The sequence below is a fragment of the Aquarana catesbeiana genome, linkage group LG04, assembly GCF_042186555.1.
Source record: "Aquarana catesbeiana isolate 2022-GZ linkage group LG04, ASM4218655v1, whole genome shotgun sequence".
Lineage (NCBI taxonomy): Eukaryota > Metazoa > Chordata > Amphibia > Anura > Ranidae > Aquarana > Aquarana catesbeiana.
The window spans coordinates 17,448,186-17,699,850 of record NC_133327.1 but is presented as its reverse complement, the minus strand read 5'-3'; the positions used below and the strand labels follow the sequence as shown (position 1 = coordinate 17,699,850).

The following is a 251,665-nucleotide window of genomic DNA, read 5'->3' as shown; positions in this document are numbered from 1 at the left end:
CCTCCTGTATTGGGGGACATGGAAGGCTGGGACTGGTAGTCCTCCTGTATTGGGGGACATGGAAGGCTGGGACTGGTAGTCCTCCTCCTGTATTGGGGGGACATGGAAGGCTGGGACTGGTAGTCCTCCTCCTGTATTGGGGGGACATGGAAGGCTGGGACTGGTAGTCCTCCTCCTGTATTGGGGGGACATGGAAGGCTGGGACTGGTAGTCCTCCTCCTGTATTGGGGGACATGGAAGGCTGGGACTGGTAGTCCTCCTCTTGTATTGGGGGACATGGAAGGCTGGGACTGGTAGTCCTCCTGTATTGGAGGACATGGAAGGCTGGGACTGGTAGTCCTCCTCCTGTATTGGGGGACATGGAAGGCTGGGACTGGTAGTCCTCCTCCTGTATTGGGGGACATGGAAGGCTGGGACTGGTAGTCCTCCTCCTGTATTGGGGGACATGGAAGGCTGGGACTGGTAGTCCTCCTGTATTGGGGGGACATGGAAGGCTGGGACTGGTAGTCCTCCTCCTGTATTGGGGGACATGGAAGGCTGGGACTGGTAGTCCTCCTGTATTGGGGGACATGGAAGGCTGGGACTGGTAGTCCTCCTCCTGTATTGGGGGACATGGAAGGCTGGGACTGGTAGTCCTCCTGTATTGGGGGACATGGAAGGCTGGGACTGGTAGTCCTCCTCCTGTATTGGGGGGACATGGAAGGCTGGGACTGGTAGTCCTCCTCCTGTATTGGGGGGACATGGAAGGCTGGGACTGGTAGTCCTCCTCCTGTATTGGGGGGACATGGAAGGCTGGGACTGGTAGTCCTCCTCCTGTATTGGGGGACATGGAAGGCTGGGACTGGTAGTCCTCCTCCTGTATTGGGGGACATGGAAGGCTGGGACTGGTAGTCCTCCTCTTGTATTGGGGGACATGGAAGGCTGGGACTGGTAGTCCTCCTGTATTGGAGGACATGGAAGGCTGGGACTGGTAGTCCTCCTGTATTGGGGGACATGGAAGGCTGGGACTGGTAGTCCTCCTCCTGTATTGGGGGACATGGAAGGCTGGGACTGGTAGTCCTCCTGTATTGGGGGACATGGAAGGCTGGGACTGGTAGTCCTCCTGTATTGTGGGACATGGAAGGCTGGGACTGGTAGTCCTCCTGTATTGGGGGACATGGAAGGCTGGGACTGGTAGTCCTCCTCCTGTATTGGGGGACATGGAAGGCTGGGACTGGTAGTCCTCCTGTATTGGGGGACATGGAAGGCTGGGACTGGTAGTCCTCCTGTATTGGAGGACATGGAAGGCTGGGACTGGTAGTCCTCCTGTATTGGGGGGACATGGAAGGCTGGGACTGGTAGTCCTCCTCCTGTATTGGGGGACATGGAAGGCTGGGACTGGTAGTCCTCCTGTATTGGGGACATGGAAGGCTGGGACTGGTAGTCCTCCTCCTGTATTGGGGGACATGGAAGGCTGGGACTGGTAGTCCTCCTGTATTGGGGGACATGGAAGGCTGGGACTGGTAGTCCTCCTCCTGTATTGGGGGGACATGGAAGGCTGGGACTGGTAGTCCTCCTCCTGTATTGGGGGACATGGAAGGCTGGGACTGGTAGTCCTCCTCCTGTATTGGGGGACATGGAGGGCTGGGACTGGTAGTCCTCCTCCTGTATTGGGGACATGGAAGGCTGGGACTGGTAGTCCTCCTCCTGTATTGGGGGACATGGAAGGCTGGGACTGGTAGTCCTCCTGTATTGGAGGACATGGAAGGCTGGGACTTGTAGTCCTCCTGTATTGGGGGACATGGAAGGCTGGGACTGGTAGTCCTCCTCCTGTATTGGAGGACATGGAAGGCTGGGACTTGTAGTCCTCCTGTATTGGGGGACATGGAAGGCTGGGACTGGTAGTCCTCCTGTATTGGGGGACATGGAAGGCTGGGACTGGTAGTCCTCCTCCTGTATTGGAGGACATGGAAGGCTGGGACTTGTAGTCCTCCTGTATTGGGGGACATGGAAGGCTGGGACTTGTAGTCCTCCTGTATTGGGGGACATGGAAGGCTGGGACTTGTAGTCCTCCTGTATTGGAGGACATGGAAGGCTGGGACTTGTAGTCCTCCTGTATTGGGGGACATGGAAGGCTGGGACTGGTAGTCCTCCTGTATTGGAGGACATGGAAGGCTGGGACTTGTAGTCCTCCTGTATTGGGGGACATGGAAGGCTGGGACTTGTAGTCCTCCTGTATTGGGGGACATGGAAGGCTGGGACTGGTAGTCCTCCTCCTGTATTGGAGGACATGGAAGGCTGGGACTTGTAGTCCTCCTGTATTGGGGGACATGGAAGGCTGGGACTGGTAGTCCTCCTGTATTGGGGGACATGGAAGGCTGGGACTGGTAGTCCTCCTCCTGTATTGGGGGACATGGAAGGCTGGGGCTGGTAGTCCTCCTGTATTGGGGGACATGGAAGGCTGGGACTGGTAGTCCTCCTGTGTTGGGGGACATGGAAGGCTGGGACTGGTAGTCCTCCTGTATTGGGGGACATGGAAGGCTGGGACTGGTAGTCCTCCTGTATTGGGGGACATGGAAGGCTGGGACTGGTAGTCCTCCTCCTGTATTGGGGGACATGGAAGGCTGGGACTGGTAGTCCTCCTGTGTTGAGGGACATGGAAGGCTGGGACTGGTAGTCCTCCTCCTGTATTGGGGGACATGGAAGGCTGGGACTGGTAGTCCTCCTGTGTTGAGGGACATGGAAGGCTTGCAGTGAACAAGACCACCATTAAACATTTAAGCTCCTTGCTGTGTTCTGTGCTTTACCAGCAAATGTTGAAGTCAGTGACAGGTCCTCTTTACAGTGATGAGGACACACATTGTGCAGTCTATGATGTATCAGTAGATGTAGCCGGGTCACGTGATCACCCTTTCCCCCATTGTACTTTGTATGATGTGTGATCACTAAGCGCTCACCAATCATATCCCTTCATATCAGAGTCCATGGATGAGAGGAGGAGTAGACTCTACAACACGGTCATGTGTTCCCTGCACTACATGTAAACCCAGACCAAATGATATAGATTTACACTATATTGTCAAAAGTATTGGGACGCCTGCCTTTACACACACATGAACTTTAATGGCATCCCAGTCTTAGTCCGTAGGGTTCAATATTGAGTAGGTCCACCCTTTGCAGCTATAACAGCTTCAACTCTTCTGAGAAGGCTGTCCACAAGGTTTAGGAGTGTGTCTATGGGAATGTTTGACCATTCTTCCAGAAGTGCATTTGTGAGGTCAGGCACTGATGTTGGATGAGAAGGCCCGGCTCACAGTCTCCACTCTAATTCATCCCAAAAGGCCAGTCAAGTTCCTCCACCCCAAACTCGCTCATCCATGTCTTTATGGACCTTGCTTTGTGCACTGGTGCTCAGTCACGTTGGAACAGGAAGGGGCCGTCCCCAAACTGTTCCCACAAAGTTGGGAGCATGAAATTGTCCAAAATGTCTTGGTATGCTGACCTCTATTGATGTCCTCCCGTGCCCGAGCAGCCTGCGCACCCCCTGCAGGGCACGTGCGGCACGCTCTGTAATCAGCGAGTCTATGAGACTCGGCTGATCACAGATCGGAGTAAGGGGTCGATCCCGACCCCCTACCACGTGATCAGTTGTCAGCCAATGACAGCTGATCATGTGATGTAAACAGAGCTGGTAATAGGCTATTTTTTCTGATAGCGTGAGGAGAAAAAAAAAAAAAAAGGCGATCACTGGCGGCTCTCAGAGGGACATCGGTCCTGATCAAGGAGAGCTCCCGCCAGCTCATCTGTGCCACCTACCAGTGCCCACAGTGCCGCCCACAGTGCCACCTACCACTGCCCACAGTGCCACCTATCAGTGTCACCAATCAGTGCCTCATCAACAGTGCTGCCCATCAGTGTATTCTACCAGTGCCCATCAGTGCCACCAATCTGTGCCCATCAGTGCTGCCTTATCTGTGCCTATCAGTGCAGCCTATCAGTGCCCACAGTGCCACCTACCACTGCCCACAGTGCCACCTATCATTGTCACCAATCAGTGCCTCATCAACAGTGCTGCCCATCAGTGTCACCTACCAGTGCCCATCAGTGCTGCCTTATCTGTGCTCACCAGTGCCGCCTCATCAGCGCATATCAATGAAGGAGAAAAATTACCTGTTTGCAAAATTTTATAGCAAACCATGAAACATGATTTTTTTTTTTTTTCAAAATGTTCCATCTTTTTTTGTTTAGCAAAAAATAAAAATCCCAGCTGTGATTAAATACCACCAAAAGAAAGCTCTATGTGTGTGAAAAAAATGATAAAATTTTCACTTGGGTACAGTGTTGTATGACCGCGCAATTGTCGTTCAAAGTGTGACAGCGCTGAAAGCTGAAAATTGGTCTGGGCAGAAGGGGGGGTTTAAGTGCCCAGTAAGCAAGAGGTTAAGGGGATTAACTGGAAGCTGTTGAGGAGCTGCTGGAAAAGCATTGCCAGTATGGTCTGAAAATTTCCATTGTCAGGAGGATAAAGAGACGGAACTCCCCGAATCTCCAGTGTTCAGGGTGTGAGGATCTCTTGGTGCCAATGTTGACCTTGAACATATGATGTTTGCTGTACGTGGTTCCTTTCCCAACTGTACTGGTATTGGATCTGTGAACAGTAAATAATGAATTCGGATGAAAGTACTGATGTGTAAACTTTCTTTCCAAATCAACACTATGGGGGTCTAATTTGCACAGATATTCATCCAGTGAAGCTGTATGTACAGTACATGCGTTCTTTGTGAATTAGCCAGCATTCACTCAGGGGGTTTTTTGCATGTAGAAAACTATTGCTATTGTAGGAATGAGACAAAGTCAAATGTTCTTATGTTATTTTCTCTCTGGATCGAATGTTCTTAGTTTAGTTTTTATTCTGTTCAAATGTGCTTGATGTATTTTTTCTTAAGATTTAATGTTCTTAGGATAATTCTCCTTAGATCAAATATTTTTAGGGTATTTTCTCTTCAGATTAAATGCTATAATGGCATTTTCTCATCTGACTGTTCCTAGGGTACTCCCCCTTCTGATCGAATGTTCTCTTCACTTCTAACTGAATGTTCTTAGGATATTTTATCTTCTGGTTGAATGTTCTTAGAGAAGATAGCAAGCTCCATGAGCAGGGCCCTCCTATTCCTTTTCTATTGAACTGTGTTGTCATTTTACTGTCCCCTGTAGCGGGTGCCCCTCTGTCACCCACCAAGCTGGCCGAGGTTCTTTTCTCCCCCTCGCTTTTTTTTTTCCACCCACAGACACACAGGGCTGCACACTCTGCATCCTCCCCTGTGTTCCTATTGGCAGGAGGAAGAGAGACAATTATAGGAGCAATTACAGGAGCCAATCAGAGGGATATTACAAAAGAATTCTGGGATATGTAGTCCCTATCACAAACGGCCCCATAGCCTTGTATGGGGGGCAGGAACTACAAGAGCCAGCATGCTCTGGGGGCAAAGGAACCAGAGACTCCATCTTGCTGATCTGAGAAGATTTTCAGTCATCACGAGGCAGGGGAAAAGACAGGACGTAGGAGAAGGCGCCTCCTCTAAGGTCAGTCCACCGCATTGTTTCAGGCATCTACAGCTGGTCGGGGACATCCAGCCTGAGAGAGGGATCCCAGGTGCATATCCAGACGCACCTGCATCAACAGTGTGAAGCGTTCTGGTGTGAGGTGACCAGTCGGTTACTAGAAGAGCCTGCCTGTTCCAGGACATTCATTTGGACCTTGACCGGAGAATTGGGTGAGAGGTCATTTGCAGGAAACAAGGACACTGCACACAGATAGAGTTGTATGGACACTGTATACAGACATCATTGCTCTTAGTCACCTTGCTGACACCTGTAGTGGCACAGGACACAAGGAAATTTAGATACAGAGACACTGTATACAGACACCATTGTCCTTTCAACCTGCTGAGGAAGATCTTGCATTCTTTACTTGATAATCTGGGCCAGTTGTGTTGTTTGGCCCTGCAATTCAGGAGTTTAAATGCATAAACGAAAGTGGCTAGATGAAGACACAAGGCCTCCTTCTTTAAAGGGACTGAAGTTACTGGAGCCATACGGGCACGCACACATGTTCAGGGCCCTGTATATGTAGTGGGTGTGCGGCATAGTTTACCTTGGGGGGTAATCTATTGAATGTTGATTTGAGTACAGTGGAACCTTGGATTACGAGCATAATCTGTTCCAGGAGAATGCTTGTAATCCAAAGCATATCAAAGAGAGTTTCACCATAGAAGTCAATGGAAAAAAAGATAATTCGTTCCGCATTGACTTCTACTGCATGCAATACCGCATGTGGCCAGAAGTGGGGGCTGCCGGAGAGCCTCAGAAATACTCGGGGACAGCTCGGCTGAGCTTGGGAACAGAGTATTTGCGAGTGATTCCGAGTTTTGCTGAATGGCTCCGAATGGCTCCGAACCATTCCGAGTGTCACCAGCGCCCCCCCGCACCTCTGGCCAAATGCGGTACTGCACACCCCATTGGCTTGAATCCTGCTCGTTTTTTGCGAGACGACACTCGCAAACCGAGTCAGAATTTCTAAAAAAAGGTTGCTCGTCTTTCAAAACGCTTGTTAGCCACGTTACTCGTAAACCAAGGTTCCACTGTACAGTGTTTGCAACTGGGCCTGTGGTGTCAGGGGATAGAAGAGAGAGGTCTGACATAAGAGAAGGTTTTTTTTTTGTTTTGTTTTTTTTGTTTGTGTTATATATATTATTGGTTCTTATGTGTATCCTTTGTCTCCAGATATTCTCTGTGCTTCTCCTGAGAAAGCGAGGTTTTGAACTCGTAAAACGCGTCGAGAATACCAGCACAGATTTTCCAGGCTGATGGCGGATATCAATACAGACCATATAGGTTTTATGCAAAAGTTTCAGTAATTGAACTGTACAGTATTTAGAATGTACTTGCTGTTTTTTAAATGAATGTACATAAAATTTTTAATATTTTACCTGTGTTTGAGGTGTGACTCAAAAGGTCCCGTGGGCTTTAATTAAGTTGTTGTTCAAGTCATTTCTCTGCTCTCCTCCTGCCTGAACTCATGGAGCCAATTTGAGTAGAGATAACCATCAGTGGCGGCTGCTGCTCAAAATTTTTAGGGGGGGCGCAAACAAACTGAACAATTCTGTAAAATACTAAAACAAAAACATCAATTGCAGCCACTGTGCCCATCATATGCAGCCAACTGTGCCCCTCAAATGCAGCCACTCTGCCCAGCATATGCAGCCAACTGTGCCCAGCATATGCAGCCAACTGTGCCCATCATATGCAGCCAACTGTGCCCATCATATGCAGCCAACTGTGCCCTGCAAATGCAGCCACTCTGCCCATCAAATGCAGCCACTGTGCCCATCATATGCAGCCAACTGTGCCCATCATATGCAGCCAACTGTGCCCATCATATGCAGCCACTTTGCCCATCATATGCAGCCAACTGTGCCCAGCATATGCAGCCAACTGTGGCGGCATGTTATCCTGCTGGACGTCATATGACGCCCAGTCAGGATAACAAAACCACTTCCTGGCCGTCATTCTGCTATAGGCCATGCGGGAAGTGGTTAAACTCCCTCTCCTTCACCCCCCCTTCTCCGCATCACAGCTTACAGTGCCTTGAAAAAGTATTCATACCCTTTGAAATGTTCCACATTTTGTCATGTTACAACCAAAAACGTAAACATATTTTATTGGGATTTTATGTGATAGACCAACACAAAGTGGCACATAATTGTGAAGTGGAAGGAAAGTGATAAATGGTTTTCAATTTTTTATACAAACAAATATCTGAAAAGTGTGGCGTGCATTTGTATTCAGTATATACAACACACTATATTGTCAAAAGTATTGGGACGCCTGCCTTTTACACACATGAACTTTAATGGCATCCCAGTCTTATGCCCCGTACACACGGTCGGATTTTCCGACGGAAAATGTGTGATAGGACCTTGTTGTCGGAAATTCCGACCGTGTGTGGGCTCCATCACACATTTTCCATCGGAATTTCCGACACACAAAGTTTGAGAGCAGGCTATAAAATTTTACGACAACAAAATCCGCTGTCGGAAATTCCGATCGTGTGTACACAAATCCAACGGACAAAGTGCCACGCATGCTCAGAATGAATAAAGAGATGAAAGCTATTGGCCACTGCCCCGTTTATAGTCCCGACATACGTGTTTTACGTCACCGCGTTCAGAACGATCGGATTTTCCGACAAATTTGTGTGACCGTGTGTATGCAAGACAAGTTTGAGCCAACATCCGTCGGAAAAAGTCCTAGGATTTTGTTGTCGGAATGTCCGAACAAAGTCCGACCGTGTGTACGGGGAATTAGTCTGTAGGGCTCAATATTGAGTAGGCCCACCCTTTGCCGCTTTAACAGCTTCAACTCTTCTGGGAAGGCCGTCCACAAGGTTTAGGAGTGTGTCTATGGGAATGTTTGACCATTCTTCCAGAAGTGCATTTGTGAGGTCAGGCACTGGCGTTGGACGAGAAGGCCTGGCTCACAGTCTCCACGCAAATTCATCGGGTTGAGGTCAGGACTGTCAAGTTCCACCACCCCAAACTCGCTCATCCGTGTCTTTATGGACCTTGCTTTGTGCACTGGTCCAAATCATTTGGTGGAGAGGGGATCATGGTGTGGGGTTGTTTTTCAGGGGTTGGGCTTGGCCCCTTAGTTCCAGTGAAGGGAACTCTTAAGGTTTCATCATACCAAAACATTTTGGAGAATTTCATGCTCCCAACTTTGTGTATTTGATCTAAGGAGAAGTACCCTAAGAACATTAAATCTTAAGAAAAAATACATCAAGCACATTTGAACAGAATACAAACTACCTTAAGAACATTCAATCCAGAGAGAGAGAATAACATAAGAACATTTGACTTTGTCTCATTCCTACAATAGCAATAGTTTTCTACATTGTGCAAAAAAAACCCTAATGAGGGAAATCTGGTTAATTCACAAAGAACGCATGTACTGTACATACAGCTTCACTGGATGAATATCTGTGCAAATAAGACCCCCATAGTGTTGATTTAGAAAGAAAGTTTACACATCAGTACTTTCATAACTCAAGGAGTTCATCAGAATTCATTATTTACTGTTCACAGATCCAATACCAGTACAGTTGAGAAAGGAACCATGTACAGCAAACATCATAAGTACAAAGTCAACATTGGCACCAAGAAATCCTCACACCCTGAACACTGGAGACTCGGGGAGCTCCGTCTCTTTATCCTCCTGACAATGGAAGTTTTCAGTCAATACTCATACTGGCAATGCTTTCCTCCCAGCAGGCTTTTCTAGCAGCTTCTCAACAGCTTCCAGTTAATCCCCTTAACCACTTTAAGACCAGCCTCGTTTTGGATTTTAGGTGTTTACATGTTTAAAACAGGTTTTTCTGCTAGAAAATTACTTGGAACCCCCAAACATTATATATGGTTTTTCTTCTAACACCCTAGAGAATACAATGGCGGTCATTGCAATACTTTTTTTTGCACCGTATTTGCGCAGCGGTCTTATAAGCGCACTTTTTTTGGAAAAAATTCACTTTTTTGAATAAAAAAATAAAACAACAGTAAAGTTATCCCAATTTTTTTTTTATATTGTGAAATATAATGTTACGCCAAGTAAATTGATACCCAACATGTCATGCTTGAAAATTGCGCCCGCTCGTGGAATAGCGTCAAACTTTTACCCTCAAAAATCTCCATAAGCGACGTTTAAAAAATTCTACAGGTTGCATATTTTGCGCTACAGAGGAGGTCTAGGGCTAGAATTATTGCTCTCGCTCTACCGGTCGCGGCGATACCTCACATGTGTGGTTTGACCACCGTTTTCATATGCGGGCGCTACTCGCGTATGCGTTCGCTTCTGCGCGCGAGCTCGTCGGGACAGGGGGGTTTTAAAAAAATTTTTTTTTTTTTTTTTATTATTTATTTTACAATATTTTATTTATTTTTACACTGTTTAAAAAAAAAAAAAAATTGTGTCACTTTTATTTCTATTACAAGGGATGTAAACATCCCTTGTAATAGAAAAAAGCATGGCAGGACCTCTTAAATATGAGATCTGGGGTCAAAAAGACCTCACATCTCATATTTACACTAAAATGCAATAAAAAAAAAAGTCATTTAGAAAAATGACATTTGAAAAAATATGCCTTTAAGAGGCGTGGACGGAAGTGACGTTTTGACGTCGCTTCCGCCGAGCAGTGTCATGGAGACGAGTGAGCGCCATCTTGGCCTCACTCGTCTCCAGACACACAACGACACAGGACGCGATTGCCTCCGCCGCTACCGACGGCTCCGGTAAGCAGCGGAGGGCACCGGATCGCGGCGGGAGGGGGGGGGCCCCCTCTCCCACCACCGATAAAAGTGATCTTGCGGCGAATCCGCCGCAGGGACCACTTTTATCTGAAAGCCGGCCGCCGCACGAAAACGGGGATACCGGGGTTATGGCAGCTAGCTGCTGCCATAACAACGATATACCCCTTCAAACTTAGGACGTACATAGTCGTGCGGCGGTCGGGAAGTGGTTAATCAGTCTCCTTTTATGTATATGGACAGAATAATCGTGGCTCTTGGGACAAACATATTAGATGTCCTATCGGGTTCTTTATTTGAAAAAAACATACTTGCTTTGTGCACTGGTCCAAATCATTTGGTGGAGGGGGTATTATGGTGTGGGGTTGTTCTTCAGGGATTGGGCTTGGCCCTTTAGTTCCAGTGATGGGAACTCTTAAGGTGTCACCATACCAAGACATTTTGGACAATTTCATGGTCCCAACTTTGTGGGAAGAGTTTGGGGATGGCCCCTTCCTGTTCCAACATGACTGCACACCAGTGCACAAAGCAAGGTCCATAAAGACATGGACTGAGCAAGGGTAGTGGAAATAGAACTTCAAGTGCAAAAATTTACATTATAATAGTAACTAAAACATATAAAATGAAATGTAACAATCTAAAAAATAAAAAATTCCAAAGTGCTATACTGGTGTGAACCTCCCAACTAAAAAGTTGTTGCACTTGAAGTTAATTTGTATTGTAATTATCTGTAGAGGGCTTTCCACCATCCCTACTAAGCTTTAAAACAATGTTTGTCTTATTATCATTTTGATGTGTATTACATGTGAAATCACATATCACTGGAATTATTGCACTTGTAGTTAATCTGTATGGCAAATATCTATAGGAGGGGTTTCCACCATCCCTACTAAGTTCCATTTTATGTCTTATTTTCAGTTTGATGTGTATTATATGTGATGTTACATATCACAGAGACCGGTATTGTGGTAATATTGAAGATTATTGAGATTCCCATACATTAGATGGTTCCACCATTATTGTTATTGATCAGTAATTTAGCGCTACACTTATTTGTCTTCATGGTGTGGGAACACATAACAGTGCTTAGTGGCAGGCACTTTACTGACACTTTTATTTTACCTCCAGTAGTTTATTGTAAATAGTAGTGTGGTGATTACCTATTATACTAAAGATCGGCATGTGGCATTAATAAACATCAACAGATTTCAGTTGTGTCCCATGAGGCCGGCCCTTCATGGACAATGTGCCTGGCTGCTGAGTTCATCTCCCCATCCCGGCACTCAGTGCATTGATGGGCACTGACAGGCAGAACTGATAGGCAGCACTGATGGGGACTGATTGGCACTGATAGGTGGCACTGATTGGCACTGATAGGCACCACTGATTGGTAGCACTGATGGCCACTGATTTGTAGCACTGATTGCCACTGATAGGAACCACTGATTGGCAGCACTGATGGCCACTGATTGGCAGCACTGATGGCCACTGATAAGCAGCACTGGTTGACAGCACTGATTGGCACTGAGTGGCAGCACTGATGGGCACTGCTTGGTGGCACTGAAGGGCAGCACTGATAGGGGGCACTTATTGGCACGAATAGAAAGCACTGATTGGCACTGATTGACAGCACTGATAGGCAACACTGACTGACAGCACTGATGGGCGGCACTAATGTTCCCAGGTTGGCAATGATAGGGGCACTGATTGGCAGCACTAATGGCACTGATAGGCTGCACTGATTGGCAGCATTTAGTGGCACTTATTGGCAGCACTGATTGGCACTGATAGGCAGCAATGATTGGCAGCATTTAGTGGCACTGATGGGCACTGATAGGCAGCACTGATAGACAGCACTGATGGGCACGGATAGGCAGCGCTGATGGCCACTGATAGGCAATACTGATGGGCACTGATTGGCACTGATAGGTGGCAGTGATTGGAAGCACTGATAGGCAGCGCCGATGTGCAATGATAGGCAGCACTGATGGGCACTGATTTTCACTGATTGGAAGCACTGACCACTGATAGGCGGCATTGGTTGGCACTGATAGGCAGCACTGATTGGCACTGATAGGCAGCACTGATTGGCACTGATAGGTGGCACTGATTGGCACTGATAGGCGGCACTGATTGGCACTGATAGGTGGCACTGATGGGCACTGATAGGTGGCACTGATTGGCACTGGTGGGTGCCACTGATAGGCAGCGCTGATGGGCACTGATAGGCAGCAGTGATTGGCACTGATAGGCAGCACTGATTGTCACTAACAGGTGGCACTGATTGGAAGCATTGATTGGCACTGACAGGTGGCACTGATTGGCACTGATTGGAAGCACTGACAGGTGGCATTGATTGGAAGCACTGATTGGCACTGGCAGGTGGCACTGATTAGAAGCACGGATTGGCACTGATGGGCACTGGCAGGTGGCACTGATTGGCACTAGCAGGTGGCACTGATTGGCACTGACCGGGGGAGAGGTAGAGTTTCACATTGAGCAGATCATGAGGCATGCAAGAGCCACTCAGAGTGTGAAACTGTCATGTAATGTAACTGGGAGAAGGAGAGAGGTATGTCTCTACCAGCTTTGCACATCTACAGAGTGACATTTTTGCCCATTCTTCTTTACAAAATAGCTCAAGCTCTGTCAGATTGGATGTAGAGCGTCTGTGAACAGCAATTTTCAGATCTTGCCACAGATTCTCAATTGGATTTAGGTCTGGACTTTGACTGGGCCATTCTAACACATGAATATGCTTTGATCTAAACCATTCCATTGTAGCTCTTGCTGTATGTTTAGAGTCGTTGTCCTGCTGGAAGGTGAACCTCCGCCCCACTCTCAAGTCTTTTGCAGACTCTAACAGGTTTTCTTCTAAGATCGCCCTGTATTTGGCTCCATCCATCTTCCCATCAACTCTGACCAGCTTCCCTGTCCCTGCTGAAGAAAAGCATCCCCACAACATGATGCTGCCCCCACCATGTTTCACGGTGGGGATGGTGTGTTCAGGGTGATGTGCAGTGTTAGTTTTCCACCACACATAGCGTTTTGCTTTTAGGCCAAAAAGTTCAATTTTGGTCTCATCTGACCAGAGCACCTTCTTCCGCATATTTGCTGTGTCCCCTACATGGCTTCTTGCAAACTGCAAATGGGACTTCTTATGACTTTCTTTCAACAATGTCTTTCTTCTTGCCACTCATCCATAAAGGCCAGATTTGTGGAGTGCACGACTAATAGTTGTCCTGTGGACAGATTCTCCCACCTGAGCTGTGGATCTCTGCAGCTCCTCCAGAGTTACCATGGGCCTCTTGGCTGCTTCTCTGATGAATGCTCTCCTTGCCCGGCCTGTCATTTTAGGTGGACCACCATGCCTTGGTAAGTTTGCAGTTGTGCCATACTCTTTCCATTTTCGGATGATGGATTGAACAGTGCTCCGTGAGATGTTCAAAGCTTGGGATATTTTTTATAACCTAACCCTGCTTTAAACTTCTCCACAACTTTATCCCTGACCTGTCTGGTGTGTTCCTTGGCCTTCATGATGCTGCTTGTTCATTAATGTTCTCTAACAAACCTCTGAGGGCTTCACAGAACAGCTTTATTTATACTGAGATTAAATTACACAATGTGGACTCTATATACTAATTAGGTGACTTCCAAAGGCAATTGGTTCCACTAGATCACATATGAATTTTTTGGACTGTTCAATTTCTCTTAAGGCTATTGCACTTGCACTTTACACTTAAGCTTTTTTGGACTTTATACTCAAGCTTTTGGATTGCTCTTTTTTATTTCTGTTTATTGAACTTATGAGTACTGCACTTGCACTTTATACTTAAGTTTTTTTAGTACCTAACACGTTTAAGTATTATTAAGTACAGGGTTACTCCCTCAGATAGGGCAGATAGCACATATATTTTGGTACACATATGAAGCACATATGACACTTTAAGCACGGGAGTATAATTTAATCTATTGCACTTTATTATGGATATGGTATGCTAATAAGGGAAGTTTTACACCTATACATATTATCTATACTAGTGGAGACACATCCTATGAAGAGCGATCTGGGCATTACCCTTTAGGATATAGGTAGCAGCACCAACCCCATTCTCATTTTATTAACTTATTTTCTAGCCCCCAGTAGGGGACTTAGGAGGGGAGGCTGCAAACCTTTCGCTTTATCCTAAGCGTGTATTTATATTTGTTTTATTAGTGTTTTTTTGTACTCTCTGTAATATTCCCTAATATATCATAGCTCTATAGATATAAGATTATAGTGTGTGTCGCTATGGTGGAACATTAGAGTGTAGGCTCCTAGGGCAAACATATTGCCACCAATGTTTTTTTTTTTTGTACTCACAACATTATACCAGAATATATCATAGCTATTGTGACACTGTGGTGGGACATAAAATGACATACTGCTGGTGGGAGAGACTGACGTAAATGGTTGTGTGTCCTCTATAGACCTCTGTATGTTGGGGAATAATTGTAATGTTCTTGTTTATGGCTGTGGTGGAGACAAAAGAAATGGCTTTGTGTACTCAAAGCATTGCAAATATGTGAGCACTGTGGGAACAAAGTTCAAAATAAAAACATGTCTGGTGTTTTGAAGGCTGCATTACCACCTTTTGTGTTCTTCTGTCCACTTAGTAGGTTAAATCAGGACTTAAAAATAATAAAAACTCATATTTTATACCCTTTTTTATTCATTATATTCATGAAAGCTTTAGTTAACAGAAAGAGATTTAATAGATGATGCACCTATGTCATTCGGTTTATAGAGCATAATGGGGCTGATTTACTAAATCTGGAGAGTGCAAAATCTAGTATCGGGCCAAGTAGTAGTTTGGAGATCCCTTTTCTAAATAATAGCGAAAAAATGATTATTTGGTCTCATACTTTACACTTTGTTAATATCAGCATGGTCATTTCAACAAAGGTCTTTTTTGGTTTAAACAGGTCAGGTCCACATTAAAGCAGAGCTCTGGATTTCCCATAAGGGGAATGGCCCCTTCATCCCAACATCTTCAACTTCCTATATCAGAAATTGGCAACTCCAGATGTGGACAATCTGGCCTGCAGGCTCAACAACAGGTTACCCATGTTTGTGACCACGGCCAAGGATCCTCTAGCATGCCCTGGTAATTCCTTGGACCCTGTTTTGTTTATTTTTTGCCTACCCTCCAGTGCAGAGTCTTCCTCAGCTGCTCCACAAAATAAAGAAAAAGAAGAAATCTGTGACCCTTATTGCACCAAACCGGTCCAGAAGAACCTGGTACACAGTCATACTCAGACTTCTAGGAGACCACCCCTCACCTCTTCAAAGCAGGCTAGACCTACTGTCTCAAGCCCCCTTTCCCATCCCATTTCTCAGTCACTGGCTTTTACAGCATGGCTGTTGAAACCCAGGCCTTAAAGGACAGGGTTATATCTCACTGGGACGCTCCCTCATTACTTAAAACCAGAAAAGCCACTTCAAAAAACGACGGTACCTGGAAATTCTTTTTCTGGTTTGAACACAGTTATTTCTACCCCAGAGACTATTTGGTACTTCGCATTCTGGCTTTCCTGCAGCTGGAACTTGACCAAAACTTGTCTGTAAGTACTCTTAAGGCACACGTTTAATCCCTGTCCATTCTGTTTCAAAACCTTTGGCCTCCATTTTACTTATTAAACCCTTCATTCAAGGTGTCCCACAGATTGGGATCTCCATTTGATTCCCTCTATCCTGCGGAAACCTATTGGGGAACTTCCCTTGGGATATCTCTCTTGCAAAGTGGCCTTCTTAGTGGCTAACACATCTGTCAAATGTCTTGCAGAGTTAGCATCTCTCTTGTAAGGTGTCCTTCCTAATTCTTCACACGGATATAGTGGTCTCACAACCACGACCCTCCTTTCCACCCAAGGTGGTATCAGCCTTTCATCTTAATGAAGACCATTGTCCTTCCCTGTGCCCTGATACAAAGCATCCTAAGGAAATGTTTCTCCATTGTTTGGACGTAGTCAGAGCTATCAGAATTTATCTGAAAGCTACAGCCTCCAACCAACAAACAGACACTTTTTGTCTTGCCAACAGGGTCTCGAAGGGACACCCCAGTTTCAAGTCCACTATTGCTTGATGGATAAGACAACTTATTGCAGGAGCTTAAGCTCTAAATCAGTGGTCCCCAAACTGTGACCCCGGCAGCCAGATGCAGCCCTTTGCTTGCTTTTATCTGATCCTTGGTGCATTATTTCATCCACTGATGCCAACAATGGGGCATAATCCTTCCCCCCCACTGACCCCAATGAAGGGGCACAATACCTCCCAGTGACACCAATAATGGGGCAAAATTCCTCCCGATGGCACCTACAATAGGGCATGATTCCTCCCACAGACAGCAAAGTTGGGGCATTGTTTTTTTCCACTAACGTTAGGACTTTTTCTATTCCAAATGGCTATAGCCTGCCCCCCCCCCCCCCAAATCTTAAGGATAGTAAACTGGCCCTTTGATTAGAAAGTTTAGAGACCCCTGCGCTAAAAGGTAAGGTACCTCAAGTGCCCTTATTTGCTCACTCCATCAAATCCATGGGGGTTTCCTGGACATTCCGACATCAAACGTCAGTTCCCTAAATTTGTAAGGTCACCACCTTTATAGGGCCACCCCAAGGCCACCACTTTACCAGCCTTACCACTTTATAAGGCTGGTCTTTTAGTTCATTCCTTTTCAATTTTCTACCAGGTGGCCCAGCTTTTGGTTGCAGGGTTCTATCAGGGGCACTCTGAGTTTAGTTCTTCACCCTTGGTGGTTTTTGGTGGGCCTGTTGGCACAGTTCTGTTTGCATAGTTGTTATCCACCCTTTTTATTTATTGCTCAAAGATGTCCCAGGGTCTGTGAATATCCAGCCTATGTCCTATACTGTACGATTAAGGTAAAATTAATTTTGACTTAAGTGTAAATACCATATCTTGAAATACAGTACAGGACACGGAACACCCTCTCTTCTTTTCCCTGGTTTACTCTGCATTGCGTGCTATTCACGGAGTAAGGTAGGACTATAAGGGTACACCCGGGGGGGTGTCCAAGAGCTTTGCCAGTGTCCAATTACCTGAAGGTTGCAGCCTGTAACCCAAGGCCTATGAATATGCACCCCGTGCCCTTCTTTTTGCAGACATACTGGACATTTGGGATGGATGGAGGGGTTTCAGTCTGTTATAGTTCCCGCTCAGCCATTCATTGTGTACTACTGTATTGATCTTTGTGACTGGTCACAGTGATCGCATGGTACAGACAAGGCCAATCACAGCCCATCTGTACCATGTGATTAACTGTAGCCAATCACAGTTAATCACAATAGTAAACACTGAATTATTAGTTTTCATTCTGGTAAAACAGTTGCTAATACCACTGGAATTCACTGTTATAAGCAATTATTGTATGTAAAAAAAATTAATAGATCCTGATTACCTCCCCTGAGTAGTACAGTTTTACTACAATAACACTGTATTGCTCTGGTCACAGTATGTAAAAAAAATAAATAATTGTAAATAAATAAAAAAAATGTTGTAAAAAAGAAAACAATGTTTTAAAAAATAAAAAAAAAAATACTTTTTATTTATTTTTTACATACTGTCACCAGTCAGTGTCTGTGAACACTGCCACACCAGTTATTTGATGACGCAGTACTGCACTGATGGCAGTATGTAAAAAAAATAAAATGTGAAAAAAAAAATGTATTTGTTAATTTTCCAAAAAATTGTGACAAAAAAATTACAATTTCAAAAAACTTGCCATGCTTCTTACTAAATACCTTGGACTGTCTACTTTCCAAATGGGGGTCATTTGGGGGGGTGTTTGTACTGTCCTGGCATTTTCGGCCCCCTCATGAAATTAAATAGGCCATCAATACATCAGGATTGATCAATTTTCAGATTATACAGTATCTCACAAAAGTGAAAACACCCCTCATATTTTTGTAAATATTTTATTATATCTTTTCATAAAGAAATGACACTTTGCTACAATGTAAAGTAGTGAGTGTACAGCTTGTATAACAGTGAAACTTGATGTCTCAATAAGTGTCAATATTTTGTGTGGCCACCATTATTTTCCAGCACTGCCCTAACCCTCTTGGGTATGAAGTTCACCAGAGCTTCACAGGTTGCCACTGGAGTCCTTTTCCACTCCACCATGATGACTTCACGGAGCTGGTGTATGTTAGAGACCTTTCGCTCCTCCACCTTCTGTTTAAGGATGTCCCACAGATGCTCAATAGGGTTTAGGTCTGGAGACATGCTTGGCCAGTCCATCGCCTTTACCCTCAGCTTCTTTAGCAAGACAGTAGTTGTCTTGGAGGTGTGTTTGGGGTCGTTGTTATGTTGGAATATTGCCCTGTGGCCCAGTCTCTGAAGGGAGGGGATCATGCTCTGCTTCAGTATGTCACAGTACATGTTGGCATTCATGGTTCCCTCAATGACAGCACTCATGCAGCCCCAGACCATGACACTCCCACCACCATGCTTGACTGTAGGCAAGACACACTTGTCTTTGTACTCCTCACCTGGTTGCCACCACACACGCTTGACATCATCTGAACCAAATAAGTTTATCTTGGTCTCATCAGACCACAGGACATGATTCCAGTAATCCATGTTCTTAGTCTGCTTTTCTTCAGCAAACTGTTTGCAGGCTTTCTTGTGCATCATCTTTAGAAGAGGCTTCCTTCTGGGATGACAGCCATGCAGACCAATTTGATGCAGTGTGCGGCGTATGGTCTGAGCACTGACAGGCTGATCCCCCACCCCTTCAACCTCTGCTGCAATGCTGGCAGCACTCATACGTCTATTTCCCAAAAACAACCTCTAGATATGACGCTGAGCACGTGCACTCAACTTCTTTGGTTGACCATGGCAAGGCCTGTTCTGAGTGGAACCTGTCCTGGTAAACCGCTGTATGGTCTTGGCCACCGTGCTGCAGCTCAGTTTCAGGGTCTTGGCAATCTTCTTATAGCCTAGGCCATCTTTATGTAGAGCAACAATTCTTTTTTTCAGATCCTCAGAGAGTTCTTTGCCATGAGGTGCCATGTTGAACTTCGAGTGAACAGTATGACCAAATTTAACACGCCTGCTCCCCATTCACACCTGAGACCATGACATCGGGGAGGGAAAATTGCTAATTGGGGCCAATTTGGACATTTTCACCTAGGGGTGAGCTCACTTTTGCTGCCAGCGGTTTAGACATTAATAGCTGTGTGTTGAGTTATTTTGAGGGGACAGCAAATTTACACTGTTATACAAGCTGTACACTCACTACTTTACATTGTAGCAAAGTGTCATTTCTTCAGTGTTGTCACATGAAAAGATAGAATAAAATATTTATAAAATGTGAGGGGTGTACTCACTTTTGTGAGATACTGTATATCATAGATTGTAGTCCATATACCTTTCCTACAGACTAAATAATATGCACTGATTTGGGATATTTTCAGTAAAGAAATATAGCAGAATACATGTGGGCCTAAATTGATGGAAAAACAATTATTTATTTACAAAATTTTATAACGGAAACAAGGAAACTTTTTATTTTTTTATTTTTTGGTTTATTTAGCAAAAAATAAAAACCCAGTGGTGAATAAATACTACAAAAAGAAAACTCTATTTGTGTGGAAAAAAAAATGATAAAAATGTCATTTGGGTACAGTGTTGCATGACTGCGCAATTGTCATTCAAAGTGTGACAGCTGAAAATTGCCCTGGGCAAGAAGGGGGTGAAAGTGCCCGGTATTGAAGGGGTTAAGCACTCAGCACTTTTTTCACCAGTTAGCACAAGACTAAATGGATATCCAACATAGAATGTTATATAAGGCTCAATTCCACTTAGAATAAATGGAAACTGTGAGTATTGAGCTGATGTTTTTATTTGTCACAGCCACAAACTCCTGGCTACAGAGACGGCATTGTGCTCTGTTTTCTTTTTTGGCAGAAAAAAAGTATTTATGACCTTCTGGAGACACCCAGAAAATAACACAACCCAAAGCTGTTTATTTACACGCCAAAGAATCCGTGATTTGAGGCAACAGGAAAGGCCGAGTCAGAATGTGAGCGAGATCTCGAATTACACAATTGGTGTACTTGTTGCCTCGGTGTGGATGGCGGCACATCTGTCACATTTTCCTGGCATTTAATATCGTGCAAAAAGTGCAAAATAAAGAACAAAGTCCACTATAACAGCGAGAGAGGCACCTTTGATGAAGAAGAGTCCTAGACAGTGAGGATGGTAGTTCACCAGGAATTGGGGACTTTGGGGGACCCATTTTAGATCTTGGCATCCTGGTGCATTGCTTTAAGGCAGCAAGTTCAAATACATGGCACCAAAACGTCCCAAAAAAGAACATGCACCAATTTTGCCAATGTAATGCACCATAACGTAAAGTAGTGCATTGCCGTATGTTGCGGTGCATTGTAGATGCACTGCCTAAGTTCAGTGGTCTCCAAACTGTGGCCCAGGGACTGGATGTGGCCCTTTGCTTGCCCTTATCCAGCCCTTGGGGCACTATTTTTCCCATTTACAATATATGAGTAAATATTCCTCCTACTTACACAAACAATTGGTCATAATTCCTACCACTGACACCAACAATGCACGGAACTATTCCTTTCACTGACACCAACAATGGGGCATGATTTCTGCCACTGACACCAACGTTGGGGCACTATTTCATCACCTGACACCAATGATGGGGTACTATTTCTCCAAATGACACCAACAATTGTTCATAATTCCTGCCACTGACACCAACGATGCAAGGAACTATTCCTTCCACTGACACCAACAATGGGGCATCATTTCTGCCATTGACACCCACAATGGGGCACTATTCCATCCCCTGACACCAATGATGGCGTACTATTCCTCCAAATGACACCAACAATTGTTCATAATTCCAGCCACTGACACCAACAATGGAGCACTATTCAATTCACTATTCCATCCACTGATACCAATGATGGGGTACTATTCCACCAAATGACACCAACAATTGGCCATAATCCCTGCCACTGATGATGCAAGGGACTATTCCTTCCACTGACACCAACAATGGGGCATAATTCCTGCCACCGACACCAACAATGGGGCACTATTCCATTCACTTATCCATCACCTGACACCAATGATGGGGTGCTATTCCTCCAAATGACACCAACAATGGGGCATAATTCCTGCCACTGACACCAACCCACTGGCCACAGTGCATCCCCTCTAAAGCATGAAGAACAGTAAACTGGTCCTTTGTTTAGAGGGTTTGAAGACCTCTGCCTTAGTGCATTTAGATGCCATTAAAATGAATAGCACTGCAATGCACCAATGCATGTGATGTACACTGCAGCGAAAAAGTGTGTATTGGCACTTAGGTTCTGTTTACATTTTTGCGGTGCGTTTATGTGCATTGCATTAAGATAGCTGATTGAAAACATTGGGCTGCATTGTATCAAAATGTCCTGAAAAGCAGATTTGATATTGTATTGCATGTAATGTGTTGGGGTTCCATTCACAATGAATGCAGTAATATCTTTCCGCCACTAAATGTCCTCAGACTGGGGACATCCTGTAAGTGCAGGGCATCATGTTGGAGGGCAGGAGCAGAATTTGGCCACTTCTTGACTTGGTGATCACGCAGGATGTGACAGAAATCCCCCCAATGGATAAACAAACTGCAATCAAACCTGATAGTTTTGACCCTTCCCCAAAGCTGAAAATAAAGTTTTGTCTGGTGTTGCACCTTGACCCTGCCCAAACCACCACCCTAACACTTACTCTAACCCCTAAAGTGAGAAATTCTCCTTTTAAGAAACATTAAATTAACAATTAACAATTAACGATTATTAATTATTTTCATGTAGCACCAGATAAAGCCAGCAACTCTGTAGTATCCAAAAGTATAAATCGTTATTGGCTACATGGCTACATTGGCTACATGGTAAAATCCAGTTAAAAAACAGGCTTACGTGTTTTGGCTTTACAGCCTCATGTAGGGTGAGGGTTCTGTGAAGAAATAATGTTAAAATGCCAGTGCCTCTTGATGATGTCTTTTTGGAGCCAATGGAAAGTGTTTACATCATTTAGGCAGCAACATAGGCACCTGAAGAAGTATCCTCCTCCTCTGCAGAGACAAATACAAAACATTCAGGCCCTGGGTTGCCACGTGACCACAGATTAAGGTAAGTATTGGGGGCTATTAGTGGAGTATTTTTTGCTCTAATCGATCGCTTAGCTAGAAGGGTGATGATGGGAATAATCTTTGGGTTTGGAAGCTTCAACTACAATCACTGAGCCATTTCTTTGTAGCAATATTAGAAATGTCCATCCTTGGCATCACTGTAGATACGTGGAGACACTGCAAGTATCTTACAAAGGATTGAGGTTTTTAGGGCCCATTTACTCCTCTGCTTTGCGATAACTCATGGCAACACAAATCACATGCATTGTGGGGACATTCAGGCTCTAAACTCTATGCTTTATAGCACATAGGGAAATGTGCATGTATCGCAGAAATGGTTGTTTTCCCTTGGCATATATTTTAACCTTTCTCAACTAGGGTTCCTTTAAAGGTTGTTTGGGGTTCCTTGAGCAATAAGCAATTTCTGCCTCAGATATAAGTAACTATTGACACCAATGATCTTTTTAGCTATCTGTAATGGGCATTCTTACCATTGACCAATGCTCTAGGGGGCAGTATTCTCATTGACCAACACTGTAAAGGGCAGTCTTCCCAAAGACCATTAATGCAAGGAGCCGTCTTCACATTGACCAATATCATAGGGGGCATTCTTTCAACCACAAAATACTATAAGGGACCAGCTTCCCATTGATCAATATTGTAAGAGGCATTCTTTCTACTTACCAAGTCTACGGGGCAGACTTCCCAATGGACAATACTGTAAAAGACATTCTTCTTACTGACAGATACTGTAAGGGCAGGCTTCCAAGTGACCAATATTATAGGGGACATTCATCCCATTGATCAATACTGTACTAGTTATTGGGAAGACAGTCTTCCCAACGACCAATATTGTGAAGGGCAGTTTTCCTAATGACCGATACTATATAGGACATTCTTCTCATTGACCAATACTGGAAGGGATTAATATCTTCAAGACAAATACAGTAGGGGGCAGTCTTCCCTTGGATCAGTATTCTTAGGTGTTTTTTCCCATTGACTGTCCAGTACTGTAGGGGATCTTCCCAATAACCAACACTGTAAGGGCGGTCTTACATTGACCAATACAGGGACAGTCTTCCCAATGACCATTACTGTAAAGGGCAGTCTTCCATTGGCCAATACAGAGACAGTTTTCCCAATGATCGATACTGTAAAGGGCAGTCTTCAGATGACCAATACAGGGACAGTCTTCCCAATGACCATGCTGTAAGGGTGGTCTTCCCATTGACCAATACTTTAAGAGGCAATCCTCCCATTGACCAATACTTTAAGGGGCAATCCTCCCATTGACCAATACTGTAACGGATAATCTTCCAATGGATCAGTACATTCTTCCCATTAATGAATACTGTAAAGGGCACACTTCCCATTGACCAATACTGTAAGAGGCAGTCTTCCCAATAACCAAGACAGTAGAGGTACAGTCTTCCACTAGTCCAATACTCTGACAGATAAATGCTGTGAGGTGTATTCCTCTCATTGACCGCCAGCAGTGACTAACAGTGTGGGGTAAAACCACAATTTTCACTGTCCACCTTACTTTTTTTGTTATTATTATTCCTTGTTTAATTTCATTCTTGTTACTGCAAGTTATGCCCTGTACACACGACCGGTTTTGCCGTCGGAATAAACTCAGAAGGTTTCTCCGACGGAACTCCGACAGAATTCCGCTCAAGCGGTCTTGCGCTACACATGGTCCCACCAAAGTCTGACCGTCCAGAACGTGGTGACGTACAACACCTATGACAGGACTAGAAAAAGGAAGTGCAATAGCCAGTAGCCAAAAGATTCCGTCTCGTACTTGCTTCAGAGCATGCGTCGTTTTTGGTCCGTCGGAACAGCATACAGACGAGCGGGTTTACCGATAGGAATTGGTTCAGTCGGAAATATTTAGAACATGTTCCATTTCTAGGTCCGTCTGAATTTTCGGGAAAAAAAAGTCCGATGAGGCATACACACCATTGGAATAGATGATGAAAAGCTTCCGTCAGACATTTCGCTCGTGTGTACGCGGCATAATAGTGTAATATAGAGTGGACCTCTACTTCATTTATCGATTCCTATCTCTACAACTTGCTGTTATTGCTAATTTACTATTAGTTGTAGATATAATGATTAATATTTGAGATTTCCTGAGACCTGAACATTATTTCAAGGGTTCCTCCATGGTAAAAAAGTTTAAGAAATGCTGTTTTAACCATTCTCTTAGTGTCTTCTACAGTGACAAGATTTTGTCTCTACCAAACGTTGAGCAGACGGTCTCATAAAAACGGCACGCGGAGCCCTTCTGCTGTTCTTTACCTGCCAGCACTAAAGTCGGGATGGCACCTAGCCAAAGTACTTTGTCCTGTAAAAACTCCTGTGAATGTGTTTTGGCCGACATGTGCGTAATGTGATCCACATCCCAGCTCACCGCTGTCAGCTGATATTATTATTAGCCGTCTATTTCACGGCTGTTCAACTATTTCTCATCTGACAAAGAGAACAAACGTTCCTTTTTTCTCTTGAAACTCTTCAGACATGGCAATCAATGTTGTCCAAAAGGATAAGGATGCATAAAAAAAAACTTAAACATGCCCCAGGCAGATGTGGGCTGCCTTTCAAGCATAACAGTCAATGTAAATCCTAACTGAATGGCATTAAAATTGCTGTAGTATTATAAAAAGATGACTATTTTTTTTTAATAAAAATACTTGTTTTTACCTTGTCCTTCATTCTTTTATTGCATCTCAGTGCTGCGGATCCCCTGCAGCTTTTTTGTGGCCACTTCTTGTCTACATGAAGTCCAACGATCGCAAATTTACTGGATTTAAGGTTTGCGTGAACATACTGCAAAGAAGTAAATGAATCCCAAGGGAAAGGGTCCCGTGAACTTTTGTTAATTTTGTAGCTTTTATACTTTGTATTTCTCATATGTCCGCAGGCACCATCTCTGATGCCACCATCTCAGCTTCAGATGACGCATGGCCGGCCTCGGATATAATTGGCCCAGTTCAAAGCGGTCATTTATGATTCCATCAGAAGCAGTAAAACCCGGAGTGCCACTTTTATCTTATAGAAAACAAACCACTCAAAGCTAATTGTGAGCTGCAGCTGAAAGGTGAGGCACTTATAGAAAAATTAGATTAATAAATGGAAGGGAGAGAGGCCAAGGCTGATGAATGGAATGTTAATAGAGTGCCACCTGAGTGCAATCACCAAGGGAAAACACACAGAAGCATTCAACATAGGAAATACGGTAAACACCGAAAATTCGACTTTTCAACACAGACCTGAGAAAGAATCTCATTAAGCATTATTTACCATCGGAACCGGCTGTAAAATGCAACCGCAAAGCAGTTTTAGGAAATTTTACTTTTCTTTGTTAAAATAAAAAATAGTTTATGAGATTCCTATGGGGAATGAGGGGAATGGCATTAAAGCTGGCCATACATGGATCGAAAATTCAGCCAGTTCAGCAGGGACCAGCCAAATTTTGATCAATGTATGGGCAGGCTGGTTGTACAGAAGTCAATCTACCGATCACCTTCTGCACAGCAAGAGGGTCAAATTTTCCCCACTCGATCAATGCCGCTGCCTATAGCTGGCAGTGCAGATCTGTGTATTATGACGGCGGGGAAGTCTCCCCTCTGCCAGACTACAATAACTCAGCGGGGAGGATTCCCCCATCCACCTCAAATGGGGTAATCTAGTCATTTATTTCTCATTCAACCCGCTAGTTTTTTGGATACACCATGCAATGTACCACTTAGAGAGACTTCAGACCAGGCATTTAAAGGAACACAAATACTTTACTGAAGAAATACAAACATAGAAGAACAGTCTTTGCAAAGCGACTTCTTGCATGAAATCCTAGAGGTGCTCTAGTGCCCTTAGGGTAATCATATCTGAGTTAGCAGCAAGTTCATAAGCAATCCATTAAAGTGAGTGTCTTTAAAGCCAAATACTCCACGGAGGTAGTGAGCCTTAGAGTCCAAGATTGGCAATAATCCTTAAAAACAGTAAGTCCATAACTGGTAACTGAAAGTCCATCAGTGTCCTCAGGTTCCCAGCCCCTCGGGGAACCCTGACTGCCCCCCCAACTGGGGGCACAGTCTGGCAGCATAAAAACCTACACTTTGGCAGTAGATTCCTGTGGATCTTTAGAAAATTGGCAGGAAAATCTAGCCAATTAATTCCTTGGATCCACCACACATCTACATTGTAACACATTGCACCTGACTGGCCCAGTTAAAAGAGAAGTATAGGAATTTTTTTTCCTTCTAATTATACTTACCTAGGTGGTGTCCCCTGCCAACTCTAAGGCTGAGAACCGAGCATTCAAACATCGCTGATCGCTCAGTTCTCAGAGCTCCCTGAGCGGAGACTGGGTGACAGTCAGTCTCTGCTCTGTGCTCTCTGCTCTGCCACCCCATGTTTACTGGAATGCGGGGCTGTGGAGGGATCAGGCTCAGGCTCCCAGAACACCTTTGGGATGAATTAGAGCATAGACTGCGAGCCAGGCATTCTCGTCCAATATCAGTGCCTGACTTCACAAATACTTCTGGAAGAATGGTCAAACATTCCCACAGACACACTAATAACAGTTGTGAACAGCCTTCCCAGAAGAGTTGAAGTTGTTATAGCTGCAAAGGGTGGACCAACTAAACATTGAACCCTACGGATTAAGACTAGGATGCCATTAAAGTTAATGTGCGTGTAAAGGCAGGCGTCCCAATGCTTTTGGCAATATAAGACCTGCTTTTGGCTACCAGGACCTCCTTCCTCCTGCTGGTGATGCCTCTAGTGACATAAAGATCTATATAGAGAAATTAGGACCTCCTTCCTCCTGCTGGTGACCCCTCTAGTGATAACTTAAGATCTATATGGAGAAATCAGGCCTTCCTTCGTCCTGCTGGTGACCCCTCTAGTGATAATAAAGGTCTATATAGAGGAATCAGGACCTCCTTCCTCCCCTTCCTCCTGCTGGTGATCCCTCTAGTGATAATAACAATCTATATAAAAAAATCAGGATCTCTTTCCTCCTGCTGGTGACCCCTCTAGTGATATAAAGATCTATATAGAAGAATCAGAACCTCCTTCCTCCTGCTGGCGATTCCTCTAGTGATATAAAGATCTATATTGAGGAATCAGGACCTCCTTCCTCCTGCTGGTGACCCCTCTAGAGACAAACAAAGATCTGATGCCCTCTAGAATTCTATTTGCTTAGCCATACTGTTTGCTCATTTTGCAATCATCTGAAATAAACACCCCCACATCTTTTTCCTCTTTAATTCTGGCCAACACTTTACCCCCCAATATTGTACTCTACCATAGGATTATTTTTCTCTGTTGGCATTATTTTGCATTTAGAAATGTTGAATGTTGAGTTTCTTCTGCTTTGACCAATCTTCCAGCCATGCCAAATCATGTTCCATGGTATGAAGTGTCTACCAAAGAAGATACTCCCCTTTAAGAGCCCTACATGAAGTGCATTATGTTTCTTTCGTAATATCTTTAGACATGTGACAAGGGTTGTGAAACAGCTGAGTCTTTTGCCTGGAAATGTTGGAGATAAAAGGTGCCCTTTACTTCGCCTTGGAAAGTTAAGAGGTTCTGTAAGAGCAGAAATTTTGAAACAGAACAAAATGACCTCAGCATGGAGCATTGCAAGTGTTGGCCAGAAGATTATGTCATTATCAATCACTGTGCAGGTTTTCTGGAAACAGCCAAAAAGAGATTCATCCAAAGTACCTATCACTGAAAGCTTTCCTGATCTGTTTGTTCAGAGCACGATGTGTCTGGAAATGGCTTTTGATGGAGGCCAGGAAACAGGAACGTCATTGTTAAACACAGTGAGCTTTTAACATGGGATTGATATAAGAGCAAGCAGGTTTTTATTAAGCCAACATCTGTGATTCTTACAGTAAGTTCTCTGGTTACCACTTTCTCCCCATTGCACAAATCTGTTCCCTTTCCCTGCTGGGTATAGAATGTATTGTTAGGTTCAACCATGTAATTGGTTTCTTATGTGGCTAAGTGCAAAGACTTTTTTCCTAAAGGATCATGTGACTGTAACAAAATGGAGTCCTGGTGGCACACAATTTTACCTCTGAATCAGATTTTTTTTTTAAAGAACCCCCCCCCCTCAAAAAAAAACAACAATTCTTGCATTCCCAGTATTTTATTCACCCTTTTTCCGACAGTAACCTTGTTTTTTTCCCCCATATGATTGTTGTAGCATACCAGCATTCAGACTTCGGAGATTGGATTCTGCAGGTCCACAACTTTGCATGATCAATATACAGGACCACAGTACTATTCCGCTGCCGGTCAGGGCAATGGAACAGAACAAAACACACATAAAAATTGCTTTGATTTTTTGCAGTTCTGTAATTTTTTTTTAAGCTCAACTAAACGCACAGCTGGCCTCCAGGATGAGGTAACAAACTCATGTGTCACGGTTGGGGGTCAGGCTCGGAGTCCAGTAGTAGACAGGCTCCCACCAACCAGTTGGATAAGTGCACAAGCAGATCACCCTGGCGGATGACGCGGGCTCATCCAAGGTGTAGGGTCTATGCACTAACTGGTGTTCACCAGAGCTCCTCATGGTGGAGATGGGTTTTGCTGCATGTTAGTGCCAGGTCGCGGTCCTCGCCCCACCAGGATGTGAGCAATCTGGGGTCCAGTAGCAGATATAGCAGGCAGGGATCAAGCAGAAACGTAATCAGTAAACAAGCCAAAGGTTGGTAATAAGTGGTTGCAGGTTGGATTCAAGCAGAAGTGTAGTCGAAGAACAAGCCAAAGATCGGTAACAAGTGGTAGCGAAGACACGGATGGCAGCAGGAGTAACAAGAGCAAAATATTGACTGGGGAGAGCACAATAATCTGGCAAACAGGGAGTGCAAAGGCATGGCTTTAATAGGAAGTTCATGGGAGGAGCAAAGAGTTCAAGGTTCAAAACAAGCAAGACACAAGGCAAGGTTTTCTTTCAAGATCAAGCAGGCAACTGTCCAGCATTTCAGTTGGTTCAGCAAGAAGAGACACCACCAGCCACAGCGGAGGTCAGAGGTTCAGACCTGGGTCCTGATATCATGGTTCAGGACAGTAGCCATGTACAAGGAGGTAAAGAGCATATAGCTTTAGGAGACCCACATAAGGACTGACAATTAGCGCTGGGACAAGGTCATCTAGAGCCCAGGGCGAACATGCCAAACTGCCCCCCTCAACATGTATAAGCATTATGTGTCATCACAAATCCCCCACCCCAAAAAAACGAGCACTAATCTGTATACTTACCCCCCAAGCATAAATTCCCCCAGTACAAATCTGCCCCCCCCCCTGCTGAAACACACCCCCCCAGCACAAATCTTTGCTCTCCACACAAATGCCCATTCTCCAAAAAATCACCCCCTCCTAGCAAAAATCCTCTACCCCTCATATTTCCGCTCCAAGTATACTTACCCCCCATCTCCCCCCAAATTCCCCCTCCCTGCACAAATCCACCCCCTAAATTTCCTCTCCTAGCACAAAGCCCACCCCCCCAAACAAAAATGTCTCCTCCTAGCACAATTCTCCACCCCCCCCATTCACCATAACACCTCTTCTAGCACAAACCACCCCAAATCCCCCCTTCTAGCACAAATCTTCTTCCCCTCAATCTCCTGCCAGTGCCTCCACAACTCACATGAAGCCACGGTGCCCAGGGCAGCTACCTCTCCTGCCCACCCCTTGGCCCGGCCCTGCCGACAACCCATGTAAAAAATATCAGTAAGGGCGACATAGGTTCCCATCAGCTACTAATCTGCATCAGAGCCATCATAGTATAGAGGGATTAGACTACCACCACATTGTTAAGAAAAATAATATAACTTGTGCAATTGCTGCTCAAGTCATTTGAAAATATTAAATCCTTTCCTCTTCAAATTGCAGATGCTAAAGTTTCCTAAAACAGTAAAACGAAATTCAATGCAATAGGAATTTACTGTAACTTGTTTCTGAAAAAAGACCCCTAAAAGGTGAACTATTGCTAAAGTGATGCCGACCCTGCGGCTTCCCACATCAGAGAACTGAGAGTTCACCAGGTGGTTAACAAACCAGCCCCTGCCATACAGAAAACACGATGTGAAAAATAGATGATGAAACAAACACTTATCTGTTCAGAACACAAAAAAAGGTTGTTTCACTATCATGGAATAGTGATGAGAACTTCGGATCTTTTATGTGAATCGGTTCATTTCGAACTGTTCATTGAAATGAACCGATTCATGAATCCATTCTTCCATTCACCTGCTGAGTCTGCTGACAAGCAAGTAAACCGAAGCTTTGGATCTTTTGGATATTAAATGATCTGAATGACTGAATCAGAATACTCTGATTCACAGAAGGTTGGCAGATACTTGTTAAGTAAAAAAAAAAAAAACATGTGCACTGCCGAAAAATTGGTTCGTTATAGTTTTCATTTTATTCGTTTTTTTGTTGTTTTTTTTCGTTTTTCGGGTCATTCGTTATGATCAAAATTCGTAAATTAGAAAATTCGTAAATTAGAAAATCTGAAAATTTGAAAATCTGAAAATCCGGAAATTCCAAAATTTCGAAAATTCATCTACGCTCTTTTTGTTTTTTCTCCCTTTTTCCTTTTTGTCATTTTCACTTCTTCTTTCAATATTTTTGTCACTCTTTCACTTTGTTCTCAGCTCACCTCTCTCCATTATTTCTTTTCCTTTGCATTTTCTTATCTTTATCTTATCCTTCCCTCTTTTTCACTTGTCACTTCACCCACACTATCACTTTTTCCATTACACTCGCCAACATGCCTTTCTGCCATTTTCACATACTATTGTCCCACACTTTTTCTCACCCCCCCCCCCTTTTTTTTTCATGTCACTCTTTACTGTTATCTTCATGCCACCCTTCCCTTTTTTAAGTTTCACACTATTCATTCCACTTCCTTTTCTTTCACTCCTTATTTATTTTTCTTCTTCTTCTTCCCTTTTTTTGTTTTTCACTCTTTAATGGCTCTTACATTCCAATATACTCCTTATACGTCTATTATTCTCATTGATAAGATTTGATCAACTATCTGGGTGTAGTTGTCCGACCTTGCCATATAACTTATTAAATGAATATCCTTATGTTCAATAATCTAACAGTAACATTACATAATCATTTTTACATACATACTCCTTGTATTTATGCTCTGCCGCAGGTGTCGGCCCCTCCATGCCTGGCGGGCCCCGAGAGCATTAGCATGCGACTCCTTGTAAGTCGCACTGAGTGGGGTCCTGTCCTATCTCGGGGCACTTTCTGGTCTACCAATGCGTGGGATTATCAGACAGTTTTCATGGGATTTTCGGCTGGGAGGTCCGCTCCGTATGCACATAGGTAAATGTATGAGACGGCTATTTGTTGCACTTATATGATCGCTTGTGCGTTTTTTTCCATTTGATATGCTAAATGTAGTTTCTTTGCAGCAAACCTATCCTCTGAAGAAGCGAAACGGGACGAAACGCGTCAGTTTTTTTCTATTTAGGCATGTTTGCTATGTAATGCCATGTATATTTCTATGTTGTAATATTTGGACTTCTTGGGCATACCCCCTTGCTGAGCTCATATTTTAACCTTCATGGTAAATTTTGTGTGTTTTTTCCATTTGATATGCTAAATGTAGTTTCTTTGCAGCAAACCTATCCTCTGAAGAAGCGAAACGGGAGGAAACGCGTCAGTTTTTGTCTATTTAGGCATGTTTGCTATGTAATGCCATGTATATTTCTATGTTGTAATATTTGGACTTCTTGGGTATACCCCCTTGCTGAGCTCATATTTTAACCTTCATGGTAAATTTTGTGCGTTTTTTCCATTTGATATGCTAAATGTAGTTTCTTTGCAGCAAACCTATCCTCTGAAGAAGCGAAACGGGACGAAACGCGTCAGTTTTTGTCTATTTAGACATGTTTGCTATGTAATGCCATGTATATTTCTATGTTGTAATATTTGCACTTCTTGGGTATGCCCCCTTGCTGAGCTCATATTTTAACCTTCATGGTAAATTTTGTACATTAATACATTTTTATCAACAAAAAACACATCTTTTGAATCCCTTGTTATTCATTTACTCCGCTGCTAAAAAAACCCTTTTGGGGGAACTTTCTCATATATTATTAAAGAAAAAAAAAAACTTGCTTTTTAACCACTTCAGCCCCGGTAGGATTTCCCCCCTTCCTGACCAGAGCACTTTTTACAATTCGGCACTGCGTCGCTTTAACTGCTAATTGCGCGGTCATGCAATGCTGTACCCAAACGAAATTTGTGTCCTTTTCTTCCCACAAATAGAGCTTTCTTTTTATGGTATTTGATCACCTCTGCCGTTTTTATTTTTTGCGCTATAAACAGAAAAAGACCGAAAATTTTGGAAAAAAATGATATTTTCTACTTTTTGTTATAAAAAAAATCCAATAAACTCAATTTTAGTCATACATTTAGGCCAAAATGTATTCGGCCACATGTCTTTGGTAAAAAAAATGTCAAGCGTATATTTATTGGTTTGCGCAAAAGTTATAGCGTCTACAAACTAGGGTACATTTTCTGGAATTTACACAGCTTTTAGTTTATGACTGCCTATCTCATTTCTTGAGGTGCTAAAATGGCAGGGCAGTACAAAACCCCCCCAAATGACCCCATTTTGGAAAGTAGACACCCCAAGGAAATTGCTGAGAGGCATGTTGAGCCCATTGAATATTTATTTTTTTTGTCCCAAGTGATTGAATAATGACAAAAAAAAAAAATTACAAAAAATTGTCACTAAATGATATATTGCTCACACAGGCCATGGGCATATGTGGAATTGCACCCCAAAATACATTTGGCTGCTTCTCCTGAGTACGGGGATACCATGTGTGGGACTTTTTGGGAGCCTAGCCGCGTACGGGACCCCGAAAACCAAGCACCGCCTTCAGGATTTCTAAGGGCATACATTTTTGATTTCACTCCTCACTACCTATCACAGTTTTGAAGGCCATAAAATGCCAAGATGGCACAAACCCCCCCCAAATGACCCCATTTTGGAAAGTAGACACCCCAAGCTATTTGCTGAGAGGCATGGTGAGTATTTTGCAGCTCTCATTTGTTTTTGAAAATGAAGAAAGTCCAGAAAAAAAATTTTTTTTTTTTCAATTTTCAAAACTTTGTGACAAAAAGTGAGGTCTGCAAAATACTCACTATACCTCTCATCAAATAGCTTGGGGTGTCTACTTTCCAAAATGGGGTCATTTGGGGGGGGGGGGGGGTTGTGCCACCTGGGCATTCCATGGCCTCCGAAACTGTGATAGGCAGTGAAGAGTGAAATCAAAAATTTACGCCCTTAGAAAGCCTGAAGGCGGTGCTTGGTTTTCGGGGTCCCGTACACGGCTAGGTTCCCAAAAAGTCTCACACATGTGGTATCCCCATACTCAGGAGAATCAGCAGAATGTATTTTGGGGTGTAATTTCACATATTCCCATGGCATGTTTGAGCAATATATCATTTAGTGACAACTTTGTGCAAAAAAAAAAAAATTTGTCACTTTCCCGCAACTTGTGTCACAATATAAAATATTCCATGGACTCGACATGCCTCTCAGCAAATAGGTTGGGGTGTCTACTTTCCAAAATGGGGTCATTTGGGGGGGTTTGAACTGTCCTGGCATTTTATGCACAACATTTAGAAGCTTATGTCACACATCACCAACTCTTCTAACCACTTGAAGACAAAGCCCTTTCTGACACTTTTTGATTACATGAAAATTTTTTTTTTTTTTTGGCAAGAAAATTACTTTGAACCCCAAAACATTATATATTTTTTTTAAAGCAAATGCCCTACAGATTAAAATGGTGGGTTTTTCTTTTTTTTTTTTCACACAGTATTTGCGCAGCGATTTTTCAAACGCATTTTTTGTGGAAAAAACACACTTTTTTAAATTTTAATGCACTAAAACACTTTATATTGCCCAAATGTTTGATGAAATAAAAAAGATGATCTTAGGCCGAGTACATGGATACCAAACATGACATGCTTTAAAATTGCGCACAAACGTGCAGTGGCAACAAAATTAATACATTTTTAAAAGCCTTTAAAAGCCTTTACAGGTTACCACTTTAGATTTACAGAGGAGGTCTACTGCTAAAATTACTGCTCTCGATCTGACCTTCGCGGTGATACCTCACATGCATGGTGCAATTGCTGTTTACATTTGACGCCAGACCGACGCTTGCGTTCGCCTTAGCGCGAGAGCAGGGGGGACAGGGGTGCTTTTTTTTTTTTTTTTTTCTTTATTATTTTTTTGCTTTTTTATCTTATTTTTAAACTGTTCCTTTCATTTTTTTTTTTTTAAATCATTTTTATTGTTATCTCAGGGAATGTAAATATCCCCTATGATAGCAATAGGTAGTGACAGGTACTCTTTTTTGAAAAAATTGGGGTCTATTAGACCCTAGATTTCTCCTCTGCCCTCAAAGCATCTGACCACGCCAAGATCGGTGTGATAAAATGCTTCTCCAATTTCCCAATGGCGCTGTTTACATCCGGCGAAATCTAAGTCATAAAATGCTCGTAGCTTCCGGTTTCTTAGGCCATAGAGATGTTTGGAGCCACTCTGGTCTCTGATCAGCTCTATGGTCAGCTGGCTGAATCACCGGCTGCATTCTCAGGTTCCCTGTTGAGACAGGAGAGCCAGAGAAAAACACGGAAGACGGTGGGGGGGGGGCATTCCCTCCCACTGCTTGTAAAAGCAGTCTAGAGGCTAATTAGCCGCTAGGATTGCTTTTACATGAAAGCCGACCGCTGGCTGAAAAGAATGATACCAAGATGATACCTAAACCTGCAGGCATCATTCTGGTATAACCACTCAAAGTCGTGAATGGCGTACCTGAAGACAAAAAAATGGTTAACAATAAAGCACAGTAAACGGTAAAGTATAAAAAATTGCATACCTGAAAAGCAAACATGATAAAACATAATAACAATAAAACATTGCAGAATAGAATACAGTAAAAAAGAGCAGAACAATAGAGAGAGAATAGAGAGAAAGATTTTTTTTTATTTTATATTTTTGTTTGTGTTTTTTTTTTTTTTTTTTACACTTTTTTTTGTAACTAACTTTTATAACTGTAACCGGTTCCAGGTTCGGGTCTCTCAAAATGCGATGGCATCTTGGGAGACCCTGTGAAAGTGTGTCCTAGTCTGTGCAATGCTGTACCCTACGCTAATACTCAACTAGTGAATGGTAGCGTTCAAAACATTCACCAATGCAAAGACCAGGATTGTCAGGACAGAAGGGACAATAATAGCGGGTGTCACGCCTATATCCGCGCTTTCTGCAGACACAACATCTTTTTTGGGGGGGTTCGTTGGGTAGGGGTACTCGGGAGGACATAAAGAAAATGCCTCTCATGCAGCCGACTGCATTTGGTTGGGGATGTGAATGGGGGAAGTACGGGCGCTGCAGAAGTGGTGGGTTCCCAATTAGGATTGGCGAATGCAGCAGGAAGGGCACTATGGGCACGACGGGCCTGTGTTTGTCTTTTTGGTGGCAGCGGGACACTACTTGTGCTTGCCACCTCACCAGCTTGAACTGCACTTATGGGACTCGCCACGTCACCAAGTGTTACTGCAGTGCTGGTTTGACTACGACTGGGGTGTACTAGGCCGCTGGTGCTTGCCAGTTCACCAAAACGCTACCAAAAAAACTGTTAGCGATCGCAGGGATCAGGCCTGACTCTGCGAACGCTGCAGTTATGCATTTAGTGTTTTGTAAGTGACAGTGATCGATCGATACTGCACTTGGGTGGGCTGGGCTGGGCCGGCGGAGGGCCAAAACGCAGGTGCTAGCAGGTATCTGGGCTGATCCCGCTAACACTGCGTTTTTGGGAACCCTAAACTGCTGGGGACGCTAGTATAGATCTGATCGGACCAGATATTGATCCGTTCAGATACTATACCACTAAGGGAGCTGTACGGTGCGTGCGTGGGTGTTAGCGCTACTGGCGCTAACCTGACGCTGCCTGGGGCTGGTGCTTGCCAGTTCACCAAAATGCTACCAAAAAAACTGTTAGCGATCGCAGGGATCAGGCCTGACTCTGCGAACGCTGCAGTTATGCGTTTAGTGTTTTGTAAGTGTCAGTGATCGATCGATACTGCACTTGGGTGGGCTGGGCCGGGCGGAGGGGAAAAACGCAGGTGCTAGCAGGTATCTGGGCTGATCCCGCTAACACTGCGTTTTTGGGAACCCTAAACTGCTGGGGACGCTAGTATAGATCTGATCGGATCAGATATTGATCCGATCAGATACTATACCACTAAGGGAGGCGTATGCTGCGTGCGTGGGTGTTAGCGGTACTGGCGCTAATCTGACACTGCCTGGGGCGACGCATATCACCGCCGGGTGATCAGGGGGCTAAACCTTTATTCGGTAATAAACGGCGGGTGCCCTGACACTAGAAAAAATAAACGAACTAACCAGCGTCACCCGTAACAGTTATACAGTGATCAGTGGTGAAAGGGTTAACTAGGGGGCAATCAAGGGGTTAAAACATTTATTAGGTAGTATATGGGGGTCCCTGTCACTATAAAACGCTGACGGCGAACCTAAATATTAACGTCCCTAACTAGCGTCACCAGCGACACTAATACAGCGATCAGAAAAATGATCGCTTAGTGACACTGGTGACAGGGGGTGATCAAGGGGTTAAAACTTTATTAGGGGGGTGTCCTAGACTTAAAGGGGGCTAACAGTAACTGCCCTACCACTTCTAACTGTCACAAACTGACACCAATCAGTAATCAGGAAAAAAAAAACCTGCTTGGTGTCAGTGTGACAGGGAGGGGTGATTGGGGGGATCGGGGAGCGATCGGGGGTGTAATGTATGCCTGGCATGTTCTACTGTGTGTGTGTGTTTTACACTTACTCAGATGTCTTCTCTCCGCGGCGCCGGAACGGAAACTGCCGAGGAGAGATGACATCACATCCTCTGCCTCTGTGTACTATACAGAGGCAGGGGATGTTTCTCATTGGCTGGGAGCGATCGCGAGGGGGGGCCACGATCGGATGGCCTCCCCCTCGCCTCTTAACGCTCCCAGACAAATGCCGACCGCCGCTGGCACCGGGGGGGAGTCCGGTTGGACCCCTCCGTCTGCGGGAAGGCAATCACGTACCAGGTACGTGATTTTGCCTGCCCGTGCCATTCTGCGTTTATTTTTCTGCATCAAAAATGCATGGAAAGTAGATTATATGGTTTTCAATGGCATAATTCACACCAGTGCTTGCAGGTCCAGTGCATTCCAAAAAAAAAAGTAGAACATGCTGCACTTTTCCTGCGCTGGACTGTACTGGAACGCATTAACCACCGACCAGCCACCGCAGTTTTACTGCGGCAGAATGGCACGGCTGGGCGAAACAACGTTATGTAACTTTGCTTCGCCCTGTGGCTACTAAGGGCGCGCATCGGCTGCTCGCCCCCGGAGCCAATGCGTGTGGCTCCTGCGATCGCTTGCGACACAACGAGAACCAGGATCTCTGTGTGTAAACATACAGTTTCCGGTTCTCTGAGGGGAGAAGAGACTGATCATCTGTTCATACAAAGTATGAACAGCGATCTGTCATCTCCCCTACACAGTCCCCTCCCCCCCTCAGTTAGAACACAGAGAGGGAACACAGTTAACCCCTTGATCGCCCCCTGGTGTTTAACCCCTTCCCTGCCAGTGACATTTTTACAGTAATCAATGCATTTTTATAGCACTGATCGCTGTATAAATGCCAATGGTCCCAAAAATGTGCCAAAAGTGTCTGATGTGTCCGCCATAATGTCGCAATCCCGATAAAAATCGAGGATCACCGCCATTACTAGTAAAAAAAATAATAATAATAAAAATGCTATAAATCTATCCCCTATTTTGTAGACGCTATAACTTTTGCGCAAACCAATCAATATAGGCTTATTGCGATTTTTATTACCAAAAATATGTAGAAGAATACATATCGGCCAAAACTGAGGAAAAAGTTAGCTTTTTTAAAAAAAAAATGGGGATATTTATTACAGCAAAAAGTACAAAATATTGTGTTTTTTTTAAATTGTCGCTCTTTTTTTGTTTATAGCGCAAAAAATAAAAAATGCAGAAGTGATCAAATACCACCAAAAGAATGCTCTATTTGTGGGGGAAAAAAGGACGTCAATTTTGTTTTGGTGCAACGTCGCACGACCGCGCAATTGTCAGTTAAAGCGACGCAGTGCCGAATCGCAAAAAATGACCTGGTCATTCAGCAGCCAAATTTTCCGGGGCTGAAGCGGTTAAGGATCGGAAGGATTTGCCCCCTTAAAGACCAGGCCATTTTCTGCGATACGACACTACGTCGCTTTACCTGAAAATTGCGCAGTCGTGCGATGTTGTACCCAAACAAAGTTTACGTCCTTTTTTTTTCCCACAAATAGAGCTTTCTTTTGGTGGTATTTGATCAATTTTGCGGTTTTTATTTTTTGCGCTATAAACAAAGAAAGATCAACAATTTTGAAAAAAAAAAACAATATTTTTTACTTTTTGCTGTAATAAATATCCCCCCAAAAAATTCAAAACACAAAATTTTTCATCAGTTTAGGCCGATATGTATTCTTCTACATATTAAAAAAAAATATATCGCAATAAGTGTATATTGATCGGTTTGCACAAAATTTATAGTCTCTACAAAATAGGGGATATATTTATTGTTTTTTTATTATACATTTTTTACTAGTAATGGTGGTAATCAGCGATTTTTAGCAGGACTGCGACATTGCGGCAGACAAATTGGACACTTTTGACACTTCTTTGGGACCATTGACATTTATACACCGATCAGTTCTATAAAAATGCACTGATTACTTTATAAATGGCACTCTCAGGGAAGGGGTTAACACTGGTGGTGATCAAGGTGTTAAATGTGTTCCCTGGGAGGTGTTTCTAACTGTGGGGGGATGGGACTGACTGGAGGAGGATTGCTGTTCCTGATCACTAGGAACAACAGATCTCTCTCTCCTCCCCTGTCAGAACGTGGATCTGTTTGTTTACATTGACAGATCCCCGTTGTGGCTCTCTGTGGAGTGATCGCGGGTGGCCGGCAGACATTGTGGCCCACGGCCATGCACATGAGCTCCCCCCGCCGAGCAGCAGACCGATGTACAGCTACGGCGATTCGCGGGAACGAGCCGATCTGCCGCAGTATAATGATGGCGTATGGTTGGCAAGTGGTTAAAACGCATAAAAAATGCACCTAAATGCACTGGAACACACATGTCCTTATTTAGGATTAAGAAAAAAGAGGGGGAAAAAATGCCCTGGACTGCATCAAAAACGCACATGAAGAAAAGGATCTGGAACGCATCCGGACTGCATTTCTATGGTGTGAACTGGCCCTGTACAGTTCAGGAAAAATGCAGCATGTTCTACTTTTTTATCTGGAACTGAGTGCACTGGTGTGAACTATGCCATTGAAAACCATATAACCTATTTTCCATGTGTTTTTGATGCAGAAAAAAAAATGCACTGTATTGCATGTGATGTGAACTGGCCCTAAGGCTGTCTGTACCTTATCACTGCTGCTACCTGATCATTGATTTAGTGTATCGTTCTACTGGTGGTGACTGATGATTTCTTTGATTCTTTCAGCGTACTCTGTTCTAACTGAGACTCATGATTCTTTGACTAAGTAACTCTTCTGGAGACTCATATGGTTCTTTGACTCGGTAACTGTTCTGGAGACTCATATGGTTCTTTGACTCAGTAACTGTTCTGGAGACTCATATGGTTCTTTGACTCAGTAACTGTTCTCGAGACCCATATGGTTCTTTGACTCGGTAACTGTTCTGGAGACTCATATGGTTCTTTGACTCAGTAACTGTTCTGGAGACTCATATGGTTCTTTGACTCAGTAACTGTTCTGGAGACTCATATGGTTCTTTGACTCAGTAACTGTTCTGGAGACTCATATGGTTCTTTGACTCAGTAACTGTTCTGGAGACTCATATGGTTCTTTGACTCAGTAACTGTTCTGGAGACTCATATGGTTCTTTGACTCGGTAACTGTTCTGGAGACTCATATGATTCTTTGACTTAGTAACTGTTCTGGAGACTCATATGGTTCTTTGAGTAACTGTTCTGTAGTTACTCATATGGTTCTTTGACTCAGTAACTGTTCTGGAGACTCATATGGTTCTTTGACTCGGTAACTGTTCTGGAGACTCATATGGTTCTTTGACTCAGTAACTGTTCTGGAGACTCATATGGTTCTTTGACTCGGTAACTGTTCTGGAGACTCATATGGTTCTTTGACTCAGTAACTGTTCTGGAGACTCATATGGTTCTTTGACTCGGTAACTGTTCTGGAGACTCATATGGTTCTTTGACTCAGTAACTGTTCTGGAGACTCATATGGTTCTTTGACTCAGTAACTGTTCTGGAGACTCATATGGTTCTTTGACTCAGTAACTGTTCTGGAGACTCATATGGTTCTTTGGCTCAGTAAATGTTCTGGAGACTCATATGGTTCTTTGACTCAGTAAATGTTCTGGAGACTCATATGGTTCTTTGACTCAGTAACTGTTCTGGAGACTCATATGGTTCTTTGACTCAGTAACTGTTCTGGAGACTCATATGGTTCTTTGACTCAACAACTCTAATGGAGACTCATATGGTTCTTTGACTCAACAACTCTAATGGAGACTCATATGGTTCTTTGACTCAGTAACTGTTCTGGAGACTAATTTTGTCGTCACGTTGGTATCATCTTCTTCATCTCATGTGCAGCAGACCTCCAGAAAACGTGAATCTTTTTGCTTCTGGAAGTTCTTCTGCTGTCTTCCATGGAGGATCTTTTTTGCATTTCCCGTTTTTCAATGCAAGGACAATATGCATGCACTTTTTCTGTACGTGAAGGTTTTGTCCTACAGTATCTCCCAGCATTAGACATGCGCAATTCATTTAGTTACAAATCAGAATTCGGACTAAATTTTCATAATTTGAAGATTCTGATGTATCTGAATTTACAAATCTAAATAGCAAGTCATTTCAACTAATCTGAAATAAATGATAACAAAATGAAATAACGAATTCGAAAAATTTGAAAAGGAATTTGCATTAAAAAAATATTAAAATGAGCTTGAAATCCAAAAAATTCTAAAAATTTGGAAATGATTTTCAATTTGAAATGGAAGCATATTGCAATAAATACAGTAAGGTATAAACGTGAAATAAAATGATGATAAGAATGGAATAGAAAAAAGAACTGAATAGAATAGAACAAAAATGAATATAGTATCTCCCGAAACTCGATTAGAAAATAACGAATATACTGTACTAACCAAATTAGGACACATCTAAATATATGAAACTCTGAAAATAATTCATTCTAACATAATGAATATGACGAAATTAAATTATTAACTTGACAAACGAAGCAAAATTTTCCATCAGGCTTATCTCTTACCGGCATTGTTTTACATGTTTTATAAACTTTTAATTTTCTTGACATAAACCCTTTAGTGTTTATGGAACCATCTTACATCCAAAATTCTGTAGAAGCGTGAAATGAGTCACAAGTCTGGAGAACGATGTCCTTGTGTATGAATAACCTCATGCTGGCAATACAAAGAACAATTTTGGAAAATTCCTATCAACTTTTGGTCAAATAATTGCATGAAACTCATTAATCCACAGACATCTGCCACCCGTAGCCCCAACCAAAATTGTTCAAAAATGCCTTTTGACTGGCATTGGACAGTAACTGACCAATTTCCAATGCAGTTTCAATCACTTTAACACTCCAGGAACCAGGAAACAGTTAAAACTCTGAATAACGAATGTCAATGGACAGCTCAGTTCCATGCAGGTGGTATTTATTTTAATTAGAAGATGATGGAAGTTGCAACAGGTTCTACTATGTATGGTCAGCATTAGTGTATCCAAGGAAATTAAAATACACATTTTCCAACATTATGGTCCCACATCATGAGACAATGTTCACCCCACCTGTGGTCCACACTTTATCTGCTGATTTTTTGAGATCGGTCATAATTTATGAGATGGGTCTGTCCAAGACCTGACTCTAAATATGCAAGGGCCACCCATCAAATCCACTTTATGGCTTGGTCCAGCTTCTAAACATGCAGGGACTGTTTACTTGTGATCTGATCTCCGAGACATGGCCCAGGACACATCATCAGCAGGACAGGGGACCATGCAGGACTATTATCAAAGTATTTATCACCCGCACCACCAGAAATGTGAATGCGTGCATCACATGCCTGATAAAGGGATCCTGCATGGCCCCAAAACGTTGCACCTTACTAATGTGATGTGACCACTCAACCACTTAGCGACCACCTGCCCGCAATGTACTGCGGACGGGCGGCCACTGTAGGCAAAGCGATGTACCTGTCAATCACTGCCCACTTCCAGGTTTTGGGCGCGTGCATGCCCCCCCCCCCCCCCCCGCTGGCATCCGCTGTGATTGTACACAGGGGGAGCCTGTCAACAAGTCCCGGCCAATGATTCACGCCCAGGACCTGCTGATTGGCTGTGTGCAATCACAGCCCATAGCTCTGTGTTAGTAAACAACACAGAGCTCTGTAGAGAAGAGATTTGTCAGTTTCCCATCCCTGCAGAGCAATAATGAGAAAATGGCAGATCTCTTATTAAAAGCAGCACACTGTACATACATTACACATAGTTAGACACATATTTAACCCCTTAATCGCCATAGATGTTAACCCCTCCCCAGCTAGTGTCATTAGTACAATGACAGTGCATATTTTTAGCACTGATCACTGTATTAGTGTCACTGGTGATGTCAGTGGCAGTACGTCAGTTCCCCCCCCCCCAGTGTCAGTTAGTGCCAGATTGCCCACTGCACTATAGCAGTCCCATTATAAGTCGCTGATTATCATTAGTAGTATAAAAAAAAAATCCAGTGTATATATCCCATAGTTTGAAGGCACTATAACTGTCACGAAAACCAATCAATATACACCTATTGGGATTTTTTTTTTTAATCAAAAACATGTAGCAAAATGCATTTTGGCCAAAATTTATAAAGAAATGTGATTTTTGTTATTTTTTTATTGGCTAGGTTTTAAAACAGAAAGTAAAAAATATTGTTTACTATTTAAAAATTTTCGGTCATTTTTTGTTTATATCGCAAAAAATAAAAAACCCAGTGGATGTTCAAATACCACCAAAGGAGGCTCTATTTTGGGGGAAAAAAAATGATACAAATTTAATTTGGGTACAGTGTTGAATCACCAAGCAATTACCAATTAAAGTAGCGCAGTGCCAAATAGCAAAACATGGCCTGGTCATGAAGGGAGTAAAACCTCCTGGAGCTGAACGGGGTGTGCTGGCGATGTGTACTTTGGTGTCTGGTGTCGCTGGTTTCCAGCCTGCAATTGCCATAGCACCCACTTACTTTTGGCCATTTCCAGGAACGCGTGCGATGGGAATATTATACAATTATCCGTTAACGCCTTCAGATCAGCGCTATAGCCAAACAACGGCTACAGCGCGGATCTACTTTGCCGGGAGGCCATCAATAGACGTCCTCCCCTTTGCGTGCTCCTTGCGCGCCCCCTACAGGCTCAGCGAGCGTGGCGTGCGCTGTGATCACCGAGTCACCGAGACTTGGGTGATCACAGACCGCAATAAGGGGCCGATCCCTGCCCCTTACCACTCGATCAGCTGTCAGCCAATGACAGCTGATCACGTGATGTAAACAGAAGATCGGTAATCGTTTTTTTTTTTTCTCCTCACGCTGACAGCATGAGGAGAAAAAGAAGCCGATAACCGGCTTCAGTGCAAGGGACATCGGTCCTGAAGAGGAAGAGGAGAAGACGCCTCATCTGTGCCCACCAATACCGCCTTCCAGTGCCACCTGCCAATGTCCACACAGTACCACGAATCAGTGCCCATCAGTGCATAAGTACCATCAATTGGTGCCACCTATCAATGCCCACCAGTGGTGCCAATCAGTGCCTCATCAGTGCCACCCAGCAGTGCTGCCTATAAGTGTCACCTACTAGTACCAATCAGTGCCCATCGCTGCCACCCATTAGTGCCTATCACTCCCACCTATCATTCCCATCAGTGCCAGCTAATAGTGCCACCTATCAGTGCCACCTATTAGTGCCCTTCAGTGCCAGCTATCAATGCCCTTCAGTGTCACCCATCAGTGCCACCCATCAGTGCCACCTCTCAGTGCCCACCAATGCCACCTATAAGTGCCCATCAGTGCCACCTCATCAGTGCCCACCAGTGCTGCCTATTAGTGCCCATCAGTGCCGCCTTATCAGTGCCCATCAATGCAGCCTATCGCGGTGCCCATCAGTGCAGCCTATCAGTGCAGCCTCATCAGCGTACATAAAACGGTTTTGTATTCTTTTTTTTAATGTTGGGCTTTTTTAATTTTTTTAACAAAAAATAAAAAAAAACGCAGAGGTGATCAAATACCACCAAAAGAAAGCTCTATTTGTGGGGAAAAAATTATAAAAATTTCATTTGGGTACAGTGTTGTATGACTGAGTAATTGTCATTCAAAGGGTGAGGCGTGCGATGGGAATATTATACATGTCCCGACAAATACGGCACAGTTGACACGTCCAATATAAATAGAGAGTTGGCCACAAATAATCTATTATTCAGTACAGCCCTGGTTGAGTGTTGGTTGGGCAACCTTGTTTTCCCGTAGATAAGCCGTCCCTGGCGCTGTCATGGTGGTACGGCTCTGTACTCTTGGCTTTTCAAAGGTATACAGCAAGCTTGGCCAAGCTGGCATGTTTGTGCCACGGTCCGTTGCGCCTTTTGGCTCTTAATTGCATGGGCGGCCTTAACCATATTGAAACACTACCAGGATCAATTATTCACAGTGCCTAGGAATGCATGCTTATAAAGGTCAGAACGCTTGTATGTTAAATTATTTTTACATGCCAAGGACTGGAAAAAAAAAAATTTTTCCCATAATTTATTACAAAAACAATATGCAAACATGAAATAATCACAAAAGATTCTACAGGCTGGATGTGCTTGTATCCATGAAAATATTGCTTGTCCATTTTTAATTGCATTTTCCTGGCCGGATATAAAATATATAAATCATTGGTCACAAGTGTAATCAGTGAATATACAGAACAGATTCCTAAATTTTTTAACGATTTTATTTTTTTTCTTATGGAGCTTGAGAATTACTGTGCAGATAATTGATTGCAGTGTTTCGGAACTGGAATATGCCCAGCCTGTTTTGCAGTATATTGTTTTATAAAAACTTAGAAGCATACAGTAGACAAGTGAAGACCAAGTTTGCCTTTCTTTTTTTTTTTTTTTTTTTTCTTTTTAACCTTTTTATCTGAATATAGGTCTTTGTTTGTCCCAAGCATGTTTAAACCCTTGTCCACCAAGGTACACTATATTACCAAAAGTATTGGGACACCTGCCTTTACACGCGCATGAACTTTAATGGCATCCCAGTCTTAGTCCGTAGGGTTCAATATTAAGTTGGCCCACCCATTGCAGCTATAACAGCTTCAACTCTTCTGGGAAGGCTGTCCACAAGGTTTAGGAGTGTGTCTATGGGAAAGTTTGACTGTTCTACCCATTTGTGAGATCAGGCACTGATGTTGGACAAGAAGGCCTGGCTCGCAATCTCCGCTCGAATTCATCCCAAAGATGTTCTATCGGGTTGAGGTCAGGACAGTCAAGTTCCTCCATCCCAAACTCGCTCATCCATGTCTTTATGGACCTTGCTTTGTGCACTAGAACAGAAACAGGAAGGGGCCATCCACATGCCAAACTGTGCCCCCCCCCAAGATGTGTGAGCATTATGTGTTTGCAAACCCCCCCCCCCTAAATAATTGAGCACTAATCTGCATGTTTACCCCCTAAGCATAACTCCCCCCTCCTCCCAGGACAAATCTGCCCCTGCTGAAATTGCCCCTTCCTGCTGAAATCTTTGCACCTCCCCCCATCCCCCCTCTCAGTTAAAATCCTCTGATCCCCCCTCCAGCACAAATTCCCACCCCCCCCCCGGCCCTCCAAAATACTCACTCTTCCTAGCCCCCCCCCCCAATTTTCCCTCCTAGCACAAGTACCACTAATCCCCATCAAAAAAAAAAATCCCCTCTGAACACAAACCCCTTCCCTCCTCTACCATATCACTTCTTCTAGCACCAATCCTCTTCCCCCATGACCCTTCCCAACACAAATCCCACAAATCACATTTCCTAGCACACTCCCCCTAAGTTTACCCTCCTAGAACAACTCTCACCCCCTGCTGCTCCCCAAATTCCCCCACCAAACACAATTCCTCCCTCTCCCAATCTCCGCGTGGCACCCCCATACCTCACATGATATCCCAGTGCCCAGGGCAGTCGCCCCTCTTGCCCCGCCCTGTCACATGGGGTGGACTCCGCCAGTGGATCCACCTGCTCAGTGGGGGATCTGACCGCTAATCCCTGGATGACAGGTCCGTGTATGCTCCACTTATGCAGGACACAGACACAGCCCGCTATCCTCTATAGGGCGGTCGGATGTATTGAACCACCTATCTGTTTACATCCAACTGTTATCCGATCCAATCTGCCAGACGGATGGGGAACGGATCCCCCATTCATCTGTTTTTAGTGGACAGGATGGGATGTCGGCAGGTGTCAGTAGAACACATGTCCGTTGACACCCGCTGTTCCATAGAGGGCAATGGATGGTCCGATTGTTTTGGATTCAGAACAAAAGTTCTAATATTATTATATCTACCCCTGATCAGTTGAATATAGAGCATGCATGCTTCAAGTAAGCTCACACTGAGACTGCTTAGTTCAGAGTCAAATCACTTTCTGTTTAATATTTCCGCTTCTCAAGACTTTATACAATTCCATTAAAGTTCTGAGATACCTCAGATAGACTAGCACATGCAAACCACAAGTACAAAAATACATATAGTGCAAGGAACATGACAAAGTTTTGGCTTTTAGCTGGTGCACATTTGCAGAAGTTGCTTTTATTCTTGCAGCACTTTGCAGCACTTTGCAGCACTTGTTGCTCCTTTTAATTTATTCATTCGTGTTATGTTCGTGTTATGTTGTTATATTCTGAATGTACTCTGGGAAGCAGGCGCAAACTTCTGTTAACTGTTGCAGTCCAGTTCCTAAGCAAGCTGAAAATGTCTTAAGGCTTATTAAGTGTAGAAGCTGAGTTATATATGTTAGGTATATAAAGCTGTATTGGAATAGACAGTTCACCATGATCACATTTCTTAATCACATCCATTACAGTCCCCCCTTGAAGCTGTCCATTTCAAACTGTCCCTCATACTAAAAGTCCTACTCACTCCCCTGGCTCATTCTCCTGTGCAACTCTTTTCAGCTGTATATAGAGAAGAGCAATGACTAATTCACTACCCCTCTCGATACAGCTTGGAGGGGGCAGTCAGGTGCTGTCTCCCAAGAGATTTCCCTACCCCCTGAAAAACTGACAGGTGGACCCGATTGGTGCGCCCGTGTGAAAGGGCCCTAAGAGTAAAAGTGATTGTAAAGTCTCAAGGTTTTTCACCTTAAAGTGGAAGATAATGTTGTTTTTTTTTTACAAAAGGCTGACAGGCAGGGTATTTATGACAGAAGAGATCCTATTGGTCACTTCTGCCATAAATACATCCTTCTGCCTGTCAGCTGTCATGATCGTTGAGCTGTGAATGCACAGCTCAGCAAACATTTACCACCCCGATCGGCCTCAATCCGTGCCGCTGTGATGTAACTCCCGTGTGCATGCCTGGGAGTCCCGTCATTGTGGCCTGGCCTATCAAAAGGCCGAAGGCATGGGACCCGGAAGGAAGACCGAGCGAAAATGGAAGCATTGGGGACACCCAGTCCCAGCGTTGCGCTGAAAGACACCATATGACAGGTAAGTCTGCCAAAATATACTAATATTCTGTTCAAACTAGCACATTATGGCATAACCCACCAGGGGGGGCTTAAAGCATTTTTTATAGGGGGCTTTACTTCCTCTTTAATGCATTCTATGCAACAAAGTGAAACATTTTTTGCTGCAGCACCCCCCCAGAGCCCCCCCCTGAACGCAACCGATCCAGTGGGTCGTTCGCCCGTTTGTTCGGCCCCTCGAACCAACAATGATTAAACTAACTGAACTAACTGAACTAAAATGATTTTAGCAAATGGCTGCAATATAACAAAGAGTGAAAAATTTAAGGGGGTCTGAATACTTTCCGTCCCCACTGCATATGGCGTTAAACTGGCAGTAACGCACACAAAACTATATGGCGTTAAACTAGCAGTAACGCAATCAAATAGAAAGTGTTCAGCCATCAATAACTACACTGACGCCATCTAAACTGCCCCTATTCTAGCTATACACTAATGTAAAGATTACTGACACGGTCTCACTACCCTACACTACAGTGAAACTATGTGAGCTGTCCCTACTCTAGCTGCACACTATGCAAAGCTGAATGATGGTCCTCCTCACTACACTCACACTATCCCTAGACTGACACTAAACTAATATTCTTCACTGACAATTGAAGCAGAATAGCACAGTATAGCACACAAATGCCGCGTACACACGGCCGGACTTCCCAACAGAAAAAGTCCAATGGGAGCCTTTGGTCGGACATTCCGACCGTGTGTATGCCCCATCGGACTTTTTCTGTCGGCATTTCCGACGGACTCAGATATAGAACATGTTCTAAACCTTTCTGTCGGAAATGCAGACGGAGTTTAGCCCGTTGGCAAGTCCGCTCGTGTGTACGCGGCATAACTAACTAAAAGCACTGAACAGAGCCCTGTTCTATCTCTCTCCATGCTGAAATCACACTGAAAATGGCTGCCATCGAAAGAATACTTTTATACTGTGGAGTGGGAATGAGCCATGATTGGATAAAGTCATGATGACAGTGTCCAATCATGACTCTGACAGTGCTCTGTGCCCTGATTGGCTGAAGCTTTCACTGTTTCAGCCAATCAAGGCTTGCAATGCACTGTTTAGCGCCGCAATGCATTGTTGTTGGTTCGGGGGGCCGAACCAACGGGCAAACGACCCTTTTGTTTGGCTGCTCGTCAAACGTCCAAACAGCTAAAGTTCGGCCCGAACTTATGCTCGGGCCGAACCATTTGCCCATCCCTAATCCCTACTAGACATAAGCCTATTATTCCCTGAAAAGTGGATATGCGAAAGACATTCTGTCTCCGAAGTGAATTAAATTTCGGGTCTGTCAGGCCCGGGAGAAACACGTAAGACCCCAATATCGGGGTGAGAGGGCTCGGCTCTGAAGAAATAGAGGGCATTGTCCTAAAAAGATGTTTGGCCACTCGAAAAGTAGCTCCCACCGTAGGGTGTTGAGTCATCTCCGCAGGGCATCCCCACACAGGAGACCACAGCACACCCGCCAGTGTCGAATCTGTGGTCACCTGTTCAAGGTCTACCCACAGTTTGGGGACGGTTTGTACACACCATTCCATTATCCTAGTCAGATGGGCGGCCTCATAATACCTAACCGGTTCGGGGAAACCTATGCCCCCCTTATTTTTGGCAGTGTGAGAATGGATCTGCTTAGTCTTGGCGTTTTGCCCGCCAAGACAAAAAGTGCAAACCTCCTTCGCAGCTCATCGTTTGAAAGAGATAAGTCAGCCTTGGCATTACATTCAGTTTTAAAATACTCGAGCGTCCAAACCAAGTAAAAGTTTCCATATCCCACCGTAAGAGATCCGACTTGAGCGTGCGGAGAATAGGTGCATAATTCAACTCGAAAATCCTACGGAGATTACAAGGAATATTTGTTCCCAAATAGCGTATGTGAGAATTCATCCACTTAGATTTAAATGATTGGGTCAGTTGTCATTGAGTCGAGGCCGGCAATTCTATACCCATAGCTTCTGACTTACTACAGTTAATTTTATGGTTGGAGAGATGGCCAAATCTACTAAGTTATGCAAGAAGCGAGGGAAGCGAAACAGCGGGGGATGTAAGGAAGAAGATTAGGTCATCCGCGTATGCAGCTACTTTTTGTGTATGTGACTGGGTGGTTATGCCCTTAATATCTGGATGTATTGTGTTTCATTTATGTGCAGATCAAAGGGATGAACTTTATTCAGCGGATGCCATCAATTAAAATAACCTGACAGGTAAAAAAAAAGAACAAAAAATAATAAAATTTGGCTATTTAACCACTTCGTATCCGGGCAAATTCGGACACTTCATTCCTACATGTAAAAATCAACTTTTTTTTTGCTAGAAGATTACTTAGAACCCCCAGACATTATATATATATGTTTTTTTAGCAGAGGCCCTATAGAATAAAATGATAGCTGTTGCAATCATGTATATCACATGCATTTAAACAAAAACAATTTTAATGAATTTAAAAAAAACACACAATATTTACCCCGATTTTTTTTTTAATATAAAGTGAAAGATGATGTTATGCCGAGTACATAGATACCTAACGTGTCACACTTTAAGACTGCAGTACAAATTTTCTATAGGCGACACTTTAAATATCTTTACAGATTACCAGTTAAAGGGGTTGTAAACCCTTGTGTTTTTTTGCCTTAATGCATCCTATGCATTAAGGTGAAATAACTTCTGTCACTAATTTTATTCCCTTTCTATTTATACATTTTTATTATTTATTTTATTATTTATTATTTTATTTATTTCCCTGCCTTTGTATTTCTATTTTATTAACCATTAATAATAATAATAATAATAATAATAATAATAAAAAAAAAATTAAATTGTATTTTTTTTTTTTGTGTCACATTTAAAAAAGCACACAAAAAAACCCCAAAAAACAAAATAAACTTTTATTTCATTTTTCATTTGTAAATAACTTTGCAAGGTTTTGTACCAGAATCATAATTTTTGTGTTATTTTAAACAAGACAAATTGCAGAGAAAAATGTATACTTTTATTCTACAGTAACTTTTTTTTTTTTTTTTTAACGAACACTGGTTACAAAGGGGTTGTTACAGTTTGGCTCCATTCATACCAATGTGTTTTTCATGCTTTTTTGCAGAACATTATTTTTAACACGGGTTCCTGTGGAACCCCTTCACATCATCGCATTTTTGTGCCTCTTTTTTTTTTTTGGAAAGGGTCAGGGACTTTTTTAAATGAAAAACGCTGCTTTTTTTTGGTTCAATAGACTTCCATGGAGAAGCTGCAGAAAAGCATGTTGTGTGTTTGCACCGCGATTGTGCTGCAATTTGTTTTTTGTGTTTTTTTTAATCTGCCCAATAATACATTTTAAAAAAAACCCCCAAAACATTAAAAAACATAAAAAGGCAAATTTGGGCTAAATTGCGGTAAAATCATAGTAAAATCGCAGTAAAAAACGCAAAAAGCACAGCAAATTGCACTGCAGAAAAGCTCAAAAGCAAACTGCATTGGTGTGAATGGAGCCACAGCAAGTTAATTTTTGCAAAGGGTTACCACAAAAAGAAAGTCTTGTTTGCCCTTAAAAAACAAGCAGCAACAATATATGTATAACTTTGCTATCTTTGCTATCTACCACAGGTTGAAGGTCTGTCTATAGCCGTCTTTAGGCTGCATTTACTCTTCACTTAAATGGGCTGCTGTCTGTGCGAAAAACGCGCCAAAGTATCTCCTGTACCCTTTTTTGGAGATGACTTTGACACATTTTTGAACAGCGCATTTGGCGTGTTTTGTTGTGTGACCAAAATGCCCATTTTTTAACCACTTCAATACTGGACACTTATACACTTTCCTGCCCAGACCAATTTTTAGCTTTCAGCGCTCTCACATTTTGAATGGCAATTGCGCGGTCATGCGACACTGTACCCAAACAACATTTTTATCATTTTTTCACACAAATAGAGCTTTCCTTTGGTGGTATTTGATCACCTCTGCGGTTTTTATTTTTTGTTATACAAATAAAAAAAAGACCGAAAATTAAAAAAAAAAAAAAATTTCTTTATTTCTGTTACAAAACTTTGTAAATAAGTACGTTTTCTCCTTCACTGACGGGCACTGATGAGGCAGTACTGATTGGCACTGATGAGGTGGCACTGATGAGGTGCCGCTTATATGCAGCACTGATAGGCGGTACTGGTAAGCAGCACTGATAAGCACTGATAGGTGGCACTGATATACAGCACTGATGGGCACTGATAGGTGGCACTGATGGGCACTCATATGGAGCACTGATGGGCACTCATAGGCGGCACTGTTGGGCACTCATAGGTGGCACTAATAGGTGGCACTGGAGGGCACGTATAGGCGGCACTGATGGGCACTGGTGGGGCAGCACTGATAGATGGCACTGCTAGCAGGCATCACCGATGGGCATAGAGTGCCATCCCTAATGGGCAATGATTACCATCCCTGGTGGGCTCTAGTGGGCTTACCTGGTGGTCATGGGTGGGCATCCCTGGTAGCCATGGGCGGGCACCCTTACTGGCCATGGGTGGGCATCCCTGGTGGTCCTGGGTGGACATCCTGGGGGGGGGCTGCACTGATAATCTATCAGTGCAGACCCCCCCCCTGTCAGGAGAGCAGCCGATCAGCTCTCCTCTACACGCGTCTCTCAGCGCGAGTAGAGAAAAAGCCGATACACAGCTTTTCCTGTTTACACTGTGATCAGCAGTGATTGGACACAGCTGATCACGTGGTAAAGAGCCTCCGTCAGAGGTGGGCAATAGTGGCTTATCCTGCAGGGCATCATATAAAACCCAGTCAGGATAACTGAACCACTTCCCGGCCGTCATTCTGCTATAGGCCAGACGGGAAGTGGTTAAGTATATTAGGGGTGCCACCTGCCGACCACAATACGTATATATACATTGCGGCCCATAAATGATTTACCACGATTATGGCTGAAGATATCAGCTATAACCACAGTATTGATTTTTACAGCCGGCTTTCTCCTGAAAGCGTTCCAAGCGGCTCATGAGCAGCTGGACCACTTTTGGTGTCTCTCGGGCTTACCGTTTCCACCGGCTTGCCCAAGGTATGATCCGACAGTGCTACCAGCTGGTCACACCACAGGCGATCGAAGAGATGATCCACTTTGATCGCTTCTATGGCCTTGGAGGACCATGACGTCACTTCCGGTCCAGGGTGGAAGTAAACATTTTGTTTTTCTTTAAAGCAAAAGGTCAAAAACATTTTTTATTTATTTTTGTTCTTTTGCTTTTAAAGGTAAAGAAGACATTTGGAGTCTTTTTGACACTAGATCTCTCCATAAAGAGGACCTGTCATTCTTATTTCTATTACAAGGGATGTTTACATGTGAGTGGAGCCCACCCCCCCAAGTTAGAATCACTCCCTAGGACACACTTAACCCCTTCATCGTCCCCTAGTGTTTAACTCCTTCCCTGCCAGTGTCATTTACACAGTAATCAGTGCATTTTTATAGCACTGATCGCTGTATAAATGACAATGGTCCCAAAATAGTGTCAAAAGTGCCCAAATTGTCCTCCATAATGTCGCAGTCCCCAAAAAAATGGCAGATCGCATTACTAATAAAAAAAAATTAATAATAAAAATGATTTAAAACTATCCCCTATTTTGTAGACGCTATAAGTTTTGCGCAAACCAATCAATATACGCTTATTGCGGGGTTTTTTTCTTACCAAAAATATGTAGAAGAATACATATTGGCCTAAACTGAGGAAAAAATAGTTTTTTTTATATATTTTTGGGGGATATTTATTATAGCAAAAAGTAAATAATATTGCTGTTTTTTCAAAATTGATGTTCTTTTTTTGTTTATAGCACAAAAAATAAAAACCGCAGAGGTGATCAAATACCACCAAAAGAAAGCTCTATTTGTGGGAAAAAAAGGACATCAATTTTGTTTGGGTGCAACGTCACACGACCGCGCGTTTGTCAGTTAAAGCGGCGCAGTGCTGAATCGCAACAAGTGCTCTGGTCAGGAAGGGGTTAAAATCTTGCGGGGCTGAAGCCTATGGAGATTTTTAGGTACCGTAGTTTGTCGCCATTCCATGAGCGTGCGCAATTTTAAAGCACGACATGTTAGGTATCGATTTACTCGGCATAAAATCATCTTTCACATTATACAAAAAAAAAATGATAAAATGATGTATACATTTTTTTTTTAAATTCATTAAAAAGTATTTTTCCCAAAAAAATTGTGTTTGAAAAACTCCTGTGCAAATACTGCGTGACATAAAAAAATTGCAACGATCGCTATTTTATTTCCTAGGGTCTCTTCTACGCTTAGGTGCGAATAGAGCCTGAAGTCATTGCCAAAAAAAAAACGTCCCATAGAAGACATGTAAGAATTGCTCCTAGGGGGTGTCGGGGTTGAAGTGGTTGAGGGCCATAACAAAACTCTAAAATACTGTTTTCTGGTGGTCTGACCTTTTGTAGACCTTGTATACAAGGGGAGAAGGCTGTTGCAATGTTCTCACCATTTTTACTTCTCTGAAAGTAGAAATAAAAGGTTTTGCGAGTCTTTTTACGGGATGCTGAAATGTTATGACATTTGTTATACGTGTTTCTAGCTGGCCGCTGTACAAAACGGAAAAACACAAAACTTTGATGTCAACATGGCTTTGGAGAGCATCCTGTAGCTGGTGCCCATTGGGACCTTCAGAACAGGAGTGAGTTCACTGCAGAAGTTTTCACCTTCCCCAGAAGAAAAATAGACCCGGCCCTTAGATCTTCTCCTATCCCCATCACATACACTTAAGTGTTCTGAATCTGATGCTGCCTGAGGGGATGCATGGATTTGTCTCATAATGCCAGTCATGCCTAACCTGTAGCCGAAGCTTGCCTGTCTATTAAAAATAAGAACAAAATGAAGCACAAGCACATTTTTTTTTCTTGTTAAAATACAGGAAAGAGAAATACGAAGGGACCCACAGTGGCCAAACAAACTTTGACTTTCAAGTGGAAAACTAGCATTTTACCGGTTGCTTTAGGCTTTTTGGTTCTTGAGCGCATCTAGAAACTATCACTCAGCAGCACCTGGAAAAAGTACAGAACTCAACAATACCTGTTATCGGGATGTCCACCATTGTGTATCAGCACCAGGATGGCCGAGTGGTTAAGGCGTTGGACTTAAGATCCAATGGATGTATATCTGCGTGGGTTCGAACCCCACTCCTGGTATGACTTTTTCATTTGTTGAAAAAATTAGAGAATTACGTCAGTCTGCTTCATCCTCCTCAATCTAGATTGCTGAAAATTTAGAATACTTTATTAACTCCCAAAAAGGAAATTGTTGTGGGCACACATGAGAAATTGAGATTTTCAGTTCCCATTTTGGTAAAATGCAATGGAGTCAATGGGGATGGTAAAATTAAGGCTACTTTCACACTGAGGCGCTTTGCAGGTGCTAAAGTGCTAAAAATAGAGCCTGCAAAGCGCCCTGAAAGAGCCGCTCAATTCACTCCAAGGTGAAAGCCTTCCCACTGGAGCGGTGCGCTTGCAGGATGGTCAAAAAAGTCCTGCAAGCCGCATCTTTGCAGTGCTATAGGAGCGGGGAATACAAAGTGCCCCTTCCCATTGAAAACGATGGGGCAGCGCTGCAAACCCGCCGGCAAATTGCTGCTGCAGCGGCGTTTCGCGGGCGGTTTTACCCCTTTTTTGGCTGCTAGCAGGGGTTAAAACCGCCCCGCTAGTGGCCGAATATCGGCGCTAAATATACCTCCGCTTTACCGCCGGCGCCCACCTGCCCCAGTGTGAAAGTAGCCCAAGGTGGTTTTGGTGGCTTTTAAGGCTACAATTGGCTTTAAATAGCTCCTGGGAGTTACAGAAGCCCCTTTTACCTATGCTGGACCTGTTTTTGGACCAAATAAAGTTTTTTTTTTAAAGTAAAAAAAAAAAAAAGATGTAGGAAGAAGGGAAAAAAATAAAAGTATTTTAAACGTTTTATTTACATTTTTTTTTTTTTTTTTTTAAAGGGTAACTTTTATTGTACATATAAAAAAATTGTACATAACATTTTTCTGGTTACAGAATAAAGAAGAACTGTTATGCCCTGTACACACGGTCGGATTTTCCAACGGAAAAAGTGCGATCGGATTGTGTTGGCGGAAATTCGCGTGTGGGCTCCATCGGACTTTTTCCGTCGGAGTTTCCGACACACAAAGTTTGAGAGCCGGATATAAAATTTTCCGACAACAAAATCCGATCGGTTAAATTCCGATCGTGTGTACACAAATCCGACGCACAAAGTGCCACGCATGCTCAGAATAAATTTAGAGATGAAAGCCATTGGCTACTTCCCTGTTTATACTCCCGACGTACGTGTTTTACGTCACCGCGTTCAGAACGATCGGATTTTCCAACAACTTTGTGTGACCGTGTGTATGCAAGACAAGTTTGAGCCAACATCCGTCGGAAAAAATCCATGGATTTTGTTGTCGGAATGTCCGATCAATGTCCGACCGTGTGTGCGGGGCATTACAAATACAGGACTGAGCAAACAGTGCTCACATCTTTATTTACATTTTAAATGTTTTATTTTATATTTAAATGTTAAGTTTTAAATGGCAGTACGCAGATAATGTTCAAATACCGTACAACCCCCTACAAATACAAAAACCAATAAATTAAATCAACTGAACTTTAAATACTCCCCCCCTGCAAAAAAAAAAAAAAAGCGCATGCACACACACCCCAAATAAAAAAATAATAAATAAAATAAATATTATATTTTTTTTCTTATTTTTTTTTTTATTTAGTGTGTGTGTACTTTTTTTTCCCCTTTGTCAAGCAAATTTCACCTTAGCAGATCAATAAGCCTTCCACTTCAATCACTCTGCTTATCTCTTATACAGTTCTATGGGGAGGTGTACAGTTACTGTTGATTTCTTTTTTCTGTACACGCTAGTCATTGTAAAATTTTGACGTATTTGCATACCCCCCCCCCAAATATTTTGAGATGGGAATGAGGGACACCTACTAGCAAACGTATGTAGGCATAGGACACGCCTGCCCCCCACGCCACACCCCCTTAAAGGTAGGCATGTGCATTTCGTTTCATTCCGAATCGAAATTCGGACGAATTTTTCATTATTCGGAAATTCGAATTTCCGAATGACAAAAGTAAAGCATTTAAACGAATCCGAAAAAAAACGAACGAATTCGAATCGAATTCGAAAACATATTCGAATCGAATTTGAAAACATAATCAAATCAAAAAATAGAAAATGTTTTTCTAAAAAAAAACAATAAGGTAGAATATAAAATAATAAAGCAATAGAATATGTACATATATATACATATTCTATATGATATATATAATTTTTTTTTTTATTATTCTCTTCTATTGTTTTTTTATGCTTTTCTTTTCTATTATTTTATATTCTATAATAGTATTTTCAATTCAAATTCAAATTCATTCTATACGAAATTCGAATTTCGGAACATGGTTTCTGAAGTTTGAATTTCGTATAGAATGAATTCGAATTTGAATAGAAAAAATTAGAACAGAAAATAATAGAAACGTATAGACTATAAAAACAATAGAACAGAATAGAAGAAAATATAATATATATATTATATTTTCTTCTATTCTGTTCTATTGTTTTTCTAGTCTATTCTTTTCTATTATTTTCTATTCTATTCTAATCTTTTACATTCAAATTTGATTTCGGTCTATATGAAATTCGAATTTTGGAAGATGTTATATATATATATATATATATATATATATATATATATATATATAATTTTCTATTCTGTTTCATTGTTTTTCTATGCTATTCTTTTCTATTCTATTCTAAACTTTTCTATTCGAATTTGAATTCATTCTATACGAAATTCAAATTTCGGAAGATGGCTTCTGAAAGTGGAATTTCGTATAGAATGAATTCGAATTTGAATAGAAAAGATTAGAATAGAAAATAATAGACTAGACAAACAATAGAACAGAATAAAATATAATATATATAATTTTTTGTATTCTGTTCTATTGTTTTTCTAGTCTTTTCTCTTCTACTCTGTTCTAATCTTTTCTATTCAAATTCGAATTCATTTTATAAGAAATTCAAATTTCGGAAGATGGGTTTGTATATATATATATATATATATATATATATATATATTATACATATACATATATATATATATATATATATATATATATATATATATATATATATATATACACACTACCGTTCAAAAGTTTGGGGTCACATTGAAATGTCCTTATTTTTGAAGGAAAAGCACTGTACTTTTAAATGAAGCTAACTTTAAACTAGTCCTAACTTTAAACAAATATACTCTATACATTGCTAATGTGGTAAATGACTATTCTAACTACAAATGTCTAGTTTTTGGTGCAATATCTACATAGGTGTATAGAGGCCCATTTCCAGCAACTATCACTCCAGTGTTCTAATGGTACAATGTGTTTGCTCATTGGCTCAGAAGGCTAATTGATGATTAGCAAACCCTTGTGCAATCATGTTCACACATCTAAAAACAGTCTAGCTCCTTCCAGAAGCTACAAAACTGACCTTCCTGTGAGCAGATTGAGTTTCTGGAGCATCACATTTGTGGGGTCAATTAAACGCTCAAAATGGCCAGAAAAAGAGAACTTTCATCTGAAACTCGACAGTCTATTCTTGTTCTTAGAAATGAAGGCTATTCCATGCGAGAAATTGCAAAGAAATTGAAGATTTCCTACAACGGTGTGTACTACTCCCTTCAGAGGACAGCACAAACAGGCTCTAACCAGAGTAGAAAAAGAAGTGGGAGGCCGCGTTGCACAACTAAGCAAGAAGATAAGCACATTAGAGTCTCTAGTTTGAGAAACAGACGCCTCACAGGTCCCCAACTGGCATCTTCATTAAATAGTACCCGCAAAACACCAGTGTCAACATCTACAGTGAAGAGGCGGCTGCGGGATTTTGGGCTTCAGGGCAGAGTGGCAAAGAAAAAGCCATATCTGAGACTGGCCAATAAAAGAAAAAGATTAAGATGGGCAAAAGAACACAGACATTGGACAGAGGAAGACTGGAAAAAAGTGTTGTGGACGGATGAATCCAAGTTTGAGGTGTTTGGATCACAAAGAAGAACGTTTGTGAGACGCAGAACAAATGAAAAGATGCTGGAAGAATGCCTGACGCCATCTGTTAAGCATGGTGGAGGTAATGTGATGGTCTGGGGTTGCTTTGGTGCTGGTAAGGTGGGAGCTTTGTACAGGGTAAAAGGGATTCTGAATAAGGAAGGCTATCACTCCATTTTGCAACGCCATGCCATACCCAGTGGACAGCGCTTGATTGGAGCCAATTTCATCCTACAACAGGACAATGACCCTAAACACACCTCCAAATTGTGCAAGAACTATTTACAGCAGAAGCAGGCAGCTGGTATTCTATCGGTAATGGAGTGGCCAGCACAGTCACCAGATCTGAACCCCATTGAGCTGTTGTGGGAGCAGCTTGACCGTATGGTACGCCAGAAGTGCCCATCCAACCAATCCAACTTGTGGGAGCTGCTTCTAGAAGCGTGGGGTGCAATTTCTCCAGCTTACCTCAATAAATTAACAGCTAGAATGCCAAAGGTGTGCAATGCTGTAATTGCTGCAAAAGGAGGATTCTTTGATGAAAGCAAAGTTTGATGTAAAAACAATGTTATTTCAAATACAAATCATTATTTCTAACCTTGTCAATGTCTTGACTCTATTTTCTATTCATTTCACAACGTATGGTGGTGAATAAGTGTGACTTTTCATGGAAAACACAAAATTGTTTGGGTGACCCCAAACTTTTGAACGGTAGTGTATATATATATATATATGTGTGTATATGTATAATATATATATATATATATATATATATATATATATAAACCCATCTTCCGAAATTTTAATTTCTTATAAAATGAATTCGAATTTGAATAGAAAAGATTAGAACAGAGTAGAAGAGAAAAGACTAGAAAAACAATAGAACAGAATACAAAAAATTATATATATTATATTTTATTCTGTTCTATTGTTTGTCTAGTCTATTATTTTCTATTCTAATCTTTTCTATTCAAATTCGAATTAATTCTATACGAAATTCCACTTTCAGAAGCCATCTTCCGAAATTCGAATTTCGTATAGAATGAATTCAAATTCGAATAGAAAAGTTTAGAATAGAATAGAAAAGAATAGCATAAAAAAACAATGAAACAGAATAGAAAATTTTATATATATATATATATATATATATATATATATATATATATATATATATATATATATATATATATATATATATATATATATGTATATATATATATATAAAACATCTTCCAAAATTCAAATTTCATATAGACCGAAATCAAATTTGAATATAAAAGATGAGAATAGAATAGAAAAGAATAGACTAGAAAAACAATAGAACAGAATAGAAGAAAATATAATATATAATATATATATATATTATATTTTCTTCTATTCTGTTCTATTGTTTTTCTAGTCTATTATTTTCTATTATTTTCTGTTCTAATCTTTTCTATTCAAATTCGAATTCATTCTATAAGAAATTCAAACTTCAGAAGCCATGTTCCGAAATTCGAATTTCGTATAGAATGAATTTGAATTGAAAAGACTATTATAGAATATAAAATAATAGAAAAGAAAAGCATTAAAAAACAATAGAAGAGAATAATACAAAAAAAAATACCGTATTTATAACACGCACAGGCGTATAACACGCACCCCAAGTTTAGGAGGGAATTTTAAGGAAAAAAAAACTTTTAGGAGGGAAGTTTAAGGGAAAAAAACTTACATTTAAATGCCCATCATTGCAGCCTTCTCAGTGCAGCCTTGCCCCAGTGCAGCCATGTCAGTGCAGCCTTGTCAGTGCAGCCTTGTCAGTGCAGCCTTCCCAGTGTCCATTGCAGCCTTATCCCAGTGCAGCCTTGCCCCAGTGCAGCCTTGCAGCTCGCAGTTTGAAAATCCTGTGATCCCCTGCGATCCTGAGCTTCAAAATCGCCGACAGCGATTTGAAAATGGTGCCGCCGGCGCCAAAATACACAGAGCCAGTCCTCAGCTCTTCTCGGCGGCTCTCGTTCACTTTCGGCTCCACTCGTAGTCCCGCCCGGGATGGGCGTGACTGTGAGCGGAGCTATCCGAACCTAGCCGAGTACACTCGGCTAGGTTCGGGCGGCGCTCGAGTGAAGCCGAAAGTGGCCGAGAAGAGCCGAGGACCAGCTCTGTGTATTTCAGCGCCATTTTCAAATCGCGGTCGGCGATTTTGAAGATCTGTCAGCTCAGGATCGCAAGGGATCGGCGTATAACACGCACCCATGATTTTCCCCTGATTTTAAGGGGAAAAAAGTGCGTGTTATATGCCAATAAATACGGTATATATATTTATATATATTTTTTTTATTTTAATTTTTTTTCTATGCTGGTCTATTGTTTTTCTATTCTTTTCTATTCTTTTCTATTTTATTCTAATCTTTTCTATTTGAATGCGAAATCATTCTATACGAAATTTGAATTTCCGAAAATGGTTATACAGAAACAGAATGAAATAGAATGAAATCGAATTCTAATAGAAAAGACTAGAACAGAAAAACAATAGAACAGAATAGAAAAAAAAAATAAATAAATATACACACACACACACACACACACACACACACATCTTCCGAAATTGGAATTTGGTACAGAATGAATTCAAATAGAAAAGATTAGAATAGAACAGAAAATAATATAAAAGAATAGCATAGAAAAACAATAGAACAGAATAGAAAAAAATATAAAATATTCTATTCTAATCTTTTCTATTCAAATTCATATATATATATATATATATATATATATATATATATATATATATATATATATATATATATATATATATATATATATATATATATATATATATATAATATTTCTTTCTATTCTGTTCTATTGTTTTTCTATTCTATTCTTTTCGAATTTGATTTCATTCTATTTCTATATAACTATTTTCTGAAATTCGAATTTTGTATGGAATGAATTTGAATTCAAATAGAAAAGATCAGAATATAATAGAATCAGAATCAGAATATAATAGAAAATAATAGAAAAACAATAGAACAGAATATAAAAAAAAATATATATATATATATATATATATATATATATATATATATATATAAAACCATCTTCCAAAATTCGAATTTCATATAAAATTAATTTGAATAGAAAAGATTAAAATAGAGTAGAAAGAATAGACTAGAAAAACAATAGAACAGAAAAGAATAAGATATAATATATATATTATATTTTATTCTGTTCTGTTCTATTGTTTTTCTACTCTATTCTTTTCTATTCAAATTCAAATTCATTCTATACGAAATTCGAATTTCAGAAGCCATCTTCCGAAATTCGAATTTCGTATAGAATGAATTCAAATTCGAATAGAAAAGTTTAGAATAGAATAAAAAAGAATAGCATAGAAAAACAATGAAACAGAATGGAAAAAAATATATATATATTATATTTTATTCTCTTCTGTTCTATTGTTTTTCTAGTCTATTCTATTTCTATTCTAATCTTTTCTATTCAAATTCGAATTCATTCTATACGAAATTCTAATTTTAGAAGCCATCTTCCGAAATTCGAATTTCGCATAGAATTAATTCAAATTCGAATAGAAAAGTTTAGAATAGAATAGAAAAAAATAGCATAGAAAAACATTGGAACAGAATAGAAAAAAAATATAATATATATATTTAACCATCTTCCAAAATTGGAATTTGGTACAGAATGAATTCGAATTCAAATAGAAAAGCTTAGAATACAATATATTATATTTTTTTCTATTCTGATCTATTGTTTTTCTATGCTATTCTTTTATACTTTCTATTCTATCCTAATCTTTTCTATTGGAATTCGATTTCATTCTATACGAATTTCAAATTTCGCAAAATGGTTATATATAGTTTACTTTTTCAAATTCAGTTATTGTTTTTTTTGAATTTTATAGTTTTTTTCGAATGTGGTAGAAATTTTTCGAATTTGACAGTTTTTTTCGAATGTGGTAGAATTTTTTCGAATTTGATAGTTTTTTTCGAATGTGGTAGAATTTTTTCGAATTTGACAGTTTTTTTCGAATGTGGTAGAATTTTTTCGAATTTGACAGTTTTTTTCGAATGTGGTAGAATTTTTTCGAATTTGATAGTTTTTTTCGAATGTGGTAGAATTTTTTCGAATTTGATAGTTTTTTTCGAATGTGGTAGAATTTTTTCGAATTTGACAGTTTTTTTCGAATGTGTTAGAATTTTTTCGAATTTGATAGTTTTTTTTGAATACGGTCGAATTTTTTCGAATGCGGTCGAATTTTTTCGAATTCGAATACGAAACGAAACGAATTCCGAAAACGAATGTAATGAATGCAACGAATTTAACTAAACGAATTAAGTTAAATAACGAATCGAAACGAAACTAAACTAAACGAATTTTTTCATCCTGCACATGTCTACTTAAAGGAGAATTAACCAAAAAAAAAAAGGTTAATTAAATCAGCAAGGGTATTTTTTTCACCACTACTATTCCTTTACATTGGCTTTTAAAGTTTACAAATGCAGCAATTTAGAAATCAGATGAAAGGTTTAGCACTGGGAAACACTTTTTGAACGATAAAAAGTGCACTTTATATACAACTATATAGATCAGACCAGAATGAGGGACAAATGAAGGGGAAAGAGGGACATGGGGACATTGCTCCAAATCAGGGACAGTCCCTCGAAATCAGGGACAGTTGGCAGGCATGTATTTGTATTATCTGTAGTTACCCTCACAAATAGGGATGAGCCGAACACCCCCCTGTTCGGTTCGCACCAGAACATGCGAACAGGAAAAAAATTTGTTCGAACACGCGAACACCGTTAAAGTCTATGGGACACGAACATGAATAATCAAAAGTGCTAATTTTAAAGGCTAATATGCAAGTTATTGTCAATAAAAGTGTTTGGGGACCTGGGTCCTGCCCCAGGGGACATGGATCAATGCAAAAAAAAGTTTTAAAAACGGCCGTTTTTTCAGGAGCAGTGATTTTAAAAATGCTTAAAGTCAAACAATAAAAGTGTAATATCCCTTTAAATTTCATACCTGGGGGGTGTCTATAGTATGCCTGTAAAGGGGCGCATGTTTCCCGTGTTTAGAACAGTCTGACAGCAAAATGACATTTTGAAGGAAAAAACTCATTTAAAACTACCGCGGCTATTGCATTGCCGACAATACACATAGAAGTTCATTGATAAAAACGGCATGGGAATTCCCCACAGGGCAACCCCGAACCAAAATTAAAAAAAAAAAATGATGTGGGGGTCCCCCTAAATTCCATACAAGGCCCTTCAGGTCTGGTATGGATATTAAGGGGAACCCCAGCCAAAATTTAAAAAAAAAATTGACGTGGGGTTCCCCCTAAATTCCATACCAGACCCTTCAGGTCTGGTATGGATTTTAAGGGGAACCCCGCGCCAAAAAAAAAAAAAAAAAAACGGCGTGGGGTCCCCCTAAAAATCCATACCAGACCCTTATCCGAGCACGCAACCTGGCAGGCCGCAGGAAAAGAGGGGGGGACGAGAGTGCGGCCCCCCCCCCCCTCCTGAACCGTACCAGGCCACATGCCCTCAACATTGGGAGGGTGCTTTGGGGTAGCCCCCCAAAGCACCTTGTCCCCATGTTGATGAAGACAAGGGCCTCATCCTCACAACCGTGGCCGGTGGTTGTGGGGGTCTGCGGGCGGGGGGCTTATCGGAATCTGGAAGCCCCCTTTACCAAGGGGACCCCCAGATCCCGGCCCCCCCCCTGTGTGAAATGGTAAGGGGTTACTTACCCCTACCATTTCACTAAAAAACTGTCAAAAATGTTAAAAATGACAAGAGACAGTTTTTGACAATTCCTTTATTTAAATGCTTCTTCTTTCTTCCTTCATCTTCTTCTTCTTCTGGTTCTTCTGGCTCTTCTGGTTCTTCCTCCGGCGTTCTCGTCCAGCATCTCCTCCGCGGCGTCTTCTATCTTCTTCTCCTCGGGCCGCTCCGCACCCATGGCATGAGGGGGGAGGCTCCCGCTCTTCTCTTCATCTTCTTCTTCATCTTCATCTTCTTCTTCATCTTCTTCTTCTTCTTCTTCTTCTCTTCTTCATCTCTTCTTCCTTCTTCATTTCTTCTGCGGGCCGCTCCGCATCCATGCATGGAGGGAGGCTCCCGCTGTGTGACGGCGTCTCTTCGTCTGACGGTTCTTAAATAACGGGGGCGGGGCCACCCGGTGACCCCGCCCCCCTCTGACGCACGGGACATGACGGGACTTCCCTGTGGCATTCCCCGTGACGTCACAGGGAAGTCCCGTCAATTCACCGTGCGTCAGAGGGGGGGCGGGGTCACCGGATGGCCCCGCCCCCCGTTATTTAAGAACCGTCAGACGAAGAGACGCCGTCACACAGCGGGAGCCTCCCTCCATGCATGGATGCGGAGCGGCCCGCAGAAGAAATGAAGAAGGAAGAAGAGATGAAGAAGAGAAGAAGAAGAAGAAGAAGAAGATGAAGAAGAAGATGAAGATGAAGAAGAAGATGAAGAGAAGAGCGGGAGCCTCCCCCCTCATGCCATGGGTGCGGAGCGGCCCGAGGAGAAGAAGATAGAAGACGCCGCGGAGGAGATGCTGGACGAGAACGCCGGAGGAAGAACCAGAAGAGCCAGAAGAACCAGAAGAAGAAGAAGATGAAGGAAGAAAGAAGAAGCATTTAAATAAAGGAATTGTCAAAAACTGTCTCTTGTCATTTTTAACATTTTTGACAGTTTTTTAGTGAAATGGTAGGGGTAAGTAACCCCTTACCATTTCACACAGGGGGGGGGCCGGGATCTGGGGGTCCCCTTGGTAAAGGGGGCTTCCAGATTCCGATAAGCCCCCCGCCCGCAGACCCCCACAACCACCGGCCACGGTTGTGGGGATGAGGCCCTTGTCTTCATCAACATGGGGACAAGGTGCTTTGGGGGGCTACCCCAAAGCACCCTCCCAATGTTGAGGGCATGTGGCCTGGTACGGTTCAGGAGGGGGGGGGGGCCGCACTCTCGTCCCCCCCTCTTTTCCTGCGGCCTGCCAGGTTGCGTGCTCGGATAAGGGTCTGGTATGGATTTTTAGGGGGACCCCACGCCGTTTTTTTTTTTTTTTTTTGGCGCGGGGTTCCCCTTAAAATCCATACCAGACCTGAAGGGTCTGGTATGGAATTTAGGGGGAACCCCACGTCAATTTTTTTTTTAAATTTTGGCTGGGGTTCCCCTTAATATCCATACCAGACCCGAAGGGCCTTGTATGGAATTTAGGGGGACCCCCACATCATTTTTTTTTTTTAATTTTGGTTCGGGGTTGCCCTGTGGGGAATTCCCATGCCGTTTTTATCAATGAACTTCTATGTGTATTGTCGGCAATGCAATAGCCGCGGTAGTTTTAAATGAGTTTTTTCCTTCAAAATGTCATTTTGCTGTCAGACTGTTCTAAACACGGGAAACATGCGCCCCTTTACAGGCATACTATAGACACCCCCCAGGTACGAAATTTAAAGGGATATTACACTTTTATTGTTTGACTTTAAGCATTAATAAAATCACTGCTCCTGAAAAAACGTCCGTTTTTAAAACTTTTTTTTGCATTGATCCATGTCCCCTGGGGCAGGACCCAGGTCCCCAAACACTTTTTATGACAATAACTTGCATATAAGCCTTTAAAATTAGCACTTTTGATTTCTCCCATAGACTTTTAAAGGGTGTTCCGCGGCATTCGAATTTGCCGCGAACACCCCAAATTGTTCGCTGTTCGGCGAACTTGCGAACAGCCAATGTTCGAGTAGAACATGAGTTCGACTCGAACTCGAAGCTCATCCCTACTCACAAATATATGTTAGTTAGTACAGCACCGCACAAGATGATTATACTCCATTTTTACTGTTATTAGTATCTAAACCCAAAAAACAAAATTGTTCTGCAGTTTAACAATCCATAGGTACAGTGGCTGCATTTGTTTTATTGTATTTTTTATTTTTTCATCTGGTGATCCTGCCAGTATTATACTACCTGTCTCTGGGTGTCTAATCTCATGCGTCTATTGTATTCATGGAGAGAGCAATGGTTGTCAGCCAAGTTAGACTTCAAACATGTCTGCCTTTATCAGGGGCGGACTGACCATTCGGGCACTCGGGCGCTGCCCGAGGGCCCCATGCCACTAAGGGGCCCCATCAGGGTTGCCAGCCTCAATAAAACCAGGGACAGTATGTAAAAATCTGTGTTTTCTAAAAATCCCAAGATTATAGCTGCCCCGCCTCTCCAGTACCTTTTCAATGTGTGTATGTGTATTCTGTGTGTGTATACTGTTTGGCCCCATAACCTATTGCATGGGGGCCCCATAATCTCCTATTGCCTGGGAGCCCCATAATCTTCTCCTATTGCCCGGGGGCCCCATAATCTCCTATTGCCCGGGGGCCCCATGAGTTGTCAGTCCGCCCCTGGCCTTTATTAATCTCCGTTACTTGGGGATTGGGGGGGGAGGGGATTGAGGGGATTGAGGGGATTAGTAGTTTACTCATAGGAAGTGACTAGGGCACTGCATTTCTGGTAAGATTCACAGTTATTTTCTGTGCTTATTCAAAACATTCCTAGCATGAAAAAATAAAACTAATGCAGTCACCATATCTAGAGGCTGCAAGCTGCAATATATTACATTTTTGTTCTCGGGTTTGGATATTCTAGGATATTAGTAGTATTTATGATAACAGTTTGTATGTATGCATGAGAGTTAGGGAGCTTACACTGCAAGTTTCTTAATGTACAATATGTAAAGTGCGGTGTAAATTGTATGTTACCTATTATACCTAAAAAAATATATAATTAAATATAATTTAATATAATATAATATAATATAATATAATATAATATAATATAATATAATATAATGTAATATCATATAAAATAATACAATATAATTCCTACAGTATATTAACTATAAGTAATATATAAATATAAAATAAATGAATAAAAAAATACATTATTTAATATATTTATTAACAATAGGAGAGCGTAAACCTGATCTAAACCTGACCAGGTTTAATTACGACCAAACAAAAAAAAAAACAGGAAAATTGGGGTTAAACACATTCTAATGAGCACCAGCTACTCCCAAAATGCAAATTGGACCTTTCTTTTCACAAAAAATCAGGGTAAACAAATGACAGGCTTTTTTTTTTGTTTTGTTCTTTGCACTTCCATTGTTACCAGAGAGGCCTGTTTTTCACACCTCTTGTACTTGCATGATTTACATTTAGAACAAGTAACCACAGGGTAGTAGCAGCTGTCTATTCTGCCCTATTTTTTTTTTTTTTTTGTACAGAAAATGTACTTTATTACAATGTATATCCACATACACAATCGGCATGACAGTAAAGTTCAAATATGTGTTACAAATATTAAATACAGAGATACAAGGTCCACACAGAGAACGTCTTTGGACATGGATCCACCACTTTTAACCAAGTAAATTATCCACAGCACTGTGTGTGTTCTGGCATCCATTAGGAATCAGCTTGGGTTTGGAATGAACCCAGAAGGAAGCTGTCATTGACACCTAATCCTTGTAGCCAGGGTTTTTCCAGCCCCGCGGCTGCATGTACACAAAGGGACGGGATGCTCGTGACATTATTGACCAAATATGGCCAAATGGCCATATTAGGTCAAAATCATTAGCCTAATGTCATTGACCTAATTTTCTATGTGGCCATATTAGGTCAATATTGTCACAAGCATCCCTGACCCTATGTGTACCTGTAGCTTTGGGGTATGACATCATGGACCAAATATGGTCACATGACCCTAATGGGGCAAAATGGGGCCATATTAGGTCAATAATGTCACAGCCATCCCCTACCGTTTTTTTGTACATACAGCTACAGGAAGGTGAATGCCCTGGCCACAGTTGTTAGGGCATCAGTGGGCAGGAGTAATAGCTTCCTTCTAGGTCCAGTCTGAACACAAGTTCACACCAAATCCAAGCTAATCCCAAAGAGCTACATCTAACGTTCTCCAACTGTGTTTTCCACCAACAGTTTCAGAAAGGCTCACTAAAGCCATGTGACTATATTAAGTCAATAATGTAACAAGCAACCCCATCCCTTTCTTTGCAAGGATACTGGTGATAACATTGACCTAATATAGCCACATAGCCATACTAGGTCGATGTCAATGACCTAATATAGCCATGTGGCCATATTAGGTAAATGATATAGCAAGCAACCCTGCCCCTTTGTGCAGCTAAGGGGCGGGGATGCTTGTGAAATGGTTTACCTAATATATCCACATGGCCGTATTAGGTCAATGATGTCACAAGCATCCCTGTTCCTTTTTGTACATGCAACTGTGGGGTGGGAAATACCCTGGCCACAGTAGATTGGGTGGCAGTTTACAATTCCTTCTTGGTTTGGTCCCAGTTATGAACCAAACCCCTGCTCATCCCTAAAATCCACTTCAAATATGCTCCAACTGTGTTGTCTACTACCACCTTTAGAAAGCTTCACTTCAACTATGTGATCATATTAGGTCAATGATGTCACAAGCATTCCTGCGCATTTGTGTACATGCAGCTGTGGGGTGGGGATACCCATGACATCAATGACCTAATGTAGCCACTTTGCCATATTAGGTCATTGTCATTGACCTTATTTAGCCATATTAAGTTAATAATGTCGCAAGCATTCCCGTCACCCTTGTGTACATTCAACTGCAGAGTGGGGAATAACCCGGTCACAGTAGATTGGGTGACAGTGGACAGGAGTGATAGGTGCCTTCCAGGTTCGGTCCAAACCCAAGTTTCGAACCAAACCCAAACTCATCCCTAAAGTCCACATCAAATTTATTCTAACTGTGTTCACCACCACCACCTTCAGAAAGGCTCCCTAGAGCTATGTGGCTATAATAGGTTAATGCTGCCTGTCACTAGCATCCCCATTCTTTTGTGTATGTGCAACTATAGAGTGGGGAATGCCCTGCCAAAAATTTATTGGGCAGCAGTGGGGGAGTAATAGCTTTTTTCCATGTTCACTCCGGACCCAAGTTTGGACCAAACCAAACGTGAGCTTATTCCTAACATCCACATTAAACATGCTCCAACTGTGTTGTCCTCCACCACCATCAGAAAGAACCACTCACTTGATGGGATGGACCTTAAATCTCTAGATATCACAAAAAACATTTGTACAGAAATATCCAATTATTTCATAAAGGATTTCTTTTCTGCTCATATTACTCCATCTCCATGAATTCTCTCAATGTGTTAAGGATATAACCATGAAAAAGGGAAAACTTATGGAGCTACATCTAAGGACCAGTCCTGTTGCAATATATTACATTTTGTTCCTGGGTTTAGATACATCTTCACAGTTTTTTGGAAAACTCTAGCAGTTCCCAGATTCTGTTTGTTGTCACAGGCCAGAAATGCAGCTGCTGTTTGCACAGCTATGCTGGGAATTGCAGAGATGTGAAGACCAGCTCTTAGCACCTGTTTAGGTCAGCAGGGCACAGATGCCATGTTTGGAAAATTCATGATGGGCGCTCATAAGAATTTCAACACTGATATTGCCTTAAAGTAAAACTATAGGCAAAGCTTTTTTTCAAATTTTGGATAGAGTAAGAGAGGGTTATAACCCCTGTCAGATTTTTTTTCCCCCATCTGTGTCCCATTGGGGGGAGGGTTTCCCTTCACTTCCTATCCCATAGCCAAACAGGAAGTGACGGGAAATCCCTAAAAAATAAGGGAATCCCTTGGGGACCCCCAGGTCACTAAAACTAATGTCCCCATTACTATATTACTTTTCTGGGGACCACCCAAAATTTGTGATTTTCTTTTACTTGCAATGAGCTCAAATCAATTTGGTTTACCGAGTCATTGTGAGTACACTAAAAGTTACTAATGCTTACGTGTTTCAGCCCTGTGTGGGCCTTAGTCATAGCATGGGCTATGACTAAGGTCCATACAGGTCTAAAATGCGTAAATATTAAGATCCAATTTGTAACTTGACACAATAAAGAATACTTGCAATCTGCAGTGTGAGTGCCGTTTCTATATGGGAAGATTGGCTAACAGGGGCCCACAGCGAGCACCGCAAACCTGCATGGTCTTATTTAGTGAGGTCAGGCACTGATTTTGGTCAAGAAGGCCTCGCAGTGTCCGCTCTATTTCGCGGCGCTATTCGGCCGCTAGCGGGGTGCTTTTACCCCCCACTAGTGGCCGAGAAAGGGTTAAAACCAGCCGAGAAAGGGTTAAAACCACCCACAAAGCGCTGCTGCAGCAGCAGTGCTTTGTCGGCGGTATAGCCGCGCTGCCCACTGATTTAAATGGGCAGGAGCGGTGGAGGAACGGTATATACATATTGATTCTGAAAGGAAAGGTTTTCTGACAAATCTGTTGGGGTGTACTTATTTATGCTGAGCACTGTGTGTATATATATATATATATATATATATATATATATATATTATACGGATTGATTTAAATAAAACCCAAAATTTTCTTAAAGGGCACATTTACTTTCGTGGAAAGTACCTTTTGTGGCTCTGAAGAAATAACTGTTTCCCCATGTCCTGTGCCAATTGGTTCTGAATGAGAGGTCTCATTATAATTACCTGGTGAGCTCTCAGTATTATAATTAAGAAAGTTGCAAGGTCTGTATCTCTTTACAAGTATATAACCGTTGAAGAGTATCTCACCAAAACTGAACTTCTAAATATATATACACTATGTTGTCAAAAGTATTGGGACACCTGCCTTTACACACTTTACATGAACTTTAATGGCATGCCAGTCTTAGTCCGTAGGGTTCAATATTGAGTTGGCTCACCCTTTGCAGCTATAACAGCTTTAACTCTTCTGTGAAGGCTGTCCACAAGGTTTAGGAGTGTGTCTATGGGAATGTTTGATCATTCTTCAAGAAGCGCATTTGTGAGGCCAGGCATTGATGTGGAAGAGAAGGCCTAGCTCACAGTCTCCGCTCTAATTCATCCCAAATGTATTCTATTGGGTTGAGGTCAGGACTCTGTGCAGGCCAGTCAAGTTCCTCCTCCCCAAAGCTCATCCACACTATATTTCCCCTCCAACCCCACGCCATAATCCACCCTCCAAATCATTTGGCGGAGGGGGGATTATGGTGGGGGGTTGTTTTTCAGGGGTTGGGCTTGGCCACTAAGTTACAGTGAAGAGAACTCTTAACCCCTTCCCGCCGACCGTACGCAGATATGCGTACTCAGCTTTCCGGGGTTATACCGGGATGATGCCCGCAGCTGCAGGCATCATCCCAGTACCGTTGTTTCCAGCGGGCGATCGGCTACCCGTGTATAACAACCGATGCGCTCGGTTGTTATACCGGGGGAGCGGGAGGGGACATCCCCCCCTCCCGCCGCCTCCCGCCGCTGTTACCGGGCCTCCCGTGCGATCGGGAGGCCCGGTGTCCAATCGGGAATCTTCGGCGGCTGGGGGCGGGCTGGAACGAAGCTGTGAGCGTCATGACGTCACTTCCCGTTTACTCGGCTGCCAATGGCGCCGAATTAAAAAAAGTACACAGTATTCAGAATCGCCGTTTTCGGCGATCTGAATACTTTGAAGTGTAAAGGAGGGATGGGGGGTCTTTTAGACCCCCCATCCCTCCATAAAGAGTACCTGTCACCACCTATTACTGTCACAAGGGATGTTTACATTCCTTGTGACAGCAATAAAAGTAAAAAAAAAAAAAAAAAATTTTTTTAAACACAATTTTAAACTAAAAAAATTAATTAAATAAATAAATAAATAAAAAATATATTTTTTTTAAAGTGCCCCTGTCCCCGCGAGCTCGCGCAGCGAAGAAAACGCATACGGAAGTCGCGCCCGCATATGTAAACGGTGTTCAAACCACACATGTGAGGTATCGCCGCGATTGTCAGAGCGAGAGCAATAATTCTAGCCCTAGACCTCCTCTGTAGCTCAAACCTGGTAACCGTAAAAATTTTTTAAAGCGTCGCCTATGGAAATTCATAGGTACCGTAGTTTGTCGCCATTCCACGAGTGCGTGCAATTATAAAGGGTGACATGTTTGGTATCTATTTACTCGGCGTAACATCATCTTTCACATCATACAAAAAAATTGGGGTAACTTTACTGTTTGGATTTTTTAAAATTCATGAAAGTGTCACTTTTCCAAAAATTTGCGTTTAAAACACCGCGGCACAAATACCGTGTGATAAAAAATATTGCAACAATCGCCATTTTATTCTCTAGATTCTCTGCTTAAAAAATATATATAATGTTTGGGAACTCTAAGTAATTTTCTAGCAAAAAATACGGATTTTAACTTGTAAACACCAAATTTCAAAAATAGGCTTAGTCATGAAAGGGTTAAGGCATCAGCATACCAAGACATTTTGGACAATTTCATGCTCCCAACTTTGTGGGAACAGTTTGGGGATGGCCCCTTCCTGTTCCAACATGACTGTGCACCAGTGCACAAAGCAAGTTCCATAAAGACATGGATGAGCGAATTTGGGGTGGAGGAACTTGAGTGAGTCCTGACCTCCACCCAATAGAACACCTTTGGGATGAATTAGAGCAGAGACTGTGAGCCAGGCCTTCACGACCAACATCAGTGCCTGACCTCACAAATGCGCTTCTGGAAGAATGGTCAAACATTTCCATAGACACACTCCTAAACTTGATGGAAAGCCTTCCCAGAAGAGTTGAAGCTGTTATAAAGGGTGGGCCAACTCAATATTGAACCCTACAGACTAAGACTGGGATGCCATTAAAGTTTATGTGCCTGTAAAGGCAGGCGTCCCAATACGTTTGGTAATATAGTGTGCATGTGCAAAATACTCAAAGATGGTGGCATGAGAAAGGATGGGAGGTGCAAAAATAACAGTTGACTAAAGTTCCTCTTTAAGAACACCAATCTTTTCAACATTTTTGATGGATCCACCCATTGAGTGTTCCAAATGCCAATGGCCATTGTTACTTAATTCTGTGAGTTAATTTGCACCCCTGATGAAGTCATGAAAAACTGCAAAACATGTTGGAATATGGGGAGAGAGGGAGATGTATTCGTTAGAAGGGGAAATCAAGAATAAGAAAGATTGAAAAGAACTTAAATGGAGAGGTTTAGGAAAGATCTAAAAAGATAGTGTATATGAACTTATAGGGAAGAGGAAAATAAATGGATGTCAATATTGGGTCAAGCGATATCTCTTCCTACATTGATGGTTATGCTATATAAACTAAAAAGAAGGGAAAAGAACATACAAATAGTTTTATTGATTAATAAATAAAGGTTAGATTTTATGAACTCTAATGAGGCAGACATGCGAATTAGTAATGTATGTCAAATCTATTACACCAGACATTAAGTATTTCTAACCCAGTATAACGTAAAGACTGTTATTGGAATAAAATCTCCTGAGATGGAAGTATGTCAGCAGATAATAATGACGCATAAAAGGTACAATAATGCAATATTCATATCCTTGCTCACATGCACTTCAGAGGCTGAGAGTTTGCCATAGAAACCTGAAATGACCTCTTCACCATCCCTTACGGCACAATCTTCCCTCTCCTTCTACTACCCTGTTCATCACTCCAAGCCACGTACAAGGAAATCCACTGTAGACCATCTACGTCAAGAGGTGTGCATTTGTAAGGAGCTGATTCAACGCCAAACTCTCCTGACCTTCTAACCCCAATTATCATCTTCACTGAACAACACGAAAAAAAATCATTCCTACCCTGAAGTGAACTTGAGGTAAAATGAAAATATCTGCTGGAGACTTCTATACGGTTCTTTGCTCTTCCAGTTACCTGCATGCATTTTCAGACATCTTGCAGTAAGCCCCCAGACTCCAGAAAAGTTGGGAAGATGCGGGAAGGAAATAGGGGCCATCACGTGTGGTCACTGGCTCAACTGTAAAGGCTTATAAAGTGTCACCTATGGATAATTTAAAGTATCGTAGGTGGTTGCCATTTCATGGGCGCGTGCAATTTTAAAGTGTCTAATTGTCAGGTCAGAACTCTGTGCAGGCCAATCAAGTTCCTCCACCCCAAACTCACGCATCCATGTCTTTTTGGACCTTGCTTTGTGTACTGGTCCAAATCATTTGGTGGAGGGGGGATTATGGTGTGGGGTTGTTTTTCAGGGGTTGGACTTGGCCACTAAGTTACAGTGAAGGGAACTCTTAAGACGTCAGCATAACAAAAGATATTTTGGACAATTTCATGCTCCCAACTTTGTGGGAACAGTTTGGGGATGGCCCCTTCCTGTTCCCATATGACTGCGCACCAGTGCACAAAGCAAGGTCCATAAAGACATGGACTAGCGAGTTTGGGGTGGAGGAAATTAACTGGCCTGCACAGAGCCCTAACCTCAACCCGACAGAACACCTTTGGGATGAATTAGAGCGGAAACTGTGAGCCAGGCCTTCTCGACCAACATTAGTGCCTGCCTCACAAATGCGCTTCTGGGAGAATGGTCAAACATTCCCATAGACACACTCCTAAACCTTGTGGACAGCCTTCTCAGAAGAGTTGGAACTGTTATAGCTACAAAGGGTGGGCCAACTCAATATTGAACCCTACGGACTAAGACTGGGATGCCATTAAATTTCATGTGCATGTAAAGACAGGTGTCCCAATACTTTTGGTAATATACAGTAGTGTAAATAATTGCAATGTATACTTAGAAACAAGGATTTTTAAAACATTTACACATGTAAAATAATTTTCAGCACTATAATTTCTTTTTCAGTTAAAAACAAATCAAAACTGAAAAACAGTATATATTATAGGTGGGAATTGTGTTGTACCAACAATTTCAATAAAGACTGCGTAATCTACTACTGCGTAAGGCTACTCTGCAGGCTTTCCCTAACCTTCCCAATCACCCTTTTGAAGGCTTCTTCCACTCTTCTCATCCAAAGGCCACTAGAGTTCCAGCCTCCTCTCGCTCTGACCTTTCCTGTTCCCCTTTGAAAGACATCCTCCTCTCATCCAAAGACCACCAAAGCTCCAGCCTCCTCTCATTTTGACCTTTCCTGTCCCCCTTTGGAAGATATCTTCTTCTCTTCTCATCCAAAGGCCACCAGAGCTCCAGCCTCCTCTCCGTCTGACCTTTTCTGTCCCCCTTTTGTAGATATCTTCCTTTTTTCCCATCCAAACGACCACCAGAGCTCCAGCCTCCTCTCTGTTAAGGCTCTCTCCTGGTCCTAAATGACTGAAGGCTGTGGTCATTCTGCGCCTGTGCCGCCACTGCTACCTAATATTTCTTAGACTTAAAAGCAGACATTGCTGGGCAAGGTCCAGCAAGTTCCCAGTGATATCTTCTAGGCCCAAGGTCCGCATAAAACCAGGTGCACAGCCTGCTTCAGATGGCACCCCCTCCCCAGTAGGAAGAAGGCTGAAAGTCCTTCCTCTCTCTAGGTAAAAGTACACTCTCTGCTCTTTCCTCCTGTCAGAATGTTCCTTGTCAGTTCTTTATTAATGCGAGTCACCCAAAGTACTGCCCCTCCCTCTTCCAGGCGAAGCGCCCAGGGATTATAAGAGGAAATCAAGCCAAGTTCAGGTAATTCTATTAATTGCAATCCAAGTATGTGTAGCATCCTCCTAGAGTAGTGTAGATTGTTAGGTAAGTTTAGTTAGCTCCTCTGTAATCAGTGGAGCAGGGGTTGATTATTCAGGCCTGCTCAGTGTCTCACAGGCTGCTGCTCTGATTACTTCCCCCTGTATTCTAGAGGATTCTAGAATTATAATGGGACAAAGGGGAAAGGTGTCCATCTGTCCTATGGTGGTGTGAGTCCATATCTCCTTCACTGGAGAGTGCCCGGTGGATATTAGAAGGAGGCAACCAATGATCTTGTGACCGAACCTGGTGCTGGATGTTAGTGACTGTATGTGGCTCCGGTCTTTGGTGACTGTCAGCATTAGAGGTTCTGTGGGACATTGTCCTCAAAATGTTCAGTTCATCAGTTTTTGGGTATCCTATGCTCCCTCCGACCAGTATCGTAGTACAGGTTGTCAGCGATCGGGACAAGGCACGTAATTTGTACCCCCTTACCCATGGACTTTTAGATACCCTCACCCTGATCATACACCCCAGATAACCCTACCCTGATCACACCCCCCAGACAACCCTACCCTGATCACACCCCCAGATACCCCCCCTCTTTAATCACACACCCCCAGATACCCCCACCATGATCACACACCCAGATACCCCCTCACTCTGATCACACCCCCCAGATACCCCCCTGATTCCTCAACTCTGATCACACCCCTAGATACCCCCGCACGATACCCCCCCAATCTGATGACCCCCCAGATTCCCTCCACTCTGATCATACTCCCAGATCCCCCACCAGATCCCTCCACTCTGAGCACACCCCCAAACGCCCCCCATCCCTCCACTCTGATCACACTCCCAGATCCCCCACCAGATCCCACACCAGATCCCTCCACTCTGAGCACACCCCCAACCCCCCCCATCCCTCCACTCTGATCACACCTCCAGATCCCCCCAGATTCCTGGGACAGGGGGGTTATCAGTGGGGGGATCTGGAGGGTTATCAGTGTCCATACCGGCAAGAGAATTTCTCCAGCAGGATCCCCAATGGCATTGGCAGCTGCAGCAACCAGCGGGAAGCCTCCTCCTCCACGGGCACCCCCCAGCCTAACCCACCCACACAGCGTGGCGCTCACTGCCTCCACAGACTCAGTTTCGGGATCCACCCATTGCTCTGCCCTCATCGGCATGCTTGGATCTGTTCTCCCTGCTTTCTCATTGATAGCAGCTACACAGAAGGTAAAGTGAAACCTTCATAGAGGGTGCAGCATTGAGGTTTTAGATTTAGTTTTAGCAATGGCTGGTGCTTTGGATTCTACTTCCTGCCTAGGCTGCCTTATGATGGTGCCGGCCCTGTCTGTGCCCCTCTAAATTTTGCGCCCCAGGCAACCGCACTGGCTGACCCCCCCCCCCAACACTATGTCACTGCCTTCACCCCATCCAAGTTCACCGTTCCATTAAAACCCTAAAAAGACACCCGTAGACTATTCCTTCGAGCCAGTGTAAGAGTGAAACTGTGGCTGGGAGGGAAAGGAAACAAGTTCTCCAGTGCTCTTTCTGGGATTCACTACAAACATTTAATTATTTTTCATTTTTTTAAAACATAACTGCCTTCATTTGTGGATTTTAATAAATGCCTGGAATTCAGTGTTAACTAATAATATACTGTATATGCAATAATATAGTAATAAAAAGCCCTTGTTCCTTTGTGTAAAGGATGACAAAATATTAGCTATGTATTAATAATATATTAATCGAATGCTAATATTTTCATTCATTGAATCCCGCATGGCTCAGGGGATGCCTGAACAGCCTTGCCGTGTTAATATCGCTTTGATGGTACCGGTGAAAGAGAAAACTGTAAAAGCCAATCCCGTAGGTGGCCAGAAAAAACCCAGATGATAGCGCCTCATCTTGTGTACTCTACCGTCGTGACCTAAATGGCATTGTGAACAATGCTTGTCTTAGCAGAAAACCTAAAGCTTGGCTTGTATTCCTCGGAGAAGATAAACTTCAAGATGTATTTGCTTGTGAAGGAGAAGACAATTGGCAGTGAGAGGGGTGGAAGGCAGACCTCTTGTTCGGGGAAAAAGTATCTTCTAGCCTGGAGCGTGATTGTCTTCTGTGCACCATCTTTTATTCATCTCCTTGTATGTTTCATGTGTTCTACAGCAAGATAACAATGCAATTTCAGCCAGGACATATCTTACCTTATTATTGCAAAGCTTTGAGGTTTTTTTTTTCTCTTTAATATGACTTCAATAGTTTGGCATGCTGTTGTGACGCGATGTTCCACATATGAATTATATTATTTAGTTAACTGAAACTTTGTAGTGGATTTCTACCTTTTCTGTTCTGAAGAAATTGTTGTTTGTTCCTTGCAAAACTTATTCCCAAATGGGAGGGTCTGGCTCGTTATAATCGCCCAGTGGACCTCCAGTATTCTAATGAGGAAAGTTGCAGTACCGGCATCCCTTTGGAAGTAATTAACCCTCAGAGAGTATCTCACCAAAAAAGGAAATTCCTATTGCAGAGGATTGCTAAAATACGACTTTTATCTTAGTACAAATGTCTGAGAATATCAGTGAGCCAATCACACGAGCAGGAGATACCGTATCTGGGGTTGTTCTGTAGACAGGATTCCTCCAGGTTGCCATGTTACAGTATATTGAATTGTTTTACAGTTTTGAAAATTCACAGAGGATTCAGCTTGAAATAGAAACAAAATGGCATGTGACAATTTTTTATAATATACTGTACAGTATCTCACAAAAGTGAGTACACCCCTCACATTTTTGTAAATATTTTATTCTATCTTTTCATGTGACAACACTGAAGAAATGACACTTTGCTACAATGTAAAATAGTGAGTGTACAGCTTGTATAACAGTGTAAATTTGCTGTCCCCTCAAAATAACTCAACACACAGCTATTAATGTCTAAACCGCTGGCAACAAAAGTGAGTACACCCCTAAGTGAAAATGTCCAAATTGGGCCCAATTAGCCATTTTTCCTCCCCGGTGTCATGTGACTCATTAGTGTTACAAGGTCTCAGGTGTGAATGGGGAGCAGGTGTGTTAAATTTGGTGTTATCGCTCTCACTCTCTCATACTGGTCACTGGAAGTTTAACATGGCACCTCATGGCAAAGAAATCTCTGAGGATCTGAAAAAAAGAATTGTTGCTCTACATAAAGATGGGCTAGACTATAAGAAGATTGCCAAGACCCTGAAACTGAGCTGCAGCATGGTGGCCAAGACCAGACAGCGGTTTAACAGGACAGGTTCCACTCAGAACAGGCCTCGCCATGGTCAACCAAAGTAAAGTTGAGTGTATGTTGAGTGTATGTGCTCAGCATCATATCCAGAGGTTGTCTTTGGGAAATAGACGTATGAGTGCTGCCAGCATTGCTGCAGAGGTTGAAGGGGTGGGGGGTCAGCCTGTCAGTGCTCAGACTATACGCCACGCACTTCATTAAATTAGTCTGCATGGCTGTCGTCCCAGAAGGAAGCCTCTTCTAAAGATGATGAACAAGAAAGCCCACAAACAGTTTGCTGAAGACAAGCAGACTAAGGACATGGATTACTGGAACCATGTCCTGTGGTCTGATGAGACCAAGATAAACTTATTTGGTTCTGATGGTGTCAAGCTTGTGTGGCGGCAACCAGGTGAGGAGTACAAAGACAAGTGTGTCTTGTCTACAGTGAAGCATGGTGGTGGGAGTGTCATGGTCTGGGGCTGCATGAGTGCTGCCGGCACTGGGGAGCTACAGTTCATCGAGGGAATCATGAATACCAACATGTACTGTGACACACTGAAGCAGAGCATGATCCCCTCCCTTCAGAGACTGAGCCACAGGGCAGTATTCCAACATGATAACGACCCCAAACACACCCACGACCACTGAGTTGCTAAAGAAGCTGAGGGTAAAGGTGATGGACTGGCCAAGCATGTCTCCAGACCTAAACCCTATTGATCATCTGTGGGGCATCCTCATATGGAAGGTGGAGGAGCGCAAGGTCTCTAACATCATGGAGGAGTGAAAGAGGACTCCAGTGACAACCTGTGAAGCTCTGGTGAACTCCATGCCCAAAGGGGTTAAGGCAGTGCTGGAAAATAATGGTGGCCTACAAAATATTGACACTTTGGGCCCAATTTGCACATTTTCACTTAGGGGTGTACTCACTTTTGTTGCCAGCGGTTTAGACATTAATGGCTGTCTGTTGAGTTATTTTGAGGGGACAGCAAATTTACACTGTTATACAAGCTGTACACTCACTACTTTACATTGTAGAAAAGTGTCATTTCTTCAGTGTTGTCACATGAAAAGATAGAATAAAATGTTTACAAAAATGTGAGGGGTGTACTCACTTTTGTGAGATACTGTGTGTATATATATATATATATATATATATATATATATATTTTTTTTTTTTTTTTTTTTGTAAACAAAAGTGGAATTCCTCCTTAGCCCCTTATGTCCTGGTGGTCAATTTAAAATGTCACAGGGACAAAGGCTATTTGTTCCGGATGAGCTGTTGCAGCTTTGTATATACCAGGACATAAGGGGCTAAGGAGGAATTCCACTTTTGTTTAAAAAAAATAAAATAAAATAAACAAAAGTGGAATTCCTCCTTAGCCCCTTATGTCCTGGAGGTCATTTAAAATGGCACAGGGACAAGTAATCTATAGCTGTCTGACTGCAGCCAGCAATAGATTACTACTAGCAGTGATCTGTTGCTGTACAGTTGCATGAGAGGGGTATCTGGATCTTGTCTCCACTGACCACATTCAGACTGCCCATGAGGAAAACAAAAAATTTAAAACGTAAAAACATAGAAACTTTAATAGATAAATATACAGTATACATATGTCTTATGTACAGTATATTTCATATAGCTATAAATTATAACATAAATATATGATGTTATATTATATTATTTATATAAGTATATCATATTATTGAAGATATGTTATTTATATAAATATATCATATTATTGAGGATATGTTATTTATATAAATATATCATATTATTGAGGGAATGTTATTTATATAAATATATCATATTATTGAGGGAATGTTATTTATATAAATATATCAAACAAAAGAGGGATTTGGGACTTTTAAATGAGGTGTGTGGGATCACACATCTCCATCCCTATCTATATGCAAGAAAAAGAGGGGTTTGGGACTTTAAATGAGGTAGGTCTAGCATGGCTAAAAGAGGAGTCAGTGTAAGAAGACATATTTTGTTCAATACATTAAAAAACATGACATAGCAAAATGAGTACATGCATGGTAAAAGGCATAACAATCACATATTATGAACCAGATATTCATAAAAACTATCCTAGCAACTTGGAGATGACATATTGAGGTATAGCACAGTTGTCCATTATAAAGAATCGCTTGAAAAAAGCAACATGGCGGGGTAACTTGGGAGTGGATGAAATAAAACCATCTAAAAATAATAATATATCATATTATTTATATTATATTAATATATATTATATTAAATAAATCTACTATATAAATAAATAAAAAATATCCCCTACCAAAAATAATTCCCAGGTCACAACAATGACGTCAGATGATCTGGATGACACAAGGATGAAATGCCCATGTCAGTGAATGCAATGTCATTCAACTTTGTAGTGATCAAAAGGATGCCATTGTGCAAATTTGTGCTCCCGTCAAACCCAACTTAATCTGATCATAATGTTATGTTAAAAAACTTGTTTAGGCCTTTTTTTCCTCCTGCATGCATTGCAATATATCGAAGTAAAGCTCCTAAAGAATTAAAGTGAAATAAAGCTTTCCTAAAGTAAAACGCTTCTGTTCACTTTGAGCTTTATTATTCCTTTACATTACATACAACTTGCCCTATTGTGATATCATTTTAATCAGCAGACTCTGTTGATTACATTTTGTGTCAAATATATGGGGTTGCACAAATTAATTGGGAACAATTACAGGAACTTATTAAAAAATGTTTTCCCTATTTATTCCCAAAAATAATAAAAATAAATGTATTTATATTTTTTTACCGAACTAAAAATAAAATATGTATAAGAGGTTAAGGTAAATAACAAACACTAAAAGCTATAATGTGTGGAACTAAGACATAAAAAAAAAGAAGGAAAAAAAGAAAATGATCTGGGGCTTAAGGGGATTTATGAAGAAAAAGGCTTGGGGACTCAAGTAGTTAAAATGGGACTTTCAGTCATTTTACTAAAATAAATTCCTGACGTGTGACAATATACAGCAGCGGGATCATTCTTCAAAAAAAAAAAAAGCTCCACCCTATATGACTAAAAAACCATCCGTGAGTTGAAGTCAGTGACTTTGCCTAAGAGGAGATGATGTATCAATCAGCATTATATATGCAGTAATAACATTTACTTTAAACTATCCAGAAAACAAGGATTATGGAAACCAATGTTACTTCGAAGCAATTCAAGTAGCTCCTTTATTTATGCACTTAAACATCTCTGCAGTCAAGGGTGTAGCTGTGTGGTTTATCCTGATATTTATTGGTTCTATGTACGAAGGAAATGTCATTTTTAATAACATTTAATTACAATATAACCTGTGTAGCAATTGTATATGCTTCATTCACTTTTATTTTTTTTTCCTATTTTTTTCCCCAGGAAAACAGAGTTACCCTTTAAGTATAGTCCAATGGATAGATTATATAATTTAACATCAATTTCTTACACTCGCTAATTTAATACCATCTTTTCTATCTTTTAATGAGACCGTTAGCCACGTTGCAGCAGATTTTCTAAGTATTTTTATCACCATGAATGTGTATTAATGAAATAAATCTTAACGTAATTGGATAAGTGCAGAATGTTGTGTTTCTACAACCATTTTTGTACCAATTCCGTATTTTTTTTTTCTCAGTCTTGAAGAAGGGGGAAATGATACCCCGAAACGCATTAGTTGCTTTATATTGTCTTGTTGTGTCTGAAACACCAATATTACCCACTTGCCTACCAGCAGTTTAACTTTTACTGCTGGCAGAGCCGGCAGCTCTGCTGTACCCTCCATATTAGTGGGTTTACAGGGGGGGCTGTGGCTCCACTGCAGGGGTTAACTGCTTGTTTTGTTCAGGGGTGCACAGAAAAGCTTCTCCGTTCCCTGAAAAACAGCACTCCCTCATGTCCAGCAGTGGAGTCTTCCTGCCATCCTCACATTCAGAGCCAGCCTATGGGCGTGATGACGTCAGAACAGTCCATGCACAAGACTACTAGCATGTGGTGGGAATGGCAGAAGCAGCAGGGACCACTCTTGCATTCGGAGAATTGGCAGATTAGGAAAGTATATCTCTGCTCTCCTCATCTCTAGACAAAAGAGCAGTTAACACGTGCCGTGCAGGCCCCACTGCATGGGAAAAGTTTTTTTTTCCCCTAGAGTTCTTTTTTAAATTACAACATGCTTTCATGCTTTGTGTAGCAATGGTATATGTAATATATATATATATGTACACGCACAATATTGGCTTAAGTATTGGGACGCCTTCCTTTACACACGCATGAACTTTAATGGCATCCCAGTCTTATGCCCCGTACACACGGTCGGATTTTCCGACGGAAAATGTGTGATAGGACCTTGTTTTTCGGAAATTCCGACCGTGTGTGGGCTCCATCACACATTTTCCATCGGATTTTCCGACACACAAAGTTTGAGAGCTTGCTATAAAATTTTCCGACAACAAAATCCGTTGTCGGAAATTCCGATCGTGTGTACCCAAATCCGACGGACAAAGTGCCACGCATGCTCAGAATAAATAAAGAGACGAAAGCTATTGGTCACTGCCCCGTTTATAGTCCCGACGTACGTGTTTTACGTCACCGCGTTTAGAACGATCGGATTTTCCGACAACTTTGTGTGACCGTGTGTATGCAAGACAAGTTTGAGCCAACATCCGTCGGAAAAAATCCTAGGATTTTGTTGTCGGAATGTCCGAACAAAGTCCGACCGTGTGTACGGGGCATAAGTCTGTAGGGTTCAGTATTAAGTTGGCCCACCCTTTGCAGCTATAACAGCTTCAACTCTTCTGAGAAAGGTTTAGGAGTGTGTCTATGTGAAGGTTTGACCATTCTTCCAGAAGTGCATTTGTGAGGTCAGGCACTGATGTTGGACAAGAAGGCCTGGCTCACAGTCTCCACTCTAATTCATCCCAATGGTTTTCTTTTGGGTTGAGGTCAGGACCAGTCAAGTTCCTCCACCCCAAACTCGCTCATCCATGTCTTTATGGACCTTGCTTTGTGCACTGGTCCAAATCATTTGGTGGAGGGGGGATTATGGTGTGGGGTTGTTTTTCAGGGGTTGGGCTTGGCCCCTTAGTTCCAGTGAAGGGAACTCTTAAGGTGTCACCATACCAAGACATTTTGGACAATTTCATGCTCCCAACTTCGCGGGAACAGTTTGGGGATGGCCCCTTCCTGTTCCAACATGACTGCGCATCAGTGCACAGAGTCCTGACCTGAACCCGATAGAATGCCTTTGGAATGAATTCGAGCGGAGACTGCAAGCTAGGCCTTTTCGTCCAACATCAGTGCTCGACCTCACAAATGCGCTTCTGGATCTGGAAGAATGGTCAAACATTCCCATAGACACACTCCTTAACCTTGTGGACAGCCTTCCCAGAAGAGTTGAAGCTGTCATAGATGCAAAGGGTGGACCAACTCAATATTGAACCATACGGATTAAGACTGGGATGCCATTAACACCTTACAGACCAGCCGCCGTCATTATATGGCGTCAGGTTTGCTCCCCTGTGCGAATCACCGTAGGTGTACGGCGGCCGCTTTAAGGGCTATAGGGGAGCGCGCGCGCCAACGGTGCAACGCCGGAACCGATGCACGCGGCCGGTGGCCGTGATGTCTGCCGGCTACCAACGATCGCTCCTCAGAGAGCCAGAATGGGGATTCATACAGATCCCTGTTCTGACAGGGAAGTAGAGAGAGATCTGCTGTTCCTAGTGATCAGGAACAGCAATCTCTCTCTACTCCCAGTCAGTCCCCTCCCCCCACAGTTAGAAACACCTCCCTAGGGAACACACTTAACCCCTTGATTGCCCCCTAGTGTTATGCCGCGTACACACGATCGGAAATTCGGCCAGCAAAAGACAGATGAGAGCTTTTGGTCAGAAAATGCAACCGTGTGTATCCTCCATAGGACTTTTGCTGGCTGAATTCCAGCCAGCAAAAAATTGAGAGCAGGTTCTCAATTTTTCGGTCGGAAAAAGTTCCTATCCAAAAATGCAATCGTCTGTATGCAATTCCGACGCGCAAAATTCCTACGCATGCTCGCAAACAATTTGACGCATGCTCGGAAGCATTGAGCTTCATTTTCTCGGCTCGTCGTAGTGTTGTACGTCACCGCGTTCTTGACGGTCGAAAGTTCCGAGAACTTTTGTGTGACCGTGTGTATGCAAGCCAAGCTTGAGCGGAATTCTGTCGGAAAAACCATCCAAGATTTTTCTGACGGAAAATATGCTCGTGTGTACGCGGCATTAACCCCTTCCCTGCCATGACATTTATACAGTAATCAGTGGCTATTTTTAGCTCTGATCGCTGTAAAAATTTCACAGAAAAAAGTGTCAACAAAAGTCCCAAAAAAGTGTCAAAAGTGTCCGATCTGTACGCCGCAATGTCACTGTCCTGTTAAAAATCGCTGATCAACGTCATTACTAGTAAAAAAGTAAATAAATAATAGTAAAAATGCCATAAATATATCCCCTCTTTTGTAGCCGCTATAACTTTTGCGCAAACCAATCAATATACACATATTGCAATTTTTTACCAGAAATATGTAGAAGAACACATTTTAGCCTAAACTGATGAAGAATTTATTTTTTTTATTATAGCAAAAAGTAAAAAATATTGTTTTTTTTTTTCAAAATTGACACTCCTTTTTTGTTTATAGTGCAAAAAATAAAAACTGCAGAGGTGATCAAATACCACCAAATTAAATCTCTATTTGTGGAAAAAAAGGACGTCAATTTTGTTTGGGCACAGTGTCAATTGTCAGTTAAAGCGACGCAGTGCCATATCGCAAAAAATGGCCTGGTCAGGAAGTGGGTAAATCCTTCCGCGGCTGAAGTGGTTAAAGTTCATGTGCGTGTAAAGGCAGGTGTCCCAATACTTTTGATAATATAGTGTGTGTGTATATATATATATATATATATATATATATATATATATATATATATATATATATATATAGAAATAAAGAAATATATATATATATATATATATATATATATATATAGATTATTATTATTATTATTATTATTATACAGTATTTATATAGCGCCAACAGTTTACGTAGCGCTTTACAACTATATATATATATATATAGATATATATAGATAGATAGATAAATATATATATATACTGTATTTATTGGCGTATAACACTCACTTTTTCAACATGAAAATCGGGTGCAAATAGTGCGTGCGTGTTATACGTCAATACTTCAGTTTTAGCTGCCTCGGAGGGGACAGGGAAGGGGGCTGGACGAGCGCCGTCAGATTACATAACGTGAGAATCTCCTGTTTACTTGGTGGCCTCTGTAATAGGAAGTCCCGTCTCCTGGGCCGCCATTGGACCACTGTTCTGTCTATCATAGGAGATTCTCACTGTATGTAATCTGTCGGCGCTCGTCCCGCCCCCCTCCCTGTCCCCTCTGGGCTGCAGATAGGCATCGATCAGGCTGCAGTGATGGCAATGGTGAGGCTGCATTGATGTGGACTAATGAGGCTGCAGATGGGCAGTGACCCTTATTTTGCTTCAAAGTTCCTTAATTAAAATTTAAGTTTTTTTTCCTGAAACTTCCCTCTTAAAATGAATGTGCGTGTTATACGCCGGTGCGTGTTATACGCAGATAAATATGGTATATATATATATATATATATATATATATATATATATATATATATATTTTTTTTTTTTTTAATTTATTGATTTATTTTTTTTGTTTCCTTTATATATGTTCTAAATAGTTCATCCATTAAAAACTCTATAAAAGTTTTGGATTAGGACTCCTGATTGCCTACTCTCTTCCTGATCTGTAAAAAGCCAGGCGTCTTAGTTGGAATTAGAAGAGTATTGGCCTGGAATTAGCGGTGGTGAGGTCATGCCCTTTCTACTGTAACCAGAATCCTTGTTTTGTCAAATCATAAACACTCCACCTTCGGTGCGGCATTTGCAGATGTTTCCCTCCGGTATGGAGTTATTTAAGGAATAATATTTACACAGGCCGGGCAGGCAGCGAAGTGGGCAATAGGGGGGCACGGACTGAAAGAACATTATTGCTCACTGCAATCTCCCATTTTAAAATCCACTTCCTCCCAAACCACCACTGGTTTGGGTGTCTTTTTCTGTCTGTTTCATCTGTCAGTCATTAGCATTCCACAGATGTTAAGTACATCTTAAACAGAGCAAGAGAGAAAGAGAGAGAGAGAGAGAGAGAGAGAGAGAGTGCAAATCTTGGGACGAAGAGAGAATAAGACCATTCAGTGAGTAATTTTTCCTCTGTGCAGACTTCCAGCTGAGGAAAGCCAATTTTATAGAAAGCAACTGCTGACTCCGAGCACTATCTCTGGTGGCCCAGTGGACAGCTGCAGGATGGCAAAGGCTCGGTGAGATTGCAACCGTGTAGGAAAAAACAACTTGGACACGTCAAGTTTGCTAAAACCCAAACCCAATTCTTCATATTTTATGGGATTTATTATGCAGAAGACTGGGTTATGAGCTGCGGACTGTGACTAGAGGGATTTCTACAAGCTGCTTAGACATCGGGTAAGTGCAAACATTTCAGAACTTTCCATGAATCGAGCTTGTCCCCCCGACTCTAGCTGTAGATTCCAAAAAGTATTTGCAATCCAACTGAGGGGGTAGAAAAGTATCAGAAAGGGTTTATTTGTAATTGGAACTTGGGTTACTCATAGTTTGTGTCTCTTGTAATTGCAAAATTGTCCTTTGTTCATGTCCAATTTTGCAAATTTTGTAAGTTATGCTACCTGGCCGATAAATGGTTTTCCAACGTGTGTTTATTGAGTACGTTATATTCCTCGAACTGTGTAGCAAATGTTTCTAAAGCAGTCAATAATTAAAGATTGTTACTTATTTGTAGATTTTCTTGAAAAGTACATTGTGGCTTAGATGTGAATATTTTGTTTAATTTTCAGGTCAAAAGTTTTTTATTTTTTTGCGTGTCTATTCTTAGTTTTGAAGGAACTTAGGTTTTGGCAACTGTCATCGAGGTTTAGGCAGTACCCAATTTTGTTGTAATTGATGAAGAGTCCTACTGACACATGACACAAGTCCTCTTCCGTTACAGTGGCTACAGTCCATCATCAGCTGTGGAATGGTAGATGGAATACTCATTTGTTTTGTAGCATTTTTCATGCTTCCCCTGGGGTAAAAGACGGAAAAACAATGCTGTTTTTAGATTGTATCAGTATTGCAACCTTGCCTATGTGGTTGAGTTTGTAAATGTTTTCTGCAGAAAGAATATAACTGATACTTTCTCTAAAGAAGGTGGGAGGTTGTCTTTTACCTTTTTTTTTGCAACCTATCTCTGTTTCTCACGTGACTCAACTAAAGGACTGAATTGGCCAATTTCGGTCTTCTCATTGACAAGTGCGAAGGTTGGCCAGGTCACATAAAGATTCTCCAAAATATTTGAAACCCCCAAGTGATTGGCAATGTGCATTTCTAACTTGGGCTTTTTTTCTCAGACAATAGGTGCAGGTATTTACATTCGCCTCCCCCTCCCCCATCACCTACTCTCAGAAGTGGATGACAAAGGCCAGTGTATAAAAATTACCTTACCCATACACAGTACAGAGCCCCCCAACAATACAGGAGCCCCCCTCCACAGTACAGAGACCCCCATCAGTACAGAGTTCCCCAACCATACAGAACCCCCCCACACATTACAGAGCCTGCAACAGTACAGGAGCTTCCCTCCACAGTACAGAGTTCTCCAAAGCCCCCTTCCATAGTATAGATACATAATACAGGAGCCCCCCTCTATAGTGCAGAGGCCCCCCACAGTACAGCGTTCCCCAACCGTACAGAACCCTACACACAGTGCAGAGGCCCCCAACCATACAGGAGCCCTTCTCCAGAATCTCCCGACCATACAGAGCACCCCACAATTCAGAGCCCCCTCCCAAAGTACAGAGCCCCCCAACAGTACAGGGCCCCCCAACGCAGTGTACAGCCCCCAGAGTAAGAGCGCTCCCCCACAATATAAATCCCTCTTACAGTACAGAGCCCCACAACAGTACAGGAGCCTCCTCCATGGCATACAGCCCCCCACAGTATAGAGGCACCCAACAGTGCAGCCCTCCTCCACAATCCAAAGCCTTACAACAGTACAGAGCCCCCCAACACAGTACAAAACCCCCAACAGTGCAGCTCCCCTCTATGGTACAGAGGCCACCACAGTACAGAGTTGCCCAACAGTACAGAGCAGCCCAACAGTACAGGAGCCCCCAAACACAGTGCGAAGCTCTTCGCAGTACAGAGTTCCCCAACAGTACAGAGCTCCCCAAGAGTAAAGGAGTCCCACTCCACAGAACAACCCCCCACATTACAGGATCCCACCCACACACAGTACAGGACTCTTCCACCACTCACCTGGTAGTGGCAGGAAGAAGTCTGCAGGAGAAGCTGTAGAGCTGGTGCAGCTGAGTCGCTTGAAGAGGCCGGCTGTCACTAATGCAGAATGCAGAAAATGCAGAAAACTTCCTCTTCCGGCTTCTGTGTTTACCAGTGACAGGTCAGTGAGGACAGGGTAGGGCTCGAGATGGCGGAATAGAGTTCTGCCACGTTCCAGCTGAAAAAAAAGCCCTGCTTCCAATCATTGCATTGCTCTTTATCACCCTCAAGGATGACACTATATGGTCCAATCCTCACCACAGTGCCATAGCGGTGTTATAATGGTGGCATATCTAAAGCTAATACTATTTTTTTTTTTGGTAGTGAATGGCTGAATCTAAACTCCATGGAAAACAAAATGCTCTCTTGAAGTGGACCTGCCCCCTGTATTGCAAGAATGAAATGCTCCTGTAGGTCTAGGGTACTTCAAAAAGCACTTTTACCTACTCAATCTTCTGCTCCCATAGGCTCCCCTGGGTTGTAAGAATGGTCCCTGCATCCTCTTCTCCCCTATGCTTCCATGGTCACAGGTCCTGTGACATTATTAAGTACAACCTAGAGCCCATAGCCTTCCATTTAATGTGTAGATGCTGAGGGGTGCTGCAGTAGTGGAAGACTGGGTAAAACTGCTCTCAAGGCCCCCTAGAACTAAATGAGAATTTAACCCTTGCAGTGTGGGGGCAACTCCACTGCAACGGAACAAACACTATATTACCAAAAGTATTGGGGCGCCTGCCTTTACACGCACAGTCTTAGTCCGTAGAGTTCGATATTGAGTTGGCCCACTCTTTGCAGCTATAACAGCTCCAGCTCTTCTGGGAAGGATGTCCACAAGGTTTAGGAGTGGGACAATCTATGGGAATGTTTAACCAATCTTCCAGAAGCGCATTTGTGAGGTCAGGCACTGATGTGTACGAGAAGGCCTGGCTCGCAGTCGCCACTCTAATTCATCCCAAAGGTGTTCTATCAGGTTGAGTCCAGGACTCTGTGAAGGCCAGTCAAGTTCCTCCACCCCAAACTCGTTCATCCATATCTTTATGGACCTTGCTTTGTGCACTGGTCCAAATAATTTGGTGGAGGGGGGATTATGGGTGTGGGGTTGTTTTTTAGAGGTTGGGCTTGGCCCCTTAGGTCCAGTGAAGGGAACTCCTAAGGCGTCATCATACCAAGACATTTTGGACAATTTCCTGCTCCCAGTTTGGGGATGGCTCCTTCCTGTTCCAACATGACTGCGTACCAGTGCACAAAGCAAGGTCCATAAAGACATGGATGAGCGAGTTTGGGGTGGAGGAACTTGACTGGCCTGAACAGAGTCTGGACCTCAAATCTTCGGGATGAATTAGAGTGGAGACTGCAAGCCATGCCTTCTCGTCCACATCAGCACCTGACCTCACAAATGGGCTTCTGGAAGAATGGTTAAACATTCCCATTGACACACTCTTAAACCTTGTGGACAGCCTTCCCAGAAGAGTTGAAGCTGTTATAGCTACGAAGGGTGGGCCAACTCAATATTGAACACTACGGACTAAGACTAGGATGCCAAGTTTATGTGCGTGTAAAGGCAGGTGTCCCAATACTTTTGGTAATATAGTGTATTTGTTCTCTTCCATCTTCTTCCTCTCCATTTTTTTTTTTTGTTTGCCATCTGTGTCTTATGGCATAGATTGCCCTCTTGCCCTTCACCTCTTGTCCTGTAGGAATCTCTCTGAAGTGAAATGTCGTCTTGGACAGTTGTCACTGGGACTGGTGCATTCACTGGGAGATTTCCCTTTCACGTTCATGACAAATGTTTGGATTCTCCTTTATTTTCATCCCAAGTGCGAATGATCACCAGGGCAAAAATGCAGATTTTCCTAACGGGACCTAGACTGCAATGAAAACCTGACAAAAGGATAATAAAGAGGCTTCAAAACTTGTTCCGAGCAATCAAAGGGAAACTTTCAAACAAGCTCACTGGCTCGGTGAAGGCAGCTCATTTACAACACTTCTCTCAATGGGTACCCACAGGAGACTCAAACCACAGAAATAAAGAAAGAAGCACCAAAACCAAGGTGAGAGAGTCCAAAATGCTTTTTAATTGTTCTTAATTTAATCATTAAAAACATTCAATGCATTTCAGGGCCCAAGACATTCTCCCTTCATCAGGGCTAACAAATTTAAATAAAACATGATAAAAATGGAAACTTGTATTCAAAATGATGTGACTATAAAACCAAATATGAGTAAAAGAAGTGTATCAATTAGTAATGCTATTATATAATAGAAACCTTTGGAAATATTTTTAGGAGTATTTCTTAGGAGATTAAATATGACATTTTATTTTATATTTTATACTTTTTATTTATTTTTTATTTTATGTTATATACATTTTTTTCCCAAGGTTTTTAATCATATGATTGTGTTAATAACTGGTGCACTTTTAATAATATTTGATTTTATATTCACATATAATTGCATTACTAATTGGTACATATTAAAAGTTCATAAATTATTAACGCAATCATATATCTATTTATGTATTATCCACTGTACCTAAATTGTTTCTATTACATTTAAACATTAATAAACAAATTTGACAAGTTAAAAACCTTGGGAAAAAACATGATGTAACATAAAATGTCACATTTTTTTCTGATAACATTTTTTTTTCTTTTTTTTTTGTCATGATTGCATTAATAATCGATACACAGTAAATAATATTTGGTTATATATTCACATATTTTGGATACAATGATCAATTTTTATTATCATATTTTAGATCTATTTGATAGCCCTGATTATAGGGGAATGTTTCATCCCGTGAAATCTGTTGGATATTTTTTATGAGCAAATTATGAATTGAAAGCATCTCAGACTCTCTCCTCGTTTTTTTTTTTTGTGCTCCTTTCTTTATTTCTATAATAATGAAAACATGTCAGGAATTCTAACCCCTCACCACTCTAAATGTAAAACAAACAGAAAAAAAGGGTTGGCTTTAATTAAAACCAGAAATGCAATACAGATTTTTTATTCAGAAAGCTAGCCATCACAAGAGTGCAACCATTTCACTGAGTGATAGAGGTCAGCAAAGCCTGAGTCAAGGTTGCCTTAGATTAAATGCGCATTTTAAGGCTTGACATATCTGGTATCTATTTTCTCGACACCACCCCATCTTTTATATTTTAGCAAAAAAAATCTGCATATTATTGTGTTTATTTGCACTAAAATTAATTTTAGCTATTTTTTTTGTCCCTCAAAATATGCTTTTGATAAATAGCTGTACAAATATTGTGTGACATACAATTATTGCAACTCACCATTTTATCCACCAGGGTCTCTTCCTTCAGAAAACATATACTTTGTTGAGAGGTTAAAGTGGTGTTCCGGCCGAAATTATACTTTTTAAATAAAAATACCCCTATAATACACAAGCTTAATGTATTCTAGTAAAGTTAGTCTGTAAACTAAGGTCTGTTTTGTTAGTTTATAGCAGTAGTTTGTTATTTTATAAACTTACAGCAGGCCGTGGCCATCTTAAGTGTGGACATCTGAAGCCAGACTGTATTTCTTCCTGGATCTCATCCTTGCAGATCTCGCACATGCTCAGTGCAGCACAAGCAGTGTAATGGGTTTCAGGTCAGGTTTCCATAGCAACGGCAGTTTCAGAGGAAGTTGCCGCCCCTTCCCAGAAGGCATTGCAAACAGGAAATGATGCGATGGGCCGCGGCCAGGGAGGAGGAAGTTAAAAATGAATACAGCAGATATACAGTAGGTACTGAGAAAAAAAATAAAAAAATATCCAATTTGTTTACAGTGCACAGTTTAGTAAGGGATGCTGAAGAGTTGTAAAAGTGGGTGGAACTTCACTTTAAACAAATTTCTAGCAAAAAATGCAGATTTTAACATGTGTGCAAATTTTTAAAAAGATTGTCTTGGTAGCTCAGTGGTTAAACTGTACTTTTTTAAAAAAAATTTTATTTTTTTATGCGAGAATACGGTTAACAATAATGCCCCGTACACACGATTGAATTTTCCGAAACAAATGTTGGATGTGAGCTTGTTGGCGGAAAGTCTGACCATGTGTACACTCCATCGAACATTTGTTGGCGGACTTTCTGCCAACAAATGTTAGCTAGCAGGTTCTCAAATTTTCCGCCAACAAATGTTTGTTGTCGGACTTTCCGATCGGTTGTACACAAGTCAGTCGGACAAAAGCCCATGCATGCTCAGAATCAAGTAGGAGCCGGAGATATAACTAGCGTTCGTAATGGAGACATCACGTACGTCTTGTACGTTACTACGTTCATAATTGTTGTCCAACATTTGTGTGACCGTGTGTATGCAAGACAAGTTGGAGCCAACATCCTTCGAAAAAAAATCCACAGTTTTGTTGTCGGAAAGTCCGATCGTGTGTACGGGGGCATAAGAATGGATGCAACGTTTGGCCAATAGGACAATGCAAGAAAGATATACAATTTGTTAGTATAGTTGGAGAACAGACTAGCAGTGATGGGTCTAGGGATAAACATTAAGAGGCATATGAATGGATGGTGGTCGGTCTAATAAATTGCCAAGGAAAAGCGGAGAGGCCTCAGTCATTAGATTAGGAAGTATACTTTGGTTTAAATGGAAACTGGAGTGTCAGTTATTAATTAAGAGTCTGACTTGATATCATTGTGTATATTGGAATCACTGCATTATAGATTGTTTGGTATCTACGAGAATAATTTGGATGAAATATTCCTAAACGTTAAAGATATTTTAAACCCGCGATTCCTTATGTAAAGAGGACTCCACCCATTCCATGCAAAAAAATGTAGTATAGTTTGTCTATAAACAAATGGGGGTTCCTGGAATCCTTTCACATTTCAATCCATGAGCCATGCTCATCTCTGTGCTCCTACAAGTATGTTCCCATGCAATCCCGTGATGGGTGCATGACCTCTTTCTTGTCACCTGTCTAGTCAGCAGATCCATTTTCCATGAGCTGCTGTCATTCAAACAGGGCAGGAGATGTTCTCTAGCATGGGAAGGTCTAAAGCTGGCTATCCACTAATAGATTCATATGAAAATTTGTACAAAATTATGTACAAAAGTTCTTAGTACATTCGATCACTTGACTAACGCCTTTAGGAAAAGAAGTTCGAAATTCCGTTTGTTTTTAACATTCGATGTTGTCACCTTCTGAAGGGAAGTATGTGGATAGGTTCTCCAGGCTCTCACCAGGTACAATTACTAGCAATGCAATTCCCAAGAAAAAAAGGAGTAGACTTAGCAAATTTAAAGGTGGGTAGTTTATATACTTTAAATTTTGGTTTTAGAATTTTGGGTTTACATACATTTAAGCTATTGAGGGCAATAGGTAAAGAGGTGACTTTTGTTTGTAAAGCTAGTAAGGTTTTTATTTGTCACGCTTATTGGAAAAAAACTGCTCTTGTTGTATTATATACAAATATGTCATCTAATTTTTTTTACACATTATTTAATTTTTTTAAAATGAATTTATTCTTGTTTTAATAGCGCAACTGTGTTTGACAATTACAGTAATAAATAGATGCCACCTGCAGCCTAAAATTGGTGGAGTGTTCTTCTGCAGGCTATGACCTTTTGTTTTGGTCATTGGAGCCTCCAGCCTTTTTGTGATCATCATGTCAGAGACGATGATCGTGGCAATGTGTAGCAATAGTGATCACATGGTCAGGAATTACCCTTATGCCCCGTACACACGGTCGGACATTGATCGGACATTCCGACAACAAAATCCTAGGATTTTTTCCGACGGATGTTGGCTCAAACTTGTCTTGCATACACACGGTCACACAAAGTTGCCAGAAAATCCGATCATTCTGAACGCGGTGACATAAAACACGTACGCCGGGACTATAAACGGGGCAGTAGCCAATAGCTTTCATCTTTTAATTTACTCTGAGCATGCGTGGCACTTTGTGCGTCGGATTTGTGTACACACGATTGGAAATTCCGACAACGGATTTTGTTGTCGGAAAATTTTATAGCAAGCTCTCAAACTTTGTGTGTCGGAAAATCCGATGGAAAATGTCTGATGGAGCCTACACACGGTCGGAATTTCCGACAACAAGGTCCTATCACACATTTCCTGTCGGAAAATCCGACCGTGTGTACGGGGCATTATAGGTACTGGTCATCAGTAGGGAGCCAAGAAACTCATGAAGCCTGGCTCCCACAGGGGAGAACATTTTCAAAGTGTCGTAAGCATGTAGTAAGGCACGGCTATGGACCAGAGAGGTCTGAAGCAGCCCTTAATAATTAACTTCACATTTCAATCCATAAGCAATGGACATGGGGAGACCATTTTTAAAGAGTTCTATGCATGGGTCTGTGTGCTGGGGAACTATATAATATACAGATTGCGGATGGAAATGGGTTAATGTAATCTTAATGGTTGCCCGACGATCATTTTATATGATTGCAAGTCTCCCTATCAAAAAAAAAATTCTCTGCAGTCTCTTATGACAAGAAAAACACCCATAATGCTCCCGATAGTCAGAGACCATGTGATCTTAGCCTAATCAAACCTGCAACATCTCCAAGATACGCCCCTTCCTAACCAATGACACCACAAAAGCTTCTAATTCACTCCCCGGTCATCTTCTGCCTCGCTTACTGCAACTCCATCCTCATTGGCTTACCTCTAATTAGGCTATCCCCCCTTCAGACATGAATTCTGCTGCCAGGGTCATCCACCTTACCAACCACTCAGTGTCTGCTTCCCCTCTCTGCCAATACCTCCACTGGCTTCCGCTCAACCAATAAATTCAATTCAAGATACTAACAACAACTTACAAAGCCATCCACTCGGCCCCCAGCTACATCACTAACCTAGTCTCAAAATACCAACCTAATCGTTCTCTTCTTTCCTCCCAAGACCTCCTGCTCTCTAGTTCCCTTGTCAGTTGTCACCTCATCCCATGCTCACCTCCAGGACTTCTCCATAGCCTCCCCCATCCTCTGGAACACCCTACCTCAATCTGTCTGACTATCTCCTACCCTGTCCACTTTCAATGTTAAATAGGAAGAAGTTCTGGCCGGCCGCACTCCAAAAATTGCCTTTTATTCAAAAAAACAGGATCAAAAATACATGCCACAGCAGAACGGACAGAAGAGCTGACGAGTTTCACACTATACACAGTGCTTAATCATAGCTATGATTAAGCACTGTGTATAGTATTAAACGCGTCAGATCTTCTGTCCGTTCTGCTGTGGCATGTATTTTTGATCCTATTTTTTTAAATAAAAGGCAATTTTTGGAGTGCGGCCGGCCAGAACTTCTTCCTATTTTCCATTGCTATATGCATTGTCAGCACCTGTGGCTTCTAAACTGGAGGAGAGGTTTCACTTTTGGCTGACCTACCTGGAGCAGTGATATGCCCTTCCCTATCTTGATTCCTGGACTCTGTCCACTTTCAGACGATCCCTGAAAACGTTTCTCATCAGAGAGGCCTATCCGGCTGTACTTTTTTTTTCTGCATCAGCCCATCCCCCACAGTTATTACATCAAGACTGGATCTCTTGACCCTCCCTCTTAGATTGTAAGCTCCAGCAAAAAGGGCTCTCTGATTCCTACTGCATAAAACTTGATTGTATTTGTACCTTTCATTGTAAGGTGCTGTATAAACAGTCAGCGCTTTAAAACCCTGAATAATAATAATACCAGGAGTGGGGTTCGAACCCACGAGGATATACATCCATTGGATCTTAAGTCCAACGCCTTAACCACTCGGCCATCCTGGTTCATTGATGCAGTAGAACTAATTTATCCAAATTATGGTATAGCTAGTAGTAGTTAGTAGCATTCAATTGGACTTGTTCTATAATGTCTGGAGGCCTTCTGTAGCTTCTCCAAGCTGAAAAAGTCCAGCTGAATGTGACTAATTACTACTAGCCCTTCCTGGTGCAAGCTAATTGCTGCTAAAAGTAATCCCGTCACTGTAAACCTTCTTGTAACTACCATTATTAGCCAGAAAGCCATGTGCTTGAGTTGACTGACTTCATGTTTAAGGCCTGCTTATCACACATCTGTGAAATGAGAACGCCCTATTGTACACTATTGCATTATGGGTGGGAGCACTATGTGATGGGAATGTTACGATGGCTATCATAATTGTTGCAACTTTATACTGAGGATAACTTGGTATATACAGTATATATAGTGCTGCTTTTTAGGGTAAACCAATAAGTCAATTCAAAAGATTGCAGCTCAGTGCACACTGCACACCAATGACCTTGGACTTAGTAACTAAGATCTTGAGTAAATCTTGGTGGTCCTGTCTGTCCCCTTCATATTGCAGGCTTCATGTTCTCTTCTGACCATGCTAACCACAGATGCATATCTGTGGTAGCAGAGTCAGTTTGTTTACTCTTTTCTTTGCTCGGGATCTTCAGGGCATAGTGCAGATGAATGCTGTCACTGTAGTTCCATTGTCTGCCTATGCCATCACAAGCTGACCCGCCCTCCTGCCCTGGCTGTCAACCTCATGAGGGATATCAAAAACTGGTGGGATATGTGAGACTGAGCCTTACCCCCGCATTGCAGGGTGTGATTGTGGTCATTTGACTGCTGTATAAATGTTTTAGTTACTTGGCAGACTTTAAAAAAATTACAGTGCCATTATATAGCTAGAGGAGTGAATCTGATTTTCTAGGCACCTTATTAAAAATAGTATGTATCACATAAGTGTAAGACCTCTGCCTACCTGGCATCTGTGGAATGGGTTTGCCCTATGATCCACTGGGGCAAGTTAAGGATGAGAGTGCCTCATTTTACATTGGCCAGTAAACAACATTTCCAATGTACTCCCATTATTGCAAAGAGTGACAACTTCATACCAGAAGTGGGGTATGAACCAACAAATCCAACTCCTTAACCACTAGGCCACCCCAGACAATAAGGTGTGTCTGACAGACCAAAACAAAGCAAACAAAAGATTTTTTTTTTTGAGTTTACATATTCTTTAATCCCCAAGCTAAGCCTAAAATAAATTCCTGAGACCCTAACTTCCTTAACACCTCAAACCAATTATTACTCTATGTCACGGGAGTAATTTTCCCGGGAAGACTGCAGGGGCCCAGTGCCTCCTGACTTGAATGGGTCTACCTGACCATGGGTTGGTAAAGCAGAGAACTTGTGGTGTCTGTGTCCCCTGGGAGTTGGTCGCCCCAGGGGTGCTCTTAGTAACACTTGGGCTTGGGAAACCCTCTGTGTGGAAAGGCACAAGGTCACATCACTATGAGTTTTTTCTGCACTGCACCTCTATGGGCTAGGCCTTTTGGCTAAGTCTTGGGCAGTTCTTGCTACCAGACCGTAAGGCCTAGCCACCGACACTATTTATTTATTTATTTTATTTGTTTTTCTCACTGTTTTCTTTCTTGCACTTTTGTCTGTGTTTCTTTCTGACTTGGATGGAGGGTGTGGGTCCTCGGGTCTACCCTGAAGTCTAGGGGGAGGATGCGGGGCCATCAGGTTCCTTCCTCCCCTGAACTGGGGTGTAGGTCTTTCTTCGGGAGAGCCCCTCGCCTTGTACTCAGTGGTCAGCTTCGGCTGACCATGAGGAGAGGGATCTGCCAGGCCTTTTGGCTAGGTGGATCATGGTGAGCATTATCCATGTCAGGAGTCTTGCGCCAAAGGGAGGGGGTCAGGGTAGAGTCTTATTTCTTTAGGAGGCAGTCTAGAGACACACCCTTAAAGTATAACTAAAGGTGATCTTCTTTTTCTAGTTTTGGATAGAGTGGAGAGGAATCAGAACACCTGCCAGTTTTTATTGCTGTCTGTGCCCCCAGAGATTCAATCTCTCTATTTGTCCTGTTTGCCATTATCATTAAAAGTGGAAGTAAAAGAAAAACCCAAATTTTAGAAAAAGTAATAGAGGGGAAATCTTCCAGTTGGGTCACTAGTTCTGGCATAGCTCCCAACTGTCCCTGATTTGGAAGGACTGTCCCTGATTTGGAGCAATGTCCCTCTATCCCTCATTCCACCTCATTTGTCCCTCATTTTGGTCTGATCTATATAGTTGTATATAAAATGCACTTTTTATCTTTCAAAAAGTGTTTCCCAGTGCTAAACCTTTCATCCAATTTCTAAATTGCTGCATCTGTACATTTTAAAAGCCAATATAAAAGGAATAGTAGTGTTTTTTTTTATTAATTCTCCTTTAACCCTTTCATGACTAAGCCTATTTTTGAAATGTGGTGTTTACAAGTTAAAATCCGTATTTTTTGCTAGAAAATTACTTAGAACCCCCAAACATTATATATATATATTTTTTAGAAGAGAATCTAGAGAATAACATGGCGATTGTTGCAATATTTTTTATCACACGGTATTTGTGCAGCGGTGTTTTAAACGCAAATTTTTGGAAAAGTGACACTTTCATGAATTTTAAAAAATCCAAACAGTAAAGTTACCCCAATTTTTTTGTATAATGTGAAAGATGATGTTACGCCGAGTAAATAGATACCAAACATGTCACCCTTTATAATTGCACGCACTCGTGGAATGGCGACGAACTACGGTACCTATGAATTTCCATAGGCGACGCTTTAAAATTTTTTTTACGGTTACCAGGTTTGAGCTACAGAGGAGGTCTATGGCTAGAATTATTGCTCTTGCTCTGACGATCGCAGCGATACCTCACATGTGTGGCTTGAACACCGTTTACATATGCGGGTGCGACTTCCGTATGCATTTTCTTCGCTGCGCGAGCTCGCGGGGACAGGGGCACTTTAAAAAAATTTTTTTTTTTTTTTTATATTTATTTTATTTATTTTTGTACTTTTATAAATTGTGTTTAAAATTTTTTTTTTTTTTTTTTACTTTTATTGCTGTCACAAGCAATGTAAACATCCCTTGTGACAGTAATAGGTGGTGACAGGTACTCTTTATGGAGGGATGGGGGGTCTAAAAGACCCCCCATCCCTCCTTTACACTTCAAAGTATTCAGATCGCTGAAAACGGCGATTCTGAATACTGTGTACTTTTTTAAATTCGGCGCCATTGGCAGCCGAGTAAACGAGAAGTGACGTCATGATATCGCTTCTGCGTTTACAACAAGAAGGCTGGAACGAAGCCGCTCACAGCTTCGTTCCAGCCCGCCCCCAGCCGCCGAAGATTCCCGATTGGACACCGGGCCTCCCGATCGCACGGGAGGCCCGGTAACAGCGGCGGGAGGCGGCGGGAGGGGGGGAATGTCCCCTCCCGCTCCTCCGGTATAACAGCCGAGCGGCTTTTAGCCGCATTGGTTGTTATACTCGGGTAGCCGATCGCCCGCTGGAAACAACGGTACCGGGATGATGCCTGCAGCTGCAGGCATCATCCCGGTATAACCCCGGAAAGCCGAGTACGCATATGTGCGTACGGTCGGCGGGAAGGGGTTAAGGTTGTGTGGCAGGGGGCATGTCCTATGCCTACTGTGACTGGAGGGCCTGTGGAACTCAGAATCCCTTGGAAAGTAGGGGATGCCCTTGTTTCAGCTCCCCATACACCTCTTATGTCTAAGTCACCCTGTGCAATCCTGGCACTGGGTGAGTGAGAAAATATATCTTGGATTGCTTAAAATAGGACAGTAATATTTATCCCCAATATCTCCCAGGATATATATGTAAAGACTATTATTGGTTTGTTTGATTCTGAACTCAACATGTTAATTGAGTGAGCTGATCACATTGGCCTCCAGGACTGGCTAGGAGACGAACAGTATACTCCTACTATAGTTGTTGATGACTAGGCTGAAGAGGGGGTGAGAACATGTTTGTATTGTTAATTGTAATTAGCTCCTGCTATTGTGAAAATGTCCTGTGGTTGTACTTATGATAATGGATAATGTACTGTGTGAAGCTCGGTGACCACAAGTCTGGGCAAAAGGTCATGTTAGATAATTAGCTACTGATGGAAGCACTCAAGTGGAGTGTGGGACGTTCCGTGACACCTACATACATTTGTTAGTGGATGCCCCTCATTCCCATCACGAAATGTTGGGAGGTATGGAACTTTTGGTCACCCGTGGGTCCCCAAGAGATTCCCTTTATTTGCAGGGATTTCCTCACACTTCCTGTGTTGGCTATGGGACAGGTAGTGAAGAGAAATCTCCGCAATGGGACACAGATGGTTATAACCCTCCCTTACGCTATCCAAAAAATGGAAAAAAAATGTTTTGCAGTTCTACTTTAAGTGCACTTGTTTGTGTGTGCTTTTCACATGCACTTTTTTTAAACCCCTTAGGTGTTTAATTTTTTTGTGCAGCATGGCGGGTTTAAAAAAAAAAAACAAAAAAACTCCATATGGGGATATTGACAGCACTCAGGACTCAATGCACACAAAAAAAAGAAATGAAAGGCTTTTACCGTTAGACAGCTGCCATTATAAAGGCTTAAAGTGACGTTCTTCTTCTTTGACTTGAAACGATCTCCTTTCACTGAAGAGGAATTCCTGACAGCACTTCTCAATATGTCAGTTATATGTCAGCTTAGCATAAACCACCAGGTAATGAATCCAGCCTTTAAATGTCTTAGCACATGCTAAACTATTCAGCTGACATGGGATTTTGTCAAATAATACAATGCAGGTTTCAATTTTTCCACTACTATGAATTTGGCTTTTGGGCCAAGAAGACTGATGGAAAAGCCAGCTTGATAGTTGAAGTACAAGGCTTGTGTGAAAGTCTGTGAGAACTGCATGCTCGGGTCTTAGACCGGCTGTGAACTGATGTGATGATCTGCAGCAGCCTTTCTCAACCTTTTCAACACAGAGGATCCCTTGAAATAGTTCTCCAGTCTCGGAGAACCCCTGCTAAAAATTAGAAATCTACAACTCATGATACATTAGTGTGATGGTCAGTGGGAAGAATGGTCCTTACACGTGTGGTCGTTGGGAAGAATTACCTCCTTACAGATAGCTAAAAAGATCAATGGTGTCGGTGGGAACTTATCTGAGAGGCAGAAATAGCCCAATGCTGAAGGAACCCCTAGCAACCTCTGGAGGAACCCTGGTTGAGAATCACTGATCTACAGTATCAAAATGCTTTAGGGCTCATGCACACGTCACTAGAAGAGATGCAGGATCTTGTGATGGGAAGATCCTGCATAAAAATGGTCCATAGAATGTTTATCCCTCCTTCCGCTCACGGTGTTTCTCGGGCTTACTGTTCTTGACTTGGGGAACGATCCAAGGTCATAGAGGTGAAGAGAGACCAGATCATCTCTGATAACCTCTATGATGTAGGAGGACCTCAGTGATGTTATGATGTCACTTCCGGTCTAGGGCAGAAGTAAACAAGTTTTCTTTTGTTAAAGCATAAGATCATTGTTTTTCATTTTTGTTTTTAAAGGTAGAGGAGTGATTTGGGGTCTTATGGATCTCAGATGTCTTCATAAAGAGGACCTGTCGTCCCTTATTTCTATTACAAGGGATGTTTACATTCCTTGTAATAGGAATAACATACCTCCCAACCTTCTGAGATGGGAATGAGGGACATCTATTAGCAAAATGATGTGCCCATAAAACACACCCCCTACCACGCCCCCTTAAAGGAGAATTGTACCAAAAAATGATTGGTTAAACCCACAAGTGCTTTCTATCATTAGTATTCCTTTATATTGGCTTTTGGAATTTACAAATGCAGCAATAGAAATTGGATAAGAGGTTTAGCATTGTAAACCATTTTTCTGAAAGACATGTAGTGCATTTTATATACAGCTATATAAATCAGATGAAAATGAGGGACAAATGAGGAGGAAAGAGGGACAGAGGGACAATGTACAGAATGAGGGGCAGTCCCTCAAAATCAAGGACAGTTGGGAGCTATTGGAATAAACATGATTAAAAAATAAATAAATTAAAGAAACAGTGTTAAAAATGAATAAATAAATAATAATAATAAAAAAAAAATGAATGTGCCCCCATCCCTCCATACTCGCACGCAGAAGCAAACGCATAGGGAAATGTTGCGCACGCATATGCAAATGATGTTCACACCACACATGTGAGGTATCACCACGATCGTTATAGTACAAGCAATAATTCTAGCACTGGACCTCCTCTGTACCTCTATACAGGTAACCTGTAAAAAAATTCCACAAGTACGCAATTTTAAAACATGACATGTTAGGTATCTATTTACTCGGCGTAACATCATCTCTTAGATTTTACCAAAAAATTGGGTTATATATTGTGTTTTTTTTTTGCATTAAAATTCACTAAAGTGTATTCTTTCCAAAACAATTGCATTTGAAAAACCGCTGCGCAAATACCGTGTGACATAAAAATTGCAACAATTGCCATTATATTCTCTTGGGTCTCTGCTGAAAAAAAAAATATAATGTTTGAGGGTTCTAAGAATTTTCCAGCAAAAAATACAGATTTTTACTAATAAACAAAAAGTGCCAGAAAAGGGCTTGTCCTTAAAGTGGGAGCAAACTCCCATGCATAATTTGTACCTATGGGTAAAGCTTACCTACAGGTACTGAAAATATCTCCTAAACATGCACGGTTTAGGAGATATTTGCTGTACATCCTGCCGGCTACATCACCGGTGCATACGCTCTGAAGGAGCGGCCACCCGTGGCGCACGAGTGGGAGTGACGTCATCGCGGCTCTGGACAGTTACACAGCCAGAGTCTGCAAACCCAGAAAGAAGATGTGTAAAGATGGAAGCCTTGTCAGCGGCGACAGCTCGCTGCTGGAAGGGCTTCGTTCTAAGGTAAGTTTCACATAATGTGCTAGTATGCGATGTATACTAGCACATTATGGGTTTACCTTGCAGGTTCCAAAAAAAAGAAAAAAAAAACTCACATCGGTTTACTACCACTTTAAGTGACTAGGAAGCGGAAGTGGCACAGAATGACCTTAGCCTTCAGACAATCTGAATTAGGCCAAGGTGACCTTATAATTTCCCATATTACAACTTCTGCTCTGCACTGCACTCATGTAATCACTGGAGATCACAAACTGCTAGATCAAGGCAGTGCCTGCATCAGTTTACTGTAGGGCATACATGCCTTGAAACCAGGATATTCCTGAATGAGCACCCATTAGGCAGCAGGGGCAGCAAAGGGTCAGAATGACCTCAGCCATAAAACATTCTGAATGACTGAAGGACAAAGACTATTCGGTTCCTATTCCACTTTGTTTATGATATCTCCTTCCTGAGACATTTAATAAGCAGCGGAGGTGGCCACACAGGGCCAAAGGTGATTCTGTACCTGCACCTCTCCCTACAACACTATGTTTATATCTATATCCCCACCCCAGCCCTGAATGAGTCTTTTTCTAGGCAGTGGAGCAGGTACAGAAGGACCTCAGCCTTCAGTTATTCTAAATGACTATGGGTTCTTTCACACTTGCGGCCAAGATCTTGCTTGAACTTTACCCAGGGCAGTTCAGCTCATCATTGATGTCCAGCATTATTCAACCCACTCTGAGCCCAGGTCATCCTGGACTAGCCCCCAACCTGTGATTGGACAGTGAAAGGAGAAGCAGCTCGGTAATGAGATCATTGCTCTGTTACTCTGCTCTGTCCTCCTATCATTCAACCCACTTCCTCTGAGGCCAGGTTGTCCCAGACTAGCCACCAGCCTGTGATTGGGCAGTGAAAGGTAAAGCAGCTCAGTAATAAGATCATCGCTCTGTCATTCTGCTGTGTCTTCTATCATTCAACCCAGTTCCTCTGAGGCCAGATCATCCCAAACTAGCCCCAACCTGTGATTGGACAGTGAAAGGAGAAGCAGCTCAGTAATGAACTCATTGCTCCTATCATTCAACCCACTTCCTCTGAGGCCAGGTCATCCCGGACTAGCCCTCAACCTGTGATTGGACAGTGAAAGGAGAAGCAGCTCAGTAATGAGTTCATCTCTCTGTCACTCTGCTCTGTCCATTTATCATTCAGTCTACATCCTCTGAGGCCAGATCAGTCTGTGACCGGACAGTGTAAAGAGAAGCAGCTCAGTAACTTGCTCATCGCTCTGTCACTCTACTCTGTCCTCCCATAATTTACCCCCTTCCTCGTAGGCCAGGTCATCCTGGACAAACCCCAAGCCTGTGATTGGACAGTTATGCCCCGTACACACGGTCGGACATTGATCGGACATTCCGACAACAAAATCCATGGATTTTTTTCTCATGGATGTTGGCTCAAACTTGTCTTGCATAAACACGGTCACACAAAGTTGTCGGAAAATCCGATTGTTCTGAACGCGGTGACGTAAAACACGTACGTCTGGACTATAAACGGGGCAGTAGCCAATAACTTTCATCTCTTTATTTATTCTGAGCATGCGTGGCACTTTGTGCGTCGGATTTGTGTACACACGATTGGAAATTCCGACAACGGATTTTGTTGTCGGAAAATGTTATATCAAGCTCTCAAACTTTGTGTGTTGGAAAATCCGATGGAAAATGTGTGATGGAGCCTACACACGGTCGGAATTTCCGACAACAAGGTCCTATCACACATTTTTCCATCGGAAAATCCAACCGTGTGTACGGGGCGTAAAAGGAGAAGCAGCTCAGTAACAAGCTCATTGCTCTGTCACTCTGCTCTGTCCTCCTGTCATTTAACCCACTTCTTCTGAGGCCAGTTCCTCCCGGAACTAGCCTCCAACCTGTGATTGGACAGTGAAAGGAGAAGCAGCTCAGTAATGAGTTAATCTCTCTGTCACTCTGCTCTGTCCTTCTATCATTCAACCCACTTCCTCCGAGGCCAGATCATGCCGGACTAGCCCTGAGTCTGTGACTGGACAATGTAAAGAGAAGCAGCTCGGTAACAAGCTCATTGCTCTGTCACTCTACTCTGTCCTCCCATCATTTAACCCACTTCCTCTGAGGCCAGGTCATCCCAGACAAACCCCCATCCTGTGATTGGACAGTGAAAGGAGAAGCAGCTCAGTAATGAGCTCATCTTTTTGTCACTCTGCTCTGCCCCCTTATAAACATGTCCCATGCGCACCAGATCGGCTCCTTGTGCTCCTTCTTTCTTCAGTCTGTACATTGCTTTTATTAAAAAAAAAAAACATGGTTAATGAAGTATTAAGGATTAGAGAACTGCATTAGTGTGTGTATTTAAGTCTGTCTGAAGTTCACATTTGATGAAAGCTGTAGATTTGCACTAATCGAAAACATAAATTGAAATGAGATGAACTCATTAAAGCTTCTATGAGAATTAACTGACTGGGTTTACATACTGTAAATGAGTCCATATGTTCTCCACTCATTGTATAGTCTGACCCACACGGTCACTTTCACTGCCTCCTTCTCCCATATAACAGTTCAGCTTCCTTCCCGGAGATTGTGGAAAAGATGATTCATAGCAGCCCACAGATCCAAGTCTTCCCAGGACTGCCGCTTTACTCCTGACCATAGAAGATGGGGGAGAGTCACCAAGTCATCACTTTCCCACTCTCGTCCCGTCTCTCCTTCCCGTCTCCACCTCGGAACTGTAGAGAAAACAGGATGCAGGGGGTGTTGGGAGGAGTCATGAACCTCTTTTAAGGGCCAGTTCAAATCACATGCAGTCCAGTGCATTTTTTTTTCTCTGCATCAAAAACGCATGGAAAGTAGGTTATATGGTTTTCAATGGCATAATTCACACCGGTGCTTGCAGGTCCAGTGCGTTCCAGTTCCAATAGAACAGGCTGCATTTTTCCTGCACTGGAACGCTGTAAAACGCATCAAATACGCTGTGGAATGCACCTAAACGCACTGGAACACACATGTCCTTCATAAGGGCCAGTTCACACCATAGAAGCACGTTTTTGATGCGTTTTCAATGCATTCCAGATGCTTTTTTTCTTCTTTTTTCCTGTTCTTTTTCACAGTGTATTGGGGTCTGGTGCGTTTTTGATGTGTTCTTTAAGCGTTCCAGTGCATTCCAGTGAGTTTTTGATGCGTTTTACAGCGTTCCAGTCCAGTACAGGAAACATTTAACTTTTCCTGGAACTGGAACGCACTGGAACTGACTGCACTGGTGTGAACTATGCCTTTGTAAAGCTTATAACCTACTTTCCATGCGTTTTTTGATGCAAAAAAAAATGCACTGGGCTGCATGTGGTATACACTGGCCCTAAATAAGGACATGTATGTTCCAGTGCATTTCCAGGTGCTTTTTTTCTTCTTTTTTCCTGTTTTTTTCCCCCTACTGTACTGGGGTCTGTTGCGGTTTGTCTGCAAAAGACTTGAGACTGGGGCGGAGGTTCACCTTCCAGCAGGACAATGACCCTAAACATACAGCCAGAGCTACAATGGAATGGTTTAGATCAAAGCCTATTCATGTGTTAGAATGGCCCAGTCAAAGTCCAGACCTAAATCAAATTGAGAATCTGTGGCAAGACTTGAAAATTGCTGTTCACAGACACTCTCCATCCAATCTGACAGAGCTTGAGTTATTTTACAAAGAAGAATGGGCAAAAATGTCCCTCTCTAGATGTGCAAAGCTGGTAGAGACATCCCCAAAAAGACTTGCAGCTGTAATTGCAGAGAAAGGAGGTTCTACAAAGTATTGACTCAGAGGGGCTGAATACAAATGTACCCCACACTTTTCACATATTTATTTGTAAAAAATGTTGAAACCCATTTATCATTTTCCTTCCACTTGACAATTGTGTGCCACTTTGTGTTGGTCTATCACATAAAATCCCAATAAAATACATTTACGATTATTTGGTTGTAACATGACAAAATGTGGAAAATTTCAAGGGGTATGAATACTTTTTTCAAGGCGCTGTATATGCATTAAGGTGTATGTAAGCCCTAACAATGAATTTCTTGTATTTACTTCCTTTTGATCTGTTAAACATGTCATTAAAGGCATTTTGTTATATTTGTTCAATGAAAAAATACCCATTGATCCTGCCAGAAATTCAGTGCTCTCCTGTGTATTGTGCACTCCATGGTTTTATCTCAAGCAGTGTACATAAACCCTGCCCAGTTCTTCTCTGTGGATTACAGAACCCCTTGCCTCTATGTAAGGGCCCATTCACACCTGTTGGTACCGGTGCATTGCACTAGCGTCTTAATGTGTGTTGCCCTAAGACAACTTATTCAAATTAATATTCTGCAAACAAACTGCTTTGATGAAGGCTTCTTAGCTGAAACGCGTCAGCATATAGCCTGTACCCATGTAACCAATAAAGTACTTTTATTCAAGAGCATTTGCCAGCCTTCCTGTTTTAAGTATGATATTCTGCAAACACACCAGAACAGACAAAAAAATTCAGACAAGCACTACTTTGTTTTGACGCAGCGCACCACGACGCATGGTAGTTCCCTATGGTGCATTTTGTTGTGTTGCCCACCAGCGGACCGCTTCTACTGTCATTACCCACAGCAGAAGCCGATCTGCAGGTGCCGGGCAATGGACATCCTCCGGCACCCGGTGATCGTCGAGTAGAGGATGGAGCTCTACCTATGTAAACAAGGCAGAGCTCCGTTCTGATAGGGGGGAAAGTGTTGGATTTTGTGTTCCAGCAAAGCAGGGGATAAAATCCATCACTTCCCTTAAGTAAAAGTACCACACACATAAACACTGGTTAGGCAAACATTTAACCCTTTGATCGCCCTAGATGTTTAACCCCTTCCCAGCCAGTGTCATTAGTACAGTGACAGCGCATATTTTTTAAGCACTGATCACTGTATTAGTGTCACTGGTTCCCGCAAAGTGTCAGTTAGTGTCCAATTGTCCACCCCAATATCGCAGTCCCGCTATAAGCCTTTAACCAAAAATATGTAGAAGAGTACATATTGACCTAAACTTATGAAGCAATTCGATTTTTTAAATTTTTTTATTTTATTGGATATGTTTTATAGCAGAATGTAAAAAATATATTATTTTTTTCAAAATTGTCAGTCTTTTTTCATTTATAGTGCAAAAAATATAAAAACATAATTAGAGAGCTCTAATTGTTGGAAAAAATTGACATAAATTTTATTTGGGTACAACGTCCCCCCTATCAGAACGGAGCTTGGCCTTGTTTACATAGGTAGAGCTCCATCCTCTACTCGACGATCACCGGGTGCCGGAGGACGTCCATTGCCCGGCACCGGCAGATCGGCTTCTGCTGTGGGTAATGACAGTAGAAGCAGTCAGCTGGTGGGCAGCACAGTGGTATAGTGGTTAGCACATTCACCTAGCAGCAATAGGGTTGCTGGTTCAAATCCCAATCACCGACGCCATCTGCCTGGAGTTTGCATGTTCTCCCTGTGCCTGCGTGGGTTTCCTCTGGGTACTCCGGTTTCCTCCCACACGCCAAAGACATGCTGGTAGGTTAATTGGATCCTGTCAAAAAAAAAATTGGCCAAATATGTGTATGTTGTATGTGTATGTGTTTGTAAGCGTGTTAGGACCCCATGGGGCAAAGGACCGCGCTATACTGCAGATGGACACCAGCAGCAAAAAGTGCCCTGAGGTGATTCAGTTCGCATAGGTAGCGCTATACAAGTCACTCATTCATTCATTCAACGTTGCATTTGTCAGTTAAATTAACGCAGTGCCGCATCGCAAAAAATGACCTGGTTATGAAGGCTCCCTTTCATGGGGGGGTAAATCTTCTAGAGGTCAAGTGGTTAAGCTGCAAAGGCAGCCAATGGGGGTGTATGATACGCGATACAAACATTATCCCTGATAATGCGTTCGGTATGCAGAACTGCCTGCTAAACGCAACCCATTTAACTGAGTGAGCACGTCCTGCAAACTGCAGTCGTGGTATGTGGGTGCCGGATTTAAGGGGTTAAACCAGGAGGTGATTAAATGTCTCTTCACCACTTGTCAAATGCCCTTTGAAGAGTGATTGGAATGTCGATTGCTCCTCGCATCACAAATGTAAACGAGGCCTTATAGAGATGAGGATAGACGGAGGGGTTCTGTAGTCGTAATGCACTTCCTGTCCTCCATAGATGCAGTGAGTGTTGTCACCCAAAGGACAAGGAATTGTGTTACTGGCAGGATCACCAGGTGAAACTAAAGACAAAGAAGCCTAAAAGGTAAAACGAATGCAGCCACCACATCCAAGGGCTGGTAATCTGTAATACTGTATATTACTTTTTTGGAGGGGGTTAGGTATACTTTAAAAAAAAGTGTAAAAAAGAGTAAAAAAAAGTGCAATGTGTGAATACCCCAATTTGCCTGGTTGTCTCGTTGCTGTTCCCGTGGTTAACAGAAACAAAGAAAATCTTCTACACATCACTTATCAATGAATAATTATTACTATTCATTGCAAGGGCCAAAAGAGTCACAGCTGTTCCATGCCGACTTCTTACTGTACTACACTAAAGAGGAAAAGACAACCTCATGGAAGCCAAATACGCTTTGAACTATAATCATCAACAAACCGCGCTCACTATTTAATATCTTCCCTTCCCTGAAATGAAAGCCATCTGTGGAGCAGAGACATAATGTAAACGACGGCTTCGCCTTTCATACTTTTATTGTGTCTAGAAATATGAAATGTTTATCTTGGAGTAGACGTCGGTAATGCAGGAGACTCTAATGAGGATCCTCAGCTTGGGAACATAGAAGAGAGGCAGCAGAAAAGACCAAGTGGCCCATCAAGTCCAGTTGGTGACATGTCCAAGTGCAAAGTGAAAGAGAGGACAGTGTGGAGGTCTTGGTGGAAAAGATAGTGCAAAGTCTACTTTCCAATAATAGTTGAGATAATAAGGAAGGTGTATATGTAACTCATCACTGTTACCTGGAAATCCAAAAATGTGTCCACTTCTTGATAGCAGAAATGTTCTCGAATCAGTTTAATCTGGAATGCAGGAGACCCTTCTAATGAGGAAACTTAACAAAGGAACATAGAGACGAGACAGCAGAAAAGACCAAGTGGTCCATCAAGCTCAATCAATGCGAAATACTCAAGTGCACTGTGGAGGAGAGGACGGTGTGGAGGTCTTGGTGGAAAAGATAGTGCAAAGTCTACTTTCCAATAATAGTTGAGATAATAAGGAAGGTGTATATGTAACTCATCACTGTTACCTGGAAATCCAAAAATGTGTCCACTTCTTGATAGCAGAAATGTTCTCGAATCAGTTTAATCTGGAATGCAGGAGACCCTTCTAATGAGGAAACTTAACAAAGGAACATAGAGACGAGACAGCAGAAAAGACCAAGTGGTCCATCAAGCTCAATCAATGCGAAATACTCAAGTGCACTGTGGAGGAGAGGATGGTGTGGAGGTCTTGGCGGAAAAGATGGTGCAAAGTCTACTTTTTAATAAGGGTCAAGATAAGGAAGGTGTATACGTATCACACCACTGTTATCTAAAAATCCAAAAATGTATCCACTCCACTTCTCGATAGCAGGTACTTTTTTGAATCAGGAATGCAGGCGTTTCTTCTAATGAGGATCCTCAACATAGGAAAATAGGAGAAGGGCAGCAGGAAAGACCAAGTGGTCCATCAAGTCCAGTTGGTGAAATGTCAAAGTGCACAGTGGAAGAGAGGAGGGTGTGGAGGTCTTGGCGGAAAAGATGGTCAATGTCTACTTTCCATTAAGGGTTGAAATAAAGAAGGTGTATACAGTATGTATGTCATCACTGTTACCTGGAAAATCCAAAAATGTGTCCACTTCTTGATATATGGTATTTTCTCGAATCAGTTTCATCTGGAATGCGGGAGACTCTTCTAATGAGGATCCTTAACGTAGGAATATAGAAGCAGTGCTGGGAGAAGGTTCATTCCAGCGCCCTGGGCAAAGATGTCAAACTGCGACCCCCCCCATCCCCCTCCATTCATGATGTGCATGCTTAGGATCCTATGCCCAGCAGTCACTCGCTTGTTAAAATCACTACCACTGTCACTGCTCCTTTCAGCCTTGTAAAAGAAGGAAGGCGCCCCATCCCTACAGTAAACCATTGCACCCAGGGCAGCGGCCTCTCCTACTTACCCCTTGTCCTGGCCCTGAATAGAAGAGAGGCAGCAGAAAACACCAAGTGACCCATCAAACCCAATCGGTGAAAGGTCCAACTGCACAGTGGAAGAGATGACAGTGTGGAGGTCTTGGTGGAAAAGATGGTCTAAATCTACTTTTCACAAAGGGTTGAGAGAAGGAAGATGTATAATTATCACACTGCTGTCCCTGGAAGTCCAAAAATGTGACCATTTCGTGATGGCAGGGACTTTCAGGAGCTTTAGCTAATGGTCACTTAAAACCCCAGAATGGGGGGAAAAATGTAATCCCTGTCAGGGGCATTACTATTTATCTTCGGCCCCCATAGAAGAAGCTGCTATTGTATTCTATTATTGGGTCTAAATACAATACCTGAACAGTGACTGGATGCAGGCGTTCTTCGACCAACAATTTTCTGCCTGGACTTCTGGGATTTCTAACTGCATTTGAAAAAGAAGTTCAGAGGGCAATAAATCGGCAGATAAGCAAACAGATCTTCAGCTTTCCATACACTATGAGCATTTCAGCCAGTTGCTGATGAACCTGCCAAAATGTTGTACATGGGAGACCCTGTTGCTGTTCTCCCACACAATAGTCTTCAATTGAAGGATGGAAGGAACCAGATGGAATTTGTTGGCCAAGCAGAACCTGAATCATTTGGTTTGCTTCAAAAATGATACCCCATGTTGCTTTCTTGGTGCTTCAAAGCATCTATAAAACCTTCATTGAAGTCTATGACAACACTCGCTTACAGCACCTGCAGCTTTTGAGAGGCTTTCATTCAGCTTTAGCCTCGCTTTGTTTTGTAGGTATTGCAAGTATGAGATATCTCAGTATGCACTGGTAAACCAAAAGTGAACTGGAAAGACATCATCAGCAGTCACTTTCGGTTCATGTGTATATATTCTGAGAGTGTCTGGTGCAGATGTCACATCGGGTGTGCAGCATGAAGCAACAGGAAGGTGGGCGGGATCCGGGCTGGAACGGAGCAACTAGCAGACAACACACATGGTGTGCAATATGGAAACTTTATAGCAGAAGGTGAGTGGGAACTGGAGAAAGAAGACTGAGTGGCAGAGGATCAGCAGAGCTAGGGTACTGGAGCAGAAAAAACTAGCAATGTCACACATGGTGCGCAGCATGGGAGTAAGGTGAGTGGAGACCAAAGAAAGGAGGATTAGCAAACCAGAGGATCAGCAGAACTGGGGTTTACAACTGAGTGGGGGATCTGCAGAGCTGGGGGAACCTGCGGAGCAGGGGATCAGTGAGCTGGGGTTTACTACTGAGTGGGGCATCAGCAGAGCTACTACTGAGCAAGGTATCTGCTGAACGAGGATACTAATAAGCTGGATCTGCTGAGTGAGGGTACCAGTGATCTGGGGATCTGCTGAACAGGGGTAATAATGAATTAGGGATCTGCTGAGTGTGGGTACTACTGAGCTGGGCTTCTATTGGGCCCCTTTAAAACAAATTGAAAATCAACGCACACAGGGCATTTGCACAGCTTCATTAAAGCTCCAAAAAAGCACCACCGAAGCATCATCGAAACACCACTAAAGCATAAAAACGCTTCAAAAAAGCATGTTGAAGCAGTAGGTGCTTTAATGTGTGTTAAAGTCAAAAGAAGTGTAAATGAGCCCTCACATGTCAGGCAGCAGGTGGCCTACAGGTAGCATACAGATGGCCACTAGAGGGAGCAGTTTTGAAAATACGACATAGCAAGCATGTAAATCTGAAACGGGAAGTCATATCAAGAATTACCTCCAGGTAAACAAAATCAATAATTATAATAACTGGAAAAGTGTACTCACAAAACTTTCCCTTTTATCATATGGTTCTCTTGTCCTCCTTACGCAACAATTGTCTTCCTCTTACTGCTGTACTGTGCGGCATCCTTTGTTAAATCGATGTATATGGCATCCCGTGTTGACAAAAGCGCAGTTTAATCTCAGAAATTTCAATACAAATTTCAATAAACACTTCCCAACTGCTGTGAAGTAATCTATACCTGGCAATCAGTCTCGGGAATATATGTTTACTGACTTGATGTCCAAATAAAAGGTAGGCCCAGAGGCAGGCAGGTACGGGACTGCGTTTGTCATCTGTATATAAAGAAATCAATTTCCTCAGGAACACATCAGACACGAGTTTACATCCCGCTGTGATATTCAATTTGAGCGTGCATGGAGAACGCGGATATCGCATAGACCTGAAAATGCTGAATTAACTTCCAGAGAGGATCTGATATTTTCACATTAATTCACACACAGCACGCCATATAAAACTCCCATTTGTAATATCTGAAAATGAGCGCCTTGCGGATAGTGGTGGTGCGGTGGAAACGGGAAGTGTAAACGTGATGGGAATTGTGACGGTATAGGCAGTGCTCTGGTCTTCATTATCTTAAGGAACTGTATGGTGTCCTGACATGTAAATGTGACATACTGACTGGCAGTGAAGTCATGGTAAAATCAATCTATCTATCTATCTATCTATCTATCTATCTATCTATCTATCTATCTATCTATCTATCTATCTATCTATCTATCTATCTATCTATCTATCTATCTATCTATCTATCTATCTATCTATCTATCTATCTATCTATCTAAGTGCCAGTGTTCTTGAGCTCTAAGTGCCAGTGTGCCTTTGTTCTTGGACTATAAATTTCAGTGGGACATTGTTCTGGGGCTCTAAGTGTCATTATGACATTGTTGTTGGGCTTTGAGTGTCAGTAAGTCATTGAGCTCTACATGTCAGTGTGTAACCATTCTGGAGCTCAAAGTGTCGGTGTCTGATTGTTCTTGGGCTCTAATTGTCAGTGGGTCATTGTTCTTGGGCCCCAAGTGACAGCGTGTGATTGTTCTTCTGCTGTCAGCATCAGTGGGACATTGTTCTTGGGCTCTAAGTGTCAGTGGGTCATTGTTCTGGAGCTCTAAGTGTCAGTGTGTCATTGTTCTTGGGCTCTAAGTGTCAGTGGATCATTGTTCTTGGGCTCTAAGTGTCAGTGGGTCATTGTTCTTAGGCTCTAAGTGTCAGTGGATCATTGTTCTTGGGCTCTAAGTGTCAGTGGGTCATTGTTCTTAGGCTCTAAGTGTCAGTGGATCATTGTTCTTGGGCTCTAAGTGTCAGTGGGTCATTGTTCTTGGGCTTTAAGTGTCAGTGGGTCATTGTTCTTGGGCTCTAAGTGTCAGTGTGTCATTGTTCTTGGGCTCTAAGTGTCAGTGTGTCATTGTTCTTGGGCTCTAAGTGTCAGTGTGTCATTGTTCTTGGGCTCTAAGTGTCAGTGGATCATTGTTCTTGGGCTTTAAGTGTCAGTGGGTCATTGTTCTTGGGCTCTAAGTGTCAGTGGATCATTGTTCTTGGGCTTTAAGTGTCAGTGGGTCATTGTTCTTGGGCTCTAAGTGTCAGTGTGTCATTGTTCTTGGGCTCTAAGTGTCAGTGTGTCATTGTTCTTGGGCTCTAAGTGTCAGTGGGTCATTGTTCTTGGGCTCTAAGTGTCAGTGGATCATTGTTCTTGGGCTCTAAGTGTCAGTGGGTCATTGTTCTTAGGCTCTAAGTGTCAGTGGATCATTGTTCTTGGGCTCTAAGTGTCAGTGTGTCATTGTTCTTGGGCTCTAAGTGTCAGTGTGTCATTGTTCTTGGGCTCTAAGTGTCAGTGTGTCATTGTTCTTGGGCTCTAAGTGTCAGTGGATCATTGTTCTTGGGCTTTAAGTGTCAGTGGATCATTGTTCTTGGGCTCTAAGTGTCAGTGGGTCATTGTTCTTAGGCTCTAAGTGTCAGTGGATCATTGTTCTTGGGCTCTAAGTGTCAGTGGGTCATTGTTCTTGGGCTTTAAGTGTCAGTGGGTCATTGTTCTTGGGCTCTAAGTGTCAGTGTGTCATTGTTCTTGGGCTCTAAGTGTCAGTGTGTCATTGTTCTTGGGCTCTAAGTGTCAGTGTGTCATTGTTCTTGGGCTCTAAGTGTCAGTGGATCATTGTTCTTGGGCTTTAAGTGTCAGTGGGTCATTGTTCTTGGGCTCTAAGTGTCAGTGGATCATTGTTCTTGGGCTTTAAGTGTCAGTGGGTCATTGTTCTTGGGCTCTAAGTGTCAGTGTGTCATTGTTCTTGGGCTCTAAGTGTCAGTGTGTCATTGTTCTTGGGCTCTAAGTGTCAGTGGGTCATTGTTCTTGGGCTCTAAGTGTCAGTGGATCATTGTTCTTGGGCTTTAAGTGTCAGTGGGTCATTGTTCTTGGGCTCTAAGTGTCAGTGTGTCATTGTTCTTGGGCTCTAAGTGTCAGTGTGTCATTGTTCTTGGGCTCTAAGTGTCAGTGGGTCATTGTTCTTGGGCTCTAAGTGTCAGTGGATCATTGTTCTTCAGCTCTAAGTGTCAGTGGGTCATTGTTCTTGGACTCTAAGTGTCAGTGTGTGTGTCATTGTTCTTGGGCTCTAAGTGTCAGTGGGTCATTGTTCTTGGGCTCTAAGTGTTAGTGGGTCATTGTTCTTGGGCTCTAAGTGTCAGTGGGTCATTGTTCTTTGGCTCTTGGGGTCAGCGGGTCATTGTTCTTGGGCTTTCGGTGTCAGTGGGTCATTGTTCTTGGGCTCTAATTGTCAGTGGGTCATTGTCCTTGGGCCTCAAAATGTCAGGGTGTCATTGTGCTTCTGCTGTCAGCATCAGTGAGACATTGTTTTTGGGCTCTGAGTGTCAGTGTGTCATTGTTCTTGGGCTCTCGGGGTCAGCGGGTCATTCTTCTTGGGCTTTCGGTGTCATTCTTCTTAGGCTCTATGTGTCAGTGTGTCATGGTTCTTGGGCTCTGGGTGTCAGTGGGTCATTGTTCTTGGGCTCTGGGTGTCAGTGGGTCATTGTTCTGGGTTTATGAGTGTTACTGGGTCATTGTTCTTGGGCTCTAAGTGTCAGTGGGTGATCATTCTTGAGCTCTAAGTGTCAGCGTGTCATCGTTCTGGGGCTCAAAGTGTTGGTGTCCGATTGTTCTTGGGCTCTGTTTGTCAGTGGATCATCGTTCTTGGGCCCCAAGTGTCAGTGTGTCATTGTTCTGCTGTCAGCATCAGTGTTTTGGGCTTTGGGTGTCAGTGTTTCGTTGTTCTGGGGCACTAAGCGTCAGTGACTCATTGTTCTAGGGCTCTAAGTGTCAGTGGGTCAATGCTCTTCTGCTGCCAGTGTCAGTGGGTCATTGTTCTTCTGCTCTCAGCTTCAGTGGGTCATTGTTCTTGGACTCCAAGTGTCAGTGTGTTATTGTTCTGAACCTGCAGTTAACCAGGTAACATATTTCTTTGGTTCCAGCTGTCAGTATATTATAGTTTTGCCATATTCCTGGCACCCCTTGTTTCAGTGTATAATAGTTCTGACACCCCTTGTATCTGTGTATCATATTCCTGGCACCACTTGTCTCAGTGTATTATAGTTCTGACACCCCTTGTATCTGTGTATCATATTCCTGGCACCACTTGTGTCAGTGTATTATAGTTCTGACACCCCTTGTATCTGTGTATCATAGTCCTGGCACCCCTTGTGTCAGTGTATTATAGATTCGGCACCCCTTGTGTCAGTGTATCACAGTCCTGGCACCCCTTGTGTCAGTGTATCACAGTCCTGCCACCCCTTGTGTCAGTGTATTATAGATTCGGCACCCCTTGTGTCAGTGTATCACAGTCCTGGCACCTCTTGTGTCAGTGTATCATAGTCCTGGCACCCCTTGTGTCAGTGTATCACAGTCCTGCCACCCCTTGTGTCAATGTATCATAGTCCTGGCAACCCTTGTGTCAGTGTATCATAGTCTTGGCACCTCTTGTGTCAATGTACCATAGTCCTGGCACCCCTTGTGTCAGTGTATCATAGTCCTGGCACCCCTTGTGTCAGTGTATCATAGTCTTGGCACCTCTTGTGTCAGTGTATCATAGTCCTGGCACCCCTTGTGTCAGTGTATCATAGTCCTGGCACCCCTTGTGTCAGTGTATTATAGTCCCGGCACCTCTTGCGTCGATGTATCATAGTTCTGGCATCCCTTGTTGTGTCAGTGTAATATGCTGTAGTTTTGGAATCGCACAAAGATCAGTTAATTAATCTTCTAAGCCTAGAGTGTCAGTGTTCTGTTTTTCTAAAGACTGCAGTTCTGAATATATAAAAGCATACAGCTGCTCATGGACATATGATACTGTTAACTTCAGTGAAAACCAACTATACTGCAGATTGCTGAAGTTGTATGCAAATGATCTCAGTCACCCCCACCTTTTCAGCTTCCATACTGGTCTTTTAACATGACAGGCATTCTTTCCTTGTGTCTGCACCAGCTGGCAGCAAATTTAAATACCTACCACTTCCAGGTAAGTATGTAACTCATTCCCTCATGTGACAGTACTAGGTTCCTTGTGATTGGACCAGCACTGCCACATGGGGGTTGGGGAACAGGTCAATAGGCCTTTGTGAGCTTCCGGTGCGTACTCATGGGGAGTGCGGGGCCCCTTTTACTGTGGAAGAAGAGGTAAATGGCACACAGGATTCTCACAAATCCAGATTGAGGGGCTGTTCTAAGCAGAGAAAATTGGTATTATATACTGTAGTTGGTGAGGTTGAAAAAGGACACAAGTCCATCCAGTTAACCGGTGTGTGTGTGTGAGTGTGCGTTTATGTCAATAGTACATTTTATAACCCTGTATGTTGTGGTTGTTAAGGTACCCATCTAATAGTTTTTGAAACTATTGATGCTCTCTGCTGATACCACTGCTTGTGGAAGGGAATTCCACATCCTTACCGCTCTGACAGTAAAGAACTCTCTACGCAGTTTATGGTTAAACCGCTTCTCTTCTAATTTTAGTGAATGGCCGCGTGTCTTATTAAATTCCATTTCACTGAAAAGTTTTATCCCTATTGTGGGGTCACCAGTACGGTATTTGTACATTGATATCATATCCCCTCCCAAGCGTCTCCTCTCCAGAGAGAATAAGTTCAATGCTTGTAGCCTTTTCCCATAGCTGAGGTCCTCCAGTCCCTTTATTAACTTTGTTGCCCTTCTCTGGACCCTCTCCAGTTCCAGTACATCCTTCCTGAGGACTGGTGCATAGAACTGGACAGCATACTCAAGATGTGGCCAGACCAGAGTCTTGTAGAGCGGGAGAATTATCACTTTATCTCTGGAGTTAATCCCCTTTTTAATGCATGCCAACATTCTGTTGGCTTCCTGGCATTGTATGCCATTGCTGAGCCTGTCATCTACAGGGACCCCCAGGTCCTTTTCCATCCTAGATTCCCACAGAGGTTCTCCCCCTAGCAAGTCCACATCCTGCATAGAAGTTATTGCCCTGCTTAACTTTGTATCGTCCGCAATTACTGAGATTGAGCTGTTTATCCCATCCTCCGGATTGTTTATGAATAAATTAAACAGGATTGGTCCCAGGACAGATCCTTGGGGGACCCCACTTTCTACACCAGACCATTCCGAGTACTCGCCATTTATCTTCCAGGTTTTGTAATTCCGACATTGAGTTCTGGAGTTCAGGGGCTTCAAAGAGTCCTGGGAGGGATAAAGACTCCAACCTTATGTCCAGGTCCAGGTGCTCACAGCCTTTAAAATCAAGGGGATGTCTGCAGTTTAGGGCTTCGCCCAGAAGATAGGAGGCCCCTTCTGGTCTAGTCCATGCCCTGGCCTTGGGGCAGGGGCCTGCTGTTTTCCAGGTGGAGCCCTGAACTTCAGACAGCCCCTTGAATATAAAGGCTGCTCTCACCTGGACCTGAACACAAGGCTGGAGTCTTCATCCCTCCCAGGACTCTTCAAAGTCCCTGAGCTCAAGAACCCAATCCGCAAATGATTAAACCTTGAGAAAACTGAAATACCAATTTTCTCTGCTTGAAACAGCCATTCAATAGCCCCTCAATCTGTATTCGTGAGAACCTCTTTTGCCTTTTTTTTTTCCACAACCTGCTGATTCCCGATAAGACATGGACACAAGGTTAAAGTCTTAATCCCCCCAAGACTCTTTGAAGTCTCTGAACTCCAGAACTCAATCCAGGAATTACAAAACCAGCGGAAAACTGAAAGTGGGAACGTGAGAACCTTGTGTGCCTTTTACCTCTTTTTCCACAGTGGCAGGGTCCAGCGCTATCACAGCATGTTAATGATAAAAATAGACCCAAAAAAGTGATTATGTACTGATGGCAAGGGGGGTGGAAGTGACCCTTTTGTTTTGCACTACATAGGACAAAGTTATGGGTCACTTTAAAGACCCTACTTTATATTTTCTGTGTCCTTCACGGCTCACCTGGTCCCCCTAGTCTGGCAGCCAGTTAACCTTTCTTAAGTCACCTCTTTGTCTAGCATCAAGCCTTAGTTAACACTCTTCCAGTCAATAAGCATTAAAGGAAAAGTGAGATAATTCCATGAGTTGAGTCTCAGGAGATCCCATCCTCCGAGAGCTGTGACAATGTGCTAATGAGTATAAAACGACAAGCTGCCAGAGCCATGCTCTTTAATCTAACACATTCAGCGGCGACCCCCAGACACCCATCTATATTGCCGAGCCGCTGACTAGATACGCATGGATTGGGACGGCGGTGTTGTAATGTCTGCACATTGATTGATGAAGAAAAGGAAGAAAAATGTAAATATTGGTCTTCCGCCAAGTTGTATTGAATCCCCAGTGCGGGACGCACTAATTGCCTATATGGTAGTTCTGAGCGCATCTGTTTTCCATATGTATGGATACTGTTTCAATCATGGACTAGTGGGAAGGAAGCCGGGGGACTATTACATGTGTGAAATCTCTTCTTTCCTCCAGTGAAGGAATTTATTACAAGTAGCTGCGGCTTGCAGGTGGTGTTTACAAGAACGCAGCAGGGTTGGAGTAAGGATGGATAGATGGTCTCTGAACCAAAAAAAGGGATGAATTTACCGTAACTGTTAGCGCTGAGGAAGACCACAACTGTCATGAATTGGTGTGGAGTGGACCCTCCATGACACCAGTAGTAGTGTGATAATCCTTGAGGCACACTTGTTTGGGGCCTTCACAAAAAAATTGAGTAAAAAATAGTAAATCTGTGTCCAGGCCACAAGCATTTACATTTTTACATTTTTTAAAAGCAGTAAATACGCTTTAAAAATAAGCCCTTATTAAACTCTGATGCTGCAAGCTTTGTGGATCAATTCATCTTCAAGGTTCTCAGCAGAAGTTCTGGAATTGTTTTTTCAGAAGCTCACTTTTCTTCCTCCTCCCAAAAGTGATTCAGCAGCTCAGCTCATCCTGCTCATCCTCTTTACAGTGACTCAGCAGCTCTGCTACCCCTCTCTGCAGGGACTCGGCAGCTCTGCTCCCCCTCCCCAGCAGTGACCCTGCAGCTCAGCTCATCCTGCTCTCTTCATCCGGCAGTGACTCAAGAATGCTGCTCAAACTGCTCACCATCACTAACAGGAATAATAAATGTAGCACTTCTACTACCCCTCCCTGCTGTGACTCAGCAACTCAGCTTCTTCCTCCCCCAACAGCTCAGATCACAGGTGGTATAGTAGCTCAGCCCCCCACCCCCTTCTCTATGCCAAGCAGGTACTCCACAGTTCAGCTCACACTGCTAACATCTACTAGAAGTGAATCAAGAGCTCACTGCCCCTGCTCCCCCTTCCTTCAGTGACTCCACAGCTCAGTTCCCTCCTTCGAGCATAGACTCAGCGGCTCTGCTCCCACTTCCCAGCAGTGACTCAGCAGCCTAGATCCTCCTGTTTACCCCTCATCTGTGACGCAGCAGCTCAGCTCCATGTGCTCCCCTTCCCATCAGTGACTCAGCAGCTCAGCTCCATGTGCTCCCCTTCCCTTCAGTGATTCAGCAGCTCAGCTCCTTGTGCTCCCCCTCCAATCAGTGATTCAGCAGCTCAGCTCCTTTTGCTCCCCCTCCCATCAGTGATTCTGCAGCTTAGCTCCTTTTGCTCCCCCTCCCATCAGTGATTCAGCAGCTCAGCTCCCTGTGCTCCCCCTCCCATCAGTGACTCAGCAGCTAAGCTCCCCTTGCTCCTCTTCCAATCAGTAACTCAGCAGCTCAGCTCTCCCTCCTAAAAGTGACTCACCAGCTCAGCTCCCTGTGTTCCCCCTCCTATCATTGATTCAGCAGCTCAGCTCCCCTTGCTCTTCTTCCAATCATCAACTCAGCAGCTCAATTCCCCCTCCTAAAAGTGACTCAGAGTCTCAGCTCCCTGTGCTCCCCTCCCATCAGAGATTCGGCAGCTCAGCTCCCCTTGCTCCTCTTCCAATCAGCAACTCAGCAGCTCTGTGCCCCCTACTAAATGCAGCTCAGCTCCTTTTGCTCCCCCTCCCATCAATGATTCAGCACCTTAGCTCCTTTTGCTCCCCCTCCCATCAGTGATTCAGCAGCTCAGCTCCATGTGTTTCTCCTCCCATCCGTGATCCAGAAGCTCAGCTCCCCTTGCTCCTCTTCCAATTAGTAACTCAGCAGCTCAGCTCTCCCTCCTAAAAGTGACTCAGCAGCTCGAACTCCCTATGCTCTCCTTCCCATCAGTGACTCAGCAGCTCAGCTCCATGTGCTCCCCCCCTCCCATCAGTGATTCAGCAACTCTGCTCCCCTTGCTTCATTTCCAATCAGCAACTCAGCAGCTCAATTCCCCCTCCTAAAGGTGACTCAGCGGCTCAGATCCCTGTGCTCCCCCTCCCATGAGGGATTCAGCAGCTCAGCTCCCCTTCCAATCAGCAACTCAGCAGCTCAGTGCCCCCTCCTAAAAGTGACTCAGCAGCTCAGCTCCCTGTGCTCCATCTCCTAGAAGACAGAGACTCAGTAGCACAGCTCACCCTGCCCCCACACACACATGTTAGTGACTTAGCAGCCTTTCTAATCTCTAGCAGGATTTACGAGAAAGGGAAGCAGAATGAATTGAGCTGAGCTTCTGAGAGATAACCTTAGTGGTGCTACTGTAAGTTTTAGGATTAATCGCTCCACAGTGCCTACAGCTACAGATTGCTCTTCTTCCAATTAGTAACTCAGCAGCTCAGCTCTCCCTCCTAAAAATGACTCAGCAGCTCGAACTCCCTGTGCTCCTCTTCCCATCAGTGATTCAGCAGCCCAGCTCCATGTGCTCCCCCCCCTCCCATCATTGATTCAGCAGCTCAGCTGCCCTTGCTCCATTTCCAATCAGCAAATCAGCAGCTCAATTCCCCCTCCTAAAAGTGACTCACCAGCTCAGCTCCATGTGTTCCACCTCCCATCATGGATTCAGCAGCTCAGCTCCCCTTGCTCCTCTTCCAATCAGCAACTTCTCAGCTCAGTTCCCCCTCCTAAAAGTAACTCAGCAGCTCAGCTCCCTGTGCTCCATCTCCTAGAAGCAAGAGACTCAGTAGCACAGCTCACCCTGCCCCCGCACACACATGTTAGTGACTTAGTTAGCAGCCTTTCTAATCTCTAGCAGGATTTCTGAGAAAGGGAAGCAGAATGAATTGAGCTGAGCTTCTGAGAGATAACCTAAGTGGTGCTACTCTAAGTTTTTAGGATTAATCGCTCCACAGTGCCTACAGCTACAGATATCATTGAGGGCTTGTTTTAAAGCTCATTTACTGCTTGTGAAGAATATGTACAAAAGGAAACACAAATTTCTTTGTAGTAGTCCCTGACAACTGTGCTTCAGGGATAATCACACTCCTGCTGGTGTCACAGAGGCTCCACACTAATCTATGTCATTTGTGGTCTTCCTCAACCTCCCTAGGCTCTTGTATGGTAAATCCATGGTCTTGGGTCAAGAGACCGTTTGTCCATTCCAACTCCAATCCTACAGTGTTCTTATAAACACCACCTGCAAACTGACTACAGGTTTACTTTAAGTTTGCCCCAAAGGTGACAGTGATCAAGCAACTGAAGCAAGGTGCCCAATCATCAGCCAACAGAGAAGTTCATAAGCCAGGGATAGGGCAGAAGGTGTTTAGGCAGAGAAGATGGGAGAAGGGGAAGATCGAGCTAGGTGTGAGCAAACCAGGATACCAAAATTAGACATTAGACATTTGTTTCGTTACGAATTGAAATTCAGACAAAATTTTAGTTTTCCGGAAATTCAGATGTATCCGAATCTCTGAATTACAATAGTACCGAATTTAAACAAATCCGAAATAACGGAGAAAATTGATTTGAATCGTTTTTGAATCAATTTCGAATAATTTTCGAATTCGAATAGTTTTTGATTTGTTTCCCAATTTCCAAAGAGAATAAAATAAAATAGAAAATAAAGGAATAGAATAAATAAAAAAATTTAAACATAATATAAAAGATTATAATAGAAAATAAAAGAATAGAATATAATAGAGTAAAACAGAATAAAATAGAATAGAAAATAAAAGAACAGAATATAGTAGAATAAAATTGAATAGAGACAAATAGAATAGAATAGAAAGGGAAAAAAAGAATATAATAAAATATAAAGACTATAACCATCTTCTGAAATTCAAACTTCAAATAGAAAAAAATTAAATTTGAATACAAAGGAAAATAATAGAATAGAAAAGAATAGAATAGAAAAAAAGAATAGAATAGACTATAATAGAATAGAAAAGAATAGAATAGAATAAAAAATAACATAAATAATTATTAAATAAATTATAGAATAAAATAAACAAATAGAAAAAGCATAGAATTAAAAAAAAACAATAGAATAGAATAGAATGAATATACCCATTTTCCAAAATTCAAATAGAATCAATTTTAAATTTGAATAGGATAGAAAAGTATAGAATAGACTAGGAAGATGGTTATATTCTTTCTATTCTCTTCAGTGTTTTTGTTCTATACTATTCTATTATTTCTATTCTATTCCAATCTATTCGAACACTATTCAAAATTGATTCGCAAACTATTAGCCAGATAGCACAGCATACCTTCAGAGGTCTAGAGGAGTCCATGGATTGACAGGTCAGAGCTGTTTTGGGGACCTACTCAATGGTGCCAGATATCACAGCATACCTTCAGAGGTCTAGAGGAGTCCATGGCTCGACAGGTCAGGGACCTGGGACCTACTCAGTGGTGCCAGATATCACAGCATACTTCCAGATATTTAGAGGAGTCTATGCCTGGATGGGTCAGGGCTGTTTTGGGAACCTACTCAATTGTGACAGATACCACAGCATACCTTCAGATGTCTAGAGGAGTCCATGCCTTGATGGGTCAGGGCTGTTTTGGGGACCTACCCAATGGTGCCAGATATCACTGCATACCTTCAGAGATCTAGTGGTGTCCATGCCTCGATGGATCAGAGCTGTTTTGGGGACCTACTCAATGGTGCCAGATACCCTAGCATGCATTCATAGGTCTACTGGAGTCCATGCCTCGACAGGTCAGAGCTGTTTTGGAGACTTACTCAAAGGTGCCAGATACCACAGCATACCTTCAGAGATCTAGAGGAGTTAGTGCCTTTATGTGTCACAACTGTTTTGGGGACCTACTCAGTGGTGCCAGATACCGCAGCATACTTTCAGAGGTCTAGTGGTGTCCATGCCTCGACAGGTCAGGGCCGTTTCGGGGACCTACTCAATGGTGCCAGTTACCCTAGCATACATTCATAGGTCTACTGGAGTCCATGCCTCGACAGGTCAGAGCTGTTTTGGAGACCTATTCAAAGGTGCCAGATACCACAGCATACCATCAGAGATCTAGAGGAGTTAGTGCCTTTACGTGTCAGAACTGTTTTGGGGACCTACTCAGTGGTGCCAGATACCACAGCATACTTTCAGAGGTCTAGTGAAGTCCATGCCTCCACAGGTCAGGGCTGTTTCGGGGACCTACTCAATGGTGCCAGATACCACAGCATACCTCCAGAGGTATAGCGAAGTCCATGCCTTGACGGGACAGGGCTGTTTCGGGGACCTACTCAATGGTGCCAGATACCACAGCATATCTCCAGAGGTATAGTGAAGTCCATGGCTTGACGGGACAGGGCTGTTTTGGGATCTACTCAATATTAGGTGGGTGGTCAAAAAGTTATGGCTGATCTGTGTTTACCCACAGTCGTATAGCTGAAGCTATCAGTCCCTTTAAAATATATATAGATATCTGCAGCTTCATCTCTCCATCATCAAGCTGAAGGCTGCGGGAGGGGAGCTACTGGAGACAAAGAACAGAGTAGAACAATCTACAGAACTGCTGATTTCTATGCAAAAAACGTTTTCTCAGTCTCAGCTGAGCCAGACACACACCGAATTCAGAATGGCAGGTCAAAGTACACCATACTCTGCTTCCCTCCTCTTCTCGTACTCTCACACACAGGTATATTATAGTACAATGATTTCCCAAAATTCTTTTATGTGGATTTCCAGGTTTCAGGCAAAGAGCATTTCGAAAACCTTAATTGGAACAAGAATAAATCAACACATAGAATATGTTTCTGTTCTGTGTCAATTTTTTTTGCAGTTCTGAGGCTCCCCCATGGATGGGTGAGCTATCAGCAAGGGAAGCAGACGTGAGTGCTCTGTAACTTAGACTGACAAACCTTGCACTGCAAGATACAGTATAAAGCAGTCCTACAAGAGGAGTTTTTGTTCTACATTAATGGTGGTTGAAATCCCTTACATACAAGTGACAAGCCTCATGTAATACAGATAGATGAAACAAATCCTCCTACATTAGTTGTACCTATTTATCTGCAGCCCTCTGTCCCCTACAGCCATTCAAATTTCCAAATATATATAGCTTGTCTGAGCTTTCAGAAAGTAGGGTGCAGTGTGTTGAAGTTACAATGTGCAGAGCTCAGACCAGCAAAGATGAGAAACTGCACCCCCTCTCCCGCTCCTAATACATGCTGTAGAACGGGGTTTACCACCCTGTGCCAATTGTTTCCCCTTGCTCTGATTGGCATGGAGTGTGTACTGCACATGCGTGGGGGAATTGCTTGCTTTCTAGCAAATAGAAGGTAGTTGAAAATCTGCAGTTTGTTTTTCATTGTGTGTGAAGAGTGGGCACGTTGGAGCACAGTATGACAGCAGTAGCTAGCTAGTGATTTGGGGTCTGTTGAGCCTCGGGCGGCTGACCCTCCTGCCCACCCCTTGTCCTGGCCCTGGCTGCTGTAGACGCATATGCTTGGTGACTGGACATTAAAGCTCATCTTTTTTTTTGCTGCAGTCGGTCTTAGCCTGAATACCGTTCTTAGGCACTTTTTCTCCATGCTCGTCCCCCACACACCTGAACATCGATGCTCCTCAACGCTCACCAAGGATCTGCGCTCATCAGTCGCCTCATTATTATTGCACAGACCCCGTCTATCTGAAAGTTCCTGGGGCCTCGGGGTTGATTTGGCAACGCGGTGACAAGTGTAATAAATCACCGAGATTCCTGCAGCTACATATCCTGTCTGTTATTCTTAGCGGGAAATGGCCTGTCATGATTACAGGCGCTGGCTCCGTCGTAACGCATTTCGCTATTAGGGTATCGGAGGATTGCGAGGCGCTACTGGAGATGACTTGCGGCTTTTCTGGTACAGGAGCTCCTCGTGGAAACGCAGGAGATCAGAGATTAATTCATAAGTGTGCCGCGCATACCGATTGGGGAACGGATTTTCAATCACTGCGCATTTTTTAGTTATTATCGTAACAATTACCGGAAAGTAATATGGATTGCACATCCGCTTTTCCATGCTCCATGTTTTGATTATTATAACTATGTATTGATTTATGAGCTTGCTCTGAATTTCTATGTGAAACCAAAAAACAGAAGAATATTATATTGCAGTTTACCAATCCTTAGATGTGGTGGCTGCATTTGTTATCTTTTTTAGGCTTTTTTTCCTCCCTTTATTTTCACCTGATTATCTGGCCAGTAACACACCTCCTCTCTTAGGGTATTTCCACTCTGGATGGAGGAGCAATGGAGCCACCCATGAAGTATTGTCAGTCTCCCTATCCATGCCGCCGCCCCCCTATCCATGCTGCCGCCCTCCCTATCCATGCCGCCGCCCCCCTATCCATGCCGCTGCCCCCATCCATGCCGCCGCCCTCCCTATCCATGCCGCCGCCCTCCCTATCCATGCCGCCGCCCTCCCTATCTATGCCGTCGCCCCCCCCACCCATGCCGCTGCCCTCCCTATCCATGCCGCTGCCCCCCTCTCCATGCCGCTGCCCCCCATCCATGCCGCCGCCCCCCTATCCATGCCGCCGCCCCCCATCCATGCCGCCGCCCTCCCTATCCATGCCGTCGCCCCCCCTACCCATGCTGCTGCCCTCCCTATCCATGCTGCCGCCCCCCTCTCTATGCCGCTGCCCCCCATCCATGCCGCCGCCCTCCCTATCTATGCTGCCACCCCCCCATCCATGCCACTGCCCTCCCTATCCATGCCGCCGTCCTCCTTATCTATGCTGCAGCCCCCCCTATCCATGCCACTGCCCTCCCTATGCATGCCGCCGCCCTCCCTATCCATGCCGCCGCCCCCCTATCCATGCCACCGCCCTCCCTATCCATGCCGCCAACCCCCCATCCATGCCGCCCCCCCATCCATGCCGCTGCCCTCCCTATTCATGCCGCTGCCCCCCATCCATGCCGCCGCCCCCCATCCATGCCGCCGCCCTCCCTATCCATGCCGCCGCCCTCCCTATCCATGCCGTCGCCCCCCCTACCCATGCCGCTGCCCTCCCTATCCATGCCGCCGCTCCCCTCTCCATGCCGCTGCCCCCATCCATGCCGCCGCCCTCCCTATCTATGCCGCCACCCCCCCATCCATGCCACTGCCCTCCCTATCCATGCCGCTGTCCTCCTTATCTATGCTGCAGCCCCCCTATCCATGCCACTGCCCTCCCTATGCATGCCGCCGCCCTCCCTATCCATGCTGCCACCACCCCATCCATGCCGCCGCCCCCCCATCCATGCCGCCGCCCTCCCTATCCATGCCGCTGCCCCCATCCATGGCGCCGCCCCCCCATCCATGCCGCTGCCCTCCCTGTCCATGCCGCTGCCCCCCCAACCATGCCGCCGCCCTCCCTATCCATGCCGCCGCCCCCCCTATCCATGCCGCTGCCCTCCCTATCCATGCCGCTGCCCCCCCATCCATACCGCCGCCCTCCCTATCCATGCCGCCGCCACCCTCCCTATCCATGCCGCCACCCCCCGCATCCATGCCGTCGCCCTCCCTAACCATGCGCCCGGCCCCTTTCAGGACGTATGAATTCCTATGGCGGGGGTGGGCGGGGGTATGTTTTTTGAAGAAATCATTAGAGCCAGAGGCTCAAATAGGCTTCAAAATAGGGTGGGTGTGGGGCGCAGAGCATTGCGTCCGGAGCCCACCCAGGTGTGTTGCAACAGCGAATGAATATTGTTGGAACCCACCCCACCCAGGTGTATTGCAACACTTATCCCCCTCCCGGCCAATCAGGAAGTGGATCTGATACCCGTTACCCGATTGGCTGAAAGGACAGGCGATCATATTGGAGGCCTAGGAGAAGAAGGGATGAGCCATGCAGAAAAAACAGGAGCCCACCCATCGTCCATAAAAGCCCGCTGCCGCTGGAGTCTGCCCGCCGAAGCCCACCGCTGCCTGCCGGAGCCCACAGCCTGCCCGCTGGGGCCTGCTGGGGTAAGTGTGGGGGGGTGCTGAGATGCCAACAGCCAATTGGGGTGTTGTCTGCTGCCCCCCCTCAAAAAAAAAAACAATGGCCGCCACTGAAATTCTCTAACTGCTACTTTTGCTGGGCGGCTTGGTCTGTTAAAGGAAGTTGAAAAATAACAGACTTACTGGCTGGATCACCAAGTGAAAATGAAGAAAACAAAGTCTAAAAAAACACCAAAATTTATGCAGCCACCACGCAAGTATTGGTAAGCTACAGAGGCGTAGTTAAGGGGGAGAATGGGGTGGTCCACAATATCTGTAACGCCACAGCTATCTCTCACAGTTGTTGCGCACTTGAAGCACTGCATCTGCCTCCTGCTGCATGTCAGAACTCAGACAGGCAGTGGCAGGCTCTGGTGGTGGAGGGGATCTGTACTAGGGGGAGCTGTACTGGTAATCGGGGAGGGGGGGTCTGCAATGGGGGAGCCGTACTGGTGGGGGGGGGAGATCTGTAATGGTGGGAGCTGCACTGGTGGTGGGGAGAATGGGAATACTGTACTGAGGGGAGCTGTACTGGTGGTGGGGGAGATCTGTAATGGTGGGAGCTGCACTGGTGGTGGGGAGAATGGGAATACTGTACTGGGGGGAGCTGTACTGGTGGTGGGGGAGATCTGTAATGGTGGGAGCTGCACTGGTGATGGGGAGAGTGGGAATACTGTACTGGAGGGAGCTGTACTGGTGGTGGGGGAGATCTGTAATGGTGGGAGCTGCAATGGTGGTGGGGAGAGTGGGAATACTGTACTGGGGGGAGCTGTACTGGTGGTGGGGGAGATCTGTAATGGTGGGAGCTGCACTGGTGGTGGGGAGAGTGGGAATACTGTACTGGGGGGAGCTGTACTGGTGGTGGAGGGGGAGAGACCTGTACTGGGGGAGCTGTACTTGTGGTGGGGGAGAGATCAGTGCTGGGGGGTGCTGTACTGGTGGTATTAGAGGGGATCTGTACTGGAAGAGCTGTACTGGTAGTGGGGGTGAGGGGATCTGTAATGGGGAAGCTGTAGTGGTGGGGGAGATTTGTAATGGGGAAGGAGCACCGGTGGTAAGGGGGGTGGGAATACTGTACTGGGGGAGCTCTGCTGGTGGTGGAGGGGTGGAGACCTGCACTGGGAGGAGCTGTACTGGTGGTGGAAGGGGAAAATGCTGTACTAGGGGATCTGTACTGGTAGTAGGAGGGAGATCTGTAATGGGGGAGCTGTACTTGGTGGTGGAAGGGGAATCTGTACTTGGGGGAGCTATACTTGTGGTGCGGGAGAGATCAGTACTGGTGGGGGGTGCTGTACTGGTGGTGGGGGGAAATCTGTACGGGGGGGTGATGTACTGGTGGAGGTTGGGGAGATATGTAATGGGGAGCTGCACTGGTGGTGGGGAGGTGAATACTGTACTGGAGGAAGCTGTACTGATGGTGGAGAGGGAGATACCTGTACTGGGGGAGGTGTACTGGTGGTGGAAGGGGAAAATGCTGTACTGGGGGAGCTGTACTGTTAGTGGGGGGGATCTGTAATGAGGGAGCTGTACTGGTGGCAGTGGGGGAGATCTGTAATGGGGGAGCTGCACTGGTTGTGGGTAGGGTGGAAATACTGTACTGGAGGGAGCTGTACTTGTGGTGGAGGAGAGACCAGTACTGTGGTGCTGTATTTGTGGTGGTGGGGGAGATCTGTAATGGAGGAGATGCACTGATGGTGGGGAGGGTGGGAATGCTGTACTGGAGGAAGCTGTATTGGTGGTGGAGAGGGAGAGACCTGTACTGGGGGAAGGTGTACTGTTGGTGGAAGCGGAAAATGCTGTACTGGGGGAGCTATACTGGAGGTGGTGAGGGAGTTCTGTAATGGGGAGGTGCTGCAGGTTTCAGGCAGACTGAAACCCAGACACATAATTCTTACTAGGCTGTGGCTCCCCAAGTAACCAAGATAGTCACACTGCGGGCGACTTTCTGGGAGCAGTTTTGGCATCACTGGGGGGCAGGGCGATGATGTCAGCAAGAGCAATTTGGCCACACCCACTGTTCACTATGGCACGCTATGCGCACGGTATTACTACTCTCCTTGGGGCACCCAAAGGTGTCCCAGGCTGCTAAAGTGTTCGGGTTTGGCTTGAAGAAAAGGTGGCAAATGGTTTGTCTCATCTCTGTAACTGCTACATCCTGCTGGTGAGCCTGTCCTTTTGAAAAACAAAAGACTTACTGTCTGGATCACCAGATGAAAATCAAAGGAAAGAAAACCTAAGAAGAAAACAAATTATTAGATTGTAAGCTTTCAGGAGCAGGGCCCTCCTAACCCTTTAGTATTGAATTGTATTGTTGCTGTATTGTCTCCCTTTATATTGTAAAGCACTGCGCAAAGTGTTGGCACTATATAAATCCTGTATAATATAATATAATAATAATAATAATGCAGCCATCACATCCAAGAATTGGTAAGCTGTAATATAATAAATGTTTGCTTTTGGGTTTAATACCATTAAAGCGGAAGTAAATCCATCCATAAAACAGTTACCTTTCCGGCACATGCCAGAAAGGTAACGCTCCCATTGGTTGTGCTCTCAACCAAACTATCAAACCATCCAATGGCTGGTGTCATAACTGATCACATGTGCAGCATCATGGCAGTTGAAGATTAAACAGAGGCCAAGATGGCAGCTTCCTTGGCTGAAAAAAAATAGGTGGGTCTACTTCCACTTTACGTCCTCAGCTCTGATGCAAACAGTGGGAGGGGTTATGCAAATATCAAAATCCCTTGGTGTGTGGAGGTCAGTCTAGAGGAGTGTGGCGTTCCTCGGCAGGCTGCATTTGCCCACATGTGATGCTGAGCCTCCATGATTGGAAGAACAGAAATCCGATGAGTAGAAGGGACGGGCCAGGGAACAGTCAGGCTGGAGAGGGGGCTAGATGATGCTGGGCGTCCTCCTGCCAGGAAATGAAGCAGGTTCTATCTGACTTGCTGCAGCTTCTAATACATATTGTGAGAAGCAGGCAGCTCAGGAGAGAGAACGGTGGTGGCCAGTGATGGGGGTTCCATAGGTGAGGTGGCCTGGCATGTGGAAAACACTACCGAGTGGCTCTCTATCTTACAGCCTAGGCACCTGTTGAGCGGGAGGGCCGGCTGTACTGCTCTATTGAAGAAACCGATCTTTGGTTCTTCAGCCCTGTATCCATCTTCACGTAAAACACAACTTCACTTTTTTAAGTGAGGACATTTGACCTTGTTGGGTGTTTGTTATAAAATGAAATGAAGTTAGTTAGGGTTGTTCTTTTAGTCCTTTTCAGTGGTAGCAATTATACGGGAAGCCGTCTGCACAGATTAGGAATCCTCCTCTCTCCGGAGTGGCTCTGCGGTGGACCTTTGCCGGGATCTGGCTGAGTACACAGGGCCGGGGGGGGGGCAGACGGTGCTGACATCTCCGGGAACGGCACGGCTATAAAAATGACATTTTTGCCTCTGAACTCCGGGGAGATCTGGTGCGGTCGGCACTTTTCTGGTAAATGACTTTTTGCTGCCTCTGCACTTTGAAGAACCGTCGTAAAATAACGGCCAGTAAAGTAAATAAATCTAATCTCAGCCATACAGGGGGGCTGGGCAATTCCACATTTAACCCATTTATTTGTAATTGTGTCCTTGCTATAATTTATATATTTGGTTTATCATCTGTAAGGAGCTTTATTTGGGGCATTACTGGCTATAATGTTTAATGCTGAGGTTTAATCTGATTATATGCATTTCGAATATATATATATATATATATATATATATATATATATATATATATACAAATCGGTTCTTAAACCCTACGCAACAACACTATGACTATTGAGCCACTCTTATGCCGCGTACACACGGTCGGATTTTCCGTTGGGAAATGTTCGATGGGAGCTTGTTGTCGTAAATTCCGACCGTGTGTAGGCTCCATCGGACATTTTCCGTCGGAATTTCCGACAAACAAAATTTGAGATCTGGATCTCAAATTTTCCGACAACAAAATCCGTTGCTGGAAATTCTGATCGTGTGTACACAATCCCGACGCACAAAGTTCCACGCATGCTCGGAATCAAGCAGAAGAGCCGCACCAGCTATTGAACTTCATTTTTCTCGGCTCGTCGTACGTGTTGTACGTCACCGCATTCTTGACGTTCGGAATTTCCGACAAGATTTGTGTGACCGTGTGTATGCAAGACAAGTTTGAGCCAACATCCGTCGGAAAAAAAAAACATGGATTTTGTTGTCGGAATGTGCGATCGTGTGTACGTGGCCTTAGAGGGTTGGATTGCCATAAAGGACGGGAAAGAACAAAAACATAGCTGGAAACCAAGAGGATATACATCCATTGCATCTAATGTCTTAACTACTCGGCCATCCTGGAACCCTACATTGTCCCACCCTTGTCATTCAATGCAACAACATATTATTGACTAGTGAGCTGCTCTTAGAGGGTTGGTTTGCCATAAAGGACAGGAAAGAACAAAGACTTACCTGAAGTGGGGTTTGAACCAATGAGGATGGTGTTACTTGTCATTCAATGCAGCAACATATTATTGACTAGTGAGTCACTCTTAGAGGGTTGGATTGCCTTAAAGGACAGAAAAGATTAATGTCATAACAGGAGTGGGGTGTGAACCCATGAGGAACTATATCCATGTATAGTATATATATATATATATATATATATATATATAGTCATTTTGTGCTTTTCAGTTCGTTTCTGAACGGCTGTTCGTCAACCAGACATGTTGCAGAATCAGAGGAGACAACGTGTTATTTATTATTGGCCTTGGCCGGGAGTTTGACCCAAGTCCAGTCCAGGAACAGGAGGAGGAGGATTTCTTGGACCAAAAATTGGTTGCTTTATTAATCGTGACCAATTATGTCATATGCCTTTGCTGCGGGAGCTCCAGGGGAATAATCCAGATGATTTTCAGAATTATCTCCAGATGACGGACCCCTACTTTCACCAACTCTTGGCATTGTTGACCCCCTATATTAAGAAGCAGGACACACACGAGGCTTTTATTTCATTTTTTGGTTGAATAATGATTTGATTTGTTATATTTTCTATATTTTTGGATGCATAGAATGCACTTTTTAGTTAAGTTCTTTTGGCAGATAGCATGTCTAATTTTATTTGTTTTCTTTTTTTAATGGAAGACAAATAGTGTAGCGCTTAAAACATAACCTGACACATAGGTCAGATAAAGGGTGATGAGCCCAAATAATCACAACACGTGAGTGAAGGCAAACAAAAAAATCATATGCAAATGTGATAAACAAACAAAAAAAAGACCTTATAATAAATGTCCAAAGGAAAACCAAAATGACGGTTTTCAGCATATAGTTCATAAACTTCTTGTGAACAATTCAAAACTTCTTGTAAATAATTCAAAAACTTCTTGTGAATATCCCAACAGTGAACCAGGATGTATAACTAAAGTGAAAGGTACCACCACCGAATATGGGAGGCTTACCAGAACGTTTTAACGCACAAGAACATATGTTCTGTGAGTCAAACGGGCTTGTGTTGTATGTAAAACCGATGGGAATGGACACTGGAACCTTCAGATGGCTGGAATGGAAACTTTGGAATGGCTGGAATTTTTTGGGAAGGATTCTACTGCTGCCATTTGATTTTAAAGCGCTGATTTTACCTGCTAAATGTGAGTTTTCTAACTTTCATTAAAATGTATTTTGTACTTAAACGGAATTACGCTATGTGGCCCTTTTTGTTTTTCCTCCTTTAAACCATCCCCATTACATCTATGGATATCTGACTACCATCTCTCATGAGACAAACCTATAAAGACATCTCTCATAGCCGGGAGTTTCCATTCCAGCCATCTGAAGGTTCCAGTGTCCATTCCCATCGGTTTTACATACAACACAAGCCCATTTGACTCACAGAACATATGATCTTCTGCGTTCAAATGTTCTAGTAAGCCTCCCAAATCTTCGGTGGTGGTACCTTTCACTTTAGTTATACATCTTGGCAGTGCCGGGACAAGGTCATTCGGTGCCCAGGGCGAAGATGAAAAACTGCACCCCCCCGCAGTGAAAAGCTACAGATGATGGGAGCTATACTAATGCATCAGTGACAGTGCATAAACCCCCTTCCTGCTGCATATTACCAATACCATTGCTAATTAAGCAAACTCCCCTCAGAGACTGCATACATGATATAAGACAAGAGATGGTTAGAGACCGAGGACATGATGCAGGCGATGGTCAGAGACTGTAGACATCATACAAGAGATCAATGCAATCTCACCAGTGCCCATCAAATGCAGCCTACCGCTGTGCCCATCAATGCCGCCTCACTGTGCCCATAATCGCAGCCTCTCTGTGCCCATAATCGCAGCCTCTCTGTTTCCATAATCGCAGCCTTTCTGTGCCCATAATTGCTGCCTCACTTTGCCCATCAATGCCACCTCACTGTGCCCATCAATGCCCCTCACTGTGCCCATCAATGCTGCCTCACTGTGCCCATAATCGCAGCCTCTCTGTGCCCATAATCGCAGCCTCTCTGTTTCCATAATCGCAGCCTTTCTGTGCCCATAATTGCTGCCTCACTTTGCCCATCAATGCCACCTCACTGTGCCCATCAATGCCCCTCACTGTGCCCATCAATGCTGCCTCACTGTGCCCATAATCGCAGCCTCTCTGTGCCCATAATCGCAGCCTCTCTGTGCCCATAATAGCAGCCTCACTTTGCCTATAATGGCAGACTCACCATAGCCTGCCCTGGATCACACAGCGGACATCTCCCGCAGCACTGTGTGTCACATAGCTGGGTCTGTGTGTGTGTTCGGCGGCGCCGTAACAAGGTCCCACCCTCCTAGACCGGCTCGTGTGATAGGCAGAACACTGAATCAATCTGCTACCACATGAGCTGGTTTAGGGGGGTGGGACCTTGTTACGGCGTCGCCGAACACACACAGACCTAGCTTCCTGACACACAGCGCTCCCGGCGCTGTGTGACAAACAAGGAAAGGAGGTGGGAGGGGATTGTTGCAGCACAGATCAAAGCGGCCCCAGGACAGGCGGCCTGTAGCGTGGCCTCTACTGCGTCCCCCTTCCTCCAGTAAATGGTCCCACCCAGGGCATCCGCCCCTTCTGCCCACCCCTTGTACTGGCCCTGCATCCTGGTTCACTGTTGGGATATTCACAAGAAGTTTTTGAATTAGTCACAAGAAGTTTTGAATTGTTCACAAGAAGTTTATGAACTAGAGCTTAAAACCGTCATTTTAGTTTTCCTTTGGGCATTTATTATAAGGTTTTTTTTGTTTGTTTATCACATTTGCATATGATTTTTTTGTTTGCCTTCACTCACGTGTTGTGATTATTTGGGCTCATCACCCTTTATCTGACCTATGTGTCAGATTATGTTTTAAGCGCTACACTATTTGTCTTCCTTGTTTTGCTATTTATCTAATTTGCTGTGTTGCTGCTATCTTTAAGGGCAGCACTGAATTATTTGTTACACTATTTTCTTTTTTTAATGCACAATAAAAAAAATTGTGTAGAATAATGCTTGGCTATGTGTTTTACTTCAAATGACAGTTTGGGAGTCGGCAGTTTATTTAAAAAAATACAATGTAAAATTAACAAGAGACACCAACATAGTTGTATCTTTGATATTAAAAACTATGGGATAATGGTGTTGTGGTAACTTGCCCAAATAAAAAATAAAAAAACCATAATAATATTATTCTTGATATTACTAAAAAAAAAAAGCCTTTGAAAATTCATTTGCAATAACTCCACCAGTATCACCAGGAAAGCAGCTTCATTATCATCCCATTAAAGAAGAAGAGAATTGTGCGCTACATTTCGAGATTTCATAATTTGCCACATCACAAATGTTAATTCTCCATTACGAACGCTAGTTTACAAGACCGACCGCTTCTGGCTCGTCCTTGCTTCTGAGCATGCGTGTTTGTACTTTGGACTTTTGTCCAACGGACACAGGCTCGTAAAACCCGACAACACACAGTTATCCGCAAAAAATTTTAAAACCTGCAATTCGTTCTACATCAGCTAGGATGGCACAACATTTGCAATTTTGGGGCTGGGCTTTAAAGTGCAATTAGTCTCTGAGGGCCCTGATACCCTTCCCCAACATTTCTGTCCAGGTGGTGTACAGACTTATCTTTGGAAGATGTAGAGCAGGGATCCTCAAACTACAGCCCTCCAGCTGTTGCGGAACTACACATCCCATGAGGCATTGTAAAACTCTGACATTCACAGACATGACTAGGCATGATGGGAATTGCAGTTCTTGAACAACTGGAGGGCCGTAGTTTGAAGACCCTTGATGTAGAGCATGACTGGGAAAAACCAGTATATACTTACTCATTAACTGCACTAGCGCTCAGGTACCTGGCTATGTTGTCTGACAGGGGATCCTTAACTAGACCAGCTGAACAGGACTGCAACTCCTTTGTTCAGGTAAATATTAATATTGCCATAAAAAAATATTTAGCTCTTTCCAAAATTAAGGTATGCAAAAAGTAAATGGTTAACCAGTGACAGGTCCACTTTAAAGAAAGAAAAAAAAATCTAATCAGACATTAACTTGCCATCCTTGTTCATTAGATTTAATTGCTTCATGCTTAATTAATAATGCGCTAAAAATTAGGACCAAGAAAAATGTCAATGAGCACGTGGCATAAAAGAATCTCATAAAGTGCACATTTATTAACGACATAAAAATCAGCGGATTGCTGGAAAGCCAACGGAGTAGGAAAACACCCCGAGGTGGCTGTAATAAGCTCGTCTTAAGATCCATAAATGAATATCTCTCAGCATGAAAACATAGCTCAGGGTCATGGCCATTTCCAAAGTGTAATGAGCTGTATTCATTGAGATACTTGTGCTGCTTCTCATTTATACCTGTCCGCTGGGCTGCAGAGCACTCACCCGCAAGTCAGCAAAGGCTTAGTGGTGAGCCACACCGCGCTCCTGGTGGGATGCCTACTTAAAAGGCAAGCAGGAGACAATATACGATGTGTTATCCAATTAATTAATCTTGCCCCCCACGCGCTCGTTCAGGACCATGTTACTATCATTGGATTTGAAGAAAGCTTTCGATACGCTTTTGTGCGATTATCATCCACTATATTGCCAAAAGTATTGGGACACCTGCCTTTACACACACATTAACTTTAATGCCATCCCAGTCAATATTGAGTTGGCCCACCCTTTGCAGCTATAACAGCTTCAACTCTTCTGGGAAGGCTGTCCACAAGGTTTAGGAGTGTGTCTATGGAAATTGTCAATTGTCAGGTCAGGCACTGATGTGGACGAGAAGACTTGGCTTGCAGTCTCCACTCTAATTCATCCCAAAGGTGTTCTACTGGGTTGAGGTCAGGACTTTATGCAAGCCACTCAAGTTCCTCCACCCCAAACTCACACATCCATGTTTTTCTGGAACTTGCGTTGGGCACTGGTCCAAATCATTTGGTGGAGGGGGGGATTATGGTGTGGGGGTTGTTTTTCAGGGGCTGGGCTTGGCCCCTTAGTTCCAGTGAAGGGAACTCTTAAGGCATCAGCATACTAAGACATTTTGGACAATTTCATGCTTCCAACTCTGTGGGAACAGTTTGGGGATGGCCCCTTCCTGTTCCAACATGACTGCGCACCAGTGCACAAAGCAAGGTCCATAAAGATATGGGTCAGTGAGTTTGGGGTGGAGAAACTTGAGTGGCAGGCACAGAGTCCTGACCTCAACCTTATAGAACACCTTTGGAATGAATAATACCGCGTACACACAAGCGGAATTTCCGACAGAAAGAGTCCGATGGGAGCTTTTCATCGTGTATTCTGACTATGTGTATGCCCCATCAGACTTTTTCTGTCGAAAATTCAGATGGACTTAAATAGAGAGGAGGGACAATAATTAACAAATTAATTGCAAACCGCGCTCCCTTTAAACGGCAAGTGCAAATATCACACACTAGTGTGAAATAAAATATAAAATATAAATTGTGTCAATAATGATACTCATAAATAGCTTTCAACTGGGTGAAGTCAGCAAACAATCAAACATCAAAAAATTTAAAGATCAAAATCAAGTGAAAGCAACAGTTCAAAATATGAAAAATTCAAGAATAAATTCAAAAATTAATAATATCAAAAAATAAATAATTTCAAAAAAGTGTTCAAATGGTGTAGAAATCAAACTTCTGGATAAATCTTCCTGGAGTTCAGCAAAACATCAGAAAACAGTAATCTACCACCATCACCGGCCGCACAGCCTACTCGCCAGATTGTGGTGACTACCATGACAGGAGTCAAAAACGCTTCAAGGACAACCAGAGAAGCTTCACGCGATCACGGTTTGGTTCAGGTGCTGGAACTCAGGTAACACTGTAGCTGCTTGGATGCATACAAAGGAACTCCCGAATAGAGATGGGTCATTGCAGACTATTAGTGCCATGAATGGGGAGAAAATGAATGGAGAACTCCCATCGTGAAGTAAGCCAAAAATGTATTGGACAGGCTAAAAACAAGCTAAAAACCGCATTGACCACCTGTGGGTTTGTGCGGGCAAACAAAACAAACTGCGTAACGAACGGAAGTGGCATGTCACGTTCGGTAAGTCCGACCGGTTTCGTCAGTGCGTTCTGACGTCAGAGATAGAGAACATGTTCTATATTTTTCCGACGGAACAAATTACTATCGGAAAAACTGCTCATCTGTATGCTGTTCCGATGCACCAAAAACGACTTATGCTCTGATGCAAGTACGAGACGTAAGCTATTGGCTATTGAACTTCTGTTTTCTAGTCCCGTTGTACGTGTTGTACATCACCGCGTTCTGGACAGTCGGAATTTGGTGTGACCGTGTGTATGCAAGACAGCTTGAGTGGAATTCCGTCGGAACTTCGTCGGAAAAACCTTCAGAGTTTATTCCGAATGCAAAACCGGTCGTGTGTACAGAGCATTAGAGTGGAGACTGCGAGCCAGGTCTTCTTGTCCAACATCAGTGCCTGACCTCACAAATGCCCTTCTGGAAGAATGGTCAAACATTCCCACAGACACACTCTTAAACCTTGTGGACGGCCTTTCCAGAAGAGTTAAAGCTGTTATAGCTGCAAAGGGCGGGCCAACTCAATATTGAACCCTACGGACTAAGACCAGGATGCCATTAAAGTTCATGTGCGTGTAAAGGCAGGCGTCCCAATACTTTTGGTAATATAGTGTGGGTCTGTGTATGTCCCAAGCATGTTTAAATCCTTGTCCACTAATGTATGTTTATAGATGTCCTAGTATTAGGAGGTACATTTGCATTATAAAAATAGGGCGTTCAGGACAATTTCCTTAAATGGATTTCTATAGTCCCATCCCAAACCATCTATCACATATGGTGGCTTTTCTTCTCTCAAATTTATTGAGATACCAGGAAGGGTCCCTACAATAGGTTTTGTCTTGGCTCTGACCAAGCCTTTTCTGGCACTTTTTGTTTACAAGTTCAAATCAGTATTTTTTGCTAGATAATTACTTATAACCCCCAAACATATTATATATAAATATGTATATATATAGATGTAGCACCCTGGAGTTTAGTCAGGGAGCTCCTCACAAATTTACTTGCCAGGAGTAGTTATCCTGGTTAATTGCTAGAGACCTATTGATTTCTCCCTGTTTGGCCTGGTTGCACTTTTCTCTTCTACCACTAGGTGGCAGGGTACTTGGTGGTACTAGTTACGAGAAGGGCAACGCAAGGTCAGGTTATGGGTATATGGGGTATCTCAGCCAATGGGCAGGGGTTTTCTTGAATCCCTTGGCCTGCTGGGAGAGCCTATATATTCGGGTGAGGTCAGGTGATCTATGTTCTGTGCCACCTGGACGGCTGTCTTGGTGGACATGTGTTGCACTGCCTGGGCTGCTAGGCTGTAGATTTGGCTTATCCTGGGCACATCTGGTTATCTATCTATCTATCTATCTATCTATCTATCTATCTATCTATCTATCTATTAGCAGACACCCCAGGGAACGCTATTTATGTTGAAAAAATACACTGTCATGAATTTTCCAAAATCCGCAATATTTACCCCAATTTTTTTGTAAAATATGAAAGATGATGTTACGCTGAGTAAATAGATACCCAACATGTCACGCTTTAAAATTGCACACGCTTGCAAAGACTTGAATATGCCAGTCAGTACTGTTCAATCACTTATTAAGATGTGGAAAATTCTGGGAATACCTTGATACCAAGCCAGGGTCAGGTGAACCAATAAAGATTACAGCCGTAACTACCAGGAGAATTGTTTGGTCACAAATAAAAACCCACAGGTAACCTTAGGAGAAATACGGGCTGCTCTGGAAAAAGACGGCGTGGTTATTTTTAAGAAGCACAATACCACTACCATTACTTGTGGTATTATGAACAAAAGAACAAAAATAAGCTGAATGGGCAGAACAAAGCCTTTACCATGCCACAAAAATGCTTGGTGAGGCATGTCAAGGTGTTGTGTTGTTGGGCATATTGTAACTGGGCTTTTTTGTAAAAAAAAAAAAGAAGACTCCAGCTTTCAAGTGAAGCTAGGGGGTTAGCCAAATAAGTAGGCAAACTTGACAAATATGCCACTGGTGGCTTCTGTGTTTGTCTTATGACAGGTTTTCTTTAAATAGACATGATCAGCTTGGTATCATAGGCAAATATTAACATGTAAACCCAAATCAAGTGTGCGCGGAGACATCTGCGTGCGGTTATTTTTAACACTGGGTGACATCAGGTGAAAGCAATCGTGTCCACAAGGGAGGGAACGAAATGGGCAGAGAACCATTGTTGTGTGCTGGGATGCAGAATGTCCAGGGCCGGTCTAAAGGGAACCTGTGAGGGGAAATTCCATTGCTAATATCTTCGTTTTCAAATACTAATTGCTTGCCTGACATGCTAATCGAATGGCTTCAGTACGTTCTATTTCAAGAATTTTTTTTAATTCTTTATTTTTCACAAGAGGTTTTACAGTAATAGAATTTAACAGAATATTAGAGTAACAGAGGTGGAACCAGATGGAATATAACTTGATGGGCATCTGACAAGATAACAGGCATTATACAAACAGCAGTTTAACCAGCAGAAATGGCATCGTTCTCAGAACAATTTGGTTGAGAAACAAGTCCAAGTAATCTATAGTTAGGCAGGGGGATAAAGGGAGGGAAAGGAAGAAGGGGGCAAACCCTCAGGTGCCGGTCAGAGTGACAGGCCAGACATTATATGTCTCCAAACAAAAGAGCTTACCATCCTCTGAGAATGTGTAATCCAACCAATAGAACCAGGTCTTCCAAAAAGTGTCTGGTTTATTTTGGGGAAAAGAATGAGATCTTCTATGTTTTATGTCTTCCACTATGGAGCCATAGGTACATAATAGGTGGAGTTGGGTCTTTCCATTTTAAAGGGATGCACATGTTTTAGCTATGTTCAGGAGGAAGCAGAGAATGGATCTTGCGTGTAACAAAAAAAAAAAAAAAAGAAAGGCGGGACATCCAGTAGGGTAACGTTTGCAAATTTCTGGGAGATTTCCATAACTTTGATCCAAAATGATACTAGTTTTGGGCAGGACCCAAAACATGGAGGAATGAGCCCCCTTCTGAATTCCAACATGAACAAGCGTCAGGAGGCTCTATGTGTTGTAGATATCTTCGGGGGTCTGATGACATTTGAGGTAAAGTAACCTTCCACAATTTGGGTGCTTATATCGGGAGACCCCTACTAAGGGAGTACTCCTCTAGCCTTTACCTACCGAGACAAAAAAAAAAAGTGTACTATTAAGGTAAAAGACCAGAGAAATAAGGATAAGAAGAAGAAGAGTACTGAAAGGGGAAGCAGGAAAGATCAAAGGAATCAGGATAAAGAGTTGGAATTTGACTAGTATGAACACCTACACTTAAAGTGAATTCCCAAAACACAGTCCATGGGGGGCCAAATTGTCCACTGAGTTTCACTGAAATTGCCCCCCAAAATAATTGGATATCTACGTATAGCACAGACCCTGAGTGGGCCTTGCAGATGTGTCCCATGTTCTATTCCCATGTGAGTGCACAGCAGCCAGGCTCACAGCAGCTCCCACAGTCTCGCAACACAATGACCAGGAAGCGAGAGTCTTTTTAATGTTTAATGCTCGTTGAACTTGGATAGGGTGTAGGAAAGCCTACAGGCACAACACTTCTGGGATTCCCAGCAGGGTGAATTCCAGTTTGGCAGCACAGTCACTCAAGGGGTTAAACGGCAAGCAGTCACTAGGATTCCACTTCCAGGCCTTTACTCACTTTGCCTCCAGATACTTGGATTGATCTTGTCCAATATTGGCTAGTATGGGGTGTATAAGGGGGTGCACTGTATCGTGAGCCTCCAGGCTGGATCCTCAGTGCACCCCCTTACTTGGCTATAAACTGCTTCACTGTAAACTACACCCCCCAGCCCTAGCATGGCTGGGACCTTGGTGAACTCTCTGCTGGCTTGACCAGAAGCCCTTCCAGGCTGGGATCCCATCTTCAAGGATACATCTCCACTGCTCTAGGCCTTAGACTATTTAAGGGCTCTCTCTCTACATTCTGGGCACACCTCCCCAGGGATTGGCTAGAGTTCCATAAATATTTAAGCTCAGGATCTGTCTCTTCCAGACCACTAGATTTTGGAATCTACTAGCAGGCAGGGAGATGCAGTGGAGCCTGCAGCCTATGAGACCCAGGAAAGACAAAAACATTCACTCTGCTCCACTGGCTACAGAGGAGCCAAAAAAACTAAATTTACCTCAACCTCACTAGCAACCTAACCTAGGGGGGTGCTACACACAGGCTCCAACTCTTTTTTCAGACTTTGTCATGTAAGATTGCTGCCGTTTTTTCATTGAATAAGTACCATGATATTTTTTCTTTCATCTGTGTGATGGTCAGAGTTCTGGATCACCATGCTCTTGCTAGAGTTTGTGGTGGTGAACATTAAAGTCAAGAGCTTAAATTGGTTGAGGGTACATTCAGTTGTCAATAAATTCAGTAAGTCTTTGGAGCGATTTTTAGGGTAATTAGCTCCCAGGTCAGTATAGACTAGTATAGACTATATAGACAGTATAGAAAGTATAGACTAGTCGCTAGTCTAGAAGCATTTGATTCTATTACATCCCCACCAGATGTGTGCTAGAGTGCCAGTCAATCGGAACCTCGAAAGCACAGCTTTTGGAACAAAACATTTTCCCTACTCTCAGATGCAACAGGGGGCCTGACGGCCCCAACCCCAGCACTAGTGATCCTTAGTCTAGGAATTGACAAACTCTCACACAAATATAGAACCATATTCATGCATATTCTTTCGGCTGCAAGATTATTGATTATGCGCGAATGGAGACAAGACTTGACACCTAACGTTTTTGATGTTAAACTCCAGGTTAATTTAGTTAGAAGTTACGAAGAGTGCTTAGCCATCGAATCACAATCTTACAAAAAATTTGACGACACTTGGAACTTCTGGCCAACTCCTTAATGATGTTTCTGGAATAACGATGGTGATCCAACGATATAGTTACTAGTCTGGTTTATATATGCAATCTATGCAATATGTTTCTGATATACGGTATGCTAAAACTTTGTCTGTAACACTTAACTTTCTTAGCTTTTCATTCTACTGTGAACCATTTTTGAAAATCAATAAAACCCCCAAACCAGGGGTCCAGCTTTCTGAATGGATTTGGCTAGTCTATAAGTTACCATGTACCACCTAAACAAAATATCAGGTCCCGGGTCTAAACCCTGTGTCTGGCTGTGTATCTTCTTGCACAACTTCCTATCATACTGGACAGCACCCTGGACAATTCCTTGAACAATGTTTCCTTGAATCTTGTTTCTCTTGAACCTTAAACCCTTTGCTTCTCCCATGAACTTTCTATTTTAGCCATGTCTCTGCATTTCCTGCCAGATTAATGTGCTATCTCCAGCCAATATCTTGCTCTTGTCACTCCTGCTGCCATACGCATATTCGCTACCACTCATTACTGACCTTTGGCTTGTTCCTCGACTATGTGTCTGCTTGATAGCAACCTGCAATCACTTGTTACCAAACTTGGCTTGTTACTGACTATGCTTCTGCTTGATCTCTACCTGCTATATCTGCTACTGGACCCCGGCTTGCTCAACTCCCGTAGGGCGATCCTGAGAACCGTGACCTGGTACTAACACGCAGCAAAACTCATCTCCACCATCGGGAGCTCTGGTGAACACCAGTTAGTGTTTAGACTCCACGCCTTCGGTGAGCATGCATCATCTGCCAGGGTGATCTGCTTCTGTACTTATCCCTCTGGTTGTTGGAAGCCTCTCTACTGCTATAGCTACTGGCCTCCAAGCCTGACCTCTAACCACGACACAAAGGTTTGTAGCTAGCCTCAATAAATGATGAGTTTAGAGGTCTGTGTGCAATTGTGTCCCAGATTTGGGTCCATTGTTGTGGCTCCAGTGGTCCACCCAGGGCTGGCTTTTGGCTTCTCTCTGAATCGCTGACTTGAGACAGTTCTGTCAAGAGTTAACTCTGATTTTCCCGATCTGCATACTTGATTCAGGTCATTTCCAGAAGCAGAGATTAAAAAAAGACAGCTTCTGTATTCTTTCAGAATTTGGTTTTCTTTTAATGGACTTCATAAGCCTGTCTAAACAAACACCCGGGGTTGTCTGCAGTCCAGCATTTCCATTTGTATACTTTTTATTTATTTATGGAGTTGAGATCTACATGGAGCTCTAAAGTCCATTGGGTGACCTCAGCTAAACTGCGGCACAGAAGAGGTGGGTGCGCTTTACCCCGGATATAGCCAGTAAGGGGGGCATTGCACTGTTAATGTACAGGCATGGTGAAGAGGATTGTTCTCTCTCTCAACAGTGACTGCATCGTTGTGGTGTGACTCAGCAGAGCCAGAAGCACCAGAACTTTGCTATGGAGACTCTGCTCTCCATAAGAGGTGTGCAACCGCCAGCAACTGCAATATTTTAACTGTTTGCAATCTTCCCATTGATCTCCAATGTAAGGGGGCACTCTACAGACTGCCAATGTAAGGAGGAATTTTACTGACTGACAATGTAAGAGGTCACTATACTGACTGACAAAAGGAACACTTCACTAAACACGAATGTAAGAGGGCACTACACTGACCATCAATGTCAGACGCCACTACAAAGACTGCCAATGTAAGGGAGCACTAAATTGATCATCAATGTAAAGGGACACTCCACTGAACACCATTGTTATGCCGCGTACACACTGTCGGATTTTCCGACAGGAAATGTTCGATGGGAGCTTGTTGTCGGAAATTCATGTAGGCTCCATCGGACATTTTGGGTCGGAATTTCCGACAAACAAAATTTGAGATCTGGATCTTAAATTTTCCGACAACAAAATCCGTTGTTGTAAATTCCGATCGTGTGTACACAATTCCGACGCACAAAGTTCCACGCATGCTCGAAATCAAGCAGAAGAGCCGCACTGGCTATTGAACTTCAATTTGCTCGGCTCGTCGTACGTGTTGTACGTCACCGCGTTCTTGGTGATCGGAATTTCCGTCAAGATTTGTGTGACCGTGTGTATGCAAGACAAGTTTGAACCAACATCCGTCGTAAAAAAAACATGGATTTTGTTGTCGGAATGTGGGATCGTCTGTACGAGGCATAAAGAAACACTACACTGACTGCCAATGTAAGGAAGCACTACACCAACCACTGATGTAAGGAAGCACTACACCAACCACCGATGTAAGGAAGCACTACACCAACCACCGATGTAAGGAAGCACTACACCAACCACTGATGTAAGGAAGCACTACACCAACCACCGATGTAAGGAAGCACTACACCAACCACTGATGTAAGGAAGCACTACACCAACCACCGATGTAAGGAAGCACTACACCATCCACCAATGTAAGGAAGCGCTACACCATCCACTGATGTAAGGAAGAACTACACTGTCCACCGATGTAAGGAAGCACTAAACTAACCACCGATATAAGGGAGCACTACACCGACTACCAATGTAAGGAAGCACTACACCGACCACCAATGTAAGGGAGTGCTACATTGATCACCGATGTAAAGGGACACTCCACTGAACAACAATGTAAGAAAGCACTGCACTGATTGCCAATGTAAGGAAGGACTACATCGACCACCATTAAAAGTGAGCTCTGCATCTATCACCTATGTAAAGGAACACTCCACTGAACACCAATGAAAGGAGGCACTACACTGACTGCTAGTATAAGAAAGCACTACACTGAACACCAATGTAAGGGGATACTACATTCACAACCATAATATTTACATAGATGAGGGGGCTCTACAATGACCACCAATGTAAGTGGACTCTACATTGAAAATCAGTATGAGGGGAGAATAAGGAGAATGCTACATTCACCAGACATTTACCAGGACACTGTAAAAGAGGCACGCTGTAAAGATGCACTCAACTGACCAACTATGTTAGGGGGTACTACACTGACCATCAAGGTGAGGGGATGCTACACTGACTAGCAATGTAAGGGGGATAGTACACTGACCACAAATATAAGGGAGAATTGCATTGACCATTGATGTAAGAGGACACTACATTGACCATCATTTTAAGGGGGCATTAATATGACTACCAATGTAAGAGGACACTATAATGACCAGCAATATAAGGGTGAATTACACTTACCACCAATGTAAGAGGAACCTACACTGACCAAAAATTCAAGGGGATACTACCCTGACCACTGATATAAGAGGACACTACACTGTCCACCAATTTAAGAGAACAGTATTCTGTCCTCCAAAGCAAGAGGACACCTCACCTACCACTGATGTAGGGGGCAGTAAACTGATCACACATGTAAGAGGACACTATACTGACCACCAATGTAAGAGAACAGCAGGGTGGACTGACCATTCGGGCACTCGGGCACTGCCCCAGGGGCCCCATGCCACTAAAGGGCCCCATCAGGGTTGCCAGCCTCAATAAAACCAGGGACAGTATGTAAAAACCTGTGATTTTTTAAAAATCCCAAGATTATAGCTGCCCTGCCTCTCCAGTACCTTTTCAGTGTGTGTATGTGTATTCTGTGTGTGTATACTGTGTGTGTATATTGTGTGTCTGTGTTTGTATACTGTATGTGTGTGCGTGTATACTGTGTGGCCCCATAATCTATTGCCTGGGGGCCCCATAATCTCCTATTGCCTGGGGGCCCCATAATCTCCTATTGCCCAGGGGCCCCATGAATTGTCAGTCCGCCCCTGGAGAACAGTACTCTGACCTCCAAAGCAAGAGGACACCTCACCTGCAACTGATGTAGGGGGCAGTACAGTGATCACTCATGTAAGAGGACACAACTCTGACCACCAATATAAGGGAGAACTATACTAACCACCAATGTTAGGGGCACTACATGTAAGGAGACACTACACTTACCACTGATATAAGGGGCACTACACTGATAACTGATGTAAAAGGGCACTACACGGGCTACCAATGTAAGGGGCTATTACACTAATCAGCAATGTAATAAGTCATTAATCTGACCACTAGTGTATGGGGGCACTACACTGACCACCAATGTAAAGGAGCTCTATACTGACCACCAAAGTAAGGGGATGCCACACTGACCACCAATGCAAGGGTGAACCACACTGACCAACAATGTAAGGGGGCACTACATTGGCCATGGTTCTAAAGGGACACTACTGACCACCAATGTAGAGGAAGAGGGGGCACCACATTTTTCTCTATCTGCATTTCCTTTTTGATCATTATTATCATTAAATTTAATTACTATTTACTGATATTATAAATCCATCATATTGGGGAGGGAGTGTTAAAAAACGGATTCACCTTTGGCATGAAATACGCTTGGCATGCCTTTGCCACCCCACAAATGAATGCAGCGCATTCTATACAGCGAGATCTCTGCTTTCTTGGCAGCCTTAAAGGAAATGGAAGCTCACGTGGCCCCTGAGAGGTTTATAGATACTGACAGATCTGCAAGACACACTACACCATGAGCACAGAGGTCATTACTACCCAACACGGATCAGATGCAGCCAAGGAAAATACGGCACCACAAACCACAGACTCCAACCACGGCCTGAAAAAGGGGGAAGTCACATGAAAGAGATTATACTTCCTCTACTACTGCCAAGATACTTTTTATTTTTACCCAGTGTATTTGGAGGGGGGGATGGGGGGGGCTACTAAATAGTGGTACCTTGCATTTGAATGCAGTAACTACAATTAGGGGGGTCAAGAACAAGAAATACAGCTGCTGAAAAAAAAAAAAATCATGGGGTGCTGCAAACTGAGAAAGTTGGAATGGAGCTATTGACTAAAAACCTTCTCAATAGAGCTATAAAAATCCACATTTTTCCTGTTTTCAGGTAGACAGGATCTGAGCTTAATGATAATGTTCACTTCTATCTCCAGTCATTAGTCACTTGTGGATTCTACATGTCTATGTAGACACACAATATGTTCCAATCTGTCAGCCATTTATGGGTTTGAACAGCATCCATTTCAATTAGAGAGAAAGTGCTGGAGCTTTATTAATGGAGTCTGGTGGAATCCGGGATGGTGGGGGACCAGCTGGAAGATAGATGATCATAACTAGTCCTCTTCTGTTCTCATTAACTCTTGTGTCCCTGCCATCAATAGGCAAAACCAAAATGCATGCCCTGGATGGAATCCACCATTTTAGATGTAATCTGGAAGTGGAATGTGGAAGGGGCACCGATGAGCTTTCAAAGGGCTGTACAATGCAACGCAATGGGATGTGTGTCAATGCACAACACAGCAGTGTGATGGGAATGGTCCCCTTAACCGCTATTAATATCTCTGTTCATACCTATGCAGGTGTAACACTGTGCACAAAGTTATGCATTTTTGAGATTAGGGCAGTCTATTTATTTCAATTTATTTCAACGCACGAAAATCGCACAAAAGAAGCACATGACCTTTTTTTTAAAATCGTCATGCAAGAAAAGAAAATATAAGAACTATGAGATAGAAAAAGAAAGAAAGGAAGGAAGGAAGGAAGGAAGGAAGGAAGGAAGGAAGGAAGGAAGGAAGGAAGGAAGGAAAGGAAAGGAAGGAAGGAAGGAAGGAAGGAATGAAGGAAGGAAGGAAGGAAAGAAAGAAAGAAAGAAAGAAAGAAAGAAAGAAAGAAAGAAAGAAAGAAAGAAAGAAAGAAAGAAAGAAAGAAAGAAAGAAAGAAAGAAAGAAAGCTAGCTATAACAGCTTCAACTCTTCTGGGAAGGCTGGGAAGGCTGTCCACAATGTTTAGGAGTGTGTCTATGGAAATGTTTGACCATTCTTCCAGAATCGCACTGATGTTGGACAAGAAGGCCTGGCTTGCAGTCTGTGCTCTAATTCATCCCAAAGGTGTTCTATCAGGTTGAGGTCAGGACTCTGTGCTGGCCAGTCAAGTTTCTGCACCCCAAACTCACTGATCCATATCTTTATGGACCTTGCTTTGTGCACTGGTGCGCAGTCATGTTGGAGCCAAGGGGTCATCCTCAAACTTTTCCAACAAAGTTGGGAGCATGAAATTGTCCAAAATGTCTTGGTATGCTGCCGCCTTAAGAGTTCCCTGCACTGGAACTAAGGGGCCAACCCAACCCCTGAAAAACAACCCCACACCATAATCCACCGTCCACCAAATGATTTGGACCAGTGCACAAAGCAAGGTCCATAAAGACATGGATGAGCGAGTTTCATGCTACACTGTACCCAAACAGAATTTTTATCATTTTGTTCCAACAAATAGAGCTTTCTTTTGGTTGTATTTGATCAGCGTGGCACTGATGGGCACTGATATGCGGCACTGATAGATGGCATTGATAGGCATCACTGTGGCACTGGCAGGCATGGGGAATGGGCACTGATTGGCAGCTGACTGGGCACTGATTGGCATTTGCCTATGGTCTAGGGTGGCATACCTGGTGTTCCAGTGTGGTGGCCATCCCTGGTCGTCCTGGGGGCATCCTGGTGGTCCTGGGTGGGCAATCAGCACAGACCCCCCCTGTCAGGAGAGCAGCCGATCGGCTCTCCTCTACTCACGTCTGTCAGATGCGAGTGAGGAAAAGCCGATCAGCAGCTCTTCCTGTTTACATCGTGATCAGCCATGATTGGAAGCGGCTGATCACGTGGTAAAGAGCTTCCGTCAGAGGCTGTTTACCGAGATCGGTGTGTCAGACTGACACACCACACCACTGATCGCCGCGAAGCGAGCCCCCACGGGTGTGCGCGAGAGCGGTCGTTCTGGAGGGCTGTCATATGACATCCACCCAGAACGAGAGCCACGCCGCCCAGCCGTCATTTGATGGCCGGCGGGTGAGAAGTGGTTAGGAGGGAATATGATCAACATGTACAAATACATAAGGGGTCCATATAGTGAATTTGTTGTTGAGTTATTCACTTTAAAGCAGAGGTCTGCCCACCGCTGCAAAAATTAAAAGCCAGCAGCTACATATACTGCAGCTGTTGACTTTTAATAAAAGGGAAACTTACCTGTCCTGGAGTCCAGCGATGTTTCCATTGCTGGTAAGGGAACCTGGTAGCGAAGCATTACGGCTTTACGATGGGTCCCTACTGCGCGTGCGCAAGGCACCGCTGCGCTCTCCTACTGGCCTGACGGCGGCGGAAGGAGCAGAGAGGAGGGAGGAGGGGGGAGCCAAGCTGCTGATGTAATGTGCCACGGCCCAGTCTCCTGGATGTGAGGACAGTATACCTGTCAAAGAGAGGGGGGAGACAAATGAGCGGAAGTTCCACTTTTGGGTGGAACTCCGCTTTAAGGTCATCACAGAGGACAAGGGGGCACTCATTACATCTAGAGAAAAAGAGATTTCATCTCCAAATTTGGAAATGTTTCTTCACAGTAAGAGCTGTGAAAATGTGGAATAGACTCCCTCAAGAGCTGGTTCTAGTCAGCTCAGTAGATTGTTTTAGAAAAGGCCTAGATTCTTTCCTAGGTGTACATAATATAACCGGGTACCAATATTTATAGGGAAAGTTGATCCGGGGAATATCCAATTGCCTTTCGAGGGATCAGGAAGGAATTATTTTATTGGTTCAGGCTTTACTGGGGTTTTTTGCCCTCCCCTCAGTGGTTCTCAACTATGGTTGCCACCTCATCCCTTTAAACCTGAACACATTGTTAATTACACAGGTTCCGTGGCTGATTAAGGTGGTAATTAGACTCACTTGGTGCCTTGTCTGCATTTAATTAGCCTCAGAACCTGTGTAATTCATAGGTGTTTGGGTTTAAAGGGATGAAGTGGCAACTCAACCCTGTCCTCAAGTACCCCCAACAGGCCATGTTTTGGGAATTTGTCTTAGATAAAATAGCTGTCCAAAATACCAAACCATTGACTCTGAGCAAGATGAAGGAAAACCTGCAAACATGGCCTGTTGGGGGTACTTGAGGACAGGGTTGAGAACCACTGCTCTAGATCAACTGTGGGTGAAGGATTGTGTATATGGGATTGTATGGTTGAAATTGAATTAGAACGGGAAATAGATTTTACACATTATGCCAATGATTCCACTTCGGTCTCCTTCTGATAACGAAATATTTTCAAGGTCAGCTGCTTCGCCTCTCTGTCTGCGTCGTGCACATTTCATGGGAGGGAGGAGATAACTTAAATGAATAGAAATCTTCAAGGTAAAATGGCTGATTAATTCCGCCTTAATAATTCATTAGTCACTGCCCACTGCAACAACGTATATGAAGTACACAATATGGTAAATGGAGCATGAATATTTAATGACTCCGGCCCCTCCACTAACTTCATATACCATAATATATTACAGTAGGCAAGACAATGAGCTCTCTGCAGAAAAACAAAGTACATCTTATATATCTAAATCTTCTTCCCTCTCCAAAAATGCCACCAGGTTGTATAATTTATGAATGGGAAGAATCTTCTATTCTGCTTTCTAGAGTTTTGATGGATTTTATTTACTGTGTATTTTTTTGGGGTGAATGAGTAGGGGTATATACCCCTTACTCGCTCACATGGAGGGGGCTGTATCTGGAGTCTCCCTTACTTGTAAAGGGGGCTCCTAGATTCCGATAAGCTCATGCCCACAGACTCCCTTAACCACCAGGTCAGGGTTGTAGGGAAGAGGCCCTTGTCTTTATAAACATGGATCTGGCTACACTTCAAAGCTAGCCCCGCTTTGTAATGATTTACATGGACCAAACCCCAGTAGTTCTTAACAAGTGCAACCCCACCTTTTCTAATAAATGCAGGAGATGCACCAGGGAACCAGGCACATTGTTACACATCTGATGGTAATGCCTACAATAATTCAACCATTCTGGACACAAATCCATAAATTAACAAAGCAGATTTCCACATACCCTTTGGAGCACACTCCAGCACAGTTTCTTCTTTGAAAAGGAAAAAAAAGCTGCGCTTGGGAGTGACTAAACGTGTAACTAGCAGCACCACTAACGTGAGATATAATCACATAAACAGATGAACAAAACAAATGTGTTGCGCTTGAATATATAAAAAAAACTAAAATAAAAAAAAATGCAAACCAGTCCATGTGTCTGAAATGCCTTCACAGTGTAGATATGTGCAGAAGTTCTTGTTCACTCAACTCCTCCACCATATGAATAAACCACCACCATAAGTTTTGATGTACTCTTACCAGAGAGTATTGACCACCTATTACGGGTGGTCAAAAGGGGCTCATATAGCTCATGTGCTCCATCAACAGTTGTTCCTCAGCATACAAAGACCAAAAGGGATCATCCAACTGTCACGTAGAAAATGATGATGATCTCGTCAGTTGCAGTATCCAGTGTAATGTGTCAGCAAAGAGATAAACGCCACATAGTGTAAATCCTTGAGCCCATTGTTTGGCAGTTAAAGATTTTACTCCCAATGTAATGTCATGTCAGTGTATTACTCGAATGAAACCTAATATTAAGGCTTTACACTATGTGGCGTTTATCTCTTTGCTGACACATTCCACTGGATACATTCCACGCGACCGAAGACCAGAGGAGCAGTGTTTTCCACCGTGTTTTCCACCGAAGACCAGAGGAGCAGTGTTTTCCACGTGGCAGTTGGATGATCCCCCTTGCTCTTTGTATGCTGAGGAACAACCGTGGATGGAGCACATGAGATATATGAGCCTCTTTTGAACACCCATAATAAGTGGTCAATACTCTCTGGTAAGAGTACATCCAAGCGTATGGTGGTGGTTAATTCACATGGTGGAGGAGCTGAGTGAACGAGAACTTCTGCACATATCTACACTGTGAAGGCATTTTACTGGTGCTGGTTTGAAGATACATGGACTGATTAGCATTTTTTATATATTCAAGCACAGCACAGTTTCTTCTTCACCACTCTGACATACCGGCACACCAATACCGCAAAACCTTGGTCTTACCCCTGATCAATGCGGCCAAAATGAGTATCCCTCTCCACTCGGGATCAACTCACATCCTGACCATCCCTGAATGGCTTAAACTAAAAAAATTGCAGAGATGGATGAATTAATCTCTATAGCTCGAGACTCCCCGGCCAAGTTTTCCCATACATGGGCTTGCTTAAACCACTTTCGAACCACGGATAGATACAAGTCACTGATGAGACAAACCCAACCCGATCCCCCACCCTTATCCTTGACTCTTAATGACTCTTTCAGCACGTTATATCCAGCCCCCTCATTATGACATGAGACATGGGGCTTCCCACCCCTAACCAAGGGTTGAGTTCGGGAGGACCCCTGTCGAGGTGTTCAATTAGGAGCTCACCAAAAACCTTTGATCTGGCTGCTTATATCCTCATACTTTATTACATCGCTATATAGGATTTTACTCAATCGCTAGTGGAGACTGAGAAGTGGATTGACTCCCCATCTACCTCCCCATACCCCTTACACCCCTACTCCCCCCTTCCTTACCCATTCCTTACTTGCCCCCCGTGTCCTCAATTGTTTTACCTTTCTTAATATCTTGTTCACATACTAGATCTTCATATCAATGACTACTGGCAACCAGCCGTTCCTGGTCGTATGTTCCGGTTGGCGACATATCACACTTAATGATCTCAGTTATCATACAGCCGCCTAAGTACCCAACTAAATATACGAAGCTTACCCCGATTTATTTCAGCATCAGACAGAAGTTTTGTTACTATATTAAACATTGACATTTATTAGTTCCACTCCAATCGAACCTTGTGCTTTAAGCAATACTTTTTCTGCTGTTGGCACCTAGGTTTGATTATTACTATAGCTGTTTATTCTTGTATGCTTTAAATGCAACTGTTATACCAAAGATTATAAATGTTACTTGTTCTTTTATCCTTTGTATGACAATATTGTAAACCTCTATACATTTTTCAATAAAATATTTTGGTAAAAAAAAAAAAATAATAATAATAATGAGTTAGATGGGATCTGTAGTCTGCTTTCAGTGAACACATATTGTTGACCTCAGAATAATTTTGATGTTCATATTTTTACTTTCTATGATTGTATTTCATGTGAAGGTTTGTTAATCCTGCCTCTAGTGGCCATATGTACATCAGGCAGTTTATTCTTCATTTGCACTAAACATGTTCTGAGATCAGATCAATGAAAGTCACAAGAAGAGCATATTGTTTCCAGTCCATCTGAGACATGCATAGACATATGAGGGAAAAAAAAATCACTGTGCAGTAAAAGGACATTATTATTATTATTAAAGTCCATCATTAAATCGCCTAATGCATTCCAGGTGCATCAAAACAAAAGGTGTGCAAAGTCTTATGCCCCGTACACACGATCGGACATTCCGATGGAAAATGTTCGATGGGAGCTTGTTGTCGGAAATTCCGACCGTGTGAAGGCTCCATCGGACATTTTCTATCGGAATTTCTGACACACAAAATTTGAGATCTGGATCTCAAATTTTCCGACAACAAAATCCGTTCTGGTAAATTCCGATCGTGTGTACACAATTCCGACGCACAAAGTTCCACGCATGCTCGGAATCAAGCAGAAGAGCCGCGCTGGCTATTGAACTTCATTTTTCTCGGCTCGTCGTGCGTGTTGTATGTCACCGCGTTCTTGGCGATCGGAATTTCCGACAAGATTTGTGTGACCGTGTGTATGCAAGACAAGTTTGAGCCAACATCCGTCGGAAAAAATCCATGGATTTTGTTGTCGGAATGTCCGATCAATGTCCGACCGTGTGTACGGGGCATTACAGTTTTGAATTAAACACAGCCACAACCTGGGTAGAATAACCTATCACCTGCCAGTATGCTATGGAGAAGGACCCTTGCTCTCTAAGTGGGTGTGGTGGTCTCTCTGCAGAGGTCTGACCCCCCCAACCCCCCCCTCTCCAATCAGCAGAAAGGGAAAGCTTTACAGATTGCAGAAATATAGGTCTTCTCAGGTAGGGGAGTGTCGAACCTCTGCAATGATACCACTGCTTTCACACAGGGAACAAGGGTTCCACTCTTCAGCTGTTGGCAGGGGACATGCTTTTCTACTCAGGCTGTGCCTGATTTAGAAAGAAAATGATGTGTAAGGTGTTGACCACTTTGATGTACCTGGAACGCATTTAGTTGATTCAAGCTGAGGGTTCAACTGGGCTCTAAGGTGTGCCTAATGCTAAGTGTTTAATTTCAGCCCTATATGACAGGTACCTTCAAGTTTTCAGCTGAGCTGATGTTGTCACCATCCTAAGTAAAGTCTTCAAGTGTTTCTATGGAGGATCAACCAACCAAATTAAATGGGACTTTAGATATACCATTGGTAACCAAACCATATAACAAATTCCAATGTATATAAAAATGTATTTGAATATACACTATATTACCAAAAGTATTGGGACGCTTGCCTTTACACGCACATGAACTTTAATGACTTCCCAGTCTTAGTCCGTAGGGTTCAATATTGAGTTGGCCCACCCTTTGCAGCTATAACAGCTTCAACTCTTCTGGGAAGGCTGGGGAAGTAATCGGATTTTCCCTGGATCAACTTTATCTATAAATGTTACTACCCAGTTATATTATATACATTTAGGAAAGAATCTTCTTCCTTATCCCATAATGTACTATAATGAATATTTTTTTGTTCAATTTAGTGGTATCTACTATAGACCACATGATATGCATGCATGTTGTCACTACATACATATATATGGACTTTTGAAACTTCGTCTTTTCGGATGTTTGTCTAGTTTTGTGAGGTGTCCCTATAACCTGCGCCACAGGCTTACCAGGCAAGAATATACAGTATGTTGTTACATCATTGTTTGTATAGTTTATGTTTACATGTACCTTTCCTGGATAAATGTTGAAATAACTACTGTTATCCATATATAGATATGTATTACATGAAATACTGATATATGCACTTTTTCTGCTTTTAAATATACTAGCATCTGCCCAGTATCTGTCCTGAGGAAGCTAATATTCTAGCGAGACTCGTCGACAAGCAAGTTCTTGGAGGCATTACAGGATCAATTTTTTTTACTTTGATATATTACCAAGTCAGTCTTTATCATTTTGATCGAGCCCTCTGTAACTGCATTATTGGGTAACTGGTAACAGTGTCCATACAGGGTGTTGTTTTGTATGTTGTTTATATGTTTTTTAACTATGTTGTAAAAAAAAAAAAAATAATACTTTTTTAATGAGTCCTCCTATTATTATGTGCCCATAAAGTCCACCAATTGTTTGAGTCTTTCAATCCTTACATATATATTTTGGATGTTGGCATGGGGAGGGTCTTCCCTTCCTCTTTTCTAACAAATAACATTGTACTACAAAAAGGAGCCTACTTATCAAAAAAGTGCTGTCATGAATAATCCAGTTAATGTGTCTATTGTGTTAATTCTCTATAATCAGCAGCCCCATCTAGCGGGCGTAATGAGGTATTTTACTGATTGAAGTATGTCAGGAAAATACTGCACTATGGCCACTAGATGGAGTTGACATTTTTTCTTTTATTATACATAGATCCCCAAAGAGACTCCTGTGCAAAGAATGTGCCAATAAGAGCATTTCCTGTTTCCTGTAGCAATCAATCAGAATCCCTGGATGGAGAAATATCAATGTGCATCTAATATGTGCTGCTGAGGGCAGCCGGAAAAAAAAAAAAAAAAAAAAAATATATATATATATATATATATATATATATATATATATATATATTTGTTTCCCCCAAAATAAGACCTAGCGTAATTGTCGGTGATGGCTGCAATATAAGCCCTACCCCCCAAACAAGCCCTACCCTGTTTCCCCAAAAATAAGCCCTACCCTGAAAATAAGACCTGCAAGGACTTTAACTAGGGCTTATTTGGTGGGGGTGGGGGGGGGTAGGGCTTATTTTGCAGGAAACAGGGTATATATATATATATATATATATATAATATATATATATATATATATATATATATACATATATATATATATATATATATATATATATATATATATATATATATGTATATATATATATATATATATATATATTATACTATAAGTATATTAGGCAGTGTATTCATCGTCTGTGCTGGACGGGTGCTGAGATGAGATAAGAAAAATATAATATGATATATATAGAGGCTATTAGTATATTAGTCAGTTTATTCATCATCTGTGTTAGACAGGTGCTAACATTACATTATATATATATATATATTTATATATATATATCTCTACTGAATATATTTACAGTATATGACCCAAAATGACCGCATTGGCTACACTGCATTGGCACAGGGACTGCTGCTCACCGGCAACTTTGAAACAAAAAAAGTCAACATTTGGCATCTAATTAGCATTTCTGCCGGTGTTAATAAATATTGGCGTCCTGCAGTGAAAGAGTCTTCTGTCTAATCGCTCTCTTCAATAATCTCTCGCAGTTTCTAAGCTTGAGCCCTGGCAGGCCGCGTTGCCGTCATATTCATACGGCGATTTTTCCAGATGCTGACGCCGCTCATAATATCTCCCTCGGGGGCTATGCTATGAGGCCATGCAATCTTATTCCATAACAAGCTATTATTATGTCAAGGAAACCAGTGTTTTCTATTAATAAAGAGGATATTAAAGCGGCCAGCATGATGGGCTGTATGTAAACGTGGCTTACCGCTTCATACAAGACAATAAACTGAATTAATGTCAGAATGACATGTGCGTCTGCTGGTAGAATAGAACCCGGGTCATTCACCTACAGATAGTTCAGGCTCCTCCACTGGGTCCAGTTTAGCGAGAACCAGTCAGATCTGATGACAGCCCAATCCACTAATCCAGGAGCTCAGGGATTTGGGAAAAAAATGCTGATGTGACTCTACATTAATTGGATGACCCAATCTCAGTCAAATTGATTCTAAATACAGAAAGGTCTTTAATTACAAGAATAAAGATGTATCTGTGAAGGTTCTCATTCATCTAGCTCAGAGGTCCCCAAAGTTTGCCCTAAGTGACAATGCCCAGACTTAGCCATTGGCCACTCCATCCTTGGGTACTGTTGTTTAAGTAGAAAGGCAAGAATCACACTATCCCTTTACCACAAAATACTGAGTCTCTTCAGTTCTCAGATGTAGAGCACCAGGATGGCCAAGTGGTTAAGGTATTGAACTTAAGATCAAATGGATATATAACCTCGTGGGTTTTAGCCCCACTCCTCTTATGAACTGTTAATGTATTACTGTCTACTAATATCCTGGGCTATCATACAAAACAACTTCTTGTAAAATGGGAGTGTAATAATCTACCAGTCCAGCCTCTGATGAAGTACATGAATCTCAGTCCCGCCCCTGATGAAGTGCATAAATCTCAGTCCCACCCCTGATGAAGTGCATAAATCTCAGTCCCACCCCTGATGAAGTGCATAAATCTCAGTCCCACCTCTGATGAAGTGCACAAGTCTACCAGTCCCACCTCTGATGAAGGTCATGCTTCATCTACTACCAAAAGTTGCATGTACTTGTGAAGCACTAGGGTGGCTGAGTGGGTAAGGCATTTCACTTAAGCTCAAATGGATTTGTATCCATCTGTGTTGGACTTCGCAACCTCAGTCAAATCTTTCCTAAATTCAAAAAAGTGTATCTAAATCAAAGAACAGAAATGTAATATATTGAAGCCCGAAGAGATATTAACCATTTTTAAACATAATTAAACATTGCAACAAGCAACATTATACAGTCCATAGAAAAAAGTCTTCTCTCTGATAAATCAGCATAAAATTTTATCCTGCTTCACAAAATGGTGAAGTACAGCAGAGTAGAAAAGCAACGTGTTTCTGACGTTAGGTCTTAGTCATGAGTAAGACCTAATGGCCGAAACGCATTGCCTTTCTACTCTGCTGTATTTCACCAATTTGTAAGAAGGAAAAATCTATTATGCTGGTTTTAGCGGAGTGCTGACTATTTTCTATGGACTGTATAATGTTGGAGGTTGTCGGAAACAGCCTGGGCTGAGCACCCGGTATCTGGAGCTTTGGATTGTGGTGGAGATTGTAGAGCTGTCTCATCTGTTTCATTGTAACAATCAACAGCTCTATTAAAATCTAACTTTTACTCTATATAAGACCCCTTATACTCCGATAGTAGTGGACAACCATCTTCAACATAACATAGCCAAGCCCAGGGGTCTTCAAACTGTGGCCCTGGGGCCATATGCAGCCCTTTCTATGTTTTTTACTCCAGCCCACTCGTCACACTATGCATCCCACTGACGCCATCAATGGGGCACCATTCCTCCCACTGACACCATCAATGGGGCATTTGTTACTCCCACTGACACCAATGATGGGGCACTATTCCTTCCATTGACACCAATGATGGGACATAATTCCTTCCACTGATACCTATGGTGGGGCATTTATTACACCCACTGACATCAACGACGGGGCACTATTCCTCCCACTGATACCAATGATTGGGCACTATTTCTCCCACTAACACCAACAGTGAGACACTATCCTTCCCATTGATACAATGATGGGGCACTATTCCCCCCCACTGACACAAACAGTGAGGAACTATTCTTTCCACTAATGCCAATGATGGGGTACTATTCCTCCCACTGATACCAATGATGGGGCATTATTCCTCCCACTGATACCAATGGTGCACTATTCCTCCCACTAATACCAATGATGGGGCACTATTCCTCCACTAATACCAATGATGGGGCACTATTCCTCCCACTGATACCAATGATGGGACACTATTCCTCCCACTGATGCCAATGATGGGGCATTATTCCTCCCACTGACACCAACAGTGAGGCACTAGACCTCCCACTAATACCAATGATGGGGTACTATTGCTCACACTGACACCAACAGTAAGGCTTTTTTTTTCTTCCCACTAGTACCAATGATGGTGCTCTATTCCTCCCACTAATATAAAAAATAGGGGTCACTATTCCTCCCACTGATACCAATGATGGGGCATTGTTTAGGCTCACTGATACCAATGATGGGGCACTATCCCTCCCACTGATACCAATGATGATGCACTATTCCTTCCACTGATACCAATGTTGTGACACTATTCCACCCACTGACACCAATGATGGGGCACTATTCCTTCTACTAATATCAATGATGGGACATTTTTCCTCCCACTGATACCAATAATGGGGCACTATTCCTCCCACTGATACCAATGATGGGGCACTTTTCCTTCCACTCATACCAATGACGGGGTACTATTCCTCCCACTGATACCAATGATGGGGCACTTTTCCTTCCACTGATACCAATGATGGAGCACTATTCCTCCCACTGATACCAATGATGGGGCACTTTTCCTCCCACTGATACCAATGATGGGGCACTATTCCTCCCACTGATACCAATGATGGGGCACTATTCCTTCCACTGATACCAATGATGGGGCACTATTCCTCCCACTGATACCAATGGTGCACTATTCCTCCCACTGATACCAATGATAGGGCATTATTCCTCCCACTGACACCAACAGTGAGGCACTAGACCTCCCACTAATACCAATGATGGGGTACTATTGCTCACACAGACACCAACAGTAAAGCTTTATTCCTCCCACTAATACCAATGATGGGGCACTATTCATCCCAATGATACCAATGATGGTGCACTATTCCTCCTACTAATATCAATAATAGGGGTCACTATTCCTCCCACTGATACCAATGATGGGGCACTATTCCTCCCACTGATACCAATGATAGGGCACTATTCTTCCCACTGATACCAATGATGAGGCACTCTTCCTTCCACTGATACCAATGATGGGGCACTATTCCTACCACTGATACCAATGATGGGGCACTATTCCTCCCACTGATACCAATGATAGGGCACTATTCTGCCCACTGATACCAATGATGGGGCACTATTCCTTCCACTGATGCCATTGATGGGGCACTATTCCTCCCACTGATACCAATGATGGGGCACTATTCCTTCCACTGATACCAATGATGGGGCACTATTCCTCCCACTGATACCAATGATGGGGCACTATTCCTTCCACTGATACCAATGATGGGGCACTATTCCTTCCACTGATATCAAAGATGGGGCACTATTCCTTCCACTGATACCAACGATGTGGCACTATTCCACCAACTGACACAAATGATGAGGCACTTTTACGTCTACTAATACCAATAATTGGGCACTAAAGTTAAAATGGCTATAAATAATAAGAAAATAACTTTTTTTAAATATAAAAATGAAGGAACTCTATCATCGTTAAAATGTTACAAAGAATATAACAGGATATGTAAAAAGCAAAATCAAGGATGCAAAAAATCAACGCGAACGGCAGATTGCAAAAGATAGTAGGACAAACCGCAAAAAATTCTTCAAATATATTAATAGTAAAAAGGTCAGGTCTGAGCATGTAGGCCCTTTATAAAATAATCTAGAGTGGGTGACTGGGGACAAAGAGAAGGCTAATTTATTAAATACTTTCTTCAGCTCTTTGTATACAAAAGGAGCATGGGGGAGCTCATGTCCAAAATGGGGGTGGTACTGACACAGCCCCAAATGATCCACAATGGTTCAAAAGTGATATGGTCCAGAAATATTTAGACAGAATAAAGGTGGATAAAGCACCTGGACCAGATGGCATCCACCCACGGATCCTAAAAGAATTGAGCTCTGTCATTTCAAAGCCTAATTTTTAGGGACTCGTTAATGACTGGAATGGTACCACTGGATTGGCGTAGGGCCAATGTGGTGTCCATATTTAAAAAGGGAACAAAGTCTTTACCAAGTAACTATAGACCTGTTTAACTTCTATAGTCGGGAGGATACTGGAGCATTTAATAAAAGACCACATAGACGAGATCTTGCTGGAAAAAAGTATTTTAAGCAACAGACAGCATGGATTCATGAAAGACAGAAGTTGTCAAACAAACCTGATTTCTTTTTATGAAGAGGTAAGTAAAACCTTGGACAGAGGGGTGGCGGTGGACGTGGTTTACCTGGATTTTGCAAAAGCATTTGACACAGTTCCCCACACACGGCTCATGTGTAAGATAAAGTCTACAGGCTTTGAAAGATCAGTTTGGAAATGGATAGAAAACTGGCTAAAAGACAGAATTCAGAGAGTAGTGGTTAATGATTCTTACTCTGAATGGTCTAAGGTTATCAGTGGTGTACCCCAAGGTTCAGTGCTGGGACCCTTACTTTTTATTATCTTTATAAATGATATTGGGTCTGGGATTAAAAGTACCATCTCTGTCTTTGCAGATGACACTAAGCTATGCAGTGGAATAACGTCCTTACAGGATGTCTCCAATTTACAAGCTGACCTCAATGCACTGTCTGATTGGGCGACTATGTGACAAATGAGGTTTAATGTTGATAAATGTAAAGTTATGCACTTGGGGGCTAAGAATATTCATGCATTATACATACTAGGGGGAGTACAACTGGGGGGATCAATAGTGGAGAAGGATCTGGGTGTTCTGGTAGCTCATAAGCTCAATAATAACATGCAATGCCAAGCTATGGTTTCCAAAGCAAGCAAAGTCCTTTCTTGTATTAAGAGAGGTATGGACTCCAGAGAGGGAGATATAATGTTACCCATCTATAAATCAGTAGTAAGACCTCATCTGGAATATGCAGTTCTGTTTTGGTCACCAGTTCTCAAAAAGGATTTCGGGGAACTGGAGAAAGTCCAGAGAAGGGCAACCAAACTGATAAGAGGCATGGAGGAGCTCAGCTATGAGGAAAGATTAGAGGAACTGAATTTATTCTCTCTTGAGAAGGAGAAATTAAGGGGGGGATATGATCAACATGTACAAATATATAAGGGGTCCATATCGTGATCTTGGTGTTGAGTTATTCACTTTAAGGTCATCACAGAGGACAAGGGAGCACTCTTTACATCTAGAGGAAAAGAGATTTCATCTCCAAATACGGAAAAGTTTCTTCACAGTAAGATCTGTGAAAATGTGGTGGTTCTGGCCAGCTCAGTAGATTTTTTAAGAAAGGCCTGGATTTTTTCCTAAATGTACATAATATAACTGGATACTAACATTTATAGATAAAGTTGATCCAGGGAAAATCCGATTGCCTCTCGGGGGATCAGGAAGGAATTTTTTCCCCTGCTGGAGAAAATTGGATCATGCTTTGCTGGGGGGGTTTCCTTCCTCTGGATCAACTGTGGGTGAAGGATTGTGTATATGGGATTGTATTTTTTTGCTGAGCTGGATGGACTTGTGTCTTTTTTAACCTGACTTACTATGTAACTATGTAACTATTCCTCCCACTGATACCAATGATGGGGTACTAAGCCACCCACTGATACCAATGATGGGGTACTAAGCCACCCACTGATACCAATGATGGGGTACTAAGCCACCCACTGATACCAATGATGGGGTACTAAGCCACCCACTGATACCAATGATGGGGTACTAAGCCACCCACTGATACCAATGATGGGGTACTAAGCCACCCACTGATACCAATGATGGGGTACTAAGCCACCCACTGATACCAATGATGGGGTACTAAGCCACCCACTGATACCAATGATGGGGTACTAAGCCACCCACTGATACCAATGATGGGGCATTGCATACCCCCCCCCCTAAAAACTGAAGGAAAGTAAACTGGGCCTTTGTTTAGAAATTTTGGAGACCCCTGGCCTAGTCAATGGCCATTCTACTGCCGACTGTGCTTCTTATAGGACTGTAATCATTCATAAGGTACAATTGTACAATCTGTATTTCTTTTCCGTGGAGAGAGTTCAGGGGAAGCACAACTTGTGTGTTTCCAAGGCTGCAGACAACAAAATGGTGTAATTCATCATTATAATCTAAGTTCATTAAAAACAGACTGAGGTTGTAGTTTTTTTTATATTCCAAAACACGTTTAAAGCTGGAAATCCCCCTTAAATTACAATGCAAACCAGAACGAATGCAATAACATGTTAGTCACTTGACATTTGCTTCTTTAAAGGCACTTTGCTGCTCCATGAAAAGAATAAAAACATTTGAAAGGGGTCCAGATTCCGCTTAGAAGATGAGAAGTCTGCACATAGCAGAACATTACCTCATTCTAGACCTTTATGTGCTGTAATCAGTGAAGCTAAAAATACTTTGAACTTGCACACAATATGGTATGAGAAGTCTACTGGAACGTCTCAGATTAACTTAGATCATTTAGGAAAACAACCCTACTGCCAAGATTAGAATCCTGCAGCCGTTGAGTAACTGTGGAACTATAAGTGCCAGTATGTTCTTGTGATTTGCTGCTGTAAACTGTATTTTTCAGCCTTAAGGGTAATGATGCAATCATGGGCAGTACTTGGCTGTGTTCACAATATTCTGACACAGATCAGCCCCAGCTGCAGCCCCTCAGCTTTTGACTTTCTCACAATGCTGCAGTCTGATCACTAGGGGAGTGGAGACCTAGGAAATGCTTCCTGCTCCCTGCAGCAGACTGATGACATTATCCCAGCCAAGGCACCGATTTAAGCTCAAGGATGTCAGCCTTGGTTGGAATGTATGCAGGGCTAAGGAACGTCCATCGCCTCTACGTGACAATGCTTAGATCTGGCCATTGGATGCTCGGTCCTTATGTACTGTTGTATGAGTGGAAAGGCAAGAATCACATGCTCTGAATACCACAAAACACTGAGTTTTTTCAGAGCTCAGATGTCGAACAGTTGCCTCGCTACACCAGAGCACCAGGATGGCAGAACGGTTAAGGCGTTGGACTTAAGATCCAATGGATGTAAATCTTTCATGCTTTGAACCCCACTACTAGTATGTGTTAAATCTTTGTAATGGCTAGTAATATATTAGGCTCACATAAAGTGACTGTGTTGGCAAAAAAAAAAAGTCCCACCTCTAACAAAGTAAACAAATCTATCAGTCCCATCTCTGGTGAAGTGCATAAATCTCCCAGTCCCACCTCTGATGAAGTGTGTAAATCTCTCACCTCTGATCAACTACTACCAACAATTGCATGCATCTATGAAGCCCTAGGGTGGCCAAATGGTAAGGCAGTGGACTTAAAATCCCATGGATGTATGTCCCCGTTCAAAGTCCACTCCTCCTGCTTTTAATGGCTAGTAATATAAGGGGTTCACATAAAGTGAGTGTGTTGGCAAAAAAAAAAATCTCTTGAAAAATGGGAATACTATCTTTTTTGAGTCCCACCTCCGATGAAGTAAACACATCTACCAGTCCCACCTCTGATAAAGTGCATAAATCTCCTTGTCAGCCATCCTGGTCTAAAGGACAGTAAAGAACAATGACATACCAAGAGTGGGGTTACTTGTCATGCAATGCAACAATGTATTATTGACTAGCGAGCCACTCTAAGACTGGATTTCCATAAAGGACAGCAACATACCACAAGTAGGGATCAAACCCACCAGCATATTCACCCATTGGAACCTAAGACCAATGCCTTAACCACTCAACCATCCTGTTGACACAGTACTTTTTTTCATCCTGGACAGTAAAGAACAATGACATACCAATAGTGGGGTCCAAGCCTGGTGTTATTTATCATGTAATGCAACAATGTATTTTTGACTACTGAGCCTTAACCACTCAGCCATCCTGGTCTAAAGGACAGTAAAGAACAATGACATACCAAGAGTGGGGTTCGATTTTCCATCCTGGTGTTACTTGTCATGCAATGCAACAATGTATTATTGACTAGTGAGCCACTCTATATCTGAATTACTATAAAGGACAGTAAAGACCAACAACATACCAGGAGTGGGGTTCAAACCCACAAGGCTATATATCCATTGGATCTTAAGTCCAATGCCTTAACCACTCAGACATCCTGGTGTTAATTGTCATGTAATGCAACAATGTATTTTGACTACAGAGCCTTAACCACTCAGCCATCCTGGTCTAAAGGACAATGACATACCAAGAGTGGGGTTACTTGTCAGCAGCAACAATGTATTATTGACCCACGAGGGTATACATCCATTGGATCTTAAGTCCAACGCCTTAACCACTTGGCCATCCTGGTGACACAGGACTTTTTTCCTCCTGGACAGTAAAGAACGATGACATACCATGAGTGGGGTTTGAACCTGGTGTTACTTATCATGTAATGCAACAATGCATTTTTGACTACTGGGCCTTAACCACTCAGCCATCCTGGTCTAAAGGACAGTAAAGAACAATGACATACCAAGAGTGAGGTTCAATTTTCCATCCTGGTGTTACTTGTCATGCAATGCAACAATTAATTTTTGACTAGTGAGCCACTCTATGTCTGAATTACTATAAGGGACAGTAAAGAACAATGACATACCAGGAGTGGGGTTTGAACCCACGAGGATATATATCTTTTGAATCTTAAGTCCAACGCCTTAACCACTCAGCCATCCTGGTAACTCATTTTTTTCTATCCTGGTGTTCCCTGTCATGCAATGCAACAATGTATTTTTGACTAGATAGTCACTCTCAGATTGGTATAAAAGACAGTAAAGACATACCAGAGGTGGGGTTTGAACCCATGAGGATATATATCCATTATATCTTAAACTCAATGCTTTAAGCACTCATCTGTCCTGGTGCTGTCTAACCTTATCTTTTTTCATCCTGGTGTTACTTGTCATGTAATGCAACAATGTATTATTGACAAGTGTGCCACTCTATGTCTAAATTACTATAAAGGACTGAGACATACCAGGAGAGGGGCTTGAACCCACGAGGATATACATCCGCTGGATCTTAAGTCCAACGCCTTAACCACTCGGCCATCCTGGTGACACAGGATGTTTTCCTCCTGGACAGTAAAAAACAATGACATACCATGAGTGGGGTTTGAACCTGGTGTTACTTATCATGTAATGCAACAATGTATTTTTGACTACCGAGCCTTAACCGCTCAGCCATCCTGGTCTAAAGGACAGTAAAGAACAATGACATACCAAGAGTGGGGTTCGATTTTCCCTCCTGGTGTTACTTGTCATGCAATGCAACAATGAATTTTTGACTAGTGAGCCACTCTATGTCTGAATTACTATAAAGGACAGTAAAGAACAATGACATACCAGGAGTGGGGTTTGAACCCCACGATAATATTAATCCATTGGATCTTAAGACAAACGCCTTAACCACTCGGCCATCCTGGTGACAGCTTGTTTTCTTCCTGGGGTTACTTGTCATGTAATGCAACAATGTATTTTGACCACAGAAACTTAACCAGTCAGCCATCCTGGTGATATCTATCTTTTTTTTTCATTCTGGTGTTACTTGTCATCTAATGCAACAATGTATTATTGACTAGCGAGCCACTCTAAGACTGGATTTCCATAAAGGACAATGACATACCATGTGTGGGGCTGGAACCCACGAAGATATACATCCAATTGGATCTTAAGTCCAACGCCTTAACCACTCGGCCATCCTAATCTAAAGGACAGTAAAGAACAATGACATACCAAGAGTGAGGTTACTTGTCATGCAATGCATGAACGCTTTGTTGACTAGCGAGCCACTCTAAGACTGGATTTCCATAAAGGACAGCGACATACCAGGAGTGGGGCTCGAACCCACAATGATATACATCCATCGGATCGAACGCCTTAACCACTCGGCCATCCCGGTTACACATCACCAAATTTTATCCTGGACAGTAAAGAACAATGACATACCATGAGTGGGGTTTGAACCTGGTATTACTTATCATGTAATGCAACAATGTATTTTTGACTACTGAGCCTTAACCACTCAGCCATCTTGGTCTAAAGGACAATAAAGAACAATGACATACCAAGAGTGGGGTTTGATTTTCCATCCTGGCACGTAGGCCCGCTGGAAATTGTTCCCAATAATTTGGCATACCTCCCAGATTTTTTTTAGCTTGGGCGCAGGATGCGTGGCCTCATCACTAACTCATTGTTAGTGAAGTGAAAATATTTCATGATGAGGGAAAAACGGTATTCGGACATCACAGTACAAAAAAACAGAGTGGCCAGTAACTTGTTGGTGGTCCAGTACCATTTCTGGCGTGGTTTCCCCACCACCCCCTGAAGAATAATGAGTCCGAGAAACAGCCAGATGTCCTCTTTAGTCACCGGTTCCCACCTTCTGCTTCGGGAAAACCTGGCATGCAGCATAGCGGATTGCTGCTGTTGGTAGCGATTTGTCTCTATGACAATATTTTCAATTACCTCCTCTGTGAGAAATAATTGCAGGTATGCCAGAGGGTTGTCACGCTCAACTTCAACCTTCATCCCAGGTGATCCAGTGAAGGGAAATCTTGGGGGCGCTACCTGGTCCGTATCGCACTCAATAGGGCACCAAGTGCGCACATCTCTGATGTCAGGTGCAGGATCATCACCGCTGTCACCGCTGTCACTTGTCAGATCAGAGTCAGACAACAAATCTCCCCACGACTCACTATCGTTGAGTTTTGGGAGCAACTCTGTGTCGCTGTCGCTGTCATTCAACTGCTCCAAAGGCGATTTTGTAGCGAAATGGCGCTTTTTGGATTCCATCTTCTCAATATTTTATTGAAGGCAAGGGGCACTGGGGCAAGGGGCACTGTATCAGTGAGATCTGAGATGATACAATGTAATCCTCTCAGATTACACTGTATCACCTCTTTTTATATGTGTGTTATTGTGTTTGAACTTTTGAACTTTTTGAATTTCCCGCCTAGTTCCGCTCCCGTGCGCCGCTGCTGCTCGCAGGGAACGGAACTAGGAAGTGAGATGCGGTGATCGCGCTGGCGATCACAGCGGAGCACAGCTGAGGACAGTGGAGGGCATCGCTGGAACCCAGGAGAAGGTAAGGGCTCCGCTGAATGCTCTGCAATGTTACCCCGAGCGTGACTCGGGGTTACCGCTCCTGACAAGGAGGTTAAAGCCTCAAACAGTTTTAAATGACTTTTATTCCTTTAGAAATGTCATTTTGTGCAGGGACTGTTCCAAGCATGGGAAACACGCGCCACTTTACAGGCATACTATAGACACCCCCCAGGTACGATATTTAAAGGAATATTTCACTTTTATTTTTTTCTTTAAGCATCATTAAAATCACTGCTCCCGAAAAAACGTCAGTTTTTAAAACTTTTTTTGCCATTGATACATGTCCCCTGGGGCAGGACCCGGGTCCCCAAACACTTTTTAGGACAATAACTTGCATATTAGCCTTTAAAATCCGCACTTTTGATTTCTCACGTTCAAGTCCCATAGACTTTAACGGTGTTCGAATGTTCGCGCAAACTTTTGGTCTGTTCGCATGTTCTGGATGCGAACCGAACCGGGGGGTGTTCGGCCCATCCCTACTAGTGAGCCACTCTAAAGGCCCGTACACACGATCGGATTAAAATTCTTGAAAAATAATAAAAGAAATATGCTGCAAGTCCATTCCAAACAACAAGTATAAAGGCCAAAAGTAAGTGCCAAGAAAGTCCCTCTGCACCAAGCACCATGAAATATCTTTTGCAAACACTCCAGTGAATCTTCAATGTTGTGCACCACCGTGTTCCACCACCATCTGTCAAGCCCACTCACCCTGTCCTTGACATACAGGTCAAAAGTGCTTTAATGATGTCAATATCCAACCGCTTAAAACTTCAGGTCCCCAGCGTCACCACAGGTCTAAGATGTGTGTTTTCTTAGATGGTCACTTGGCTCAATGGATATTCATAGAACAACGAAAAAGGGGCTTCCCGTAGTGTAATATTGTTTTATTAAGATGAAGGAAAAGAAGGGCAAGAAATACACTTACATTTAATATGTAATACAAATGCCCAGGAGTTTAAGAATGAGTGTACCAAAATGGCATCTTCCGTCATACCGGAAGTGACGTCACCACACAACTGTCCTAAATGTTGCGTCACGTGTCACATGATTTCATCAGGGTTTTGGTACCCCCTTTATTATTCTTATGGGCATGGCGATCGGGAAGCTCTAGACCTGCCCAGATCACTTTCATGAGAAGTCTGTTTGGTGGCTGGTAAAGCTGGTATCAAGCTCATGGCAGCAGCAGCCATGAGCTCACTTTAACCACTTGTCTACCATTCCATTTATAAACGTACCATGGTAAACAAGTGGTTTAAGCAACTTTGCCATTAAAGAGGTGGTAAACGGCAAAAATAAACCTCCAAAAAAATGTTCCTCTGCAGGATAATAGCAGAATGTGCTAGTATGCATCACTCATTATGAAATGCTTACCTTAGAACAAAGTCTTCCAACAGTGCACTGCCACCGCTGATGGGACTTCAACCTTCACACGGTCTTCCTTTCAGGTTTGCAGGGTTTCGGCTGCTTGAATGGCCTAGCCGCAATGACATCACTCTCATGCATGTGCAGAACTAGTTCCATCCTGCCCCCGCCTCTGGTAGTAATTGTCACGTTTCCCATCATGCCGCTGCCTCTGGGAGTCATGCTTGTAACTGCTTGTAACTGGCACTGTCGTTCAGTGCCTCATGGGACATGTAGTTCAATAACAGCTGGAGGGCTGCAGTTGCCCACCCCTGTACTAACAGGTGCCACATACTTGATCCGGGAGCAAAAACAGATGGACAACATGTGTCCAGCACCCATTGACATGAATTACAAGATTTGAGAATTTACAGAGCAATGCATGAGCATAGCGGTGAAACCGGGATCAAGCATGCCAATTGGTCAGCTAGGGGCCCTACTTTGCCTTCTGACACATGTTGATGCCTGTGAGTCCATACTTTTACCAACTGACACATATGTATAATAGGATAGCCGGCAACTCAGTGTCTTCCAAGTTAGGGCAATTTTTATTAGCTGCACTGTCAATACAGGACAGTTTTGGACGCAAGGCCTGACGGACGAAACGCATTGGTATATTTTATCCCATACTGACAATGCAGCTAATAAAATAAGGCCTGACAGGCACAACATGTTGGCATATTTTATCCTGTACTGACAATGTAGCTAATAAAATTTGCCCTATTTTGGAAGACACCGAGTTGCCATCTATCAAATTATGTATGTTGTAGCAATGAAGGTGTGGAGACACTGTTGCCCCTTTACACCAGTGTTCCCTTCTCCCTTACCAGTCATGGCTGAGCAGCATGGATTGGACTTGCTTAACTGACACATGTCCTGGCACCATGAAAAGTTGACTGGACCTGGAGCCCCTTAAATCCATGGTCAGCTTTATGAATGTAGCTTTTGGTTTGCAGAATGAAAAGCACGTCTCAGATCCCTCAGCCAAGGGGAGGATGTGAAAACATGTGTTTCTATTTGTTGGTAATTACGGTCTTGGCGGTCGGGGCCTCGGTGACTCATGGCTCCCATTAGAATCCAGCTAAGGATTTGCCATTCTCAAAGCTCTTGGCTGGTCCTGCGGCACAGGCTCCCGGGGTCTGGGAACAGACATTCTTCTTGTGAGAACAATGACGGTGGATTGTGGTGACACTTACAATGCAATCACTACTAACAAGAGGAACATTTACTGTCAGATACAAAACTGAGGCTGACTCCCACTCAATAGCCTGCCACAGCTTATTTCTAATGTACATTGTGACATATCGATCAATGCATAGACAGGTAGAGAAATTATCGTGCCTCTGTGATAACTAATACCACCCCGGGGAACCAGGACTCGAGCTAAGTGATCTTAAATTGAAAATACAGAATTAAATCTGACCCCTGGCATTTCCTTCAGTCTTGCACAGTTGTACAGGCAGCTCTCCTGGCTTACTCTGATTTCACTGTACAATGCGAACTTCTTACAATGTGCATTAGAAGCTGCAGCAAGTCAGATAGAGCCTGCCTCACCTAGGAGGGTTCTGTTCCGCAGCAGGCCGTAAGATAAGAACCCAGTCACTCTGTAGGGTTTGCCAAATGTCAGCCCACCTCACCTACAGAACCCCCAATCATTGGCCACCACCGTTCTCTCTCCTGAGCTGGCTGCTTCTCTTTCCTATTACTTTACACTTCATAACCCAAATGGTTAACCTGAAAGTTGTCCCTAATGGCGGGAGCCAACCGGACCTCACACAGGGAACGCATGATGTCCTTTACCTTGCCAGTGACACCTGTCCCAGCACTAACTACAGAGAAATTTTGAGGGAAAAAACTTTGAGCTCTGATTTTCCTCCACCAGCTTTCCTCACACTGTACACTTTGTTGCATTCAATCCAAAGGCAAAGAAGCGAGCCACCGCACATACTTTGTGGGGCCCCACACACTGTGGTTCCAGGCCCAGTCCCTAGGTGGGTTCTGTTCCGCAGCAGGCCCTAAGATAGAGATTCAGCACGGCATGCTACATGCCAGGCCACCACACCTACAAAACCCCCATCACCGGCTACCACCACTCCCTCTCCCGAGACGACTGCTTCTCCTTCCCGTTACTTTACACTTCATAACCCAAAGAGTTAAGCTGAAAGTTGCCCCTAATGGCCAACCTTTTCACAGGGCCCCACACACACAACAATAACGTCCTTTACCTTGCCAAAGACATTTTGAGGGAAATGGCCTTGAGCTCCGAGTTTCCTCCACCAGCTCTTCTCACACTGTACACGTTATTATGTTCAAAACAAAGGCAAAGAAGGGAGCCACCGCCCATACTTTGTGGGGCCCAGCACAATGTGGTTCCAGCTCCAGTCCCTAGGTGGGTTCTGTTCCCCAGCAGGCACTAATATAGGGACTCAGCCACTCTGTACGGCATGCTACATGCCGGGCCACCACACCTGCAAAACCCCCATCACCGGCTACCACCGCTGCCCCTCCCAAGTCAGTTGCTTCTCCTTCCTGTTACTTTACACTTCATAACCCAAAGGGTTAAGCTGAAAGTTGCCCCTAATGGCCAACCTCTTTACAGGGCCCCACACACAAAATGAAAGGGTCTTTTACCTTGCCAGAGACATTTTGAGGGAAACAGCCTCGAGCTCTGAGTTTCCTCCACCAGCTCTTCTCACACTGTACACGTTATTATGTTCAACCCAAAGGCAAAGAAGGGAGCCACCGCCCATACTTTGTGGGGCCCAGCACAATGTGGTTCCAGCCCCAGTCCCTAGGTGGGTTCTGTTCCCCAGCAGGCCCTAATATAGGGACTCAGTCGCTCTGTACGGCATGCTACATGCCAAGCCACCACACCTACAGAACCCCAATCATCGGCTACCACCATTCACTCTCCTGAGCGGGCTGCCTCTCTTTCCCGTTACTTTACACTTCATAACCCAAAGAGTTATCCTGACAGTTGACTCTTCATTCCCCAGATCACAATACACAAAGTCTGCAGAATTCAGCTTTAATTTACTTTGCAGTTATAGAAGTTGTTCAGGGTGTCTAAATATGACTGTGCAGCCCAGCAGGTACCAGGGTTAGACCCAGGGCTCTCAGTAATCGGCGCTCAGTAATAGATGTCACCTGACACCCCCTTCCTTTCTCTGCAATAAAAGCCTGTGGAGGATAGGTGAGAGGTGTGGCTGTTACTCAGCTCTGCCAGAACAGAGCACTGTCGTTGGAGGCAAATAATGGTCACAACCCATAACATGCAGGGCAAGAGTGAAAAAGTTTAATTGATCCTATAAAACCAATACTCTACCAGCAATGTAGGGGGGGGGGGTCTGCTCTCAAAGTACTGGATTACTTGTTCTTGCAGCATTTAGCAGAGGAATCAAATGAGATTCCTTGAAGTGTTACATATATGTATGTAACTAAAGGATGGAGTCACTTTAAATAATATTAACTTTGATTGGAACTCAACTTGGCTCTCCCTTTTATTAATAACATGATATAATGAATATGTAAATGTGGTATTTTATATAAACCCTCTAAAGACGCTAAAGGTTATAAAAAAATATCCCGATAACTCCTACCTGCTGCGGCTTTGGAAACGATTCTCTGTCTGTGGATGTATTTTTGTTTGCCAAAAACATTGCAGACTATGTGGCTTGGCTAGGAACAATATCACAAAATTAAATTAAAGTTCATTTATTTTACCACTTGGAACAATAAAAGGTGGTGTTTCTGCGCACAGTAACGGTTGATTTTCTGAGACTAAATGATGTATGGAGAGGCTGTAATGTAACAGGCCACCTATGGCATTACATCGATTGTATCAGCGATTGGATGGCTCCTGGTATACAGGGGATCAGCCTTCAAAAAGAGTGTAACAAAAGGGAGAAAATACCTAACCGGGTAAAAATGCTGCCCCAAAGTCCTGCCAGTGCTCGTCACATGACCAGAATCCTAGTCCCTTGATCATATGGTTAAATGTGAAAATCAGACGATTTCAGCTCTAAAGGTGGCCATACACTGTTGGATCTGTTTTATTTCGCCTAAACAAATCTAACAGGTTCCTCTATATACATCGACGTTGAAGGACGACTTCCACTGCTTCAGGGCCTGATCTAGTCTATCTGATCTGGGGGTGCCGTAAAAGCCAGGGGGGGGGGTGGCAATGTCAACACTGTGTGTGAGTCACTGACAGTATGTCACACAGTGTCATGACCTGGGAAAAACTAGTGTTAGGCTGGATTATTGTGATTAAACAGAAATGGTGCCCCCTTATATCATATGTACTTATAATAGTCCCTCTTTACATCATGAGAACTCATCAGAGTGCCCCCTTGACATTAGGGTTCCCATCAGAGTGCTCCTTTATATCAGGTGTTCCCTTCAGAGTTCTCCCTTACATCAGGTGTCCCTATCAGAGTGCCCCTTTACATCAGAATCCCCATCAAAGTGCCCTCTTACATCAGTGTCCCTATCAGAGTGCTTCCTTACATCGGGTGTCCCCATTATGCCCTGTACACACGGTCGGACATTGATCGGACATTCCGACAACAAAATCCATGGATTTTTTCAGACGGATGTTGGCTCAAACTTGTCTTGCATACACACGGTCACACAAAGTTGTCAGAAAATCCAATCATTCTGAATGCGGTGACGTAAAACACATACGAAGGGACTATAAACGGGGCAGTAGCCAACAGCTTTCGTCTCTTAATTTTATCTGAGCATGCGTGGCACTTTGTGCTTTCGATTTGTGTACACACGATCGGAATTTCCGACAACGGATTTTGTTGTTGGAAAATTTTATATCCTGCTCTCAAACTTTGTGTGTCGGAAATTCCGATGGAAAATGTGTGATGGAGCCCACACACGGTCGAAATTTCCGACAAGGTCCTATCACACATTTTCCATCGGAAAATCCAACCGTGTGCACAGGGCATTAGAGTGCTCCCTTTTACAAGGTGTCCCCATTAGAGTGCTCCTTTACACAAGGTGTCCCCATCAGAGTGCCCCCTTACATCAGGTGCCCCCATCAGAGTGCCCCCTTACATCAGGTGCCCCCATCAGAGTGCCCCCTTACATCAGGTGCCCCCATCAGAGTGCTCCCATACATCAGGCATCCTCATAAGAATGCCGACTTACATCAGGTGTCCCCATCAGTGTGCCCCCTTACATCAGGTGTCCCCATCAGAGTGCCCCCTTACATCAAGTGTCCCCATCAGAGTGCTCCCTTACATCAGGTTTCCCCATCAGATGCTCCCTTACTTCAGGTGTCCCCATCAGAGTGCTCCCTTATATCAGGTGTCCCCATCAAAGTGCTTCCTTACATCAAGTGTCCCCATCAGAGTGCTCCCTTACATCAGGTGTCTCAATCAGAGTGCTCCCTTATACCAGGTGTCCCCATCAAAGTGCCCCCTTACTTCAGGTGTCCCCATCAGAGTGTCCCCTTACATCAGGTGTCCCCATCAAAGTGCTTCCTTACATCAGAAGTCCCCATCAGAATGCCCCCTTACATCAGGTGTCCCCATCAGAGTGCTCCCTTATATCAGGTGTCCCCATCAAAGTGCTTCCTTACATCAAGTGTCCCCATCAGAGTGCTCCCTTACATCAGGTGTCTCAATCAGAGTGCTCCCTTATATCAGGTGTCCCCATCAAAGTGGCCCCTTACTTCAGGTGTCCCCATCAGAGTGTCCCCTTACATCAGGTGTCCCCATCAAAGTGCTTCCTTACATCAGAAGTCCCCATCAGAATGCCCCCTTACATCAGGTGTCCCCATCAGAGTGCTCCCTTATATCAGGTGTTCCCATCAAAGTGCTTCCTTACATCAGGTGTCCCCATCAGAGTGCTCCCTTACATCAGGTGTCACCATCAAAGTGCTTCCTTACATCAGATGTCCCCACCAGAGTGCCCCTTACATCAGGTGTACCCATCAAAGTGCTTCCTTACATCAGATGTCCCCATCAGAGTGCCCCCTTACATCAGGTGTCCCCATCAGAGTGCTCCCTTATATCAGGTGTGCCCATTAAAGTGCTTCCTTACATCAGGTGTCCCCATCAGAGTGCTCCCTTACATCAGGTGTCCCCATCAGAATGCTCCTTTACATCAGGTGTCCCCATCAAAGTGCTTCCTTACATCAGATGTCCCCATCAGAGTGCCCCCTTACATCAGGTGTCCTCATCAAAGTGTCCCCTTACATGAGGTATCCCCATCAGACTGCTCCCTTATATCAGGTGTCCCCATCAGCGTGCTCCCTTACATCAGGTGTCCCCATTAGAGTGCTCCTTTACATCAGGTGTCCCCATCAAATTGCTTCCTTACATCAGAAGTCCCCATCAGAGTGCCCCCTTACATCAGGTGTCCCCATCAAAGTGCTTCCTTACATCAGGTGTCCCCATCAGAGTGCTCCCTTACATCAGGTGTCCCCATCAGATTGCCCCCTTACATCAGGTGTCCCCATCAGAGTGCTCCCTTACATCAGGTTTCCCCATCAGATGCTCCCTTACATCAGGTTTCCCCATCAGAGTGCTCCCTTATATCAGGTGTCCCCATCAAAGTGCTTCCATACATCAGGTGTCCCCATCAGAGTGCTCCCTTATATCAGGTGTTCCCATCAAAGTGCCCCCTTACTTCAGGTGTCCCCATCAGAGTGCCCCCTTACTTCAGGTGTCCCCATTAGAGTGTCCCCTTACATCAGGTACAAACAAGATATTTTCATATTTTCTTCTTCCCTTACATCAGGTGTCCCCATCAAAGTGCTCCCTTACATCAGGTGTCCCCATCAAAGTGTCCCCTAACATCAGGTGTCGCTGTCAAAGTGCTTCCTTACATCAGATGTCCCCATCAGAATGCCCCCTTACATCAGGTGTCCCCATCAAATTGCTTCCTTACATCAGATGTCCCCATCAGAGTGCCCCCTTACATCAGGTGTCCCCATCAAAGTGCTTCCTTACATCAGGTGTCCCCATCAGAGTGCTCCCTTACATCAGGTGTCCCCATCAGATTGCCCCCTTACATCAGGTGTCCCCATCAGAGTGCTCCCTTACATCAGGTTTCCCCATCAGATGCTCCCTTACATCAGGTTTCCCCATCAGAGTGCTCCCTTATATCAGGTGTCCCCATCAAAGTGCTTCCATACATCAGGTGTCCCCATCAGAGTGCTCCCTTATATCAGGTGTTCCCATCAAAGTGCCCCCTTACTTCAGGTGTCCCCATCAGAGTGCCCCCTTACTTCAGGTGTCCCCATTAGAGTGTCCCCTTACATCAGGTACAAACAAGATATTTTCATATTTTCTTCTTCCCTTACATCAGGTGTCCCCATCAAAGTGCTCCCTTACATCAGGTGTCCCCATCAAAGTGTCCCCTAACATCAGGTGTCGCTGTCAAAGTGCTTCCTTACATCAGATGTCCCCATCAGAATGCCCCCTTACATCAGGTGTCCCCATCAGAGTGCTCCCTTATATCAGGTGTCCCCATCAAAGTGCTTCTTTACATCAGGTGTCCCCATCAGAGTGCTCCTTTACATCAGGTGTCACCATCAAAGTGCTTCCTTACATCAGATGTCCCCATCAGAGTGCTCCTTTACATCAGATGTCCCCATCACCCCCTTACATCAGATGTCCACATCAGAGTGCTCCTTTACATCAGGTGTCCTCATCAAAGTGTCCCCTTACATGAGGTATCCCCATCAAACTGCTCCCTTACATCAGGTGTCCCATTCAGCGTGCGTCCTTTCATCAGGTGTCCCCGTCAAAGTGCTTCCTTACATCAGGCGTCCTCATCAAAGTGTCCCCTTACATGAGGTATCCCCATCAGACTGCTCCCTTATATCAGGTGTCCTCATCAAAGTGTCCCCTTACATTAGGTATCCCCATAAGAGTGCTCCCTCACGAGAGAGAGAGAAAGAGAGAGAGAGAGAGAGAAGACTGCAGATAAACAAGTACAACTTATGTTGGAGGCCTTGGGGGTTATTTACTAAAGGCAATTCCACTTTGCACTACAAGTGCACTTGGAAGTGTAGTTGCTGTAGATCTGAGTGGGACATGCAAGGAAAATAAAAAACAGCATTTTTGCTTGTACATGATTGGATGATAAAATCAGCAGAGCTTCCCCTCATTTCAGATCTACCCCTCAGATCTACAGCGACTGCACTTCCAAGTGCACTTGTAATGCAAAGTGGCTTTAGTAAATCAACCCCTTTGTATCATCTCTGTGTATCACCCGAGGCCAGCCACTTCCCTGGGTATATGGAAGGGTTTTCAACCACTTTGACCCTTAAAAGCATTGCATGCAGTTGCGACACAGACCCATTTGGTTGAATGGGTCACGTTGGCGGGCAGTACTGCTGGCCAAAAGGCAACATGGGGTTTAATTCTTCTTGTGTACACAGCCCCTATCTGCTGCCTTTGCAGCCTAGGCCTGGTTTGCAGGGATGAGAAACAGAGAGATTGTTCCCTGTGTACAGAGCTCTGTATTGATTGTCAACACAGAGCTCTGAGCTGGGGTTGTACATAGCCGATCAGCAGGTCCCGGCCTTGACTCTTTTGCTGGGACATGCCACCAGCAGTATCCAATGAAGTGACCGGGATGTGATATGTGCTTTAGATATTCCAACTCTTTGGCATACCCCATATACCCCTGAGGAAGGAAGGATTCTCCAAAATGCGTTGGATATATAAACCCCCAACCATAATCAATGGGGTATTTTATTAATAACCACTTCCCATCTAGCCTATTACAAGATGACGGCTGGACGGTCCTCTCAGCGATCCGGGTGGATATCATATCCTGGATCGCGCCCCACGCCCATCCGTGCGATCTGACTCCGGCTGCATCCACCGGACACAGCCGATGACTGATCAGTGTACCAGCACACTGTCAGTACCATGTGACTGCTGTGACCAATCACAGCAGGTCACATGACAATTGTAAACAATGGAGGCCTTTGTTTCATGCCATCCATTGTGTACAATTGTGTTGCTAGCTGTGATAGGTTAGTGTGATCACATGGTACAGACAGGGCCAATCACTGCCCATCTGTACCATGTGGTTAGCTTTGGCCAATCACAGCTAATCAAAACAAAACAAACTGAATGTATCAGTTTTATTCAGGAAAATGTAATGCACTGCTATAAGCAATCATAATGTGTAAAAGGAAAAAAAAAATGCTAATCACTTCCCCAGAGTAGTACGGTGTCACTATGGTAACATTAAATTGATCTGGTTAAAAAAAAAAACATTAAAAAAAATTTAATAAATAAATATTATTATTATTTTTTTTTTCGTACTGTGACCAGTCAGTGTCCCTGATCCCCGCCACACCATATACCGTATATGATAACTCTGTACTGCACTGGCGGAAGTATGTAAAAATTAAATGTTAAACATTTTTTTTTTTTAGTTTCTTCATTTTCCAAAAAATTATGACAAACAATTACAACGTCAAAAAAACGCGCCATGCCTAAACACCTTGAACTGTCTGCTTTTCAAAAAGGGGTAATTTGGGGGGTGTATGTACTGTCCTGACGTTTTCGGGCCTCAAAAAAATGAGATAGGCCATCAGTACATCAGGATTAATCCATTTTCAGATATAGTGCCTTGAAAAAGTATTCATACCCCTTGAAATTTTCCACATTTTGTCACGTTACAACCAAAAACATAAATGTATTTTATTGGGGATTTTATTTGATAGACCAACACAAAGTGGCACATAATTGTGAAGTGGAAGGAAAATGATAAATGGTTTATCAAATTTTTTTACAAATAAATATGTGAAAAGTGTGGCGTGCATTTGTATTCAGCCCCCCTTTACTCTGATACCCCTAACTAAAATCTAATGGAACCAATTTCCTTCAGAAGTCACCTAATTAGTAAATGGAGTCCATCTGTGTGTAATTTAATCTCAGTATAAATACAGCTGTTCTGTGAAGCCCTCAGAGGTTTGCTAGAGAACCTTAGTGAACAAACAGCATCATGAAGGCCAAGGAACACACCAGACAGGTCAGGAATAAAGTTGTGGAGAAGTTTAAAGCAGGGTTAGGTTATAAAAAAATATCCCAAGCTTTGAACATCTCACAGAGCACTGTTCAATCTATCATCCGAAAATGGAAAGAGTATGGGACAACTGCAAACCTACCAAGACATGGCCGTCCACCTAAACTGACAGGCCGGGCAAGGAGAGCATTAATCAGAGAAGCAGCCAAGAGGCCCATGGTAACTCTGGAGGAGCTGCAGAGATCCACAGCTCAGGTGAGAGAATCTGTTCACAGGAAAACTATTATGCCGCGTACACACGGTCGGACTTTTCGTCTACAAAAGTCCAACGGACGCTGACGGACTAAAGCTGGCTGGTAATCCGATCGTGTGTGGGCTTCTCCGGACTTTCAACTGACTTTTTTAGCCTCAAATCCGACGGACTTTAGATTTGAAACATGCTTCAAATCTTTACGTCGTAAGTACGACGGACCCCGAAATCCGCTCGTCTGTGTGCTAGTCCGACGGACAAAAACCCATGCTAGGGCAGCTATTGGCTACTGGCTATGAACTTCCTTATTTTAGTCCGGTGTACGTCATCACGTACGAATCCGTCGGACTTTTGTGTGGTCGTGTGTAGGCAAGTCCGTTCGTAAGAAAGTCTGCCGCAAGTCCGCCGAAGGTACGTCGGAAGTATGTCGGACAGGCTGTCGGACTTTTGTAGACGAAAAGTCCGACCGTGTGTACGCGGCATTAGTCGTGCACTCCACAAATCTGGTCTTTATGGAAGAGTGACAAGAAGAAAGACATTGTTGGAAGAAAGCCATAAGAAGTCCCATTTGCAGTTTGCGAGGAGCCATATGGGGGACACAGCAAACATGTGGAAGAAGGTGCTCTGGTCAGATGAGACCAAAATTTACCTTTTTGGCCTAAAAGCAAAACGCTATGTGTGGCGTAAAACTAACACTGCACATCACCCTGAACACACCATCCCCACCGTGAAACATGGTGGTGGCAGCATCATGTTGTGGGGATGCTTTTCTTCAGCAGGGACAGGGAAGCTGGTCAGAGTTGATGGGAAGATGGATGGAGCCAAATACAGGGAAATCTTAGAAGAAAACCTGTTATGCCACGTACACACGAGTGGACTTTACGGCAGACTTTGCCCGGCGGACGGGATTTCGTCAGACAATTTGATCGTGTGTGGGCTCCAGCAGACTTTGTTTTCTCAAAAGTTGGACGGACTTAGATTTGAAACATGTTTTAAATCAATCCGTCGAAATCGAGTTCGGTCGAAAAGTCCGCTCGTCTGTATGCTAGTTCGACGGACAAAAAGCCACGCTAGGGCAGCTATTGGCTACTGGCTATGAACTTCCTTGTTTTAGTCCGGTCGTACGTCATCACGTACGAATTTCGACGGACTTTGGTGGATCGTGTGTAGGCAAGTCCGTTCATTCAGAAAGTCCGTCGTAAAGTCTGTCGAAAAGGCCGCCGAGCAAAGTCTGCCGTAAAGTCCGACCGTGTGTACGCGGCATTAGAGTCTGCAAAAGACTTGAGACTAGGGCGGAGGTTCACCTTTCAGCAGGACAACGACCCTAAATATACAGCTAGAGCTACAATGGAATGGTTTAGATCAGGGGTCTCAAACTGCCGGCCCTCCAGCTGTTGCAAAACTACAAGTCCCATAATGCCTGGTCCTGTTTGAATCATGCTTGTAATTGTCAGTCTTGCAATGCCTCATGGTACTTGTAGTTTCGCAACAGCTGGAGGGCTGCCAGTTTGAGACCCCTGGTTTAGATCAAAGCATATTCATGTGTTAGAATGTCCCAGTCAAAGTCCAGACCTAAATCCACTTGAGAATCTGTGGCAAGACTTGAAAATTGCTGTTCACAGACGCTCTCCATCCAATCTGACAGAGCTTGAGCTATTTTGCAAAGAAGAATGGGCAAAAATGTCACTCTCTAGATGTGCAAAGCTGGTAGAGACATCCCCAAAAAGACTTGCAGCTGTAATTGCAGTGAAAGGAGGTTCTACAAAGTATTGACCTAGGGGGGCTGAATACAAATGTACACCACACTTTTCACATATTTATTTGTAAAAAATGTTATAAACCATTTATCATTTTTCTTCCACCTCATAATTAAGTGCCACTTTGTGTTGGTCTATCACATTAAATCCCAATAAAATACATTCACATTTTTGGTTGTAATATGAAAAAATGTGGAAAATTTCAAGGGGTATGAATACTTTTTCAAGGCACTGTATATACCACACTTTGTGGACTCTATAACTTTCCTACAGACTAAATAATATAAGAAATGTAGCAGAATACACTTTGACCGAAATTTATGAAACATCTATTTATTTTGAAAAATTTTATAATAAAAACAAAGAAAAACGTGTTTTTTTGTTTTTAAAATCTTCAGTCTTTTTTTGTTTATTTAGCAAAAAAGTAAAAAACCCAGTGGTGATTAAATAGGACCAAACGAAAGCTCTAGTTTTGTCAACAAAATGCTAAAAATGTAGTTTGGGTACTGTGTTGCATAACCGCGCAATTGTCATTCAAAGTGCGACAGCGCTGAAAGCTGAAAATTGGCCTTGGCAGGAAGGTGCCTGGTACTGAAGTGGTTAATGCTATGTTGCACATGTACAGATATGCCAGCCATAATGTAAACTTTAATATTGATAATTTTTTTATTGATTGTGAATAAAGCTGATATAATAACGTTTTGATTAAAGATGTACATGATTTTGTACATTGCCTAAAAAGTCCCATGGGAACCCTATGTGTCATACACGTAGAAGGTGACACAAACAAGGCCTGCTATTAAATGCAATGAAACTGCCATTTGACAGCGTGATGTTGTCAGAGTGAAAAAAAAAAGAGGTTGCCGTATTCCCGGAATCAATACCGGTCCAGGATTGGTCCCCTGGGCGTCCGGCGCACATGTACAGCTGTGTACGGAATGGCGGTGTTAACCATCATTTTACATCGCTCAATTACTACTTATCCTCGCAGCAAATGTCATTCACAGCCCACGTCAAGGAAAAAAAAAAAAAAGGACGATATGGAAATTGTGTAAGCTTATGCCGTTCCTTGACCTTGCCCCATTGATCTAGTCATTCTGACGGACTAATGACGGAAAATATTTATTTAATTGCGCAGCGGGAGATTATTTTTTTTTTCACTTTCAATGTAATTGTCAGATTGGAGGGCTCTTGCTGCATGCTAATGGCATCTAATCTCACTACCGATACATCACTAAGTGTTTACTGAAAAAAAAAAACATCCTGATAGACGGAGCGGCGGGCCCAGAAGCCGCGTTCCTGTAATGAGGCACTTGTTTTGTCGTGTGAAAATCTGCTTTTATGTTCTATCTCCATTTCCTAGATTACTGGAGACCAGGGGGAGGGTTGGCTAAGCTTGGGTTTGTATTTGTGAGCACGGATTTTACCAGCAATGACAGAAATTGGTTCATAAAGTGGCACTGCATCACCAAGTCCACTTTACCGCAGAAGTTTATTCTGATTATATTTTACCTTGCCTGGTACCCCCCTACTCCCCTTATCAACATACAAAAAAAAAATCTGTTTTTATTTCATATCTTATTTTCTTTCTGTTCTTTCAATCACAGGAGCTCAACATCACATGTTGGCGTTACCTAGGGTGGTCTGCATGCAACTAGTCTGGCTAGGAACACCCACTCCTCCAGGCTGACCTCCACCCACGAGGTCCCACCAACTCCTGCATATATCCCTTGTCCTTGGCCCACCCCTTTCATTCATTGGATTTCTGTTCTTTCAATCAAAGGGGCTCAACATTACATGTGAGCGTTAACCAGGATGGTCTGCATGCAACTAGTCTGGCTAGGAACACCCACTCCTCCAGACTGACCTCCACACACAAGGTCCCATCACCTCCTGCATATATCCCTTGTCCTTGGCCCACCCCTTTCATTCATAGGATTTCTGTTCTTTTGATCACATGGGCTCAACATCACATGTGGGCATTACCTAGGAGGTGGTGGGACCTCGTGGGTGGAGGTCAGTCTGGAGGAGTGGGTGTTCCTAGCCAGACTAGTTCCACGCAGACCATCCTAGTTAACGCCCACATGTGATGTTGAGCCCCTTTGATTGAAAGAACAGAAATCCAATGAAAGAACGGCGTGGGCCAAGGACAATGGATATATGCAGGAGGTGGTGGGATCTAGTGGGTGGAGGTCAGTCTGGAGGAGTGGGTGTTCCTAGCCAGACTAGTTGCATGCAGACCATCCTAGGTAACGCCCACATGTGATGTTGAGCCCCTGTGATTGAAAGAACAGAAATCCGATGAATGAAAGGGGTGGGCCAAGGACAGTTATCCCTCCTCCTGTCAGCATGTTCTTTGTCAGAGCATGCTCCTCCCTTTCTTGGTCAAATTATTACAAAGAATTTGATTCAAGTACTTACAAGAACCTGGCATATCACATGACCATGGATAGTAGACCTAGAACTTGGCATATCACATGATCATGGATAGTTGACCCAGAACCTGGCATATCTCATGACCATGGTTAGTAGACCTGGAACCTGGCATATCACATGACCATGTATAGTTGACCCATAACCTAGCTTATCACATGAACATGGATAGTAGACCCAGAACCTGGCATATCACATGACCATGGTGGATAGTAGACCCGGAATCCTGGCATATCACATGACCATAGATTTAGGTAAGTATTTCTGTTTTTTAGTTTTGTTCCCACCACAGCTGCAAAATACTCACCTTGGCTTTTGCTTCCCTGGCCCTGCCACTCACTCCATACAGGTTTCCGCAATCATTACTTACCAGCATTATGGTCTCAGATCCCAGGACACTGTTAACCCAGCCTACAGTCCACATCTCGACTTCTGAGTGCATGAGTTCAAATTACCCATTTTATGGGTTGGTCACGCATAGGCCCCACCTCTAAGTATGCATGGACCACCCAACACCCACAATGAATGCCTTTTTGAGTTTTTGCATCTGTTCAGTCTGCTTGTGCAGCCTGTGGGTCTGGGATTAAAAGTATCATTTCAGTCTTTGAAAGCTATGCAGTGAAATAACGTCCCTACAAGATGTCTCCAACTTACAAGCCAACCTCAATGCACTGTTTAAGTGGGCAACTATGTGGCAAATGAGGTTTAATGTTGATAAATGTAAAGTTATGCACTTAGGGGCTAAGAATATGCATGCATCATACATACTAGGGGGAGTACAACTGGGGGAATCAACGGTGGAAAAGGATCTGGGTGTTCTGGTAGATCATAAGCCTAATAGCATGCAATGCCAAGCTGCGGTCTCCAAAACAAGCAAAGTCCTTTCTTGTATTAAGAGAGGTATGGACTCCAGAGATAGAGAAATCATTTTGCCCCTCTACAAATCATTAGTAAGACCTCATCTGGAATATGCAGTTCAGTTTTGGGCACCAGTTTACAAAAAGAACATTGGGGAACTGGAGAAAGTGCAGAGAAGGGTAACCAAACTGATAGGAGGCATGGAGGAACTCAGCTATGAGGAAAGATTAGAGGAACTGAATTTATTCTCTCTTGGGAAGAGGAGATTAAGGGGGGATATGATCAACATGTACAAATACATAAGGGGTCCATATAGTGAACTTGGGCTTGAGTTATTCACTTTAAGGTCATCACAGAGGACAAGGGGCACTCTTTACATCTAGAGGAAAAGAGATTTCACCTCCAAATACGGAAAGGCTTCTTCACTGTAAGAAAGGCCTGGATTCTTTCCTAAATGTACATAATATAACTGAGTACTAACATTTATAGGTGAAGTTGATCCAGGGATCATCCGATTGCCTCTCAGGGGATCAAGAAGGAATTTTTTCCCACTGCTGTAAGCAAATTGGTTCATGCTTTGCTGGGGGGTTTTTGCCTTCCTCTTCATCAACTGTGGGTATGGTATTGTGCATATAGGATTGTAAAGAAAATGTTTGTTTAGTTTTCTACTCTTTATTGGTTGAACTAGATGGACTTTGTATCTTTTTTTCACTAACTATATATAAGTTTAATGCTATGATTCTGGGATCTGGCCCAGGACACGGCACTGGTGGGACAAAGGACCATGATGAAGAACTGTCCCAGCAAATCCAGGACAGTTGGCATCTATACCCAATGAAGGAAACAGGACATTTACTTACGCATATAGCACTTAGAATGTCCTAACATGTTTCGGGCTACTCACGCGCCTTCCTTCAATGTCCCAGCATAGGTGATTGGCCCAGCGCTATCACATGTCTATACTGTATGTCCGTAGGCCTTCCCCAATGTCTAATAGCCATATGTGCTCAGAGAAAGGGATAATTGGCTGGAATGTCTTTTCCTGACCAGTCTCTGTTATTTTCCCATCTTTCATAGTAGTGTCTGCGTCGCTCCCTTCTACACAGGATTTAAGTCCACCTGATGGAACAGTACAGTACTGGATGAAGACAGAATGACCACAAATGGCTTCCAGATCATTCCAAATGTCCAGTGGTTATAATACCTCCAGGAACTGCTTCTGTTCAGCCAGGGGCCTGGTCTGTCTTGTCTGTGTGCAGTGTGCTGTGCACATCCAAAAGTTGGCAACGGCTGGTTGCACCCTTATGCATAAGCATGCACGTTTGATGGCTTACGTAGGTTAGTGTACATTGGCGTGCATTCCTGACCCTGGGCATTTACAAAGCCTAAGGAATATGAATACACCTTCTCTGAAGGTGGCTGCTGCTGTGTCTTCTTGTCATATTGACTTGACTCTCCTTATGTCTGTTGTCCGATTGCCAATTCTACATTCCTTTTATCCTCTTGTCTACCATCTCCCTGACCTCTGACTGGACACCACCTATTCTCTTGCCTGTTGCCTACCTTGAACTCTGCTTGGACTCCTACTGCTCTCTTGACTGCCACATGCTTCAACCTCTCCCTAGATGCTAGCCAAACTCTAGCCCGCTGCCTGCCTCAACCTCTGCATGGACACTGAGTACTCTCTTGCTCGCTGCCTTGACCTATGCCTGAGCATTGACCACTCTTTGCCTGCCTCAAACTTTGCTGGAAAACTAACTATTCTCTTGACTTCTGCCTGCCCCGACCTCTGCCTGAACACTAACAAGCCCCTTGACTTCCACCTGCCTTGACCTCTTACTGAACACTGACTATACCCTTGACTGCTGCCTGCCTCAAACGCTGCCTGAACGCTGACCACTCTTTTGACTGCTGCCTGCCTTAAAACCTGCTGTAACACTGACTACACACTTGACTGCTGCCTGCCTCAAAACCTGCTGTAACACTGACTACACTCTTGACTGCTGCCTGCCTTGAACCATACCTGAACACCGGCTACTCATCTGACTGCTGCCTGACTCGATCCCTGAAAGAGAAACCAAATACTTTCTTGACTGCTGCCTGCCTCAAACGCTGCCTGAACGCTGACCACTCTTTTGACTGCTGCCTGCCTCAAAACCTGCTGTAACACTGACTACACACTTGACTGCTGCCTGCCTTGAACCATACCTGAACACCGGCTACTTATCTGACTGCTGCCTGACTCGACCCCTGAAAGAGAAACCAAATACTTTCTTGACTGCTGCCTGCCTCGACCTCTGACTGAACACTAACTACTTTCTTGACTGCTGCTTGCCACAACCTCTGCCTGGACACCGACTACCTATTTGACTGCTGCCTGCCTCGGCCTCTTCCCAAACACCAACTACTCTCTTGCCTGCCTCTTACTTCAACCTCTGAATGAACACCAGTTACTCTCTTGACTGCTGCTTGCCTTGACCGCTATTCTAACTCTGACCTGCTGCTATATCGTAACCCTGTCTCTACAGGTTAGTCACTCTGCTCCTGAGGTCCTCAACCTGGCTTCATCCGCAGAGTAGCCTGGTGGCTACTGGGGTCACAGCCTATCACTCTTTGTAGAGTGTTCTGGTGAAGACCATGTTTTCGCTTAGACTCTGCACCTTGGGTAAGCCCACCTCCCCTGCCAGGGGTCTCAAACCTAACAGTCTCAGTGAAAATTTGAACTGAGGCTTATGCTTGCCACGTACATTACAATCTACCTGTACAGTTGCCTTTAAGTTTACCAATGACTATATGTGGTGCCAGAACACAATTTGTTAGATAAAGAATAAATGGATTGTTGGGGAAGCCCTTTGCATTACAGAGGTTGTACAATCGTTTGTAAGGCAATGGACCAACTGTGTAGACCAATGTGGTCACTTTCCATTGTGTTGCCTGTGTCCCGTATTTCAGCCAATGGGAGCACTGGCATGGGTGGCCTACTGGACAGATCACTTTAATGCACTCGATTGACATTGATTTTAAGATAACTGAAACTGGTTCAAAATGTTGGAAGATTGTCTCATGTATGGGCAGCATTAGAGAAAATCGCTTGGAGAAGCAGCAGCACAATGTGTTTTATGTTTTTATATTTGTGCAGTAATTGCGAAATTGTTGAACCTATTACCATAAGTAACTAGTGAGCATAAATTAAGAAGAGGATTATTTTTGAGATAATAATATCCTTTACGTTGATTGAATCTTCTTCAAGGGACAAAATAATTATACTTGTGATATAGCTTCCTGATTTCATGTTTATAGCAATAATAATAAGAGCCGTGTCATGGAACTTTCCCGACTAATTATTCCGATGATTACACTGACATTTCTGGATTCAAAATGAGTGTACCAGGGATGAGATTTAAAGGGGCATTTCACTGCGTTCAATCAGCACAACAGCAACAAAATGTCAAATGTAAGAGGAGATGCGTAGTAACAACTCCCTTCAGTCATTCACAGTTATACAGGGTCCTCTTATGTACTGAAATGGCCTACTCTGATTTCACTGCACACTGTGAACTTCTCACAATGTGCATTAGAAGCAGCAATATCTGCAAGATGCGGCCTTTTGCTTGCCTTTATCCGGCCCTTGGTGCACTATGATTCCCACTGATAAGAGACACTAATCATTCCACTGACACAAACTAGGGGGCAATATTTCTCCCACTGACACCAGTGATGGGCCACTATTCATCCCACTGATGGGGCACTATTCCTTCCACTGACACCAATGATGGGACATTATTGCTCCCACTGACACCAATGATGGGGCACTATTCCTTCCACTGATAATAATATGATGGGATACTATTACTTCCACTGACACCAATGATGGGGCACTATTTCTTCCAAGGATACCAGTGATGGGGCACTATTCATCCCACTGACACCAGTGATGGGACACTATTACTTTCACTGACATTAATGATGGGGCACTATTCCTCCCACTGAAACTAATGATGGGGCACTATTCCTCCCACTGACACCAATGATGGGGCACTATTCCTCCCACTGACACCAATGATGGGGCACTATTCCTCCCACTGATACCAATGATGGGGTACAAGTCATCCCATTGACACCAATGATGGGGCACTATTCCTCCCACTGATACCAATGATGGGGAGCTATACAGTACCTCCCAATGACACCAATGATGGGGCACTATTCCTTTCACTGACACCGATGATGGAGCACTATTCCTTTCACTGAAACCAAACCGATGATGGGGCACTATTCCTCCCACTGACACTAATGATGGGGCACTACTTCTTTCACTGAAACCAAACCGATGATGGGGCACCATTTCTCCCACTGATACTAATGACAGGACACTATTCCTTCTACTGACACCAATGAATGAGCTCTATTCATCCCACTGACACCAGTGACGGGGCACTATTCCCCTCACTGACACCAATGATGGGGCACTATTCCTCCCACTGACACCAATGATGGACACTATTCCTTTCACTGACACCAATGATGGAGCATTATTCATCCCACTGACGCCAGTGATGGGGCACTATTCTTACCTCTAATACCAATGATGGGACACTATTCCTTCTACTGACACCAATGATTGAGCACTTTTCATCCCACTGATACCTATGATGGGGCAATATTTTTCTCTCTGATACCCAATCATGGGGCACTATTTCTTCCACTGATGCCAATGATGGGGCACTATTCCTTTCACTGATACCAATGATGGGGCACCATTCCTCCAACTGATACCAATGGTGGGGAACTATTCCTTCTACCGACACCAATGATGGAGAACTATTCCCCCCCACTTACATCAATGATGGAGCACTATTTATCCTTCTGATACCAATGGTGAGGCACTATTCTTCCCTCTGATAGGCAGTATGTGGGATTATTCCTCCTCCTACTTACTGGTAGTTTTTATACTCCCACCAACCACCAAGGCTGAGACGTTTTACTCCCACTGATGCCAGTACATATTCTCTCCCCACTAGCTACAATCCAGCCCCCCCGAAGTCTGAAGGACGGTAAAGTGGCCCTTTGTTTAAAAAGTTTGGAGGCCCCCTGGAAGAGATGGAAGGTACATATTGTTTTGGTGAAACTCACCTATATGACAGTGGGGCAGAGTAGAACCTAGATGCACTGTGAAAAGCCCATTAGTTAGTTCACAAGAAACTCAGAACGGGACAGCAATAGACTCGACTTGTTGGCTGAGGCATCTCCTCTATTCAAAAGCCATGGAGGACTTTGAGACCAAAGCCAGGGAGAGTTTTACCAGCGGCTCTGTCGTAGAATTCGATGGGTTTTTATGGAGTGAGTGACAAAGCCGCATTCCATGGGGTTATTGATACGCGGGGGGGAGACAGCTGGCGCCTCTGCAATGTATGCACCGCCATTGTCCGCGGACGATTCGAAGCTCTCGTGCTTCTTGCATATTAAGTGGAATAATGAATAGCATTCCCATAATGAAGGCTGGCACTTCTGGAGGAGGAATGAGCAGAGGGAACCCTAACAATGACAATGTTATGAAAAAAATTAATGAGATGCGGCTTCACACCTGACCTCGTTGTGTATCATTAGCGCCTTCCATCAATGCCGTTCTCTCTATTGTTACACCTAGGACCGTCCTCTGGGACGGCGCTGAAATGAGTCCATCTCCGAGAGGCACATGAGCCAATTCCTGAGATCACTGGGCTGTCTTTTCCAAAAAAAGCCACTCCAGCCTAAATCTCTTTACTTAAAGTGGACGTAAAACCCTAACTGAACGACATTTCGTTTACCCCATACACCGTGCATCATAAATTATCACTCCATCTTATATAAGATACTTGTTTTCACCATTTTTCATCCTTTAAAGCCCCTCAGTGTTGCTGATCTCCTGCAGCCACTTTTCACCCACTTCCCGTCTACAGGCTCTTCAGTGATGGCTTTGTAGCATTTCTCAGAGTGTGTTTAATGATGAATTACCGTTATTGTGTAATGTGCGTTGTATTTGTTGTTTGTATTCTCCATCGGAAGCCCATGTGACAAGGTGACAATGCAGGAGAACAGATGGGAGACGAGGACAGACCGTTGTCACCCAAAAACAGGAAGTGCCTGAACAAGGACTTTCATGGCAGGATCACCAGATGGTATTTTAATGAAAGCTGCCGATTTGTTTCTCTCCTATCTCCTGCTTGATCAGTGTTTATAAACAATGTTACTTTGTATCTCTCTATCTCCCGTCTGATCAATGTTTATAAACAATGTTACTTTGTATCTCTCAATCTCCTATCTGATCAATGTTTATAAACAATGTTACTTTGTATCTCTCTATTTCCGTCTGATCAATGTTTATAAATAATGTTACTTTGTATCTCCCGTCTGATCAATGTTTATAAACAATGTTACTTTGTATCTCTCTATCTCCCGTCTGATCAATGTTTATAAACAATGTTACTTTGTATCTCTCTAGCTCCCGTCTGATCAATGTTTATAAACAATGTTACTTTGTTTCTCCATCTTCTATCTGATCAATGTTTATAAAAAAAGGTTACTTTGTATCTCTCTATCTCCTGTCTGATCAATGTTTAAATGTTTATAAACAATGTTACTTTGTATCTCTTTATCTCCCGTTTGATTAATGTTTATAAACAGTGTTACTTTGTTTCTCTATCTTCTATCTGATCAATGTTTATAAACAATGTTACTTTGTATCTCTCTATCTTCTATCTGATCAATGTTTATAAACAATGTTACTTTGTATCTCTCTATCTCCCATCTGATCAATGTTTATAAACAATGTTACTTTGTATCTCTCTATTTCCGTCTGATCAATGTTTATAAATAATGTTACTTTGTATCTCCCATCTGATCAATGTTTATAAACAATGTTACTTGGTATCTCTCTAACTCCTGTCTGATCAATGTTTATAAACAATGTTACTTTGTATCTCTCTAACTCCTGTCTGATCAATGTTTATAAACAATGTTACTTCGTATCTCTCTATCTCCCTCCTGATCAATGTTTATAAACAATGTTACTTCGTATCTCTCTATCTCCCATCTGATCAATGTTTATAAACAATGTTACTTCGTATCTCTCTATCTCCCATCTGATCAATGTTTATAAACAATGTTACTTTGTATCTCTCTATCTCCTGTCTGATCAATGTTTATAAACAATGTCGCTTTGTATCTCTCGATCTCCCATCTGATCAATGTTTATAAACAATGTTACTTTGTATCTCTCTATCTCCCATCTGATCAATGTTTATAAACAATGTTACTTTGTATCTCTCTATCTCCTGTCTGATCAATGTTTATAAACAATGTTACTTTGTATCTCTCTATCTCCTGTCTGATCAATGTTTATAAACAATGTTACTTTGTTTCTCTTTATCTCCCGTCTGATCAATGTTCATAAACACTATGTCAGATGCTCCATTTTTGGACAGCAGCTGCTTCTACAATGTCCATATTTACTCATCAAAATGACAGCAGGGAACTGCTGGTAAGGGCAAGGGGTTGGGTTTGTGTGAAGCATGTCAATTGTCCACACATGATTAAAGGAAGTCTGCACTGGAAGAAAAATGCCAGTGGCTTGGCTGCCTTTGGCTTTCTTACTTTTCAACAGTGACCTGTAACATGCATGGAGAAAGTGAGATCCGAGCAAAGGTAGAACACCCGACCATGGTACTTGTTTGAGATCAATAGCTCGCTCGTCCTTCCTTTTTCCTGGCCATTCAGGCTGCAGGCACAGGTTAGGGGTCTGGAATGAATTATTAGCGGGACCTCACTTTTTTCTTCTTTTTTTTTTTTGCATGAGGATCCACCTTAATATCCATACCAAACCCAGAGTATCTGGTATGGATTTCCTGAAAGACCTCGCACATATATTTCTTTTTCTTTCTTTTTTTCATTTTTTTTTTTTTTTTCTTGCATGTGGTGCCCTCTTAAAATTCATACCAGACGTTTTTTTTTATTCATTCATGTTATAGGGCGTTTTACAGCAAAAGTGACATTTACAAAGAAAATAAGACACAATTCAAATTGCTTGCAAAAGACATTTCATTGCCAGATTCTTGGAAAAAAAAAAAAAAAAAAACACAAACTCCTCCAAAATTCCCCTAGATATTTTTTGTATTAAATCAGCAGGGAATTGTCATCGGCCAGCAATTTATTACTGTTTTCTATTGTATGTTTCATTGCTTTAAAAAAAAAAATCACTGCTCACAGCCAAACGGAATTCTTTACATCTTTTTTTTAACTGTTATGCCGCGTACACACGAGCGGACTTTTCAACCGGACTGGTCCAACTGACCGAATCCGACCGTGTTTGGGCTTCATCAGACCTGCAGCTGACTGTTTCAGTCGAAAATCTGACGGACTTTAGATTTGGAACATGTTTCAAATCTTTACGTCCGAACTCCGCCGGACCCAGCTCCTATCGAAAAATCCGCTCGTCTGTATGCTAGTCCGATGGACAAAAACCGACGCTAGGGCAGCTATTGGCTACTGGCTGTGAACTTCCTTATTTTAGTCCGGTCGTACGTCATCACGTACGAATCCGTCGGACTTTGGTGTGATCGTGTGTAGGCAAGTCCGTTCGTTCGAAACTCTGTCGGAAGTCCGTCAAAAGTCTGTCGAAAGTCCATCGGAAAGACCGTCGGACCTTTGTTGCCGAAAAGTCCGCCCGTGTGTACACGGCATTACATGTTTCATCCCACCACTACCCCCAATGTCCCCCCCCCATGCATTTTGTTTGTTTTTTTTGGCAACCCTAGAAAAGACTAGAAATTTAATATTTTTGGACAGATTCCACTCCTTTTCATTTCAATAGGGTTCGTGTTCGGCATCCTAACTTCTCTGAATTTCGCCTAACCCTGCTCAACCTGAACCTGAGGAAGTTGTGCTCATTCTTATACCTAGTACACACGGGCCGGATGTCTGCCGGCGTCGGCCGATTCCATAGACACCAGACGTCATTCAGCCCGTGTGTACGGCAGCCGGTCCGACAGAAGCCAACTGCTCGACCAGCTTCTGTCGAAGGCTCATTACCCGAAAAAGGTCTGCCAACTGGCTCCTGCGATTCAAAACACCCAGGTGGGAATGCAGTCTAATGCCTCGTACACACACACGATCGGACTTTCCGCCAACAAAACCGTAGAATTTTGTCTGAAGGGCGTTCGCTCAAACTTGTCTTGCATACACACGACCACACAATTGTTGGCCATCCATTACGACCGTAGTGACGTACTATGTGGTTTTTCAGCTCTTTAGCACCACCCTTTGGGCTCCTTCTGCTAATTTCGTATTAGTAGAAGTTTGGTGAGCGTTGATTCGCGCTTTTGTTTTCGCGTTTTTCATTTCGCAGTTTTCATTTCGTGCTTTTCAGTTCGTTTCTGAACGGCCGTTCGTCAACCAGCCATGTTGCAGAATCAGAGGAGATAACGTGTTATTTATTATTGGCCTTGGAGTTATTGCTTTGACATTATTTTTTTGGTTGAATAATGATTTGATTTGGTATATTTTCTATATTTTTGGATGCATAGAATGCAAGTTCTATTGGCAGATAGCATGTCTAATTTTCTTTTTTCTTTTTTTTTTTCTTTTTAATGCACAATAAAAAAATTGTGGAGAATAATACTTGGCTATGTGTTTTACTTCAAATGACAGTTTGGGAGTCGGCAGTTACATTCAATACCGGGCCTATTCTGACTCTCCTGCATGTAAAAATCATCATTTTTTTGCTAGAAAATTACTCAGAATCCCCAAACAGTATATATGGGTTTTTTTAGCAGACACCCTAGGGAATAAAATGGCGATCATTGCAACTTTTTATCTCACACGGTATTTGCGCAATAATTTTTCAAACGCCTTTTTTTTTGGAAAAAAGAAAAGGTATCATGAATTAAAAAATAGCAAAACAGTAAAGTTAGCCCAATTTTTTTGTATAATGTGAAAGATGATGTTACGCCGAGTAAATAGATACCTAACATGTCACGCTTTAAAATTGCGCACACTCATGGAATGGCGCCAAACTTCGGTACTTAAAAATCTCCATAGGCGACGCTTTGAAAATTTTTACAGGTTACCAGTTTAGAGTTACAGAGGAGGTCTAGTGCTAAAATTGTTGCACATGCTCTAACACACATGGCGATACCTCACATGTGTGGTTTGAATGGCGTTTACATATGTGGGCGGGACTTGCGTGTGTATTCGCTTCTGCATGCAAACTACCGGGGACAGGGGCGTTTTACTATTTTTTTTAATAAATTTTTTATTTTACTTGATTTTTTTATTTTTACACTTTTTTACATTTTTTTTTAATCACTTTTATTAGTATTACAAGGAATGTAAACATCCCTTGTAATAGGAATCTATTGTGACAGGTCCTCTTTATAGAGAGATGCGGGGTCAATATGACCCCCGCATCTCTCCTCTGGAAAGCATGATCGTGAAAAAAATGTTATTTACATCCGGGAACGTGGGCGTGGCGTCATAACGTCGCACCCGGACCTCTGACGGTCATAGAGATGATATTGTCGTCATTTGGCACCGGCCGATTCTTTCTCCGGGTCCCCAATGGCCTGGAGAAACAACGGATGGCGGCGGAAGGGGGGGGACGTCCCCTCCCGTCACCTATAACAATGATCAAGCTGTGGAACTGCCTCTATGATCATTCTTATCGTGCACAGAATCACCAGCTGGAAAGAATGATATCTGAACGATGCCTGTAGCTGCAGGCATCTTTCAGATATCACCACACAAAGTCAAGGACATTTTTTTACTATGGCCCGATATTGAGGTGGTTAAAAAATACAATGTAAAATTGACAAGGGACACCAACATAGTTGTATCTTTGATCTTAAAAACTACGGGATAATAGTGTTGTGGTAACTTGCACAAATAAAAAGAAAAAGCATAATAATATTATTCTTGATATCACTAGAAAAAAAAAGCCTTTAAAAATTTGTTTGCAATAACTCCATCAGTATCACCAGCAAAGCAGCTTCATTATTATCCCATTAAAGAAGAAGAGAATTGTGCGCTGCATTTGGAGATTTCATAATTTGCCGCGTCACGAGTGTTAATTCTCCATTACGAACGCTAGTTTACAAGACCGACCGCTTCTGCTTCCGAACATGCGTGTTTGTACTTTGCACTTTTCTCCGACGGACTTGTATACACACGATCGGAAAATCCGACAACAGACGTTTGTCCGCAGAAAATTTTAAAACCTGCCATCCAACATTTGTCCGCGGAAAATCCGACAACAATTGTCCGATGGAGCGTACAAACGGTCGGATTTACCGCCAGCAGCCTGACATCATACATTTCCCATCGGAAAGTCCGATCGTGTGTACGGGGCTTAACTCTCAGGATACAATTAAAGTCCATTACACCCTTAACAACTACCAAAAGTCACCTTAATTTCTCCCATTGAATTCAGTGTATATAGCCAAAATAGCTACATTTTGCTGAAATTTGTTTTTTGACAAAATTTTAGGGAAATTATAACTTTCAATTTTGCTCATCTTTACTGGCTACATTGCAGCCTCTCCATACATTAGTAAAGCAGAAATGACATAAATTGTACTTTCCGGATTGACTCCAGTTACTTCTTACCAAAATTGTGAAATTTCCTCTGAAAAAACTCATTTTTTTTGCAGAAATTGTGGTGTAGGGAAATTTCCCACATGTATGGTCATCTTTAATCTCAGATAAATCAATTAAATAAATCTCCACTAGTCTTAACATTTCTTCTAAGTCGGAGCGACTTGCGTCGCTCCGATTAGAACGGTTCCATTGTACAGAACGGGAGGCGACTTGTCAGGCGGCTAGGTCGCCTGACAAGTCGCCCCCGTGTGAACCGAGCCTTACCTTCACCTAGCTGCTCATATTGTGCTCTAAAGAGAAATTGGATGGCAGGATATATATTAAGGCTGGCCATACATGGTTGAATTTCAAAAGAATTTTCTTTTGAAAATCAGAAATTTCGTGTGTGTTGTGGTCCGATGGTGCAACCCTTGATTTCGAAATTCAACCAACCAAGCCTTCAATTTCACCACATGTTGCTACAGAAAATAATTTTCGTGGCTGGGAATCTTCTTTTCTTTCCAGGAATTTTCTTTTCTTGCACTCATACTCATTTCTTTTTCGATTACATTTTTCGCACGATTCTCCCATCATTAGGCAGGCCATACATGGGTTAAATTTTGAAAGAATTTTCTTTCGAAAATCTTATCTAAGAATTTCCGTTCGTATTTCGCACCATTAGTGGGCTGCAGCAAAAGCCAATTTTCGTGCGGCAATCAAATTTGAGTAATCGGACACGTTGGAAATTTTTTGAAAAACAAACAATTTTCTAATCAATGATGGGAGAATCGTGCGAGAAATGTAATCGAAAAAGAAGAGAAATGTGCAAGAAAAGAAAATTCCGGAAAGAAAAGAAGATTCCCGGCCACGAAAGTTCTTTTCTGTAGCAACATGAGGTGAAATTGAAGGCTTAGTTGGCCGAACTTCGAAATCAATGGTGGCTCCATTGGATCACAAAACGCACAAATTTTTCTGATTTTCAAAAGAAAATTCTTTCGAAATCCGACCATGTGTGGCCAGCCTTAAATAGAAAATTGTTCGTTTTTCAAAAAATTTCCAACATGCCTGATTACTCGAATTCGATGGCTGCACGAAAATTGGCTGTTGCTGCAGCCCACTAATGGTGCGAAATTCGATAGAAAATTCTAAGGCAGGTCATACATGGGTCGAAACTTGAAAGAATTTTCTTTCGAAAATCTTATCTAAGAATTTTTGTTCGTATTTCGCACCATTAGTGGGCTGCAGCAACAGCTGATTTTCGTGCGGCAATCAAATTTGAGTAATCAGACATGTTGGAAATCAAACAATTTTCTAATCAATGATGGGAGAATCGTGCGAGAAATGTAATCGAAAAAGAAGAGCGCATGTGTAAGAAAAGAAAATTCCCGCAAAGAAAAGAAGATTCACAGCCACGAAAATTCTTTTCTGTAGCAACATGAGGTGAAATTGAAGGCTTAGTTGGCCGAACTTCGAAATCAATGGTGGCACCATCGGATCACAAAACGCACAAATTTTTCTGATTTTCAAAGGAAAATTCTTTCGAAATCCGACCACGTGTGGCCAGCCTTAAATAGAAAATTGTTCATTTTTCAGAAAATGTCCAACATGCCTGATTACTCGAATTCGATGGCTGCACGAAAATTGGCTGTTGCTGCAGCCCGCTAATGGTGCGACATTCGAAAGAAAATTCGAAGGCAGGCCATACATGGGTTGAAATTTGAAAGAATTTTCTTTCGAAAATATTTTCTAAGAATTTTCATTCATATTTCGCACCATTAGTGGGCTGCAGGAACAGCTGATTTTCGTGTGGCAATCAAATTTGAGTAATCGGACATGTTGGAAATTTTTTGAAAAACTGATTTTCTAATCAATGATGGGAAAATCGTGCGAGAAATGTAATCGGAAAAAGAAATGCGCATGTGCAAAAAAAGAAAATTCCTGCAAAGAAAAGAAGATTCCCGGCCACGGAAATTCTTTTCTGTAGCAACAGGAGGTGAAATTGAAGGCTTGGTTGGTCCAATTTTAAAATCAATGGTGGCTCCATCGGATCACAAAACGCACAAATTTTTCTTATCTTCAAAAGAAATTTCTTTCGAAATTCGACCCCTGTATGGCCAGCCTAAGTAGGTGTTCTGTGCTATCTCATGTATAGATCTATAAGCAATCGATATATCAGTAGGTAGAGAATTGAATTGGAATGGATGTGCAGTTATGGTAGAGTGACTTTTGCTTTTGTAGAGTGTATATTACATTTTATAGATTTCCCCTATGTGGAGAATAATGACCTTCTAAAATCATATAGAACATGATAGTGGCCGGGTAATTATTAACTCACACATCTGCTTTGATCTCCCCCAGAATTTTCCTTTTGTCTCTCAAGGTCTCCCAGAATGCTTTGCTCCATCTATCAGCATGGTCAAGCCTCTGCTTTGCTGCACTGCCAAGCCGCATCAATTAATGTGTCCGATGTCGGAGATCATCTTTGGTGATTAGTATTCTGGTTTTTCCCAGGCAGAACGTCCTTGTCTTTCTCTGATCTGTCAGTCATGTTGTTCCAGTTAACTCCTTCTGGATGGGGAACTGTGAATCTATATGGAAGAATAGTGATTAGAACAACCTTTCTCAACCTTCTGTTACCATGGCGGAGCCCTTGAAATAGCTTTCAGGTCTCAAGGAACCCTTACAAAAAATATGATACCTGCAACTCATGGTACATTTGTATTATCAGTAGTAGATTTGAAAGAATTTTAAATAAAAGAACAAAGAATGGGTTTTACTTCAGATCCGTCCCATCTTTTTTGTGATAATAATTTTCAGCAATAAACATTTAAAATGATTAATAGAAATGGGCAGAAAAAAATACATGAACATCGTAATGACCCCTAAATCGGTGGTCGGAATGGAAATAACCCTTTACATTGGTGGTCAGTGTAGAAGTGACCCCTCATATTATTGGTCAGGGTGGAAGTAACCACTTATATTGATGGTCAGTGTAGAAGCAACCCCGTATATTGGTGGTCAATGTAGATGCAACCCAATATATTGGTGGTCAGAGTAGAAGTAACCCCTTATATTGGTGGTCAGTGTAGATGCAACCCCATGTATTGGTGGTCAGTGTAGAAGTAGCCCCTTATATTGGTGGTGAGTGTAGCAGCAACCCCATATATCGATGGTCAGAGTAGAAGTAACCCCTTATATTGGTGGTCAGTGTAGAAGTAATCCAAATTGATGGTCAGTGTAGAAGCAACCCCGTATATTGGTGGTCAATGTAGATGCAACCCAATATATTGGTGGTCAGAGTAGAAGTAACCCCTTATATTGGTGGTCAGTGTAGATGCAACCCCATGTATTGGTGGTCAGTGTAGAAGTAGCCCCTTATATTGGTGGTGAGTGTAGCAGCAACCCCATATATCGATGGTCAGAGTAGAAGTAACCCCTTATATTGGTGGTCAGTGTAGAAGTAATCCAAATTGGTGGTCAGTGTAGAAGTAACCGCTCATATTGTTGTTCAGGGTTGAAGAAACCCCATATATTGGTGATCAGTAAAGAAGCAGCCCATATTTTGGTGGTCAGAGTAGAAGTAACCTCTTATACTGGTGATCAGTGCAGAAGTAACCGCTTATAGTGGTGGTCATTGTAGATGTAACCCATCATATTAAAGGTCAGGGCGGAAGTAACCCCTTATATTGGTGGTCAGTGCAGAAGCAACCCCCTATATTAATAGTCAGTGTAGAAAAAACCCCTTATATTGGTGATCACAGTAGAAGTAACCCCTTACACTGGTGGTCAATGTAAAACTAAGCCCTTATATTGGTGTTTCGTGTAGAAGTAATTTCTTACATTGGTGGTCAATGTAGAAGCAACCCCTTTTACTGCTCATCAGTGTAGAAGTAATCCCTTATATTGAAGGTCAGCGTAGAAGTAATCCCTTATATTGGTGATCAGTGTAGAAGTAATCTCTTATATTGGCGGTCAGTGTACAAGTAATTCCTTATATTGGTAGTCAGTGTAGAAGTAGCCCCTTATATTATTTATCAGTGTAGAAGTAGCCCCTTATATTGGTAGTCAGTGTAGAAGCAATCTCTTATATAAGTGGTCATTGTGGAAGCAGCCCGTTATATTGGTAATCAGGGTAAAGGTCATCCCATACATTGGTGGTCAGTGTAAAAGTAACCCTCTATATCAGTGGTCCATGTAGAAGTAACCCCTGATATTATTAGTGGTCAGTGTATAAGAAACCCCTTATTTTGGTGGTCGGTGTAGACGTAACACCTTATATTGGTGGCCAGTGTAGAAGCAACCCCTTATATTGATGGTCAGGATAGAAGTAACCCATTACATTGACGGCCAATGTAAAAAGTAACTCCTTACATTAGTGGTTAGTGTAGAAATAATCCCATACATTGGTGGTCAGTGTAGAAACAACCCTTTATATTAGTTATCAGGGTAGAAGTAACCCCTTACATTGTTGGTCAGTGTAGGCAGGAGATCAATTTGCCGCTGCTCTCTCCTCAAGGAACCCCTAGTATCCTTTGGAGGAACCCTGTTCAGAAAATGCTAATTTAGAGGATAAGAAATAAAAACATGGGTGCAGTCCCAGTAGAAACAAGGACTGAAACTTTTGGCCACCCAGCCAGATCTATGTGGATTCCATTTACAGAAAAAACCTACAGCACCACTACACTGCCACTCTTAATTTTGTCAAAAATAAAAATAAAAAACACAGGATACAGGTTAAGGAGCATCTATCTCTAGAGCCTACAAAAACCACAACCATTTCAATAGTGTTGGGACAATAAAGTTGTTTTTAAGCCACATGGAACAGTGGTGTGTGGGTGGCTTCATATTTTATGTCAGTCAAGTGTACATTGGAAATAATTGATGTCCTCCTAGCATTAGATAGCATTTTCAGGTGAAATATCCCTTCTTCTTACAAGCTCCTAAAATGAAGGTATTCCCCAATGAATATCATTACAAATCATTAACATGACAACCTGGTATATAATTGCTACCCTTAAACAGGAAGAAAAAAGTGGTCTTCCTAATCGGATAAAATTCAAGCTGGAAGCTGTGGCAAGGGAGCCCACCCTCACTCTTCGTGGTCAAGCTCCAGTGCCTGAAACACAGGATGCCTATTATACACCATCTCTTTCTGGAGGCTACAAAAACCAGGTGGAGATTTTCCACCATGGCAAAATTTTGTAGCAAAACCAATTATTCCAAATAATCTCTGGTCTCATACTTGAGAGGAGAGAATCCTGCTAGATTTGTCACTAGTAGGCTTGGTGGGAAACTTCTAAAAGAAGGGTGAAGCCTGTTCAGCCATCACTCTTCAGCTACCAAATAGTACCAAGGAAGGTGAGATGGAGGAGCTGGGCAGGGCTCCCAACTTCAAAGGATGGAACACCATGGTTGACCCTCATGTATTTCCACTTCAGTCAAGTGTGTCAGTATTCTTCAAGGTATCTCTGACAGGGCTGCTGTTAGGTGGTCCAGACAGGCCTCTGCTACCAAACCTAGGCCACATCAGGTCAGAGGGGGTGCCTGGGCACATCAGAGGCTGCCTGTGATTGGCCTCAGTGCAGCGTTATCAATTGTAATTGTGTGTGTGTTCATTCCCTTTGAGAGTGGGGCCCAAAATGATGACAGGCTCTGTGTCTGGATTAGCTTTATCAATGGATCCCAGGATCCTATTGGTTCCCATCTGTGGTGGCTGGGGTGTAGATAGGTATGGGAATAAGTGGGTCCAACCCCCCCCCCCAGAATGTCCACAGCATGGGCATCACTTGCATGGGACGTGTTCTACTTCTCTTGCCTGGTGTCCTATTATGTGCATTACATACTTCTGACTCTTACACTCTGTAAATTACATACTCCTGACACCAGAACTCTGTACATTACAAACATCTGACGCAGGCCCTCTGTATGTAGGCTAGAGTTTTAGGCCCCCTTCCACTGTTAGGGTAATCTCACGACTTTGACCATTTTACACTCCTGGGGGGTTGGGCATGTAGGAAGGTGCAGCCTACTTTCTCCACTGTAGGTGGCGCTCATCCACAGTGACACTGCAGTTGGAGAGGAGGTCAACATGGTTCCTCTATGGTTTCCTGAGTCACTGGGGAAGCTATTCAATTGGATTCTGCCACCCCCATGTGACTCTAGCAGCCATCTTGGGTCAGGTAGAGCCTATTTAAGGCCCTGGCTCTCAGGCTTGGAGCGCATTTTGTGAATGGGTAGAGTAAGGTCTGGTACCCCACCTGTTGGAGACAGAACTAGTGGCAGGGAAAGGTTCCTAACAAGGAGGTAAAGCATAGGGATCACGACTTTTCTGCTTAGGCATGAGACAGCCAGGCTCCATTCTGCCCCTCCTAACAGATGCTGTCAGTTAGCTGAAACCTGTTCTCTGCAAGCTGTTGGAATCCGTGAGTGTTCCAAGTTGGGCTGTCTTCCCCCCCCCCGGTTGAACTGCCTCTGTGTGTGTTGTTGCCGCTTCACCACGCTCTACTCCACCTTCAGACATGTCAAGTATTTTGCAAGGAACCCTATGATTTGTAATGGTGGCCCTGGTCCTTGGTATCATCCAAGGGTGTGCTGCTGTCACCATCTCAGCCACAGATGCACGTCCCTGGGATCCACTTCTACCAAACAAGTTCATGTACTGTACTATGAAGCCACATATTGCTGTTCCGTAAGGCTTGCAAGCAACTTTATTGTTCCAGTTCTGTTTAGGACACTCCACCTAGCTCTTCTGATGCATTTCACCTTCTACAAGGTACAGAAATGACAGCCTATCCTCCAGCACTAGGGTTCCTAATCTTTGGTCCAAGGTCAACTGAACAGAATTAAGAAGGAGAAGATAAGTGCATGTAATAATAAATAAAGGGATATATCTATCCAATGGTATAAAGGAGTTAATAAAAGCTGATTAGGGTTGAATAAGTTAATAAGGGGCTAAAAAAAATTTTTGCCAGCACTCCTGATACAGAGCTGATGGCTGCCACACTAAGGAGTCTATTTACTGTAAATAAAATTTGCTGTGTGAATGTTGCAAACATGATAAAACAAAATCGCCTTATTTTGCCAAGTACAGTGGAACCTTGGATTACGAGCATAATCCCTTCCATGACAATGCTTGTAATCCAAACCACTAGCATATCAAAGCGAGTTTCCCCATTGAAGTCAATGGAAACTAAGATAATTTGTTCTGCATCGATTTCTATTACATGCAATACCGCATGTGGCCAGAGGTGGGGAGGGCGCCGGAGAGCCTGGGAAATCTAGCGCAGCTGAACTCGGAAAGGCTCGAAAACACTCGGGAACGGAGTATTTCCGAGCCATTCTGAGTATTTCTGAACGGCTCTGAACTGTTCCGAGTGTCCCCGGCGCCCCCGCACCTCTGGCCAAATGCGGTACTGCACTGCCTATTAGTTTGAATTCTGTTCGTTTTGCGAGACAACACTCTCAAACCGAGTCAGAATTAAAAAAAAAAAAAAAGTTGCTCGTCTTTCAAAACGCTCGTTAACAGCGTTACTCGTAAACCAAGGTTCCACTGTACAATTATGTTCTATGCTTATCAGCACCACCTAGTGGCCGTTCTGTTCATGAAATACATCAATCAGAGAAAAAAAATGCAATATGGCCACTAGATGGCGATGGTGATCAAAGTATATAATCATATGAGTCAAAATTTGTTGCAGCAGTGAAAATATTTGTCACGTTCATAAAGAAAATTAGTTATAAGTAGACCCTCAACAGTAAACAACAGTACAAAATTTAGTGGCGGCTGGTGGTGACCCGGTCGGTCGGGTCACAGGCACCCCCCCGGTCGGTTGGTCAACAGCCCTGCACTTACTCCATCTAGGTCCTAGGCAGTGCTTCCTCTGGGCGGTGGGCGGTGTCTACTCCTCCTGGTGCTTCCCCTGCTTCTCCTTCCTCCTCCTCCTCCTCAACGGCCAAAAGGGTCGCTTCTCCTCTTGGGTAATCGGGCAATGGGTCTTGCTTCCTGATTGGCCAGGAGGAGAATCAGGAAGACAATAGCGAATATTAACTTTTTTGAAGCCTATTAGAGCCTCTGGTTCTAATAATAAAAAAAAATTGGAATCCATGCGTCTGGCTGTAGATTGGGGGGGGCGGATGCATGGATTAGGGGGGCAGCGCCCCTGCACCCTGCATTACCGGCCACCACTGACAGTATTTATTGGTGGACTTGTGTCTTTTTTTTAACCAGACTAATTATGTGAGTAAAGCTTTGCTGATTACACTAGGAGAGCCGCTCAGACCACACTTATGCTCATGAGCGCCACCTAGTAGGCATAATGTTCATGAAATATATCAATCAGAAGAAAAAACAAAACTCATTATGGCCACTAGATTGCGCTGGTGCTCATAGAAAATAATCATATGAGGCGAAATTGCTATACTGATTACATTGGGAGAGCCACTCAGGCCAACCCTTGAGCCTATGTACAGTTACCATTTCATAACCTTTAGTGAATCGTGTTTATAGTGTTTTATCAAACTCTTTTTATTTTCCAATCAAAATGACAATACTAAGGCAGCTTGAGAGTTTACGTTAAGTTAACAGGCATGTGCTTTGCATAGAGAATGTCACTCATTAATAGCAATGTGCTGATAGCTCTGTTCTGTTAAGTGATCCATTAGAGTACAGAGCCAGAATTATTCTTTATTTCTCCCAGGAATGCGTCTCCTGCGCTGAACATCCTGTTCTGTATCATTCACGGGGCTTAATGATCTAAATGTATCTTTTATCCTATCAGTGTAGGTGATGAAGCTTCTGTTAAGTCTATAACTGTATTTTTATAAAGAATTTGCATAGCCATTCACCCAATAAAAGTGCATGTACATTTTGTTCTGTACGAATAAGGCAAAAAAACAAAAACAAATGTAAATAGGCCATATCCTGCGCTGTTCGAATGTAAAATCATTGTGGGAACCACCGCATTTAGCCACTAGAGGGAGCTAAGTATTATTGGATACGTAGCACCATCTAGTGGCCGAATACAGTATTTTGAGAATAATACAAACACTGAGAGACTGAAGTGTGTCCCTTGGCTTGTTATATCTCTTAGGAATGCCATGAATTAAAAAAAAAGCTGCTCTTATATTAGATTACCCGGAGCACTGTGGGTGTTTCCTATAACTAAAGAATCTGGTAACATAGCCAGGAGGGTAGAACTGGGAACCTTGCAGACAGTTGAGCCTGTGAGTTCTCAGCTTAGTCTACCTGGCTACATAGTTCTGTCCATCCAGTCCTAAGATTTAAGCAGCTGTGCCACACACCACAGCCCTGTCTGTCAGGGCAGAAGACATGATCTTTCTTACACTTACAGGCATACCTCCCAACATTTTGAGATGGGAATGATTGACACCTACTAACAAATGTATGTAGGCATAGGACACGCCCCCTGCCACACCCCCTTAAAGGAGATTCAACCCAAAAAAAAAGGTTAAGTAAACCCACAAGTGCCTTTTTTACCACTACTACTTCCTTTATACAGTGGAACCTTGGATTACAAGCATAATCCTTTCCAGGAAAATGCTAAATCCAAAACGCACTCGCATATCAAAGCGAGTTTCCCCATAGAAGTCAATGGAAACTAAGATAATTCGTTCCGCATTGACTTCTATTACATGCAATACCGCATGTGGCCTGAGGTGGGGGGCGCCGGAGATCCTCAGAAATACTCGGGGACAGCTCGGCTGAAGGCTCAGAGACACTCGGGAACTGAATATTTCCGAGTGTTTCCGAGTATTTCCAAGTCATTCCGAGTATTTCTGAATGGCTCCGAACCGTTCCGAGTGTCCATGGCGCCCCCGCACCTCTGGCCAAATGCTGTACTGCACCGCCCATTAGCCTGAATTCTGCTCCTTTTGCGAGACAGCACTCGCAAACCGAGTCAGAATTAAAAAAAAAAAAGTTGCTCGTCTTTCAAAACGCTCGTTAACCCCGTTACTCGTAAACCAAGGTTCCACTGTATTGGCTTTTAAAATGTACAGATGCAGCAATTTAGAAATCAGATGAAAGGTTTAGCGCTGAGAAACATTTTTTTGAAAAGATAAAAAAATGCATTTTATATACAACTATATAGATCAGACCAAAATGAGGGACAAATGAGGAGGACAGAGGGACATTGCCCCAAATCAGGGACAGTCCCTCGAAATCAGGGACAGTCCCTCGAAATCAGTGACAGTTGGGAGGTATGCTTACAGGTCTCCTGGCAGCCCAAACTTGTGATTGGACAGTGAAAGGTGATACAGCTAACTGATTACCTCACCCCTCCTTCCTTTGCTCTCCTATCAGTTTTTCCCTTTTCGAACACAAGTACTGTAGCACAGCTGATTGGCTCCTTGAGCTGCTTCTCCTTCTCCTAGTCTGAGTTCTGTTGTGCAGGGACTGCAAGTGGCTGATGACGAGACAAGTTCAGGTACTTACACTGTTTGTGTTTTTCTATCTCCTGAAGTTCAGCTTTAAATATAGCCATGTTCCCCCTTTTAACCTTCCACTAGGTTAGTGTGTTTGGTCAGTTATTCCTGTAGAGGTGATTGTGGTTTTTATGACGCACTTCACACTTTAGTGAGCTCTTCCTCTAGATCTCTGGACTCGGCTCCTCACCTCACTCCACTTTCATAAGAGAGTCGGGTATTTCCCCCCCAGAGAATACCTTCCCTGAACCTGCACTTCTCACCAAGCTTTGCTACTGCTTATGTAAGAGCCATATATAGGTGGAGGAAGCACTGCATTACTTTATGCTTCATGCACCACCATTGCCCCAGTGACTCCCTTCACTCTTCCTTCTGTCTCTTTATCTCTGACTTTGGAGCCTTCTCTCTTTTTCTCTTTCTTTCGTTCTTTCATTCTTTCCTTTCTCTGTCCTGTAATCTGTTCTTGTTACTTCTCTCTCTGTCCATCTGTCCTCTCTACCCTCCTTTGTCTTTCCCTTGCTCTCTCTCTCTCTCTCTCTCTCTCTCTCTCTCTCTCTCTCTTTCCTTATGTAGCAAAATCGTTAACCTCTTCCAGCCTAATGAGGACCTTCAAGTCCAAAGCCAGCTGACATCCTTCAATATGTAATGGGTTGTGAGGCATAGTGGGTGCAAAGATGGTGAAAATCATTGGGCGCCAGCCACTTCTTGGATGCCAAAGAGGTTTTGTTTCTTTTAACAGTCCTTTTATATTTTGAAGGGAAAGAGAGCTGGGGCCAGGACACCCTTAAGCAGTTGCAATTTCAATTAGCAGACTCCAAGACTTCAATAGCAGGACAGCCGTACAGGGAAAGGCCCCAGCACCAAGCGCCACTTCTGCACATGCAGGATTGCTGTCTCCTGTGGCAACAGTACTTAACAGTTCCTAACATAAAGTTCAACAGCTTCACTACAACTTCTACTTGTAGTTCTTCAGCCCCTTGAGCTCCTAGTCCCTCACTGGACTCTCTGATTCACTGACTCTGAATCCCATGAGCTCCTCAAGGCTTTTGCGGTGGTATCTCCCTCAAACTAAAAAGTAAAAATATGTGGCGCTATTCCATCAATCAGTAACAGTACAAAGTGTGGTAAAGTGGGCAGAGTATAATCCACCTCGTGTGGTAATATGCCAAGCAAACGTGAATAATGGCCACGGATTGATGCCACCATACAAAAATGGATCAAATAAAAGCGGATGCACTTCTGCGATAAGAAAAATAAAGTATAAAATATATATAAGCAATTAAATAGAAAGTGCCACAGTGCTAGATGAGATAAACAATCACCCCTCAATAGGTGAAAGAAAAATCTGCAGATATGGACAAATGACTTCCCAAGTGAATGCTCACAACCAAAATTCATATATAAAGTGAAAGCAATTAGATGTAAAGTGACTCAGTGCTTAATGAAATATAACTGTGAATAAGAAAAATTACCTTCCCAAATAAATTGCTCACAACCAAAATTCATACACAAGTGATGCCGGTGACTCAAAATTAATCGCTAAACATAAATAATAATAAATAATGACGCTGATACAGAATAAATAAAGTCACTTCTTCTAAGTGAGCTAAAAAATGTATCTAGGCAGTGATAAAGTGACATATAGTGCAGTATAAAATATTAAGATCAGCACCAAATGTGTGCATAGATTGCAAAATAGTGTATAATAACGACCAAATTGAATAGTAAAATCATGCCATAAAATACAATAATACAGTAATGAAATAGTCAATGATAATAGGACAGCTAATCCCACAAAAGAGATGCTGTCCCAGATAGTGACAATAGTGCAATAATGTCCATACAAAAGTGCGGTAGTGATGAGTGATTTCCACAAAGAGTCTTTAGACACAGTGCAAAAAAATGTGCAGTGACTGATAATTTTTCTTCTATGCACGTTCTAGTGCATCTCCCAGGTGTTTCCCCCAGCCTCTCACCTCCAACAGCGGCCCCCAATGGGCCTAGTAGGGCGGGTGGATAATTCTAGGAGAGGATGTATTTCCTGCAGCGTGTCTTTCAAACATCCAGTAGGTCTGTCTCTCTGCAACTCATCCCACAGCTCTCAGCACTCTCAGCGGTCCCAGCAGTTTTTAAGAGCAAAGAAAAGATCTCATGGTGTAGTATTTAAAAGCCCATTTATTAAAAAAACATAGTAACTTACATTGAGATAAACAGCAAACAGTAGATGTGAGGGAAGCTTCTGGGTTCGGCCGTCCCCGAGAAGCGTCGGCACCTGACTCCTCCTACCCTGACGCGTTGCGTCACAGCACGTGACTTTATCAAAGGGATCCCAATGTATCTCAATGTAAGTTACTATGTTTTTTTAATAAATGGGCTTTTAAATACTACACCATGAGATCTTTTCTTTGCTCTTAAAAACTGCTGGGACCGCTGAGAGTGCTGAGAGCTGTGGGATGAGTTGCAGAGAGACAGACCTACTGGATGTTTGAAAGACACGCTGCAGGAAATACATCCTCTCCTAGAATTATCCACCCGCCCTACTAGGCCCATTGGGGGCCGCTGTTGGAGGTGAGAGGCTGGGGGAAACACCTGGGAGATGCACTAGAACGTGCATAGAAGAAAAATTATCAGTCACTGCACATTTTTTTGCACTGTGTCTAAAGACTCTTTGTGGAAATCACTCATCACTACCGCACTTTTGTATGGACATTATTGCACTATTGTCACTATCTGGGACAGCATCTCTTTTGTGGGATTAGCTGTCCTATTATCATTGACTATTTCATTACTGTATTATTGTATTTTATGGCATGATTTTACTATTCAATTTGGTCGTTATTATACACTATTTTGCAATCTATGCACACATTTGGTGCTGATCTTAATATTTTATACTGCACTATATGTCACTTTATCACTGCCTAGATACATTTTTTAGCTCACTTAGAAGAAGTGACTTTATTTATTCTGTATCAGCGTCATTATTTATTATTATTTATGTTTAGCGATTAATTTTGAGTCACCGGCATCACTTGTGTATGAATTTTGGTTGTGAGCAATTTATTTGGGAAGGTAATTTTTCTTATTCACAGTTATATTTCATTAAGCACTGAGTCACTTTACATCTAATTGCTTTCACTTTATATATGAATTTTGGTTGTGAGCATTCACTTGGGAAGTCATTTGTCCATATCTGCAGATTTTTCTTTCACCTATTGAGGGGTGATTGTTTATCTCATCTAGCACTGTGGCACTTTCTATTTAATTGCTTATATATATTTTATACTTTATTTTTCTTATCGCAGAAGTGCATCCGCTTTTATTTGATCCATTTTTGTATGGTGGCATCAATCCGTGGCCATTATTCACGTTTGCTTGGCATATTACCACACGAGGTGGATTATACTCTGCCCACTTTACCACACTTTGTACTGTTACTGATTGATGGAATAGCGCCACATATTTTTACTTTTTAGTTGTTTTTTGGGGAACTGAGTGAACCTATCTATGTGAGCGGCTCTCCATCGGGTATTTTACCGTCAGTTTTACTAATCCTTTACTCATATTGTGGTTTTGCGCACTGGTTCTCCCATATCCATCTCCCTCAAACGTCATCCATGCTTCCCTGCTGGGTCCCTAACTTGGCACGCCAGATACTTTTCAAGCTCGGCTCGGTCCCGGGCTTGATACACAAGGCTGCTCTGCAAGCTTCACCTCCGCTGGTTGGGTCCCTAACTTGATCACCGCCTAAAGTTTCTCGATTCTCTACCGTGCCCATTCGATGAGAATACTGCTCCGGTACTTACTTCAGTTACTCACTGTGGTCCCTGGTAAAGGTGGTTGGTCCCTTAGTGGCGACAGCTTTCCTTCTACCTACGACCATGACATGTTCTCTGGCCGGCAGAACTGTCACTTTTGGTTGGACTACAAGCTGCAGTCCCAACCCTGCACTGCCTTGTCACTTCTGGATAGACCCTCACACAGCCTAGCAGCCGGATGTCCCCGGGATAGGCCCAATCTCCAGTCTAGCGGTGGCACAGAACATAGATCACCTGACCTCACCAAAATATATAGGCTCTCCCAGCAGGCCAAGGGATTCAAGAAAACCCCTCCCCATTGACTGAGATACCCCATATACCCATAACCTGACCTTGGGTTGCCCTTCTCATATCTAGTACCACCAAGTTCCCGGCCACCTATTGGTAGAAGAGAAAAGTGCAATAAGGCCAAACTTAGGGAGAAATCAATAGATCAATGAACTGCAGTAGCTACTCCTGACAAGGAATTTGGGGAGGAGCTCCCTGACTAAACCCCAGGGTGCTATATTCTCCCCCTGCCCAAGAAACTATGTCTCGGAGTTTGCAAAAACAATTTGAGCTCCCAAGCCAGAGAGCGTATGTCCTGACAAAAATTGGGATAGGTAGGGAAACAGGGAAAGGCTTAACAGTACAACAAAATGTATGTAGCGTACCAAACATAAAATAGTTACGTATGACATCCAGACATTAAAATGGTTATTTACGCTTTAAAGGCGGAAAAGCAATAGCATTGCTCCCTAACTATCTATCTAATATATACAGTTGGAACAATATACAAATGGTTAGTGTTGTTATCCAGCTAGATCCCTGCCTCTCCTTGGCCAAGGAAGACACACCGACAAAGCAACACCTGAAAGAGAGAAGTCAGAACAATGCAAAAGCATCTTATCCTATAAGAACATGGTCCTTGCTCCCCTCTCTCTCTCTCTCACACTCACTCTTTCTCTCTCTCTCTCTTTCTCCCTCTCTCACCCTTTCTCTCTCTTTCCCTCTCCTACTCTTTCTCACTCTCTCTCTTCCCTCTCTCTTCCCTCTCTCTCGCTCCCTCTCTCACTCTCTCTTTCCCTCTTTCCCTTTTTCTTCCTCTCTCCCTCTTTATCCCTCTCTCCCTCTCCCCCCTCTCTCCCACTTTCTCTTTCTCCCTCTCTCACTCTTTCTCCCTCTCTCTGGCTCGCTATCTCACTCTTGCTCCCTCGCTCCAGTTTTCTCTCTCTCCCTCTCTCACTCACTCCCACTATTACTCTATTTCTTGCTTCCTCACTCACTTTTTCTCTCTCTCGCTCCCTCTCTCTTGTTCCCTCTCTCACCCTTTCTCTCGCTCCCTCTTTCTCTCTCTCTTTCTCCCCCCCCCTCTCTCTCTCTCTCTCTCTCTCTCCCTCTTTCTCCTGCTCTCTTTCTCCCTTTTTTCTCACTCTTCCTCCCTCTCTCTGGTTCACTCTCTCACTCTTGCTCCCTCGCTCACTTTTTCTCCCTCTTCCTCTCTGTCTCACTCCCACTATTACTCTCTTTCTTGCTTTCTCTCTCTCTCTCTCTCTTTCTTTCTCCCTCTCTCACCCCTTTCTCTCTTCCACTATTACCCTCTCTCTCTCTCTCTCTCTCTCTCTCTCTCTTTCTTTCTCCCTCTCTCACCCCTTTCTCTCTTCCACTATTACCCTCTCTCTCTCTCTCTCTCTCTCTCTCTCTCTCACTTTTCTCTCTCTTGCTCCCTCTCCCTCCCTCGCTCTCTCGCTCTCTCGCTCTCTCACTCTCTCTCTCTGTCTGAGTGATTTCTGGAAGGGAATGCTCAGTCCTCCATCCAATGATACTTTACACTTGGCTTCCCTCGTCATGCTGGAAGACTTCTCACACTGCGGTGTCGTCCTGTGTGCTGGATGTGGGCAGACACTGGAGATATCACTTCCAGCTCAGACACTCTCCTGTCATTCTCTATGTATGACATTATCACATCAATGACCCCGGGGACACTACAGCTGTGCGGGGATCTCCACACCATCAATATAACTCTGCTGCACCCATCAAACTCTGAAATATCACTTCTAAATAGGGATGACCCTTAAAGCACTTCAGATCTTCTAAAAATTCTTTATTATTCCAAGCATGGCTGTTCATATAATTTAAGATGAACATTTTAGCAAAGGTCAACTTTAAATGTTAATTCCAGTGCTCCAGGCAACTCCCTTTGGTTCATTCCTTTTAAACTCGGCTGTGTAATAATTTGTTATCGCTATGGAGCATAATCCATTCCAGAAGAATGCTTGTAATCCAAAGCACTCGTATATCAAAGCGAGTTTCCCCATAGGAATGAATGGAAACTCAGATAATTTGTTCCAGTGTTATTGCTAGTGTATGCAGTACCGCATGTGGCCAGAGGTGGGGGGCACCAGAGACACTCGGAAGCACTCAGAGACCACTTGAAGACATTTAGTGACACTCGGAGACGTTCAGAGACGCTCGGAGACACTCAGGAACAGATTCACTGGCGCCCCCGCACCTCTGGCCACATGCGGTACTGCACACCCCAGAGGCTTGAATCCTGCAAGACAACGCTCGCAAATCGAGTCAGGTTTAAAAAAAAAAAAAACAGCTCGTATTGCAAAGTGCTCGTAAACCGCATTACTCACAATCTGATGTTTTACTGTATACATTTTTGTGAGTTTATATGTCTGCATTATTGCATTATATATATATATATATATATATATATATATATATATATATATATATATATATATATATATATATATATACAGCAAACAGTATCATTCTGAAATAAAGCTCCACCTTTTATCATTAAAAAGATGTCCTTGAGCTGTGCTCTAGTGACTTTGCCTAGGCTGAGATGATCATCAGTCTGCTGCAACCAGGTAGAAGAATTTCCTCAGTCCCCCCCCCCCCAGTGATCAGACTGTACATTGTAACTTGTTGTTAAAAAGTAATAATTAATTTATAGTCAGGTCCATAAATATTGGGACATCGACACAATTCTAATCTTTTTGGCTCTATACACCACCACAATGGATTTGAAATGAAACAAACAAGATGTGCTTTAACTGCAGACTTTCAGCTTTAATTTGAGGATATTTACATCCAAATCAGGTGAACGGTGTAGGAATTACAACAGTTTGTATATGTGCCTCCCACTTTTTAAGGGACCAAAAGTAATGGGACAATTGGCTGCTCAGCCGTTCCATGGCCAGGTTTGTGTTATTCCCTCATTATCCCATTTACAAGGAGCAGATAAAAGGTCCAGAGTTCATTTCAAGTGTGCTATTTGCATTTGGAATCTGTTGCTGTCAACTCTCAATATGAGATCCAAAGAGCTGTCACTATCAGTGAAGCAAGCCATCATTAGACTGAAAAAACAAAACAAACCAATCTCTACGCTGATGACACATAAATCTATCTCTCCACCCCCCAGCTCTCTCCATCTGTCTCCTCACGCATTACCAACTTACTAGCAGACATATCAGCCTGGATGTCACATCACTTCCTCAAACACAACCTATCCAAAACCGAGCTCATGATATTTCCTCCCTCAGGTGCCGCTTCCTCTGATTTCTCTGTCAATATCAACGGCTCAACTATCAACCCATCTCCCCACGCCAAGGTCCTAGGTGTAATCCTGGACTCTGAACTAACCTTTCGACCCCACATTCTATCACTATCCAAAGCTTGCCGCCTCAATCTCCGCAACATCTCCAAGATACGCCCCTTCCTAACCAATGTCACCACAAAGCTTCTAATCCACTCCCTGGTCATCTCCCGCCTTGACTACTGCAACTCCCTCCTCATTGGTTTACCTCTAAATAGGCTATCCCCACTTCAGTCCATCATGAACGCTGCTTCCAGACTCATCCACCTCACAAACCGCTCAGCGTCTGCTACACCCCTCTGCCAATCCCTCCATTGGTTGCCACTCAGTCACCGAATTAAATTCAAGATACTAACTATAACTTACAAAGCCATCCACAACCTGGCCCCCAGCTACATCTCTAACCTAGTCACAAAATACCAACCTAATCGTTCTCTTCGCTCCTCCCAAGACCTCCTGCTCTCAAAATCCCTTGTCACCTCATCCCATGCTCACCTTCAGGACTTCTCCAGAGCCTCCCCCATCCTCTGGAATGCTCTACCCCAATCCGTCCGATTTTTTCCTACTTTATCCACTTTCAGACGATCCCTGAAAACTCATCTCTTTAGAGAAGCCTATCTGGCCCCCACCTAACAACTGTACATTTATCTTCTCAATCAGCACATCACCCACAGTTATTACCTCTTGTATCTCTTGACCTTCCCTCTTAGATTGTAAGCTCTAAGGAGCAAGGCCCACTGATTCCTACTGTATTAAAGTGTATTGTATTTGTACTGTCTACCCTCAAGTTGTAAAGCGCTACGTAAACTGTTGGCGCTATATAAATCCTGTATAATAATAATAATAATAATAACAAACCCATCAGAGAGATAGCAAAAACATTAGGTGTGGCCAAATCAACTGTTTGGAACATCCTTAAAAAGAAAGAACACACCGGTGAGCTCAGCAACACCGCTTCACAGTGCAGATGGACAATGACCCGAAGCATACTGCGAAAGCAACCAAAGTGTTTTTTAAGGGAAAGAAGTGGAATGTTATGCAATGCCCAAGTCAATCACCTGACCTGAATCCGATTGAGCATGCATTTCACTTGCTGAAGACAAAACTGAAGGGAAAATGCCCCAAGAACAAGCAGGAACTGAAGACAGTTGCAGTAGAGGCCTGGCAGAGCATCACCAGGGATGAAACCCAGCGTCTGGTGATGTCTATGCATTCCAGACTTCAGGCTGTAATTGACTGCAAAGGATTTGCAACCAAGTATTAAAAAGTGAAAGTTTGATGGATGATTGTTAATCTGTCCCATTACTTTTGGTCCCTTAAAAAGTGGAGGCACATATACAAACTGTTGTAATTCCTACACCGTTCACCTGATTTGGATGTAAATACCCTCAAATTAAAGCTGAAAGTCTGCAGTTAAAGCACATCTTGTTCATTTCATTTCAAATCCATTGTGGTGGTGTATAGAGCCAAAAAGATTAGAATTGTGTTGATGTCCCAATATTTATGGACCTGACTGTATTTATTTATTCAATATTTATAAAATTAAAATATATATCGTAAAAGATCTCAGCCGGTTGAATAATCCATCTATCCATATCTGGGTTATTCATACCACTGAAACTCATTTATATAAATTTTTTTTTTTATTATTGAAAAAAAATTAATTATCATTCTTTAATATACATGCGTTATGTAGCCAGGGTTCCTTAAAAGTCCCCCCCTCTACAAGGACTTACTATGCATTTCTGAACGTGGTACTACAAAGCAAACATTGGCCTGCATGCATACTCAAGTTTAGCAAGTGACAAGGTGAGAGGCTGCAGCAGGGGCTCATCTGTGTCAGACATTTGTGAACACAGCTAAATACAGTGGTTGCACAGGTACCAGGATTTACATGACATGTGTAATCTCTGAGCCGGCATGGCAGCATGGGAAGTAGATGGTGACCTCTGAACAAAGATGACTCCGTCCTTCTGGAGAGAAAAGCAAATGAAGGCATTGTCAGGAGGCATAATGCGATCTCTGGGAGACGTAGTATATACCTAAAACACATTATTCAGCATATATGTATTTTGCAGGGAGAAGTATATCCAGTGCTAGGTCCATATTAAAAGGTCACTGAAAATGACAATTTTAATTGGGCCGCAGAGGTTTGAAAACTTCATGGCAAACCCAGTGCAGAATTTAACACCAAAGCATCTATTTATAAAATAGTGTCTAGTGTCCAGTCCAGTCCAGTGTCTAATTATTTCCTATGATTGCCAGCTCCATCTAGTGGCCATTATGTGGTATTTTCCTTAAATACCTCAATCCCGAAAATACCGCATTATGGCCACTAGATGGAGCTGACAATCATAGGAAATAAACATATTTGACAAAAAACTGAATTTATTTCCGTTTTTTGTGAATGCTGGGACCGTTTTTTTGTAAATACTGTAGACCCCACATAGTATGTCTGGTATTGATTCGTCATATGGTTCTACTTGTCAGAAAATAAAGGAAAGTAATAATTTAGCGGGAGCTGTCCTTTAATTTCCCAGGGAAACGCCCCATTTTCCTGCATTGTGGTAGCGTGGGTATTAGCCCATGTTACGCAACATAAGAAAACACACGTGGGTATGCTATGATATCATTTATTCCTAATAGTACCGCAATGCACCTTGCCAATGGACATGCGTTACAGCCACTTATAAAGTAACGCACTACCGTGCGTTCTGGTAAGCTATGTTACACCAAAAAATACATGCACCTTTTCAGGTGCATTCTATTATATCAGGCAGCTCTTATACAACGCATGGAAATGTGCATGCATTACACGCACTGCAAGTATGGACCCAGCGTTGGGCTAGGTTCACATTTGTGGGCTGCAGGAACATGTGTAAAATAGTGTGCGTTCCTGCAATGTACAACAAAAATGCATTCCCTTTTCAGGAAGGAAAGAAAGAATGAAGAAGGGAGTAAAAAAAGTAGGAAGGAAGGGGTCAAAAATGAAGAAAGAAGGAAGCGGGAAAGGAAGCAGGAAAGGAGAGGAAAGGAAGAGAGAGGGAATGAAGAAAGGGAAGGGATGAAAGAAGGAGGGGGTTAGAATGAGAAGGAAGAAAGAAAGGAAATAGGAAGCAAAAGATGAAGAAGGGAAGGAATGAAGGAAACAAGGGAGGAAGAAGGGAAGGAAAGAAGTAGGAAGGGATGACGAAGGTATTGGAAGAAGAAGAAAAGAAGGGATTAAAGGGGAAGGAAGGAAGCAGAGAAGGAAAGAATAAAGAAGGAAAGTAAAGAGAAAAAAAAGATGGAGAAGGGAAGGAAAAAGGAAGGAAATAAAAATAAAGAATGAAGGAAGGAATGAAGAAGGGAATGAAAGAAGAATGAAGGAATGGATAGGAAAGGAAAGAAAAGGAGAGGAAAGAAATAGATAGGAAAGGAAAGAAAAGGAGAGGAAAGGAAGGGAAAGGAAAAGAAAGGAAGAAGGAGGGAATGAAGAAAGGTCAGGAGTGAAAGAAAGAGAGGATTAAAAAGACAAGGAAGAAGGAAAGGAAACAGGAAGGAAAAGATGAAGAAGGGAAGGAAAGGAGAAGGAAGTAATGAAGGAAATAAGGGAGGAAGAAGGGAAGGAAAGAAGAAGAAAGGGATGATGCAAGGACTGGAAGAAGAAGATGGGAAGGGATTAAAAGGGAAGGAAGGAAGGGGAGAAGGAAGGAAGCAGAGAAGGAAAGAATATAGAAGGAAAGTAAAGAGGAAAAAAAGATGAAGAAGGGAAGGAAAAAGCAAGGAAATAAAAAAAAGAGTGAAGGAAGGAATGAAGAAGGGAATGAAAGAAGAATGAAGGAATAGATAGGAAAGGAAAGAAAATGAGAGGAAAGGAAAGGAAAGGAAAGGAAAGGAAAGGAAAGGAAAGGAAGAAGGAGGGAATGAAGAAAGGGAAGGGATGAAGGAAGGAGGGGATTAAAAAGAAAAGGAAGAAGGAAAGGAAAAAGGAAGGAAAAGATAAGGAAGGGAAGGAAAAAGGAAGGAAATTTAATAAAAGAATGAAGGAAGGAATGAAGAAGGGAATGAAGGAATAGATCGGAAAGGAAAGAAAATGAGAGGAAAGGACAGCAAAGAAAAGGAAAGGAAGAAGGAGGGAATGAAGAAAGGGAAGGGATGAAAAAAAGAAGGGGATTAAAAAGACAAGGAAGAAGGAAAAGAAACAGGAAGCAAAAGACAAAGAAGGGAAGGAAAGAAGAAGGAGGGAATGAATAAAGGGAAGGGATGAAAGAAGGAGGGGATTAAAAAGACAAGGAAGAAGGAAAGGAAACAGGAAGGAAAATATAAAAAAGGGAAGGAAAGAAGAAGGAAGGAATGAAGGAAACAAAGGAGGAAGACGGGAAGGAAAGAAGAAGAAAGGGATGATGAAGGGAATGGAAGAAGAAAGGAAGGGATTAAAAGGGACAGAAGGAAGGGGAAACTGAAGAAATCAGAGAAGGAAGGAATGAAGAAGGAAAGTAAAGAGGGGGGAAAAAAGATGAAGACGTGAAGGAAAAGGGAAGGTAATAAAACAAGAAGGAAGGAGAGAATGAAGAAGGGAATGAAAGAAGAATAAAGGAATAGATTAAAAAGGAAGGGAAAGGGAAAGGAAAGGATGAAAGAAGAAAGAAGGAGGGTGTTAAAAAGAGAAGGGAGAAAGAAAGGAAAGAGGAAGGAAGAGATGAAGAAGGAAAGGAAACAAGAAAGAAGGGAGTGATAAAGGAAGGAAGTGATTGAAAAGGGAAGGAAAGAAGGGGAGAAGGAAAAAAGTGGAGAAGGAAGGAAGGAATGAAGAAAGGAAGGAAAGAGGAAGGAAAAGATGAAGTAGAGATGGAAGGAAGGAATGAAAAAGAAAGAAAGAAGAATGAAGGAAAAAAAATAAAAAGTGAAGGAAGGGAAAAGGAAGGCAGGAAGAAGCATAAAACATGGCTTTAGGTGTCCGTTTATGAAGCAGTGAAATCTATTCACTGCTTCATTCTCCGGCATTCACAGTGAAGATTTTTCTCCTCTGTGTGCCAGTTTATGAAGCTTTGTAGATCGCTTCACCTTTGGAGGAGTGAAGAGATCTACAAATGCTTTCAACAGTGGAGAAAGGCTCCTGATACTGGAATCTCGTGAGACTTTACGAGATTACAGCACCAGAAATACAGAGATGTCAGTTTATTAAGCAGTGATAAATTATCACCGCTCAATACATGGACAGACGGCGTGAATTACTGTTAATAAAATAATGAGTCCCCCTACATTATATACATATGTATACACACACACACATTATATATACATGTATATACACATACATTATATATATATACATATACACATTATATGTATATATGTATATATATGTATACACATAAATATGACAGGGGGACATGCTTACAGTGTTGGGGGGTCTGAACGAGGCATAAGGAAGTTAAAAATCTTCCTCCTTCCCCCTCAGATCCCCCCAGATTTCCTCTTCACTCCCCGATTCACCACCTCTGAGCTGGTGAACCTGGGAGTGTGAATTCTGACTCAGATCACCAGTGAAGCGGTGAGATCACTGCTTCATAAACTGGCCCTTTCTGTGTCATTCAATGAGGATTCTCCGTGTGTAGAGATAATCGGAGGGAGAACAAGTTCAAACATGTTCTCCCCCGATTATCACTGTTTCATAAACTGTTTATGGACTGTGATCAGCGGTGATCCTCGGGATCACCGCTGATCACTGCTTCATAAACGGACACCTTATTCTATAAAGTACAAAAAGTGCATTTTGGTGTGGTGTGATTTTTTTTAAAAAAAGATTACACGCTTCTTTTGTGTGATTTTTGTGTTTAGGTCAGTCCAGCCCTGAAATGAATAAACTGCCCTAAACATGACCCATGAAATTGTGCAAAATCACGCGTGCACCATCACACCTACATGGGTATGAACAGGACCGTAACGCTCTTGGCATTTGTATGTTTTCCCCTTGTTGTGTACATTTTATTTGTCCTTCCTCATGACTCCACTTATCTAATTTTTGTCAAAACTCGGGGGGGGGGGATGAGATCTCTGAACTTTGCTGACTAGAGCCATAATCTCATCCATTGACGCCCGGTTATGTAAATGTTGATGAATGCTCGTCCTGTTTAATAATGACAGGCCTAGGATGATGTTGGAAGCAGATGGCAGCGGGTAGAACATCTGCCTTGTTAATAAGTGAGGCAGGGTGTCCCAGGCGTGAAGACGCAGCACCTTTAGACGTCTTCCTGGCTATCATTGGCTCCTGGAAAGCAGGCAATGGCGTTGTGACAACTTAAACACTCACCCGCCATCCTGCAGAAATCTGCGTAATGGTTTATTTTAGTCCAGGAAATGTCGGGTAATAAATATCATGACTCTTCTTAATACGAGCACTTGTGTCACACCTGAGATCAGAAATTAATGAGCTTCTATGTCTGTGTACAATGAGATAAAAATAAGTCCTCCAGCTGCTCCCTGATGTCAGCATTCAGAGGATCCACATCTGCCACAATGAGGAACTCACTGGATTTAGTAAAACAGTGCATGTGTCTCTGTACTGTAACTGGGATTGGACTCCCTCCACTCATGGAAAGGGGTCAGTTTTATGGCAAGTCGATATTTTACTGAAAGGAAGAAAAAATACTTACAAAAACACATATATTCCTATAGGGAAGTAAGGATGGAAAGGAAGGAAGGAAAGGAAGGAAGGAAGGAAGGAAGGAAGGAAGGAAGGAAGGAAGGAAGGAAGGAAGGAAGGAAGAAAGAAAGAAAGAAAGAAAGAAAGAAAGAAAGAAAGAAAGAAAGAAAGAAAGAAAGAAAGAAAGAAAGAAAGAAAGAAAGAAAGAAAGAAAGAAAGAAAGAAAGAAAGAAAGAAAGAAAAAAAGAGGAAAGGAATGAAAAAGGGAAGGAAAGAAGGAAGAAAAGGCAAGAAGAAGAAAGGTAGGGATGAAAGGAAACAGGGAAGGAAGGGAGGAGGGAAGGAATGGATAAAGAAGGGAAGGAATAAAGAATGAAAGAAGGGAAGGAAATAAGAATGAAAGAAGGGATAAAAAAGGAAAAAGGAGAAGGTAGGAAGAGCTGAAAAGGGGAAGAAAAGAAGAAGGAAGTAAGGGAGAAAGAAGGGAGGGAAATAAGAATGAAAGAAGGGATAAAGAAAGAAAAGATGAAGGTATCAAGGGCTGAAAAAGCGAAGGATAATAAAGGGTTAAGGAAGGGAAGGAAAAAAAAAGGAAGGAAGGGATGATGAAGGAAAAAGAAGAAAGAACAAAGGAAGAAAAGAAGAAGGGAAGAAAAGAAGAAGGAGGGAAGGGAAAAAGAAGGGAAGGAAATAAGAATAAAGAAGGGATAAAGAAGGAAAAAGGAGAAAGTAGGATGGGCTGAAAAAGGGAAGGATAAAAAAGGGTTAAGGAAAGAGAAAGAAAGAAAGAAAGAAAGAAAGAAAGAAAGAAAGAAAGAAAGAAAGAAAGAAAGAAGAAATAATGGCATGAAAAAGCGAAAGAAAAAGTAGGAAGGAAGGGATGAAGAATGGAAATAGGGGATGAAGAAGGGAAGGAAAAAAGAGGGAAGGAAGGAATGAAAAAGGGAAGGAAAGAAGGAAGAAAGGCAAGAAGAAGAAAGGTAGGGATGAAAGGAAACAGGGAAAGAATGGATGAAGAAGGGAAGAAAAGAAGGGAAGTAAAAAAGAACGAAAGAAGGGAAGGAAATAAGAATGAAAGAAAGGATAAAAAAGGAAAAAGGAGAAGGTAGGAAGAGCTGAAAAAGGGACTAAAAGAAGAAGGAAGTAAGGGAGAAAGAAGGGAAGGAAATAAGAATGAAAGAAGGGATAAAGAAGGAAAAGATTAAGAAAGGGAAGAAAAGAAGAAGGAAGGGATGATGAAGGAAAAAGAAGGAAGGAAGGGTCAAAAAAGGGAAGAAAAAAAGAAGGAAGGAAGGGAAAAAGAAGGGAAGGAAATAAGAATGAAAGAAGGGATAAAGAAGGAAAAGATGACGGTAGCAAGCACTGAAAAAGCAAAGGATAAAAAGTGTTAAGGAAGAGAAGGGGAAAAAAGCAAGGAAGGGATGATGAAGGAAAAAGAAGGAAGGAAGGGCTGAAAAGGAAAGAAAAGAAGAAGTAAGGAATGGAAAAAGAAGGGAATGAAACAAGAATGAAAGAAGGGATAAAGAAGGAAAAAGGAGAAAGTTGGAAGGGCAGAAAAAGGGAAGGATAAAAAAAGGTTAAGGAAGAGAAGGAAAGAAGAAGGAAGGAAGGGATGATGAAAGGCAAGAAAAGAAGAAGGAAGGAAGGGATAAACAAGGGAAGGAAGGGATGAAGAAGGAAGGAATGAAGAAAGAAGGAAAGATAAAGGAAGGAAGATTTGAAGAAGGGATGAAAAGAAGAAGAAATGATGGCACGAAAGGCAGAATGAAAGAAGTAGGAAGGAAGGGATGAAGAATGGAAAGAATGGATGAAGAAGGGAAGGAAAAAAGGGGGAAGGAAGGAATGAAAAAAGGAGGGAAGGAAAGAAGGAAAGAAGAAGAAAGGTAGGCTAAAGGGAAGAGCGAAGGAAGTGATGAAGAAGGGAAGCAAAGAAGGAGAAAGAGAGGGATGAAGAAGGAAAAAGAAGAAGGACTAGAAGGTCGAAAAAGGGAAGGAAAGAAGAAGGAAGGAAGGGATAAAGAAGGGAAGGAAATAAGAATGAAAGAAGGGATAAAGAAGGAAAAAAGAGAAGGTAGGAAAGGCTGAAAAAGGGAAGGATAGAAAAGGGATAAGGAAGGGAAGGATAGAAGGAATAGATGAAGAAGGGAAAGAAAAGAAGAAGGAAGGAAGGGATGAACAAGAGAAGGAAAGGAGAAAGGAAAGAAGGGATGAAGAAGGAAGGGATGAAGAGAGAAGGAAAGATAAAGGAAGAAAGATTTGAAGAAGGGAAGTTAGGGAAAAAAAAAAAGGAATGGATGAAGGAGGGAAAGAAAGAATGATAGACTGAATGAAGAAAAGAGGAATGAATGAAAAAAGGAAAGCAGAAAAAAGGGATGAAATGAGAGAATGAAAATAAGAAGGAAGGAAGGGAGAAAAAAAGAGGAAGGAAGGAAGAAGGGAAGGAAAACGAAAGAAAGAGATGAAGATGAAGAGTTATTGCTTCCCACTCCAGTGTGTGCAGCGATATGTGCATCACAATCAAAATTTTCATACGTAGGCCCCCAATGCATGTGTTTACAGTTGAATGTGTGTATATGTGGGGGCTCCAATTTTTTAAGGGGGTGGGGGGGGATTAAATGATTGGGTGTAACTTTATTTCTTTTAGTCTGGGTTCACTCTAGCATCGCATGCGGCTCACAGGAGGGGTCTGGTGCGTCCCCATTCACTGTTTTAGGTCCGATTTCAGCCCAAATTTTTGGCTGAATTCGGAACTAAAATGGACCAAAAGACACACAGGGCTCCTGTGCAAATTTGCACCGGAGCCGCAGCGGAGGTATGTGAACCGGCTCCACAGAGAGTCGGGCAAAATCTCCTGTTGTTGTGAATTTTCCCGCATCCGATTTGCAATAGTGTGAACCCAGCCTTACAACTTTCTTTTTATCGCTGAACTTTTTATCACATAGGGAACCAAGGGACTACTACTTTGTTGTGACAGGTTCTCTTTAATAAATCATCAGGATTTTTTGAGATCATTGATTTCTCACCTGCCCTCCATTGGAGCTCCATTGGAGCTTACAGAGCACAGATTGTGCTCCATTACCTTCTCCCCAGGGAATGCGATGGCCAAATTGAAGTGATATAATACACATTGCTTCTATATCTTTACTAGGTAGGGCAGCCCAGCTAAGAAATGTCTCCCCCCCTCTACCCAGTGGCACCTGCACTGCCAGTGGCATTCCAGCTTCTGTCTTGACTCCCAAGAGCCTGCCCTGTGTGGGGAAAGGACTTTTGTGAGATGTGGTTCTGGGGGCATACCTACAACAATAGGAACTGACCTCCCAGCAGCTGCCCCTGCACACATTACAATCCTGAGGACGATGTCATAGGGAGTAATAAAAGCTGTTCTTGGCTACAGGAACAGGGTGGAAGAAAAATTATTTTGGAGGTATGACCTACAGGGGTAGAAGAAGGTATTTGGGGGTACATTTTGGTATTGCTTGGGCATATACGCTTTACAGACAAACAATGCAACCCCTAGAGAAAAGATGGAATTAAAGGGACAAAAATCAGCAAAAGAGTCAAGTTGGTGTATTGTGTATTAACGTTAATGCTCCACCTCAGTGGCATGATTTTTTATGCAAGTTTTCCCCTCCTCCTCCAAAAAATGCTTTCTCCAGCTTTCTCCCACAGCATCTAGGTGACAATGGCTTCATCCTCAGGCCGGATCTCAGAGTATGTTGAGTAGACCATATCTCACGAGAAGATGATACTGTACTGTGCTGTTGTGTCTTTTCTTGAAGCTACTCAACATTTCCAGGGATCTTGTTGGCAAGAGAATGATGTCACCCCCTGAACTATGGAAGTCTGGGAAAGGTAAGTAAATTATCTGACTATCCCCCCCCCCCCCCCCCCCAATAGGTACTTTTATGCAGCATTGTTGTGAGGGAGGGGGACACCTTGAATAAGTTGAAGGTCTACTTGCTGTTGAATTTACAACCAGCAGTCCACACTAATAATAATTTGTGTTCTCCTTCCAGGGTACAATGCAGCTGTACCGGGCACTATGCATGGCGCTGATGTTGTGGCTTGCCATATCGTTCAGCTCAGCGCAGAGCGGAGATGAAGCCCTGGCTGATTTAGGCTCTGGATTCCTCCCAACCAACCAGCAAGACCAGCCCAAGGAGCCCCAGCATAACCCACCACCCACCAATAAGTGTCAGATGACCTTCGTGACCCCTCGCCAGGAGTCATGCGTGAGGAAGGACAATGGTCGGAGCATTAAGGAAGATGTACAGTACCTACAGAACCTTCTCCAGGACCACAACAGGGTTTTGCAGAGTTTGAAGTACACAGTGAACGTTGACGCTCAGGACCTTGGCTACCAGGAGGTCATCACACAACATAATAAAGGAATACGAGAGGACAACAAGGAATTCTACGGGACGCTGAATAAAATCATAGTTGAGCTCCACACTCGGATGGACGACGATGGCTCGGATATTCCAGACGAGAAGAAAAAGTAGGGATCAGATCTGTTGTGTGTTACTTTACTGTCCTGAAATCTGGGTGAACACTTTTCTTTGGATCTACAAACAGTTACAGTATGTAGTACAGTGGTCTCCAAACTGCAGCCCAGGGGCTGGATGTGGCCCTTTGCTTGCCTTTATCAGGCCCTAGGGACACTATTCCTGATAAAAGGCACTATAGCGTCTACACCAACAATGGGGCATAATTCCTGTCACTAATACCAACAATGGGGCACTATTCTTCCCACTGACACTAATGATGGGACACTATTCTTCCAGCTGACACCAACTGGAAGAATAGTGTACCTATACTTCCCACTGATATCTATGATGGCATTATTCTTCCCAATGACACCAATGGTGTGGTACTATTTCTTCCCCTAATGCCAACAATGGAACTGTATACCTCCCACTAATGCCAATGATGGGGCACTATTCCTCCCATTAATACCAATAAAGGGGCACTACTCCTCCTAATGACACCAATGATGGGGTATTATTTCTTCCCCTAATGTCAACAATGGGGCACTATTCCTCCCACTGATACCAATAATAGGGCACTATTCCTCCCACGAATACCAATGATGGGGCACAATTCCTCCCACGAATACCAATAATGGGGCACTATTCCTCCCACTGACACCACCGATGGGACACTATTCTTCCCACGAATACCAACCATGGGGCACAATTCCTTCCCCTGATACCAACAATGGGGCACTATTCCTCCCAATGACACCAATGATGGGGTACTATTTCTTCCCCCAATGCCAACAATGGGGCTCTATACCTCCGACAAATACCAATGACGGGGGACTATTCCACCCACTGACACCAATGATGGGGCATTCTTTACTCCCATTGATGCCAGGGAATTTTCTACTCCCTCTAGCCATAGTCCGGCCCCCTCAAAGTCTGAAGGACAGTAAACTGGCCCTTTGTTCAGAAAGTTTGGAGACCCCTGATATAGTACAAGAGCCTACCTGACTAGATACAAACTGAATTGATTGCTTAGGTAAAGTTTATCTGCTATATAGTTTTGATAGTTCTAAAGAAGATTGCACATTCAGATTTTAAGGTATACTGTATTACCAGCTCCGTATTCAAGCAAATCAACCCATTGAAAATTAAATTCCACTCAGATTGGGCAGATTCAGAGAGATGAAGGATGAAAACCGAGCAATCTGGTGGGTGAATCGATTTGCTCCCACTTTGCCTCTGAAGTAAATTGGTAGTCCCTTTGGATCCCTTATCAGTTTAATCTGGAGTTCTATTCTTCCTCATATTTTGACCTCTAGTTAGAGAGTGGAAACCAGTGGGATTGTCATATTTATGTACTGGTGGTGCATGATGTCGTTGTGCAGGATACCAAAGTATAGTAATTATTGGGTGAATGGTGTAACTATGTTGACTTCATTTCCACCTGTACGCATTTGCATCATGTCACTACCACTTACATAAATGGGGGATTGGGTTTAAATTCTATGACCAGGCCTAGCATATCCAAAAGAAACAATGAAAAAAATATCCTCCCCTGGCAAAGCACCTTGTCTTCATGTTAATGAAGACAAAGCCCTCTTTCCCATAACACTAGCCGGTGGCTGTGGGGGTTTGTGGGAGGAGGGCTTATCAGAATCTAGAAGCCCCTTTGAATAATAGTAACCTTACTCATTCAGGAGAAAAATGTAACCCCCCCCCCCCCCCAAAAAAAAAGCACCCAAATGTTTGAGACGCCCTTTATTAAAATGTAAAAATCCCCTAAAAAGGTCCCTCATGGTAAATCCATCATCAGTCACGATGCCTGCCATCAACCGCCTTGCTGGATACAAAGACCCACTCCGATGATGCCACTTACCGAATGACAGCTCCTCAGGCTGTCATCAGCTATATAGTGGAAGGGGTGGCGATAGTGGTGACATCATTGCCCAGATATGGTCATGTGGCCATATCTGCGCCGTGATGTAACCCCTCTGATCCCTGCTAATTTGTTTACAGGGATTCCTGGGCATGTAGGTTATTGGGCCAGGAGATGTCAGTGGTGGGTTAGGACATGACGGGTGTTAGCACCCGCTGCTTCCTTAGTAACTCTTGACAGCCAGAAGTTGTCACATTTGTCAATGCCAAATGCCCTAAACATCCAAGGAGCTGAACAACAAGTGCTCTTACGTTTGGACCAAACACTAAGCTCATCCTAGATAATTATAAAAGGAAAGGAAAGGCGCTCCGCTCCAGGTGAGTGTGATTGGTCTGATGGACTCGGCTTCTGGGTGCTAGCCCCAGCTCGCTTCCATAACACTGGAATCCAAACAAAATATGCTGTACACCACGGCCAGTCCAAGAAATTTTATTGTGCAATCTCCACCACCACCAGGACACAGTCAAGCTAAAACTGGTTGATGCGTTTCACACAAACTTTGTGCTTATTCATAACAATACACAAAACCTGGTGGTGGTCCTTTTTTTGAAGATTGCACAATAAAATTCCTTGGACTGGCTGTGGTGTGCAGCCAATTCTGTTTGGATTTCCTCCTAGTATTTACCTAGGATCACAGACAGCAGTTTTCAAATTTTCAAATTTCGAATTTCCGAATTTTCGAATCTCCGAATTTTCAAATTTCTGAATTTTCAAATTCTGAATTTTCAAATTTCCGAATTTTCAAATTTTCGAATTTCCGAATTTTCAAATTCCAAATTTTCGAATTCCGAATTTCCGAATTTTAAAATTTGAGAATTTTCAATTACGAATTTTCAGAATTTTCAAATTACGAATTTCCAAATTTTCACATTTCCAAATTTCGAATTTTCAAATTTTTTCAATTTTGAATTTCTGAATTTTCGAATTTTCAAATTTCCAAATTTCGAATTTTCGAATTCTGAATTTCCGAATTTTCGAATTCCGAATTTTCCGAATTACGAATCCGAAAATTTGAAAATCTGAAAAAAATAAAGAAAATCAGTAAAATTTGAAATAATAACTAACTAAAAAACTCTGTATACCCTTTGAATTCTATTTCCCCATACAGCAAGCATATAAGCTGGCATTCCTATAGCAAGGAAACAATGAAGACTGAACCTCCTTATCTTTTGGGTTTTTGATTTTTTTTAATTCATGGAGAATATAATGGGGGCTGGAACATACAAAGGTGGACGGGGACACCAAAACTCTAGGTGATCATGGCACAGAGTCGGAACAATGGCAGGGAGATCTCACTGATGAAGTATCTAAGACATATAGGAAGCAAGGGGCTGGCTCAGCCCCCCATGTTCTATCTTTACGTGAACTATTGCGCATCTGGAGACTCTATTCACACAGAGCACAAGACACAGAGTTGGAAATGATGGCAGGAAGATCTCACAGATGGAGTATAGAAGACACAGGAAGCCAGGGGCTTACTCAGCCCATCATGTTCTATCTATACTGACCCTCCACCTTAAGACCGCAATATGTATATATACATGACGGCTTTGAAGTTGTTTACCGAGCTTATAGCTGATGCTATCAGCAATAGCCCCCCCGTATTTTTTTTTTCACCTGGCAATTCCCCTTCTTATAAAAGTGATCCAAGTGGCTGATTAGCCGCTGGATCGCTGTTAGAAGCAGCAGAAGGAGAGCCTCCCCATCCTGCCGCTCGCTCACCAGTGTTTCTCGGGCTTACCGTTCTCACCAGCGAGCCCGGAAGATGATCTGGCGGTTCGCACGGCTGGCCACTGAGGTGAGGAGAGACCAGATCGTCTCACCTCACCTCTATGATCTAGGAGGACTATAGCGACGTCATGAGGTCACATCCGGTCTAGGGTGGATGTAAACCATTTTTTTTAATGAAAGCGTAAGACCAATGTTTTGGCTTTTTTTGATCTGATGCTTTCAAGGGTAGAGGAGAGATCTGGGGTCTTATAGACCCCTGATGTCTCCATAAAGAGGACCTGACATCCCTTATTTCTTATTTCTATCACATTTCCTGTGATAGTAATAAAAGTGATAAAAAAAATGAAAAGGGACAGTATAAAAATAAAAAATAAATAAATAAAATAAATATAAAAAAATAAAAAGTTTTAAAGCGCCCCCATCCCCTCGTGCTCGCACGCAGAAGTGAACACATACATAGGTCATGCATGCATATGTAAACGGTGTTCGCACCACACATCTAAAGTATTGCCACAAACGTTATAGTGAGAGCAATCATTCTTTTTTTTTTTTTTTTTGTATACAAACTTTTTATCTATGAAAATATGGTGGTACAAGAGAATATTGCATATTAAAAATACAGTAAGTGATACATTGGAAATGTGTATTCAATAGGTTATAGAGCAGTATTATACAGTATCTCACAAAAGTGAGTACACCCCTCACATTTTTGTAAATATTTTATTCTATCTTTTCATGTGACAACACTGAAGAAATGACACATTGCTACAATGTAAAGTAGTGAGTGTACAGCTTGTATAACAGTGTAAATTTGCTGTCCCTTCAAAATAACTCAACACACAGCCATTAATGTCTAAACCACTGGCAACAAAAGTGAGTACACCCCTAAGTGAAAATGTCCAAATTGGGCCCAATTAGCGGTTTTCTCTCCCCGGTGTCATGTGACTTGTTAGTGTCTCAGCTGTGAATGGGGAGCAGGTGTTATCGCTCTCACTCTCTCATACTGGTCACTGGAAGTTCAACATGGCACCTCATGGCAAAGAACTCTCTGAGGATCTGAAAAAAAGAATTGTTGCTCTACATAAAGATAGCCTAGGCTATAAGAAGATTGCCAAGACCCTGAAACTGAGCTGCAGGATGGTGGCCAAGACCATACAGCGGTTTAACATTTTTATTTTTTTTATAATTGCATTTGAAAAACTGCAGTGGCATAAAAAATGGCAGCGATGGCCATTTTATTCTCTAGGGTCTCTGCTAAAAAAAATAGATAATGTTCGGAGGTTTCTAAGTAATTTTCTAGCAAAAAAATACTGATTTTTACTTGTAAATAAGAGGTGTCAAATAAGGCCTGGTCCTTAAGCACATCACAGCACAGGGCACATGATGGCAGGGAGAATTTACGGATGGAGTAAACAGTAGAAGACACAGGAAGCCAGCGACTGATTCAGTTCACCATAGTCTATCTTTCCCTGAACCATCACTTTTAGTTGTACTGACCCTTTAAAATCCTATCATATGCATCACATCCTGAGACTCTATTCACACGCAAAGCACAGGGCAGAGAGTTGGAAATGATGGGAGGGAGATCTCACTGATGAATTATCCAAGACATATAGACCGTACCAGGACATGTCCATCCAGCACCCAGGGCAAGAATGTGGAACTTCCTCCACCTCCCCCACTTCTAATGCATGCTGTAAAATGGGTGTACTATTCTACTTTCATTCTCTGCCCCATTTGCTCTGCTGCATCCAGGGCAGCTTCCCCTTCTACCCTGCATATAGGACACAAGGGCTAACTCAGTCTACCATGCTCTATCTTTACCTGAACTATTACTTTCAGGTAGACTGACCCTTTAACTGCTTCAGATCCATGCTATAGCCGAATGACGGCTACAGCGCGGACTCACTTTGCCGGGAGTATGTCAATAGACGTCCTCCCGTGCCCGAGCATCCTGCGCACCCGGTGCAGGGCGTGCGCGGCACGCTCTGTTATCAGCAAGTCTCTGAGACTCGGCTGATCACAGATCGGAGTAAGGGGTCGATCCCGACCCCTTGCCACATGATCAGCTGTCAGCCAATGACAGCTGATCATGTGATGTAAACAGAGCCGGTAATCTGCTATTTTTTCTGAAAAAAAAAGCCATTCACCGGTGGCTCTCAGAGGTGCATCAGTCCCGATCAAGGAGAGCTCCTGCCAGCTCATCTGTGCCCACCTGTGCCACATGCCAGTGCCACCTACCAGTGCACAACAGTGCTGCCTACTAGTGCCCACCAGCACCACCCATCAGTGCCCACAGTGCCACCTATCAGTGTCACCAATCAGTGCCTCATCAACAGTGCTGCCCATCAGTGTCACCTACCAGTGCCCATCAGTGTCACCGACCAGTGCCCATCAGTGTCACCGACCAGTGCCCATCAGTGCCATCTATCAGTGGTACCTTTCAGTAACACCTATCAGTGCCCATCAGTAACAGCCATGAGTGCCACCCATCAGGGCCCATCAGTGCCATCTTATCAGTGGCCATCAGTGCCGCCTTATCTATCCCCATCAGTACCACCTTATCTGTCCTCATCAGTACCGCCTTATCTGTCCCCATCAGTGCTGCCTTATCTGTGCCTATCAGTGCCCATCAGTTCAGCCTATCAGTGCCCACCAGTGCCGCCTCATCAGCGCATACCAATGAAGGAAAAAAATTACCTGTTTGCAAAATTTTATAACAAACTATGAAACATGATTTATTTTTTTCTCAAAATTTTCCATCTTTTTTTTTTTTTGTTTAGCAAAAAATAAAAACCCCAGCTGTGATTAAACACCACCAAAAGAAAGCTCTATTTGTGTGAAAAAAAATTATAAAAAATTAATTTAGGTACAGTGTAGTATGACCACGCAATTGTCAAAGTGCGTCAGTGCTGAAAGCTGGAAATTGGTCTGGGCAGGAGGGGGGTTTCAGTGCCCAGTAAGCAAGTGGTCAAACATCTATCATCTGCAGCACATCCTGAGACTCTATTCACTCTATTAAAATGCATGCTATTTTTTTTTTTGTTTAAAATTCTTTATTTTATTTATTTTTTGCCTATATCTCACATGCATTTCTTCTTCTTTCAAAATCATTTTACGATAACATTTTAGATGTGTGGCATGATGCCATAAAATACAATTAGTGCTCCATATGTCCCTTCATTTCTATACCTAGCCCTGCAGTAGTTGGCTCCAAGTACTTAGCTGTAGCCTAATGCATCCATCAGATAAAACTCAGAATCTGAGAGCGGCACTGCTCTCCTTGTTGTGTCCAGTAATTAGATGGGTCAGATAATATCACCGATCGTTGAAGAACCTGGGAACAATGGAATGTAGATCACTAACCTCACTAATGAAGGAACGTAGATGGCAACAATAGGTAACAATGTAGAAAACAGCAATTCCAGGAAAGTACAACATAATATAATTGGATCCAAAAGACGTAAAATCCATTCAGGAGATAACAGCACCATAATGGCCCATAGAGGAGAGGACCTTATCTCAGGAGGCTTCTCTTCAGTCTGTATTATTAACCCCATCCCGACTCTCTTCCTTTGGGCCAGCAAAAAGTAACATGATAAGATCTTCCTATCCCATACGGGATTTGTGATCAGTCTACATACAATCAATCGTAAACAAGCTGCTCATCATCGATCAAAGTATTAAACCACACAACACACGTGGTATTGTTTCACGCTTATTATTTTCGACTGAAAAAATGAATTGATCTATTAAAAATGATCCTTTAATTGATCTGTATTACAAGGAGTTCTTAGACACATATGTGTTTGATCGATCAGAAACAATCAAAAACCACCATGGCCGATTGATCAAGAGCTCACTAAATGATCAATTGAAGGGTCTTTGGCTTGTATTTTTTTTTTTTTGTCAGTTGTTATAATTATTCGCGTTGTATAGATATATACGTGAAGCCACCATAAAGGGAACCAGTCCAAATCTAGGTTATGTAAACATTTAAATATTCATTATTAAGTTATTGTTGTCACTTTCTTACTTATAAATGTTTAAGGCCAATTAATTCACTTGGAATATGAGTGGAGTATGAACTCCATTTTAATAATAGCATTACACTTCCTATACCTTCAGTTTATAGCTGTATATCTTAGACATGTGCAGTTTGTTTCGTTCCGAATCAAAACTCAGGCGCATTTTTCGTTATTCTGAGATTTGGATGTATCCAAAGTTCCAAATTACAATAGTAACGAATTTAAACAAATCCAAAATAACTAAATTAAAATGTAGTTATTCGATTCAATTTTGAAACAAGAATAGAATAAAATAGAATAGAAAATAAGAAAAAAAGGAATAGAGTAGAAAAGAATAGAATAGAAAAATAGAATAGAAAAAAAAACAGAATAGAATAAAACAAAAAGAATATAACTTTCTACCGAAATTCGACTTTCAAATAGAATAAATTTGAACAGAATAGATTAGAATAGCATATAACCGCCTTCCGAAACTGGAATTTCGAATAGAATAAATTCTAACTTTAACAGAATAGTATAGAATAGAAAAGAATAGAAAATAAAAGAATAGAAAAGAATAGAATATAAAAGAAAAAAATATATAATAGAACAAAATAGAATAATATAGAAAGAATATAACTGTCTTCCAAAATTTTTATTTCAAATTGAATAAATTCAAACCCGAAAGAACAGATTAGAAAATAATAGAAAAAAATGGAATAGAAAACACTGAAATAGAATAGAATAGGATAGAATAGAAAAAAAATAATAGAATAGAAAAAAACAATAGAATAGCATAGAATAAAATAAAATAGAAAAAAATATAACCATATTCTGAAATTTAAATTTCAAATAGAATAAATTCAAATTTGATTCAGTGCAACCTAATTAAAAAAAATTAGAATCAAATTTGAAAATGAATCAATGAAACGAAACAAATTCCGAAAATGAATTTAACGAATTTAACTAAAACAAAATTATTTAAATAACAAATCGAAATGAAACTAAACAAATATTTTCGTTCTGCATTGCTGTCTCTGACAGCTAGTCTCAGCAGATTTGGAGTGAGATTTGGTGATGTCACTATTGTGCTGATCACTGTTCTCCTTGCTGAAGGGGAAGCTGTACCTGAGGACCTGCATTGCAAGAATCTCCCGGATTCTGTTTCTCAATTCTATGGATCTGTGCTTCTTCCACCTCTCCTGCTGCTCCTCCTTCATCATTACCTTACTTGTCCTAAGGCGGGCAGTTCTAATGTGAGGAAGAAAAGCCTTACCTTCACCAAGATGGCCGTCTCCACCTATTGACACAGTAAAGAACAAGCCATAGTAAGTCAGCAATGGGGAAAAAAAAATCAGCTGCGGAGAGACCACAAATAATACTAGTGAGTAGTCCTTTGCCCTCAGCTGGCCCTTTCAACAGTACAGGTCCTCTTTGATACTACTGGAAAGAGGGAAAGTCAGGGTGGAAAAATTACCCTGAATCAGCTTGAGCTACAGGGCTCTGTAAACAACCTTTTTTTTTTAGCATTGAAGCAAAAGAAGACACAGGAAAGATGGAAGGCTGCACTCTGAATAAATGGCCTAGGTAAGAAAAAGTGGCTTGAGCCCGACTGCTCCCAGGACACGTCCGACACGTTTCGCCCTGCCCTAAAGCCCTAGTCATAGGAGGTCCTGGGCTGTTTCTTTTGGATTGGGTTCCATCTTTCCTTTTCCACTTGTGTATACAGAGCCAGCGCAGGCTCTCTTAATGCTGGCACCTGCCTTCAATGTAAGCAACCAGAGTATTACAGGATGACTGTCTTGGAGCTGCACCCGAAGCTTTTATGGTTCTTGGCCACAAAAGAAGACACAGGAAGCACGTGAAAAGTAACCTTAAAGCTCCTTCTGCTAAATTGTATTTTTAAGTCTTGACCACAATAAAAATTACACCCCCCTTAAAAGCGATCGATGGCTCACCGCCCAGCTCTCCTTTCCAGAGCCTCTTCCTGTGTGAATGAGGTTAATTATCCTCCCATTATTAAATATGATGGGAAGAAACAAATTATAAAGACTTTCCCTTGATGGCATTTTACGGAAAACGTTCTTCAGTTGGCTTCCTGTGCAAAAGAGAAGGGAATGTGCTTTATGTGTTGTACAAAGCACTTTGGTTAGGAGGAGATTGATAACGTCTAGGCGAGCAATTTAATTATCTCACGGCTAACATGCTTCTGAACAAGAAGCTGTCTTCCTTATCGTCATGTAGGATGCATCTCATAAGGGGAAGGGCTGTATCATTTCCAGATATCCCTGTAAAATCAACTGAAAACAAATTTGAGGGGGTCTTTTCTCTTCTTTTTACAGGCGTAACAGTGCCATGGGATAGTGAAAGAGATTCAACTATGATCAGATTGAAGAAACACTTTCTGTAATTAGAGCCCCACAAACCAAAAACACTATTTAATCATTTTTAATGTTCAAAGCAAACTCCTCCATCCATCCATATCTCCATAGATGGATGGAGAAGTTGATCTTTATCATTGATCTTTATTTTGTTGAGAAATCACTTTGATTTTTCTCTAGTATTCATAGCCACGGTTACCTTGAGTAAGGGCAGATGATGATCATTTTATTAAAATTTAATTATAATTTTAATAATAATTTAAATATTGTGATAATTTTATTACATTTATTTTAATTTAAATAATGATTTTCATTTTTGTATTAATAATTTAATTTCCATAATAATTGCAATTAATTTTATATTTAACTTGTCATGTAGCATTAAAGTGGTTCTAAACTGCCAGTAAAACACTGAGCGCTTTTGAAGAGCTTTTCAGGCGCTTTTGAAGAGCTTTTCAGGTGCTTTTGAAGAGCTTTTCAGGCGCTTTTGAAGAGCTTTCCATTCATATCACTGGAGAGAGGCATTTTTTTTACCGCCCTGCCAGCACACTGCCTCGGTGTGAAAGCATTCATCGATTTTAATTGAAATAGTTTTTCGTGAGCTTTTCAGTCGCTTTTTATAGAATGAAAGTGCCTGAAAAGCGCCTCAGTGTGAAAGGGGTCTAAGTTCTAAAATTCGTAATTTTGTTTATTCGTAGATTCGAAAATTCGTAAATCCATAAATTCGAAAATTCGTAAGTTTGAAAATCTGAAAATAAGAAAGAGAATCCCAAAATTCTAAATAAATAACTAACTCATAACAACTAACTATTAAATTCATAGGTATTGGAATTTCCTTTCAAATTTGGCTGTTAGACCCCTTTCACACTGAGGCGCTTTCACACTAAAAAAAAGCGCCTGAAAGGCTCACGAAAAACTATTTCAATTAAAATCAATGAATGCTTTCACACTGGGGAGGTGCGCTGGCAGGGCGGTGAAAAAACGCCCCTCTCCATTGAAATGAATGGAAAGCTCTTCAAAAGCACCTCAAAAGCTCTTCAAAAGCGCTCAAATGCTTTACTGGCAGTTTAGAAGCGCCTCAGTGGGAAAGGGGCCTTAGTGAAAAATGTAAAAAATATAATAAAAATAAAATTATAAAACAAATAATATAAACAAATATATGTAAAAAATCTATAATGTAAAAAAAAAATAATATAAATAAAATGTAAACAAATATAAAATGTGTAAAATGTACAGTAACACACGTTTTTTTAACTAACACTGTTAAAAGTAGAAAAAGTGTTTTTTTTTTTTTTTTAGTTTTGCAAAGTTTTTTTGTCTATGCATTGCATAAAAATAAAATCATTATTGGAAGGCAATATCACCAAAAGAAAGCCTTGCTTGTTCTAAAAATAATTATATATGTATTACTTTGTTATCCCAAAGCCAGCTCTTTACACTAAACTGCTATATTGCCCTGTCTCCTCCAACCCCCTTCCCAAGCGCCTCAGTGGGAAAGGGGCCTTAGTGAACGTAAAGAATACAAATTTATCCAAACTTCCGAATGATCAGAAATGACGAATGCCGCATTTAAACAAATGGAACGGAACAAATTAATAATAAATAATAATAATCAAAAGTTTTTATTATTATTATTTATTATTATTAATTCGTTACGTTCCATTCGTTTAGATACGCCATTCATTATTTCGGATCATTCGTAACTTCGGATAACTTCGTATTCCTTACGTTCACTAACAGCCACATTTGAAAGGAAATTCCAATACCTATAATTTAATAGTTAGTTATTATTTCAGATTTTCGAATTTTCAGGTTTTCGAATTTACGAATTTATGAATTTTCAAATAAAAAAATTAATAAAGGATAACAAAAACCGGATTCGGAAAGAAACATATTGCACATGTCTATATACCCCTAAATGTCATTTCTGTCTGCTGCTTTGTTCCTCTGCTATCATCATGAGTCACTTCTAACACGTTTTCCTGACACCAAGAGAAAAAAGGTGACAGGGGAGGGACCTGCAGCAGATTGACAGCCTCAGCTCTCTTCCTGTGTGCTGTGTGGAGGGGGGGGGTGTCTCTTCTTTCCAATCAGCTCTCAGAGATCTCCTCACTGAGCACTGCAGAGTGTAACTTTAGCTCTCCGCCTACTTTTTTCTGAACTCTCAGACAAGCTTTATAAATTCTGGACTTGGAATGGATGTAGAGGAGAGAAGACTGCTGATAAAGAGGTACAACTTATGTAGGAGGATTTGTTTAATCTCTGTGTATCATCTAAGGCCAGTCATTTCTCTGGGAATATGTGAGGGTTTACAACCACTTTAAGGCTAGATTTAAACCTCTTTCCGGATCGCTTTCAGAGGCAATTTGCAGGCAGCATGGAGGCGATGTGACACCTCCTCACTGCCTATTTTAACCCCATTTTTGCATCCAAACATGCCACAACCTTGTACATTGCATGCAGTTGCAGGGTGTTTGCAGAGCTTCCCTATTCACTTGAATGGGTCACTTTCAGTGGGCTTGCTGCCCGCTGATCGCAACGTGATTGTTGCAGGTCCAAAGCATCATGACATATAGACACCCCAGTCCACTGCCAACTTAAAGGAGGATGGTTAGGGGCTTTAAATGCCTTGCATTTTTACTGCACTCCAATGGAACATCTAAACTTAGCCTTGCTTCCTGGAATCCATCTGAACGTTACTCATACATGCAGCTGAGAAAGCCCCTCCTTCCTGCCTCCTGGGATGTATGACATAATTTGGCCTAGGCCAGAAACCAGGAAGCAACTGAAGAAATGTAAAAAAAATGTTTAAAACAAGTAAATATCATAGGCTTGCATAATGGAGCTTCAGGGGTCGCAACGGTGACTCCACCAATGCTCCAGGGGGCCCAATTGGCCTCACTGTCACATTAGGTTTTTGCGGTGGGTGGAGGACAATTAGAGGAGCCAATGCCCTGTACAGCTCGGCCTGTAGCAGCTGAAAGCAAGCTTTTCCCCCTCTCCCTGACGCACAGAGAGTCATACAGGGGATTGGTTCCTCTAATTGCCCCCCCCGCTGCACTGATCATCCTCCCTGTGCACCATCCAGGGCCATCTTTAAGGCAGGGCAAAAAGGGCCTGTCATTGTTGTGGGGCCCAAAGCAGCTGCCTCATACTTGCCAACTATCCTGGTTTAAATTCCCTTGTCTCTTGAGGTTTTAGTCCCGTGCTGTGTCCCAAAATCTCAGTGTAAAGTGCTGCTACTAATGCTGCCCTATTGTTGTGTACAGGTGACTCACCTGCAGACCCTGTGTTTATATGTAAATTACCTGCATTTATATGTAAAAAGCGGTGGCATTCATATGTAAATAGCGGCGGCCGGCAGCATTGATATGTATATCATGCCCCCCCGAGGTCATATCCACAGTAATCTCTGGCAACCAATCAACAAGTAGAAATCATGTGCTGTAACCTCTAGCAACTACTCAGTGAGCAGTAATGTGTGCTGTAATCTCTAGCAACCAGTCAGTGAGCGGTAATGATACACTGTAACCTCTGGCAACCAATCGCAATAGCTGCCTGATCTGATTCAGTAAACTGATTTCGAGTCTAGCTGCTATTCATTGTATGTCTCAGAGCAGGTGGAGAGCGAAACTGCATGGGGGGGCCCAGGAAAGGTTTTGCCCAGGGTCCAATCAATTTTAAAGACGGCACTGGCACCATCCACCCCCCCATTGCAGTGCCAATGGCTTTCCTCCTGTCCCACCAACAGCTGCAGACGGGGGATCTTTCAGGATGGGAAGCAGGAAAAGGGGCCAGCAAATAGGTAATTTACTAGCTCCTTCCTTTTCTGAATAAGCATAGTGAGTGATTTATACTGATCACTCACTGTGTTCATTCATAACTGAAACATAGTAAACTGTGTTTACTATGTATGACCAGCCTTAGACAGTTTTCCCTGGAAAAATGTCTCAGAAGGACATATCCTTAGCCGGTTCCCGACCGGCGCACGCCGATGTACGTCGGCAGAATGGCACGGCTGGGCAAATGGGCGTACCTGTACGTCCATTTGAATTGCCCGCCATGCCATTGCGTGCGCGCCGCTGGCGGCACGCGCGCACGCCGGCCGGGAGCTCCATGAGTCGGGTCGCGGGTCCCGCGCACTCGATCGCCTCACAGAGAGGACGAACGGGGAGATGCCATTGTAAACAGCATCTCCCCGTTCTGCCTAGTGACAAGTGTCACTCGATCTCTGCTCCCTGTCATCGGAGCAGAGATCAGTGACGTCACACATACAGCCCATCCCCCTACAGTTAGTCACTCCCTAGGACACACTTAACCCCTCCCCGCCCCCTAGTGGTTAACCCCTTCACTGCCAGTGCCATTTACACAGTAATCAGTGCATTTTTAATTGCACTGATCGCTGTATAAATGACAATGGTCCCAAAAATGTGTCAAAAATGTCCGACATGTCCGCCATAACGTCGCAGTCACAATAAAAATCGCTGATCGCCGCCATTACTAGTAAAAAAAAAATTATTAATAAAAATGCCATAAAGCTATCCCCTATTTAGTAAACGCTATAACGTTTGCGCAAACCAATTATTAAACGCTTATTGCAATTTTTTTTTTACCAAAAATATGTAGAAGAATACGATCGGCCTAAACTGAGGAAAAAAAATGTTTTTTTATATATTTTTGGGGGATATTTATTATAGCAAAATGTAAAAAATATTGCGTTTTTTTCAAAATTGTCGCTCTTATTTTGTTTATAGCGCAAAAAATAAAAATCGCAGAGGTGATCAAATACCACCAAAAGAAAGCTCTATTTGTGGGAAAAAAAGGACGTCAATTTTGTTTGGGAGCCACGTCGCACGACCGCGCCATTGTCAGTTAAAACGACGCAGTGCCGAATCGCAAAAAACGCTCTGGTCAGGAAGGGGGTAAAATCTTCCGGGGCTGAAGTGGTTAAGGCTACATTCACACTGACAACTAACACCGGTGCAAATTGCAGTATCTGCAGATTCTTGCTACTGTTGTGAGCTGCTAGCTACAGTCGCAGACCTCATAATAATGACAGGCAGCTACAGTTATTCGTGGCTGTCCACACAGTCAGCGATTACCTGTGATCACTGCTGGATGCTGAACGCATAAAGGTTTTTGCTTTAAATAAAGTTTACCCACATCGAGCCTAAAGCAACTTTCACTTTAATCACTTGTGAACATTGGGAATGCTACACACGCCCAAGAAGACTTCATCCATGTACAGAGGGCATGTGTAGCATGCCCTGCCCTTTTATCCCATTGCGCCTTCCCTTCGACAATTGGTGGGTAAAATCTTTAGCTGTAGCTGTCAAAAAAAGAATTGTATGAAAAAGTATTTATAAACCTTGTTCAGAGTGAAAGAACAGAGAAACAAAGTAGCTAGCATTGTTACATTTGTATCTACTCTGTTTCATTCATCTGCAGATCAAAGGGATCAGCTTCTGGCAGTTTATGATGTTTTTAGACACTATATTTAAATCTTAGTTTACCTTAATCAGCCCTGATTAGCTCTATTTTCCCTGACTCCCCTTAACTATCATTTACACGCTCTTTTTCTTATTTATAATTTTCTAACCATTAATATACGTTTTTTTCTTTTTTTTTAGGGCTGTGGAAATTAAAGATTAATTCCTCAATTAATTGTTAATTTTTTTGATCGATCAACATTTTTTTGATCAGTAGGCTGCCTGCCCTGGGGTTTCTTTGGGCCAAGCTGTGGCTGCAGCGGAGTGCTCCGCTCCCTCCTCCTCCTCCTCCTCCACTATATGTCATACACAGTCTGCGGGCATCTCCCGCTGTGTGTCTCCGAGCTGAGTGTGAAAACTTTGGCCGCACTGTGAGAAAAGTCACACCCTCCTCCTAGATCAGCTCGTGTGATAGATGCGTCATATATATGTATACAGTGTAATATTAATATATATATTTGGAAACATTTGGAAGTCTTTAAAAAAAATTATATATATATATATATATATATATATATATATATATATATATATATATATACACACACAGTATAATATTAATATATATATATATATATATATAAATGTATGTATATATATACAGTCAGGTCCATAAATATCGGGACATCGACACAATTCTAATCTTTTTGGCTCTTTACACCAATACAATGGATTTGAAATGAAATGAACAAGATGTGCTTTAACTGCAGACTTTCAGCTTTAATTTGAGGATATTTACATCCAAATCAGATGAACGGTGTACAACAGTTTGTATATGTGCCTCCCACTTTTTAGGGGCCAAAAGTAATGGGACGCTTGGCTGCTCAGCTGTTCCATGGCCAGGTGTGTGTTATTCCCTCATTATCCCATTTAAAGCACATCTTGTTCGTTTCATTTCAAATCCATTGTGGTTGTGTATAGAGCCAAAAAGAGTAGAGTTGTGTCGATGTCCCAATAGTTATGGACCTGACTGTATATATTTTTTTGTATTAATATTTTTTTTTAAGACTTTTCCAAATTTTTTGCCTATGCAAAAGTAAAGTTTGTGTCCCCCTTCCCCAGATAATGCACAAGCGAAGATATGCCTCTGGGCTTCGGGGTTCCGAGCGAGTCCTGCGGCACATCTGCGCACATGGGTCTCCCAGAACATCGGTGTAAGCATGGGTTTCCTTGTGCATGAGCAAGAAGCTATTACGAGGAGTCCCAAAACCATGCCATCTTTGCACATGTACAGAAAATCTCCTCATCAAAATCTCCTGCATATGTGCTTATGTACCCAAGGGCCCTACCAGGACCTGAAAACATGGCCAGAGATCTTCAGTGCATCTGTGAATGCGCCATAATGGAGGTACCGGGGGGGGGGGGTGAAGCCAGTAAAGAGGGGACTGAATTTACTCTTTAAGTAAAAGCAAACATAATACTGAATAAACTGACCTATAGCAGAGGTGTAAAGATTGCTCTGATCCATAGGGGGAGCATTGTAGCATCTAGAACAGGGATTCTCAACCAGGGTTCCATGGAACCGTAGGGTTCCTTCAGAAGTTGCTAGAGGTTCCTTGAGCAATGGTCAATTTCTGCCTCTCAGGTAAGGTCCCACTAATACATTGATCTTTCTAGCTATCTGTAAGGGGGTAATTCTTCCCAATAACCACAAGTGTAAGGAGCGTTCTTCTCACTGACCATCACACTAATGTATCATGAGTTATAGATTTTTAATTTTTAGCAAGGGTTTCCTGAGACTGAAGAATTATTTCAAGGGTTCCTCAGTGTTGAAAAGGTTGAGAAAGGCTGATCTAGAAGAAGCCAACCAATATGTATGCAAATCTATTACATTATATCTATTAAAACATTTGCAAATATTTTTACAAATTTTTTTTTTTTTGTTTGTTTGTTGCGTAGACTGAAGAAAAACTTTCTCATGATGGATCAGCTGCTGGACACCACATTTCACCTGGCCGAGCAACTGGACAAGGCCTCCCAAGACCTGGACCTCCTAATGGAAAAACAGCTGGAAAGGACGACCACCCTGGTCTACAGAAACAACCTCAAATCTTGACCGTCCGCAACCTCCCCCCAACGGGCCGTCCAACCTCGCTGCGACAAGACGGCCAATTCACTTTCTCTAAAAGAACTTCTGTGCTATGGATACTGTTTTGAAATCAGGAGCCATTTAAATTAGTAAATATAACCATATATGTCGTATGTTTTTTATACAGCCTTCCAGCACTGGCATCCTATCCTACTATCCCTCAATAATACAATCATGGAGGGGAGGGTGCAGGAGGACAGTGCGTCTATACAGAGAAGTAAACCACACAGGCGACAGGAATTCGATACTCTGGAGGGGGGGGGGGGTCAGATCGCATGCAGCCTGTTCATTCTGAGTTTACCCCACTTCATTAGATTTCAGAAAAAAACAATAAAAAAATAAATAAATAAATAGAAAAGCCCATTTAAATGATATAATTATCTAATGTCTTAGTTTTTCACCTGGAAAATATATGTTTTAATGTAAAAATTCTTGTTTTTAAAAATGTTTTAACCTTTATCATGATATATATTGTATAAACATGATGCAGCTATGTATACTCATATGAAAGGTTATCATTGCTAGTAGTAGTTATTATGTTTTACTGTTTCCACTCTCTGGAGGAGATTTACTAAAACTGGTGCAGCTGTGCATAGTAACCAATCAGCTTCTAGGTTTTATTGACAAAGCCTGATCGAACAAACTTGAAGTTAGAAACTGATTGGTTCCGATCAGGTTCTGTGTGCACCAGTTTTAGTAAATCACCCCGTCTACCACAGTGGCGGCAGCTCATATGGGGCGCAAGGGCGCCGACCACCTAATCCATGCGCCTGGCCCCTAATCTCCATGCAGGGTGCCAGACGCATGGATTTCAATGTTTGTTTTTCTTTTTTTTTTTTTTTGAAGCACATGATTAGAGCCTGAGGCTCTAATTGGCTTCAAAAAGGGTGGGCTGAGCCCACCCAGTTGTGTGACATAATTAATATTTGCTAATGTCCTCCTGTTTCTCCTCCCAGCCAATCAGGAAGTGGGTCCTGAGACCTGATTGGCCAGGAGTCCTTGGCCGCGAGTCCTAAATCATGATTGGCCAGGAGGAGAAGTGACCGCAGGGAGTCGGGAGGAGGCACAGGGGGGGAAGCCTCGACCTGGATGGGGTAAGTGCGGGGCTGGCGGGGGGCCTGGGGGGCAATGGGCGAGCAAAGCAGCGAGCGATCGAACGAACGAGCGCCGGGGGTGGGAGGTGGTTGGCTGGCTGGGTGGGGGGCCGCACCCCCCCAAGAAATTAGAGCACCAGCCACCACTGGTCTACCAGTGACTGCCCCAAAACAATGCAGTTCAAGGGACATATCCGTCAAGCTCATGGAATGTTTGGGGGGGAAAATGTATTGAAAAGCAAAATTTAACACAGTGAAGTGGATTTTAAGTAAGTCCAGTGAGAAGAAATGAATTTAGTTGATCAAAATAAATGGAGCCAAGGAAGTGGGGGAATTTTTTTTTTTTTTTTTTTCTCGTTTTCAACCAGTTCAATTGTATCTAAAGCCAAATCTCTTTACTTTTCATTTTGTATAGAGTAGGAAAGGACTGGAATCACTGTCAGGTTTTATTCACCATCTCTATTTCTCCTGGTTACTTGTCAGTGGGAATGAAAGTTAGGGGAAAAAATCCAAAATTTTGAGTTCTCACCATAAAATGGATAAAGATGTATTCTACTAATGGGGAACATTTGGTTGGGTAACAACTGTCTAAGAGAGGATTTTCCTTACTTCAGAGAGATTTCCCCTCATTCCTGCTGTGCCTCCAAGACAGGAAGTGAAAGAAAATATCCCCAATGAGGCTTTGATACCAAAAAATATTGACAAGGGGTCCTCTTCCTCTTTGCCTCTTAATATATATATATATATATTACTCTGTGCAGGCCAATCAAGTTCCTCCAACCCAAACTCGCTAATCCATGTCTTTATGGACCCTGCTTTGTGCACTGGCACAAATCATTTGGTGGAGGGGAATTATGGTGTTGGGTTTCTTTTTTAGGGGTTGGGCTTGGCCCGTCCAGTGAAGGGAGCTCTTGAGGCATCAGCATACCAAGATAATTTGGACAATTTCATGTTCTCAACTTTGTGGGAACAATTTGGGGATGGCCCTTTCCTGTTCGAACAAGACTGTGCACCAATACACAAACAAGGTGCATAAAGACATGGACGAGCGAGTTTGGGGCGGAGGAACTTGACTGGCCTTGAGTCCTGACCTCAACCCGATAGAACACCTTTGGGATGAATTAGAACGGAGACTACGAGCCAGGCCTTCTAGTCCAACATCAGTGCCTGACCTCACAAATGTGCTTTTGGAAGAATGGTCAAACATTCCCATAGACACACTCCTAAACCTTGTGGACAGCCTTCCGAGAAGAGCTGAAGCGGTTATAGCTGCAAAGGGTGGGCCAACTCAATATTGAACCCTACGGACTTATGCCCCGTACACACGGTCGGATTTTCTGATGGAAAATGTGTGATAGGACCTTGTTGTCGGAAATTCTGACCGTGTGTGGGCTCCATCACACATTTTCCATCGGATTTTCCGACACACAAAGTTTGAGTGCAGGCTATAAAATTTTCCGACAACAAAATCCGTTGTCGGAATTTCCGATCGTGTGTACACAAATCCGACGGAAAAAGTGCCACGCATGCTCAGAATAAATAAAGAGATGAAAGCTGTTGGCTACTGCCCCGTTTATAGTCCCAACGTACGTGTTTTACGTCACCGCGTTCAGAATGATCAAATTTTCCGACAATTTTGTGTGACCGTGTGTATGCAAGACAAGTTTGAGCCAACATCCGTCTGAAAAAATCCATGGATTTTGTTGTCGGAATGTCCGATCAATGTCCGACCGTGTGTACGGGGCATAAGACTGGGATGCCATTAAAATTCATGTTCTTGTAAAGGCAGGCCTCCCAATACTTGTGGTAATATAGTATATATATATATATATATATATATATATATATATATATATACTGTATATATATATATATATACTGTATATATTGTAAGGGGAGCATACTGGTATTGACAACGCTAACCATGCATGAGACAGGGACACCCAGGAACAGTCCAAGCAGGTTAGTCCTGTATTCAAGCAAGGCAGCAAACAATCAAGATGGCTTTGTACAGCATGTCCATAGAATATACCTAGCAAAACCTCTAACTAACTTCATGTCAGATCCTTAGGGGTTCCTTGAAACCAGCAGGTAGCACATGAACCTTTTTAGTGTTTTGTCAGTACTTGGCCTTTTGACCCAGCAGCAAGCTTCCATAGCAGAGAGAAAGAGCCCTGAGCATCAGTCAGCTTTCGTATATAAAGACCTGAGGACAGCTGAGACTAGTAAGGAGGTCTGGCTCCGAGGGACAGGGAGGCTTTATCCTACCCAGAGCTCTACAAAGTCTCTGGGCTCCAGGACCAAGAACAGATTCCTGCATATCAGTCACAAACCCAGAAGCTCCAAACCATGTGTAGGTGGCAAACCTAGGTTACACATACAAACCATCTGCAAGCCTGCCAGCCATGGCCTTACTGGGGGACAAAACCTGTGTGATTCAACAGATTACAATGAGGTCTCCTGCAATGCCAGACAGGGCTTTCTTTTGTGACAGGGCTGTTTAATCCTCCAGACTGGATGAACAGAAATGCAAACCCTTTGGAAGGTAAAAAGGTTCTAATATACTTTATGTATTTCATGTGTGCATTTAGCTATTTGCTGTGATTAGCGAATTTGATATATTGAAGATTAGTTTCCGTTAATCGCTTTGGTAAAAAAATTGTTCCTTCTAAACTGATTCCCTGCCGGGGCTCCTATATACTCATATATGCTAGCAATATCTTGCCACTCAATGTCAGATAAGCGTCTATCAAGTGTTTGGACAATCAATCTCGATGACGCATTGGGAGCAAAAGAACTCTATGACGATTTGCACATATTGCATTACGTGGGAAGCTCGTCAGGCACACAAAGGTTTTATTCTCCTTAAGGTAAATGTTGTACTATACCTGCCATGTTTTTTCTTCACAAATTCATCTTTTCATTCCATATAAATGCAAATCTGCAGTGTGAATTTACCGGCCTTATGAAAGCACCAGCAATGACAAATCAGATTTCATTGTACATCATGTACTCGCCGTAATGTTATGTACCCATTCATCCAAGGGAAAGCAAGAACACAGCGCCGGGAATGGATGGAGGTGTGAATAATGGGCCCATTGTATGGGGGGGGTTCACAATTGCTGAAATGTTAGCAGTCATTGGAAAAAGAGTCAAAGCTAGTAAAAGT

General features: G+C 42.8%; 1 protein-coding gene and 5 non-coding genes across 7 annotated transcripts; 2 read left to right on the top strand and 4 right to left on the bottom strand.

Moving 5' to 3' along the window:
* The first annotated feature begins 55,589 nt into the window (after positions 1-55,589).
* On the top strand, positions 55,590-55,672 carry TRNAL-UAA (transfer RNA leucine (anticodon UAA)). Its single transcript has one exon. It is a non-coding gene; the product is annotated as a tRNA-Leu (tRNA).
* Positions 55,673-88,291: 32,619 nt separating this feature from the next.
* On the top strand, positions 88,292-248,475 carry LOC141139081 (uncharacterized). 2 transcript variants are annotated; one of them, XM_073624883.1, is made up of 3 exons: positions 88,292-88,919; positions 229,302-229,783; positions 247,213-248,474. In XM_073624883.1, the coding sequence occupies exons 2-3, from the start codon at positions 229,308-229,310 to the stop codon at positions 247,367-247,369; spliced, it is 633 nt and encodes a 210-aa protein (XP_073480984.1). In that variant the 5' UTR covers positions 88,292-88,919; positions 229,302-229,307; the 3' UTR covers positions 247,370-248,474. The 2 variants fall into 2 exon arrangements, with proteins under 2 accessions (XP_073480984.1, XP_073480986.1); XM_073624885.1 differs by lacking the exon at positions 88,292-88,919 and adding an exon at positions 224,803-225,587 and having other exon boundaries at positions 247,213-248,475.
* On the bottom strand, positions 98,455-98,537 carry TRNAL-UAA (transfer RNA leucine (anticodon UAA)). The gene has a single exon. It is a non-coding gene; the product is annotated as a tRNA-Leu (tRNA).
* Positions 169,982-170,064, bottom strand: TRNAL-UAA (transfer RNA leucine (anticodon UAA)). The gene has a single exon. It is a non-coding gene; the product is annotated as a tRNA-Leu (tRNA).
* TRNAL-UAA (transfer RNA leucine (anticodon UAA)) lies at positions 170,360-170,442 on the bottom strand. The gene has a single exon. It is a non-coding gene; the product is annotated as a tRNA-Leu (tRNA).
* On the bottom strand, positions 170,727-170,810 carry TRNAL-UAA (transfer RNA leucine (anticodon UAA)). Its single transcript has one exon. It is a non-coding gene; the product is annotated as a tRNA-Leu (tRNA).
* Positions 248,476-251,665: the final 3,190 nt, after the last annotated feature.

What these genes read in the sequence shown, in the direction of transcription:
- LOC141139081 (XM_073624885.1), top strand. Translation starts at nt 229,308, where the DNA reads ATGCAGCTGTACCGGGCACTATGCATGGCGCTGATGTTGTGGCTTGCC. An exon ending in ATTCCAGACGAGAAGAAAAA is followed by an intron (nt 229,784 to 247,212) that starts GTAGGGATCAGA and finishes TTTGTTGCGTAG; the next exon opens with ACTGAAGAAAAACTTTCTCA.